The following is a 288,358-nucleotide window of genomic DNA, read 5'->3' as shown; positions in this document are numbered from 1 at the left end:
AGTTATGGTTAGAAACTTCTAGTTCCTCTCTGGTTAATCGAGGCACAAGGGGTACAGGTTGCCCAAACAGGATTTCATAAGGGGCCCATTTCTTAAGATAAGGGGTACATCTGGTTCTAAAGAGGGCAAAAGGGAGTAGTTCAACCCAGTTTTTGCTGGTCTCCTCTCTTAGTTTAATTATAGTCTCTTTTAGAGTCCTGTTCATCCTTTCTACCTGTCCTGAACTTTGGGGTCTATAAATGCAATGCAATTTTCAATTGATACCTAGCTTAGTAGCTAGTTCTTGAGATATCCTAGAGATAAATGCAGGTCCATTGTCTGATCCTAAGTCTAGGGGAATGCCATATCTAGGTATAATTTCCCTTAATAAGACTTTGCAAACTGTGGAAGCAGCCTCTCCTCGCGTGGGGAATGCTTCCACCCATCCTGAGAAGGTGTCTACTAATACTAATAGATACTTATAACCTGACTTCCCAGTGGTCATCTCTGTGAAATATACTTCCCATAACTCTCCAGGAGCTTTCCCCCGATACCTCACAAAGGGAGGCAACTTCTTATTCTGTGCATTTACCCTGGCACAGATGCTGCACCTAGAGACAACGGAGTGGACAATATCCCTGATGTTGGGCCCGGAATAATATTTCTTGACAAGTTGTTTTAGCTTATTCTGTCCTAGGTGAGTGCTAGTATGAATATCTCTCACTATTTCCCTTAATATTTATTCCCTGGGGTAAATAGAGCCAGGAATCAGGAAGCTCTATCCATCCCTGCTTTTTTTTCTTCCCCTTTAATTGTATCCCTTCCTGCTCTTCTTCTGGGGAATATCTAGGATCCGGAGGCAGCATTGGCTTAGGCAGCAATGGCAGAAGGCTTTTTTGTGGCCCAGTGGCTGCCTTCTTGCAGCTGAGTCTGCTAGGTTGTTACCTTTTATAATACGAGAATTCCCCTTCTGGTGTCCTTTGCAGTGGATGATGGCAACTTTGGTAGGTAGCCAAATGGCGTCTAGGAGGGCAAGAATTTCACTACGGTTCTTAATGTCTTCCCCCCCTGCTGTCAGGAGGCCTCTCTCCTTGTATATGGCTCCGTGGACATGGGCGGTGGCAAATGCATAATAGCTGTCAGTGTAGATGTTGGCAACTTTTCCTTCTGCTATCTGTAAGGCCCTGGTTAGTCCTATCAGCTCTGCCCTCTGTGCAGATGTCCCTGCGGGCAGCGCTTTCTGCCATAGGACCTTATCTCCCGTGGTCACTGCTGCCCCTGCATACTGCTGTCCATCCTTGATAAAACTGCTCCCGTTAGTAAAGAGGGTCAGGTCTGCCTTTTCATAGGCCTGATCCCTTAAGTCCAGGCGGGAGCCAGTCACTGTGTCAAGGATTTGCTTGCAACTGTGAACCAAAGTGGAGTCCAGCATTGGCAACAGGGTCTCTGGGTTCAGGGCCGCTGTTTTGAGGAACTGAACAGACGGAGCATTCAGCAGCTGAACCTGATACTGCGTCAGCCACGCATTAGATAGCCACGTGTCAGGAGGTGCTCGCAGCACTTGCTCTACGTAGTGTTCCCCAATTACTTGGATGTCCTGTCCCAAAGTCAAATTACTAGCCTCCTTGACTAGTATTGAGGTGGCAGCAAGTGCCCTCAGACATGCTGGCCATCCCGAGGCTACAGGGTCAAGTTTCTTGGACAGATAGGCAACGGGCCTCTTCCACGGCCCGAGCTCCTGGCTCAGTACCCCCAGAGCTACCCCTCCCCTTTCTGCTATAAATAGCTGAAAGGGTTTGGCCAGATCCGGCAGGGCCAAAGCTGGGGCAGTCAATAGGGCCTCCTTAAGCACTCGGAATGCTTGCTTTTTCTTATCTGTCCATGTGAATTGCTCTTCCTTTCCCCTGGATAGTTTGTGTAGGGGTCTAGCTAGTTCTGCAAAGCCCAATATCCACAGTCGGCAGTATCCTACTGCACCCAGGAATTCTCATAGCTGCCTCTTGCTGGTAGGCTCAGGGATCTGTAAGACCGTCTGGATTCGCTGGCTGGACGATGTCCTTTGCCCTCCCTGAAAGTTATACCCCAAATAACTTACAGTTTGCGTCACAATCTTGGCCTTCTTGGTGGAGACTCGATACCACATTCGCCTGAGATCTTGTAGCAGGTCCGAGCTAGCTTCCTCACACTCTCCTTCATCCTTGGCAGCTATGAGGATGTCATCACATACTGGAGCAGTATGATCGATGGATGGGAGGAGCGGAAAGCCTTCAGATCTTTGCTGAGGGCCTCATTAAAAATGGTGGGGGAATTCTTAAACCCTTGTGGTAGTCTGGTCCAAGTGAACTGCCCCACCAGTCCATTTTCTGGGTCATTCCTTTCAAAGGCAAAGATCTCTTGGCTCTGAGGCGCCAAGGGAATACAAAAGAAGGCATCCTTCAAATCCAGAACCGAATAATAGGTATGGGTTGGGGGCAATGAGTTCAGTAAGGTATACGGGTTGGGCACCATGGGATGAATAGTCTCTACCCATGCATTTACCTCCCGCAAGTCCTGCACCAGGCGATAGTCATGGGTCCCCAGCTTTTGGACAGGGAGTAACGGGGTGTTCCAGGCTGATTGGCATTCTCGGAGTATGCCTGCCTTCATCAGGTGCTGCAAGTGCCATTCAATGCCCTGTCTGGCTCGGGCTGAAACTGGGTATTGCCTGATCCTAACTGGGCTAGCAGTGCTCAGCATCTGCACTAGGACAGGCGGTTGGTGGGTTGCCAAACCTGGTGGGTTGGTCTCCGCCCAAATTTCAGGTACCCTGGCATGCAAGGCATCCGGAACTCCTGCTTCTTCCTCCTTGCCTCCTTGGATTCCTGGAGTGGCAAGTAAGTATTCTTCAGACAGTGGGACAATTATCTCCAAGCTGTCCTCCACCTCCTTGTCCCTCGTAGGGCTCTCCTCCCATCGGAAGGTAATGGTGGCCTGAAGTTTCTGCAATAAGTCCCTTCCAAGTAGTGGGTAAGGGCAGTCTGGAATGACTAGGAAGGAGTGGGTAATGGTGCCTCGGCCTAAGTTAGTAATTCTTGTGGTAGCCCATGGATAGGCTTCTGCTTTGCCTGTTGCCCCTATTATTTTGGTAGTTGCCTTCTGAATTTGCCTCTGTGGTTGCTTTAGGACTGAGTAGGTGGCTCCCGTGTTGACTAGGAAGTCTATTGGCTTTCCTTCAACTGTTAAGGTGACCATGGGCTCCTGGGAGCCAATGAGAATTGAACCCTGGCCCTGTCAGTCTAAGGTTTGGAGCAAGACCTCTGGGCCCTGTTTTGGCCTTTGGCTGTCGGCCTTCAACTTTGGACACTCTTTCTTCCAGTGCCCTTTCTCCTTACAATAGACACATTGATCTTTGGCTATTTGCCATCCCTGGCCCTTTTGCTGTACCCCTTTCCCTTTGGGAGGAGGTTTCTGGGCAACAATCAGGATTTTGGCAACTTCGTTCACCCTGCCAACCTCCGGATCATCCCTATTGACGTACACTTTCTGGGCTATCTCTAATAGCTTGCTTCTGTTTTCTCCTTCAAATCCCTCTATCTTCTGAAGCTTTTTCCTAATATCTGAAGTGGCCTGAGTCACAAAGGCTATATTTACTAGTCTCCTGTTCTCTTCTGCCTCAAGATCTAGAGGGGTATATACTCTATAAGCCTCCATGAGTCTTTCTAGGAAGGCTGCTGGGGATTCCTTTCTTCCCTGGATGACTTCACTAACCTTACTGAAGTTGTTAGGTTTTCTCGCAGCTGCCTTGAGCCCCCTCAGCAGAGCCCGGCAATACTGGAGGAGCACGTCCCTTCCCCCGGTAGTATTAGGGTACCAGGTTGGGGGCTGAGAAGGGAGTATGTCTTCTATTTCCCTTCTCCCGCCATAGTCTCTCCCTCCTCCCCCATGACTGCCTTTGCGGCCTCCCGCATTATCCTGTCTCTTTCTTCAGAAATAAAGAGAGCTTGCAGAGTCTGTTGACAGTCATCTCAGGTGGGCTGATGAGTTCTGAATATGGTTTCAAGGAGGGAGATTAGCCCTTGGGGTTTCTCAGAGAACAGGGGATTCTGATGTTTCCAATTATATAAGTCACTCGTGGAGAAGGGCACATAAACGAGGCTGGGAGGTGCCCATGGTGGAGCATCTGGTGCCCGCAGTGCCTCTCGGAGAGGCAAAATGGTGGCGCCTCCCACCAGTGGCAAAACTCCCTCCCCATAGAATGCCCCTCCACAGGTGTGGGGTGGGCTCAGGAGCCCGCCTGCATCCTAATGCGAGGAATCTGGTTCCTCTTGATGTGGGTAAGGTGGAGGCGCATTCACCAGGTCTAGGTGGTCCTCTGGTGGTTCGGGCAAGACTGGGTAAAGCCTAGGCTGGCTACAAGGCTGTTTTGGGGTGTGGGCTTCCCCCTTTTCCTTTTCCTTGATCTTCTTTTCTCCCACGGCGAGGCAAACTGCCTGTCTGCCTCGCTGGTTTCCCTTCAAACACTTCCTAATGTATCCGGGCCACTCGATAGCTATATCTACCCAAACGTCTATGTACAGATATTGGTAGAGTGGGGAACCCTATAGACGGTGGCTCGGACAGCAAATAAAGTCAGAAGGTCAAAGGTACCCTCTGTGGGCCATCCTACATTAAAGGTGGGCCACTCAAACTGACTTAAGGTTCAGAGAAATTCAGGGTCAGGTGGCAGGCCCCCGTATTCCCGGGCCCACCTCTGGAAATCAGAGAAGTTCTTCAGCAGGCAGTCAAGCGGACAGCCGGGCACAGATTCTTGCTTGCCCATCCTGAGCAAATCAGGGAGGAATAAAAGGGGAGGATAAAGAAAAATGGATAAAGAAAAACAGACAACACAGACCAACAGGGCAGCAGACAACACAGTCTTCCGCACACACGAAATTGGCATATAAACTAAAACCAAACGAGGCGCAGTGCAGACAAATAAGAACCCTAACGGGACCAGTCACTTCTAATGTTAGCGAAACCAAATTTCAGAGAGCAGCATCCCACCTCTGAAAGTCCTGGGTATGTTACCGGCAGCGTCCCACTTACTACCTCAGGGTTGTTTGCTCTGGAGCCCAAAAACCAAACCAAAAGAGGATCCTCAGTAAATACTTAGCTCGAGCTGCCCATCCGGTCTCCAAACTGAAACTCCACTGAGGGAGATCCCAGACGAGCCCCCCAAAATGTTGCATCCACCAAGCACAAGAACAAGCATAGGAGACTTTCAGGGGTTTAGATCTTACTTTATTGGCCAAGTTTAACCTGCGCAGGGACGAACTCTCAAGGTGTCCGGAGACACCGTACCCACAAGGGGCTGCAAACGAGAGTCATGCCTGGCACTTACAACTAGGTCCTTATATATCCTAAATGAGCAAGCATTATAAAGAAGCAGATGTGGCAGTTAGCTATTCGCTAGGGAGGTTGCATGCAGCATAGCAACAGGGGGAGGGTATAGCTCAGTGGAGAATTTCAAACATAAACTTCTGATAAGGGTCTCTGACTCATAGAATGCAGGATGTTCGCCGCCCAACTGTGTGCTGAACTCTTTGTTCTCAGCCTCACAGGGACCTTGTCAGCACTTCCCCGTTCCTGTTTTTCTAAGAGTTAGACTCTGGCAGCCACAGCACACTTCCTTGAACCTAACAGTGGGCATGGGTGTGGGCAGTTCCAGCCAAAGTTCCCAGGCCTGTCCTCACGTGACCTTCCTCCATTGCCAACTGACCTCACACTATATATTTTACCTATCTTGCTTCTTTTCTTTCTTTTCCACCAAAATGTTAAGTTCCATGGGGTGAAGATAGTTGTTTGATCTGTTCACTGCTGTGTTCTCAGCACACAGAATAGCACCTGACACATAGTAATCATCCAACAACTGTCTGTTGAATAAATTAATAACAATGTAGACTTTATACCAACCACTTTCTAACCCATGATGCATAAACATCCTAGATCCTCAGTTACAAATGTAACTTTGTGACCAGGTAGGATGATATAGTGGCCCTGGCTGAAGATAAGGTCAGGGTTCCTAACCAGAACAACTAAAATAATGTACCAGAGGCAAACAATGAAATGAACCCACCAATGCTTTTTCTGGTGCTCCATGGGGCAGGGGAGCTCTGAGGGAGAGTCCTTACTGAGACATTGATGCTACTGCTGGCTCAAACACAAGGCAGAAAATATCAGTCATATCATAAGTGTAATTAGCCCAAAGTTGTCGTTTGTTACCAGTAAATGATGAATGACTCCCTACTATACTTCTCCAGGTTCTCATGAAATAGGGACCCACCTGGTGGGCATACAAATGGAACAAGGCAGAGATGGAACAGTTACAAAGGTCAAATTGACTCATGAAGTATAGTGACTTTTGCCAAAACTATTAAGCCTGCTGCTAATGGTTCTTAGAAAGCACATAGGCATACTTACTTACCTATTCCAGTTTTGTCTTAGCCCAAAATTAATGGAAAGCTACCTGGACCAGTTTAAGTGTTAAGCCTAATCCGGAGGGACCCGAAACATTGAAGACACGAACAAAGTCTGTCGATTACACATCAAAGCTTTATTGTCTAGCTTGGCCAAGCAGCGGCAACTCCAACAGAAATCTGAGGGAGAGCGCGCTGGCCCTTTGTTTTAACTAGTTTTTATAGTTTTGTAAGTGGGAATTACAGAAGCAAAAATTGTAATTAGGAGCCCTTTACCACTATTGATTATAGTCATGTGTCCTTTAACATTGATAGGACCGTGTTCAATTTGCAAGCCATACATCATTTTGGAGAAAACAAAATTTACAAGTCAACATAATGGTAGAAAGATGTCTCTTTACATATTAAAAGGCATTCCTATATTTTCTAGTGTTTATCTGCCATCTCTTTGTCCAGAGTTACACACATTAATTATATGTATTCATATGGGAGAGGTAGTTTTCATGGGGAGAAATGCCTGAAAATGGCTCATTACTATAAGAAAAGGTTTATTTTGGCTTTTCTCTTCCTGCACCTGGCTAGCCATTCACCCTTTTCCCCACAGGCATGGTGGAATGTTTGGGGATCCATATTTTCCTCCCCTTTGCATTTACAATACAATGCCAAGGGCCATCCTGGTCATGCCAATCACACAGTACAGAGACTATTTCTCATAATTTCTCTGCACACCTTAACCCAAATTAATAAAATGTTCTTCAAGCCTCTTAAAATATTAATTCTGTAGTTTTTGGTACCTTACAACACCTGCAGGTGAAGTGGCACAGTGGCTCCTCAGGGCTCCTCATTAAGAAGAAAGGGGGAATGTGTTATATGGCTAAAGGACCACAGAGAAAGGAGGCAGTCAGGTTACACAATACACTACAAGTAGGGACTCAAGTTCCTCAGGAATTTCAATGTTTCTCATCCTTCTGCCCCCTAACTTTTTAATATTTATTTATTTGTTTATTTGTTTGTTTGTTTTTAGCAAAGGGGAGAAAGAGAGAAAAATGAGAAACATCAACTTTTAGTTGCAGTACTTTAGTTGTTCATTAATTGCTTCTCATACATGCCTTGACCAGGGGCTTCCAGCCAAGCCAGTGACCCCAAGCTCAAGCCAGTGACCTTGGTGTCATGTTTAGGATCCTGCGCTCAAGCCAGATGAGCCCACACTCAAGCCAACAACCTTGGGGTTTCAAACCTGTGCCATAGCATCCCAGGTCGACATTCTATCCACTGTGCCACCACCGGTCAGGCCAATTTTTTTTTTTAAGAGAAAGGAAGAGAGATTGTTTCTGCATGTGTCCTGACCAAGGATTGTGGGAGACTGCAAGCTGACAAAGTCCTTGCAGTTTAGGTTTGTGGGGACAGAGGTGTGGGGGACTGGAACTAAGCTGACAGAGTACTTGTTACCTATCCCCCACCTCACTTAGCTAAAGGCTAAGCTCTTCCCCACAACCTCTGATTGTTTAATTAAGTTAGTAAAGGCAATTTCTTTTTTTTTTATTCATTTTTTAGAAAGGAGAGAGAGAGGGGGAGAGAGAAAGAGAGAAGGGGAGGGGGAGCAGGAAGCATCAACTCCCATATGTGCCTTGACCAGGCAAGCCCAGGGTTTCGAACCGGCAACCTCAGCATTTCCAGGTCGACGCTTTATCCACTGCACCACAGGTCAGGCAGTAAAGGCAATTTGCATGCGCTTCCCCACACCTCCACATTAGCTGTGATGCTGATGGTTTCTACTGGTCCCATCTCCCATGTCCCTTGGAGACTGGAGGCAGTTTTCTTTTTACCCTTTGTTTTGTGAAGTTAAGATGTTATGTATGGTGGGGGTTTTCTGCTCTCAGGAGAATTCTTGGATTGCCTAGGAAATGTGATTTTGTATCTGAGCTCTCTTTGTTTTGTAAAATAACTTTGCTTTACACTATAAAAATAAAGCTTTTGGGAGTGCAGGCGCTTTTGGTAAGTCATCAGCCACCAGAAGACCTCCCAATACCATCTACCATCATTTTTCTTTCTGTGTTTATTTTCAAATCCTCCACCATCCCACTTGAGACCTGCAAAATTAGGAGCCACGCTGGTTTGTGACAAAGGATCAAATCAACAGCCTTTGTGCCTCAGGGCAACGCTCCACTCACTGAACTATCCAGCCAGGGCTCGCTGCCCTTTTCTGGTTGTTAGCTTTTGTTTTCCTGCACAGCAGCTTTCTCTGCTTATCAGTCCACACATGCCAAATATGGCTGCTCCTTTCTGTAAGATTGCCTTCTCTCCCTTTCTAAAATGGGATATAACCTCTTGGTTCTGATTCCAAATTCTCAGAATCTACTTAAGCCTGATACCCGCCCCAGAATCACCATATTTGTATAAACATTGATACTTCATTTGAACTGTGGAGTGGGAGTAGACAGTGGCCAGAATGTTTGGGCATGGGCTGCAGAGCAGATAGATCAAGACAACCCAAAGAATAGCTCTAAAATTTGGTGTAATAGAAATTAAGGAAGGCAGAATTTTATAGTAAAGTTGTGGCAACCATTTTTATGCAGAGTGCCCCTAGGGAGGTTGAATAAGAGAGTGGGATTGTCAAAAGGAAGAGACAACTTTAAGATCACTAAGGATAAAGAAGGATCAGGCCTACTATTGACTATTCATTCCTCATTCATAGTATCAAGCCTAAGGACTCTATTAATGTGAGCTAAAAGACTCAGCAAAACACATTGAATATTGTTGATATGGAGGGGGAATGGGTTATAAGAGAGAGGACAGCCTGACCTGTGGTGGTGCAGTGGGTAAAAGCGTTGACCTGGAAAGCTGAGGTCGCTGGTTCAAAACCCCAGGCTTGCCTGGTCAAGGCACATATGGGAGTTGATGCTTTCTGCTCCTCCCCCCTTCTCTCTCTCTCGCTCTCTGTTTCCTCTCTCTAAAAAATGAATAAATAAAAAAATCTTTAAAAAAATATTTTTTTAAAAAAGAGAGAGGACAGACAGCACAGTGCCCTCAACAAAAGCCTTTAATGGCACAAAAATTCAGTTTCTCCAATCTTGTTATAGAACCAAAACATGTTGTGGTGATTGCAATGACAATACCCAGAAGAAGTTAATATTATTAGGATCACTACAGCAGACTAAGAGAAATTAAAGCAAACAAGTAAATAAAGAGCCAGATTAAAAGGATGTATTACACATACCATGGTGTATTTCAGCAATCCTAAATAAACTTGTCAACACCTAGTCCCTTACCTCCATTAGATCATATCTCCAGAGACCACCGGCATGTCAATTTCTCTCAATTCTTTCAGCCCTTATGTGTAGCTGAGATATGGTAATCTTGTGCCCACCTTATCACAATAAACAGCTGGTCTGAAACAAAAGATCAAACATCACTAATGGTTTCCTTGACTCAATTTCCCTCTCAGGTGGCCACATGAACAGAAACAGTAACAAACAACCCACTGTTGTCTCACTTGAGGACAGTGCTGGGACTAGGAATTAACACTGAAATCTATAGCTGCTGCCTCACCACCCATGTTCTCTGAAAGCTGCTTCTTACTGCTCCTAAGGAGGCTTAGCAGAGACTAGGTTATAACCATGGAGGTACTTTTGCTTTGTTCCACTTTGAGATTTTCCTTTAACATACTCCCCCACACATACACCTACTTCCAGGGCCCAGTTTAGCTTTTCCTCAGCACCCCACCTTCCCCATAGGCCCCTCCTCAGCAGAGGAAAGAGGAAGTTGCCTCTCTAAATCTGAGGTTGGAGAACTCTAATGTACTTGAAACAAACAAGACAAGGTCTTACACTGTGAAGAAGAGGAAGTTGCCCTATACTTTGTATTATGAGGAAGTTATTCAAACCAAATAGACTGGGAAACCAAGGAAAATGAAGATTTTAAAAGGGCTAGTGAGACCCTGGCTAGCTGGCTCAGTGGTAGAGCATTGATCTGGCATGTGTATGTCCCAGGTTTGATTCCTGGTTGGGTCACACAAAAGAAGTGCCCAAGTGCCCATCTCTCTCTTTCTCCACCCCATTCCCTCTTGCTTCTCTCTCTCTCTCTCTCTCTCTCTCTCTCTCTCTCTACCCCTCCTGCAGCCATGGCTTGATTGGGGAGAGTTGGCCCTGGACACGGAGGATGGCTCCACGGTCTCTGCCTCAGGCACTAAGAAGAACTCAGATGCTGAGTGTTAGATTCAGGGAGTAATGATATTCTGGGGCTGCCAAGAGTGTAACTATTGAAGGAACAGGGAGTGCTGATATGGCCCTTGTGAGGCTGAGAACAAAGAAAGTCAGAGACCCTTATCAGAAGTTTATGTTTGAAATTCGCCACTAAGCTAAAACCGGCCCCTGTTGCTATGCCGGCCCCTGTTGCTATGCTGCGTTCGACCTCCCTAGCCAATAGTTAAACTGCCACATCTGCTTCTGTATTATGCTTGCTCACTTAGGATATATAAGGACCTGGCTGTAAGCACCAGGCGCGGCTTCCGTTTGCAGCTCCTTGTGAGCATGGTGTCTCCGGACATCTTGGGAGTTCGCCCCTGTGCAGGTTAAACTGGCCAATAAAGTAACATCTAAACTCCTGAAAGTCTCCGACATTTGTTCTTGTACCTGGTGGATGCAACACTAACAGAGCAATGCCCCAGATGGACAGAGCATCACCCCTTAGTGGGCTTGCCTGGTGAATTCCAGTCAGGGCACTTGCTGGAATCTGTCTCTCTGCCTCCCTACTTCTCACTGAAATAAATAAATAAATAAATAAATAAATAAATAAATAAATAAATAAATAAATAAAAGGGCTAGTGAGCCTGACCTGTGGTGGCTCATTGGATAAAGTATAGACCTGGAACACTGTCACTGGTTCAAAACCTGGGCTTGCCCGGTCAAGGCACATACAGAAAGAAACTATTATGAATTGATGCTTCCTGCTTCTCCTCTCTTCCTCTCTCCCCTCCCTTAAAAATCAATAAATTTTAAAAATGAGAAAAAAAATGGGGGAGGCTTGTGAGTTAAAAGCTGGTTGACAAATAAAAAAAAAACAGTTGTGCTTTCTCTAGGGCTATTACACATAATGTTGCTGTGGCTAGTAGGCTAAGCCCTGCCCACTGCACAATGCAGTTCAGTCATGTGCAGTTCTCAGTTCTGAGAAATGTATCCTTAGGTCATTTTGTCCTTGTGCAACCATCACAGAGTGCACTTACACAAACCTAGATGGTACAACCTACTTCACACCTAGGCTGTATGGTGTGGCCTACTGCTCTCAGGCTACAAACCTGTACAGCGAATACTGAAGGCAGCTGAAAAATGTGATAAGGTGCCAAGGAACTGTAAAACTTAGTATTAGCAATGCCATTTTAAAGAGGAAAAGTCAGGCTTCTTTCCCCCTATTTTCTATAGAGAAAGGAAAGAGAAAAATGCAGGAGCTTCCTGGCTTACAAGGACAACTAGGTCATCTAGTTATAATTTAGCTATTCCTAGAATTCTCTGAAAGGGAGCCTGGGGCCACTTGCCACACAAAGCAAAGAAGATAGAATTGATCTGAAAACCTTAGAAAACAATGTTTATGTACCTTAATCAATAAGTCTTATACTTGGACTCACCCTAAAGTCATGAGAGTAACATATACCTCTAGTCAAAGGGATCACGAGCCCCTCCTTACCTACCCAACCGGTATGTGATTTGGTCTATAAAATCAGCCACAGAATTGTAGGGACTTGCTACATGATTTGAGATTGTGTCCCGTGTAGCTAGCTGGCTAGTTAATAAATTCCTCAAAATTTCTTCTACATCCTGCCTTGGTGTCTCTATGTAACCTGCGGATTAAAGTACACTACTTTAGGCCTGACCTGTGGTGGCGCAGTGGATAAAGCATTGACCTGGAAATGCTGAGGTCGCTGGTTCGAAACCCTGGGCTTGCCTAGTCAAGGCACATATGGGAGTTGATGGTTCCAGCTCCTCCCCCCTTCTCTCTCTCTCTCCTCTCTAAAAATGAATAAATAAAATTAAAAAAAAAAAGTACACTACTTTATAACAAAAGTATTTGTGTATCTAAATGTACAAAAGGTACAGTTAACTTCCATTGTAGATGTAAAAATGAGATGGCACTCAAACATCAGATGTACAGGCTTTATTAGAGGAGAAAGACCTGCTGGGGCACTTTTTCAGGAAGAAGAGCCCCCAAAACAGACTGAGGCAAAACTTTATAGGGTTGGGAATAGCCTCGAGCAAGGGTGTGCTGGTATGTTCTGCTTTCTGGAATACTCCTCTTTTGGGGTGATTGACCAGCTTCCTGGAACTCCTTTGTCCCAGGGGCGATTCTCTGGTAATTAAAGATGGGGTCAGGCAGCCAAATGGAACAGCAAAAGGGCAGTTGTAATTCATGTATCTATCATTTCTCAACTCTGTGGTTACATATAAAAGAAAGCAGTTATTAATTTTATCATATACAGTGAGGGGTGACGAGGATAATGAGAAAAAAATTTGGAAAATTATTGTTTCTTCTGGAGAAAATTCAAGAAAAGAATTTTGCCAAGCCAAGTCCCCCATCCAGTTAAGGAGGTCATCAATTTCCATGCTGTGAGGTCTGAACCAGGCGATGTCTTTGAAAACCTGAGTGAGGAAGTAAAAAAATTTTGTGAAGTAATAATTGTGAATTGCTTGCTGTGAGTGCCAAGTGGACAGAGTGACATGGGGATACATGGTCCACTGGATGAGCCTCATGAGACGTGCTGGTCTGGTTCCTCTCGAATGGGAGGACAGGTGGAGATTTTTAGAGACAGAGAACCTGTTGGTATAAGTTTTTAGAAGGACTGAATATGTGTGGTTGAAAAGGAAGGGGGTTTGGAGAACATTCAGGAGGGAACTTCTCGGGCTGAGGGGCAGCTTCTTCCTGCTGTCATCCCTACCTATTTGATATTTCCCTCGTGAAGTTCTCCTTGGGATATTGGGGAATAGGAGTGTAGGAACATTTGATTGTAGGTAATCCTAAAGATTTCTCTCATCCAGGCCTGTAGGAACTTGATAAAGAAAGAGGAAAGTATTTGGAGATCAGGAATGCAGAGATAAGGAGGGTTGTATAGCGGGGGTGAAAGTTCTTCCATGGTAAAGTTAGAGATATTCTTTCCTGGCAGCCATGGAAAGAGCAGTTAGCTTGAGCTAAAAGAAATGTTTCAGCCTGACCAGGCGGTGGCGCAGTGGATAGAGCATTGGACTGGGATGCGGAAGACCCAGGTTCGAGACCCTGGGGTTGCCAGCTTGAGTGAGGGCTCATCTGGTTTGAACAAAAGCTCACCAGCTTGGGCCCAAGGCCTCAGCAAGGGATTACTCGGTCTGCTGAAGGCCCGCGGTCAAGGCACGTATGAGAAAGCAATCAATGAACAACTAAGGTGTTGCAATGCACAATGAAAAACTAATGATTGATGCTTCTCATCTCTCCATTCCTGTCTGTCCCTGTCTATCCCTCTCTCTCTGACTCTCTGTCTCTGTAAAAAAAAAAAAAAAGAAATGTTTCATGTCCATTTGTAGGCTCTTCTTCAGCCAAGAAGACCCAGTGATTTTGTCCCCTTACTATGTGAAGGGTAAAAAGACTGAGAAGCATTAAGAGGTGAATGCTATTCATTCTCCTAGTTCTTCAGGAATATGGGAGAGCTTTAGGGTTAGGGGACCTGTAGGGGTTGAAAGATAGGATTTAGGAGGTTTGCTAATATAGGGTTCCAGATTTTTCTGTTTTGCAAGGGCAGGTTTCAGGGTTGGTGTGTAGGGTTAGGTAGATTTTTTTTCAATTTTCTGATTGATGAAGGTCTGCATGCAGTTCTGTAAGAAATTAGTGAACAGACATAAGGGTCGGGTCCAAAAGTTATAAAAGTAAATAGGAGAGTGAGTGGACTAATGAAAGGCAATAGTCAAAACTCCCAGTTTGTGTGAAACCACTGATTCTGTGTTTATGAATTTGCTGGGCTTCAGAGAGAGAGAGAGAGAGAGAGAGAGAGAAAATAGGAATAAGACAGGGCAGTGGCCAGTCCCCCTGCCCCTAGACCTACTTTTGTAGAGATTTCTAAAGCAACAAGAAGAGGGATTACTTGTACACCTTGTTTGGTCCTTAGATTGATGGGTAGTATACTAGGAATTGAAAGAGGCCCATGGGGTGGGATTAGGTTGATATTTGGAATGAGGTAGACTAGAGTACAGGTTTCTGTCCAATTAGTAGGGAGATATTTATAGGTGTTGGTCCCACATGAGTAGAAAGTCCCTGATTGGGTGAGGCAGGCTGAGAGGTGAATAGAGAAAGGAAGGACAAGGGGTCGGTTTCGTTTCTCTGTTTCTGAGCTCCACATGGTCAGGGTGGAGGAAAGAGTCATCCCAATAAGTGGGGAGAATAGAGAATTGTTATCTAGGGTGACTGATTAAACATTCTTTGAAAACCAGTTTTCTGACTGTTCAAATTCTTTTATCTCGGTACAAACCTCCTACAACCTGCACAAACCTTCTACAATTTAAATAAACCCTCAGCTTTCATGCACTTTCTTATCCAGAAATAACTGGCCTTCATAACAACTTGCTTTTTGCTTTTTTCTTCAAAAGTATTTCCATACCTTATACCTTCTATTATCCAAACCATACAATTCCTTTCTAGTCAGAACTTTTGATTTAAAAATCTTTCATTTTTAGTGATAGTTCAGTTGACTTTCTTTTTACCCTAGTTTCCCTTTTCCCAAAGTCTGATTAAAAGAGTCCTTAGTTTTTCATAAATTCACCATACATAGACCAACCAGCTTCCAGTTTGTGGTTGGAGTTAGGCATGCCATTTTTCTATTTTAGCAGAAGTGGGAGTTGTCGGGATCTCAATGTGTAGACCTGTCCATGTGAAAGTCAGTCCTTCAGTGATATAATACTGGAAGCACCTCTTGGACAGTCTTTGAACAGTTTTCTGAGTAACCTGTAAATCCTGCAAGTGCTTAGGGAAAGGGTGGTTACATTTCTACACTTTGCAGTTAGAGCTTAAGTCCTAGTGACCACTGCTTCTAGCTGGAATTAGCAGCAGGTCCCAGCCTATAATAGGCATGGGGCATTGAGACAAGAGGAATAAAGGAGATACTATATGTAAAGCTAGGAGCCACCATTGTGGCCATTCACATGCAGGTTCGCATTGGATTCGGACAATCGGTAAAGAAACAACAAAGCCAAAAACTGGTGGGACATTATCTTTAATCCTAGCTTGCACCTGGCGGGCAAGTAAAAACACATACTGGGCTCCAAAACCCACTCATTCAGTGCTCACAAAACTTATCTGAGTTTCCTAGAATCAAAGGTTTCTAGCTCACCAGCCCCATTCACCTCTGTTCCCCATCTCCTCCCTTCTCCCTGCACAAACTCTGCACAAACTGGCTTCTCCTCAGCACTCCTCCATCTTGGCTGCTTCTCCTGGCATCCTCCACATGACCTTCTCTGCTCTCCTCTCTAATGCTAATCTCAGGAACCGAGAGAGCAAGCTCCCAGTCTGCTCCACTTTATAATGCAGAAATCAAAACCTTTAATCCAATATACAAAGTAGGGAATTCTCTGATACAAAGTCCACCCCACATCAAAAAGGGTGGGAAAGGCTTAGCCGTAAAACCAAGCCCCAGGTTACAAGGATCCTGCCTGCCCATAGCCCGCCCCAACACATTAATATCACCTGGGCAACGGATTCCACATGGGCAGCATCATTTCATTTATTTTTTCTATTTTTCTGAAGTTGGAAATGGAGAGGCAGTCAGACAGACTCCCGCATGCGCCTGACCGGGATCCACCCAGCATGCCCACTGGGTGGGGGGTGCTCTGCCCATCTGAGGCATTGCTCTGTTGCAACCAGAGCCATTCTAGCACCTGAGGCAGAGGTCACAGAGCCATCCTCAGCACCCGGGCCAACTTTGCTACAATGTAGCCTTGGCTGCGGAAAGGGAAGAGAGAGACAGAGAGGAAGGAGAGGGGGAGGGGTAGAGAAGCAGATGGGTGCCTCTCCTGTGTGCCCTGGCCGGGAATCAAACCCAGGACTCCTGCAAACCAGGCCGTCGCTCTACCACTGAGCCAACTGGCCAGGGCCTGGGCAGCGCCATCTTTAACAAAGTGAGAATATATTTTATCTGCCCAACAATCCACTCCTAAGCTCACTTTAGTACCCAAAATCTACATCACCGGCATCCCCGTGCAAGGAAATTAGGCACATTACACAAATTACAACAACATGACAAATCATACAATTTCAACATTACAAAGGTACACTTCACCAGTCTCTGAGCACTTTGCCAAAAGCGCAAAATGTCCTCGGCCTACTTTCTAGCCATGGGAAAGTTTCCTGGGGCAGGGGAGTGCTTCCAGCAAAGCCACCCCCACCCCCATCAGGGTATTTCACATTGTCCAAAATCCATGAGTCCATCCAACAAAGTAGCCAGTGCCCACTCTGGTCATAGTCCAGGAAATCAGTCCATGCACATGGGGCATCAGCCACCCCCCTCATTCCTGCCATCCTGGTAGGTCTTGCACTGCCCCAAAGAGGAGCACGTGGCAATGGCAGTCAGCATTTCCATCTCTGCTCCAGAAAGCATGATGGCATCCACTGCTATGTCCCCAAATCACAGACATACCAGGAGAGTAGTAGGTACTTAGGTACTCCTTGCTGCTGGGCTCTCACTTTCTGGAGACTGTGGATCACAACTCCATCCCAATTCTCCTCATTCTCCAAAGAGGAACTGGAAATGCCAGCTCTCACTGCCAAGTTCGAGCCCCGGGCCACCACTATGGGCCTTGCCGCTCTCACTCAGCCTCAGCCCTAGCCTGGCCTCCTGCGCAGCTGGCTCTTGGAAATCTCCACAATATCCAAGGCAATCTGCAACTCACGAATCTGTGATTCCTCCTCCAGTAGCTGCTCCATTTCCAGGCAAATCTCACAAACCTGGTTGGCCTTCTCCTCCAGCGCTTCCTCCACCTCCAGGGTCAGCATCTGTTTCTCCCATGTTTGCTCCAGCTCCGACCACTGTTCAATTTGCAGATCCCAGGCAGCCTTTTCCACAGAACTCTCAGTTTTCTCACACATGGCTGTAAAAGTCAGCCAGCCTATGGCCCCCAAAAGGACAGCCATGGGAAACCATAACAGAAGCCAGTCCTCTACTCCAGTAGTTTCCAACCTTTTGGGGGCTACGGACCAGTTTAATGTCAGAAAATATTTTCCCGGACCAGCCTTTAGGGTGGGACGGATAAATGCACAAAATAAAATTATGCGACCGGCATAAAAACTGGTATTTTTTTTAATTTTTATTAATTTTAATGGGGTGACATCAATAAAGCAGGGTATATATATTCAAAGAAAACATGTCCAGGTTATCTTGTCATTCAATTATGTTACATACCCATCACCCAAAGTCAGATTGTCCTCCGTCACCTTCTATCTAGTTTTCTTTGCGCCCCTCCCCCTTCCCCTCTCCCTCCCTCTTCTCCTCCCCCCACCCCCCCCGTAACCACAACACTCTTGTCCGTGTCTCTTAGTTTTGTTTTTATGTCCAACCTATGTATGGAATCATGCAGTTCTTGGTTTATTCTGATTTACTTATTTCACTCCGTATAATGTTATCAAGATTCCACCATTTTGTTGTAAATGATCTGATACCATCATTTCTTATGGCTGGGTAGTATTCCATAGTGTATATGTGCCACATCTTCTTTATCCAGTCATCTATTGAAAGGCTTTTTGGTTGTTTCCATGTCTTGGCCACTGTGAACAATGCTGCAATGAACATGGGGCTACATGTGTCTTTACGTATCAATATTTCTGAGTTTTTGGGGTATATAAAAAATGTGGAATTTTTAAATATAATTGTCAAACTTATGAGACAAGCCTCAAGAGTGAGTCTTAGATGGATGTAAGAGAGGGAATCTGGTCATTTTTTAAAAATAAAACATCATTCAGACTTAAGTATAAATAAAATGGAAATAAAGTAAGTTATTTATTCTTTCTCTGTGGACCGGTACCAAATGGCCCACGGACCAGTATCAGTCCATGGCCCGGGGGTTGGGGACCACTGCTCTACTCCACCACTCAAAGGTGGTGGTGGCAGCTTCTTGCCAATCTTTATCAAATCCTGCCAACTACGCCAAATGTAAAGCCAGGAGCTGCCATTGTGGCCATTCACATGTAGGTTCGCATTAAATTCAGACAGTCAGTAAGGACACAATGGAGCCAAAACCTGGCGGGCCATTATCTTTAATCCTAGCTTGCACCCAGCAGGAAAGTAAAAACACACACTGGGCTCCAAAACCTACTCATTCAATACTCACAAAACTACTGACTTATCCAAGTTTCCTAGAATCAAAGGTTTCTAGCTCACCAGACTTATTCACCTCTGTTCCCCATCTCCTTCCTTCTCCCTGCACAAACTTTGCACAAACTGGCTTCTCCTCAGCACTCCACCTCAGCACTGGCTGCTTCTCCTGGCCTCCTCCTCATGGCCTTTCTCTGCTCTGCTCTCTAATGCTAATCTCAGGAACCGAGAGAGCAAGCTCCCAGTCTGCCCCACTTCACAGTGCAGAAATCAAAACCTTTAATCCAGTATACAAAATAGGGAAGTCTGTAATAGAAAGTCACTTATCTGAGGCATGATGGGGATTTCACAACCCCACATCAAAAAGGGTGGGAAAGGCTTAGTCGTAAAACCAAGCCCCAAGCTAAAAGGACCCTGCCTGCCCACAGCCCACCCCCAACACATTAATATCACCTGGGCGACGGCTTCCACGTGGGCAGCACCATCTTTAACAAAGTGAGCATAATATACTTTATCTGCCCAACATTATATATTAAATAAAGCAATAAAATCAGACTGTCAATACCCACAGTAGAGATTTTTGAGGGATAAATAAAATTCAAATATTCAAGCAAGGCATAGTAGATGGCCCTTGTGTTTATAAGAAATGAGATCAGTTTATCTGCTACTTGGAAGAAATACCTTAGACTCATGAACAATGTCCTTGGACCTTCAGTGGCAAATCCCAGCATGCTGGACAAGGTCAGGTCACAGGTAGCTGGAGCAGGGCTAGAAGAGACTGAACCTCCTTCCATGGAGCAAGGGGGGCAGCTTATCTTCTCATGCCCCTCTTTCCACAGCACAGACTTGTGAACCAGTGGGGCTGGGAAGCCTCACAGGCTTCATTTCAATGACCCTTCTTTCCACTCTGGAGCAGGGCCCTGATGAAATTCTATGAAGCCCTTTATGGTACTGGAGCCTTTAAGAGCATATGCCAAAAGCTGGTATTTCCTGACTTCTTTTGGGCCTTATTTGCCTTTTCTGTTACTTCCTTGGTCATTATAGACCTTAAAAGCCATGCTCAGAAGATCTCACTGAGGGGCTTGATGAAGAGAGCAAAATTGGGAATTCAGTGTTTAAAGAAGCCTATTAGATCAAGGAAAGAAAAGATTTGATTTGCGGTGGTAAGTGGATGGAGACTGCGGAGGATCTGAGTTTGATTTAGGGTGAGACTTCAGATGGTGGGGGTTAAGGCGATGCCTAGATAGAGTACAGACTGAGAGTGAAGTTGAACCTTAGCAGAGAAGACACAATATCCCTTTACAGCGAGGAAGTTAAGAAAGGTGGTGGTAAGTCTCCTTGAGGCAGGCAGGAAGGGGCTGCAGAGGAGTAGGTTATTTACATATTGTAAGAGAGTACTAATTTTGAGATTGCATGCTGCTAAATCCTGAGCTAGTGCTTGCCGAAACTGGTGTGGGCTGTTTTTGATCCCCTGGGGTAAGACAGTCCATGTAAGTTGCTAGGCTGCATTAGTGTCCAGATCAGTTTAAATAAAGGTAAACAGAAAGTAAGAGTCAGGGTGTAGAGGAATGGTAAAGAAGGCATTCTTGAGGTCTACAACCCTGAAGTGAGTGATGTTTGAGGGAATGTGTGACAGTAACTTGTAGAGATTAGGGACTACTGGATGGAGGGGAACTATCGCCTCATTGATTAGGTTTAAGGCTTGTACAAAGTGATAAGCCCCTGGAGGTTTTCAAACAGGAAGGATGGGGTATTGCAGGGAGAGTCCATGGGGATGAGTAAGCCTGGTTTAAGAGGTGGGTAATTATTGGTTTAAGGCCTTAGAAACAGACACAGTTACACATTAAACAAAGATTTTATATATAAATTATGAAGTAAGAAATTTAAATGAGCACGCTTTACTTGTTTCAATTTAAATTATATTAGAGATATTTCTGACAAAGAAACAAGATGAATTACTTACTCACATAGCTTAATATAAATTTTGCTTTTTTAAGGTTTTCAAGATGGCAGGGAGTTGTCAGCATAGAGGTGAGGAAGAGAGAAAGCAGATGGATGGACAGTGTAAACAGCTGGATGGAAAGAAGAAGGGTCAGAATCTGCAGGAGGAGGTGGAGGAGGGCATAGCTGTACTTGAAGCCGGTGGGAGGGGTTGAAGAAGAGAGACAGGCACCACAGCCGGAGCCACAGCTTTTAAGGAGGGAGGAGATTTAAGAACACAGTGGAGAAGTTAGGGGCCCCTGGCCAGCAGGGGAGAAGAAAGAGAGAATGGTATTTGCAGGTAAATGAGAAACAGAATTATGCAAAGGGAGGGGGCTTTCTGGAGGGAAGAGACTCAAGTGAGAGATTTGCAGAAGGTCCAGAGAGGGATCCCGAGAAAGGGGTGCCCCTCAGGTTCAGGCAGGAGGGAGAGAGAGTTGGGAGTCCGCAGAGAAGGAAAGATTAGGAGCAGAGGTTTTAGGTGAGGTTTTTTGGTTAAAAACGGCCTGCGTGTAGAACAAGCAGTACAGAAATTAAGGACAGGAGTGAAGGTAGAAGGACGCCTGCACGTAAGGAATTTCAGAAACTTTCCCAGTCAGGTGGCAAAAGTTGTCGAGGTCTCTCAGAATATTGAAACCAAATGTCCCGTTTTCAGGCCAATGGGAGTCATTATCTAGTTTATATTGTGGCCAGGCAGTATGCAAAAGAAAATGAGTAGAAGACAGCCCAACAGGGTTTGGTCAGATGGCATTACTCAGAAGAGCCCAATGTGGAGATTAGTGATCTAGAGAGGGCGCCTCTGCCTCCAATCACAATCTTAAAGGAGAAAGCTCTCCTGGGAATGTGGAGTCGTCCTAAGGGTTCTCACAACCTAAGAAGGAGCTCAAAGAGAATGTGGAGGGATTTGGTTAAGCACTTAAACTTTTGGAATGTGCTGTCCCTGAGACAGAAAAATGGCAACCCCCTCAAAATGTGAGGCTGACCAGAGAAAACTGTCTGACAATGGATTAGGGACTTATGGGTCGAATTAAAGACAACCGGGAAAGGGAAGGGAGAAACTCCTTACCTTTCTGATCTGGCAGGGATTCAGGACAGGGTTAGACTGCCGGCCAATCAACCTACAGTTGCTTGTCCAGGCTTCATTTGGACAGCAAAGAGGGACCATCCAGGCAGGTAGTCCCCTTTCCCGGGTTTTGGCAACAGATATAAGAATGAGATAGCACTCAAACATCAGATGTGCAGGTTTTATTAGAAGAGAAAGACCTACCAGGGCACTTCTCCAGGAAGAAGGACCCCAAAAACAGACTGAGGCAAAATTTTATAGGGTTGGGAATAGCTTCAAGCAAGGGTGTGCTGGTATGTTCCGCTTTCTGTAATGCTCCTCTTTGGGGTGATTGACCAGCTTCCTGGAATTCCTTTGTCCCAGGGGAAATTTTCTGGTAATTAAGGGTAGGGTCAGGCAGCCAAGTGGAACAGCAAAAGGGCAGTTGTAATTCATGTATCTATCAGTAATCTTATGAGCCATCATACATGTGGTCAGCCATTGACCAAAATGTCATTACACAGTGCATGGCTGTAGTCCAATCTAAGGCTCTCCATTTAGCTGCAGATGAAAAAGGGGCCACATATTGAATCTGACAAGCTCACGGGAAATCTATATGGTACTCTTGTAAACTCAGAGAACTAAAGTAACCACACAGGAAGGTCTGAAACTAAAACTGTCTAAGTAAAAGCAGTTCATGGTGGGCAGTCATGCACTAAAGAAGTATTTGTCTCTAACAAAGTCTATGCTTACCTTAATCTGTCCTGTCATCTTTTTGCATTTACATTAATGTACCTGATATATGCCTTTGAGATATAAGAGTAATCTTCTTTCCTGCGCCCTCAGGGCACACCCACTCCACCAGAGCTGATATCACAAATCCCCTCATTGTTATTATCATGTCAATATTTAAAAATTTATTGTGTGGCCTGACCTGTGGTGGCGCAGTGGATAAAGCATCGACCTGGAATGCTGAGGTCGCCGGTTTGAAACCCTGGGCTTGCCTGGTCAAGGCACATATGGGAGTTGATGCTTCCAGCTCCTCCCCCTTCTCTCTCTCTGTCTCTCCTCTCTGTCTCTCCCTCTCCTCTCTAAAATGAATTTAAAAAAAAAAGAATTGTAAAAATTTATTGTGTGTTATTATGTTAATTGTTAACTGTTAACTATATAAGTATGTAACTCTTCCTCTTACTTTTTAATCCAATCCCAGAGATTTTCTTGCTTTGCTTTCTCCCACCTCCCTAATCTATCACCATTGGATTTCATGTAACACCCTTTATGTCTTCCCCTTTGATTCTGATATATATAAAAAATAAGTGATAAAACTGCCATTTTCCAGAGCATTTTTTCAATCCCTTGTGTAAAGCCAGTAGTCAGGGCCACCATCACAGCCACCTGGCCCATGCAGGTTTGCATTAGATTTGGACAGATGGTAATGAAACAACAAAGCCAAGAACTGGTGGACCATTACCTTTAATCCTAGCTTGCACCCGGCTTGCAAAAAATACACACAATGGGAAAACATTTCCCTTTCCATTCAGGGCTCCCAAAGCCACTGACTCATCGAGTTTCCTAGAATCAAAGGTTTCTACCTCACCAGCCTTATTCACCTCTGCTCCACATCTCCTTCTTCCTGCACAAACTCTGCACTAACTGGCTTCTCCTTCAGCACTCCACCATCTTGGATGCCTCTCTTCTCCTCCACATGGCCTTTCTCTGCTCTCTTTTCTTTGCTCTCTTTTCTAATGCTAAGCTCAGGAACCAAGAGAGAGCAAGCTCCCGGTCTGCCCCCATTTTATAGTGTAGAAATCAAATCCTTTAATCCAATATATATATAAGAAAGTCTCTGATACAGAGTCACTTATCTGAGGCATAATGGGATTCCTCATGAGAGTGCACCACCCCACATCATGCAATCAGTCAAGGCTGTGGGGAAAAGCTTAGTCTTAAAGCTAAGCCTTAGGCCAGGGGTCCCCAAACTACGGCCCGCGGGCCCCATGCGGCCCCATGAGGCCATTTATCCGGCCCCCGCCGCACTTCTGGAAGGGCACCTCTTTCATTGGTGGTCAGTGAGAGAAGCATAGTTCCCATTGAAATACTGGTCAGTTTGTTGATTTAAATTTACTTGTTCTTTTCTTCCCCTCCTGCAGCCAAGGCTCCATTGGAGCAAAGATGGCCCGGGCGCTGGGGATGGCTCCTTGGCCTCTGCCCCAGGTGCTAGAGTGGCTCTGGTCATGGCAGAGCGATGCCCCAGAGGGCAGAGCATCGCCCCCTGGTGGGCAGAGCATCGCCCCTGGTGGGCATGCCGAGTGGATCCCGGTCGGGCGCATGCGGGAGCCTGTCTGACTGTCTCTCCCCGTTTCCAGCTTCAGAGAAAAAAAAAAAAAAGAAATAAAATTTGAAAAAAAGAAAAAAAATTTCCTTGTTCTTTATTTTAAATATTGTATTTGTTCCGTTTTGTTTTTTTTACTTTAAAATAAGATATGTGCAGTGTGCATAGGAATTTGTTCATAGTTTTTTTTATAGTCCGGCCCTCCAATGGTCTGAGGGACAGTGAACTGGCTCCCTGTGTAAAAAGTTTGGGGAACCCTGCCTTAGGCTATAACAACCCAGCCTGCTTAAAGCCTGACCCCCACACCCAATGCAAACTATAAGTGAGCAAACATATATCGTATTTAAAAACTTATTTGACCGGCCTGACCAGGCAGTGGTGCAGTGGATAGAGCATCGGACTGGGATGCAGAAGACCCAGGTTCGAGACCCCGAGGTCACCAGCTTGAGCACAGGCTCATCTGGTTTGAGCAAAAGCTCACCAGCTTGGACCCAAGGTCGCTGGCTGGAGCAAGGGGTTACTCCATCTGCTGAAGGCCCACGGTCAAGGCACATATAAGAAAGCAGTCAATGAACAACTAAGGTCTCGCAACAAAAAACTGATGATTGATGCTTCTCATCTCTCTCCATTCCTGTCTATCCCTCTCTCTGACTCTCTCTCTGTCCCTGTAAAAAAGAAAAACTTATTTGACCAACACTTGAGATTTTCTTTTTCTTCCTGGGAATTGTCCACAGTTTGGCTCAAATAAACTCATAAAAATTCTTACAGGTTTGGACGTTTCTTATGATGACATAGCCAAGATCCTCAAATCAGACTGGAATGACCACATGTTAGTAGTATCTCCTGCTCCTGATAGAAACAAATTCAAAGGCTTTCCTGGAGGAAAGCAACTCAAATTATGCATTCTGAGTTCCCACAGGTTAACCTCCATCAAGCATGAACTCACAATTTTTAAAAAACCACCAGATGGTAATCTAATATTAGTTAAAGTTAGCAGAAACAACAAATAGCTGATTGAGGCCTCTAAGGATTCCAAGTATGAGAATTACCAATTCTGATGTAAAATAACTATGTAAGACATGGTTCATATATGATTATATTAAATGAAAACCAAATCTTTAAGATTAGCAAACAGGAAGGGATGACCAAAGTTAATGTAAAAAAAAAACACTATAGAAAGACCATTTAAAAATGAAAAATATAATCATGAATATTTCAAACTCAACAGATAGATTAAAAAGTAAACTAGATTCAAGTGAGAGAGTGTTACCTGGAAGATAATTCTGGAGAAATCACCCAGATTTCAGCATAGAAACTAGAATATGAAAAACAGGTTAAGAGACATGAAACAGACTAAAGAGGCCCAACGGACACTGAATCAAAACCTCAAAATAAGAGAAAAGAGAAAATTAGAGAAAAGCAATGTTCAAGTAGATAATGGGCAAGAATTTCCTAGAAATGATAAAAGATATCTATCTACAAATTTAAGAGCCACAGTGAATGTCACAGGAGGAATAAAGGGAAATTTACACAGACACTTTGAATGAAATTGCAGAATAGAGAGTTAAAGAAACAATCTTAAAAGCAACCATAGAGGAAAGACAGATCACTTCAGAAGGAACAATTAAACATAGGCAGACTTCTCAAAGCAACAATGTAAGTGAGATGATAGTGGAATAAACAACCTCAACATGTGAGAGAAATAAGCCACTGGTTGTCAATGTTTTTATAAACTTGGAGACCAGTGAAAATAAAAGGAGGAACTGCTAAGGCAGAAATAAAAACCATTAATATTTTATGCATTATCATTTCCTTATAACACTATACAATAAAAATTTTCTGCCTGACCAGAAGTGGCACAGTGGATGGAGCATCGGCCTGAGATGCCAAGGACCCAGGTTCGAGACCCCAAGGTCACCAGCTCAAGGGCAGGCTCACCAGCTTGGACCCAAGGTCGCTGGCTCGAGCAAGGGGTTACTCGGTCTGCTGAAGGCCCATGGTCAGAGCACATATGAGAAAGCAATCAATGAAACACTAAGGTGTCACAGTGAAAAACTAATGATTGATGCTTCTCATCTCTCTCTGTTCCTGTCTGTCTGTCCCTGTCTCTGACTCTCTCTATCTCTGTAAAAAAAAAAGAAAGAAAAAAATTTTTTAATTAAAATAAAAATTTTCTAAAATAACCAGATGAACAGTAAAAATTCTATTAAAACATAGAATACAAGTGAAATTTTCTAGAATTAAGGTGACCAATCATCCTACTTTAGGGAGGATTGTGCTTCTTTTGTAAGTTCCGTCTTCCCTCGAAAAGCGTTCTCCTACATGTCTTCCTTTTTGATATTGAAAGACTAATCTGTAAATGTTCGTATTCGATCAATGCAGAGTCGATTCATTGTGTGTGATGTGACGTATTTGTATTTGACATGACGATTAGTCAAGGATCAGTACAGTGCTTGCAGTGAGACATGATTATGAGATGCATGCATCTGCACGGGAGACTTTGAGAGAGCACACAATAGTGAGTATGCAAATGGCTTTGTGTGCTTCTTACTGAAATACGACACAGCACATACGACATTGTAGACTGATGATTATTTCTCAGTGAAAAGCACTGGGGAACAAAATTTTTGTTGCATCCACAAAAACACTTGTTCTTACCTAATTTAAGTGTGCTGATCTCAAATCTGACATTAGTTTTTCTCTGTAAGCTACAGTTTTTTTGCAATTCAAGATTTCAGGTTTTCATCTTATTGTAAAATTTTCAACATTTAGTTTAACATAATGAAGTAGGATGTCTTCTTGGGCATCATCTTTGTGGAAATATAATAATTTATATAATGCAGTAAATACACTAATACACTAAAAGATGATTGCATCAGAATTTGTTTACAATTTTGAAATAGAACCTATTAAAACACTTATTTTAATCATAAAAGTTGCACAAAATGTATTTAAATTCTATTCAGGCAAAAATTTGCGTTTGTAGCTCTTGTGTTTGTATACTTGTTGAGGACGATCTCGTTTGATGCTTCAGCAGTAGTCTGCTCATCACTAACAGCTCCAAGATTTTCAGAAAACTTATCAAGTTGACTGTTCAGAAAGTGAATCTTAACGCTCATGTTACATTTAATATTGCGGAAAGCCAACAGCATCCTTTGAACCAGAAGTTCATAGTTTTTTGCATTTTTGTTGCCAAGGAAGTTCTTTGTAACTGCCACAAAAGACTGCCATGCTGCTTTCTCCTCCTTATTCATCTTCCTGGCAAATTTTTGGTCATGTATGAGGGTTGGAATTTGAGGTCCATTGAATACACCTGCTTTTATCATCTCGAAAGACAAGGCAGTAAAAGCAGAAATAATATGTTCAAAGCATTCACTTTCTCTATTCAAAGCCTGATCAAACTGCTTCATTAAGCCAATTTGATGTGAAGTGGGGGAAAATTGATCCTGTCTCTTGATTAACTACAGGTTCATTCACAATATTTTGCATCCCTACTTCCAGAGCTTCACGTTTTAGCCACCCCTTCTGTGTCCAGTGTTTCTCCCAAGCTCGGCTGTCCCACGAACACAGGAAGTAAGGATACTTCTTGAAACCTCTCTGTTGTCCTAGCAGGAGATTTACCATTTTAAGATCCACACAAATGCTCGTTATGCTCCTCATACTTCAGAAAGTCGAGGACAGTTTTTATGTCATTATAATCTTTTCACAGATGAGTTAAATAACCAATTGGAACCACTGCATAAACATTACTGTTGTGAAGGAGAACACATTTCAGACTCTGTTTAGAGCTGTCAAGAAATAGCCACCATTCTGTTGGACTGTAAATGGTAACACCTAGCTGGCTGAGAAGACTACTGATATCATGACAGTAAACAAAGTGTTTGTCTTCAGAAAAAAGGTCCACAAAAATTTGTTCATGCTTCCTGAAATGAGATACATTAGCTGACCGGTGAAGTACATTCTTTTCTTGAAGCCTGGAGGCTCATAACTCAGCTGCTTTCTTTGATAGGCCCAAATCTCTTACTAAGGCATTCAATTCGGGTTGGCTAAACTGCTGAGGGGTTAATGACTGCTTGGCATCAGAAGAAGACCTGGGTGATGGGTATGCAACATAATCAAATGTCAAAATAACCTGGAGATGTTGTCACTGAACATATGTATCCTGATTTATCAATGTTGCCCCATTAAAATTAATAATCATAAAAGAAAGAGAAAAATAAAAGAAGACCCCTTAGATTCTACAACCATTTCCTCATGCATCTTATCAAAATACATTTGATCACCATGTTCACTTTCTTTGTACTTAGAATAAATAAAACCATTAAAATCTGGAACCGGGAGTGTCTCAGAGTGTGGGATAGGTCGTATTGCTGAAGGAATATTAGGATATGCAATCATATGCCATTTTTTCTTGCCAATGCCCTTTGTATAGATCAGACAGAAATCACAGTCACTGCTGTGGTTCTTAGGTTCACGTCAAACCACGGGAATACCAAAAGGCATTCCTTTGCATTTTCCTTTTGTCCAGTCACGAAGCATTTCCTCACAATTATGACACACAATATGTGGAGCCCAATTCTTGTCTTGATCACCAAGGGGAACTTGAAAATAGGCAATATATGCACGTGTCACAAATGATGAAACATTGCGTCTTTGATGCTGAAGTGTGTAACAGCCACATATATAACAGAAGGTGTCAGGCTATTCTTACATTTATGCCTACTCGAAGAAGCCATGATTCAATCTTAAAACAAAATAAGAGGGTGTTTTTATCAGATAATATAATAATTTTTTACATTTAAAAACAACTATAATTATGTAAAAGTGATATTTGTAAAACATTAATTGCCTTGTGGTTATGTTCAATCCAAGAGTTGTTGCCCTTTCACTCCAATTCAAAAACCAATGCATGCCATTAATGGTAACAAAAAGAAATTAAAATTGCATAAAAACTAGAGCATACACCAAAAAACAGATTTCAGATTCGAAATTAGTAATGCAGAAATATATAGAAACAGTTTTAAAACCTCATGCAACAGAAAATGAAAATAAATCTGTTCCACAGTGTATTCAATCATAGATAGGTAAGCACAATTCACATTTTATTAATTCATTATCTATTTAATAATTTCCAAATATGTATAATTTTATTTAAAAGTATTTTCCCAAAATTCGAGTTTTAAAGTGGAAATCTAACCTCAAACCATATCTATTAATAATGCATTTTGATTAAATAGTTGCATAAAACAGATGTTTTTTAATTAGAAAATGATAAATACACTCGAATATCACTCCAAATTAGTGGTTTTGTTTGATATTTAGTTTTACTAAATGAGTACTTTTCTTACAATTATTATTAAAAATTAATAGGCATGTAAGCATAATTACAATATAAAATATTACAAATGTTTTTATTATGCATTTATCATATTACAGTGTATTATTGTTGCAATGAATAAAATGTTTCTTTTATTTACAATATTGTTTTCTTCAATTTATTTTTGTCCTCCTTTTCACTGTAAAAATGTTGGTCACCTTACTAGAGAGCAATATTTAATTCAAGTAAAGCTAGTGCAAAATCTGCTGTTATTTCTTTGCAAGACTACTTGATAACTGAGGCTGCAGTTTTATTTCCAAGAGGTGAAGAGCTGCATCAACATCCATTCAGTTTCGCTGGTTTTCATTAGTGATAGGGCCAAAAAAGTCTTCCACACATGTAGGTAGTGAAAATACAGTAAAACATGTAATAGCTTTGCAACTAAGAGATGGATATTCTTCCAGAGATAGCCAACCTTGTGACAACAATTACATTTTATGTTTGGACACCAGAGTGACATCATAGATAAATATATCATTTTTTCTTTTTTACAATGTTAAGGAAGCAGGAGTTGATATTGTCCATGAATGGTTATTGATCTAGAGGTTATTTTTAGGGGGATCCTTATTTTCAGGGTAGTAATGGACAAAGTTTTGAACTAATGCTTTTAAATGTTGACATATTATATTAAATATGAATTTCTGGTTGATGTCAGAAGCAATAAAAATGCCTTGGAAAAGTGGAAAATTTATAAATCTTTTTGTATGTGACTTTCCCAAAGAACAAGTTTCTATTTGAATGCATCTGTCTTATTCTTAATGTAAAAATATTTGTGTAAACTCCTAAAGACAAATATTTAGTTCATTGAAGAGGCTAAATATGTTTGCTACACATGCAAGCTTAGCCATCCATTCTTCATCCAACAAAAACTCTACGAATGCGGAGTTTTGCTCTTGCAGAAGCTGTTTCACCTCCTCTATCAGCTCAGAAAGATGGGAAAGAACCCTTCCTCTTGAGAGCCACCTCACTTCCACGTAGAGAAGGAGATACTAGTATTGTGAATCCCTGTCTCCATATAGTTTTATGGATAGTCTGGCGTTCAAACCTCAACTACAAACATCATTAACAATCCTCACTGTGTTCAATTCAGGGAAAAGTCTCTGCAACTTATTGCTGCTGGTGAATCATACAGTGTGTGGACCACATTTCTGGATGTGCAACATCCTTTATTTTTGCAACTACCATTGGATGATGCCCAACCTTGCTCATAGCACCATCTGTACACACTCTAATACACTTTCCCCAATCTAAATCCTCTACTGGAAAGTGCTCATTAAGAGCACTAAACATCTCTCAACTTATGGTCTGACCAGGTAGATCAAGACAACAGAGTAGTTTTTCTCTAAACTCTTGTCAATATACCTCATGCAGCAAAGTAGAATAGCATGGTTACTCACGTTAGTTGATTCATCAAGTTGAATGACAAAACATTTAAATTTCTTTATTCCCTTTACAATTTACTCTTCAATATCATTGGCCATATCAACAATTTTTTCTGAACAGTATTGTCTGAAGGCAGTGTAGCTTCCTCAAGTTTTTGTGCAGCCTGAGGACCTGAAATGTGTCGGGAGCCGATCTACAACTGCTGGCTGACAAGGTCACAGCAGAGAAGACCAACGGCTGCTGGTTGACAAAGTCACCACAGTGAAGACCAATGGCTGCCAATGGCTGCAGGTTGACAAAGTCACTGCAAAGGAAAGGCACAACGATACTTCCCCCTTTGACCTTTTTGAATTAATCTGGCCTTATATCCCCTCTTTTCTGGGTGTGTGCTATTATTTATGGCACAGGGATAATAGTACCGTGCTTTCCCTGTAGATTCATAGTAATTTCTTTGGAAATGAGACAGAGGGTGTGAGTTCCACAGAAAAGCCTGTAAGCCCCTTGAACTGGGCTCATAGACATAAGAGGCTGGCTATGATATCCCTCGTAAAGGGTTAAGTTTGTAGGAGAATTTCTTCTTATTAATCATGTTAGAAAGAATAGATTGTGACTTATGAATAGGTAGGAAACAGTGACTTATGAATAGGTAGGAAACACAGAGCACCTTTCAGCCTTCACTTAATTCATCACTTTTCCTCCCTAGCCTTTTCATGTGGTAGAGTAAAGAAACTTTCCATTCTTCTTGCATACCTGACCTGCAGGTGGTGGAACACTCTGAGAAAAGTAAAGTTAGAACTTAATTAGTGTATGAATATAGTAAATAAATAAAATTTGACTAGACAATAGTATCCTAGACAAGGTAGAGTTATTAATCAGTACTGACCTTTTGGAAGTTTGTATCAATATTGTTATTGCTGTTCAAGTTATTGTATAATTGTACTTTGAATGACTTACCACCTGATTTATAGTTTATAGAAATGAATTAACTGTTACCTAGAAAATGTAACCATAGTGAAACAAAAACAATGACTAATCAATGTATTCTGAATATCATGTGATTGTAACTTAGTGTGTGTGCATAAAAGGAAAGCTAGACCAGCAATTGAGAGAGATGCCTGGCAGTAAATGCTAACTAGAGAATAAAGAGAAAGAAAAGAATTCGGCTCTCTCACTCAATTCGTGCTGACGCCGTCTCTTCCTGTGGGACCCCTGGATTCCCCCCGGGGCTGGACCCTGGCAGAAATGTCCTGAGTGACATCTAAGATGCAAATCTTTACTAATTCTTTATCAATATTGAATGGTTTTGCCTGACCAGGCAGTGGCACAGTGGATAGAGCGTCGGACTGGGATGTGGAGGACCCAGGTTCGAGACCCCGAGGTTGCCAGCTTGAGTGTGGGCTCCTCTGGTTTGAGCAAGGCTCACCAGCTTGAGCCCAAGTCGCTGGTTTGAGCAAGGGTCACTCTGTCTGCTGTAGCCCCTTGGTCAAGACACATATGAGAAATCAATCAATGAACAACTAAAGAACTGCAACGAAGAATTGATGTTTCTCATCTCTCTCCCTTTCTGTCTGTGTGTTCCTATCTGTCCCTCTCTCTGACTCTCTCTGTCTCTGCCTCAAAAAAAAATGTGAATGGTTTTGTCATTTTCAATATTCAAAGGGCAGCTAAATAAGACACTTGAAACAATGATCTGTCACTAGCCATCATTTTCTTCATTTGCATTTCCTGACTTTTCACTGGGTTCTATAATCTTTCCAAAAAAATCCAGTGGCTTCTCAATTAGATCTCTAGGCTTTGAATGCAAATGCGAGTAAGTTTGGAAGGTTTCATTGCATTGTTTGACAGAATTTCAGAACATTCTACACTGTATACACAAGGATTGTCTTGATAATTCACTACCAGGTGCTACAGTAAAACCAGTTTTATATACTTCTTATTGTACTACCTAACAGAGTTTTCTTTTAAGTTTTGGTTCTGTTGCACCTTTCAAGTTACCAACACATTTCTTTTTCACTGTTTCTTTTCTTCTTTTTTTTTAAGTGAAAGGAAGGGAGATAGACAGACTCCCACATGCATCCTGATTGGGATACACCTGGCAATCTCTATCTGGACCAATGCTCCAACCAGTCAAGCCACAGGCTGCGAAAGGGGAAGAGAGAAAGAAGGGGGAGAGGGAGGGGAAGAGAAGCAGATGGTTGCTTCTCATGTGTGCCCTGACCAGGGGTTGAACCTGGGACGTCCACATGCTGAGTCAGCACTTTATTCACTGAGAAAACAGGCCAGAGCCTCACTGTTTCTTTTAAATGTTTTGGTTTTTTTAAATTTTTTTATTTTTTTTAACAGAAACAAAGAGAGAGTCAGAGAGAGGAATAGATAGGGACAGACAGACAGGAACAGAGAGAGATAAGAAGCATCAATCATTAGTTTTTTGTGGCAACACCTTAGTTATTCATTGATTGCTTTCTCATATGTGCCTTGACCATGGGGCTACAGCAGACTGAGTAACCCCTTGCTCAAGCTGGCGACCTCAGGGTCTCGAACCTGGGTCCTTTACATCTCAGTTTGATGCTCTATCCACCATGCCACCACCTGGTCAGGCCTCACTGTTTCTTTTAAACTTGAAGCACAGTACTTGTTTTAATATTGGTATCATCACTAATTTTTTTTTACTATTGTTTTCACTTTTGAAGATGGTTAAAATGTTTTATTTTTTTCTTTCTATCCTGTAGGGTTTAATATTTACAGCACAATGACACTAAAATTAAATAATTTATTTGCAAACAATATGGACACATTCTGAATAGGTAGGTATATGCATGACTATTTGTATAAGTGTGAAAAAATATGCTACTGAGAGAGGGAGGGGACCAGAAACCTTTGAACTCTATGTTCAAGGAGCCATAAGGGTGCTCCAGTCAGAGCTTAACAGCGGATGGTCCATAGGAGCAGAGGAGAGCACCATGCTATAAGCTCTGCGTCCAGCTGAGAGGAGGCCAGTTCTGTCCTCAGATGCCTCCTCTTTGGGAAATGTTCTGTTACAGGGGTTCAAACTGTGGCCCGGGGCCTCATATAGCCCCAGAACTAACCTGTTTGGCTTACAAATTGTTGACCTACAGCTTTTTTTAAAATTGTAATTGATTGTCAACATTTAGCAATAAGAAGAGTTTGTGTTTGGCCCTGGCTGGGTGGCTCAGTGGATACAGTGTCATCCTGGCACACCAAGGTCACAGGTTCTATCTGGTTAGGACACATAGAAGCAGCAACCAATGAGTTTACAACTAAATAAAACAACTAAGTGGAGCCATGGTTTGATGCTTCTCTCTTTCTCAAATCAATGGTAAAATTTTAAATAATAATAATAAAAAAAAAAGAGTTCATGTTTATATCCAAGTTGCTAACTCAAACTTGAAGACCTGAGAACAGTCCCACATGTCAAGTGTCAGCTGGAGCACACTTGAAAGGGGCATATGCATGCCTTCCCTACAGCCCCCCATCGCCGCACCCCCTCAGCAGCCCCTTTCACTAATGTTGTACTTCCCCAGCTCCTGATAGGAACTGAAGCAGCTGCCCCTGTTCTCCCCTCTTCCCACTTTCCCCTGACATCAGCCCCTTTCACCAAGTGCCTAGCACATCTCTGGATGAAGGCTGCCCACTTCAGCTGATTAGAAACTGTTTCCAGGGTAAAAAATAACTTAGCCTTGCTAAAACGCAAACATCTCCTTAGAGGTTATTAAGGAAATGATATCAATAATGAGGATTTCAGGCATCCAAATCCTCCATTTTATCAAATGGATAAGACTTCGAAGATGGGGCACATATACACCATGGTATATTATTCAGCTAGGAGAAATGATGACATTGGATCACTTATAGCGGAATGGTGGAGTCTTGGTAGCATTGTGCGGAGTGAAATAAGCGAATCAGAAAAAAACAGGAACTGCAGGATTCCATACATTAGTGGGACATAAAAGCGAGACTGAGAGGCATGAACAGGAGTGTGGTGGCTATGGGGGGTGGGGGGAGGGAAGGAGGGAGAGGGGGAGGGGAGGGGGAGGGGTACAGAGAGAACTGGATGGAGGGTGGCAGAGGACGATCTCTCTTTGGGTGATGGGTATGCAACATAACTAAATGACAAGATAACCTGGAAATGTTTTCTTTGAATGTATGTACCCTGATTTATTGATGTCACCCCATTAAAATAAAAATTTATTTATATATTAAAAAAAAAAAAAAAAAAAAGACTTCATAGGGATAAACAAGCCTTTTGGCAGGGCTTGCTTGACAATCACCTTCAGGGCATAAAAGCATACATTTTAAGACTATGGGTTTTTTAAGTTTTAATTTCACAAATGAACCTTTTGAGAAATGAGTAAAGCAAAAATGCCACAATCACATAGTTAATATGCTCTAAATGTCATGTCTGCAGAAAATTATAATGATGATCAGCCTGTAGCTAACCTACTTAAGGACTGTTTCTTGAAAACTCTTCAAATCATATGTACATAAGTGAAGAAGAGAGGATTGTTCATAGAGTTTTCTTCAGGAAAATTTTTCATGAGAAAATTTTCAGACCTCTGAATCAGGATATGTGGTCTGAGATTGTTTTATGATTTAATACTTTCTAAGAGACTATCCTACCCTGGTTTACTTTTAGACATACTTTATAACTCATTATTCTGGACGACAGACCATGCCAAATTCAGATCACTGAAAAATCTAGTCCAAGGTACAACGAAAGTCCACTCAGAGATAAGTGGATATGAACCAACACAGCAGTATAGTTCCCATCAAGCCATAGTTGGGAACATTGCTTCTCCAATTAACCAGTAATTACAGCAGATTTATGCCATATTTAGCATCTCTTAGAGCATATAGTGCACAATATAAGAAGCATTACAAGTTATTCCTCCAGTAGAATACACTTCTGACAAGAAAGAAGTGTACACAGTAGTTTGAAGTCTTATCTTTTCTACCCTCATCCTTGTTGTACCACATTTGACACAATTAAAACTAAATATTTTCTGTCCTTTTAATATTTATAAAGCAACTCATGGTCCTCATGGTCTTTGTTTATCTTTAGTTTTTACAAAATACTTTAACAATAGTATATCAGAAAGAAAGGGCACTTGTCTACTTATATTTTATAGGACACTAAAAGCTCTCTGCCACTCAATATCTATGCTTTGATGTCCCTGAAGTCACAGCTGTTGGAGAGACACAATGCTACCTTGCTTAGCTTGGTGTCATTTCAATTCATAATATAGCATGCCTTCAAAATACAACATCTATTCATGGTAAAAAAAAAAAAAAAAAAGAACCAACTCTCAATAAAGTGGGAATAGAGAGACCGTATCTCAACATAATAAAGACTATAGATGAAAAAACCCAGCCCTGACTGGTTAGCTCAGTTGGCTAGAGTGTCTTCCTCATATGCCAAGATGGCAGGTTTGACCCCCGGTCAGGTCACATACAAGAATCTACCAATGAATGCATAAATAAGTGGAACAACAAATTGATGCCTCCCCAGCCCCTGTCTTCCTTCTTCTCTCTCTAAAAATCAATCACTCAATTAAAAATTAAATGAAAACCCACAGCTAATATCACACTCAATGGTGGAAAACTGAAAGCTTTTCCTCAAAGATCAGGAACAAGACAGGGATGTCCACTTTCACCACTTCTAATCAGCATAGTATTGAAAGTTCTTTTTGTGTGTGTGTGGAATAACAAAAAGCTTTATTGAGTACAGCGCATCCACCCGGGGAGGTTCCCTGGCCCCGAGGAAAGATGGAAGCCAGGGAAGTCGCCAGTATTGGAAGTTCTAACCATAGCAGTCAGACAAGAAGAAGAAATAAAAGGTATCCAAATTGGAAATAAAGTAGTTAAACTCTTTTTCAGATAACATGATACTATATAGAGAGAACCCTAAAGACCACTGAAAACTATTAGAACTAATATATAAATTCTTAGTCTTTTTTTTTTTTTTTTACAGAGACAGAGAGAGTCAGAGAGAGGGATAGACAGAGATGGACAGACAGGAACAGAGAGATGAAAAGCATCAATCATTAGTTTTTCGTTGTGCATTGCGACACCTTAGTTGTTCATTGATTGCTTTCTTATATGTGCCTTGACCGTGGGCCTTCAGCAGATGAAGTAACCCTTGCTCGAGGCAGCAACCTTGGGTCCAAGCTGGTGAGCTTTTGCTCAAACCAAATGAGCCCATGCTCAAACTGGCGACCTCAGGGTCTCGAACCTGAGTCCTCTGCATCCCAGTCTGACATTTTATCCACTAAACCACTGCCTGGTCAGACAATATATGAATTCTAATATATGAACTAATATGTGAATTAGAACTAGTATATGAAGTTGCAGGATACAAATTAATATACAGAAATCAGTGTTCTAAACACTAATAACAAACTGTCAGAAAGAGAAATTAATAAAACAATTCCATTTACAATTTATAAAAAAAAAAGAAGAAAAAAACCCTAGGGATAAATTTAAACAAGTAGATAAAAGACCTGTACTAAAAAAAACTATGACAATGATTGAAGAAATTTAAAAAGATTTCTTCAATAATAAATGGAAGGCTCTCTCATGCTCATTGATAGGAAGAATTAATATCATTAAAATGTCCATACTACCCAAAGCAATCTACAGATTCAATATAATGCTTATCATAATTACAATGACCTTTTTCACGGAACTAGAACAAATAACCCTAAAATGTACATAGAGGCTCGGTCAGTTGGCTTAGTGGTAGAGGGTTGGCCCGATGTGTGGATGTCCCTGGCTCAATCCCAGTCAGGTCACATAGGAGACAGACCATCTGCTTCTTCATCCCTCCCCCTTCTTTTTTTGGGGGGGGGGATTTTTGTATTTTTCTGAAGTTGGAAACAGGGAGGCAGTCAGACAGACCCCCACATGCGCCCAACCGGGATCCACCCGGCATGCCCACCAGGGGGCAATGCTCCGCCCATCTGGGGCGTTGCTCTGTTGCAACCAGAGCCATTCTAGCGCCCAAGGGAGAGGCCATGGAGCCATCCTCAGTGCCCAGGCTAACTTTGCTCCAATGGAGCCTTGGCTGCAGGAGGGGAAGAGAGAGACAGAGAGGAAGGAGAGGGGCAGGGGTGGAGAAGCAGATGGGCGCTTTTCCTGTGTGCCCTGGCTGGAAATCGAACCCGGGACTCCTGCATGCCAGGCTGACGCTCTACCAATGAGCCAACTGGCCAGGGCCCTCCCCCTTCTTTATCTCTCTCTTCCCCTCCCACAGCCATAGCTTGATTGATTTGAGCCCATAAGCCCCAAGCACTGAGGATGATTCCATGGAGCCTCTACCTTAGGTGCTAAAAATAGCTTGGTTGTGAGCATGGCCCCAGATGAGCAGAACATCAGCCCCAGATGGGAGTTGCCAAGTGGATTCCGGTCAGGGCACATATGGGAGTCTGTCTCTATTTCCTCTCCTCTCACTTGCAAAAGAAAAATAATTTTAAAAATGTACATGTAATCACAAAGACCCCAAATATTGAGAAGGAAAAGACCCAAAGCAACAAGAAAAAGAAGAACCAAGCAAGATGTATAACACTCCCTGATTACAAAATATACTACAAGTCTTTAGTAATGGTACTATTACTGGCATGGTACTGGCATAAAAACAGATACATACACCAGTGGAATAGAGTAGAGCCCAGAAATAAACCCACATCTATATAGTCAATGAATCTATGACAAGAGTCAGAAGCCCTGGCCGGATAGCTCAGTTGGCTAGAGCATCATCCTAGAATGCAAAGGTTGCTGGTTTGATCCCTGGCCAGGGTTATACAGAAATGGATGATGTTTCTGTCTCTCTCTCTCTCTCTCTCTCTCTCTCTTTCTCTCTCTCTCCCTCCCCCCTCCTCACCTTCCCTCATTTAAAAAAAAAGAGATAGGAATATATAATGAGGTAAAGACAATCTCTTCAATAAATAGTCTTAGGAAAACTGGACAGAATCAAACAAAAAATAAAGCTGGACCACTGTATTACACCATATAAAAAGATAAACTCAAAATAAATGTTAAAAATTAGCTGTAAGGTGACGTCACGGAAATGGCGCCGTGAGAAGCGCGTCCGACAGCTCTCCCCTAAATCACAACAAATTTATCAACTAGAAACAGAAAAATTTATCCTCGGAGCATTCCGGAGTTCCACACAAACTGAAAGCAAAAGGACTGTTATCACTTGAATCTGAGAGACGAGGGTGTGGAGGAAGCTACCGCAGCAGTGACGCTCATTCAAGCCGCGAGGGAGTGCGCCTGCGTGCTATCAATAAGACCACCCTCAGATGCCGATAAGAAAGAGGAAATCGAATATTATGGATACAAAAGAAAGAGAGGTAACACAAATAGATGGGGAAAAATCTATGGAGAAAAGACTTAACATATTGGAAGCCTTGGAGCAAAATGACAGAGAATTTAAAATAGAAATCTTAAAAATACTCAGAGATATACAAGAAAACACAGAAAGGCAATATAGGGAGATCAGAAAACAACTCAATGAACACAAAGAATATATTACCAAGGAAATTGAAACTATAAAAACAAATCAAACAGAAATGAAAAACTCAATTCACGAGCTGAAAAACGAGGTAACAAGCTTAGCTAACAGAACAACCCAGATTGAAGATAGGATTAGTGAAATAGAAGACAAACAACTTGAGGCACAACAGAGAGAAGAAGAAAGAGACTCAAAAATAATAAAAAATGAGAAAGCCATACAGGAATTGTCTGACTCCATCAGAAAGAATAACATAAGAATAATAGGTATATCAGAGGGAGAAGAGAAAGAAAATGGAATGGAAAATATACTCAAACAAATAATAGACGAGAACTTCCCAAGCCTGTGGAAGGAACTAAAGCCTCAAATTCAAGAAGCAAACAGAACACCAAGTTTTCTTAACCCCAACAAACCCACTCCAAGGCACATCATAATAAAGATGACACAAACCAATGACAAAGAAAAAATTCTCAAGGCAGCCAGGGAAAAGAAGAGTACAACATATAAAGGAAGGCCTATTAGATTATCATCAGATTTCTCAGCAGAAACTACACAAGCTAGAAGAGAGTGGACCCCAATATTTAAAGCCCTGAAAGAGAGGAACTTTCAGCCAAGAATACTATACCCATCAAAGCTATCCTTCAAGTATGAAGGAGATATAAAAACATTCACAAATACAGAAAAGATGAGAGAATTTATCAACAGAAAGCCCCCACTCCAGGAAATACTAAGGGGGGTTTTCCAACCAGATTCAAAGAACAAAAGAAAACAACACCACAAGTAACAGCTCCACCAAGAACACAATAAAACCAAACTTAAACTGTGACAACAAAGGAAAAAAAGGGGGGAGAGGATGGAGATTAACAGTAGCAAAGGATGATGAAGTGAAGAAATACTTATAAGATAGGGTACTACAATGAATATGGTAGGTACCCTTTTCATTACTTAATGGTAACCACCCTTAAAAAAACCACCACAAAAACACTTGACTTAAAAAAGGTAGCAACAGAGGAAAGAAGTATGGAACACAAACAAACAAAAACAAATGATAGAAAAACAAAAGAGAAGAATCAAACTAGATACAAAACTAACAGAAAGCAATTTATAAAATGGCAGTAGGGAACCCACAAGTGTCAATAATTACACTAAATGTAAATGGATTAAACTTACCAATAAAAAGACACAGAGTAGCAGAATGGATTAAAAAAGAAAATCCAACTATATGCTGCCTACAAGAAACACATTTAAGCAACAAGGATAAAAACAAATTCAAAGTGAAAGGCTGGAAAACAATACTCCAAGCAAACAACACCCAAAAAAAAGCAGGTGTAGCAATACTCATATCTAATAATGCTGACTACAAGACAGAAAAAGTACTCAGAGACAAAAATGGTCATTTCATAATGATTAAGGGGAAGTTGAATCAAGAAGACATAACAATCCTTAATATATATGCACCAAACCAAGGAGCACCAAAATATATAAGACAGCTACTTATTGACCTTAAAACAAAAACTAACAAAAATACAATCATACTTGGAGACCTCAATACACCGCTGACGGCTCTAGATCGGTCATCCAAACAGAGAATCAATAAAGATATAGTGGCCTTAAATGAAATACTAGAACACCTGGATATGATAGACATCTACAGGACACTTCATCCCAAAGCGACAGAGTATACATTTTTCTATAGTGTACATGGAACATTCTCAAGAATTGACCATATGTTGGGCCACAAAGACAATATCAGCAAATTTAGAAAAATTGAAATTGTACCAAGCATATTTTCTGATCATAAAGCCTTGAAACTAGAATTCAACTGCAAAAAAGAGGGGGAAAAACCCACAAAAATGTGGAAACTAAACAACATACTTCTAAAAAATGAATGGGTCAAAGAAGAAATAAGCGCAGAAATCAAAAGATATATACAGACAAATGAAAATGAAAATACGACATATCAGAATCTCTGGGATGCACAAAAGCAGTAATAAGAGGAAAGTTCATATCACTTCAGGCCTATATGAACAAACAAGAGAGAGCCGAAGTAAACCACTTAACTTCACACCTTAAGGAACTAGAAAAAGAAGAACAAAGACAACCCAAAAGCAGCCGAAGAAAGGAGATAATAAAAATCAGAGCAGAAATAAATGAAATAGAGAACAGAAAAACTATAGAAAAAGTCAATAAAACAAGGAGCTGGTTCTTTGAAAAGATCAACAAAATTGACAAACCCTTGGCAAGACTCACCAAGAAAAAAAGACACAGGACTCAAATAAATAAAATCCAAAATGAAAGAGGAGAGATCACCACAGACATCATAGAAATAAAAAGAATTATTGTAGAATACTATGAAAAATTATATGCCACCAAATACAACAATCTAGAAGAAATGGATAAATTCCTAGATCAATACAACCTTCCTAGACTGAGTCATGAAGAAGCAGAAAGCCTAAACAGACCAATCAGCAGGGAGGAAATAGAAAAAACTATTAAAAATCTCCCCAAAAATAAAAGTCCAGGCCCAGACGGTTATACTAGTGAATTCTATCAAACATTCAAAGAAGACTTGGTTCCTATTCTACTCAAAGTCTTCCAAAAAATTGAAGAAGAAGCAATACTTCTAAACACATTTTATGAGGCCAACATAACCCTAATACCAAAACCTGGCAAGGATGGCACAAAGAAGGAAAACTACAGACCAATATCTCTAATGAATACAGATGCTAAAATACTAAACAAAATACTGGCAAACCGAATACAACAACATATTAAAAAAAAATACATCATGATCAAGTGGGATTCACCCCAGAATCTCAAGGATGGTTCAACATACGCAAAACGGTTAACGTAATACACCATATCAACAAAACAAAGAACAAAAACCACATGATCTTATCAATAGATGCAGAAAAGGCTTTTGATAAAATACAACACAATTTTATGTTTAAGACTCTCAACAAAATGGGTATAGAAGGAAAATATCTCAACATGATAAAGGCCATATATGATAAACCATCAGCCAACATCCTATTAAACGGCATAAAACTGAGGACTTTCTACCTTAAATCAGGAACAAGACAGGGTTGTCCACTCTCTCCACTCTTATTCAACGTGGTACTAGAAGTTCTGGCCAGAGCAATCAGACAAGACAAAGAAATAAAAGGCATCCATATCGGAAAAGAAGAAGTAAAGCTATCACTTTTTGCTGATGATATGATCCTATACATCGAAAACCCGAAGGACTCCACAAAAAGATTATTAGAAACAATAAACCAATACAGTAAGGTCGCAGGATACAAAATTAACATACAAAAGTCCATAGCCTTTCTATATGCCAACAATGAAATATTAGAAAACGAACTCAAAAAAATAATCCCCTTCACGATTGCAACAAAAAAAATAGAATACCTAGGAATAAACACAACAAAGAATGTAAAGGACCTATATAATGAAAATTACAAAGCATTGTTAAGGGAAATCGAAAAAGATACAATGAGATGGAAAAATATTCCTTGTTCTTGGATAGGAAGAATAAATATAATCAAAATGGCCATATTACCCAAAGCAATATACAAAGTTAATGCAATTCCCATCAAAATCCCTATGACATTTTTTAAAGAAATGGAACAAAAAATCATCAGATTTATATGGAACTATAAAAAACCCCGAATAGCCAAAACAATCCTAAGGAAAAAGAATGAAGCTGGGGGCATTACAATACCTGACTTTAAACTATATTATAGGGCCACGATAATCAAAACAGCATGGTATTGGCAGAAAAATAGACACTCAGACCAATGGAACAGAATAGAAAGCCCAGAAATAAAACCACATATATATGGTCAAATAATCTTTGATAAAGGGGCCAACAACACACAATGGAGAAAAGAAAGCCTCTTCAACAAATGGTGTTGGGAAAACTGGAAAGCCACATGCAAAAGAATGAAACTCGACTACAGCCTGTCCCCGTGTACTAAAATTAATTCAAAATGGATCAAAGACCTAAATATAAGACCTGAAACAATAAAGTACATAGAAGAAGTCATAGGTACTAAAATCATGGACCTGGGTTTTAAAGAACATTTTCTGAACTTGACTCCAATGGCAAGAGAAGTGAAGGCAAAGATAAATGAATGAGACTACATCAGAATTAAAAGTTTTTGCTCAGCAAGAGAAACTGATATCAAAATAAACAGACAGCCAACTATATGGGAACTGATATTTTCAAACAACAGCTCAGATAAGGGCCTAATATCCAAAATTTACAAAGAACTCATAAAACTCAACAACAAACAAACAAACAATCCAATAAAAAAAATGGGAAGAGGACATGAACAGACACTTCTCCCAGGAAGAGATACAAATGGCCAACAGATATATGAAAAGATGCTCAGCTTCATTAGCTATTAGAGAAATGCAAATCAAAACTACAATGAGATACCACCTCACTCCTGTTAGATTAGCTATTATCAACAAGACGGGTAATAGCAAATGTTGGAGAGGCTGTGGAGAAAAAGGAACCCTCATTCACTGTTGGTGGGACTGTAAAGTAGTACAACCATTATGGAGGAAAGTATGGTGGTTCCTCAAAAAACTGCAAATAGAACTACCTTATGACCCAGCAATCCCTCCACTGGGTATATACCCCAAAACCTCAGAAACATTGATACGTGAAGACACATGTAGCCCCATGTTCATTGCAGCACTGTTCACAGTGGCCAAGACATGGAAACAACCAAAAAGCCCTTCAATAGAAGACTGGATAAAGAAGATGTGGCAATATACACTATGGAATACTACTCAGCCATAAGAAATGATGACATCAGATCATTTACAGCAAAATGGTGGGATCTTGATAACATTATAAGGAGTGAAATAAGTAAATCAGAAAAAAAAACAAGAACTACATGATTCCATACATTGGTGGAACATAAAAAATGAGACTAAGAGACATGGACAAGAGTGTCGTGGTTACCAAGGGTGGGGGGGGGGAGGGAGGACATGGGAGGGAGGGAGGGAGAGAGTTAGGGGGAGGGGGAGGGGCACAGAGAACTAGATAGAGGGTGACGGAGGACAATCTGACTTTGGGCAAGGGGTTTGCAACATAATTTGATGACAAAATAACCTAGACATGTTTTCTTTGAATATATGTACCCTGATTTATTAATGTCATCCCATTACCATTAATAAAAATTTATAAAAAAAAAATTAGCTGTAAGACTTCAAAGCATAAATCTTTTAGAATAAATCATAGGCAATAAAGTCTGATATCAGTCCTATCTATCTATCTATCTATCTATCTATCTATCTATCTATCTATATTTATAGGTCTTCTCAAGCAAGGGTAGCAAAAGCAAAAATAAGCAAATGGAACTATATCAAACTAAAAAGCTTTTGCACAAAACAACCAACTAAATGAGAGATGATATTCTCAAACAACAGCTCAGATAAGGGCCTAATATCCAAAATATACAAAGAACTCATAAAACTCAACAACAAACAAGCAAACAATCCAATAAAAAAAATGAGAAAAGGACAGACACTTCTCCCAGGAAGAAATACAAATTGCCAGTAGATATATGAAAAGATGCTAATCTTTATTAGCTATTAGAGAAATGCAAATCAAAACTACAATGAGATACCACCTCACACCTGTTAGATTAGCTATTATCAACAAGACAGGTAATAACAAGTGTTGGAGAGGCTGTGGAGAAAAAAGAACCCTCATTCACTGTTGGTGAGAATGTAAAGTTGTACAACCATTATGGCATAGTTAGGTACCAAAAAGTTGAAAAATTAATATTGATATTTTAGAAGGAAAGGTCTGGCTTTCCTATCCCATCCTTCCTTTAGGAAGGGGAGGAAGAAGAATGTAGAAGTTTCTGGCTTGCAAGGAAAATGGGCCATTTAGTTTTAAATCTAAAATAAAGGTTAACTGAGAAACTTCTTTTTCAATAATAGACTGAATTTACATATTACCCTACATTGATTGTGGTTCTTCCTCCCTTCCTGGCATCATGAGAGTAACATGCCTCTAGGCAAAGGAGGGCAAATAGACACTAAAAGATTTGTAAATGTCTTTAATTATATTACCTTAAAAGTTTTAATGTTGGCCTGACCTGTGGTGGCACAGTGGATAAAGCGTCGACCTGGAAATGCTGAGGTTGCCGGTTCGAAACCCTGGGCTTGCCTGGTCAAGGCACATATGGGAGTTGATGCTTCCAGCTCCTCCCCCCTTCTCTCTCTCTCTCTCCTCTCTAAAAATGAATAAATAAAATAAAAAATAAAAATTAAAAAAAAAAGTTTTAATGTTTTTGTGAATCCCCTAAAGGAATGTAAGCTTACTAATAATTGTGTCATAGTGTCATACTCCCCCCAACCTGTGTGTGATCAATATAACCAGCCTCTGAAATGTATTTGGCACATACAATTTGGGTCTGCAAATGCCTCATGTTAGTCATATGCCAGCATATTAAATAAATCTCCTCCTTTAATAAAATCCTTCACATTTCATCTTGACTTTGTGTCTCTACATGAATCCACAAAATTAAGGTACAAATACTTTACAACAATGGAAGAAAGTATGGTGGTGTAACCGTGAGTGGAAAAATTCTGCTTGACCTTTTGACTAAAATTAAAGAAAGCAGGAATTGACCGCTCCCTACCATAAACCACTGAGAAATTTGCTTAAAGCTAGTGTAACAGTAAAAATAGAAAATTCCATCTGTCCTTTGCTTGGCTAATCTTGGCTTGCAGAACAAGAACTGGCCCGCCTCGCCCCGATGTAATCATAGGTGCTTGCTCTTCCGCAAGCACCTGGGGCAATCACCCTGAGAGCCATTGCAACTTCCCTATCTCATGACTCCTGAATTCCTGGGTGTATAATGTATAAAACTTGCTTGCTGAAGTTGTTCGGGACTCTTGGCTACCTCCTTGCCTTGAGCCCGCTCGCGAGTGTAATAAACTTTTTCTTCTGTTTTACCCACACACTTGGGTCTAGAGTCTTCGTGGTGCGCCCTCGGTCAACATTTGGAGGTCCCACCGAGATCCCGCTTCCTCGCAGACCACGAGATGCACGCCTGACGCTTGGTGAGTGAAACTGGCGGTGGCTGTCAGGCAGGGACGTGAGTCCCTCCTGGCTGCGACCGACAGACGTGTCAGGGGGTCACAGGCCACGACTCCGGGGGACGCCCTGGAGTGTGAGGACAACCAAGGACGCTTGGAAGTCCATCTGCTGTCTTAGACAGAATCTAGATTTGTTGCCAGTTTCCAACCGAGCTCGTTGGTCCGGACCGCTAGATTTATTTTTTAGTTTCATTTTGCCGTTCACGGCACAGCCGGCTTAGTCTATTCGTCTTTGTGATTGTCCTGGTTATTGTCTTATTTGTGTGTTATTGTCTTTTTGGGTTTGAAATGGGACAGAAAACTTCCACCCCACTGTCCCTGACTTTGTCTCATTGGTCTGAGGTTGATGCCCGAGCCCATAATCTGTCTCTTCTTGTTAAGAAGCGCAAGTGGCAGACTTTCTGTGCCTCGGAGTGGCCCACCTTCGAAGTAGGTTGGCTGACCACTGGAACCTTTCACAAGGACACCATAAAGGCGGTTAAAGCAGTTGTCTTCAATCCAGGACCTCATGGCCATCCGGATCAACAGCCTTATATTTGGGTTTGGGAAGACCTGGCCGACGACCCTCCTCCTTGGGTCCGACCTTTCCTTCCTCCCCCTACACCCTCCCTTCCAATACCCTCTCCACCACTCCGGGCCCCCCCAGACCTGCTCTAACTCATCCAAAATCTGCTCTATGCTTCCACTCAAACCTCCGGAGCCAACGGCGCCTGCTTCATCCCTGTATCCCCCCCCTTCCCTCCTCTGTTCTCCCTGAATCTCAAACTGACCTTATTCTTTTTGATTCGGGACTCCCGCCTCCCTATCCCAGGGATGTCCCTGCCAGCGCTGCAGGTCCCCAGCTTGGGGCCCCACATCAGGATGAACGGGGACCATCAGTGGAGGGTCCAGCCCAAGGTACCCGGAGCCGGAGAGCACAAACCCCAGATGACATGGCCGTCACCCTGCCCCTTCGACCTTTTGGACCCCCTGTCCCTGACGGCCAAGGGGGGAACATACCAGTGCTTCAGTATTGGCCCTTCTCCTCCTCAGATCTATACAATTGGAAAAACAATAATCCGCCTTTTTCAGAGGACCCTGTCAAACTTACTGACCTTCTCAAGTCTCTTATGTTTTCCCATCAGCCCACTTGGGATGACTGCCAGCAGCTTTTAGGTATCCTCTTCACCTCAGAAGAAAGAGACCGAATTCTCCTCGAGGCCAGGAAATTGGTTCCTGGACCTGATGGTCGTCCTACTCAACTCCTCAACCTTATAGATGAGGCTTTTCCCCTGAGGCGGCCTAACTGGGACCCTAATACGCCTGAAGGTAGGCAGCGACTCTTACTCTATCGCCAGACTCTGATGATGGGTCTCCGAGCGGCGGCGAGACACCCCACTAATTTGGCTAAGGTAAGAGAAGTAATTCAAGGGCCAGAGGAATCCCCATCCAGATTCCTAGAGAGACTAATGGAAGCCTATAGGAGGTACACCCCTTTCGACCCTGAGTCTGAAGAACAGAGAGGGGCACTGGCCATGGCTTTTATAGGACAGTCAGCTACTGATATTCAGAGGAAACTCCAGAGGATGGATGGGTTACAGGACATGGCTCTGAGAGATTTAGTCAAGGAAGCTGATAAGGTATACTATAAAAGAGAGACAGCAGAGGAAAAGGAGCAAAGATTAGAAAAAGAACGTGAGGAGCAGGAAAATAAGCGAGATAAACGGAGAAATAAAGAGTTAACGAAGATTTTGGCTACCGTAGTAGGGAAACAAGATAGAAGAGGAAAGCATAGTACCTCGGGCCCAAACCAAAAACCAAAATTAGGACCTAACCAGTGTGCCTACTGTAAAGAAGAAGGACACTGGGTCAGGGATTGCCCTAAGAAGAAGAAAAAGAAGACTGAGGAAATCCTTGCCCTAGGAGATTAGGGGCATCAGGGTTCGGACCCCCTCCCTGAACTCAGGGTAACATTCAATGTAGAGGGGACACCAATTGATTTTGAGGTAGATACTGGAGCGGTTTACTCCACCCTGCAGAGTCCGCTGGGTCCCCTCTCAAACAAAAAATCCTTGGTCCAGGGGGCAAATGGATGCCAGCATAGGTCATGGACAATGAAAAGGACAATGGACCTGGGGAGGGGAAAAGTACAGCACTCCTTTCTGGTCATACCAGAATGCCCTGCCCCGCTTCCGGGGAGGGATTTGCTTACCAAGTTGGGGGCGAGTATTGATTTCAAACCTCAGGGACCAGAAGTAAGATTTAGTAACCCTCTTGTCAGTCAGCCTGTTGTGACCATGCTGACCTTGTCTGCTGAAGATGAGTATAAACTGTATGAGACCCCTGCCCCCGGACCCCATTCAACAGAAGACAGGTGGCTTCAGAGCTTCCCAGAGGCCTGGGCAGAAACGGCAGGGCCAGGATTGGCAGGGCCAGGATTGGCAGGCCTCCGGTGGTAGTATACTTAAAACCCTCCGCCACCCCCATAAGGGTCAAACAATACTACATGAGTAAAGAGGCCCGGGAAGGCATTAGACCTCACATCCAGAGGCTGCTAGGACAAGGGATCCTGAGGCCTTGTCAATCAGGGTGGAACACCCCCCTGCTACCAGTGAAGAAACCAGGGATGGGGGACTATAGACCAGTCCAGGATTTGAGAGAGGTTAACAGTCGGGTAATGGACATACATCCAACGGTCCCGAACCCTTACAACCTCCTCAGTACCCTCAGTCCTGACAGGAAGTGGTATACAGTACTGGACCTGAAAGATGCCTTCTTCTGCTTGCGCCTGCATGAGGACAGCCAACCCCTGTTTGCTTTTGAATGGACTGACCCTGAGAACGGACTCAGCAGACAGCTCACCTGGACGCGGCTACCCCAGGGCTTCAAGAACTCTCCCACCATCTTTGATGAAGCGCTGCACCAGGACTTGAGTGCCTACCGAGCCTCCACCCCTGAGGTAACTCTGTTGCAGTATGTTGATGATCTGTTACTTGCAGCCGCCACCATAGAGCAGTGCAAACAGGGAACTGAGAAACTGCTTGTCGAACTGGCCAAACTGGGATACCAGGCATCCGCCAAAAAGGCCCAGATCTGCCAACCCGAAGTCACCTTCCTGGGCTACTCTCTCCGAGACGGTAAGAGATGGCTAACTGAGGCCAGGAAAAAGACTGTTACTCAAATCCCGCCTCTGAAAAATCGGAAGGGCCTCAGGGAGTTCTTGGGCACAGCAGGTTTTTGCAGACTATGGATACCCGGCTTTGCCACACTAGCCTCCCCTCTGTACCCCTTGTTAAAGGATGGAACTGAGTATACCTGGGGAGATGAACAGCAAAAGGCCTTTGACCAAATCAAGAGGGCACTGTTGTCAGCCCCGGCCTTAGCACTCCCCAACATAGAGAAGCCATTCACTCTCTATGTAGACGAGAAGGAAGGGATAGCTAAAGGAGTATTGACTCAGTCTCTGAAACCCTGGAAACGGCTGGTGGCTTATCTCTCTAAGAGGCTGGACGCAGTTGCAAAAGGGTGGCCGGGATGCCTACGGGTGATTGCCGCTGTGGCCCTCCTGGTCAAAGATGCTGACAAACTGACTCTGGGCCAAAAATGAACTGTTGTCGCCCCCCATGCCCTGGAAAGCATAATCAGACAACCTCCAGACCGCTGGCTAACCAATGCCCGCATTACTCATTACCAAAGCCTCCTGTTAGATAAAGACAGAATCACCTTTGGCTCTCCAACTGTTTTGAACCCAGCCACCCTGCTACCCAGGAAAGAGGGGGAAACTGTCCACCATCAGTGCAGGGATATCCTAGCCAAGGAGGCTGGGATCCGGAAAGACTTACGGGACACACCATTGCCACAATCTGACTTAATTTGGTGCACTGATGAAAGCAGTTTTCTGTATGAAGGAGAACACAGAGCTGGGGCTGCGGTGGTAGACAAGGAAAAAGTAATCTGGTCAGAGAGACTTGCCCCAGGAACCTCAGCCCAAAAGGCAGAACTAATAGCTCTAACAAAGGCCTTAGAACTGGCTAGTGGTAAACGGGCCACCGTCTACACGGACAGCAGGTATGCATTTGCCACTGCACATGTGCATGGGGCAATTTACAAAGAAAGGGGCCTGCTCACATCAGCAGGTAAAGACATTAAGCACAAACAAGAAATATTAGCCCTCTTAGATGCTGTCATGCTCCCATGGGAGCTGGCCATTGTCCATTGCCCTGGGCACCAGAAAGGGCAAGACCCAGTAGCCAAAGGCAACAGGAAGGCGGATAAGGAGGCTCGAGCAGTAGCCATGAGGACTGCCTCCAACATCCTCACTATAGAAGCAGAGCCATCCCCCACTCTGACCCACTTAAAGGAACCTGCAGATGCTCGGATGTTCCTCCAGATGGCCCACCGTCTCACCCACCTTGGGACTGACAAACTGGTACAACTGCTTCAGGATGATAAAACATTGACCACCCCCGAGAAGAGGCAAATGGCAAAGGAAGTAGTCAAAGCTTGTAAGGCCTGCCAGATGGTAAATGCCTACCCAGCCAAAGGAACCAGAGGAACCCGTCTCCGAGGCACCAGACCAGGCCAATATTGGGAAGTAGACTTCACTGAGGTAAAACCTGCCAAGTATGGACTAAGGTATCTCTTAGTTTTTGTAGACACCTTTTCAGGATGGGTAGAAGCCTTCCCTACCAAACATGAGATGGTGGCGGTGGTAATTAAGAAGAATATGGAAGAAATCTTTCCTAGATTTGGCCTTCCAAAGGTAATAGGGTCTGATAACAGACCGGCGTTTGTGGCCCAGGTAAGCCAGGGGGTAGCCAAAATATTGGGAATTAATTGGAAACTACATTGTGCTTATAGACCCCAAAGTTCAGGACAGGTAGAGAGAATGAATAGAACAATTAAAGAGACCTTAACTAAATTAGTCATAGAGACTGGCCATAGAGATTGGGTAATGCTCCTACCATACGCTCTTTTCCGGGCTCGGAATACCCCTTCCGCTAAAACTAACCTAACTCCCTTTGAAATACTTTTTGGAACCCCTCCGCCTATTCGGGATTTATCCCCCTCTGACATAAATATCCCGAATACCCCCTTGTCTGTTAGGTTACAGGCCCTGGCCAGAGTGCAACATTGCCTATGGAAGCAGTTGTCTGACCTTTACCAGCCGGCAGGAGACGGGACCCCGCATCGCTACCAGGTTGGGGATTTTGTCTATGTCTGGAGACACCAACACCGAACACTCAAACCCCGCTAGAAGGGACCCTACCAGGTCCTCCTCATCACACCCACCGCTGTAAAAGTCGATGGCATCGCTGCTTGGATCCATACTTCACACCTCAAGCCTGCTCCTGCTCCTGATGACCAGTGGACAGTGGAGAAAACAGATAATCCCCTCAAGCTGCGTGTCCGCTGCCGCCGTAACAAATCCCCACCAACCGATCCAACAGACATGGCAGGTGATATCGGGGACCAGTGATATAGTATAAGAAATAACTTCCAATGACCACCCCCCCTGGACTTGGTGGCCGTTCCTGTACCCAGACCTTTGCCAACTTGTAGCCGGACTAGGCAATTGGGATATACCCACGGCTGACCCAAGGGTAGGCCCACCTCCTTGTGTATCTGGAGAATGTGCCTGCCCTGTCAGTTGGAACGGCTATAGTTATGGTTGCGGCCACCCTGCTTTGCGAGCAGAGTTGCTTAATTCTGATTTCTATGTGTGCCCAAGAGATGGTCGCAAAAGGGATACAGCCTGGAGATGTGGGGGAATAGAGGTCTTTTACTGCAAAGCCTGGGGGTGTGAAACTACCGGAACAACTTACTGGAGGCCCACCTCCTCCTGGGACTGGATTAGGGTAATGCGAGTAGCCCGGGAAGGGGCAGGAATTCGGGACTCCCGCTGCTCCAGGAATGAAGCCTCTGGCTTCTCTGCACAGAGGCCAGGGACCTGGACTGGTAGTGGGCCATGTACAAATTTCACCTGTAACCCACTGAATATTACCTTTACCCACCATGGAAGAAGGCAAGATAATACATGGCTAAAAGGCAGGCAGTGGGGCTTAAGAATGTATGTATCAGGACATTATACTGGATTGACATTTAAAATTAGGCTCCAGATAGATATCACCGGAGGCAGCTCATTAGGACCTAACAAAGTACTGGCTGACCAAAGGGCCCCGAGGCCTAGCAAGCCCCTCCCAGCCCCGATGCAAGCTACTCCATCCCCGAGGGATACAGCTAGCAGCCCAGCCAGTGGTACACCCCTGCCACGAACCCCGCCAGGTCCATCCACAGGGCAACGATTACTAGACTTAATAGAAGGAGGCTTTAAGACTCTAAATAGCACCTATCCTAACCTTACTGACTCTTGCTGGATATGTTTACAGGCGGGACCTCCCTATTATGAAGGGGTCGCAGTCAATGGGAGTTATTACGAGAACGAAAGCTCTTCCCAGTGTAACTGGAACAGGCGTCACATGCTCACCCTCCCAGAAGTGACTGGACAGGGAATATGTCTAGGAACCCCATCTGCCTCAGACAAGGCCCGATGCCTGCAGACTATTTCAATTTCCCCTAACAGTTCCTATTTAATCCCTGAAAAAGGAACTCGATGGGCATGCAGAACAGGCCTAACTCCCTGTGTGTCCACTCAGGCATTTAACAACTCTCAAGATTTTTGTGTAATGGTTAGGGTTTTCCCCCGCCTTATATATCATGGGGATGAGGACTTTGAAGAGATGGTTGAGGGGCGAACCAGATATAAAAGAGAGCCTGTCACACTCACCCTAGCAGTACTGCTGGGAGCCGGGGTATTGGCAGGAGTAGGAACAGGAACCGCTGCCCTAGTTGAAGGACCCAGACAAATGGCCTTGCTAGAGTCTGCTATTAACCAGGATTTAAAGGCCATAGAGCAGTCGATAGAAGCCTTAGAAAAGTCACTAACCTCCCTCTCCGAGGTCGTGTTGCAAAATAGATGAGGCTTAGACTTGTTATTTCTGAAAGAGGGTGGTTTGTGTGCTGCCTTGAAAGAAGAATGCTGTTTCTATGCCGACCACACTGGAGTAGTAAGAGACTCCATGAGCAAATTAAAAGAAAGGCTGAAGGCTAGAGAAAAGAGACTACAGGACCAGCAGGGATGGTTTGAAGCATGGTATACCAAATCACCCTGGTTGACTACCCTCATCTCCACCTTGGCAGGACCCCTTATAGTACTACTGCTAGTTGTCACTATTGGACCATGTGTCTTAAATAGACTAACCACCTTCCTGCAGGGGCAAATAGGGACCGTAAAACTCATGATTGTAAGACAGCATTATGAAAGATTAAACCAGGACTCTGATCTCTAGGATTAGAGATATGCAAGAGAAAGAGGAGGAAATGTAACCGTGAGTGGAAAAATTCTGCTTGACCTTTTGACTAAAATTAAAGAAAGCAGAAATTGACCGCTCCCTACCATAAACCACTGAGAAATTTGCTTAAAGCTAGTGTAACAGTAAAAATAGAAAATTCCATCTGTCCTTTGCTTGGCTAATCTTGGCTTGCAGAACAAGAACTGGCCCGCCTCGCCCCGACGTAATCATAGGTGCTTGCTCTTCCGCAAGCACCTGGGGCAATCACCCTGAGAGCCATTGCAACTTCCCTATCTCATGACTCCTGAATTCCTGGGTGTCTCCTCCCCTCCCTGAAATAATGTATAAAACTTGCTTGCTGAAGTTGTTCGGGGCTCTTGGCTACCTCCTTGCCTTGAGCCCGCTCGCGAGTGTAATAAACTTTTTCTTCTGTTTTACCCACACACTTGGGTCTAGAGTCTTCGTGGTGCGCCCTCGGTCAACAGTGGTTCCTCAAAAAAATTAAGAATAGAGCTACCATATGACACAGCAATCCTTCTACTGGGTATATACCCTGAAAATGCAAAAACATTGGTATGTAAAGACACATGCAGCCTGACCAGGCAGTGGCACAGTGGATAGAGCATTGGACTGGAATGTGGAGGACCCAGGTTCGAGACCCCAAGGTCACCAGCTTGAGTGCAGGCTCATCTGGTTTGAGCAAAGCTCACCAGCTTGGACCCAAGGTTGCTGGCTCAAGCAAGGGGTTACTCGGTCTGCTGAAGGCCCATGATCAAGGCACATAAGAGAAAGCAGTCAATGAACAACTAAGGTGTGGCAACGAAAAACTGATGATTGATGCTTCTCATTTCTCTCTATTCCTGTCTGTCTGTCCCTGTCTATCCCTCTCTCTGACTCTCTCTCTGTCCCTGTAAAAAAAAAAAAAAAAAAAAAAAAGACACATGCAGCCCCATGTTCATTGCAGCATTGTTCATGGTGGCCAAGAAATGGAAACAACCAAAAAGCCCTTCAATAGAAGGCTGGATAAAGAAGATGTGGCACATATACACTATGGAATACTACTCAGCCATAAGAAATGATGAAATTGAATCATAACAACATGGATGGACCTTGATAACATTATACAGAGTGAAATAAGTAAATCAGAAGAAACTAAGAATTGTATGATTTCATACATAGGTGGGACATAAAAATGAGACTCAGGGACATGGACAAGAATGTGGTGGTGGTTACGGAGGTGGAGGTAGGATAGGGAGTAGAGTGAGGAGGTGAGGAGAGGGGAGAAGCACAAAGAAAACCAGATAGAAGGTGACGGAAGACAATTTGACTTTGGGTGATGGGTATACAACATAATCAAATGTAAAAATAACCTAGAGATGTTTTCTCTGAATCTATGTACCCCAATTAATCAATGTCACCCCATTAAAATTAATAATAAAGGGAAAAACAACAAAAAAAATCCACAAGAAGGCTAGGAATTTTTTTAAGACTTGGTGAGATCATAAATCCTAATGCACCAGATATGGGGAAGGGTTGGCTTGGATGTCTGAGACTATAGATTGGGAATTGGGTGATTTTACTATGGCCAGTAAATCATGTGTAAAGCCAGTAGCCACAGCCACCAACACAGCCACCTGGCCCGTGCAGGATCTCATTTGATTCAGACAGATGGTAATGAAACAATGGAGCCAAGAATTGGTGGGCCATTAGCTTTAATCCTAGCTTGCACCCAGTAGGCAAGAAATACACACAGTGAGAAAACACTTCCCTTTCCATTCAGGGCTCCCAAAGCCACTGACTTATCTGAGTTTCCTAGAATTAAAGTTTCTACCTTACCAGCCTTATCCACCTCTGTTGCCCATCTCCTCTCTGCACAAACTGGCTTCTCCTTCAGCACTCCGCCATATTGGCTGCTTCTCCTCTCTACCACATGGCCTTTCTCTGCTCTCCTCTAGCATGGGCTCCTCTGCCTCATTTTACAGTGTAGAAATCAAAACCTTTAATCCAATATACAAACAAGGAAGTTTCTAATACAAAGTCACTTATTTGAGGCATAATGGGATTCCTCATGATAGTGCACCACCCCCTATCATGCAACAGTCAAGGGTGTGGGGAAAAGCTTAGTCTTAAAACTAAGCCTTAGGCTATAAGGACCCGGCCTGCTTACAGCCTGTCTCCCACACCCAATGCAAACTATCAATATAATTGAGCAAACATATATATCATATTTACAAACTTATTTGACTAACACCATGCCATTGTTCTGTGGCTCGGGATGGGGCCAAGAGATCAACCATATATGCTTTACCTTTTCAAAGTGATACTATAAAAATATACAGATCACTATATTTGAAATGCATTCCAATCTAATCTCCAGCCTACTAAAGCATACTCCAATTTATTACAGATCCTTTCTCTGTAAATATCTCCCTTTCTCCCCTTCAACATTTGCTGTTCCCTTCCCTCCATCTCACCCTGATCTCTGAACTCTAGTTCCTCAAAGCCTAGCTCAGATGCGTCTTTGCTCTGAGATGTCAGGTATTGCATGTTTTAAAATTCTTGCTGCACATCAGTGTGCCTTTGGCACTCTGGTTGAAAATTGCTGTTAACGCCATAGCAATAAACATTTGTTGACTGAATCATTGATATCGTTTGAATTTTCCATCTGTTCCCAAAGGATATCTCTAGTGTCCATCCTAGATTTGGTGCCCCTTCTGGGAAGAGAAACTTAGACCCTAAACACTTGATTTTGCTCTTTTTAAACTTAAAGCCATAGGCAAAAAATAAAATTAGTATAACATTTCTTTGAGAGGATAGGAGAAGCAATGACGCAAGCAATTCTAAGACAGCAGCACTGAACGTGTCATCCGCTTGGACAGAAAAAACAGAGAAGCTGAAAAATATGTACTCATCAGTCACCATCATGACACCAGGAGGAAAGAGTGTTCGTGATTGGGGTGAAGGGCTGAACATATTGGTTTTTAGCACCTGCGGAGTTGAGTTCTTGGCAAATTTTTTTCTATGAAGAGTGAAATATTCTCCTATAATAATCTATTTTAGAAAAAGATTTTGGGAGTGACGTCACGGAAATGGCGCCGTGAGCAGCGCGTCCTACAGCTCTCCCCTAAATCACAACAAATTTATCAACTAGAAACAGAAAAATTTATCCTCGGAGCATTCCGGAGTTCCACACAAACTGATAGCGAAAGGACTGTTATCACTTGAATCTGAAAGACGAGGGTGTGGAGGAATCTACCACAGGGACGTTCTTTCAAACCGCAAGGAAGTGCGCCTATGGTGAGTCAGCCCATATACTTGGGAACCGCGAGCCGCCACGAGCGGCCGCTGCCGCGAGCCGCCGCGAGCCGCCGCCGCCGGGAGCCGCCGCCGCCGCCGCCGTGAGCAGCCGCGTGCGCGCCCGGTCCGGTTGAGCACCGCTGACGTTCCCAGCGGCCCGCACACTGCGAGTGGGGGTCGCCGGCCACCGGTGCCCGGAGCGCCCCATTCGCGTGCGTGCCTTGGGCATTCCACGCGCCCAGGGCGCCCTGCTGGCCCGCACACCCAGGGGGCTCCATTATCCTGTGCCTGGTGCGGTCCAGCCGCCAGCGGCGGGGCGAGCGGGAGAGGCTTGGGAGATTCTCTCTGTGGGCGGGGCACCTCACCCAGCCATTCAAGCTAACAATCAAGCGTTGGGGGAGGGGCGCGCGCAGGCAGCCTAAAATACCTTCGGAAACACAGCTGCGACCCAATCACTGAAATTAGCTTAACCCATGAAATCTGCGCACCCTCGGTTCTAATTGATAAGATCTCTCTCAGTTCAGCGATCCAAGACAAGAGGCGTGATATTTTTTAGTGCCTCTCGCTAAAGGGGCAGGGGCAACTTCTGATTGATAGAGCCTCCATATTCAGGGATAAACGCTAACAAGAAGGACTTGGCAGATAATAAGGTCTATACTACACTAGTCGTAAGCAGAGACTAGTGCCTCTTCTACCCTGCAAAAACAGGCTACAAAGTGTGGAAAGCCTGGGTTGAGAGGTCCAACTAAATGATAGGTGCTGAACAGTCACCTTGACAACAATTGACTCCCACCCCCGCCTGATTACACTGGAGGCCCTGACTGTCAGAGCCTTTCCCAAAGCCTTGCACTGAGTGGGGATAGAGTGGGGATTTCCCAGCTCTTTGAGCCTCTTACTCCCCAGGCAGAAGCAGTTGCAGCCTTATAGCTGGATCACCAGGCTGCTAATTCAGAAAGGGGGGACTAGGAGAGGGAATCCAGGAAAGCAAACTCTCTCATCGTTGGACCCTGCAAACGCCAACAAGCCTTTACTTCCAGCAAGACTAAAGCCAAATATATGACATTGCCATAGAATCCCATCAACTGCAAATCCCTACCTAAGAGTGACACAGGGGCAGAGCCTGGGGTACAGAGTCACCGACCAGGAAGAGGGAGAGAAAAGAAAAAGGAAGAAGTTAACCTCTCAAAATCAAGAAAAACCCACAGACTTTACAACTTGATCCACTAATTTGTTGTTGTTGTTGTTGTTGTTTGTTTCTTCTATCTTTTTGCCTTTATTTCCTCCACCTCGGTCCTTCTATTCTCTGCCCATCTTATGCTTCCCCTTTCTTGAACTACACTACCCATGAGTGTTGCATTTTATTTTTCTTCTTCATCCTCACCCTCCTTTAAGGTTATACTCCAAAACACTTAACTCTCACTCTCTCCTCTTTTGTTTTTTTGTCTTGCTTTATTTTGTTTTTTTCTCTTCCTATTTTATTTCTTCCTTCGTTTTTCTCTTTTTCTTATTTTTTCCTTTCTATTCGTTTTTTCTTTTCTCATTTTACTTTCCTCCCATATAATCCTCAATCACGAACAAATTAGTTAATTTGGGACTCAAGGCTTTTTTTTGGCTTTATTTCTCTTTTTTGCTTTTGTTTTTATTTTTTTTCTTGTTTGTTTATTTTTGTGGCATTTTGGGTCCTTCCAACCCAAGGTCTCCATTGTATTTAGTCTTCGCTCCACTTAATACAACAGATTTTTACTTATTATTTTTATTTTTTCATCTTTATTATTCTTTTTTGGTCCTTTTTTCTGGTTCCCTCTTATCCCTCTCATTATATCTCTTAGTTGACCATCACTTACAAGCAAATCATCTTATGCTTGTCTAAGATTTTCTTCCTTTTTTTTTTTTTTTTTGCATTTAGTAGGTCCCTACTCCCTTTTTTTTTGCCCCTTGAACTCTTCACCCCAAATCAGGCCCTCCATTATAGGCACGATATTTCCCTGAGGAGGGGAGAGGAGGAAAAGAGAAGAGAGAAAAAAAGGGGGAAATAATAAATTATTACTGTTTTTTTTGTGGGGTATTTTACCCTTTTTTTTTGTTTGTTTGTTTTTTACTTTTTACTCTTTATTAATTCTAATTAGTGCTATCAATAACAACACCCTCAGATGCCGATAAGAAAGAGGAAATCGAATATTATGGATACAAAAGAAAGAGAGGTAACACAAATAGATGGGGAAAAATCTATGGAGAAAAGACTTAACATATTGGAAGCCTTGGAGCTAAATGACAGAGAATTTAAAATAGAAATCTTAAAAATACTCAGAGATATACAAGAAAACACAGAAAGGCAATATAGGGAGATCAGAAAACAACTCAATGAACACAAAGAATATATTACCAAGGAAATTGAAACTATAAAAACAAATCAAACAGAAATGAAAAACTCAATTCACGAGCTGAAAAACGAGGTAACAAGCTTAGCTAACAGAACAGCCCAGATTGAAGATAGGATTAGTGAAATAGAAGACAAACAACTTGAGGCACAACAGAGAGAAGAAGAAAGAGACTCAAAAATAATAAAAAACGAGAAAGCCCTACAGGAATTGTCTGACTCCATCAGAAAGAATAACATAAGAATAATAGGTATATCAGAGGGAGAAGAGAAAGAAAATGGAATGGAGAATATACTCAAACAAATAATAGATGAGAACTTCCCAAGCCTGTGGAAGGAACTAAAGCCTCAAATTCAAGAAGCAAACAGAACACCAAGTTTTCTTAACCCCAACAAACCCACTCCAAGGCACATCATAATAAAGATGACACAAACCAATGACAAAGAAAAAATTCTCAAGGCAGCCAGGGAAAAGAAGAGTACAACATATAAAGGAAGGCCTATTAGATTATCATCAGATTTCTCAGCAGAAACTATACAAGCTAGAAGAGAGTGGACCCCAATATTTAAAGCCCTGAAAGAGAGGAACTTTCAGCCAAGAATACTATACCCATCAAAGCTATCCTTCAAGTATGAAGGAGATATAAAAACATTCACAAATACAGAAAAGATGAGAGAATTTATCAACAGAAAGCCCCCACTCCAGGAAATACTAAGGGGGGTTTTCCAACCAGATTCAAAGAACAAAAGAAAACAACACCACAAGTAACAGCTCCACCAAGAACACAATAAAACCAAACTTAAACTGTGACAACAAAGGGAAAAAAAGGGGGGAGAGGATGGAGATTAACAGTAGCAAAGGATGATGAAGTGCAGAAATACTTATAAGATAGGGTACTACAATGAATATGGTAGGTACCCTTTTCATTACTTAATGGTAACCACCCTTAAAAAAACCACCACAAAAACACTTGACTTAAAAAAGATAGCAACAGAGGAAAGAAGTATGGAACACAAACAAACAAAAACAAATGATAGAAAAACAAACGAGAAGAATCAAACTAGATACAAAACTAACAGAAAGCAATTTATAAAATGGCAGTAGGGAACCCACAAGTGTCAGTAATTACACTAAATGTAAATGGATTAAACTTACCAATAAAAAGACACAGAGTAGCAGAATGGATTAAAAAAGAAAATCCAACTATATGCTGCCTACAAGAAACACATCTAAGCAACAAGGATAAAAACAAATTCAAAGTGAAAGGCTGGAAAACAATACTCCAAGCAAACAACACCCCAAAAAAAGCAGGCGTAGCAATACTCATATCTAATAATGCTGACTACAAGACAGAAAAAGTACTCAGAGACAAAAATGGTCATTTCATAATGATTAAGGGGAAGTTGAATCAAGAAGACATAACAATCCTTAATATATATGCACCAAACCAAGGAGCACCAAAATATATAAGACAGCTACTTATTGACCTTAAAACAAAAACTAACAAAAATACAATCATACTTGGAGACCTCAATACACCGCTGACGGCTCTAGATCGGTCATCCAAACAGAGAATCAATAAAGATATAGTGGCCTTAAACGAAATACTAGAACACCTGGATATGATAGACATCTACAGGACACTTCATCCCAAAGTGACAGAGTATACATTTTTCTCTAGTGTACATGGAACATTCTCAAGAATTGACCATATGTTGGGCCACAAAGACAATATCAGCAAATTTAGAAAAATTGAAATTGTACCAAGCATATTTTCTGATCATAAAGCCTTGAAACTAGAATTCAACTGCAAAAAAGAGGGGGAAAAACCCACAAAAATGTGGAAACTAAACAACATACTTCTAAAAAATGAATGGGTCAAAGAAGAAATAAGCGCAGAAATCAAAAGATATATACAGACAAATGAAAATGAAAATACGACATATCAGAATCTCTGGGATGCAGCAAAAGCAGTAATAAGAGGAAAGTTCATATCACTTCAGGCCTATATGAACAAACAAGAGAGAGCCGAAGTAAACCACTTAACTTCACACCTTAAGGAACTAGAAAAAGAAGAACAAAGACAACCCAAAACCAGCCGAAGAAAGGAGATAATAAAAATCAGAGCAGAAATAAATGAAATAGAGAACAGAAAAACTATAGAAAAAATCAATAAAACAAGGAGCTGGTTCTTTGAAAAGATCAACAAAATTGACAAACCCTTGGCAAGACTCACCAAAGAAAAAAGACACAGGACTCAAATAAATAAAATCCAAAATGAAAGAGGAGAGATCACCACAGACATCATAGATATACAAAGAATTATTGTAGAATACTATGAAAAATTATATGCCACCAAATACAACAATCTAGAAGAAATGGATAAATTCCTAGATCAATACAACCTTCCTAGACTGAGTCATGAAGAAGCAGAAAGCCTAAACAGACCAATCAGCAGGGAGGAAATAGAAAAAACTATTAAAAATCTCCCCAAAAATAAAAGTCCAGGCCCAGACGGTTATACTAGTGAATTCTATCAAACATTCAAAGAAGACTTGGTTCCTATTCTACTCAAAGTCTTCCAAAAAATTGAAGAAGAAGCAATACTTCCAAACACATTTTATGAGGCCAACATAACCCTCATACCAAAACCTGGCAAGGATGGCACAAAGAAGGAAAACTACAGACCAATATCTCTAATGAATACAGATGCTAAAATACTAAACAAAATACTGGCAAACCGAATACAACAACATATTAAAAAAATAATACATCATGATCAAGTGGGATTCATCCCAGAATCTCAAGGATGGTTCAACATACGCAAAACGGTTAACGTAATACACCATATCAACAAAACAAAGAACAAAAACCACATGATCTTATCAATAGATGCAGAAAAGGCTTTTGATAAAATACAACACAATTTTATGTTTAAGACTCTCAACAAAATGGGTATAGAAGGAAAATATCTCAACATGATAAAGGCCATATATGATAAACCATCAGCCAACATCCTATTAAACGGCATAAAACTGAGGACTTTCTACCTTAAATCAGGAACAAGACAGGGTTGTCCACTCTCTCCACTCTTATTCAACGTGGTGCTAGAAGTTCTGGCCAGAGCAATCAGACAAGACAAAGAAATAAAAGGCATCCATATCGGAAAAGAAGAAGTAAAGCTATCACTTTTTGCTGATGATATGATCCTATACATCGAAAACCCGAAGGACTCCACAAAAAGATTATTAGAAACAATAAACCAATACAGTAAGGTCGCAGGATACAAAATTAACATACAAAAGTCCATAGCCTTTCTATATGCCAACAATGAAATATTAGAAAACGAACTCAAAAAAATAATCCCCTTCACGATTGCAACAAAAAAAATAAAATACCTAGGAATAAACATAACAAAGAACGTAAAGGACCTATATAATGAAAATTACAAAGCATTGTTAAGGGAAATCGAAAAAGATACAATGAGATGGAAAAATATTCCTTGTTCTTGGATAGGAAGAATAAATATAATCAAAATGGCCATATTACCCAAAGCAATATACAAATTTAATGCAATTCCCATCAAAATCCCTATGAGATTTTTTAAAGAAATGGAACAAAAAATCATCAGATTTATATGGAACTATAAAAAACCCCGAATAGCCAAAACAATCCTAAGGAAAAAGAATGAAGCTGGGGGCATTACAATACCTGACTTTAAACTATATTATAGGGCCACGATAATCAAAACAGCATGGTATTGGCAGAAAAATAGACACTCAGACCAATGGAACAGAATAGAAAGCCCAGAAATAAAATCACATATATATGGTCAAATAATCTTTGATAAAGGGGCCAACAACACACAATGGAGAAAAAAAAGCCTCTTCAACAAATGGTGTTGGGAAAACTGGAAAGCCACATGCAAAAGAATGAAACTCGACTACAGCCTGTCCCCGTGTACTAAAATTAATTCAAAATGGATCAAAGACCTAAATATAAGACCTGAAACAATAAAGTACATAGAAGAAGTCATAGGTACTAAAATCATGGACCTGGGTTTTAAAGAACATTTTCTGAACTTGACTCCAATGGCAAGAGAAGTGAAGGCAAAGATAAATGAATGGGACTACATCAGAATTAAAAGTTTTTGCTCAGCAAGAGAAACTGATATCAAAATAAACAGACAGCCAACTATATGGGAACTGATATTTTCAAACGACAGCTCAGATAAGGGCCTAATATCCAAAATTTACAAAGAACTCATAAAACTCAACAACAAACAAACAAACAATCCAATAAAAAAATGGGAAGAGGACATGAACAGACACTTCTCCCAGGAAGAGATACAAATGGCCAACAGATATATGAAAAGATGCTCAGCTTCATTAGCTATTAGAGAAATGCAAATCAAAACTACAATGAGATACCACCTCACTCCTGTTAGATTAGCTATTATCAACAAGACGGGTAATAGCAAATGTTGGAGAGGCTGTGGAGAAAAAGGAACCCTCATTCACTGTTGGTGGGACTGTAAAGTAGTACAACCATTATGGAGGAAAGTATGGTGGTTCCTCAAAAAACTGCAAATAGAACTACCTTATGACCCAGCAATCCCTCTACTGGGTATATACCCCAAAACCTCAGAAACATTGATACGTGAAGACACATGTAGCCCCATGTTCATTGCAGCACTGTTCACAGTGGCCAAGACATGGAAACAACCAAAAAGCCCTTCAATAGAAGACTGGATAAAGAAGATGTGGCACATATACACTATGGAATACTACTCAGCCATAAGAAATGATGATATCAGATCATTTACAGCAAAATGGTGGGATCTTGATAACATTATAAGGAGTGAAATAAGTAAATCAGAAAAAAAGAAGAACTACATGATTCCATACATTGGTGGAACATAAAAATGAGACTAAGAGACATGGACAAGAGTGTGGTGGTTACCAAGGGTGGGGGGGGAGGGAGGACATGGGAGGGAGGGAGGGAGAGAGTTAGGGGGAGGGGGAGGGGCACAGAGAACTAGATAGAGGGTGACGGAGGACAATCTGACTTTGGGCGAGGGGTTTGCAACATAATTTGATGACAAAATAACCTAGACACGTTTTCTTTGAATATATGTACCCTGATTTATTAATGTCATCCCATTACCATTAATAAAAATTTATTAAAAAAAAAAAAGAAAAAGATTTTATTATTGATTTTACAAAGTGAGGAGTAGGGGGACAAGAAATATACTGCTCATTAGGGGATATTTTATCACTTCATATTTATTTTTAAATATCCCCTAATGTTTGTGAGCAGTATAGTTACTTCACTCTAGCTATTGCTTGGTGTATGTGCCTTGACCCGGCAAGCCCAGGGTTTCGAACTGGCAACCTCAGCGTTGCAGGTCAGCACTCTATCCACTGCGCCACCACAGGCCAGGCAGGTAATACTTTTTTTTAAGTGCATATTTTTTTTCCTTCTCTATGGAATTTAACCCTTAACCTTGAGCGTAGGGTTACAAATGTGTTGTAAAATATGTATTTATTATGTGTTTGTTATAAAAAATAAAATTTTGCCTGGTATTTGTGTCGCAGTGGATAAAGCATCAACCAGGAATGCTGAGGTTGCTGGCTTTGAGCCTGGACTCATCAGCACAGTGTCATTGGCTTGAGTGAAGGATTGTCCACACGATCCCAAAAGCTCACCAGCTTGAGCCAAAGGTCACTGGCTTGAAAAGCCCAAGGTCACTGGCTTAAGCAAGGGGACACTGGCTCACCTGGGTCAAGGCACATATGAGAAGCAATCAACTACTAATAAAGTAAAAATAACTACAAGTTGATGCTTCTCACCCTGTCTCTTCCTTCCTGTCTCTCACACATTCTCTCTCTCAAAAATAAATGAGTAAATAAAATAAAAATTTTAATTTATTTGTCATAGAAATTTAATTAACTAACCCAAGCTTTAATGCATGCACCATGACTAAATGGTTAGTTTGCTATGACCTCGTTCACATGCGTATTCTGTAACGTCACCAGTGTATATGTGACATAAATTCACCTTCTAGGCAGAAAACACCAAGACACTTTGTCTTGGTATTCTTTCTCAGGCCTGTTTCAGAAAAATAGACTACAATTTTAACAGATTATTGAAGTAAAGTGTGAATCTTGTTTCTCCAATACCCCGAATGTTTCTTGTAGAAAGCTTAAATATGGTATTTCCTGAAAAGATGGAAAGTGATCTCTCATTAACAAAAGATATTTCAGCTTCTTCCAAAAAGGTCATCAGAGTCAAAATGTCTGAATGATCATCCTCTTCATTGGTACAAATGCATGGAACTCAATCAGCTCTAGGTTTTCTCTCAAGCACTATTTAAGTGGCTAAGGGTGTTTTTCATAAGGAGGGCCTCAGAGCTCCTTGTGTGATTGCCCCAGTGATAAAGGATGATGCAAATTAGATGGAGTGTTTGCATTTCCATGACACTAGCAACTAGTGAATGCACAGCCATTCTACCATGACTGGTTTGGTTGACTTGTCATTTTAATGAATGAGGAAACAGTTGATGAACAATTCTGTGCCAAGCTACGGTGGTGCGGAATTCAATAATGGGCTTTGTATGTTTAAAGCAAGGGGAACTTGTATAAATGGGCCAGCTGGATACTGGCGTTCCCAGTACTGTGCTGTAGAGCAGACAGTGTGATTTTGTTACTTAGACTTACAGCTGTTACAGCTGTGACTTATGCAAGTGACTTTTTGCTTGACATTAGGTTTTCTGGTCTTTTCTGAAGAAACTTCTTTTTCTTTTTTTTAATGTTATTTTTATTTTTTAGATTTTATTTATTCATTTTTTAGATTTTATTTATTCATTTTTTAGAGAGAGGGGACAGAGAGAGACAGAGAGAGAGAAGAGGGGGAGGAGCAGAAAGCATCAACTCCCATATGTGCTTGACCAGGCAAGCCCGGGGTTTCAAACTGGTGACCTCAGTGTTCCAGGTTGACGCTTTACCCACTGCGCAACCGCAGGTCAGGCAACACTTCTTTTTCTTTTGAAAAGGAATAGGAATAGTGCTTACAGCTCTTTTTGAATTTGTCTAGTAGGTCTTCTGGTGTTTGCCGGAAGGCCCCTAAAAAAAAAAGAAAAGAAAAGGAATAGGAATAAAAAGTGAAAGAGTCCTTTACCCTCCTGAAATATTTCTTGAGTATCAAAGTTTTTCCCCTTGATCACACAACACAGACTAACATAAAATAATTTAGAATCATTACCAATTCTGAGGTTTTACATAATGAGATATGTCATGTAGAAAAAGATCTTTTGAAATAACCAACTTTTTGTGTTTGGTTAGCGTTCAATGTGCTAGACATGTTCAGGAGTTGCTAAGTTCAAATGCTTGGCAAAACTCTTATCATCATTCTACTGTTTCTTCACACATTAACCGCTGTGATTCAAATATTTTTTTTTCTTCCTGAAGTGAGAAGCAGGGAGGCAGAGAGACAGACTCCCGCATATGCCCAACCAGAATCCACCCGGCATGCCCACTAGGGGGTGATGCTCTGCCCATCTGGGGCGTTGTTCCTTTGCAACCTGAGCCATTCTAGTGCCTTAGGTGGAGGCCATGGAGCCATCCTCAGCACACGGGCCAACTTTACTCCAGTGTAGCCTTGGCTGCATGAGCAGAAGAAAGAGAGAGAGAAAGGAGAGGTGAAAGGGTGGAGAAGCAGATGGGCACGTCTCCTGTGTGCCCTGGCTGGGAATCGAACCTGGGACTTCTACATGCCAGGCCGACACTCTACCACTGAGCCAACTGGCCAGGGCCTATAATACAATTCTTAATAAAATTAACAAGCATTGACCTGTGGTGGCGCAGTGGATAAAGTGTCGACCTGGAAATGCTGAGGTCGCCGGTTCGAAACCCTGGGCTTGCCTGGTCAAGGCACATATGGGAGTTGATGCTTCCTGCTCCTCCCCCCCTTCTCTCTCTCTGTCTCTCCCTCTCCTCTCTAAATAAATAAATAAATAAATAAATAAATAAATAAATAAATAAAAATTAACAAAAAAATTAACAAGCATCAAAGATAATGTAACAGAACCAGCATATTAGGACCACTTTCTTAACTCCTACCAATGTCCCTACTCTAGTCCACTCCACCCAGGATTCCATGAAAGCCACAGCAAGGGGTATCACCACAGATGTTTAGACAGTGTGAACTGAGTGTCATGAGGAGTAGCTCGGGAAAACGTCATCGTGATGGTGACTGCAGACAGGGAAGGGCTGACTGCACAGCTGTGTCAGTCAGAGGAGATTCTGTGTTGGGACTGAATCTCTCTGTCCTGTCAATCTCTACCCCAAGGCACTGAGAACCCCATAATGCTGGGTTTCTGCACAAGCCCCGAATTCCTCCCGTTCAGGGCCTTCTCCCCTGGTTCATTCACAACCACATTTACTGACTCCATGTGGTTTGTGCTGCTTCTTCTCCAAGGGCCAGATCCATTGCCCCTGAATAGTCTGGTGCCTCCTGTGTGGGCTCGAGCTCAGTGGGGCAGGCTCCTGTACCTGGCCATCCGTGCATCCCATCTCACTCAGGGTTAGAGACCCTCTGCCTCTGCACAACCCTTGATCACTGGTTTCCATTCTCTGGTCCCCTTCAAGGGCTTTCATCTTCTCCTTAAGAAGATTGTAGTTTATATTTCCAAAGGTGTGCACAAATACTGTGCTCATGTTTGAAAGAAAGATAGTGGAGTGTGCATCTTTAAAACAGTCCTTTCTACTTGGACCTCAATAGGGTGCTCAACAGGATTTTCTTTTTTATTTATTTATTTTTTTTACAGAGTCAGAGAGAGGGACAGATAGGAACAAATAGACAGGAATGGAGAGACATGAGAAGCATCAATCATTAGTTTTTTGTTGCAACACCTTAGTTGTTCATTGATTGCTTTCTCACATGTCCTTGACCGTGGGCCTTCAGCAGACCGAGTAACCCCTTGCTCAAGCCAGTGACCTTGGGTCCAAGCTGGTGAGCTTTTTGCTCAAACCAGATGAGCCCGCGCTCAAGCTGGTGACCTCGGGGTCTTGAACCTGGGTCTTTTGCATCCCAGTCTGACACTCTATCCACTGCACCACTGCCTGATCAGGCTCAACAGGATTTTCATTCCTTATTATCACCAATGGGAGTGACTCTCAGGTTGACCCACATTGCTGGGATGTTCATGTCCCCATGTGAAAGTAGTTGTTTATGTTGCTTCTTTCTTTCCAGGCTCTTGCCAAACTTCAATCCAGCACAGTCAATGGATGATTTCTAATCTCATTATCTGGCTCTTTAGCATATTTAAAGTATGAATTCTTAAAAAACAATTTTAGCCCATTTAAAAAATCCACAGAAGCCTGACAGGTGTTGGTACAGTGGATAAAGCGTGGACCTGGGACACTGAGGTCCCAGGTCGCTGACTTGAGTGTGAACTATCTGGCTTGAGCGCAGGCTCAACTTGAGCATGGGGTTGCCAGCTTGAGCGTGGGATCATTGACATGATCCCAAGGTCACTGGCTTGAGTCAGGGGTCACTGGCTTGGCTTGAGCCCCCCCCCAATCAAGGTACATGAAAAGCAATCAACAAACAACTAAGGTACGACAACTATTAAGTTGATGCTTTTCATCTCTCCCTTCCTATCTGTCTGTCCCCACCCCTCTCTTTCTACCCCTTCCTCTCTTGCTAAAATCAATAAAAAAGAAAAAAAAAAGATGGGGAAATGGAAACTACAAATAATTAATTTTTGAAATAGATCAAGTCTGTTCTACACTGTACTGAGCTGAGTCTGGCAGTTTCCTAACTTAGGTACCTTCCCACTGTCATGAGAGCAAATACAGTTATCCAGAGTGAGGATGATGCATATTATGCATATGATTCAATCTGAGTGTTCCATAATTCAAAATGGGAATGCAGTATGCTGACCTAGGCATGTTAGAGCCTTTATATACCATAATCACTTTTTTTGCATAAAACTAGACATAATCCGTATTTTTGTGCCCAAAGAATGCTGAGAATCACAGCTGTCAATAGAGTGTTTAAATACTGAAAACAATAGACCATCGATTTTTTTCATTGATTAAAAAGTAAATATTCAAACTTAAAATTATTCCCATTAACAACAGGGGTTCAAGGCACAGATAGAAGTTAACCTAATATTTGTACTTGATCAGTGTTCTGGGTTTACCTCATTTTTCCCCCCTTTTTTTCCCAGTGAGAGGAGGAGAGATAGACAAACTCACACATGCACCCCAACCTAGGGCCAATCGATGCTCTGCCCATCTGGGACTATGCTTGCAACTGAGCTTTTTTAGCACCTGAGGCAGGGGCTTCACGGAACCATCCTCAGCACTGGGGTTGATGTGCTTGAATGAATCAAGCCATGGCTGAGGGAGGCAGAGAGAGAGAGAGAGAGAGAGAGAGAGAGAGGAGGCACGGTAGAAAAGCAGATGGTTACTTCTCCTGTGTACCTGACTGGAAATTGAACATGAGACATCCACACGGAGGACTGACGCTGTATCACTGAGCCAACTGCCCAGGGCCACCTAATTTTTTTAGTGGGTGGTGTTTCCTTAACAGAACTATGGCAGAGTTCTTATATAGAATATGGATGACCAGCATGACTCTATAGTGCCTTGCTCTACCAAGATATAAAGTATACAAACATCAATTTTGAAATGGTTGCCTGCAGCAAATTCTTATGTTTAACAAAATGTTACTTTTGAAAAGTTATATATTTGCAATACAAGGAATGGATATTTTGTCATTTCTGTGGCAGAGTTATTACTGGTATTGTTTTTCATTCATTTATGAGAGTCCTGGTGAAGGTGTTTGGTTCCCTTTTCAGTACTGAAAAAGAAAATTAGGAAGGTTCTCCTGGGTCACTTTTTCCTGCCATCCCAGTTTGTACATGAAGAAGTGGGGCTGAAAGCCTGAAGAGAGGGGACCAGGGAAAACTGGAAGGGTTACTGGCTGATGGACAAAGCTTTACAAAAGTTAACTTTCAGGAGACAGAAAATGGGATCTCGGTTTCAGTTGTGAGTGGAGAGTATGGGAACTTGGGCTAAGGAAAAAGCAAACTCACAATGATTAACAGGCTCAGGAGGGATGGTGGTGCCCATGGAGGCCAAAAGACTGCAAATCTTATTATCTCTTGCCACTTTCATTAAAAAATAGCCTGACCAGGCGGTGGCGCAGTGGATAGAGCGTCAGACTGGGATGCGGAGGACCCAGGTTCGAGACCCCGAGGTTACCAGCTTGAGTGCGGGCTCATCTGGTTTGAGCAAAAAGCTCCCCAGCTTGGACCCAAGGACGCTCGTTACTTGGTCTGCTTTAGCCCACGGTCAAGGCACATATGAGAAAGCAATCAATGAACAACTAAGGTGTCACAACGAAAAACTAATGATTGATGCTTCTCATCTCTCTCTGTTTCTGTCTGTCCCTATCTATCCCTCTCTCTGACTCTCTCTCTGTAAAAAAATAAAAATTTTTTAAAAAGACCCTGCAGCACCGTCCTCCTCATCCCCCTCCCCCTGCAAAGAGAGTTAAAACCAGGGACTCTCAGGTACAAAAGAATGAGTGAGACATAAATCAGCAATCACAAACATCTCGGGAAAACCAAATCATGCCCTGGCCGGCTGGCTCAGTGGTACAGCGTTGGCCCGGCGTGCAGGAGTCCCGGGTTCGATTCCCGGCCAGGGCACAGAGGAGAAGCGCCCATCTGCTTCTTCACCCCTCTCCCTCTTCTTTCTCTCTCTCTCTCTTCCCCTCCTGCAACCAAGGCTCCATTGGAGCAAAGTTGGCCCGGAGGCTGGGGGTGGCTCTATGGCCTCTGCCTCAGGTGCTAGGATGGCTCTGGTTGCGGCAGAGCGACCCCCAGAGGGGCAGAGCATCGCCCCCTGGTGGGCATGCCGGGTGGATCCCGGTCGGGCGCAGGCGGGAGTCTGACTGCCTCCCCATTTCCAGCTTATGAAAAATACCAAAAACAAAACAAAACAAAACAAAAAACCCAAATCATGACAAGAGGGAAAAAAACCTCTAATATATATTTTTCTCTTTAAGAGAGAATTTTCATATGAGGGAACTTTTAAAAAAAATCAGGGCATTAAAATCAGAGTAGTAAAAATAATACTAGGGATAAGCAAGAATATCATTACAAAACGAGGACAGTTATGAAAAAAATTAACCAGAGATCTTAGAAATGAAATAGAAACCGTGAAGAGGTGGGCTGGGACAGCAGAATGGACACTGCTGAAAACCAGACCAGAGACGATGACGTCAAGGAATTCTCCCGGAAGACAACATTAAGGAAAAAACGATAAAGCTATGAATGATAGGTAAAGAATTACGAAGGGCAGGGCTACAAGTGTCGGCCCAGGTCCACAGATGCCCCATCCATTTGGCCGTCGTCTGTTCCGCTCATCTTTTTAGCGGGCTCTTCTCAGCCTGACATCCGGCTTGCAGCGCAGGTCTAGGCCCGGGTTTCCCCGCCTGGGATTCTCTTACCAGCAGCTGGAACTACCAGCAGTGACAAAACGCGGGCGCTCCTGGACGCCCGACGCACAGGCCGAGATGCTAAGTGCCCGCACGTCACTCGTGTTACGGCCCACCCCGCCCCCCCCCGCCCCTCGCCCCGCCCCGCGCCAGGCCACGCCCCTAGCTGGGGGGGGGGAGGAATTGTGGGAATTGTGGTCCCGAGCAGACGGCGGGGCGCCGCTGCGGAGGCGGCTCCGCCTCTTGGCGTGGCTGCACAGAGGCCAATGAGGCGGACACCCGAGGTGCGGGAGGCGTTAGGGGCGCGGATATCCCGGCAAGGGCGTTTCGGGTTACTGGCTGTAAATGCAGCAGTCTCGTGGTTGACTTGCGCAGCCCGGAGGCCAGGATTTGGCCAGACATCCCCAAAGCAGAAGCTCTCCTCCTAGGGTTGTCTCAGCTGGTCCACCCTGAGCCCGTAGTTGGTCAGTGCAGTTCAGGGTTTCTTGCCCTGGTACTGGTTCCCACAGAGGTTTCTGCTTGTGAGTTTCTGTTCTAGGTAGTTATGATTATCTGTATCCACCTGTTGGTCTCTAATTTTGAGGGCAGCAGTTTGCCCTGTGACATAACTTCCCTGATGGATCTAAGAAGAGCTGTTGAGCCTGACCAGGCGGTGGCGCAGTGGATAGAGCATCGGACTGGGCTGCAGAGGTCCCAGGTTCGAGACCCCGAGGTCGCCAGCTTGAGCGCGGGCTCAACTGGGTTGAGCAAAAGCTCACCAGCTTGGACCCAAGGTCTCTGGCTAGAGCAAGGGGTTACTCGGTCTGCTGAAGGCCCGCAGTCAAGGCACATATGAGAAAGCAATCAATGAACAATTAAGGTGTCACAACGAAAAACTGATTGATGCTTCTCATCTCTCTCCGTTCCGTCTGTCCCTAGCTATCTATCCCTCTCTCTCTGTCTCTGTAAAAAAAAAAGAACTATTGAATTTTCAGTGTGTTGAGTGCTTTACTTGTTAGCAAGGAGTGATGACTTAGAAGGTCTTATTTCCTAGCCACTATAAAGTTTTTAGTATTTGAAAGCAAAGTAATTCTTTTATTGTATCAATATACTTTTGTGATCATTATCAGTGTAATGTAAAACAACGGTCCTACTGTCATTATTGCTTTTCATCATTATTATTTTACTGAGAACCACAGAAGCATAGACGGACTCCCGCATGCTTGCACTGGGCCCAGCAAGCCCCCTTTGGGGCGATGCTCTGCCCATCTGGGGTTGCTGCTCCGTAACTCAGCTATTTTTATGCCTGAGGTGAGGCTATGGAGCCATGCTCACCTGGGGGGAAGTGTTGTAAAATACTGTACCCCCAGATTCTGAAAAGTACCATACCTCACTTCAGCGGGTTTACATAGAGACATCAAGTCCAAAAATGAATTTTGAGGAGTTTTATTGATTAAGCCAGTGGCATACAGGGGGATTTTTCAGACCAAAATCATGCAGCCCCAAGTATATTTCAAAGGATGGTTATTGATTGATATGTAAATTCCAAACTGCCCTCTTGATGTTCCACCTATCTGTCAGACCTCACCCTTACTGGACTATTTGCCCCTGAGACAAAGGAATTCCAAAAAGCTGAGAAGCCGCTCCAAGGAGGGGCTCTGGACATACCATGACTTTTGCCTCAGTATCCCTTCAGGCTCTCCCAAACACTATATAACTTGCCCCTAGTCTGTAACCGGTGCTCTTCTCCCCAAGGGAAGTGCCCGGCAGGGTTCCTTTCTTCCTTTCAATAAAGCCTGTTACTCTGGTCTTTTCGGACTCCCATGGATTTCAACATTTGGTTCCGAAACCCGGGACAGGGTATAACTGCCTGAATGATCCCTCTTTGCTGTCCAAACTTACAACCAGGGAAGCAAGCGGCAGCTCGTCCCAGGCTTACTCCCTGATTGTTTGGACGTGTAATTGTAGGTCAATTGGCCGGCAGTCTAACCCTGTCCTGAACCCCTGCTGGACCAGAAAGGTGAGTTTCTCCCTTCTCCTTCCCCGGTTGGCCTCTAAATTTCTCTCTAAAAACACCCCTTTCTGGTTGGATGGTTTTCTCTGACATGCCTCACGTTTTGAGGGGTTTGACTTTCAGTCTCAGTGGACTGCACGGAAGACTAGGTGCCTAGCCAAACCTCTCCACTCTCTCGGACTTCTTGTCCTTGGAGCTCCCTGACAGGTGGTGATGACCTCTATCAGGGACGACTCCCCCACACGGAGATTCTCTCCTCTTGGGACAGTGACAAAAGGTGGGGACGCCCCCTCTTGCTCACCTGTCTCCACTATGGGCTCTTCAGAGTCTAAGCCTTCTGACCAGACCCCTCTAGGATGTCTCATAAAAAACCTCACCAAACTCAGTCTCTCAGACCTCAAACCGAAGAAATTAATCTTCTTCTATACCACAGCATGGCCTCAGTACAGACTAGACAATGACTCCCATTGGCCTGAAAACGGGACATTTGATTACAATATCCTAAGAGATCTTGACAATTTCTGCCACTGAACGGGGAGGGCATCAGAGATTCCTTATGTGCAGGCTTTCTTCTCCCTTCTCTCCTGTCCTTAGTTTCTGTACCTTCTGTTCTACACACAGGCCGTTTTTGGCCAAAGAAACCTCACCTAAAACCTCTGCTCCTAATCTTTCCTTCTCCGTGAACTCCCAACTCTCTCCTCCTGCCTGACCCCCAGGGCACCTCTCTCTCAGGACCCCTCTCTACTCCCTCAGCAAATCTTTTTTGCTGGAGTCTCTTCCTTCCAGAAAACCCCTCCCTTAACTAAATCCTATTTTCTCACTCACCAGTCTCTTTCTCCTCCCCTGCTGGCCAGGGGCCTCTCCCTTCTCCACTGTGTTCTTCATCCCCTCCCCCCTCCTTAGAAGCTGTGGCTCTGGCTGCAGTGCTTGTCTCATCTCTGACCTCTCTTCCCTCCTTACAAACTGCAGTTCTGTCTGTCTCCTCTCCGACCCCTCCTCCTTCCTTACAAACTGTGACTGTGCGTCTTTCCTTCTCGCCCTCTCCCCTCTCCTCAGAGCTCTAAATCCTTTTGACTCCTCTAACCATGTGGCGCCACACCAGTACTTTACCCTCCTCCTGCTGCAGATTCTGACCCTTTTCTTTTCCATCCAGCTGCTCACGCTGTCCATCTGTCTGCTTTCTCTCTTCCTTTCCTCTATGCTGGCAACTCCCTGCCATCTCGAAAAGCTTAAAAAGCAGAATTGTACATTGTAAAGCCAGTAGCCAGGGCTACCATCACAGCAGCCTAGCCCATGCAGGTTCACATTGGATTTGGACAGTTGGTAAAGAAACAACGGAGCCAAAAGCTGGTGGGCCATCATCTTTAAGCCTAGCTTGCACCTGGCGGACAAGTAAAAACACACACTGGGCTCAAAACCCACTCACATTCAGTGCTCACAAAGCTACTGACTTATCCGAGTTTCCTAGAATCAAAGGTTTCTAGCTCACCAGACTTGTTCACCTCTGTTCCCCATCTCCTTCCTTCTCCCTGCACAAACTCTGCACAAAATGGCTTCTCACTCAACACTCCACCAACTTGGCTGCTTCTCCTGGCCTCTTCCACATGGCCTTTCTCTGCTCTCTGCTCTGCTCTCTGCTCTGCTCTCTCTGCTCTGTAATGCTAATCTCAGGAACCAAGAGAGCAAGCTCCCATTCTGCCCCCATTTTATAGTGTAGAAATCAAAACTTTTAATCCAATATACAAAATAGGGAAGCCTCTAATACAGGGGTCCCCAAACTTTTTACACAGGGGGCCAGTTCACTGTCCCTCAGACCATTGGAGGGCCAGACTATAAAAAAAACAACTATGAACAAATTCTTATGCACACTGCACATATCTTATTTTAAAGTAAAAAAACAAAACGGGAACAAATACAATATTTAAAATAAAGAACAAGTAAATTTAAATCAACAAACTGACCAGTATTTCAATGGGAACTATGCTCCTCTCACTGACCACCAATGAAAGAGTTGCCCCTTCCGGAAGTGCGGTGGGGGGCCGGATAAATGGCCTCAGGGGGCTGCATGTGGCCCAAGGACCGTAGTTTGGGGACACCTGCAAAGTCACTTATCTGAGGCATGATGGAATTGTACCACCCCACATCAAAAAGGGTGGGAAAGGCTTAGTCCTAAAACTAAGCCCCAGGCTACAAGGATCCTGCCTGCCCACAGCCCACCCCCAACACACATTAATATCACCTGGGCTACGGCTTCCATGTGGGCAGCGCCATCTTTACCAAAGTGAGCATAATATATTTTATCTGCCCAACATATATTAGCTATGTGAGTAAGTAATCCATCTTGTCTCTTTGTTTGTTAGAAAATATCTCTAGTATAATTTGAATTGAAACAAGTAAAGCGCACTCATTTAAATTCCTTAATTCATAACTTTTATGTAAAGTCACTGTTTAATGTGTAACTGTGTCTGTTTCTAAGGCCTTAAACCAATAGTTACCCACCTCTTAAACCAGGCTTACCCATCCCCACGGACTCTCTCTGCAATACCCCCACCCTTCCTGTTTGAAAACCTTCAGGGGCTTATCGCCTCGTACAAGCCTTACGCCTAATCAATGAGGCAATAGTTCTCCTCCATCCAGTAGTCCCTAAACTCGACAAGTTACTGTCACACATTCCCTCAAACACCACTCACTTCATGGCCCTAGACCTCAAGAATGCCTTCTTTACCATTCCTCTACACCCTGACTATTACTTTTTGTTTGCCTTTACCCAGATACTAATGCAGCCCAGCAATTTACCTGGATTGTCTTACCCCAGAGGATCAAAAACAGCCCACACCTGTTTTGACAAGCACTAGCTCAGGATTTGGCAGCATGCAATCTCAAAACTAGTACTCTCTTAAAATATGTAGATGATCTACTCCTCTGCAGCTCCTTCCTGCCTGCCTGCCTCAAGGAGACACACCACCACCCTTCTTAACTTTCTTGCTATGAAGTGATATCCTGTCTTCTCTGCTAAGGCTCAACTTCACTCTCAGTCTGTACTCTATCTAGGCATCATTTTAACACCCACCACCTGAGGTCTCACCTTAGATCGAACTCAGACCCTCTGCAGTCTCCAACCACCTATCAATACAGATCAAATCTTTTCTTTCCTCGGTCTAATAGGCTTCTTTAAACACTGAATTCTCAATTTTGCTCTTAGTCAAGCCCCTCAGTGAGATCTTCTGAGCATGGCTTTTAAGGTCTATAATGGCCAAGGAAGTAACAGACAAGGCAAATAAGGCCCAAAAGAAGTCAGGAATACCAGCTTTTGGCATATGCTCTTAAAGGTTCCAGCGCCCTAAAGGGCTTCATAGAATTCCATCAGGGCCCTGCTTCAGAGTGGAAAGAAAGGTCATTGAACTGAAGCCTGCCAGGCTTCCTGGCCCCATCAAGGGACACACGTCTGCTGTGGAAAGAGGGACATGAGAAGGTAAGCTGCCCCCTTGCTCCATGGAGGGAGGGTTCAGTCTCTTCTAGCCCTGCTCCAGATACCTGTGACCTGACCTTGCCCAGCATACTGGGATTTGCCACTGAAGGCCCAAGGACATCGTTCATGAGCCTAAGGTATTTCTTGCAAGTAGCAGATAAACTGATCTCATTTCTTGTAAACACAAGGGCCATCTACTATGCCTTGCTTGAATATTTAAGTTTTATTTATCCTGCAAAGATCTCTACTGTGGGTATTGACAGTCTGATTTTGTTACTTTATTTAATGTATAGTATCTCCTTTATTCCTCTTATCTCAATGCCCCATGCCTATTGTAGGCTGGGACCTGCTGCTAATTTCAGCTAGAAGCCATTGTTACTGGGACTTAAACTCTAACTGCAAAGTGCAGAATGTAACCACCCTTTTCCTAAGTACTTGCAGGATTTACAGGTTACTCAACAAACTGTTCAAAGACTGTCTAAGAGGCACTTCCAGCATTACATCACCCAAGGACTGACTTTCACATGGACAGGTCCACACACCGTGATCCTGAAAACTCCCACTGCTGCTAAAGTAGAAAAATGGCATGCCTTACTTCAATCACAAACCTGAAGCTGGTTGGTCTATGTATGGCAAATATATAAAAAAAATAAGGACTCTTTTAATCAGGCTTTGGGAAAAGGGAAGCTAGGATAAAAAGACAGCCAACTTAATTGTCACTAAAGGTTAAAGAATTTTTTTGACCTGTGGTGGCGCAGTGGATAAAGTATCAACCAGGAAATGCTGAGGTCGCCGGTTCAAAACCCTGGGCTTGCCTGGTCAAGGCACATATGGGAGTTGATGCTTCCAGCTCCTCCCCCTTCTTTCTCTCTGTCTCTCCTCCCTCTCTCTCTCTCTCTTTCTTTCCTCTCTAAAATGAATAAATAATAATAAAAAAAAGAATTTTAAATCAAGGGTTCTGACTAGAAAGGAATTGTATGGTTTTGATAATAGAAGGTATAAGGTATGGAAATACTTTTGAAAGAAAAAGAAAAAGCAAGTTGTTATGAAGGCCCGTTATTTCTGGATAAGAAAGTTCACAAAAGTTGAAAGTTTATGTAAGTTGTAGAAGGTTTATGCAGGTTGTAGGAAATTTTTACTGAGAAAAAAGAATTTGTACAGTCAGAAAGTTGGTTTTCAAAGAATGTTTAATCAGTAACCCTAGCTAACAATCCTCTACTCTCCCCACTTATTGGGATGACTCTTTCCTCTACCCTGACCATCTGGAGCTCAGAAACAGAGAAACAAAACCGACCCTTTGTCCTATTCTCTATTCACCTCTCAGCCTACCTCACCCAATCAGGTGCTTTCTACGCGTGTGGGACCACAAGTATATGTATCTCCCTACTAATTGAACAGAAACCTGTACCCTAGTCTATCTCACCCCAAATATTAACCTAATCCCACCCCATGAACCTCTTTCAATTCCTAGTACACTACCCATCAATCTAAGAACCAAACAAGCTATACAGGTAATTTCTCTTCTTGTTGCTTTAGGAAACCTAGCGAATTTGTATACATGGAATCAGTGGTTTCACACAAACTGGGCGTCTTGACAACCTTTCGTTGGTCCACTCACTCTCCTATTTATTTTTCTAACTTTTAGACCAGGGGTCCCCAAACTTTTTACACAGGGGGCCAGTTCACTGTCCCTCAGACCGTTGGAGGGCTGGACTATAAAAAAAAATATGAACAAATTCCTATGCACACTACACATATCTTATTTTAAAGTAAAAAAACAAAACGGGAACAAATACAATATTTAAAATAAAGAACAAGTAAATTTAAATCAACAAACTGACCAATATTTCAATGGGAACTATGCTCCTCTCACTGACCACCAATGAAAGAGGTACCCTTCCAGAAGTGCGGCGGGGGTCCGACAAATGGCCTCAGGGGGCCGCATGTGGCCCGCGGGCCGTAGTTTGGGGAACCCTGTTTTAGACCCTGCCTCTTATGCTTGTTTACTAGTTTATTTTAGAACCACATTCAGACCTTCGCGAATCAGAAAATTGGAAAAATCTACCTAGCCCTACACACCAACCCTGAAATTTGCCCTTGCGAAACAGAAAAATCTGAAACCCTGTATTAGCAAACCTCCTAAATCCTATCTTTCAACCCCTGCAGGTCCCCTAACCTTAAAGCTCTCCCATATCCCTGAAGAACTAGGAGAATGAATAGCATTCACCTCTTAACGCTTCTCAGTCTTTTTACCCTTCACATAGTAAGGGGACAAGATCGCTGGGTCTTCTTGGCTGAAGAAGAGCCTACAAACAGACATGAAACATTTCTTTTAGCTCAAGCTAACTGCTCTCTCCAGGGCTGCCAGGAAAAAATATCTCTACCTTTACCATAGAAGAACTTTCACCCCCCCCCCCCCCCGCTATACAACCCTCCTTATCTCTGCATTCCTGATCTCCAAATACTTGCCTCTTTTTTTATCAAGTTCCTACAGACCGGGATGAGAGAAATCTCTAGGGTTACCTACAATCAAATGCTACTACACTCCTATTCCCCAATACCCCAAGGAGAACTTCACGAGGGAAATATCAAATAGGTAGGGATGACAGCAGGAAGAAGCCACCCCTTAGCCCGAGAAGTTCCCTCCTAAATGTTCTCCAAACCCCCTTCCTTTTCAACCACACATATTCAGTCCTTCTAAAAACTTACTAAAACAGGTTTTCTGTCTCTTAAAATTTCCATATGTCCTCTGTACAGCCAGTAGGCACGGCCACCATCACAGCCGCCTGGACCATGCAGGTTCGCATTGGATTTGGACAGTCGGCAAAGAAACAATGGAGCCAAAAACTGGTGGGCTATCATCTTTAATCCTAGCTTGCACCCGGCAGGCAAGTAAAAAACACACACTGGGCTCCAAAACCCACTCACATTCAGTGCTTACAAAGCTACTGACTTATCTGAGTTTCCTAGAATCAAAGGTTTCCAGCTCACTAGACTTATTCACCTCTGTTCCCCATCTCCTTCCTTCTCCCTGCAGAAACTGCACAAGCTGGTCTCTCACTCAACACTCCTCCATCTTGGCTGCTTCTCCTGGCCTACTCCTCGTGGCCTCCTTCTGCTCTCTGCTCTGCTCTCTCCTCTAATGCTAATCTCAGGAAACAAGAGAGCAAGCTCCTGTTCTGCCCCATTTTATGGTGTAGAAATCAAAACCTTTAATCCAATATACAAAATAGGGAAGTCTCTAATACAAAGTCACTTCTCAGAGACATGATGGGATTGCACCACCCCACATCAAAAGGGTGGGAAAGGCTTAATCCTAAAACCAAGTCCCAGGCTACAAGGATCCTGCCTGCCCACAGCCCGCCCCCAACACACATTAATATCACCTGGGTGAAGGCCTCCAAGTGGGCAGCGCCATCTTTAACAAAGTGAGCATAATATATTTTATCTGCCCATTCAAGAGGAACCAGACCAGCACGTCTCATGAGGCTCATCCAGGAGACCATGTATTACCATGTCACTCTGTTTACTTGGCACTTGCAGCAAGCAACTAACAACTATTACCTTTGCAAAATTATTTTACTTTTTCACTCAGGTTTTTGAGAACATCGCCTGGTTCAGACCTTACAGCATGGAAATTGATGACCTCCTTAACTGGATGAGAAACTTGGCTTGGCAAGGTTCCCTTCTTGAGTTCTCTCCAGAAGAAGCAATAATTTTCCAATTTTTTCTCCTCTTTCTCCTCATCACCCCTCACCATATATTATAAAATTAATAACTGCCTTTCTTTTATATGTAACCACAGAGTTGAGAAATGATAGGTACATAAATTCCAAACTGCCCTCTTGATGTTCTGCCTATCTGTCAGACCTCACCCTTACTGGACTATCGCCCCTGAGACAAAGGAGTTCCAAAAAGCTGAGAAGCCGCCCCAAGGAGGGCTCCAGACATACCAGGACTTTTGCCTCAGTATCCCCTCAGGCTCTCACAAACATTATATAACTTGCCCCTAGTCTGTAACCCGCACTCTTCTCCCCAAGAGAAGTGCACGGCAGGGTTCCTTTCTTCCTTTCAATAAAGCCTGTTTACTCTAGTCTTTCGGACTCCCGTGGAATCCAAAAGTTATATACCCTTTGACTACATACAGGTTGGGGGGAGCATGACAGCATGACACAATCATTAACAAATTTTTTTTTTATAATTTTATTTTTAATGGGGCGACATCAATAAATCAGGATACATATATTCAAAGATAACAACTCCAGGTTATCTTGTCGTTCACTTATGTTGCATACCCATCACCCAAAGTCAGATTGTCCTCAGTCACCTTCTATCTAGTTTTCTTTGTGCCCCTCCCCCTCCCCCTTTCCCTCTCCCTCTCCCCCCTCCCCCCGTAACCACCACACTCTTATCAATGTCTCTTAGTTTCACTTTTATGTCCCACCTACGTATGGAATAATGCAGTTCCTGGTTTTTTCTGATTTACTTATTTCACTTCGTATAATGTTATCAAGATCCCACAATTTTGCTGTAAATGATCCTATGTCATCATTTCTTATGGCTGAGTAGTATTCCATAGTGTATATGTGCCACATCTTCTTTATCCAGTCATCTATTGATGCGCTTTTTGGTTGTTTCCATGTCCTGGCCACTGTGAACAATGCTGCAATGAACATAGGGCTGCATGTGTCTTTACATATCAATGTTTCTGAGTTTTGGGGGTATATACCCAGTAGAGGAATTGCTGGGTCATAAGGTAATTCTATTTTCAGTTTTTTGAGGAACCACCATACTTTCTTCCATAATGGTTGTACTACTTTACATTCCCACCAACAGTGTGTGAGAGTTCCTTTTTCTCCACAGCCTCTCCAACATTTGCTATTACCTGTCTTGTTAATAATAGCTCATCTAACAGGTGTGAGGTGGTATCTCATTGTAGTTTTGATTTGCATTTCTCTAATAACTAACAAAGATGAGCATCTTTTCATATATCTGTTGGCCATTTGTATTTCTTCCTGGGAGAAGTGTCTGTTCATGTCCTCTTCTCATTTTTTTTATTGGATTGTTTGTTTGTTTGTTGTTGAGTTTTATGAGTTCTTTGTATATTTTGGATATTAGGCCCTTATCTAAGCTGTTGTTTGAAAATATCATTTCCCATTTAGTTGGCTGTCTGTTTATTTTGTTGTCAGTTTCTCTTGCTGAGCAAAAACTTCTTAGTCTGATGTAGTCCCATTCATTAATTTTTGCCTTCACTTCTCTTGCCATTGGAGTCAAATTCATAAAATGCTCTTTAAAACCCAGGTCCATGAGTTTAGCACCTATGTCTTCTTCTATGCACTTAATTGTTTCACGTCTTATGTTTAGATCTTTGATCCATTTTGAGTTAATTTTAGTACAGGGGGACAGACTGTAGTCCAGTTTCATTCTTTTGCATGTGGCTTTCCAGTTTTCCCAGCACCATTTATTGAAGAGGCTTTCTTTTCTCCATTGTGTGTTCTTGGCCCCTTTATCAAAAATTATTTGACTATATATATGTGGTTTTATTTCTGGGTTTTCTATTCTGTTCCATTGGTCTGAGTGTCTATTTTTCTGCCAATACCATGCTGTTTTGATTGTCGTGGCCCTATAATATAGTTTGAAGTCAGGTATTGTAATGCCCCCAGCTTCATTCTTTTTCTTTAGGATTGCTTTGGCTATTTGGGTTTTTTTATAGTTACATATAAATCTGATGATTTTTTGTTCCATTTCTTTAAAAAATGTCATAGGGATTTTGATGGGAATTGCATTAAATTTGTATATTGCTTTGGGTAATATGGCCATCTTGATTATATTTATTCTTCCTAACCAAGAACAAGGTATATTCTTCCATCTCATTATATCTTTTTCGATTTCCCTTAACAATGGTTTATAGTTTTCATTATATAAGTCCTTTACATTCTTTGTTATGTTTATTCCTAAGTATTTTATTTTTTTGTTGCAATCGTGAAGGGGATTATTCTTTTGAGTTTGTTCTCAATTGTTTCATTGTTGGCATATAGAAAGGCTATTGACTTCTGTATGTTAATTTTGTATCCTGCGACCTTACTGTATTGGCTTATTGTTTCTAGTAGTCTTTTTGTGGATTCTTTGGGGTTTTCGATGTATAGGATCATATCATCTGCAAAAAGTGATACCTTTACTTCTTCTTTTCCGATATGAATGCCTTTTATTTCTTTGTCTTGTCTGATTGCTGTGGCTAGAACCTCTAGTACCACATTAAATAAGAGTGGAGAGAGTGGACAACCCTGTCTTGTTCCTGATTTAAGGGGGAAAGCCTTCAGTTTAGTGCCATTTAATATGATGTTAGCTGATGGTTTATCATATATGGCCTTTATCATGTTGAGATATTTTCCTTCTATGCCCATTTTGTTGAGAGTCTTAAACATAAAATTGTGTTGTATTTTATCGAAAGCCTTTTCTGCGTCTATTGATAAGATCATGTGGTTTTTGTTCTTTGTTTTGTTGATATGGTGTATTATGTTAACCGTTTTACGTATGTTGAACCATCCTTGAGATTCTGGGATGAATCCCACTTGATCATGATGTATTATCTTTTTAATATGTTGTTGTATTCTATTTGCTAGTATTTTGTTTAGTATTTTAGCATCTGTATTCATTAGAGATATTGGTCTATAGTTTTCTTTTTTTGTGCCATCCTTGCCTGGTTTTGGTATGAGGGTTATGTTGGCCTCATAAAATGTGCTTGGAAGTATTGCTTCTTCTTCAATTTTTTGGAAGACGTTCAATAGAATAGGAACCAAGTCTTCTTTGAATGTTTGATAAAATTCACTGGTATAGCCATCAGGGCCTGGACTTTTATTTTTGGGGAGGTTTTTAATGGTTTTTTCTATTTCTTTTCTACTAATAGGCCTGCATTAACAAGATTTTAACATTTGTGTAGGGTTGCAACCCACAGGTTGAGAACCGCTGGTGTAGGGGATTTACAAAAACATTAAAACTTTCAAGGTAATACAATCAAAGATATTCATAAACTTTTTAGTGTCTCCTCCTTTGCCTAGAGGTACACCTTAATCTCAGGATTCCAGGAAGGAAGGGAGAGCCAAAATCAGTGTAGGGTGGTATGTAAATTTTGGCTCTTATTGAAAGGGAAAGGGAATTCTTCAGATAACCTTAATCCTTTTAGAGAACTTAATACCAAATGACCCTAGTAGTAGTCCTTGTAAGTTAGGAGACTTCTATATTCTTTTTTCTTACATTTTCCAAAGAAAGGACAGGACAGAAAGCCTGACTTTTCCTTTTAAAATGGCATTGCCAAGTTTTTACTAAGTTTTACAGTTCTCTGGCACCTTCCCACAGAAGGGGGCAACTAGCTCCAACTGAGCCATGGCTGTGGGAGAAGAAAGTGAGAGACCACTTGCATGTGAGGAGATGGTTGCTTCTCCTGTGTGACCGTCCTGACTGGAATGGAACTCCCAGCTTCCACACTCCAGGTGGACACTTTACTGCTGAGCGAACAGGCTAGGGCACTTTTTCTTATTTATTATTTATACTTTAATACTTAAAATTAGCCTGACTGGGCGGTGGCACAGTGGATAGAGCATCAGACTGAGATGAGGAAGACCCAGGTTTGAGACCCCAAGTGTTGGGCAGATAAAATGTATTATGCTCACTTTGTTAAAGAGGCCATTGCCCAGGTGATATTAATGTGTGTTGGGGTGGGCTAAAGGCAGGGAGAATCCTTGTAGCCTGGGGCTTGGTTTTGGGATTAAGCCTTTCCTACCCTTTTTGATGTAGGGCGGTACAATCCAATCATGCCTCAGAGAAGTGACTTTGTATTAGAGACTTCCCTGTTTTGTATATTGGATTAAGAGTTTGGATTGCTACACTATAAAATGGGGACGAAGTGGGAGCTTGGGCTCTTGGTTCCTGAGATAATCATTAGAAGAGAGAGCAGAGGAGAGCAGAGAAAGGCCACGTGGAGGAGGCCAGGAGAAGCAGCCAAGATGGTGGAGTGCTGAGTGAGAAGCCAATTTGGGCAGAGTTTGTATCTGGGACAAGGAAAGGAGATGGGGAACAGAGGTGAATAAGTCTAGTGAGCTAGACACCTTTGATTCTAGGAAACTCGGATAAGTCAGTAGCTTTGTGAGCACTGAATGTGACTGGGTTTTGGAGCCCAGTGTGTATTTTTACTTGCCCGCCGGGTGCAAAGCTAGAATTAAAGACTATGGCCCACCAGTTTTTGGCTCCGCTGTTTCTTTGCCGACTGTAAAGCCAGCAGTCAAGGCCAGGGCCACCATCAGAGCAGCCAGTCCTATGCAGGTTCGCATTGGATTCGGACAGTCGGCAAAGAAACAGCGGAGCCAAAAACTGGTGGGCCATAGTCTTTAATTCTAGCTTTGCACCCGGCGGGCAAGTAAAAATACACACTGGGCTCCAAAACCCAGTCACATTCAGTGCTCACAAAGCTACTGACTTATCCGAGTTTCCTAGAATCAAAGGTGTCTAGCTCACCAGACTTATTCACCTCTGTTCCCCATCTCCTTTCCTTGTCCCAGATACAAACTCTGCCCAAATTGGCTTCTCACTCAGCACTCCACCATCTTGGCTGCTTCTCCTGGCCTCCTCCACGTGGCCTTTCTCTGCTCTCCTCTGCTCTCTCTTCTAATCTCAGGAACCAAGCGCCCAAGCTCCCACTTCGTCCCCATTTATAGTGTAGAAATCCAAACCCTTAATCCAATATACATAATAGGGAAGTCTCTAATACAAAGTCACCCTCTGAGGCATGATAGGATTGTACCGCCCTACATCAAAAAGGGTAGGAAAGGCTTAATCCCAAAACCAAGCCCCAGGCTAAAGGATTCTGCCTGCCTTTAGCCCACCCCAACACACATTAATATCACCTGGGCGACGGCCTCCTCCTGTTATCTTTAACAAAGTGAGCATAATACATTTTATCTGCCCAACACCGACTGTCCGAATCCAATGCGAACCTGCAAGGGCTGGGCTGCTCCGATAGTGGCCCTGGCTGTGGCTCCTGGCTTTACACCAAGATTGCCAGCTTGATGGAGGGCTCATCTGGTTTGAGCAAAAGCTCACCAGCTTGAGCCCAAGGTCGCTGGCTCGAGCAAGGGGTTACTTGGTGTTGGGCAGATAAAATATATTATGCTCACTTTGTTAAAAATAGCGCTGCCCACGTGAGGCCGTGGCCCAGGTGATATTAATGTGTGTTGAGAATCCTTGTAGCCTGGGGCTTGGTTTTGGGATTAAGCCTTTCCCACCCTTTTTGATGTGGGGTGGTACAATCCAGTCATGCCTCAGAGAAGTGACTTTGTATTAGAGACTTCCCTGTTTTGTATATTGAATTAAAGGTTTGGATTTCTACACTATAAAATAGGGGCAGAATGGGAGCTTGCGCCCTTGGTTCCTGAGATTATCATTAGAGGAGAGGGCAGAGCAGAGGGCAGAAGGAGGCCATGTGGAGTAGGCCAGGAGAAGCAGCCAAGATGGTGGAGTGCTGAGTGAGATGCCAGTTTGTGCAGTTTGTATCTGGGATAAGGAAGGAGATGGGGAACTGAGGAGAATAAGGCTGGTGAGCTAGAAACCTTTGATTCTAGGAAACTCAGATAAGTCAGTGGCTTTGTGAGCACTGAATGTGAGTGGGTTTTGGAGCCCAGTGTGTGTTTTTACTTGCCTGCTGGGTGCAAGCTAGAATTAAAGACTATGGCCCACCAGTTTGTGGCTCCATTGTTTCTTTACCGACTGTCCAAATCCAATGTGAACCTGCATGGGCTGGGCTGCTCTGATGGTTGTCCTGGCCGTGGATACTAGCTTTACACTTGGTCTGCTGAAGGCCCGTGGTCAAGGCACGAATGAGAAAGCAATCAATGAACAATTAAGGTGTTGCAATGCACAATGAAAAACTAATGATTGATGCTTCTCATCTCTCTGTTCCTGTCTGTCCCTGTCTATCCCTCTCTCTGACGCTCTCTGTCTCTGTAAAAAAAAAAAAAAACAAAAAAAAACAAAAAAAATGTAAAATTATTCTTTGTGCACTTGAACTTATTCTTTCAGGTTATTTTCTTCTTTTTTTTTTTCAGAGACAGTGAGTCAGGGAGAGGGATAGACAGGGACAGACAGAGAGGTACAGAGAGAGATGAGAAGCATCAATCATTAGTTTTCATTGCTTGTTGCAACACCTTAATTGTTCATTGATTGCTTTCTCACATGTGCCTTGAACGTAGGCCTTCAGCAGACTGAGTAACCCCTTGCTGGAGACAGCGACCTTGGGTTCAAGCTGGTGGGATTTTGCTCAAACCAGATGAGCCCGCACTCAAGCTGGTGACCTCGGGGTCTCGAACCTGGGTCCTCTGCATCCCAGTCCGACACTCTATCCACTGCTCCCCTGCCTGGTCAGGCAGGTTATTTTCTTCTTATATCCAGAATTCACATCCATATCTTTGTTGGAATCCATGGGAGTCCAAAAAGACCAGAGCAACAGGCTTTATTGAAAGGAAGAAAGGAACCCTGCCAGGCACCTCTCCGGGGAGAAGAGCACTGGTTACAGACTATAAGGCGAGCCTGACCTGTGGTGGCGCAGTGGGTAAAGTGTAGACCTGGAAATGTTGAGGTTGCCGGTTCGAAACCCTGGGCTTGCCTGGTCAAGGCACATGTGGGAGTTGATGCTTCCATCTCCTCCCCCCTTCTCTCTCTCTATCTCTCCTCTTTCTCTCTCTCTCTCTCTCTCCCTCTCCTCTCTAAAATGAATTAAAAAATTTAAAAAAAAATACAGACTATAAGGCGAATTTTATAGGGCTTGGGAGAGCCTGAGGAGATACTAAGTCAAAAGTTCTGGTATGTTCCATTTACGGTTTTAGGATTTCAGCTTTCTGGAACGCTCCTTCTTGAGGCAGTTGATCAGCTTCCTGAAACTCTTCTGCCTCAGGGCTATTGTCCAGAAAGTAAGGGTGAGGTCAGGCAGCCAGGTGGGACAACAAAAGAGGAGTTGGAAGTTCTGGTAAATTCACATATCTATCATTTCTCAACTTTGTGTTATGATAAAAAGGAAAAGAGGTGGGGGGAAGGAGAGGGTATGGGGTTAAGGAAGGAGGTTTGTCTCAGACCAGCCATCTTGTGGAGCTACTTCCTGCTGTTATCCCTATTGGGGGCCTTCTTCGTGGACCTCTCCCTGGGGCAGTTGGAGTAGAGGTTGTAAAAGCTTTTTTTTTTTTTTTTGTATTTTTTCTGAAGCTGGAAACGGGGAGAGACTGTCAGACAGACTCCCGCATGCGCCCGACCGGGATCCACCTGGCACGCCCACCAGGGGGCGACGCTCTGCCCCTCCGGGGCGTCGCTCTGTTGCGACCAGAGCCACTCTAGCGCCTGGGGCAGAGGCCAAGGAGCCATCCCCAGCTCTCAGGCCATCTTTGCTCCAATGGAGTCTTGGCTGCGAGAGGGGAAGAGAGAGACAGAGAGGAAGGAGGGGGAGTGGAGAAGCAAATGGGCGCTTCTCTTACATGCCTTGGCCGGGAATCGAACCCAGTTCCCCCGCACGCCAGGCCAACGCTCTACCACTGAGCCAACTGGCCAGGGCCTGTAAAAGCTTTTTTTTTTTTTAATTTTTTTTTATTTATTCATTTTAGAGAAGGAGAGAGAAAGGGAGAGAGACACAGAGACAGAAAGAGAAGGTAGGGAGGAGCTGGAAGCATCAACTCCCAAATGTGCCTTGACCAGGCAAGCCCAGGGTTTCGAACCGGCGACCTCAGCATTTCCAGGTCAACGCTTCATCCACTGCGCCACCACAGGTCAGGCTGTAAAAGCTTTTGATTGTAGGTAATCTTGGAGATTTCTCTCATTCAAGCCTGCAGTAACTTAATAAAGAAAGGGGCGAGCATTAAAATTAGGCACAAAATTAGGATTGGTTCTATAATTGGTGCTAGCATCGAGAACAAGGGGTTTTTCCACCATTGTTTGTAGGTGTGTATTTATAGGGCTCCAGATTTTTCTGTTTTGCAAGGGCAGGTTTCAGGGTTCGTGTGTAGGTTTAGGTAGATTTTTACAATTTTCTGATTGGTGAAGGTCTGCATACAGTTCTGTAAGAAACTAGTGAACAAACGTAAAAGGCAGGGTCCAAAAATTAAAAAAATAAATAGGAGAGTGAGTGGACCAATGAAAGGCAATAGTCAAGATACCCAGTTCGTGAAAAATCACTGATTCCATGACTTGGTTTGCTTTTTACAAATTTGCTGGGCTTTAGAGAGAGAATAAGACAGGGCAGTGGCCAGTCCCCCTGCTCCTAGACCTTTTTTTTTTTTTTTTACAGAAACAGAGAGAGAGAGACAGAGAGAGGGATAGAGAGGGACAGACAGACAGGAACAAAGAGATGAGAAGCATTAATCATTAGTTTTTCATTGCGCGTTGCAACACCTTAGTTGTTCATTGATTGCTTTCTCATATGTGCCTTGACCGCAGGCCTTCAGCAGACCGAGTAACCCCTTGCTCAAACCAGCGACCTTGGGCTCAAGCTGGTGAGCTTTGCTCAAACCAGATGAGCTAGGCTAAAGCTGGCGACCTCAGGGTCTTGAACCTGGGTCTTCCACATCCCAGTTCGATGCTCTATCCACTGCGCCACCGCCTGGTCAGGCCTAGACCTATTTTTATAGAAATTCCTAAAGCAACAAGAAGAGGTATTACCTGTACAGCTCGTTTGGTCCTTAGATTGATGGGTAGTATACTAGGAATTGGAGGGGTTCATGGGGTGGAATTAGGTTGATATTTGGGGTAAGATAGATTAGGGTATAAGTTTCTGTCCAATTAGTAGGGAGACATATATAGGTATTATGCTGTTTTTCTACTTTAGCAGCAGTGGGAGTTGTCAGGATCACAGTGTCTGAACCTGTCCATGTGAAAGTCAGTCCTTGGGTGATGTACTGCTGGAAGCACCTCTTGGACAGTCTTTGAACAAGTAAGTCTTTTGCTGAGTAACCTGTAAATCCTGCAAGTACTTATGGAAAGGGTGGTTATATTTCTACACTTTGTAGCTAGAGTTTAAGTCCTAGTGACTACTGCTTCTAGCTGGAATTAACAGCAGGTCCCAGACTACAATAGGCATGGGGCATTGAGACAAGAGGAATAAAGGAGATACTATACATTAAATAAAGTAACAAAATCAGACTGTCAAAACCTACAGTAAAGATATTCAAGGGATAAATAAAACTCAAATATTCAGGCAAGGCATAGTAGATGGCCCTGTGTTTACAAGAAATGAGATCAGTTTATCTGCTACTTGCAAGAAATACCTTAGGCTCGTGAATGATGTCCTTGGGCCTTCAGTGGCAAATCCCAGTATGCTGGGCAAGGTCAGGACACAGGTAGCTGGAGCAGGGCTAGAAGAGACTGAACTCTCCTTCCATGGAGCAAGGGCAGCTTACCTTCTCGTGTCCCTTTTCTACAGCACAGACGTGTCAACCAGTGGGGCCAGGAAGCATGGCAGGCTTTAGTTCAATGACCTTTCTTTCCACTCCATTCCCTGATGGAATTCTATGAAGCCCTTTAGGGCACTGAAGCCTTTAAGAGCATATGCCAAAAGCTAGTATTTCCTGACTTCTTTTTTTTTTTTTTTTTTACAGCGACAGAGAGAGAGAGAGTCAGAGAGAGGGATAGATAGGGACAGACAGACAGGAACAGAGAGAGATGAGAAGCATCAATCATCAGTTTTTTGTTGCGACACCCCAGTTGTTCATTGATTGCTTTCTCATATGTGCCTTGACTATGGGCCCTCAGCAGACTGAGTAACCCCTTGCTCGAACCAGTGACCTTGAGTCCAAGCTGGTGAGTTTTTTGCTCAAGCCAGATGAGCCAGTGCTCAAGCTGGCGACCTTGGGGTCTCGAACCTGGGTCATTTGCATCCCAGTCTGATGCTCCATCCACTGCGCCACCACCTGGTCAGGCTTTCCTGACTTCTTTTGGGCCTTATTTGCCTTTTCTGTTACCTCCTTGGCCATTATCGACCTTAAAAGCTATGCTCAGAAGATCTCACTGAGGGGCTTGACTAAGAGAGCAATATTGGGAATCCAGTGTCTAAAGAAGCCTATTAGACTGAGGAAAGAAAAGATTTGATTTGTGGTGGTAGGTGGTTGGAGAATGCGGAGGGTCTGAGTTTGATTTAGGGCAGGGGTCTCAAACTCGCAGCCCACGGACCACATGTGGCCCGCTGAACAATTTTGTGCGGCCTGCAGACTAATCCACGAAGTTCAAAATATTTTGGATAAAATTAAGTAAGCCTAAGGGCCTACTTGTATTTTTCATTTCTCTAGCATCCTAGCTAGATATTAGCTTAGTTAACAGCAGTTGTGATGCGAACTACAGTTTCTGGTCGTTTTGTGACACTGAGTAAACTGCATGTACGATTGTGCTTGTTGTACTGATTTTTTCTTTTGTTTTCAACTGCAGTGAGAAAAGTGTTGTGTAACAGTTGCCTTTTGTAGACCTAGTGCGGCCCGCTGAATGGCTGTGATCTTGCTCTGCGGCCTACATGCTGAGTTGAGTTTGAGACCCCTGATTTAGGGTGAGACTTCAGGTGGTGGGGGTTAAGGCAATGCCTAGATAGACTATGGACTGAGAATGAAGTTGAGCCTTAGCAGAGAAGACACTATATCCCTTCATGATGAGGAAGTTAAGAAGGGTGGTGGTGTGTCTCCTTGAAGCAGGTGGGGGGGGCTGCAGAGGATTAGGTTATCTACACATTGTAAGAGAGTACTAGTTTTGAGTGCTAGATTAGAGTACTAGATTTGCATGCTGCTAAATCCTGAGCTAGTGCCTGCCCAAACAGGTGTGGACTGTTTTTGAACCCCTGGGGTAAGATAGTCCATGTAAATTGCTGGGCTACATTAGTGTCCAGGTAAAGGCAAACAGAAAGTAATAGTCAGGGTGTAGAGAAATGGTAAAGAAGGCATTCTTGAGGTCTAGAACCATGAAGTGAGTGGTGTTTGAGGGAATGTGTGACAGTAATTAGTAGGGATTAGGGACTACTGGATGGAGAAAAACTATTGCCTCACTGATTAGGCATAAGTTTTGTATGAGGCGATAAGCCCCTGAAGGTTTTTGAATAGGATGGATGGGGGTATTGCAGGGAGAGTCCATGGGGATGAGGAACCCTGGTTTATGAGGTGGGTAATTACTGGTTTAAGGCCTTATAAACAGACACAGGCCCTGGCCGGTTGGCTCAGCGGTAGAGCGTCGGCCTAGCGTGTGGAGGACCCAGGTTCGATTCCTGGCCAGGGCACACAGGAGAAGCACCCATTTGCTTCTCCACCCCTCTGCCGCGCTTTCCCTCTCTGTCTCTCTTCCCCTCCCGCAGCCAGGGCTCCATTGGAGCAAAGATGGCCCGGGCGCTGGGGATGGCTCTGTGGCCTCTGCCCCAGGCGCTGGAGTGGCTCTGGTCACAACATGGCGATGCCCAGGATGGGCAGAGCATCGCCCCCTGGTGGGCAGAGCATCGCCCCTGGTGGGCGTGCCAGGTGGATCCCGGTCGGGCGCATGCGGGAGTCTGTCTGACTGTTTCTCCCTGTTTCCAGCTTCAGAAAGAAAAAAAAAAAAAGATTTCACATATAAATTATGAATTAAGGAATTTAAATGAGCACACTTTACTTGTTTCAATTAAAATTATATTAAAGATATTTTTTGACAAACAAAGAAACAAAACAGACTACTCACTCACACAGCTCAATAGACAACACTGCCTTTTTTTTTTTTTTTTTTTTGTATTTTTCTGAAGCTGGAAACCAGGAGAGACAGTCAGACTCCCGCATGCGCCCAACCGGGATCCACCCGGCACGCCCAACAGGGGACGACGCTCTGCCCACCAGGGGGCGATGCTCTGCCCCTCCGGGGTGTCGCTCTGTCACACCCAGAGCCACTTCAGCGCCTGGGGCAGAGGCCAAGGAGCCATCCCCAGCGCCCGGGCCATCTTTGCTGCAATGGAGCCTCGCTGCGGGAGGGGAAGAGAGAGACAGAGAGGAAGGAGAGGGGGAGGGGTGGAGAAGCAGATGGGTGCTTCTCCTGTGTGCCCTGGCCGGGAATCAAACCTGGGACTTCTGCACGCCAGGCCAATGCTCTACCACTGAGCCAACCGGCCAGGGCTGAGAACTCTGCTTTTTAAGCTTTTCAAGATGGCAGGGAGTTGTCAGCATAGAGGGGAGGAAGAGAGAAAGCAGACGGATGGACAGTGTAAGCAGCTGGATGGAAAGAAGGGTCAGAATCTGCAGGAGAAGGAGGAGGTTGAAGTGCTGGTGGTGGTGCCATGTGGTCAGAGGAGTCAAAAAGATTTAGAGCTCTGAGGAGAGTGGAGAGGATGAGGGTTAGTGGAAGGCACAGTCTCTGAAGAGGGTCGAAGGATGAGTTGAAGAAAAAAAAGAGATAGAGCCGCCTGTCTGTAAGGGGGGTGGAAGGGTTTAAGAACACAGTGGAAAAGGGAGGGGCCCCTAGCCAGCAGGGGAGGAGAAAGAGAGACTGGTATTTGCAAGTGAAAGAAAAAGAGGATTCAGTGAAGAGAGGGGAGGGGGATTTCTGGAGGGAAGAGACTCAAGTGAAAGAGATTTGCAGAGGAACCAAAGAGGGGTCCGGAGAGTGGGATGCCCCCAGGGGTCAGGCAGGAAGGGAGAGAATTGGGAGTCCATGGAGAAGGAAAGATTATGAGCACAGGTTTTAGGTGAGGTTTCTTTGGCCAAAAAACAGCCTGCAAGTAGAACAGGTGGCACAGAAATTAAGGACAGAAGCGAAGGGAGAAGAAAGCATGCACGTAAGGAATTTCTGATGCCTTGCCCGTCTGGTGGTAGAAATTGTCAAGATCTCTTAGGATATTGTAATGGTAGTAGAAAGCAACCTGCATAGGTGCCTAGACTTTCAAGGAAGTCTGTAGAAGCAGGCCGCTCAAAGTAGAAACCTCCCAAACTGTGAACCCCAGAGAGGAGTGTGGAGGAGTCCCAAAGGAGTAGAGGAGTAGTCTCTGAGGCCTGAGATTGGGAAGAGCCCATGTTCCAAGGGGGGCCTGGCTGGAAGGTTTGGACTGAGAGGAGCCCACAGTAGAGGAGACTGGTGAGAGAAGGGGGCGTCCCTACCTTCAGTCACAGTTCTGAGAGGAGAAAATCTCCGTAGAAAAGAGAGTCTCAGACAGGAGGTTTTCACCCCAAGGTTGAGATCTTGGGATGTATGAGAGGGGCCTGGCTAGGCGTGCCTAGACTTTCGTAGAAGTCCATAAAGAAGTAGAGGCAGACCACTCATAGATATGGGGTCCGAAGTCAAAACCGTCTGACCAGGAAGGGGTGTTTTTAGAGAGAAATTTGGAGGCCAACCAGGGAAGGGGAGTGTGAAACTCCTTGCCTCCTGATCTGGCAGGTGTTCAGGACAGGGACAGGTCGCTGGCCAATCAACCTACAATTACACATCCAAACAGAATCAGGGAGTAAGCCTGGGATGAGCTGCCGCTGCCATTGCTTTCCTGGTTGTAAGTTTGGATGATAAAGAGGGATCGTCCAGGCAGTTAGTACCCTGTCCCGGCTTTCGGCACCAAATGTTGGAATCCATGAGAGTCCGAAAAGATCAGCGTTACAGGCTTTATTGAAAGGAAGAAAGGAACCCTGCCGGGCACTTCTCTGGGGAGAAGGGCACTGGTTACAGACAGACTATAAGGCGAATTTTATAGGGCTTGGGAGAGCCTGAGGAGATACTAAGTCAAAAGTTCTGGTATGTTCCCTTTTACGGTTTTAGGATTTCAGCTTTTTGGAATGCTCCTCCTTAGGGTAGGTTGACCAGGTTCCTGAAACTTTTCTGCCTCAGGGGCGATTGTCCAGTAAGTAAGGGTGAGGTCAGGCAGCCAGGTGGGACAAAAAAAGGGCAGTTGGAGTTCTGGTAAATTCATATATCTATTATTTCTCAATCTCAAATGCCATTGAAAAAAGTGACTATGACATAATTTTTTCTTTTTTTTCTTTTCTTTCTTTTTTTTGTGGCAGAGAGAGTCAGAGAGAGGGACAGACAGACAGGAAGGGAGAGAGATGAGAAATATCAATTCTTTGTTGCGGTTCCTTAATTGTTCATTGATTGATTTCTCATATGTGCCTTGACCCTGGGGGCTATAGCAGACCGAGTGACCCCTTGCTTGAGCTGGTGACCTTGGGCTCAAGCTGGTGAGCCTTGATCAAACTCGATGAGCCCGCACTCAAGCTGGCGACCTCGGGGTCTCGAACCTGGGTCCTCTGCATCCCAGTCCAATGCTTTATCCACTGCGCCACCGCCTGCTCAGGCCTGTGTTCATAACTGATGAATCCTTTGGTTGACAGAGGGTGGGGAGGGGGAGGAGGGAGATGAGGTTAATCCTCTCTCCACTGATTGAAATGGAAATTGCCTGTTCAGAAAACTAAAGTCATAATGCCCTTTCTCTACAAAGGATATAAGTAGCCCTGACACTGAGAGAGCTTTTATTGAAATATCAGTTGTGGGCATTTGATTGATTGATTGACTGATTGACTGATTGATTTGAGAGAGAGAGGAAAAGAGAGTGACAGAAACATTGATCTGTTTTTGTACATGCTCTGACCAGGGATTGACCTGCAACCTCTGCATATCAAGTCGATGCTCTAACCCAGCTAGAAATACAAGTTGCAGGCATTTCTAAAGTTCAAGTTCTTAATGACCACAAGAGAAAGGTCAATTATCTTCTGTTAGCCTATGAAAAATTATATTATACAGTGTGCAAGTTAAACTTCCCCTTGTTCCACCTGAATGAAAGAAATTTCTCTCCATGCTAATGATGCCAAGTATAACTTACTGACAAAAAAAGTGCAGTTTCTTGCCCTATCACTTCTGTCCAGATGTTGCTTGTAGGTTGTTCAGGCACAGACCCTTCACACTCTTTTGTGCCTTTGGCGCCCTCGACCTTCCCTCTCAGCGCACTTCCCTCTCTTAGCGCATTATTTTCTCCCTTCGTAATGTTCCCGGGCTCCAAAGAAAACCTGACGAAAAAAATTGGTAACAGAATAAGATTATTTGTATTTTAAAAAAGGGATCAAAATGGTGTGACACAAAGGAGTGAAGTGCTAATGCTACCACAGAAGGGACATGGCTCAGAGCAGGTATGACTAGGGCCGGCCTGTAGTGTGAGTTCTAGACTTCATGCAGAAAAGATTTCCCAGTGAGAGTTCAGGTTAATTTTGAGAGGACGTTTAAGTCTGAACGATGTTTTATTTTTTAATTTTTTATTTTTTTTTTAGTTTATTCATTTTAGAGAGAGGAGACAGAGAGAGAGAGAGAGAGAGAGAGAGAGAGAGAGAAGGGGGGAGGAGCAGGAAGCATCAACTCCCATATGTGCCTGGACCAGGCAAGCCTGGGGTTTTGAACCAGTGACCTCAGTGTTCCAGGTCGACAGTTTACCCACTGCGCCACCACAGGTCAGGCGATGTTTTATTTTTTAAAAATGACCAGATTCCCTTTGTTACATCTGTCTAAGACTCACTCTTGATGCTTGCCTCAGTCATGTGATACATTTATCTGTCCCACCCTAAAGGCCTGTCCATGAAAATATCTTCTGACATTAAACCGGTCTGTGGCCCCAAAAAGGTTGGGGACCACTGGTGTAGAGTCAAAACCTTTAATCCAATATACAAGTAAGGAAGTCTCTGATACAAAGTCACTTATCTGAGGCATGATGGGATTCCTCATAAGAGTGTACCACCTCCCATCATGCAATCAGTCAAGAGTGTGGGGAAAAGCTTAGTCTTAAAACTAAGCCTTAAGCTATAACCACCCTGTTGGCTTACAGCCTGTCCCCCACACTCAAATCAAACTATAAGTGAGCAAACATATAGCATATTTAAAAAAAATATTTGACCAACAGTGAGTTTTTTTTAATTAAGTGAGAGCAAGGGAGGCAGAGAGACAGATTTCTCCATTCACCCCAGCCAATATCCACCCAGCAAGTCCCCTAAGGGGCAATGCTCTCCTATCTGGGGTGTTGCTCCATTGCTCAGCAACTGAGCTATTTTTAGGGCCTGAGGCTGAGGCCATGGAGCCATCCTCAGGGCCTGGGCCAACTTGCTAAAGCCAATTGAGCCATGGTGCAGGAGATGGGGAGAGAGAGAAAAAGAAAGAGAGAAGGGGAAGGGGGATGAGTGGAGAAGCAGATGGTCATTTCTCCTGTGTACCTTGACTGGGAATTGAACCCAGGACATTTACATGCTGGACCAACACTCTACCATTGAGCCAACAGGCCAGGGCCCACTTAAAATATTTTTGAGCTTATTTTTTTATAACTTCTGAAAAAGTTTCCATGGCATGATTATATCATATTTAACTATGTTCCTCTTGGCACACATTTGTGATCTTTTCTATCACAGATAATACTGCATTGACATTCATACGTGTGTCTCCTTGTACCATAAGAGTTCCTTCAGGTCAGATTGCTCCCCAGTGGGACCCTATCAATTTATACTCCTACAGTGTTTGAAGACCCATGTCTCTATAATCTTTCCAATATTTGATATTGGCAAGCTTTTAAATTTTTGTCAATCCGCTAGCCCAGTGGTCCCCAACCTTTTTTGGACCACAGACTGGTTTAATGTCATGAACTGGCCTTTAGGGTGGGACAGATAAATGCACAAAATAAAATTATGCAACTGGCATAAAAACTGTGGTATTTTTAAATAGAATTGTCGAACTTATGATATTTATTGGCCTAAGTTAAAGGAGGAATGAGCATCTCCTCATTATTCAGGCTGTATTTAAATTTGTTATTCTGACAACGTTTCATGTCTGACATCAATATGTAATATGATAGGTTCAGGCTTGCTACCAATCATAAACCTACAACAATAAAAATAAACATGAATCCACTGTGTACTCATATGCAACTTTATTAGAAGTGTCCTTTTAACATCGCACCAACAACATAACATGAATAACATCCTCTATGCCTCCAAACACTTTCTAGTCGCTAAGGTAACATTTAAACATGTCTTAAAAATAAGATACAACACAAAAACAAATATAAAGTGCATGAAAAATACAACTCACCATTGTTATGAATATTGTAAATTAAGGGATATTTATTATTTATTTATTTTTGTATTTTTCTGAAGTTGGAAACGGGGAGGCAGTCAGACAGATTCCCACATGCGCCTGACTGGGATCCACCTGGCACACCCTCCAGGGGGCAATGCTCTGCCCATCTGGGACGTTGCTCTGTTGCAACCAGAGCCATTCTAGCACCCGAGGCAGAGGCCACAGAGCCATCCTCAGTGCCCAGGCCAACCTTGCTCCAATGGAGCCCCGGCTGCAGTAGGGGAAGAGAGAGACAGAGAGAAAGGAGAGGGGGATGGATGGAGAAGCAGATGGGTGCTTCTCCTGTGTGCCCTGGCCAGGAATCAAACCTGGGACTCCTGCACGCCAGGCCGATGCTCTACCACTGAGCCAACCAGCCAGGGCCAAGGGGTATTTATAATAATGTTTATATAGAATGAGAGATAGTAGCCTATCTCTCAACAACCATATGCTAAATCAGTGGGAGCCCTGAGCTTGTTTCTCTGAAATGAGACAGTCCCATCTAGGGGTAATGGGAGACAATAACACCCAAAGTGTTTGCTTATGTCCAGTCTATTCCGTAATATTGTTTTGGTTGCTGCCACTGCAGAAAATCCCGCTTCACACAAATAGGATGTTGGAAATGGCAACAGGGTTTTTAGTGCTTTTGTGGCGATCTCGGGGTATTCTGCCATAACTTTAATCCAGAACACCGGCAGAGTTGTAGTCTCAAACATATTCTTAAGGCCTCCGTCATTTGCGATCTCCAGTAGTTGATCCTCTTCTTGCATAGACATGCTGGATTCACCTGGTTTGTTGACAAATGGATCGCGGATCCATTCCTTGGCAATTTGTGTGTCTTTTGTGGTTGGGAAGTAGCATTCAAACTCTTTTCAAAGCAAATACAGGTGATCGTGCACCAGCTGGGACAATAAAGGCTTGGGCTCAGTCTCTTCCAAAATTCCCGCAAATGTTTGAAACATGTCAAATATACTCCTGTTCACGCGCCGTCCCCACAAATCCAATTTGGCTTTAAATGCAGCTACTTTATCTGCCAACTTAAATACAGTTGTCATTTTCCCCTAAAGTGACCGATTGAATTCATTGAGGAGGTTAAATATGTCACACAAGTAAGCAAGTTTTGCGACCCATTCCTCGTCACTGAAATGTGCTGCTAGCGGTGACTTTTTTTCTGAGAGAAGTGTCTGCAGCGGCTCTCGTAATTCAAACACTCTGGCCAGGGACCTCCCTTGGGATAACCATCTTATTTCTGTGTATAAGAGAAGGTGTCCGTGCTCCGCGTTCATTTCCTCACAAAGCTGCTCGAACAGGCGCGAGTGAAGGGCGTGTGCTTTGATGTGGTTAATAACTTTAATGACATCATTCAGTATGCTGTTAAGTTCTGGTGGTATATTTCAGCTATCCAGCATTTCCCTGTGAATAACACAATGCATGGACTCACATTCAAATGCAACCTCCTTAATCTGAGTAGTTAAACCAGACATCCTTCCGGTCATGGCAGCAGGTTCATCTGTGCATATGCCAACACAAAAAGACCATTTTAGTTTTCCTGATATATAGTCATCCAGCGATTTAAATAGTTCTGCAGCTGTGGTTTTGGTTGGCAATAACAGTGCACATAACATATCCTCATGCACATCCTCTTGATAAAGATAATACTCGTAAACAAGTAGCATTGCCTTGTTGTCAATATCTGTAGATTCGTTAACCTGGAGAGTGTACCATGGTGATTTATTAATCCTTTCCAACAATTGTGATTCAATGTCCTTTGCTATTTCCTCAATGCGCGATGTGTGATGGTGATAGCCAAAAGAGGCATCTGTGCTATCTTTTTAACCTCAGCCTCTCCTAGAAGTTCACGACAAATGTCTTTAGTGGCTGGAAGGATCAATTCTTCACCAATGGTGAATGGCTTCTTAGTCTTAGCAATACGATTAGCCACCAAGTATGATGCTCTCAGTGCACTCAGATTTATTGATGTAGTGGCCACCAGTAATTTTTCTGTCCTTTTTTTAAAATATTTATTTATTTATTTATTTATTTATGTGTTTTTTACAGAGACAGAGAGTGAGTCAGAGAGAGAGATAGACAGGGACAGACAGACAGGAACGGAGACAGATGAGAAGCATCAATCATTAGTTTTTCATTGCGCGTTGCAACACCTTAGTTGTTCATTGATTGCTTTCTCATATGTGCCTTGACCGCAGGCCTTCAGCAGACCAAGTAACCCCTTGTTGGACCTAGCGACCTTGGGTTCAAGCTGGTAGGCTTTTGCTCAAACCACATGAGCCCGCGCTCAAGCTGGCAACCTCGGGGTCTCGAACCAGGGTCCTCTGCATCCCAGTCCAATGCTCTATCCACTGCGCCACTGCCTGGTCAGGCTGTTTCTGTCCTTCTTGTTCATGCTTTTTTCTTTTGAAATAATCAGAAGGCTTGTCTTTTAAAGTAGGGTGCTTGGTCTCCAAGTGGTGAAGCAGTTTTTAAGGCTTCATTGTCTCATTACTTAGCTGGTCACCACATATTATGCAGAGCGGCCTTAGTGCACAAGAATCACCAGTTGCGATAAATCCATACTTCAAGTAGGACTCCTGGTATTGTCTGTTAAAAGAAGCCTTCTTTTTCTTCGATGTCATAGGTTCTTCTTCTGTCTCCTCACTGGCCCTATTCCACTTTGTAATAAAACCTTTTGATGGAATTTGTTTTTCACTCATTTGGCTAGTTTATGGGTTTAATTTTAGCAGCAACATATCACGTGACCAAGACAACATCAAGAGTGAGTTGTTGTTTTTTAAAGAATTTTTTTATTTTTTATTTTACAGAGACAGAAAGAGAGAGAGAGGGATAGATAGGGACAGACAGGAAGGGAGAGAGATGAGAAGCATCAATCATCAGTTTTTCGTTGTGGCACTTTAGTTGTTCACTGATTGCTTTCTCATATGTGCCTTGACTGGGGGGCTACAGCAAACCTAGTAACCCCTTGCTCAAGCCAGTGATTTTGGGTCCAAGCTGGTGAGCTTTTTGCTCAAACCAGATGAGCCCGCGCTTAAGCTGGCAACCTCAGGGTCTCGAACCTGGGTCCTCAGCTTCCAGTCCGACACTCTATCCACTGTGCCACTGCCTGGTCAGGCAAGAGTGAGTCTTAGACGGATGTAACAGAGGAAATCTGGTCATTTTTTAAAAATAAAACATCATTCAGCCTTAAATATAAATAAAACGGAAATAATGTAAGTTATTTATTCTTTCTCTGTGGACCAGTACTAAATGGCTCACGGACCGGTACTGGTCCATGCTCCAGGGGTTGGGGACCACTGCACTAGCCTGTTATGGTTTTAGTTTGTGTGGACAAGGCCCACCGGGGGTTACAGCGTGTCCTTCACAGCCAATGGTTGAAAAGGTCAGGGAGCTGCCTGGTTGGCACTGAGTCACTTCCTTATAGCGGGTGAGCTCCCTTCCTGGGTGTGCCCAGGAGAGTTCCGGGAGCTGGAATGTTCTCACAGCATTGCATCAGCCACAGCTGCTAGGAATGCGCTCTGTGCTCCACCCACATTTCCCCTTCTATATATATTTTTTTAATTTATTATAGAGACAGAGAGTCAGAGAGAGGGATAGACAGGGACAGACAGGCAGGAACAAAGAGATGAGAAGCATCAATCATTAGTTTTTCGTTGAGCACTGCAACCCCTTAACTGTTCATCGATTGCTTTCTCATATGTGCCTTGACCGTGGGCCTTCAGCAGACTGAGTAACCGTTTGCTTGAGCCAGCGACCTTGGGCTCAAGCTCGTGAGCTTTTTTCCTCAAACCAGATGAGCCCTTGCTCAAGCTGACAACCTCAGGGTCTCGAACCTGGGTCTTCCACATCCCAGTCCGATGCTCTATTCACTGTGCCACCGCCCGGTCAGGCTCCCCTTCTTTTTTAATTAGGGCCAACTGGACTTGATGAATGACAGCTTGCTGCTGTTGTCTCTACGGGCAGGACAATGCCAGGGTGGGGAAAAGTATACCAGACGTGTAGAGTCCGCCTGCATCTGGGTGTCAGTGGTTACTATAGCACACACAAGCAGGAACAGAGCACCAGGGCCTGGGGGCCCATCAGGGGCAATTTTCTGGGCCCGCCCCGCCAAAGCCTCCACATCCCCCCAGGTGATGGGGCATGCACACCAGCCATGAGGTCTTCTTCTGGAGCGCTGAGGACCTCCTCCCCTCAGGTGTAGTTGGTGTGGAGGAGGCCAGGGCTGTGGCTTTGGATGGGTGAAGACTGAACCACATAGTGGGTGCCCAAGAAACCCTGTCAAGCAGATTGGGAGGTTCCTGGGATCCAAATTGGCTGAAAAACACAAGCATAACCTCTCCCTTGCATTAGAAGAGGGTGTAGTCCCTAACACTGCTGTGGCTGGATCCTTCCAGCGTCATTTCAGAGAGAGAGGAGGGGGAGAGAGAGAGAGAGTGAGAAATACAGAAAAATAGACAAGACTGACAGACAGACCAATGAGGAGGGAAAAGAAAAAAGGCACATGGGGGCTGGCCCGTGGGTCTACAGAAGGAACACTGGTTAGGTTTATAGTCTGAGGAATTGGGGTGGGGCCTTGAGCCCCAACAGGGACTGTGGAAGCGTGGCTTCCGCTTTTTCGGGTGGTGGAGCTGGTGGCGCAGTTAGCAATTCACTTGGTTTCATTTCTGCACGCTCAGCCATGATTTTGTCAAACTTGGAGGCAAAATTGCTTTCCTCCTCAGCGGAGGGGGAGAATAGGAAGGTAGGGGCTTCCCAGAGATAGGGGTAGCCTGTAATATTTTTGGCACTGGCAGAGGGTCCTCTGCAGGAGCACCGGTCAAGCATGCATGTATTGCTAACAGGGCAGGAATAAGGCCGAGAGGAAAGGTTTGTCCTTCATGTACTTTGGCCGGATGCACCGGAAAGCTCAGGCCCAAGTATCAGGGCCTCAAAGAGGTGCATCACGGAGCCAAGGGTTGAAACCTGAGAGAATTTCCCAATAGGTACAAAGATCCTTTTCACTAACTTTAACTTGCCTACTCTGTAATAAGGCATAGACGACTCGAGCTTGAGGGGCTCGGGAGTTTGGGAGAAGGTTCCCCATTGCAGAGTGTCACTCATCCGTCCCTTGGATGCCAGTTAGGTCCCTGTTCTGGTGCCAGAATGTGGACAAGGCCTACCAGGAATGAGTACAATGGAGACGCAGAGACACGACTCTGGGGACCAGGTTCAGTGATACAGATTTGATTTATTCAGGAAGTAAGATAGCTTATATACACAGGTTTGGCCTATAGGGTGTTACAGCGTGTCCTTCACAGCCAATGGCTGAAAAGGTCAGGGAGCTTCCTGGTTGGCACAGAGTCACTTCCTTATAGCGGGTGAGCTCCCTCCTGGGTTGCCTAGGAGGGTTTCAGGTGCTGGAGTATTCTCACAGCATTGCATCAGCTACGGCTGCTAGGAATGCGCTCTGCGTTCCACCCACAAGTTTGCATTTTTCTTATGTTCAGTGAGGTTGAGTTCCTTTATATGTTTTTACTGGCCTTTTATGTTTCTTCTGGAATTTTATGTTATGTTTTTTGTCTAACCTTCTATTGAATTTTTATTTATTTATTTATTTATTTTTGAATGGGACAGAGAGAGTCAGAGAAAGGGACAGATAGGGACAGACAGACAGGAAGGGAGAGAGATGAGAAGCGTCAATTTTTCATTGCAGCTCCTTAGTTGTTCATTGATTGCATTCTCATCTATCGAATTTTTAAATTAATTTTAATTTCTTTGAATAAATATTTAAAATTTGGGTACTAACTTTTTGTTTTATATGTAACTTTTTGTTTTATATATAAGTTATAGTATTTAATATTCTATTTTATAATTATAGATATAAATATTTTATAATTACATTTTATTTTATATTTATAATTATAAATTAGAAATTAGACATAAAATTAATTTACCAAAGATGATTCTGTTTTATAATTTTTTATTGTTTTGTGGCTAAAAATAGCTCAGTTGTGAGCATGGCCCCAGATGGGCAGAGCATCGGCCCCAATTGGGGGTTCTCCTTGGAGGAGGAAGAGAAGGAAAATATATATATATATACACATGCTCCAGATTTTTGCCCCATCAAACAGAACAGGCCTCAAAGCAGCAAAAATGATAATATAGGTATTTCATTCACTTAAGTTTTTTAGTTGTTTTGTTAACATTTTGGAATACATCATTCATATATATATATATATATATATATATATATATATATGCAGATCTACAGGGCAAACATTCATAGGAAACAATGAATGCTTAAAAAGACAACAAAAGAACATTTTGCATCTTTAGGTATGTGGTTTCTTCACATTTGGACAAGGATGTGAGTTGAACTCTGTAATAAATTACAATGTGTTGTAAAGATTAAATGGTCTCTCGGCCTGCATTCTCTCCTCACTCTGTTCTATCCTACACACAGCTGCCAGGCTAATCCTCCAAAAACACCAATTTTCATATGCCACTTTTCAAAAACTAGCTTCCTGTTGCCTATAAATCATTTCCAGTGTTTTTGTCTGGTGGTCAAGGCTCTATAATGCTGAGGACCCTCCTAAATGTTTCATGCTTGCTCATTTCTTCCACCAGGCACCAGTTATGTGGTCTTGGGCTAGTTATTTAAAGACCCACCATCTAACTGTTCCAGCAAAGGTCCTGTGCACCTTCTAAGCGCACTGATCATTCAGCAATGCTCTGAAAGACCAATACTGGGTCACATGCCAATCCCTGGGGTCAGGAGCCAGAAGTGATGATGCCACCACCTTATCTCATGGACTAAGAGTGGGAATGGTGCTTTTCCAGAAGTAACCTGGGGCATGATTATGAGAAATTAAATGGTAATACAGAGATCCAATACACCATCTTCACAAACTATGGGCAAAATTTAACAAAATGTGTCTCCAATTCCAAAGATGAGGACACAAATGAACTAAACTCTCATTTGGGCCTCCTCCCCACCACACACAATTGCACTGGGTATGTAAGGCGAGTACATGGGGGCACTGTCCCATTCCAGCACCAAGAAGCTTCCTGTAGTCCACACACAACCACTGTAGCTCTAGCCACTTTTATGTAGATCAAACCCTGTTGGGGAGCCCAATTTGCTGGGTTCATTTGTATATAACTTATGTACCTCTTGAAATAATGAAGTATGTGGTTCAATATAACTTTTTATTTCAGGATGTATACCTTGAAATAACACCCAAAATGGTGTAAAAATGAACAAAAACAACATGATGAATCAAATAAAATATACTCTGAGTTGCCATTTTCCCCATCTGAAGATAACGACATTCCTTCATGATCTGTTTGTGAAAAAATACAAGACCAACAAGTTTTCCCCACTTAAGACTGTATCCAAAAGGTCATGAATGAAGGTCTCAGCATGGCAACCATTAGTCTGAGGGTAGTCACCACCATGCCACTCATCTTCCACACACACAGCCTTCCTGGTTTAAACTTTCACTACCCCAGTCTATATAGTGAAACAATATTTGCACATCTCTCTCAGCCATAAACTCCTAAGAGTCAGACTTTTCACTTTGGTTTCCCCAGGACTTGATATTTCGTTTGATGGGAGTGGGGGGTGTGGGGACCATTAAAAACTGCATTTGTGAATGCTACCAGTTGATCTGTTAGGCAGGATAGACAGTTATCAGGGTAGGAAAAGAGTAAGGGAAACAAGGAGAGTTTATCTCACCCACGAAAATGAGGGAGTCAGCAGTCCTGGGATTGGACAAAACAAGATAACTATGTGTCCCAACAGTTATAAGAAAAAGTAGAAAGGGGAACCTTGAAACCTTGTCTATTAGCCCTGACAACAGGGAAACAAAGCCTTGAAACTAAGATTATATAATTCCTAAGACCCCAACAGCTGAGGTGCTCAGGCTAGCTGAGTTGCCTCCTTGTGGCTTGTGCCAAGTGTATAGCTCTGCTTGATAAACTGCTTGCTTTGCTTGAATGCTGCACTCTGTCCCTCTCCTGAATTCCTTCTTGTGAGCATGACAAGAACCAGTAACAAGAAGCTCCCAGGACTCAAGTCTTCTCTGGTGACAGATGCATTGAGGCACAGTCTATGCACAAACACTACCATAAATACCAGTTTATTTTATGTAGCAGAGGTGATAGGAGCCTCTCTCAATAGACTAAATTTAAAAAATGAAAACAAGAAGGTAACTAGTTTATTTGTACCTACTATGTGACAGTCACTAGCACAGGTATATTGATATGTACAATAGTGTATTTCATTGAATTTTCACAATCCTGCAAATTCTTACATACATGGAGTTTTGGTTACTTGCTAAGTAACACCAAGTCACGGCGACAGGCCCCTGGGTGATATCAATGTGTCTGACTCCATGTTACTGAGTCGGCAATTCCCATTTATGGAAAAAGAAAAATTAGAGTCCACTCAGAGAACAGGGTGAAAATGGCAGCATGACATCTGACACGTGATTTCAAGTTTCATGAATTTTTAAGTGCTGTTAAGAAATGTTGAAAATGTCCATTCTAAAGAGTGTTTTAAAACATTCTTTGGGTGGCAATACGAGCAAAAAGCAGAAGGCACAATGTGACAGCAAATAGATTGTGTTGGAAACCTTGGGGAACTCCAGTGCATAAGAATTGTCAATTTTTTTTTCTGGTCCATTGCAACAATATTAGCTTCCGCTTGAATTGTACTTTATAGTTCACACAGCCCATGGAAAAAATAAAGGTAATTACAGGTATGGTTGCAATTGATATGAAAGGTGGTACCATAAAATGGAATGAGAGGGAATAATAATCTATATATACAGTCGATCTTTCTTTACAGAAATTAACCTTAAGATGCATTTCTGCCACTCATCATCTCTTTGATATTACAAAGAATGGGAGTGATAGGAAGATGACTCATACAGTTCCGGTCTTTGAAAAGCAAACCAGCTTTACAGAATGCTCAGGCTCCTGTGGTCTGTTGCTAACCAGATAGCCTGACCTGATGATGGGTGGTTCCTGGTAAACAACCTCAAAAGTAATTCCATCTGCGAGAAGGAACAGCAAAGCGAACCTCAAAATGGAATCTAAAAGAAAATACCCTTAAAAAATTTCCCTTCCTATCAGAGGGCAGGCTAAGAGAAAGTATATGCTCCCACCCATAAATTCTCCCCAGAAAGGTTTCATCTGCAAGATACTTCTCTCCTTAGACACACAGCGGGACTCTGCTCTGAGAGTCTGTGTCTTCATGGCACATTCCCCAGAGTAAAGCCAATCTGGAGAGTGCCATGGGTCTCAGTACCACCAAACAGGTGGGGAGAGCAAGGCCTTGATCGCCAAGAGGGTATGTAGACATTTGTTGCTTTCCTGCATTTTTTGAGAGCTGAGTTTTTAGCTAGTCTGCTCTATTTTGATAAATTGCTAATATTGTGCACTAAAAACTATCACTTTCAAAACAATTTCAATTCCTATCTTTCTGTTCTTATGGGTGAAGGCAGACAGATTACATTGGGGAACAATTTGTTTTTATTTTCTGTTGCGTGAGGTTTTAGAACTGTTTCTATATATTTCTGCATCGCTGATTCCAAATCTGAAATCTGTTTTTTGGTGCATGCTCTAGTTTTTATGCAATTTTAATTTCTTTTTGTTACCGTTAATGGCATGCATTGGTTTTTAAATTGGAGTGAAAGGGCAACAACTCTTGGATTGAACATAACCACAAGGCAATTAATGTTTTACAAACATCACTTTTACATAATTATAGTTGTTTTTAAATGTAAAAAATTATTATCTGATAAAAACACCTTCTTATTTTGTTTTAAGATTTGAATCATGGCTTCTTTGAGTAGGTGTAAATGTAAGAATAGTTCTGACACCTTCTGTTATATATGTGGCTGTTACACACTTCTGTCTCAAAGGCGCAATATTTCATCATTTGTGACATGTGCATATATTGCCTATTTTCAAGTTCCCCTTGGCGATCAAGACAAGAATTGGGCTCCTCATATTGTGTGTCATAATTGTGAGGAAATGCTTCGTGACTGGACAAAAGGAAAACGCAAAGGAATTCCTTTTGGTATTCCCATGGTTTGGCGTGAACCTAGGGACCACAGCAGTGACTGTGATTTCTGTCTGATCCATACAAAGGGAATCAGCAAGAAAAAACAGCATATGATCGCATATCCTAATATTCCTTCAGCAATATGACCTATCCCACACTCTGAGACACTCCCAGTTCCAGTTTTCAATGGTTTTATTTCTTCTAAGGACAAAGAAAGTGAACATGGTGATCAAGTGTATTTTGATAAGATGCATGAAGAAATGGTTGTAGAATCTGAAGGGTGTTCTTCTGATGCCAAGCAGTCATTAACCTCTCAGTTTAGCCAACCTGAATTGAATGACTTTGTAAGAATGACATAAAAATTGTCCTCGACTTTCTGAAGTATGAGGAGCATAACTGGATTATTTGTGTGGATCTTAACATGGTAAATTTCCTGCTAGGACAACAGAGAGGTTTCATGAAGTATCCTTGCTTTCTGTGTTTGTGGGACAGCCGAGCTCGGGAGAAACACTGGATACAGAAGGAGTGGCCAAAACGTGAAGCTCTGGAAGTAGGGATGCAAAATATTGTGAATGAACCTGTAGTTAATCAAGACAGGATCATTTCTCCTCACTTCACATCAAACTTGGCTTAATGAAGCAGTTTGTTCAGGCTTTGAATAGAGAAAGTGAATGCTTTGAACATATTATTTCTACTTTTCCTGCCTTGTCTTTTGAGAAGATAAAAGCAGGTGTATTCGATGGACTTCAGATTTGAACCCTCATACGTGACCAAGAATTTGCCAGGAAGATGAAGAAGGAGAAAATAGCATGGCAGTCTTTTGTGGCAGTTACAAAGAACTTCCTTGACAACAAAAAAGCAGAAACTATAAACTTCTGGTTGAAAGGATGCTGTTGGCTTTCTGTAACATCGGATGTAACATGAGCGTTAAGATTCACTTCCTGAACAGTCACCTTGATAAGTTTCCTGAAAATCTTGGAGCTGTTAGTGATGAGCAGACTACTGCTAGAGCATCAAACAAGATTGTCCTCAATAAGTACACAAACGCAAGAGCTACAAACGCAGATTTTTGCCTGAATAGAATTTAAATACATTTTGCACAACTTTTATGATTAAAATAAGTGTTTTAATATGTTCTATTTTGAAATTGTAGACAAATTCTGATACAATCATATCTTTTAGTGTATTAGTGTATTTACTGCATTAAATTATTATATTTCCACAAAGATGATGCCCAAGAAGACATTCTACTTCATTGTTAAACTAAATGTTGAAAATTTTACAAGATGAAAACCTAAAATCTTGAATTGCAAAAAACTGTAGCTTACAGAGAAAAACTGTAGCTTACAAAAAAATGTCAGATTTTAAGCGCACTTGAATTAGGTAAGAACAAGTGTTTTTGTGGATGCAACAAAAATTTTGTTCCCCATTGTCATTAGAAAACCCTTAAGAGAATCCTTTTAAATTTAAGTTTGTCCATCACCTTTGCAGAGTAGATTTGTGATTAATGATAGGTTTAGTTAAAGGAGAACGATTTTAAATACAAGGTGGAACAAAAGTCGGTCTACAGTTGTTCGTATGGAAAATAATACAATAATTAATAAATAATAGAAGAATAAACTTTCATGTATTCACAACTGTAAACCTACTTTTGCCACACCCAGTATATTCTTAGTAAATGTTCCCAGTCCGTGCTCACGTATAAAATCCCTTTAAATTAAAAATTAATTGTTGTTTTTAAGAATCAATTGAGCATTTCCAAGAGAACCTCAGCCCCCCCCCCCCCCCAGGCTCTGCGGATATGCCCGCGTGGCCTTCCACTTTGTCTGTGTAGCGCTGGCCCTGGAAGTCATGTAATAACTAATGCCAGAGAAATCAAGATAGAAATTACTAACGTGTGCTGTCATGCAGCGGCTTAGTTTGCCCGCGGAGCAGGACACTATTTGGCCGCGATCGCCCACAGGCAACTCTGCCCGGGCCTGCGCGCCCCCCGTATCCGGCTGAGAGCAGACAGGGGCGGCCCTGAGGCTTTTAAGGCTGGTGATTCTGCAGCCCGCCCAGGCAGCAACTGCACGAGCTCCGGGGACCTGCCCCGGGACCTGGCGAGGGCTGGAGGGACGGCCGGGCTGGGACGTACAGGCACCAGGACCTTCCCCGCGCAGGGGGGTGGAGGGACAGAGGACTTGCGGGGAAGGGGCTCCGCTAGTTGCCGGAGCAGGAAGTGAGCGCGAGAAAGAGCGGAGGAGAGTCGGGAGAAGAAGAGGAGGAGGAAGAGGAGGAGAAGTGTGAGGGAGGGGCCGGAGCCCGAACGGGAGCTGGAGGAGGGGCGCCGGGCCACAGCGAGTGCTCCGTGCGTCCGCACTGCAGGGCTCTCGGTCCCCACTGTGCGCGCGCTCTTGTCCAGAGGCCGCCAGCCGCTGTCGGGCGCTCGTCTGCCCACCTACCCCATGGCTTCTCCAGACGACCCTCTGCGCGCAGGTAAAGTGGCACCGCGCCGTGCTCTCAACCTGGAGGCTCACGCCCGCGGTGGGGGATCGGGACCGAGCCTCCCATGAACCCAAGAGGCGCCCGGACGGGATCCGTGCGTGCCGGTAGGGGACATTGGCATGAGGAGTCTCCCCACGGCCCTGTCCCCATCACCCACGCGTGCCCCTGACGCGCCTCCCGCTTCCCACCTCCCCAGTGCTTTTGTTCTGAACTAAGCCGCCAGGTTGGGACAAGTCCCTCCAACCTCTGGCAGGGAAGAGTGCAAGGGGTGGATTCCCCTTTTCCTCCCGGCTCCCCCATTCTCCCTCTCATAGGACTTCTTATTTCTCTCCTTCTCACTTCTCTTGTATTAAATGCGTTTGTTCTAAATATTGGCCCTCGAGCTGTTGCATAACAAGCACTCCAAAACCAAGTGCCAGATCCATCTGTGAGACCCCACCTGTGGGGCCTTTGATTAGATGGGCCTCTAATCCTGTCCTTACTTTAAAATACTGTGTTTGTACCTAGGGCCAGAATCTGGGTTATTCTCCAGTCTCACCTGAATTTAAAAATCCAACTCAGGCCTCAAGTTCCAGGAGTTTTCTGCCCTTGCTCTCCCATAACGTGGGCCCTATCTGCAGTGATTGTTTGTTGAACACATAAATGAATGAATGATGGACACTGGGAGCACCTGCAGACTTTTCTAGTCCTGTGGAGATTGGAAAGGCTGGGGGGAGATGAGATACCCAGATACAGAACCGCATATAACTGCTAGGTAAACACGTTTCCTATTCTATTTCTTGGGCTTGAGCAGGGACAGAGCTTGAATGTTCCATGGTTAATTTATGGCTTGAACAATTAGGAGAATTTCTGGAGGCAGATGAGGTGACAGCCACATTGGCATTGTGATGTGCTGAGTTTGGGCGAGTTTCCTAGACATTTTAAAGAAAGATCTAAACTCTTCTTCAAGTGGGGAATGGTAAAGATTTTATTGATGGGAGATGAAAAATAAATACACTGTCTGGATAGCCTTCCCCTCCCCCCATACCCATTGTTTAGAAATTCAGAAAGGGGGGTTCCTGGTGGTGTCAGTTGGTTAGAGCGTGGTTCTGACATGCAAAGGTTGCAGGTTTGATCCTGGTCAGGGCACATACAAGAATCATCCAATGAATGTATAAATAAGTGGAAGAACAAATCAATGTTTCTCTCTCTCTTTCTTTCCCCCTTCCCTTCTCTCTCTGAAGTCAATAAATTTTTTAAAAATTTAAAAAAGACTCCCTGTTTCCAGCTTCAGAGAAATGAAAAAAATAAAAAGAAAAAAGAAAAAAACAGAAGTGGACATAAAGGGAGAAACCTTCCCACTCCCCATCCCCACTATCCTCTCCACTTCTACTTCCCCTCCCCCTTCCCCTTCTGAGAACTTGATTGACAAGGTGCAAGAAGTGTTAGAGCAGACTTTACTAACAGGGGTCTTAGGTCTCATTAAATGACCATGCTGTGGGGAATTCAAAAGGATCTTGATAGAGATCCATTGAATGGGAATAAATATAAAATCTGCTTCTCCACCCCCACCCAGTCAACTGACATCAGAGAAGGTGGTACTAGGAAACACAGCTGCATCTTACACAATGTATGAAAAGCCTCAGTGAGTCAATACTGTAATGAGGGCACCCCATGCCTGATGTGATCTTAGATACCAGTAATAGCACCAGAATCTAGATTCTGTGATGGTCTCTGAGTCTGCTTGGCACAATCAACCCCTGGGGCTCTTAACTGGGAACAAAGGGACTTGGAAATCCCAGCACGTGTGGCATGATGGCACACTGCGGACATGACACAACAGGGTGTCTATGGATGGAATGTCTCCTTGACTTTGAGAAGCAGCACCTAGAGGTGAAATCTTTCCCTCCTCAGTTAGAGATGCCCTTGTCACTTGAAGAGCTGTTGAAGAACGTATTCAGGCATCTCAAAGATGTCCTTATGCCCATGCCCACTCTTATTGAAAAGATGCGGGTTCCATCATTTAAAAAGATTTTAAAATGACTTCCCCTCTAACATCTCATTTAATTTCTGTAACCTCCAGGGCACACCCACCTACCTACCTCGACTTCTACTTTTGTAATGAAGCCACAGATGATGCTGGCATGTGAAACTTGGCAAATGGCATTTTCACTTCACCCCACACTTGGTTTCCATCCTATCTTGCTTGATTTCCTACAGTCATCTCCCAACTAGTGTTTCACACCCACTTGTGCCTTCCATCAAAAGGTGGCCCGCCCTGGCCGGTTGGCTCAGCGGTAGAGCGTTGGCCTAGCGTGCGAAGGACCCGGGTTCGATTCCCGGCCAGGGCACATAGGAGAAGCGCCCATTTGCTTCTCCACCCCTCCGCTGCGCTTTCCTCTCTGTCTCTCTCTTCCCCTCCCGCAGCCAAGGCTCCATTGGAGCAAAGATGGCCTAGGCGCTGGGGATGGCTCTGTGGCCTTTGCCTCAGGTGCTAGAGTGGCTCTGGTCGCAACATGGTGACGCCCAGGATGGGCAGAGCATCGCCCCCTGGTGGGCAGAGCTTCGCCCCTGGTGGGCGTGCCGGGTGGATCCCGGTCGGGTGCATGCGGGAGTCTGTCTGACTGTCTCTCCCTGTTTCCAGCTTCAGAAAAATGAAGGAAAAAAAAAAAAAAAAAAAAAAAAAGGTGGCCCAAGTGGCTTTTTAAGTACGACTCAGCTCCTGTTATTTCTCTACTTAGAAACCTGTGCCGACTTTCCACCAGATCCTCAGTCCTTAAATTGCTTTCATACCCTGCACCCTGCTATCTCCCTAGCCCTTCCCTGACTGGTGCCTGCTCTTACTGTAAAGTACCCAATCCACAATTCCGCGGGGGTTCGTAGAGGCATGTAGTCCAAATAAGTTTTTGAAAAGTTTTATTAAAGGAGGAAATTTATTTAATATGTCGGCCGCATATGGCTGACACAGGGCAATAGACCCAAATTGTGCAGCCCCCCAAAACAGTTCAGGGGCTGTTTATATACTCTTAATTATACATGGGAGGGGAAAAAACCTGACATCACGGCATAAGTTTATACCTTTTGTTTAGAGATACATACATTAACTACATGCTTTCAGGAGGTGAGGGGTAGTTTCCATAGGTACAAATGCCTGCAAATGGTTCATCGGTATAAGAAAAGATTTTAATTTAATCTTTTCTTCCTGTACCTGGCTAGCTATTCACCCTTCCCCCATAGGTATGGGGGGAGGTCAGAGAATCCAAGTCTCCTTGCTCTTCTGCATTTATAACACAATGCCATTGGCCATCTTGGTTTTATGCTAATTACACGAGTGCAGAGATTATTTACAAAATCTCTCTGTACTTCTAGCCCAAATCAATAAAATATTCTTTAAACTTCCTAAAATATTAATATTAATTCTGTAGCTTTTGGCACCTTACAACACTCTGTCCCTGCCTCTCTGACCTGCAGCTGCCTGCTGCTTCCTCATGTTTCACTGTGCTTGTGCCTCCTGCCTCCGGGCCTCTGCCCAGGTCATTCCTCCTGGATGGCTCTCTCCACCTGCCCACATGCATTACCTCTTGCAGCTTTCAGCTCCAAAGTCACTGAGCTCAAGCCCCATGTCATATACTCTTAGGTGCCCTGGACCTTCCCTTTCGAGAACGCATAGCCTTGATTATTTCACCACCACCTTTCCCGCCTTAGACCATGTGCTCTTGGGTGAGCATGTGTCTGCTTTGCTTGGCAAGGACCTCAAATACCTGCACTGTACCCAGCACATAGTAAGTGCTGGCTAAGCACTCACCAAAGAGATACAATGTAAGTAACCACTGTGTGCTCCAAACTCTGGGCACTAAAAGCTCTTGCCTTGTGCCTGAGGAGCTCATGAGTCAGTTATGTGAGCTGAGCTTAAAGTTTAAAATGATGTATTTGTACCCATATGCAAATAACAAAGGTATGTATATATTGTATGATTATATTGTTATGAGCTTAATTAAATCAATACCTTTTTACTAAGAAGATTGACAAGCTTGCTAAGGTCACATGGGAGGATATGCTGGTCACAGAGTATCCATCTCAATCTCTAGACTAGTCAACAGCCCAGCACAGAGGGAGTCAGAATTGCTTGTCAAGTGTGAGTAAATCTGGTTTGTGTTCATAAAAAAGTTAAGACAAAGAAAGAGGCATTGCAAGGCTGGGCTAAAGAGGTGATGCTGTCCACTGCCTTCACCAGAGTGGGCAATGCCTGTGGCCATGAAGCACCGGCCTCCTTTGCACTGCCCCCCCCCAGCCTAGCCCTGGAGACAAACTCATGACAGCCCCTTGGTGGTAGCTCAGCTCTCCCCGTCCCTCCCTTCCCTCCTGTGTGCTTACCTGGGTCCAAGGTGCCAGCTGTCCCCCTCATGAGCCCTTGGAGCCCTGGAAACAAGACAGGATTCCAGGGGAAAGCCTACCAGTAGCACTCTTGTTTGAAAAGCTGGACCAGCCAGTTCTTCCTCCAGATCCACCAGAGAGGCGGTTGCCTGTGGTTTTCTTTCTCCCTCCTTCCTTCCCCTCCCCTCCCTGTGGGTTTTTCCAATGCCCACTTCATTTATTTTTCATTCTAATAATTACCTGTATTTTCTAGGTGTTCTCCTCTCCACCCTCCTCTGACTTCCTCCTGTAACCTTTTGTTCCATCTCTTCTCTTCCACCCTCCCTCCCTGGCCTGTCCCTCTGAGGCCCCACTGACATGACTGGTACACATAATATCAGGAGCCCCCTTGCTTGATCCCTGGTCCTTTCCAAGCTCTTTTAGCCCTTGCTCTGAGCTGTGAGTATGACAGGGACTGCTGGGGGAAAAACAAACAAACAAACAAAAAACAAAGAAGGATAAATAACTGGGTGTGGCACTCCCACAGAGGTTCTGCTGCTCTGAGCGTGTTTGTAATCCCGAGTCCGGTTAGCATGTCGAGGCCGTGTATTCAGTGCTGTACATACACCGCTGGAGGCCAGAGGACAAGCTGTTGTGCACAAACTAATAATCTGAGAAATAACCCTGAAATCACAAGGTCTAAGAATCACCTTTAATTCTTCATTAGAAAGCATGAAAGGCCCCCCAACCCTTTTGGCTCAAGATGTTGGGAATTTGAGAACTAACACATTTCCCTCTGTTTTCTCTGAGCGGACTTAGAGCAGATCTCTAAACTGCCTTGGAGAAACTGCCTGGGAACTATTGGCCTTTATCCAAGGTGCCTAATGGAGGCAGATGTCAGAACCTGACTGTGGCTGCCCCGCAGCTCCCCAGAGCCTGTGCTGGGCGCTCCGCGGTTGTGCCTCCTGGAGAGGTTGCTGTGTGCTATGTGTTCCCGGGGCTCCTGGGAGCTCTGGTTCTATAGACGAGGAGCTTTGGGTCTTCCAGTGAATGATGAGTAGATGAGATTGTGGATTTAGAGTTGATGCTGGGATGATTTGGGGGAAAGTCAGATGAATGTATTTTACACGTGGGAAGGACATGAATTTAGTGGGGCCAGAGAATGGACTGTTATGTGTTGAACTGTGTTCTCCTCCCAAAATTTCTTGGCATCCTAACTCCCAATATCTTAGCATGTGGCCTTATTTAGAAATAGAGTCTTTACAGAGTTAATAATATTAGAATGAGGTCATTAGGGTAGGCTCTAATCCAGTGTGACAAGCACCCTAATAAAAAGGGGATATTTGGACACAGATTCTCCTTGGGGGGGGGGTCTGTCAAGTTGTCTGTGCACGAATTCCCTTGGGAACCCTGAAGGTAGTGGTAAATAGGCAGAATTTGAAGGTAGAAAGTTCCAGATCTAAATTCTGGCTCTTCCGTTACCCTATGACCTTGGTTACTCAATATGTAAAAAGGGGGACACTTGTATATTTCTCAGGGTTGCACTAAGAATGAACTGAGACTGCAAACCATACAGCATGGGTGGACACCGGGTAAGTGGGAGCTCTACCTGTTACCAATGAGGTTTGGGTCTTTGAGTAGGTAACGAGTATGTGCTGTGAACAGGGTTTCTTTTGTCATAGTAAGCTTCAACCTGAAGGTGCCCTCTTACCTTCTGGGCCATACTTCTCACCACTCATGGACTTTTTTAATAAAAAGATTTTATTTAGTGATTTTAGAGAGAGGAGAGAGAGAAAAGACAGGGAGAAATGGGAAGCATCAACTCATAGTAGTTGCTTCTCATATCTGCATTGACCCAGCAAGCCCAGAGTTTTGAACCAGTGACCTCAGCATTCCAGATCATTGCTTTATCCACTGTGCCATCACAGGTCAGGCATCACCACTCATGGACTTTTTTTTTGTATTTTTTTCTGAAGTTGGAAACGGGGAGGCAGTCAGACAGACTCCCGCCCGCATGCACCCGACCAGGATCCACCAGGGGGCGATGCTCCGCCCATCTGGGGTGTTGCCCTGTTGCAACCTAGCGCCTGAGGCAGAGGCCACAGAGCCATCCTCAGCGCCCGGGCCAACTTTGCTCCAATGGAGCCTCGGCTGCGGGAGGGGAAGAGAGAGAGACAGAGAGGAAGGAGAGGGGGAGGGATGAAGAAGCAGATGCGCACTTCTCCTGTGTGCCCTGGCTGGGAATCAAACCTGGGACTCCTGCACGCCAGGCCGACGCTCTACCACTGAGCCAACCGGCCAGGGCCTCATGGACTTTTAAAGCTGGACAGGCATGTGGAGGCTCTCTGTTCATCTCCAAATATTACAGATGAGGGACCTGAGGCCCAGTAGAACAAACAACTGTGTAGCTCACCTCTTTGCTCTCATCGGAGGCCTCTGAGAGCCAGGCCTGGTGCCCTCTACTGGGCATCAGGCCCCCATGGGTTTCTCTCTGCCCTCTGAGGAACTCCCCAGAAGGTACTCATGTGAATGAAGCATCATTCTTGCTGCCGTCAATGAGATCCCCTTGGTCAGTTGCTAGCTGCCTTGGGGTGATCTATGCCTTGTTTATTTCTTTATTCCCATAGATATTTGGGCCTATTTCTAGATTCTCTATTCTGTTTATTCAGTGTATGCCAGGATCAAACTTTTCATTGATATCACTTATTTTTGAGAATTTTTTGGTTTATTTTTTCATCTGAACTAAGAACTTGTCACTCCCTACTCCCACCATAAAAAGTCCAGCTCTACCTACATGGCCCTTACATAGTTCTTAACAGGCACAGATATGAACAGGTTAAATTTACATGCTAGTATAAAAAGATACGTTTGTACTCTTTACACTTAACCAAACCCAGGTATGTCTTTCCTGTTTTCTTTTTTTGTAAGTTAGTGGCACTCTGAAAAAAACACCATTGCACCACACCGGTGCCTTCTGTGACTTCCAGTAGACCCCAGCCTGAGTTTTAGCTCCATAAATCAGTATTCCCAGGGTCGGATAGCCTCTGGATTAATCTTACTCCAAGTTTTGGGTTTTATATTTTTACCTTTGACCCCTTTATTTAGAGAGAGCCATCCAGGGAGTTGAGGCAGCTTAGGGAGAAAGTGAGGTCTGAGACTATGGAGAGCAGCCAAAAGCTGGAGGGAGGTCCCCTGGTCCTGGTGGGGTTGCTGGGGTCACCCCCTTGGATCTTCAGGTCTCTTCTCTGTTTGGGCTCCTCTGAGCCCCTGTTCCATCTGATACCAGAGCCTTGCCTTGAGGTTCAGCCTGTGATCTGGGGCCTGTAAAAGGAAACATTTTAAAACTTTTTAATAATATTGTGAACATGCAGCTCTAAGAGCTCTTGGAAAAGCTTTAGGACAACTTCATACTTCTAGACCAGTCTGAGATATCCAGGATCAGCCCTGCTACAATAACCACTTAGTCACACAGTGGCAGGCGATAAGAACACATGGTTGTGCGGGAACTGTGACGCCAGGAGAAGGCGCCACCTCAGATGAGTGCATGGTGCCACCTGTGAGCGTGTTTGGTGAAAACATGTAAGCAGGAGCCGCACCCACAGCCTGACCCGTGTCCGGGCTTGATACAGCCACAGGAATGAGAATAATAAAATAGTAGCCTCCGCTGCCTGGGCACGCTGCCGTTCCCGACAGTCCTGTCACCTTGCTGTTGTGCTTCAGAAAACAGAGAACCTAAATGCTATGTCCTTCCCAGCTGCCTCCATTTATTCTCAGAGATTTCAGACCAGAGCAAGAGCCTGGGCACCTCCCAGCTCTGTTGTCCTCTGCCTGTGTCTTCCCGTTCAGCTCGGAAGCCTCTGGGACTTGCTCAGCAGTCACAGACCTTGGTTAGCTCTTAGGAGCACTGGAAGTTCATCCCACCTGGTGGTTCCCAACGCTGACCAGTGATGGTGGTCAGCTGAGTGTGGGCACCAGAGTCCTGGGCCCCTCATGTTACAGAGGAAGAACCTGAGGCCACAAACGCTTCCGTGAGTCTCCGAGGTCACACTGTTGGACTTGTGCAGGGCCTGACCGCTAGCTTTCAGTGACACACAGTGAGGATGCAGGCACACCCTAAGCGCAGTGTGCCTTCCTGTTAACTATCCCATCTGCGTCCTCTCTGCTGCCTTTGGTACAGTTCTGCCTCCCCAGCCACCTCCTCCATTTTTCTCCTCTTTGTCTCCTTCCTTTCTCTCACACTAATTTGTGTGTAAGAAACAAGCCTTGCTTGTCATGGACACAGTGGGCATAGCCACCCAGGATGCTGTCAGAGTCATTTAGAACTCCTCTTCCTGCCCACCCAGCACCCCAGTCCTGCACAGCCATTTACAGGAGGGAAGAAGTGTCTGACACTACTTAGTGGTGGCCCCACACCCTCTGCCAAGCCAGGAAGCAGAAGGTAAGAAATAGGGAAAGGAACTGAATGCAGATGTGACTGGCTAGACCTGTTTGAAGCACACTTTCTCCTCGTTGTTAGGCCCTTTGGCTAAGATCAAGTGACACACGCTTTCTCATCTCTAGGCCTTAGCCCATGCTGTTCCCTCTGCCTTGAATGCTTTTCCTTCCCCAGTTCCTCCTCCTGGCTAACTTCAATGCATATAAATTCCTCAGTGGGCTCTCCTCCACTCCCTTCCCCCCCTCCAGCTGGGTATGTGCTCATCCTATGGGTTTCCATATTATTAATTCAAAGTGCTGTGTTGTAATTAATTGCCTGTTAAATGGGCTTTAGGAGTTCTGTGAACTCAGGGTGGGGTTAACAACACAGTTTGTTTTGATTTAAATCCAAATCTGAGCCTGTATTCCCTTGGGCTGGCACTTCAATCTGAATTAGGGCCTGTCCTAAGGGTCACATAGAAATCTGAGAAGGTGATGGTGTGCTTAAAGAATGAGGGAGGGACTAGAGTTTTAGTGCATCAGGGCGGGAATCAGTCTCCTCCTTGTCCAAGCCTGAGGAGTACCAGGCACAGATCACAGGTCTCTGCTGGGGCTGGGACTCTGGGGCCAGGAGTTAGCCCTAGCCCCCCTGTGTATTCGCTCGTGGTCTCACCACCTCTGGGTCCTGCTCAGGAAGCTGCAGGTGTCTGTCTCTGCTCCGTGGGAGGACACTGGCAATGTTCTCTCCATTTTTCCCTTTCGTTGGGTCACATCCTTTAATCCCTCCCGTGACCGTAGACTGTCACAAACAGACCAACAGATGTTCTCTTCACAACACTTCTCCTTTGGTATTGTCAGGAATGTGGACAGGCCACTCTCAGATGGGAAACCCTGCTGAGACATACCCTCTCAACCAATTGTCCTGCTGTGTTGGTTTGGGTCCCCAGAGGCATTCCCAGGACTCAGTGCCTGCTGCATGGTATGTACTTAATGAGCACTGGGGTCGCAGTGGCAGCTGACTCGTGGCTCACACGGCAGTGTGTGGGACACACACTGTGCACCTGGAGGGTTGCCTCAGACACGTCATTTATTAAGATTGCTTTCTGGCAGATATTTTGTAAAGTGTCTCAGAAAGGAAGAACTTTTTCTAATTTGTACAAATTCATAAGATCTAGTGGTGGACTGTTCTTTTTTCTACATTTCCTCATTAAATTCTTTAACAAGTGATGCCTAACTAGGTGGTGGCTCAGTGGATAGAGCGTTGGACTGGGATGCAGAGGACCCAGGTTCGAGACCCCAAGGTCGCCAGCTTGAGCGCGGGCTCATCTGGTTTGAGCAAAAAGCTCACCGGCTTGGACCCAAGGTTGCTGGCTTGAGCAAGGGGTTACTTGGTCTGCTGAAGGCCCACGGTCAAGGCACATATGAGAAAGCAATCAATGAACAAATAAGGTGACACAACAAAAAACTGATGATTGATGCTTCTTATCTCTCTCCTTTCCTGTCTGTCTATCCCTCTCTCTGACTCTGTCTCTGTAAAAAAATAAATAAATAAAATCTTTAACAAGTAATAAAACATAAGCAAAGTATTGCAAAATCAAAGTCACTTTTTGTTTAACAAAGATTCTGTGAGGTTTTTTTTTAAGAAATGTCTTAAAAATGTTTATTTATTGATTTTAGATAAAGGAAGGGGGAGAGAGAGAAAGAGAGAGAGAGAGAAACATCAGTTTCTTGTCCTACTTATTTATACATTAATTGGTTGACTATTTTATTTTACTTTATTATAAGTGAGAGTAGGGGAGTTTGACAGACTCCTACATGTGCCCTAACCGGGATTTACCCACAATCCCTATCTGGGGCTAATGCTCGAATCAGCTGAGCTATGCTCAGTGCCTAAGGTCAACACTTGAACCAGCTGAGTCACTGGCTACAAGAGGGGAAGAGGGAGAAGGCGGGGGAGAGAAGCAGATGGTTGCTTCTCCTGTGTACCCTGACCGGGAATCGAACCCAGGACATCCACATGCTGAGCTGACACTCCATCCCTGAGCCAACTGGCCAGGGCTTGGTTGATTTTTGTATGTTCCCTAACTGGGGATCAAACCCACAACCTCTGTATCGGGAAGATGCTCTAACCAACAGGACGCTGTGAAGTATTTTTGACGTTAATTCACATAAGCCACATTCAGACACTTAATATTTTCACATTGTTCGTGGCAGTGAGAATGAAAATGGCACCAGTGAGTCAGACCAGACCTAGGTTCAGCAGCTTCGGTACCTGAGTTCTGGCTAGGAAAGAATTCAGAGCTAAGACTCAAAATATAAGGGAAAGTTGATTTAGGAAGACACAGGCAGAAGCAATGGGCTTTAGGAAACAAGTTATAGAGCCGAAGGAAGGGGAGCTTAGCAGAGAGGGAGGAGGGAGCACTGGGTCCTCAGTCCTAAAGGCTTTGAAAACTGGAGGCAGTAAAGGAGATCCCAGGGGAGGATCTCAATAGAGTATTCATCAGCACCCCAGGTGTGTCTTTTCAGGGTCGTGGTCTCCACTAGTTGGTCCGCACCAACTTTGCTGCAGGGCAAAGGCTTATTAGTCAAGGCAGTTGGTCCTGAGGTCAGCCACGGGGTCTCTCGTCTGGTTGTACTGCTTTTCTGGGCCTTGAGCTGAAACCCGACTGGCCTATTGTCCTTGCTTTGGTGGCCTTCTGTACCTGGTGCATCATCCTTGCTCTGTTCATGCCTGTCTAGCAGCCTACCGCAATATGGTAAAAATGGATTGCAGAAGAGCAGGAAATGGCGGAAAAAGCAGAAGTTGAAATTAAGTTATTCTCCCTCGAAGTTATAGTCAAATCCAATATGCAAGAGAGTCAGTCATTCATGTCATGTCTTCATGTTTTGTGGTTATTTGTAACTCTTGAGTATTTGTAGATATTTGTAAGTGTTTCAAAATATGTTTTTTGTTTTGTTGTGTTTTTTTTTTTGTATTTTTCTGAAGCTGGAAACGGGGAGAGGCAGTCAGACAGACTTCCGCATGTGCCCGACCGGAATCCACCCGGCACGCCCACCAGGGGCGACGCTCTGCCCACCAGGGGGCGATGCTCTGACCCTCCGGGCATCGCTCTGCTGTGACCAGAGCCACTCTAGCGCCTGGGGCAGAGGCCAAGGAGCCATCCCCAGCGCCTGGGCCATCTTTGCTCCAATGGAGCCTTGGCTGCGGGAGGGGAAGAGAGAGACAGAGAGGAAGGAGAGGGGGAGGGGTGGAGAAGCAGATGGGCGCTTCTCCTGTGTGCCCTGGCCGGGAATCGAACCCGGGACTTATGCACGCCAGGCCGACACTCTACCACTGAGCCAACTGACCAGGGCCCAAAATATGGTTTTTAAGAAATAAAACTTATCTAATCTCTTTCTGCTGCACTCTGAGTCTACCCCTTATTTTGTCTCCACCGATGACTGAGAGTGAGTTCTCCCCCAGCTGGGCAAGGGCAGCTCACACCTACAAGAAGATAGTGATCAGAGGACACATCTGTGCTTTTGCTTTAAAGAAAATTCTCTCTGTTGTGTTTCCTTGCAGGTCACATGGCAGAGGAGCCAGTGGAGGACACGGAGCCCAGCACCTTACCCTTCCACGTGGTAGGTTCCCAATTTCCCACTAACAGGATGACTCTTGTCTTCTCTTTGTGATTTCTGTGCAAATTTTTTTTTTTTTTTTTTTTTTTTTTTTTTATGGAGACAGAGAATCAGAGAGAAGGATAGACAGGGACAGACAGAGAGGAACAGAGAGATGAGAGGCATCAATCAGTAGTTTTTCGTTGCGCATTGCAACACCTTAGTTGTTAATTAATTGCTTTCTCATATGTGCCTTGACCACAGGCCTTCAACAGACCAAGTAACCCCTTGCCCAAGCCAGCGACCTTCAGCTCAAGCTGGTGAGCTTTTGCTCAAACCAGATGAGCCCGCACTCAAGCTGGCAACCTCAGGGTCTCGAACCTGGGTCTTCTGCATCCCAGTCCGACGCTCTATCCACTGCGCCACCGCCTGGTCAGGCCTGTGCATTTTTTTATTACTTGGTATTTACATAAAGATCAGAAACCCCCAAATGAGATTTTTCTCAAGATAAGTTTCTCTATCATAGTGATCTCCGTGACCAGAATAGGCTTGGGGTTCTCCAGCCGAAGGGGCCTGAGCCTCCGCCCTTGTGTGGCACCTCACAGGTGTGACCAGCTTAGGTTCCCCGTGGTCTTTGTCTACCTGTCTCCCTTTAATACTGTCTGTGTTTAACTACCTTGTCTTCAGAATTCACAATAGCTAACTTGAGATTGAAGGAAAAATAGGACCACCTGACAGTGACTGCTGCCTGTGTGCCCAATGGGCGCCTACTGTTGATTTACCTCTGTTATCACGTTTAAGCCCCACAGACATCCTGGAAAGTGAGCACTGCCCATTTTAGAGATAAAACTGAGGCACAGGGGTAGGGTCAGCTGCCCAACTTGGAAGCAGCCCAGGAGGGTTTCAAACCTTGCCCCTGGCTTCAGATCCCTGCCCCCATCCTGTGACCACTCAGAATGTCTATTGCTTTCACATACGTGGTTCTTCATCCTCCAATCAACCCAGGATACTGTAGAGCAGGTACTTCTAAGCCCTTTCTATCGACAAAGAAAAGGAAGTCACCAGGTTTGTCTGAAATCACCCTGCTCTCCTGTGTGGTTACTACCTGTTGCTCACAACCTAGTCAGGGGATGTGACAATGTGACACATATTACTGTGCATAGAGTAATGCGTTGTCCCATTTCCAAAGTGTTTGCAAGCTCTGATCTGCTGGGTCATAAAAAATTCTAATTAATTTAGTTAAATGACATCTAATACACTTAATATACTAAAATTCAGTGTCTTTAAGTCTGCTAATTACAAGGCCTGTTGGTGTCTTGAAGACCTGTGGTGTTTGTGTTCGTGGCCGTGAGTTAAGCACCATACAGCTGATAACTATAGACAATGAAGGGAATCAGCTTTGACACCCAGTGGAAATTAGTAGGAACAAATTCCAGATCTTTCTTTTCTCTCTTTTTTTCTTTTTTTGTGTGACAGAGACAGAGAGAGGGACAGATAGGGACAGACAGACAGGTAGGGAGAGAGATGAGAAGCGTCAATTCTTTGTTTTGGTTCCTTAGTTGCTCATTGATTAATTTCTCATATGTCCCTGACCATGGGGCTACAGCAGACCGAGTGACCCCTTGCTCAAGCTGGTGAGCTTCACTCAAACCAGATGAGCCTGCACTCAAGCTGGTGACCTCGGGGTTTTGAACCTGGATCCTCCACATCCCAGTCCAATGCTCTGGCCATTGCGCCACTTCCTGGTCAGACAAATTCCAGATCTTCACTCCCATAAAAACCGAATGCGAATGATGCTGTGGTCCTGTCCTAGGACCCTGTATGGGGTATTCACCCTCCCACTGCCCCGCCAGTGATTATCTTGGTCTTCCCCTCACTGCATGACCCCGGTCTCCCTGCCACAGAGCCATTCTTACAGCTCACCTGGGTCACCCTGATCGCTTCTCAAAGTGCATTTTCTGAAGCAGCCCTATATGATTTGCTAGGGCTGCCATAACAAGGTCCCATACCCGAGTGATTTTAAACTGCAGAAATATGTTGATCCACTGTTCTGGAGTCTGAAGACCTCTCAAGAGGTCCACAGGGCTGTGCTCTCTCTGAAACAATTAGGGGAGAATCCTGCCTTGTTTCTTCCAGCTCCTGTGGCTTTGGCAGGTCTCAGTGTCCCTTGGTGGAGTCACTCTGTTCTCTCGCTTCATCAACATGAGGCTGCTTTTCCCTGTGTGTCTGTGTCTCTCTCCTCTTATAAGGACATTGGTCACATTGGATTAAGGGCTCACACTGCTCCAGTATGATCTCATTTTAACTAATTTTATTTATAACGACCCTATTTCCAATGAGGTCACATTCTGAGGTACTGGAGGTTAGGACTTCAGTATATCTTGGGAGGGGGGCGGAATTCAACCCATAATAATTCTGCTGCTTTAAATGACACTCCTGTGTATGAAGTCCACCGTGACCTTATATCAGCATCCCTCTGAGAGCCAGTTGTGTAGCCATTTGCTGTTCCTCCGATAACCCCCTCACCCTCTTACCTCCAAGGGTACCTGCAACACTGCTCTCCCTTGCGCCCTCATCTGATGAACTTCTGTGGCCCTCCTGTGTCGGGTCAAGCATTCCCTGACTTTGCGACGGCCTTCTTTGCCTTGCCCTGGGGCCTTCAGGCGCTCTCCCTCCTGGGTAACCCATCCCTACTTTCTAGCACATTGTGCTGGATTGCCTGCCTGTCTGACTTCGTGTGCGACTGTGCAGTGCTGGGCACAGGCAGGCCCTGGGCTTGGTGACCTCCACTTTGCCCACTCCCAGGTCTTCCTTGTCTGACTCCACCATGTCACATCCAACCCCCTTTTCCTCTTCTGTCTCCAGCTGCATCTCTGCCTCAGTCTGAACTGTGTTCCACACCTGCATGCCACTCTGCCAACCACCCAGCCTTGCTCCTCTGTGCCCACCATCTGCGGTCACCATGTCCTCTCGGTCGTCCTCATCCCAGGCAGCCTGTAGGCCTAGCTCAGATGTTAGTCTCTCCAGGAAACCTGTACTTGCCCCAGCCTGTTCGTTCATGCAGACTTTTGTAGATGTATAGTTAACACCGTCAAAATCTGAGACACAGAGACCATATTCCCTTCTCTTGTCTCTCTGAGGAAACAGGCAGATACTTTATAAAGAGCCTGGGAAGTGCTGTAACACAGGTGTGTTTTTCTGATGAGTAGAGTTTCTAGAAGGATCTAGTCTGGGGAAAAACTGTTTGACTTTTAAGTTTACTGTGATTGATGATTGATTTCCTTTATGCAAAGGGGTTGGAGTCTTTTAGAGGTGCTAAAATGTTACTTCCCAGCTCAAAAAAAGCACACAAAAAACTCCAAGGAAAGGCATTTAAAACAACATCTTTGGCTCCATGTTTGTTTCTTTTCCTCCTCTGTCCAAGGAAGACATGGATGAGGCCCACAGAAGAGTTGGAAGGTGCAGCTTCGTTGAAGCTGGAGGACAGTGGACCCAAAGGCCCAGATGCAGGGACAGTGGGTGCTGAGCTGGGTCAGGGCACCAGGTGGGGAAATTAGGTACATTCTCATTCTTCTCATGTAAATCTCCAGAGAGTGACTACATTGTATAATCTGAAGACAGTGTTTTCAGAGCATTAGATGCTACATGCTTGTAGGTGCTAACAAGGAAATATGTGATTGTTAGAGCACTGGCTGTTGTGAATTCCCGCAGCAGCACTGCCCTCAGCCGAGGTCCTGGGACTGTGTGCAAGTGTGCACAGTGACTGACTGTACGGCTTCATGGTGCCAATAGGACGGTGACCATTTGAACCTATTCTAGTGAACTCAGTGCAGGGCTGTATATCAGAGTACTGCCCAGAGCACATGCTTGTTGAGGCAAACGGATGCCACAGAAATGGTGGGACACAATGGGTCTGTCCCCATAATTCATGAAAACAAATGCTCCTCAGTTTTAAACTATAGGAAATAGAGAGGGAGAGGAGCAGTGTGGACAGGAGAGGAAGTATGGTGTAATGGTCAGAGCTGAGGAAATCAGGAAGGCTTCTTCTGTTATATGTTCTAGTGTTAATTTCTCGCCAACCTTGATTTCATTCCTGTATGTTGAGAATACAAACAAGCTATGGGTCAGCCCTAATGACAAGCCCAAAGATAAAAATGGGCAATGTTTTAAGTTTAAATCATGACTTTCACAAAGCTTTCTTTTCAGTTTGATCTTATAATTGACTGTGGTGTTTAAAAATAACTTTCCTCTTTTGTTGGTTTCTACAGTCAGACAAATGTCCTGTTCAAGATACCGGACTCCCTAAAGGTACGTATAGTTAATATAACTACTTCAACTTATGATTATTTTCATCTCTTGAATGAAGCACTAGTCAAAGTAACATTTTATCATTTAAAATTGTAACACAGAAACATACGGGTCATTTAGTTCATGACTTTTTTGATGATTATCTCAGGCATGAATTTTATTTTCTTTTTTTTGTGGCAGAGACAGAGAGAGAGAGACAGACAGACAGGAAGGGAGAGAGATGAGAAACATCAATTTTTCGTTGTGGTTTCTTAGTTGTTCATTGATTGATTTCTCGTATGTGCCTTGACCGGGGGCTACAGCAGACCGAGTGACCCATTGCTCGAGCCAGTGACCTTGGACTCAAGCTGGTGACCTCGGAATCTCGAACCTGGGTCCTCCACATCCCAGTCTGATGCTCTATCCACTGCACCACCGCCTTGTCAGGCTGAATTTTCTTACTAAAAGTCTATAAGTTACCCCGTCTGGTTGGCTTAGCGGTAGAGAGTCAGCCGGTGTATGGAAGTCCCAGGTTTGATTCCTGGTCAGGACACACAGAAGAAGCACCCATCTGCTTCTCCACCCTTCCCTCTCTCCTTCCTCTCTATCTCTCTCTTCCCCTCCCGCAGCCAAGGCTCGGGAGCAAAGTTGGCCTGGGTGCTGAGGATGGCTCCATGGCCTCTGCCTCAGGCACTAGAATGGCTCCAGTTGCAATGGAGCAATGCCCCAGATGGGCAGAGCAGCGCCCCCTGGTGGGCATGACAGGTGGACCCTGGTCGGGGTCATGTGGGAGTCTGACTGCCTCCCTGCTTCTAACTTCGGGAAAATAAACAAATAAATAAATAAAGTCTGTAAGTTACTTTATAACATTATACATGAGATTTCTATGGTATCTTTAACATGAATAAAATGAAGACACCCAGGACTCTGGGTTGCAAGTGACAGAAATGTAACTCAAGTTAGTTTAAAAAAATGAGGAGAGACTTACTGGCTTAAGGTCTGTGGTCACTGATAGGTCCAAGCATTAAGGATGGCTATGGCTTCCTCTCTTCCTCCTTCATGCTCTGTCTTCTGTTCTCAGGCAGGCTTTCCTCACGTGGTGGGAAAGTGGTCCCTGACACCTTTAGATTTACTTAGTGCTTTTTAAGATGGTAGAGACAGAGGGACCTTCCCCCAGCACCCACAGCACAATTTTAGGGACAATTGTGACATTAGCAGTTTGACCATCACTATATCAGTGTGGTCACCAGGATGCTGCAGGACTTTGGCCAAGGCTGAGCCTTGAGGTGGGTGGGGAGAGGTTTAGAGTCATTTCCACCCAAACTACAGGGAAGCCAGTTTGTTATCAAAGGAGGGATGCTTATCAGTCCTAAAAGCAAAAACAGCTCTTCCTGAGCCCATGGATGGATGCTTGGGACTGGTATCAACCACAAAGGGTGCAGGCTGTTGCCTGTCCTAGTCTCCCTCATGGAGGCCAGGCTGATGCTCTCACACTGGAGTATTCACACTGTGCTCTGCTGACAACCTTGAGATGGAGGGATGGCAAACAATCAAATCTGACCACCTTCAGGGTTGCCACCCCTTCCTCCACTTCCTGGACAGGGAGGACTTCCCAGCACAGGGGGCAGGTTCCTAGCAGTGCCTACACTATGGGGTATCAGGATCACTGATTCGTGGTGGGCGGGAGCCCCTCCTCCAGTGCCTGCTTGCCACATTCTTCTTCCATTCGAGTTTTATTCCTTGTGCCTCCTGTGAGCGCCCCAGGAGTGGCAGTGGTGTGGAAAAGAACAGGTGGTATAGGAAAGACCAGTCCTGGCTCTTAGGGGGAGGCTCTGGCAGGCTCACTCCCCTCCCTGTCCATGGATGACTTCTGAGCATCCAGAATCCCCCCGTCTGGGTTCCTGTAGTTCTGCAGGGGAGGGGACAGTGTGGCCAGGCAGCAAGCTCAGATGGGAGCCGGTCTTGGGTGGTTCGGAGGACAGGTGCAGTGAAGAAACATCTGTGCAGGGCCTGACGTGTGGTGGCACAGTGGATAAAGCGTCGACCTGGAAATGCTGAGGTCACGGGTTCGAAACCCTGGGCTTGCCTGGTCAAGGCACATATGGGAATTGATGCTTCCAGCTCCTCCCCTCCTTCTCTCTCTTTTTCTCTCCCTCTGTCTCTCCCTCTCCTCTCTAAAAAAAATAAAAAAAAGAACATCTGTGCAGTTTGTTTACAATGAAGATTCTGTGCCCCACTGCCCTGAAATTGTGACAGGTGGGTCTGGGGTCAGGCCTGGGAACCTGCATATGGATACTACATGGCTGGGACCCAGACTCACTTTGAAAGCCAGACTGAAAAGCTTCAAGAACTTGGTTGGCGTGCCCAGTGAGGCATGTAGATGAGTGAAGGGAAGTCAGCCACGCTGCCAGCCTGAATGGATTCTGCAGTGACTTGTGGCCCCAAGGGTCTCAGTTTCCAGTCTGTGGTGCAGGGAGGACACACTAGCATCCACCTCCCTGGGTGCTTGTGGCAAGTCAGTGGACCAAGAATCAGACTGTGGAGAGATCTCACCATGAGAACCATGGAAAATCAGGGCTCAGGACTGTTGGAAGCTTTCATGGCAGAACGGCAAAAAGTACAGTAACTCCGAGAATGCACTGTCATGGTTTGATCTGTCTAAAGATCTCTTTATATCACCCTTGAACAGATTTCCTGTTTTGAAAGAAAAAGATTGTTGCTTAGCAGCCTGATATTATAGGTTTCTCCTAGAATTTGAGTTTTACAAAATCTTAATTAAAATGGTGGTGAGTTGACAAGTATCATGGCTATAAAAACTATACACTAGATATTCTCCTGCCCTTATTCATGGGGAATAGTATTATTAAGCACGTCATTTCTTATTGCCAAAGTAATACATCATCATACATGTCATGAACTATGTCCAGAAGTTTAAACACTCCAAACATTTTCATTCAATAATATAGCAATTGTTGTTAGTTTTATGGTATATTAAAAATATACTATGGCCCTGGCCGGTTGGCTCAGTGGTAGAGCGTCGGCCTGGCGTGTGGGAGTCCTGGGTTCGATTTCCAGCTGGGGCACACAGGAGAAGCGCCTATCTGCTTCTCCACCCCTCCCCCTCTCCTTCCTCTCTGTCTCTCTCTTTCCCTCCCGCAGCCAAAGCTCCATTGGAGCAAAGTTGGCCTGGGCACTGAGGATGGCTCTGTGGCCTCTGCCTCAGGCGCTAGAATGGCTCTGGTTGCAACAGAGCAACGCCCCAGATGGGCGGAGCATCGCCCCCTGCTTGGCATGCCGGGTGGATCCTGCTTGGGCGCATGCAGGAATCTGTCTGACTGACTGCCTCCCCGTTTTCAACTTCAGAAAAATACAAACAACAACAACAAATATATATATATATATACTGCTAGTAGTTTTTTAACATACCATGATTGGGCTGATATCATCATTAATGTTTCTGGTAATTTTCTCATTGAAGTTTTTAGGGAAAGAAAACCCACATAAATTAGTGAGAAGACTTACAGATTTAAAAGTAAATGTGGTCTAATTAAGTACAAACCCAGACTCTAACATTTAAGTTAGTTTTAGGGGGTTACTTATTTAGTACACGAGTCATTTGTAATTACCTTGAGCAATTTCCATATGGTTAAAAAGTTCTCAAAATTTATGTTCTTAAGCAGATTAAGCAAGTTTCACAAAATCTTTGTTATACTTCTAGTATATTTCTACTGTATTCATCAACAGTAGAAAGATAATTTCTTAATGCAGTCCAAACTGGAATGGTTTTGAGTAATGTGCTTTTTATCATAAATCAACTGTGGAGATCTGGTATAATTTTAGTGATCAGCATGTTTTTGAGGTGAAACATGTTATTATGTTTTTCTTTTTTTAAAAAAAGTATTGATCTTTTAGAGAGAGAGAAACATCCATGTGTTGTTCCACCTATTTATGCCTTCATTGGCTAATTCTTGTTTGTTCTCCAATGGCGAATCAAACTTGCAGCCTTTGGTGAATCAGGATGATGCTCTTACCAACTGAGCTACCCAGCCAGGACCCATGCCTGTTTTCTCACTGGAAATAAGTGTATAGCTTCCACTTCTCCTAATTGAAGAGACTTCAGGGGTTCACGCTGTTATGCGTCTTTTCCAGAAGGTGTGCTGTGGGTGTCTGAGGTGCTGAACTCAGGACTAATATGAGGTTGGACAGAACTCCTGGTCTTGTAGAAAAGGCTGGCTCTAGTGTTCTGAGGGAAATGTGACTTCACATTTTGAGATAAAAATGTCTTTGGAAAAAGAATTCTATGCCCTGGCCAGTTGGTTCAGTGGATAGAGCATTGGCCTCGTGTGCAGACATCCCAGGTTCAATCCACAGTCAGGGCACACAGGAGAAGTGTCCAACTGCTGCTCTTCCCTCCTTCTCTCCCTTCTCTCTCTCTTCCTCTCTCACAGTCAGTGGCTTTATTGGTCTGAGTGTCAGCTCCAGGCTCTGAGGATCGCTCAGTTGGCCCGAGCATCAGCCACAGGCACTGAGGATTCCTCGGTTGATTAGAGCTTTGGCCCCAGAGAGTAGTTGCTTGGTGGATCCCAGTCCGGGCACATGCAGGAGTCTGTCTCTCTATCGCCCCTGCTCTCACTTAAAAAAAAAAAAAAGAGGCCCTGGCCGGTTGGCGGTAGAGCATCGGCCTGGCATGTGGAAGTCCTGGGTTCAATTCCCAGTCAGGGCATAAAGAAGAAGTGCCCATCTGCTTCTCCACCCTTCCCTCTCTCCTTCCTCTCTGTCTATCTCTTCCCCTCCTGCAGCCAAAGCTCCATTGGAGCAAAGTTGGCCCGGGCACTGAGGATGGCTCCATGGCCTCTGCCTCAGGCACTAGAATGGCTCTGGTGGCAACAGAGCAACGCCCCAGATGGGCAGAGCAGCGCCCCTGGTGGGCATGCCGGGTGGATCCTGGTGTCTGAGTGCCTACCTGCTTCTAACTTCAGAAAAATACAAAAAAAAAAAAAATTCTAAGTTTTGAGCCACTATTCCACTATTCATAGTGAGGAGAAATCACACATAAATATATCATAAATTAATCAGGATACTATCATCTTTATTCTGGTTTTAATGCTCTTTTATTGTTCAAAAAAATTTTTAGTGAATTTAAAGTTAAAAGAGAAGTAGATTGATTTTATTGTTAATTTTGAAGAATTTGAACTTAAGCATAGATGATGTTTGGGGGCCTTGTAGAACAATTTGTTAACTAAATATAGAAGTAGTAGTTCAATTTGAAAACGTTAGGAGAAAATAAACAAGTACTAAAGAACTCACTAAAATAATACAGAAGTAAAAATGTCTGCCCTGAAACTAGCCAGCTTACCTGTTCTGTTTCCTGTGCTTTCTCACCTCTCACAGTGACCGAATTCTGTTAATAGGCTTTCATGTTCAAACTTGAAATTGAACATCTCACTACCTGCATGATTTTCTGTGCATCCAGGTCCTGCTCATTCTCTACGTATACTCCCTCCCACCCACCTTGACTAAGACTCTCTTGGGAATTTCTTGTTAATAATAAACCAAAAACCAGCCCTACTCCTCCAAATTAGGACACGAATGCAAAGGTTCTGCAAATTTTTTTTTTTTTTTTTTGCAGAGGGCAAGGGAGAGGGAGATGACCTTAGGAGTATTTGGAGTACCACATAAGAAAAGTTGCTATTTAAATTCAAGTTATCACTGTAGTGGGAAGAAAATACCCCACTTTAATAAAAACACTGAGTTGACAGTTACGACACGAGCCATTGTGAGATGTCGTTTGACTGAAATCACAGGTCTATAACTTGTTGCTGTAAGAACTCACCCTTTAGTCTGCATCGAAATCTGTGGGGTGCTTGTTGGATATCAGATTTCTGGGGCCCTCGAGATTCCAGATAAGGTCTGGAGTAGAGCCCAGGAATCTGCATTGTTACTAAGCAGCCCAAGTGACTTAGGTGCAGGAGACTTGGGACGGAATCTTGAGAAACACAAGCCTACAGGACCTCTGCTGCTCTGAGTAGTGCACCAAATCTCAGTGAGAGACCGTGTTGTGCAGGAGGCAGCGAGGAGAGTCCCTTATTTGAACAAACCTGGCAGGCAGCCCAGCACACAATAGGTGAATGAATGTTAACAAACGTAAAAAATAAGCAGATGAATCAATCTTTCATTCAGTCTTTAATTCTGAGCCCTGAGTTAAATGATTCTCTAAGGCTTTCTAACTCTAAAAAATGTACATGACACAAAATATTTCTTTTTTTTTTTTTGTATTTTTTTTTCTGAAGCTGGAAATGGGGAGAGACAGTCAGACAGACTCCCACATGCGCCCGACCGGGATCCACCCGGCACGCCCACCAGGTGCGATGCTCTGCCCACCAGGGGGCGATGCTCTGCCCCTCCGGGGCGTCACTCTGTCGTGACCAGAGCCACTCTAGCGCCTGGGGCAGAGGCCAAGGAGCCATCCCCAGCCCCCGGGCCATCTTTGCTCCAATGGAGCCTCGGCTGCGGGAAGGGAAGAAAGAGACAGAGAGAAAGGAGAGGGGGAGGGGTGGAAAAGCAGATGGGCGCCTCTCCTGTGTGCCCTGGCTGGGAATCGAACCTGGGACTTCTGCACGCCAGGCCAACACTATACCACTGAGCCAACCGGCCAGGGCCGACACGAAATATTTCTTTTATAACATACTGTATTTCTGTTAGCTTTCAAGTTTAGAGATCTCTCTGACTTTAGAGATAAAAATCTGATGCAGCAAAAGTGCTTTTTCACACATTGGTACAACCATCACCACGTGTTGGGGACCTGTGAAGTTAACATGTGTAGGAGACAACCTGAGGGTGGAAGTTCCTTCCTCACTGTGAATGTTGAAAGGTGTTAGATATTTCCCATATGTGTCATGTTCCTCTGACCTCCCTGCAGTCCCCACTTTCACAACAGAACTGAAATGCTGGGCATGACTTGGAAGGTGCACTAGCAAGACAAGTAAATGCCAGACAGTTGAATGACACAGTGAACTTGATATAATGTCTGTCAGAGGGAAATGTGGTATTTTTCATTTAATTTTACTTTTTTGTATTGTTCTGACATGAGAAGCAGGGAGGCAGAGAGACAGACTCCCACATGCGCCCAACTGTGATCCACCTGGCATGCCCACTAGGGGGTGATGCTCTGCCCATCTGGAGCATTACTCTGTTGCAACTGGAGCCATTCTAGCGCCTGAGGCAGAGGCCATGGAGCCATCCTCAGTGCCCGGGCCAACTTTGCTCTAGTGGAGCCTTGACTGCAGAAGGGAAAGAGAGAGACAGAGGAAGGAAAGGGGGAGGGGTGGAGAAGCAGATGGGTGCTTCTCCTGTGTGCCCTGGCTGGGAATCGAACCTGAGACTTCCACACGCCAGGCTGACACTCTACCACTGAGCAAACTGGCCAGGGCCATGGTTTTTTTGTTGTTGTTGGTGGTGGTGTTTTAGTAAGGGGGGCAGACAGACAGGAACAGACTGACAGGAAGGGAGAGATGTGAGAAACATCAGCTCATAGTTGCAGCACCTACGTTGTTCATTGATTGCTTTCTCATATGTGCCTTGACGGGGGGGGGGGGGACTCCAGCTGAGCCAGTGACCCCTTGCTCAAGCCAGCAACCATGGGGTCATGTCTATGATCCCATTCTCAAGTTGGTGACCTGCGCTCAAGTTGGTGAGCCCATGCTAAAGCTGGATGAGCCCACACTCAAGCCAGTGACCTCAGGATTTCGAACCTGGGTCCTCAGCATCCCAGGTTGATGCTCTATCCACTGAGCCACCGCCTGGTCAGATGGGAATGTGTTTTGAGTGCCTGCCTCTTATTCACCCCGTCTGTGAAGGAGGGATCCTGCCCTGGGGTTGTGGAGAAGGTTAAGCACATGATACCTGACAATGGATAGGTGACATTGACAGCCATTTATGAGTCACGTATTCTCCAGTCTGGGGCAGAAGGGTGCTGCATGCCATTCAGGGCTGCACCGGAGCTCTACCGGGGGACATAGTGAACAGCCAGGCGCTGTGGGAGACAGGCCTTATGGTGTCAAGGTGGTGTGGTGTCTGAGGGAGGAGGAGATGGTGTGTCTAGTTCTGTGAATGGGCTGGGAACTGAAGTCCACTGTGCAGGGCATGCAGGGACTGTGCTGGTCCCCTCGGCGAGGGGGCCTCTCTATGGAGCAGAATGCCATCCATGCCCTCCTGATTTTAGCAGATGTCAAACTAGCATATCATGTAGTGTCTTAATTAGGCCTTTCAACACAGACTGCATTTTTTATCAAGCTTTGTGTCTGTTTTTCCTAGTTGAAGAGTATGATCCAATTCCTTTGAATTGCCCAACAAATTCTAATGTGCAACATCAGGTAAGAATAATTTCAATTGTATTTTTAACCTCAGGTATGTATAACCTAGGATTTTTCAGGAATTATCTTCTAGAGCTTTATAATAAATAACAGGATTTTTAGATAATAAAATAGGTTTGGAAATGATCTGTAAGTTCCCAGTGTTGTGGCATAGACATAAAACTATGTTACCTAGTCACTATGGTAGCTTCACTCTACTCTGTGAAGTGAATACTTGCCTGTGTGCCCAAACAGTCCACGTCAGAGTTAGAAATCAGTTGCTTTTCCTCACAGGTAGTGAATGGGAGCTTTAGATTAAGCGGCAACAAAACTGAATAGTCCAATAACATTTTTGTAATGTAATATAAAACTTTTACTTTTTTCAGAGAGCAGACGTCAGACTTTAATGTATTTTTATTGCCTTTTTTTTTCTAAAAAGCAAATACATTTATCGTCTTCTGGTTATAAGAGAATGGACAAAAATGTAGAAAAAAATCTGAAATTGCTTGTCATTCCACTGTTCACTTTTTGAGATACATTCTTCTAGAACCTTCTTTGGGTCACTGCGCTTCGGTTACTTACTGCACTGTCCAGTCCATCTCCTTCACTCACTCAAAGCTCATTAGGAAAGTCACACAATATGTCACATTCTCTAAATCAGTGATTTTCAACCTTTGTTTCTCACGCACTCATAAACTAATTACTAAAGAAAAAGGGGCCCTGACCTCTTCTTCTTTAGTAACTAATTTATTTGTGCCATGAGATGAAAATGGTTGTATTTAGTCAGGGGCACTGACCTTAGTAATTAGTGTGTGTTTGTGCCATGAAAAAAAAGGTTGAAAATTGTCTCAAAAAGCATGGGTTGCCTCAAGATCGGTCCTGCTGCATACAAATGCCAAGTTAATTTTAAACAAGACAAATTTGAATTTCTTTTAGTCTGGTTTGTAAGATATCAGTCTGGAGGAAATCATTAATCATGATATTCTTGGGCAGCCAAATCATTTTTGTAATAAAGCAAAGTTATTCAATACAGTTGAAAAAAACAGGCAATTCTAATTATAAGCACAGCTCTCTTGAAAGTTGTCAGTGATACTACTTTAACTTTGATTTCAGGGTCTTCAGCCACCCTTGTGAATATCTTATTCTTATTTGTTAATTTTGATATTCAGCATTTTCCTTGGAATTACAATCTTTATTTATTTATTTTAGAATTTATTGATATCAAGGGGAGAGATTTTTTTGGAGGGGGAAGAGAGAAAGAGAGTGAGAGGGAGAAGGAGGGGGGAGAAACAGGAAGCATCTACTCGTAGTAGTTGCTTCCTGTATGTGCCTTGACCAGGCAAGCCTAGGGATTTGAACCGGCAACCTCAGCATTCCAGGTCGATACTTTATCCACTGTGCCATTACAGGTCAGGCATTTTCTTTTTCTTTTTTTTTTTTAAGCCATTATTATTATTATTAGATTTTATTTATTTGTTTTTAGAGAGGGGGGAGAGAGAGAGAGAAAGATGGGGGGAGAGGAGCAGGAAGCATCAACTCCTATATGTGCCTTGACCAGGAAAGCCCAGGGTTTTGAACTGGCAACCTCAGTGTTCCAGGTTGACACTTTGTCCACTGCGTCACCACAGGTCAGGCAGAATTATTGTACAATCTAATGATTGACATTGACACTGACCAAGGGTAAATTATTTTAATAAACCGAATGTATGCATTTTTCCTTTCTTACAATTTTTCATTTATTCAACAAAGTTTTGTTCTTTACATTTTCTGTGACATCACACAGATACCCTTGGAGGACACAAGAAACTGCATTGTTTAGTTTGCTGTTAGGGATTTTCCGAAACCATTGATGATTTAGATACATGCAGAATGTTTGTTAGGACACTGTTGAGTGTTTTTTCTAATTTTTGTATTATAGTTCTTTCTATGTGAAGTAAAGACTATCCTAAAAGATGAAAGTATGTTTATTAACTATAAAAAAGAGGGAGGGACCTATTTGAGGTTTTTTTTCAGTTTTGTTGTAAAGTAGAATGTCTTACGTTCTTACAAAAAGTAGACCTGTGCCTGGCTACCTCAGTTGGCTAGTTCTTTGTATACTCTATAGGGTTTGTTCTAACTCCTAGATACCCAGAAAAAGTCTTTGAAACCAATTTGGCTGTCAGAACAAAGGAAACTCACTAGGGAGAAATGTGGGAAATAAAACAAAAAATATCCCACAGTCCATTTTCTATAGCTCAGATATTAAAAGCAAGCTGAGAACATGTCCTTTAGAATATTGAATATTTGTCGTTTTAGTGATTTTTATAACTTAAAAACTAAAACCTGCCCCTACAAAGACTGGATTTTAGCTGCCTGTTTAAATGATGCAGAGGAAAAACATTGTCGTGTTTTGGCGTCAAAATTGAAGTCTGATATCTCAGACAGTAATTCATAAAGAACCCTTTACTTTTTATAATTTAAAATCAATACCCCATCACCTGACTAGTGGTGGTGCAGTGGATAGGGTATCAACCTGGAATGCTGAGTTCCCAGATTCGAAACCTCAAGGTTGCAGGCTTGAATGCGGGGTCATCTGGCATGAGCACAGGCTCACCAGCTTGAACACGAGGCCCCATACTTGAGAGTGGAATCATTAACATTATCTCAAGGTCGCTGGCTTGAAGCCCAAGGTCCCTGGTTTGAGCCCAAGGTTGCTAGCTTGAGAAAAGGGTCACTGGCTCAGCTGGAGCCCCCATCAAGGCACTAATAAGAAAGCAATCAATGAATAACTAAAGTGACACACCTATACGTTGATGCTTCTCACCTCTCTTTCTTCCCATTTCTCTTTCTCTTTCTCACACTTGCAACAAAAAAAAAATTAAAAAAAAGTACCCCATCTACTAAGGCTATTCAACTCCTCTAATTTACTACAACTGGTATTTATTGAGTTCTAAGACCAGCTGGACTGGGTGTTTTTGGACATTAGAAGAGCCAGAGGGGTTGAGAGGAGACAAGACCCTAGCAGAGCTCACAGGCTTGTTGAGAAGCAATACACACAATATTCAATTCATGTACTTAAAAATTTTCATGATACTTTGTTAAAGAAAACATGACCCTGGCCAGTTGACTTAGTGGTAGAGTATTGGTGCAGTGTGTGGATGTACCAGGTTCGATTCCCAATCAGGGCACATAGCAGAAGTGACCATCTGCTTCTCCACCCCTCCACCTCCTCCTTTTCTCTCTCTATCTTTTCCTCCCATAGCCATGGTTTGATTGGTTTGAGTGAGTTGGCCCTGGGTGCTGAGGATGGCTCCATGGAGCCTACCTCAGGCACTAAAAATAGCTTGGTTTTTGAGCAACATTCTTGGATGGGCAGAGCATTGCCAGTAGGGTGATTTCCCAGTGGATCTGGGTCAGGGCACATGTGGGAGTCTGTCTCTCTGTCATCTCTCCTCTCACTTCCTCTCACCTAAAAAAAAGAAAAAAAAGAACAAACATTTCCTAGGCTGTGGTCAGTTAGCTTAGTCGGTTAGAGCATCGTCCTGAAATGACAAGATTGTGGGTTCGATCCCCAGTCAGGTCACACATGGGAAGCAACCAGTGAATGCACGATCAAGTGGAATAACAAGTTAATGCTTCCCTTCCCCTTCCCCCCTCTCTCTCTTCCTCTCTCTGTCTTTCTAAAGATCAATCAATAAAAATAAAAAAAATTAGCCCTGGCTGGTTGGCTCAGCAGTAGAGCGTTGGCCTGGCGTGTGGGGGACCCGGGTTTGATTCCCGACCAGGGCACATAGGAGAAGCGCCCATTTGCTTCTCCACCCCCCCCCCTTCCTCTCTGTCTCTCTCTTCCCCTCCCGCAGCCAAGGCTCCATTGGAGCAAAGATGGCCCAGGCGCTGGGGATGGCTCCTTGGCCTCTGCCCCAGGCGCTAGAGTGGCTCTAGTCGCTGCAGAGCGACGCCCCGGAGGGGCAGAGCATCGCCCCCTGGTGGGCAGAGCATCGCCCCTGCTGGGCGTGCCGGGTGGATCCTGGTCGGGTGCATGCGGGAGTCTGTCTGACTGTCTCTCCCCGTTTCCAGCTTCAGGAAAAAAAAAAAATAATAATAATGGCCAGATAGCCCAGTTGGTTGGAGCATTGTCCCAAAGCACAGAGGTTGTTGGTTCGATCTCTGGTCAGGGCACATACAGGAACAGATCAATGTTCCTCTATGAGAGGGGAGGGGAGGGGAGAGAAAGAAGAAAACATTTCCCAGAATCTTTATCAAACACTAAAGTTTTTGCTACTTTAATTATGTGCACAAATGCATATATGGCTAGTGATAGGAAAACAAACTTTTCTCCAGTTTGTAGCCAAGAATTCACACCAAGAAGAGACTGAATTTTTAAGAAAAATAGTAAATATTAGGATGCTTAGGTGGCATCAGAAGTTATGGAAAAAATGACTTAGCTCTGTTAATGTTGTTTTTATGGTTCTACCAAAGTAATGGTTTTGTTTTTTTAAATTTTCAAAACCATATTAAATCTCGGCTCATTTAGTTGTGACAAGAGTACAATACTCATGTATCATGTTAAGGGAAACTGGGGGAGGGTATACTGGAACTCTCTGTACTCTCTTCTCAATCTGTAAATCTAAAACTATTCTAAAATAAAAAGTTAATTTACAAAACCACACTAAGTAAAATTTAGAATCTAGGAAAATGAAAAAATTCGTCCACAATCCCACTACTCCAGTACAACTATTTTTTGTCATTTTGATATATTTCCTTATGCCATTTTATAAGGATAACAATGAAAAGTAGAAACAATTTTTATCATGCTTTTTTTATGTAAATTATCTCACAAACATTTTACTCAGTTTTCTACAAGGCCTCTCCTCAGTCAGAATGGCTGCACGGTGTCATCTCTGACACAGAAATAGAGTCTGCAGAGTGTGTCTAAGGGCAGGTGTGAGCCCCTGTGGGAGAAGAAACAGTCTCAGACAGGCCCTGAGGACAGTCAGGGACAGAGTGAGCTTTCCCTGGAGCTGCAGTATTGGGAGATTGTACTCAAGAAATAAGTTGGGCCGCAGAGCCTAGAATGCTGGAGACCGGTAGATGAGGTTTTAAGTGACAGTCCTATGACCATATCTGGGACCCTGGAGTGACTGGGGAGTAGCCTATTCTGACCTGAGACTAGGACATGGTTGCTTTGAACAGTGTAAGTGGAGAATTTGGGTGAAGATCTGATTTGTGTGTTACTGTTAAGATTGTGTTTGTTTGTTTACAGGTTGCGAAAGAGGAGATACAGGTTTGTGGCATTTGGGGTGTGGATTTGTGGGGATGTCCACGTAGTTGTAGACGACGCAGAGTAGGTGTTGGTTTAGGGCTCACATGTCAGGAGGTTGCAGGTGAAGCACCAGGTGAGGCTGAGGCCATCAGGGAGCAAGTCCTTGGAGGGGAGCAGGGAGGACCCAGGAGGAGAGCTGGAGGAGTACCTCACTTTGGAGGTCAGAGGAGGAGCAGGAGCTCAGACGCCAAGGAGGGGCCAGAGCAGAAAGCTGCTGTGGTCAAGCACTGTGCTTCAGCATCTGTCCCAGATTGTGGCTACCTCTTTGCTGATGATTTCATTTCTCTCCCGGAATAGACCGTGACCCACATGGGCAGGGACTGCTGTATCTTATTGCTCAAAATTACTTCCTCCCTACCTCATACATAGTTAATCTCAATAAATATATGTTGAGTAAAGAGAGAAAAAGGCCAGGAAAGGCCACTGCTTCCATGAGGAGGACTGTCAACATTCTTGGGGCACAGTGTGGCCAAGGGCAAGGCCTACATACACACCACTGGATTTGTCCACTCAGATGTCACTGGGACCTTTCAGGAAGGACATTGGGCAAGACACAATTGCTAGGCTGAGTGAATGAGTGGGTCATAAGAATCTTTGTGCTGTCAAAATTCATTAAGGCAGAAGGGAAAAGCATTAGCCTCTCATTTGAGGCTATAGGGAAACATGGAAACACTTCTTTTTTTAGGATGAGAAACATCGGGTTTTAATGGGTAGGCTATCACTAGGAGAGAAGAGGTTAAAACCAAGAGGAAGAAGAGAGAGAAACAGAATAATTTGTATATTTGTTTTCCCCGTCGACCATAGAGAGGATTCATTTTCTTAGCAAATGTTTATTGATAACACACTTAGCAATGTTTTGTGGGCACACCACAGATTGATTTCCGTAATGGACTTGTAATCAGGATGAGGAGATAAGACTATGCACATAGATGTTAGATAAAGTTATCAAAGGCACAGAGAGATGAGCTGGCATTTTAGAAATAAGAGGCTTCGCTCTTTTTTTCAGAGGCAAGACTAAAAGAAGGCTGAATTAATAAAGATATACACAGTAATTTTAGCTGTAAAGGCAGGAAGTTGAATTAAGCTGATGTCCAATTTGAGCTGTGCCTTGAAGGATGACATTTGGATGGGGCAGGAAAGGAGAAAGCCTAGGAAAGATATTAGGGATGAAGAGTTTGTTCTGTTTTTCCAGCAGGGAGGCTGCAGGCTGTCAGGAACAGGTTGGTGGAATGATGGCGTTCAATAAACTGGAAGTGATTACAAGAAGAGAGGGGAAGAACATCCACCCATCCACCCACCCACCCATCCACCCATCCACGCATCCACTCATTCACGCATCCACCCATCCACGCATCCACCCATCCACGCATCCACCCATCCACCCATCCACCCATCCACGCATTCACACATTCACGCATCCATGCATCCACGCATTCATACATCCATGCATTCATCCATCCCTCCATCCATTCATCCGTCCATCCATGCATCCATGCATCCATTCATCCATCCATCCATGCATCTATCCATCCCTGCATCCATCCATCCGTCCATCAATCCATCCGTCCATCCATCCATCCATCCATCCACCCATCTATCCATGCATGCATGCATCCATCCATCCATCCAAGCATCCATCCATCCATCATCCATCCATCCATGCATGCATGCATCCATCCATCCATGCACTCATCCATGCATCCATACATCCATCTGATAGCTGAGGGCCAGAATGTACTAGCACCCCTTGCTCAGGTGCATGGCTGTTGTGGCAAGTGCCCAGAGCCCACGGTCAGTGCAGCAGTTACAGTCTTCACCATGTGAGCTTGCAGGAGTGTGTGTCAGTGCTCTGCAAAGCAGCTCGATGCCCCTCCGATTGCAAGGACCTTTCAGCACATGCACAGGAAGGACTGAGCTCCTTTTTTGGGTAGGCCAACTTCTGTGAATGGAGACTTGTTTGTTTCACCCCTGGGTCCTGTCAACCCCTTCGTCCAATGCTTCTTCTGAACCTTTGAGGTGTGGGTTCTTGTGGGAGCCCCAGGCCCTGAGAGACGTGGGCTTGATCCCCGGGCCCTGGGAAGTTCCTGAAGAAGTCTTCCCATGGGAAAATGTGGTAAAAACAGAGTTCTAGAAACGTTGTAGTGGTGGCTTGTCCATGGAGTGGGTAGGAAGAAAGCCTAAGATGGAGAGATGTCCAGTGGCTGTTGGATCGCCCAGGAATATAACCCTGAGGTCTGGATACAGGTGCCAGTGGGAGAATGAACAGCAGCAAGTGCAGTTCAGACACTTGCATTGGGTCACCAGGGCCTAAGCTGTAGGCATGCACGTGTCCTGGTTCTGGGGCCTGGAAGCCTGAGACCTAGCTGTCAGCAGGTTGGCTCCTCCTGTCCCAGCCTCCCTGCTGGGCCATGGGCACATCTTCTTCGAGCCTCCTCATGTCCCCTTCCCTCTGTGCATGCCTGTCTCTGCATCTGGATGTCCCCTTTTCTTCAGGACACCAGTCATATTGATTCAGGGCTCTCTTTTGTGACCATATTTCACCTCCATCACAGTCACCCTCTAAGGTGATGGGATGCAGTTCAACCCCAACATTCTTTGAAATTAGAACAAAACAAGAACCAAACAGTGGTGATAACATTTTGAAGGAGAGATGAGAAGGGTTTGGTCTGACAGGACCTGGGACTGGAAAGGAGTAGAGGGTGGAGGTCCTGCTTCAGAACCAGAAACCAGGTGTCTGGTGGGGCCACTGTCACAAACAGGAAAACAGCCTATCAGGGCAGTGGGAGGGAGGGGGAAAGTGAGTTAATCTGTAAACTCTTAAAATGTCATGGATCACATCATGGATGCTTGATGGGTGTGTGAGGAGTAAGCAGATGAACCCTGAACACACCTGTGCGATACAGAGTCTCTAATGGTGACAGTGCAGGGGTAGGTGGGTGGGGTCTCCATCTGCCTCCTGGCACAAGGGCATACCCTGGGCTTTTTGGAAAGTGTGAAGGAAAGCAGTAAAGGTCATTGGTGTGGAGAGTCCGCAGGAGTCAGGAGCTGGTCTCGCTCAGGCCAGCAGCCTTGCCTCTTCCTCCCCACAGGCTGTGGTCAGCAGTGTGGTTTGCAGAGGACCCACAGGCTAAGTTCTTCCCTCCAGAAACCCACAAGGCCAGAAATGGGGACACACTCAACTGCGGGGCTCACCCAGGCACAGTATGGGACTCTCCTACAGTGGGTCAGTCCTGTTACTGGGGGGGCACTGTGACAGGCCTTAAAGAGACTGCTGTGCTCCCATCCTGTAGAGGGGCGAGTGGACACAGGGAGGTGAGCAGGACTGGGCTGTAGGGGATGAGCTTCCAGAGCAGCAAGAGAAAGGCAGTACCTTCGCAAATGGGGTGTGGTGCCCCCCCCACACACACACACAAATAAAATCAGTGAATGGGAGGGATAAAGTGTGTGGTCATAGGTTAAATTCATCCATCCGCAGCAAAGTTGGCATAGGAATAACTGTCATTAATGTTATCACAAATCTGCAAGTGAAGCTATTGAGATCAGTCTTGTCCACCTGTCCCATCGCCATCCTGCTCCCTTGGTCATTTAGGAATAATCCAGGAACCTGGCACATAGAAGGTGCTAGAAGGTGGCTGCTCTGTGATCCAGCACTATAGGCAGTAATGAGAGTCTCAAGGACAGATTTGAAAAACATAGAGAGCGCCTATTTGTGGCCCACAGATAACCTATTTAAATGTTCTTACTAAAAGTTATTACCGCCCACCTGTGGTTTGCTTAGACCAATGGTTCTGGATGCTAGCTCCCGCCCCCCAGAGATTTGAGCAGAAGAGGTTGGGGTGGGCTTTACGCACATGGTTCTTCCATGTCCCAGGACAGCTCTATGCAGCCAGAGTGAGGACGGTGGGGCTGGACCGTTCATTCTCAGGGTGGGAGCATCCAGCTATGCCCACAACACCTACGCTTCATTGCCCCCGTGCCTGCAGCTGCTGCCTGCCACCAGGTGTGGCCCGGTTGGCTGCAGTAGAATTGGGTGGGCCTGACCCTGCAGCCAGATCACCATGGTCAGAGCAGGCACGGGGCCAGCCTGCTGCTGGGGAAGAGTGTGGGAGGGAGGAGCTTTTGACACCCAAACCCATTCTATGTCTCTTAGGCCTAGTGATCCAAGGTGTGCACACTGGGAAACCCGAAGTCATGTATTTCTGAACTAGAGTGTGGGCTGCTTTACGTTTTATCATCACCTGATGTGCACTGTGGATACAGAAACTGTGCAGACTTTCATGGCTGTATTGTTTAGTTCATTTCTCTTGTAACAGATATAGAAAGAGGCCCAGAGAGGCTCCTTTCCTTTCCAGGAGCATTGAACATGCGAGATGCACGTTAATTTCCCAGGATGGCAGCACCCCGGCTGGCTGGCAGTCTGGGGTCCCTTGGCTGATAGAAGCACCACCCTGATTCCTATCTGTCCTCACAGGGCATCTCCCTGTGTGTGTATCTGTCTCCCCTTACTGTAAGGACACCAGTCATGTCAGATTAGGACCCATGTGGTGACCTCAGTTTAATTTGATAATCCCTGTAAAGACCTTATTTCCAAATAACGTCACATTCTAAACTTCTGAGATTAGGACTCTGACATCTGAGGTCATGAGGGGAACACAGTTTGCCTCATAAGAGCTTGCTGGGATTTGGTGTTGACTCTGTTGCAGCATTTAGCTTGGACTCGAATGCTGGGTGGGCATTTGATGAGTGGCATGGATGGGTGGACATGTCCCCCGAGCCAGACACGCCCCGACTGCTCACATTATGTGCCTTCTCATAGCGCCTCATCCCTGGGTTAGACCCCACCCCAGACTCTCAAATCCCCCTTATGACCTAGCCTTATCCTTTCCCTCACCCCTGGCAGGCATTGTGAGGGAGCTCTGCTGATTTTGGGTGAAGCCTGCCTTGCGAAGCCCTAACCAGGACCACTTGCAGTCTTTGTTTTTTTGTTTATTTGTTTGTTTGTTTTTCTTCTTTTTCCAAGTGAGAGGAGGGGAGATAAAGAGACAGACTCCTGCATGTGCCTCAACTGGATCTACCTGGCAACCCCTGTCTAGAGCCAATGCGCTGCCCACCTGGGGCCACAGTCGCAACCAAACTATTTTTAGAGCCTGAGGTAAAGGCTCCACAGAGCCATCCTCAGCGCCCAGGGTGATACACTTGAACCAGTCAAGCCATGGCTGTGGGAGGGGAAGAGAGAGAGAGAGAAAGAGAAAGAAAAAGAGAAATTGAAAGAGAATAGAGGAAGGGTGAGTGATGGAGAAGCAGATGGTCACTTCTCCTGTGAACCCCAACCAGGAATCGAACCTGGGATATCTACACGCTGGGCTGAAGCTCTATAACTGAGCCAAACAGCCAGGGTCCAGTCTCTGTTTTTGATTGTTAGAAAAAGTAACAAAATAAATGGCTGTCCCCTCCACAAATTCATGCTACCCAGCCACAGTCATCATTTCAAGCCTTTAGTGCTTTTTTATAATGAACGTCCCAGAAATGAAATTTTAAAAGAAGAATCAAGTACTCTGATTTGATGTAGTCTATTAATGTAGTCTATTAATGTCTTTGACTTCTTCCTACTTTCAGATGAAGTCAAAATGAAGTATTTGTGGTAAAACATGTACAGGCCAAAGGGCAAAACACCTGCTTTCCATCACTTAGTGGCTGTTTCCCTGAGAACAGCATAAAGGGGGTTTGTTTATTACTTATTAAATTGTATAGTCCCTTGTTTTGTCAGCACTAAGGGTGTGATGTTATGGCTTCTGTTCTCATTATGCATTGCAATTACACGTAGATTCTTTTCCAGCCTCATTGATTGCTCCATTGACTGTAATGCCTTCGCATTTCATTAAAAGTTCTGGTTAAAGTGGGGTCAGGATGCAGCCACCTCACATACAATTCAGAGTGTAAATGGATACAACTTTCCAAAAATTACTGGACAGCCTCTGTTACTCATGGATCCAGCAGTCCCACTTAAGGACTGGACCCTATAGAAGCCATAGCAAAATGTATTTGACCCATAGAAGGTCACTCACAAGCCTAGCAGGAAGTGGGTGAATATATGTGACAGGCTGTATGTAATACTATATGAAACCATTAAAGGGAGGAGTAACCACTGACCTTACATTAAGAAAGCAGTGTATTACCACTATGTTATTAAACAAATAAAGCAAGTTGTATACTAATGCCATTTTGGATTAAATAATCTCTCCATGTGGGTTCCCATAACTGAGGAAGCAGGAAGGATGTGTCCCGGATTGTAGCCAGGAACCTCTGGGAGGGAGATGGGGCCAGAGACAGAGGGAAAAAGATTTTCACATTTCTTGTTGCTTTTTAAGAAACAATATGAGGCCTGACCTGTGGTGGCACAGTGGATAGAGCAGGGTTCCCCGAACTATGGCCTGCGGGCCGCATGCGACCCCCTGAGGCCATTTATCCAGCCCCCACTGCACTTCGGGAAGGGGCACCTCTTTCATTGGTGGTCAGTGAATACCAAAGCGTGGGGTCACTCACGTAGAATACTACTTCGGGTGATGCGGAACACACGCGTCACGGCTCTGGAAGCGCGTCATAATCACTTGTTACAGCTAGCAGTGACAAATATGGAACCGGACATTGACCTTCTCATTAGCCAAAAGCAGGCCCATAGTTCCCATTGAAATGCTGGTCAGTTTGTTGATTTAAATTTACTTGTTCTTTTATTTTAAATATTGTATTTGTTCCCATTTTGTTTTTTTACTTTAAAATAAGGTATGTGCAGTGTGCATAGGGATTTGTTCATAGTTTTTCTTATAGTCCGACCCTCCAACAGTCTGAGGGACAGTGAACTGACCCCCTGTGTAAAAAGTTTGGGGACCCCTGGGATAGAGTGTCAACCTGGAACGCTGAGGTTGCTGTTTTGAAACCCTGGGCTTGCCTGGTCAAGGCACATGTAGAAGTTGACACTTCCTGTTCCTCCCCCTTCTCTCTCTCTCTCTCACTCTCTCTCTCTCTCTCTTCTCTCTAAAATAAATAAAGTCTAAAAAAATATGATTTTAAACAGCATGTTTTTGGGAATTTTTCAAATTAGAAAAAAAAATAGAGGAGTAAATGAAGCAAACACTTAGATGACATTTAAAGTCAACACGCTTTCCTTGTCCTGGCCCCTGAAACCAAGTGTCTTCATGTGGCTCACATATGTTACGCACCACAGGCAGACTCTGCACTGAGACCATGAGTTCCCGACCACACTTCCCCATTGCTCCTTCAGCGGGTCTGGGTGCCCGCAGCGCTGTCTGCTACGTCTGTCCTTGAGTCACAAAAGAAGGAAAAGCAGGCAGGCTCCTGCCTCTCTGTCACACCCACGTCCCCATGGGCCGCCTGCTGTTGCACATGCACACCATAATCTCCTGTAAAAATAAGCAATGGTCCTTCATACACAAAGGGAAACCACCCGCTTTCATGTCTGGAAGCAGAGCAGAGGTGTGAAATTACACCTGAGCGTGGCCCTTGAGCTGGAACTGCATGGCTGGCGCCTCCAGCCCCTGCTTCACCCCAGGAGTGGCAGGGCTTCCTTGTAATTGGATAGAAAACTCATTGAAGAGAAGAAAGAACTAAAAGTACACAAATCTGCAGGTTTGCTCTCATCCTAGCAAAGCACCATAGCAATTCATTCAGATTTGTTTTTTCACGCCATCCTTTTATCCCAATCCTGGCCCACTTTTGTGCTCCCTTGTCATCTGTTTGTGCCTTTTTAACATGTTATTCCTTGTGGTATCAGTATCTATGCACGCCTTTGTTCCATTGGTGGATTGTAACCAGGGGGCAGCCCAGATCTGTCTCCTTTGTCCCCAGAGTCCAGGCGTAAAATGGTCCCTGACACTGAGTAGGTGCTTGATAAATGTATCCTAAATTAAATTCATTTCTAAAAACCAGTTTCTGGAATATACTTTTAAATAAATAGACATAACTAGTTTTCTCTGTGTATATTAAATTTCAATTAAAAGTAAAAGTGTGGCCCTGGCCGGATAGTTCCGTTGGTTGGAGTGTTGTCCCAACATGCCAAGGTTGCTGGTTTGATCCCTGGTCAGGGCACATACAGAAGCAGATCAATGTTTCTGTCCCTCTCTCTATCTATTCCTCTCTCTCTCTGAAATCAATCAATAAAAAATTTTTTAATAAAATAAAAGTAAGTGCAAGCAGTTATTACAATAATAGTAATTAATTTGCAGAGAAAGAACTAAGTACAAATTGCTTTAGACAGACCCAACAGTATACGCATTGTCCAGGATAGCAGCCAGTAAATGGTCCAGGAGAGTTAGGCAGCTACCCTGGTATTCCAGGGCTGCCTGGGGGTTCCTACCCCCGAGAGCTGCAGAGTATCACTGCCGTGTGCTAGCAGAGAGCTTGGGACATCGATGCCAGAACAGATCAGTTTGTGCTCTCTGGGCCTTGTTACTGTTGCACAGCTAAGCCCTTTACTGAAATATTTTCTTAGCAGAGAGGTCAAGCTTTAGCTCTGGCTGTTCTCCTAGAAATGCTAGTTCTGGTTTGACTGACCTGGTCCTCCTGGTCCCTCAAGTATGAGGTCATTCACAGGACACCTTTCTCAGGTTCTTTGCCTACAGTTTCAGTTGCTGCTGCCAGATGAGCTGGGGTAATTCATTTTGGTCTTCCTGGTGGTTTCCAAGCAGAGTTGGGCCATAATCAGGATAACCAGCTTGTTGCGTGCTCTCCCACTCAACTACCCTCTTTTTTTTTCATCTTTTTAAAAATTATTTCACTGATTGGAGAGAGAAGTGTCCACTTGTTCCACTGAGTTGTGCACTCATTGGTTGCTTCTCATATGGATTGAAACTGTGACCTTGGCACGCAGGGGCATTGCCTATCCACTGAGCCACACAGCCAGGGCCTGCCTCCTTTTAATTTATGAGATGATGAAGTTGGAACCCTGTGTTGGTTAGCTAAGCAGAGATTTAATGATCGCACTTGGCAGAAGAGTGTGTTTCACAGCACGCTGGCCCTCGGTGTTGGTTCCTGCCCCCACCGACCTGTCAGCCCTCAGTTTATTCCCACATGTATCCTGGTTCACTCTGAGTGGAGAGTGTCCCCCCACCTGGAAGTCACCAGGTGTCATATCCAGAGTGGTCTCCAGCACTCAGTTCCCTGACAGACTACAGTTGATGACCTAACCAAAGTGCAGAATTAGTGTAACCTAGCCAACTTTCTGCTCAAAGAATTTCGGGCAACAGTTAACACTTTTCCCACCCATCAGGTAATTCCCTCATGTTTGCAATGGGGGCATTTTACCAAATGGGATTGTCTTTAGCCTACTTGAGTATATAAAACATTAGTATTTGCTTGACCTGTGGTGGCACAGTGGATAAAGTGTTGATTTGAAACATTGAGGCCCCAGGTTCAAGCCTGAGGTTGCTGGCTTGAGCACAGGCTTATCAGCTTGAGCGCAGGGTCACTGGCTTGAATGTGGGATTATAGACATAATCCCATGATTACTGGCTTGAGCCCCAAGGTTGCTGGCTGGAGCCCAAGGTCAATGGCTTGAACAAGTGGTCACTGCCTCAGCTGGAGCCTCCCTTCCCCCCGGTCAAGGCACATATGAGAAAGCAGTCAAGGAACAACTAAAGTGCCACATCTATGAGTTGTTGCTTCTCATTTCTCTCCCTTTCTGTCTCTCTCTGTCTCTCTCTGTCTCTCTGTGTGTGTCTCTTTCGCTAAAAAAAAAAATATATATATATATATAGACTAATATATATATATTAGTATTTCACTTTGAGATACCCTCACATTTACTGAGGAGATTAAAATATTTTTTATTGTGATGAAATACATATAACATATATTTACCATCCTGATCATTTCTAAGTGCACAGCTCGGTGGCATTAGGTACATTCATTTACCTTTTTGTGCAGCTGTCACCACCGTTCTTCTCCAGAACTTTCTAATCATCGCAAACTGGAACTCTGTACCCATTAAATTTTAACTCGCCTTCCCAAGCTCCTGGTAATCACTGTTTTGCTTTCTGTCTGTTCAAATTTGACTCTTCTAGGTGCCTCACATAAATGGGACCATGTAATAGTTGTCCTTTTGTTCTAGCTTATTTCACTCAGCACAATGTCCTCAAGGTTCGTCCATCATACCTTTGTCACAATTTTTTTTTCAAGAGCGAGAGAGAAACGGGGAAGCAATCAGACAGACTCCCGCATGCTCCCGACCGGGATCCACCCGGCATGCCCACCAGGGGGCGATGCTCTGCCCCTCTGGGGCGTCGCTCTGTTGCATCCAGAGCCATCCTAGCGCCTGAGGCAGAGGCCACAGAGCCATCCTCAGTGCCCAGGCCGTCTTTGCTCCAATGGAGCCTTGGCTGCGGGAGGGGAAGAGAGAGACAGAGAGGAAGGAGAGGGGGTGGGGTGGAGAAGCAGATGGGCGCTTCTCCTGTGTGCCCTGGCCGGGAATCAAACCCGGGACTCCCACATGCCAGGCCAACACTCTACCACTGAGCCAACCAACCAGGGCTGATTGCTTCTTATATGTGCCTTCATGGGGGGGGGGGGGTACTCCAGTCAAGCCAATAACCCCTTGCTCCAGCCAGTGACCTTGGGATAATGTCAATGATCCTGCGCTCAATCCAGATGAGCCCACGCTCAAGCCAGCAACCTCAAGGTTTTGAACCTGGGACCTCAGCATCCCAGATCAATGTTCTATCCACTGTACCACCACCAATCAGGCACAATTTCTTTCCTTTTTCAGACTGAATAGTATTCCACATTTTGTTAACCCATTCATCTGTCAATGACATTTGAGCCGTTTCCATTTTTTTTTTCTTAGACCTTTCTCTTTTGCCACACAGACCCCACTTTGCCCAGAAACTGTCATCTCCCGGAAAACTAAGGCATAGCTGGGCCCCAGCTGAGATCAGATACGTAAGCTCATAGATGCTTAGAAGCAAGGCTGATGAAGTGGAGGTCACCCAGACCTAAGGACTGGCCAGGGGCCCATAGCCAGCAGACAAATCTAGGGTATTTTTAAACATATCACTAATGAGCTTGACCGTGACTAAATGGATAGGATATAGGTGAGACCAGAGGATAGAGTGAGGATGGAGATCACACAGCTGGTGACTGAGGGGCTGAGGCCAGAGAGCAGGGTGCAGAGAAGGAGGAAGGGAGGAAGGGAGAACTGTGGTACCTCTCCAGTGCTTGATTTGTCTTTTCCCTCCCCACCTCCCACCTACTCTCCCTTTGTGGGTATGAGGTGTTACCTGTCTCAGCGGTGTGAATCACCACAGTACAGCAAGGACAAGATCCTTTGCCTTGTAATCTAAAGTCCAGAGCAGAAGAGACACTTTAAACTTCAGGCTCAGCAGAACCAGCACCTATGGGTGGCATGTGAAGGATGCCATGGGAACACCTAGGGCACACGACCCAGACTGGGACTTGGAGGTGGTTCCCAGAGGCTTCAAAGATACGAGTAAGTTCAGCAGAGAGAAGGGCCTGGAGCTCGCAGGGAGGCAGACAGGCGCATGTGTGCTTGGCCACCTCCTGCCCCCATTGCCCACCTGGGGAAGCAGCCAGAACTACTTTCGGAAATCACCCCTCATCTCACTGAGCCTTGTCCACGTGGCCCTCAGAGCCTCTGATCTTCCTGCAGCTTTTAACACTGTCACCTCTTGCTGTGACCTCCTCTGTCTGCTCTCCAGTCTCCTCCCTTCTCTGCCACCTAATGTCGGTATCTGGTCCTTAAGGCAATGACCTCACATCTGGCTCTCCACCACCTGTCTCTGCTTCCCCAGTCGTTTCCACAGGCTCCTGCCATGCCCTCCCCCACCAGCCACCATGAATTCAACTCTGATAGGTGTGATATATTATCTCTCACCTCTTCAGAACCTGCCCTTCACCTCACCTCTTTCCCGGCCCCCCACTGGCTGTACCTCTGGGGTGGCCCAAGCTTCGACCCTTCTCCCAGGACAGTGGTTTAGGGTTTCATCTGCCCTTGCCTGTGAGTCAGTCCTGATTTCCTTTGCACCTCCATCACCAGGCCTCCATGCTATCCCTGACCACCCATAAATCACCCCTCCCACTCCCCCACAGCCAGGCAGAGTCTCCCCTCTGGTCCAGCGCTCTGAGGATGCGCAGCTTCTGGCCAGTGCTTTAGCGATGGGCACCTGGCTGGCTGTGACTTGGAGCCCAGCTCCTCTGTCCAGCCTCAGTCCACTTCTGCTGTCTCATCCCCCTCTGTGACTGCTCTCACTGACTGTGCTTGCCACGAAATGCCCTGCAGGGCCCCAGGCTTCTGCCGGTTCAGGTGGGCCTCTGGCTAAATGTTCCTTACCCCCATGTCCCATTCAGATCCTCAGCAGGGCTCATCTCAAATGTCTGTGATTCGAAGAAGCCGCCTTTGGGGTGTGTGTGTTTGGAAGCAACCTCTCTCCTCTCTGACTAGCTATCCCTTCCTACCGTAGCTCACCATCTTCTGCCTGTAATTTAGTTAATTGTGTGCTTCTCTGTGTCTCCAGCAGGGCGGAGGGCACCCTGAGGTTAGGCTCAGGGCGTTTTTTGCTTTGTGTGTAGGTCCCAGCAGGGAGTAAGTTGCTCAGTACACAGTGTTGACTAAAAGCAGCAAGACCTGAAAACATAAAAATAAGTCTTTTCTGATTTCACTCTTAGAAAACTAACCTCAACAGTGGCATAATAATCAGAGCAGGAATGAAGATTGTAGACATGACCCTGAGTCCTGTCTTCATCAGCCTTCACAAGTAATTCTGAGGCATGTCCCTTGTCTACATCACGGGGTTGATTTCGGCCAGACTGTGACTCTGTTAAAAATTTTCTCCAGGTTGTGCAAAGTGAAGTCAAGTGTACCGTGTTGCGTAGTCTTAAAGGGGAGTTCATGTGTTAGCAGGGACCTCTGTCGTACCACAGACTCTGTTGAGTTGGATATTGGTGTCTTCAGGCCACTGTAAGATGCTGTTTCAGTTCCTCCATGTCCAGTTCAGGGAGCAGAGCGTGACTGTGGTCACAGTGCTTACCTGCCGCCCCTGCTGGGCTGCACCACGGGCACAAGGCCCCACACACCTGTTCAGTGGGACAAGTAGAGCCCAGCATCCTGGGCTTCTGGGTTTCACCTCATACAAGTAGAAAGTTTTTGTTCTTTCAGAGGCTTCTGTCACTCTTGCAAACTATAATAGGTATGGGGGAGCAGCTAGCTTTTTGTTCTGGGAAAGAATGGCAAAAACTCAAACAGAAGCAATATTTAGCTTACTGAGGGGAAAAATGCAGCTGGTGAGATGTAGGAATGTGGAAAAAAAATTAGACTCCTAATGAGACAAGTGTGTGCACACTGCTGAGACACAGGGACTTAGGAGCTTGGAGCGAAGAAAAAGGCTTTTTAGGAGATTAATAGCAAAAGACAGCTTAAAATGTTTGACACCAAGGAGTCATCACGTCTTTAAGGGTAAAAGTCACTGAGATCGGAGAGCACAGAGCACTAGAGACAGTCTCTCATCTGTCACTCCCCCTTGATACACAAGGAGGAATGGAGACCAGCATTAGGATGGAAGGTGCCTGAGGTTATGTGGCAGTGGAAGGGAAACCCAGGCTTTGACCTACGTCTCAGATCTTGCAGCACTGTGGGTGGAGGAGGTACTGTTAGCTACGGAGAGGAGTTGAAGTTGTACAGAGATGGAGTTTACATAAATGAGCATAGACTTTCCGCTGACTTCCTTACACACACACACACTTGAGATCAGAGTATCTCTCTCCTGGGGCATGTCCTGTCGCGTGGCCTTGATGTGAAAATAGAACCTTGTCATAAGGGCAGAGACATAATTACCTCTTGAGATTCAGACAACTTTTTTTTTTTAACAGCTTATCTTTGCTGCTTTGTAAGGCATATTTAAAAAGCATGAGACATAAAGGAAAGAATTATAACCTGGACTGACACACAAGCTCACCAAGAAGCAGATAAGAAACAAAATCAGGAAAGTAATCCATAAGGTGAAAGAAAAATAAAACAATAGTGCATTGTTGCATGCATTGATAGATTTTTTAAGAAAAAAAAATAGGGACAGGCCCTGGCCGGTTGGCTCAGCGGTAGAGCATTGGCCTGGTGTGCGGAGGACCCGGGTTTGATTCCCGGCCAGGGCACATAGGAGAAGCGCCCATTTGCTTCTCCACCCCCCCCCCCCCGCCCCCGCCCCTCCTTCCTCTCTGTCTCTCTCTTCCCCTCCCGCAGCCGAGGCTCCATTGGATCCTTGGCCTCTGCCCCAGGTGCTAGAGTGGCTCTGGTTGCAGCAGAGCGACGCCCCGGAGGGGCAGAGCATCGCCCCCTGGTGGGCAGAGCATCGCCCCTGGTGGGCGTGCCGGGTGGATCCGGGTCGGGCGCATGCGGGAGTCTGTCTGACTGTCTCTCCCCATTTCCAGCTTCAGAAAAATACAAAAAAAAAAAAAAAATAGGGACAGTAATTAATTTAACATATTGAGTGGCCTGTGGGGGCTGGGCCATTCTGGCCCTGAGGACCCAGCCCAGGGGGCAGGTAAAGGAAAGCCCCGCCCTCCAGGAGCTTGCCTTCTGGAGTATGACACAGTTCACAGCCCATCAAAAACCATTCTTAAGATCTATCACCCCTGCCCCCAGGTTTTGGTGGAAATTTAACTAAATGGTTTTACTGACAGCTGCTTTTTGGTTTCTAGGGAGAAGAAAATGGCTTTGCAGACAGTACTGGAGATCCCCTCGCAGGTAAATGATTGACACTAATGAAGGCTTGCAGTGATGGCTAGAGTGGCTACATTAAAGATAATTTGAGACTACGTTTATCGTTAACTTTAAAAACCTCTATTACAGACTAGAGGTGATTTCCAGCCATAGGCCTTTGAAGAATATCTTCTCTGACTTATCCCTGTATTGCTTGCGAGGGGCTCAGCAGGATTCTCAATTGGACACGTTTAAGGTTGGGCAACGGTCAGAACTGGGCAGACTGACCCCCCCCCCCCTGGGTTCTGGGAGCCACAGTGTTGACAGAGAACTAGGCAGGTGACTTGGGCGTTGGGAGACAGCAATGGGATGCAGGCAGGGCCAGCCCAGCCCAGCCATCCTCTACTTCCTCTCTAAGTGCTCTGGGCACTTAGGGAGCCCAAGCGGCCCCTCCTGACATCAGCCTATGTGCCATTTCCACCCCTTCTGCTTTTAGTGTGTTTAACCAAAGGAACATTAAAGTTTGTCTCCTGCCCCTGTTTTATTGTAAGACAGAAACTTTGGCAATGTTTGTTTGTTTGTTTTAAGTGAGAGGAGGGGTGATAGATTCCAGCATGTGCCCCTACCGGGATCCACCCTGCAATCCCTGTCTTGGGCCCATGCTCTAATCAGCTAAGCTCTCCTCAGTGCCTGAGGCTAGCACTAGAACCAGTTGAGCCCTGGCTGTGAGAGGGGAAGAAAGAGAGAAGGAGGAGAAGAGAAGCAGATGGTCTCTTCTCTTGTGTGCCCTGACTGGGGATCGAACTCTGGTGTCCGCACACCAGGCTGATGCCCTATCCACTGAGCCAACTGGCCAGGGCCTGTTTTTTTCCTTAGGAACATGGTGTTAGGTCTGGGTGGTGAGATTCTATGTGATTGTTTTTTTCACTGAACAGATCTTTATTTACTTGTGGCACAAATGCAGCTTTGGGAGACAGAGGCTGCGATTCTAGTTCTAGTTTAACCACTGCCATGCTGTGATTCAAGACACCAAGAGGGGAATGGGACCAGGTGGACCTTCAGTGGAGCCCTCCCAGCAGGTCTCCTGGGACAGGCCCAGTGACCAGGGTCCCAGCCAGACACCCCATTGTAACTTGCCTGCCTGGGACCCTGGTTTACATAGTATCTTGAGCGGAACAGGCGGGAATTAGAAGCCCCTGGCTTGGGTGCCCTAGAGGAGGGGAAGCATCTTTGCATACGAGCAGAGGCAACCTTTATTTTCTTTCCACTGTTCTGTACTGGTGGGCAAAACCAGGTTTACAGTTGTGAGTAGATAAAACACTGATTATTGCCTGACCAGGCAGTGGCGCAGTGGATAGAGCGTCGGACTGGGATGCCGAGGACCCAAGTTCAAGACCCTGAGGTCGCCAGCTTGAGCGCGGGATTATCTGGTTTGAGCAAAGCTCACCAGCTTGTACCCAAGGTCACTGACTCGAGCAAGGGGTTATCTGGTCTGCTGAAGGCCCGCGGTCAAGGCACATATGAGAAAGCAATCAATGAACAACTAAGGTGTTGCAATGTGCAATGAAAAACTAATGATTATGCTTCTCATCTCTCTGTTCCTGTCTGTCTGTCCCTATCTACCCCTCTCTCTGACTCTCTCTCTGTCTCTGTAAAAAAAAAATAAAATAAAAACACTGTTTATTCTTGTTTTAAGAATATATTCTTGTTTTAAGTACTATTTATAAATTACTATATTATTTTCCACATAAACAACTCTACATGTACTTTTGCCCCACCCTGTAAGTTTTTATTGGTTTGAGAGAAAGAGTGAGAGAGAGACAGAAGCATTGATCTATTCCTTTATGAGCCCTGACTAGGGATCAAACTAGCAATCTCTTTGTATGGGGACAATGCTCTAACCAATCGAGCTATCCATCCAGGGCACCTACCCTTTATTTTAAAAAATTCTAACATGAATGAGTATCATAAAAATATGCCAATCAAAATTTTAACCTGGTGCTCAATATCACTTATCAGGAATGTAAATGAAAAGCACAATAAACGATCACCTCATACTTGTTAGAATGACAATTATCAAAAAGACCAAAAGTAATTGCTGATGAGAATGTGAAGAAAAAGAACCCTTCTGCACTGTTGGTGGGAATGTAAATTGGTTCAGACTTTATGGCAACAGTATAGAGACTCTTTAAAAAATTTTAAATTGAACTACACATGATTCAGTAATTCGACTTTTTGGGAATATATCCAAAGAAAACAAAAACTGTATATGGAAGAAATATCTGCATCGTTGTGTTCGTTGCAACATTATTGATAACCAAGGCATGCAAACAAGCTAAATTCCTCCCATGGATGAGTGCACAAATAACAGACACACACACACATAGTTTAGTATGAAAAGATAGAAATCTTGCCATTTGTGACAACATGGAAAGACCTTGAGGGCATCATGTAAGTGAAATAAGACAGAAAAGTAAATACCTTATGATCCTGATTATATGTGGAATCCTAAAGACAGACAAACTTACAGATATTGAGAACAAATTGGTGGTTGCTGGGGTGGAAAGAGCAAATTAGATAAAGGTAGTCAAAAGGTACAAATACCCAGTTATAAAGCAAGTCATGGGGATGTAATGTACAGCATGGTGACCACAGTAATAATATTGTATAGTTGAAGATTTTTGGAAGAGTAAAATTTTAAGTTCTCATTACCAGAAAAAGAATGTTGTAACCATGTATGGTGACATGTTAACTAGACTTACTGTGTTGATCATTTTGCAATATACACAAATATTGAGTCATTATGTTGGACATCTGAAACTAAGATAATGTATGTTAATTATATCAGAAAAATAAATAAAAACTTAAATACAAAAAAAAAAATTTTTAACCTGTACTATAAGTGTGTATATACCACATGATCAGATGTAGGCAGACACACATGTTCCTGAAATGCTGTGATTGGCATTGAGTAGTGGCCTGGGTAGTGAGAACAATAATTTTTTATTTCCATATGCTCATCTGGATTTTCAGTTTTTCTGTGGCAAGCACATATTTCTATTCTAATTTAATATATATATACTTAGACCCTGGCCAGTTGGCTCAGTGATATAGCATCAGTCTGGCGTGTGGATGTCCCAGGTTCGATTCCCAGTCAGGGCACACAGGAGAAGTACCCATCTGCTTCTCTACCCTTTTTCCTTTCACTTCTCTCACTCTTTCTCTCTCTCTTCTTCTTCTCCTGCAGCCCTGGCTCAATTAGAGAGAGTTGGCTCTGGGCACTGAGGATGGCTCCATGGTCTCTGCCTCAGGCACTAAAAAATGGCTCCAGTGCAACAGAGCAAGGGCCCCAAATGGGCAGAGCATTACCCCCTAGTGGGCTTGCCGGGTGGATCCCAGTGGGCACATGCAGGAGTCTATCTCTGCCTCCCCTCCTCTTACTAAAAAAAAAAAAAAAAAGGAAAAGAAAAAGAAAAAATCTATACTTAAATTTTTTGAGGACTAACACCCCATACACTAATGTGAAATGTCAGCTAGAACGAAAATGAATAAAGTAGGTTCTTTAGAAATATCTATAAACCCTTTACGGACTCTTATGAATTAAGGTCATTATTAATAGATTAGCCACATTTCAGGTTGTCTCTAAAAAGTGTTACTTGTATCAAAGTGAAATGAAGACTTTCAGAGAGAAGGAGCTTTTCCCAGGACAGCAGGTCATGTTGTTGAGAGCAGGCACTGTGCCGTTGATGTACATGCGGGAACAGCAGGCACTATGCCGTTGATGTACACACAGGAGTGGATGATGTTCATTTTGTCGGGTTTGTTGGATAAACTGGCCAAAGCAGACTGAGGTGTGTTTTGTCTTTGAATAAGAGTAGCAACTTAAGTTAGACTTATTTTATTTTTTTATGTACAAACACTAATTTAGCATTTTTTGACGCTTTACAAACATGCTTCCACAGAGTGCTCACAATGCTGTGTGGTGTCCAGTCATTGCACAAGGTGCGTGGGAAGGCAGCAGCACTGGGCCACCTGGCTGGAGCTGGTCGCCAGGCCCTGAGTGGGGTTCCAGCCCCAGCCAGGCAGCAGCCGCTCGCAGCTGCCACACTGGGCTGCCTGTCCTGCCAGTGAGCCACCCGTGTGGTGCACACTGAATGCTTGAGCATCCTCAAGGGTGAGGGTCGGATCCCAGCCACACCAGGCTGAGTCCAGCTGGAACAAGCCGCAGCCCTGCCAGCCCCCAAAAGCCGCTTCTGATCCGCGAGGTAGCCTGTCCTGGAAGCTTGCTGCCATCCCTGCAGCAGGCCCTCCGCCTTACCTCAGCCTGGCTCTTATTAATTCTTGTAATTTGAAAACCTTAGTTATCTGTGACCCAGTTTTAGCTGGTTAGATAAGCAGGACATGAGACAGAGGAGGGACTAGGCTGGAGAGATGACAGCTGACAGTTGTAATCAAAGAAAGAAAAATATAGCAACTGAGAGTCGCTGCCACTAGGAAAGCCAAGCCCCTCTGAGGAGCCACTGGGTGGAGAAGCAGAAGCTAGGGCAAAGGACCAGAGAGGAGGTCTTCTCCAGGGGTTCCCTGGACTCAGCACCACCACGTGGTGTTCCCCTGGTAATGGAGACATTAAAGTTTTATAGTGTTTTCATGCAGAGTTTCAGAATGGAAATGAAACATTTGGACATTAGAGGAGTAAGGCTACGTTACAAAAAAAATTCCCCAAATTGGAAAACATGAAATCTCCTCTCACACCACTTCTGCTGTTGTCTCTGACATACCCATGACACCTCCTGCACCTGCTGTCCACAGCTGCCGGCTCTTCAGGGACGGCTTCCGGACAACCTCGGATAATTCAGCACTTGCCTAATTCAAACCTAATTTCCCCACAGAAATTAATGTAAAACAGGATTTTCATTTGTTTTAAATTAGGTCCATAAAGTGACACTTTGTTCATGAATTTGTATCCTATAATTGCACAATTTAAATTCACATAAAATTCATTTATTTATTTTAGTGAGGAGCCGTAAGCATCAACTCCCATATGTGCCTTGACCAGGCAAGCCCAGGGTTTCAAACTGGCAACCTGAGCATTCCAGGTCGACACTTTATCCACTGTACCACCATAGGTCAGAAATTCACATAAAATTTTATGCTGAATTTTAACCTGGGTTCTTTCTTACAAAAGAGTTTGTTTTAATTTTTTATGTATCTTCCACATTCCAATATTGTTTGATGATAAAATTGAGACTTAGCTCAATTTAGCAGCCTAGAGCCATCCAATTTGTCAGACTTCCCAGTGCTGCCACCAACGTGGTGTTTCCTTAAAAGGGTATTTTATAGAGAGAAACTGAATTTGAATTGTTTTTCCTGTTGGTTGAGATCAAACGCTCACCAAAAGCCCTTGGGTCAGGTTCTTTTTTTTTGTATTTTTCTGAAGCTGGAAACGGGGAGAGACAGTCAGACAGACTCCTGCATGTGCCCGACTGGGATCCACCCGGCACGCTCACCAGGGGGCGACGCTCTGCCCACCAGGGGGCAATGCTCTGCCCCTCCGGGGCAGCGCTCGTTCGTTGCTACCAGAGCCACTCTAGCGCCTGGGGCAGAGGCCAAGGAGCCATCCCCAGCACCCAGGCCATCTTTGCTCCAATGGAGCCTCGTCTGCGGGAGGGGAAGAGAGAAACAGAGAGGAAGGAGAGAGGGAGGGGTGGAGAAGCAGATGGGCACTTCTCCTGTGTGCTCTGGCTGGGAATCGAACCCGGGACTTCTGCACGCCAGGCCGACGCTCTACCACTGAGCCAACCGGCCAGGGCCACCTTGGGTCAGGTTCTTAGTAGATGAAAATAATTCTTCATCGTCCTCCAGCTCCTAGCATTTAACTACCTCCCACTGATGAATAATGTAGTAGTATGTGCACACCGATGATTTATCAAAGCCGTAACCTGGCATTTGAAATTTATTTCCAACCACATTGGGACCACACAAAAAGAAACGTAAATTTACACCCTTAATAAGCACAACTGCAGAAGTATTTGACTCAACTGTGACACTCTGAGATCTCGCAAGATTCAGATTGATCATTTATAGACATCCGGGGACCACAAGATTTTGCTGTTTGCAAAGTTGCCAGTATCAAATGTTTACTATTTAATTGTTTGAACAAACTTGAGACCTAGTCATCCTGAGGAACATTCTTGTAAGCGATCTTAGTGGTACTAAAACCCATTGGAGGAAAACATCATGTGGTCATAGCTCTTGAAAAACCCCGTGTACAAGATAGAAGGGGGCTGCCGCTGCTGCTGCCAGGAGACCCATGGAGCCGATCTCTGATCCACTGCCAGCATCCTCCCTCGGCTTGACTAATCACAACCTTTGTGAATTCTGAATCTCGTTCCAGTTCACTATTAACTGTTAATTGACTGACAGTTTATAACCTGCCAGCCCCAAACATAATAGATGCCACATCATTAGACATGGACTGTTTCTTACAGTTGTTTTAATGACTTAGACCTACAAGAGCCTACTTGATTCCTGAACTTTTCTCTAAAGTGTAATATAAAAGGTATGTGAGAGAGAAGATGGGAGGGAGGAGCAGAAACAGCCCAGAGGAAAATCCATTCATCTGTCCCAACAGACATGGCATCTCTCAAAGAGAAGTCGTTGGAATTCCAGAATCCTATTTTGGCAGACCCTCTAAGAACTTACCCTGTAGATGTCTTTAAGGTGATGGATTTCAACTCTGGCTGCACATTAGAGTTCACAGGGGGGCTTTTAAAACTTTCCATGACCTGCCTTCTCCCCAGACAAGTGAAATAAGGGTCTCACTAGGTGGGAACAGACATCAGAATTTTGTCATCTCTGGGTGGGGTTGGGGTGGGGGTGGCGTCTGTGCAGCCACAGTTGAGAACCACCACTTTTCAAAGTTTTTCAAAAGGCAGTTGGTTGCAATTTGTCACCTGCAGCTGCAAACTCTTGGTTGCTTCCTCACTGTGCACTAGGATGAGGCTTTCATGGATGATTTCATTTAATCCTCCCAACCACCAAATGAAATGGATGTCTCTGTCTCTGCTCAGAGTGAGGATGTGGCCTCAGCAAGCTGGGTAACTTGTCCACGCTGCACACCTACATGGAGCTAATAGGTGTTGACAGTTGGCGAACCTCCAGTACTCCTGTTGTTGACCATGGTGGTACACAGCGCACGCCTTCTCCATAGCAACCAGCAGTCTTTCTTCTGTATTGTGTATGCTCAGCACTAAGAAAAGATCCAGTGGGCTTGAAAATTTCTAGATGGTTCTTCATAGGCTGTCCAGAGGTTTCTAATGTGACTTTTTCTCTGTGTCACACTCTTCATTCACTTCATTTACTCAGCAAATATTATTGAGTGCCTACTGTGTGCCTGTAGGGATGAAGCAGTGATATCAGACATGAAAGTCCCTTTGCTCTTGGAGCTTATACTAGTTGGGAAGAAAGACAATAAACACAAACAAGTGGTTACACATAGTGGTGGGTGCCTTGAGGAAGATCAGTGAGGGGAATGGGATTTTTCCTGGCAGAGGCAGGCTGCTACTTTAGCTAAGAAGGTCCACAAGGACCTAAATAATGCAAAGGAGCCAGCCAGTTGGACAACAGTGGAAGGAGGACTCCAGGGAGAACTAGCTGGTTCAAAGGTCTTGGGGCAGAACCAGCTTTGTGTCGTAGGGACAAGTGTGGGCAATGGGGATCAGCAGAGAAGGAGGTGAGCTGGGAGATGAGAGCAGAGACCAGACGACACAGGGACTCTCTTCTTCCTATCTCCTTAAAAAAGTCAGTGTAAAACCCAACATCTTCAAATAACATTTACCTGAGACTTGACAGAAACGCTTTCACATCATTTATCTGACTTAATTCATGAGATACAGGAATTGTTGTCATTGATTTTATAGACGAGGAATCTGAATTCTGTTGATGTTAATGCCATGAGAAGTCAAGCTTTAGGAGTTGAGGCACCCAGACTTGATGAGCCCTGTGTAACACGAATCCAGAACAGGGGTGACTTGGGGACACACATTTGAAGGACACAAGTGCAGAACTGGTTATCCATTAGACACTTAAGAAGTGACATTTACTGTGATGATGAAAAACCTCTGAGAAATCTGGCCCTTCCTCTTCTGATCAGTTCTTCCTGTTTAAGCCCGTACTCAGGCTGGACCGACAGAGACCAAGTCCCTCCAGGGTTTTTGCCTCTAAAATAAGAAATCATCATAAAGTAATGGTGTGTGCATTCTTGCTTTGTGTCAGTGGAGAATACACAAGGCAAGTGTCCAAATATGGCAAGCGAGGGCCCTAATTTTTAGAGAATCTAAGTATCTTTTTGTGTATAAATAATAATGGCCCTCTCCTTTCCTTCCCAGATCTAAAATTAATCCATCATTTTGTATCTTAAGACCAAGTGTGTATATTTCCCACCAATGTCAGTTTATGGCCAGCAGACACCAGCAACATTCTCTTTCTTTTCCTAATAATTCTCTCTTCAGGTTCTGACACTCAGCAGACAATAATAACAAAGCTCACCCTGAGGAGACAGCCCAGTTCTCGTTCATACATAGAGCAAACAGTGTTTGAGTTTCTCCTGTACCACAACCGTTTGCTTCATGTAAGAGACATCAAATAATAATCCCATCTCTCCCCATTTCTGTTGAAAATCTCTTTGGTTATCAGTCTCTCCCCAGGATTATTTCTCTCTTAAGGCCACTGCTGTCCTCCCATGTGTCCTGGGACAGGACAAATGTATTTGACAGGAAGAATCATGTTTTCCTGCTCAAGTCCACCAGAGAGCTAATTCCAGTTTATGATTCAAAAAGCAGCTTTCAGTTCACTAACACTGGCAGTTTGTGTGGATCCAGTTCAGAAAAGGGTGTCTTCTGTGTGGTTGAAGATACAAAAGGAAAGAAAGCATCAATATACTTTTGGCACATATTCATTGATAATTTTGTCAATGTCATTGTTCAAAGAATGCAACTATCTCATATGCTAGAACATTTGTTTTTTTTGTTTGTTTGTTTGTTTTTTCTGTATTTTTCTGAAGCCAGAAACGGGGAGAGACAGTCAGACAGACTCCTGCATGCGCCCGACCGGGATCCACCTGGCATGCCCACCAGGGGGCAACGCTCTGCCCACCAGGGGGCGATGCTCTGCCCCTTCGGGGCGTTGCTCTGTTGCGAACAGAGCCACTCTAGCGCCTGGGGCAGAGGCTGAGGAGCCATCCCCAGCACCCGGGCCATCTTTGCTCCAGTGGAGCCTCGGCTGTGGGAGGGGAAGAGAGAGACAGAGAGGAAGGAGAGGGGGAGGGGTGAAGAAGCAGATGGGTGCTTCTCCTGTGTGCCCTGGCCAGGAATCGAACCCGGGACTTCTGCACTCCAGGCCGATGCTCTACCACTGAGCCAACCGGCCAGGGCCATATGCTAGAACATTTGAATGGGCTTCAGAGAAACCTTCTTGTTTTTATTTTTCTTGAGACTAAAGAGAAAACATTGCCAACACCAAATCTTATAAAAGTCACACCAGGAAGACCTTCAGACACCAGTACATTTAACTCTGGACTTTGAGGTTATATCCTACTTTGTTTTATTTTATTTTTTTAAGTGAGAAGAGGAGAGATAGAAAGACAAACTCTGGCGTGTGCCCTGACTGGGATCCACCAGGGAACCCCCATCTGGGGCCAATGCTCGAATCAACCGAGCCACTGGCTGTGAGAGGTGAAGAGGGAGAGAAGGGGGAGAGGGAGGGGAAAGAAGCAGACGGTCGCTTCTCTTATGCTCCCTGACCCAGGATCGAACCCAGTACATCTGCATGCCAGGCCAATGCTCTATTCTGAGCCAACCTGCCCGGGCCTATATCCTACTTTATTTTTGTGTGACATTTTTCACTTAACATTACAACATAAGCATTTCCCAGGTTGCTGCCTAGTCTTCATAATTATATAAGTAATATTCCATCAAGTAGTATAATAATTGATATATAAGTTGTTTAAAAAATGAATTAGATCATAACAAAAAATATCCATATATATACATATTTTAGATTATCTCCTTAGGCTGGATTTCCAGAAGTTATATTAGTATGTCAAAGAGTAGGAGCATTGGCCCAGGCCAGTGGCACAGTGGATAGAGTGTTGGCCTGGCATGTGGAAATCCCAGGTTCTATTTCCAGTCAGGGCACACAGGTGAAGCAACCATCTGTTTCTCTCCCCCTTGTCTTTCTCTTCCCCCTTGCAGTCAGTGGCTTGATTGGTTCAAGCATCAGGCCTGGGCGCTGAGGATGGCTCGGCTGGTCCAAGCATCAGCCTCAGATGCTGAGGATAGCTCAGTTGGATCGAGCATCAGCCCCAGACAGCAGTTGCTGGGTGGATCCCAGTCAGGGCACATGCCAGAGTCTGTCTATCTATCCCACATACACGCTTAAAAGAAAAAAGATTAGGAGCCTAGTTTTCATGGTTTCTGTTACCTTTCAATAAGTACTTGCCCCAAATTACTGGTTCTCAACGTAAATGATCAGCAAAGTGATTTCCTTTTCCCAAATACTTGACTTTCCTAAATTGGGAAGTCTATGGCTTAGTGTGGTAAAGGTCAATGTCACATTCCAGAATTTTCTAGGCCAGTGTTTTTTCATGTGGTCTTTGGTTGTTAAACTCCCTATCAGACACCACTCACAACACTGTTCACAACCTTCTTATAACTTTCCAAGTCCATCCTCCTGACATCCTCTGAGTACTGAAACGAGGCTGAAGAGGCCATAGGGGTGTGTGTCGGGGTGCTGCCGCACTCTGGGCTGGGGTGGGGCTCTTCTGGGCAGGGCTGGAGGCTCAGCTCCTAAACTCCCTGCTTGTCTACCGCCTATGCACACCAGGGGGTATTGGCTCCACTTCAAAGGCAGCCTCATGGATAAAGAAAACACAGATAAAGGCAAAGGGATGATGAGGTGGCCATAAATTTAAAGTGTAAACTTTCTGGCTTTATCCATTATCACTCATTTTCAAATATTTGTGTGGATTGGATATTCCAGTTTTCTTTGTGTGTGTAAAGACTTTATAAAGAATTGTGCAGTCCTTTACACCCTGATATGCTGTGCTTGGCATTAAGAAGCTGTCGGGGCTGACTTGTAATTCGGAAGGGACAAGGGCTGAGGTGCAGGCAAGTAGGGGCTGGGCTGCCAGTGGGTCAGAATCTGACCCTGCTGGACTGGTGATCTGCCTGCCCGCCTAAAGCCCCCATTCTGGCCATTAGTCACACATTGTAAGACACAGTCTCAGGAAGAAAGGGAGGTGGGCTTTATTCATCAAATCTTACCATTGCTTCCAACCTAGCAGCCTGTCCTTGGTTGTGGAGAGACCGTGATTGTGTGTGTAGACACTGATGCTGTTGACAATTCAGATGGCAAGTAAGGGACTTAAGAGGTGAGGCACCACGTGGCCTCTGGCTGATGTGTGACATCTGTTCTGCAGATGTGAGCAAGGCCAAGTCTTGCCAGGACAACTGTACCTGCTCCTCCTGCTCGCTCCAGGCCCCCACCATCAGCGACTTGCTCAATGATCAGGACTTATTGGATGTGATCAGGATAAAGCTGGACCCATGTCACCCAACAGTCAAAAACTGGAGGAATTTTGCAAGCAAATGGGGCATGCCCTACGACGAACTGTGTTTCCTGGAGCAGAGGCCCCAGAGCCCCACCTTGGAATTCTTGCTCCGGAACAGCCAGAGAACAGTGGGCCAGCTGATGGAGCTGTGCCGACTCTACCACCGGGCTGACGTGGAAACTGTCCTGCGCAGGTGGGTGGACGAGGAGTGGCCCAAGAGGGGATGTGGAGACCACCCCAGGAACTTCTAGACCTCTACTCCTCCTTGTTGGCCTCTGGATGTTGAAACTACCCAGGTCAGGGAGCAGCGTGATTGTTCTTTTTTAAGAGTTTAGGATGAGGATGTGGAACAATGGATGTTGGTTTTCCCCCAATCTGGTAGTTTTGGGAAGGGGTAGGTCATGTTTTGGTGGCGGATTTTTGTTTGTTTAGTTTTGCACATGTTTTAATTTAATAATTTGAATCTTGAATTGGGAGAAATATTTTGTAGGCTTGCCTAGGGACCACGGCCAATGCCTTCAATCAGAATGGACTCATGCCACAATGAAAATAAGGTTGACCTCTCCCGAAATACTGCCAAAGATTGAAGGAGGGACCCAGACGGCGATGGCCTAGTCATCATCGTACACAGGCTCCTTCATGATCGGTGACCCACACTCAAAAAAAATACAGCACAGAGAAGTTAGCCTGTTAAGCCTTGTTATATTTTCGTTATCAAGGAGTTAGGTGAAGTAACAGAGGGTTGGTATTATGTGGTGATACCTTTCAGAACATGTATGCCCTGTTTTTATTCAAATGCTTTCAAAATCTCATTTGCCCAAGTATTTTGGAAAGAAACACAAAAATTGATGGTTATTGGGAAGACAGAGTTGGGAATTTTTGGTAAAAGGGCCGTGGGTCTGGTGTTTACAAAGAGAGGACACAGAATGCCCTGTGGTCATCATGACATTTTAAAAATTAACTTATGATTTACTTTTACATCTTTTACATAAGGCTGGCTGGCTTACCTCTAAAATGAAGATTTCTGTTAAGAAAGAAATTCAGATCACCAAGCCCATAGGTGAGACACCCCCTCCAGCACTTACTAGCTCAGCTTAAAACAGCCAATGACACACTACATGGCAGCTTAGCCAGGAAGGGGGTGGGGTTCTTTTATGGTGATGCCAGGAGGGGAAACAGGCGTTAAAATCCAAATTCTAAACCAAATGAAAAACTTGGTCCAAAGAATATCTGATGTTCTTATTTGAGGATTATTGGAGGGAATTGTGGGGGATAGAACTGTTTGTTTATTGGAGAGACCAAATTTTCTAGGGTTTGGGTGGGGGGAAGCTTGCTTTGCTGACAATTTCATAAAAGTGCTATTTAGGTTTGGCTGTGGGTTTAGGAAATTAAGGCATTTTGTTCAATTGAGGGGGTATTCTGTATTAGTCCCTGATTAAAAAGCAACAATGATGAATTAAAATTGATTAGAATACAAGAAAGATGAGCATTAGCTCAAAAGAAAGTTACTTTCTAAACCACTACCATTTTTTTCCCACTAATGACTACAGTGGTTTTTGTTAGGTTGCTGTAATATAAAGTTGGGCTCACCATCAAATGTAAACTTTGAACTACCAAATCTACTACCATCGCCTCTGATTCAGGGTTAATCACACCCAGCTCAACTTACCTTGTCAGATTTATCAGGTAAATGTTAGGTTTATTGCGAGATATATTTAAAGTGTCTACTGTAAAATGTAGAGATTAAAAAAAATAGATATTTTTGCAAATTGATATCCAGTGGTGTAGTGGTTAAATAGTTATTGTCAGTCATTTTCTGGGCACTGTATAGACTCCTAAGGAGCTGTAATTATCTAGGAGTTAGATTTCACATGCCATGTTCTCATATGTTGGCCCAGAATTTACTGAGGGGAAGTATGGAGGAGCTTTTGGCCTTCATTATTGACATTGTAGGGAACTGGGACTAAAAGGGGCATGATTGTTTTCTGTCCAGTAGTATCAGACCCCAGCAGTCAGATGGTTATCCCTCCTTGTGTCCTGATACCTCATTGGGTATAAGGAGTTGGTCCCAGCCTGACAAATGTCCTGTTAAGTGCTGCCTGGCCAAGTGCCATGAGAAAGTCCTTTCCATGGCCAGGCTGCTGGGGAACTCCCTGCACTCCCCCCCCCAATCACCACCTAGGCAGACTTGTCACCTCAACTCCACAGCAGCCTGCAGGGCCTGTGACCAGCAGAGGCAGTGGGGGAGGGGAAGAGGTTAGAAGGAAAAACCCCTCTCTGCTCCCTTTCCCACCGTGCTCCTTCCTCCTGCCATCTGGGCAAGTGGTGGTACCTTCACTCCTCCCGGCCATCACTCCCATGGGGGGCGGGCAGGAAGGGTCCAGATTCCCAGAGACTCTCTTCACGTCCACCAACAAAGGGCAACCTGAGGGAGGACGGGATGGAAGTAACAGCCACGCCACCCTTCTCCCCTTTATGGGGCTCTGCCAGCATCCCTGGGCTCCTCCCAAGTTCCCAGCTCAGTGGGGTCCCCACTCTCCAGAAAGCCACTCTCGGTATTGGGGCAGCAGGTGAGGGAGGCGGACTTCTAGCCCCTCCAATAGGGCCACAGCTGCAAATATATATTTTTTAAAGTTCCTACTATCCCAATTTTAAATCTGGAAAGTGTGGTGGGAATCTTCCCCTGGAAACGCTGTGGTATGTGGTGATGAGGTTAAAACTGCCTGCTCTCTGCTTCACAGATTTGTGAATGGAGAGCTCTTTGAGGGCTGTAAGCTGGCTTGGAAACCTTGGTCCCTGCAGACCCTGCTTCTGTGGGTTGTTTCCAAATTCCAAACTCAAATTTTCAATCTCAAAACTGACTTTTAAGTGAACCTATCATTATATATATAATCTTGCATGTGGCCATTCCTCACAGGTATCAGCAGAACTTACCATTGAGTTGGGTGAAAAATGTTCACAGAATTCAGGTGGGTTGGATATGGGCAGAGCAGAGTACTCCTTTATTTTTTAAAGATTTTATTTATTGATTTTAGAGAGAGGAGAGAGACAAAAAGAGAGATGGGTGAGGGGAGGAGCTGAAAGCATCAAATGGTATGTGCCTTGACGGGGCAAACCTGTAGTTTTGAATTGGTGACCTCAGCATTCTAGGTCAAGGCTTTATCCATTGTGCCACCACAGGTCGGGCAAGTGTGCTCCTTTATCTTTAAATTCAGGAAATACAGGAAAATCGTGTGACTGCAGAGCACCACCCACTCGCCTCTGCATTTGGCATCGTTATTTCCAAAGACCTGAAGGCTAATAATTTCTATCCCTGGCTATGAAAGCTTATAACTCCTCTTATAATCTATGGGGGAAATGCCAACATGGAAGGGATTGTTAAAAATCAGGGAGCTGACATGAATGTGCTGTTTCAATTTGCCTCTGCCATTCTTTGCACTTACCGATATCTGTATGGATTGGGATTTACTTTATGGAAAGTTTGAATTACTAGGAGTATGATGTTAGTAAGATAAATTTAACTAAGAGATTTTTTAAAATATAGTTCACTCAGACTCTAGACTTTGAATAAATGTAGGATGGTTTTTACCTGTGATACATAAAGAAATAGCAGAGGAATTCTTAACTGAAGTAGAACTATAACTCAACTGTGTGATTACCCAAATAATTTTTTAAGTTAATTTATAACAAATACTGTAATGGGGTAAGTATGTTGATACTTTACAAGAGAAAGAGTGAGAAGGAAGAAAATTACAACTAATTGATCAAACTGTTAAAATTTAAACTCATTAATACAAAAGAGCTTTGCTCATATGCTGTCTGTAGGCCACACTATGAACTAATCTGCTTATACTGAGGTCCTTTTGTTATTAGGAGGATGACATCTCTTCAGCTAAATTCTGAGGTATATTCTTTTTTTTTTTTTGTATTTTTCTGAAGCTGGAAATGGGGAGAGACAGTCAGACAGACTCCCGCATGTGCCCGACCGGGATCCACCCGGCACGCCCACCAGGGGCGGACGCTCTGCCCACCAGGGGGCGATGCTCTGCCCCTCTGGGGCATCGCTCTGCCGCGACTAGAGCCACTCTAGCACCTGGGGCAGAGGCCAAGGAGCCATCCCCAGCGCCCGGGCCATCTTTGCTCCAATGGAGCCTTGGCTGCGGGAGGGGAAGAGAGAGACAGAGAGGAAGGAAGGGAGGGGGTGAAGAAGCAAATGGGCGCTTCTTCTATGTGCCCTGGCCGGGAATCAAACCTGGGTCCCCCGCATGCCAGGCCGACGCTCTACCGCTGAGCCAACCGGCCAGGGCCTGAGGTATATTCTTTTTTTTTTTTTTTTTTTTTTGCATTTTTCTGAAGCTGGAAACAGGGAGAGACAGTCAGACAGACTCCCGCATGCGCCCGACCGGGAACCACCCTGCACGCCCACCATGGGGCGACGCTCTGCCCACCAAGGGGCGATGCTCTGCCCATCCTGGGCGTCACCATGTTGCGACCAGAGCCACTCTAGCGCCTGAGGCAGAGGCCACAGAGCCATCCCCAGCGCCCAGGCCATCCTTGCTCCAATGGAGCCTCGGCTGCGGGAGGGGAAGAGAGAGACAGAGAGGAAGGCGCGGTGGAGGGGTGGAGAAGCAAATGGGCGCTTTTCCTGTGTGCCCTGGCCAGGAATCGAACCCCGGTCCTCCGCACGCTAGGCCGACGCTCTACCGCCTGAGGTATATTCTTAAACAGAACTCCCACCCACAGTAGTATGTGACGAGGCTCTATCTATGCATTTTATCAGGTTGCAGTAGAAAGTCACTACACACAAGGGAATGAAGGTTAAGCCACATTAGACTTCACACACCCAGGACACAGACACACAGGAAAACTCATAAGAGGAAGAATCTCAAATAAGACAAGTGGTAAAATTTAAAATTGCTAGGGCTTTAATTTTTTTGCCAGGATTGGCCATCAATATGCAAGATAATCCTGTGAAGGAGTCCCCCGTTTTCTGTGACATTAAATAATAATTATTCTGTACTATAGAAAATTTGTGGTGAGAGACAGAAGATGCTGTGCCTGTTTCCTTTACAGCAATTGTGTTGTGCTGCCCTCTACTGGAGCAAAATATCCACACTTTCTGGTTTGGCTGCCATCCAAGGCAAGCCTAGTACCAACCTCTACTAATTACACTGGGGAACAATTTTTTTTTTCATTTTCTGTTGCATGAGCTTTTAGAACTGTATATTTCTGCATCGCTAATTCCAAATCTAAAATCTGCTTTTTGGTGCATGCTCTAGTTTCTATGCAATTTTAATTTCTTTTTTGTTACCGTTAATGGCATGCATTGGTTTTTAAATTGGGAGTTAAAAGGCAACAACTCTTGGATTAATGTTTTAAAACATCACTTTTACATAATTGTAGTTGTTTTTAAATGTAAAAAAATTATCTGATAAAAACACCCTCTTATTTTGTTTTAAGATTGAATCATGGCTTCTTTGAGTAGGTGTAAATGTAAGAATAGCCTGACACCTTCTGTTACATCTGTCGCTGTTACACACTTCAACCTCAAAGGTGCAATATTTCATCATTTGTGACACATGCATATACTGCCTATTTTCAAGTTCCCCTTGGCGATCAAGACAAGATTTGGGCTCCTCATATTGTGTGTCATAATTGTGAGGAAAGCCTTCATGACTGGACAAAAGGAAAACTCAAAGGAATGCCTTTTGGTATTCCCATGGTTTGGCGTGAACCTAAGGACCACAGCAGTGACTGTGATGCCTATGTCAATCCATACAAAGGGCATTGACAAGAAAAAATGGCATATGATCGCATATCTTAATATTCCTTCAGCAATACGACCTCTCCCACACTCTGAGACTCCCAGTTCCAGTTTTCAATGGTTTTATTTCTTCTAAGGATGAAGAAAGTGAACATGGTGATCAAGTGTATTTTGATAAGATGCATGAAGAAATGGTTGTAGAATCTGAAGGGTCTTCTTCTGATGCCAAGCAGTCATTAACCCTTCAGCAGTTTAGCCAACCTGAATTGAATGACTTAGTAAGAGATTTGAGCCTATCAAATCAGCTGAGTTATTAGCCTCCAGGCTTTAAGAAAAGAATATACTTCACCGGTCAGCTAAAGTATCCCATTTCAGGAAGTGTGAACAAATTTTTGTGGACTTTTTTTCCAAAGACAAACACTTTGTTTACTGTCATGATATCAGTAGTCTTCTCAACCAGCTAGGTGTTACCACTTACAGTCCAACAGAATGGCGGCTATTTCTTGACAGCTCTAAATGGAGTCTGAAATATGTTCTACACAACGGTAAAATTTATGCAGCGTTTCCAATTGGTTATTCAACTTATCTGCGAGAAGATTATAATGACATAAAAATTGACTTCAACTTTCTGAAGTATGAGGAGCATAACTGGATCATTTGTGTGGATAAATTTCCTGCTAGGACAACAGACAAGTTTCATAAAGTATCCTTACTTTCTATGTTTATGGGACTGCCGAGCTCGGGAGAAACACGGGATACAGAAGGAGTGGCTGAAACATGTAGCTCTGGAAGTAGGGATGCAAAATATTGTGAATGAACCTGTAGTTAATCGAGACAGGATCACCCCCCCCCCCCCCCCACTTCACATCAAACTTGGCTTAATGAAGCAGTTTGTTCAGGCTTTGAATAGAGAAAGTGAATGCTTGTAGCATATTATTTCTGCTTTTCCTGCTTTGTCTTTCGGGAAGATAAAAGCAGGTGTATTCAATGGACCTCAAATTCAAACCCTCATACGTGATGAAGAATTTGCCAGGAAGATGAATAAAGAGGAGAAAGCAGCATTGGCAGTCTTTTGTGGCAATTACAAAGAACTTCCTTGGCAACAAAAAAGCAGAAAACTATGAACTTCTGGTTCAAAGGATGCTGTTGGCTTTCCGCGACATTGGATGTAACATGAGCGTTAAGATTCACTTCCTGGGCCCTGGCCAGTTGGCTCAGTGGTAAAGCATCGGCCTGGCGTGCGGGAGTCCCAGGTTCGATTCCCAGCCAGGGCACACAGGAGAAGCGCCCATCTGCTTCTCCACCCCTCCCCCTCTCCATCCTCTCTGTCTCTCTCTTCCCCTCCCGCAGCCGAGGCTCCATTGGAGCAGGGTTTGCCTGGGCGCTGGGAATGGCTCTGTGGCCTCTGCCTCGGGTGCTAGAATGGCTCTGATTGTGGCAGAGTGATGCCCCAGATGGGCAGAGCATCGCCCCCTGGTGGGCATGCCGGGTGGATCCTGGTCGGGCGCATGCGGGAGTCTGACTGCCTCCCCGTTTCCAACTTAAGCAAAATACAAAAAATTTTAAAAATTAAAAAAAAAAAGATTCACTTCCTGAACAGTCACCTTGATAAGTTTCCCGAAAATCTTGGAGCTGTTAATGATGAGAAGACTACTGCTGGAGCATCAAACGAGATTGTCTTCAACAAGTACACAAACGCAAGAGCTACAAACGCAAATTTTTGCCTGAATACAATTTAAATAAGTTTTGCACAACTTTTATGATTAAAATAAGTGTTTTAATATGTTCTATTTTGAAATTGTAGACAAATTCTGATGCAATCATATCTTTTATTATATTAGTGTATTTACTGCATTATATAAATTATTATATTTTCACAAAGATAATACCCAAGACATTCTACTTCATTGTTAAACTAAATGTTGAAAATTTTACAATAAGATGAAAACCTAAAATCTTGAATTGCAAAAAAACCTGTAGCTTACAGAGAAAAACTAATGTCAGATTTGAGATCAGCCCACTCAAATTAGGTAAGAACAAGTGTCTTTGTGGATGCAACAAAAATTTTGTTCCCCAATGTTATTGGTTGTATGTTTAAAAACTGAAAAAGTACAGCGCTAAGATAGCCCTTACAAGAAGCCCCACTAAAAAATATGAATTTCATAGCTATTTTACAAATGATTTACAAAAGAGCTTTGCTCATATGCTGTCCATAGTGATCTGTGTTTATTTGGCCACACTGTAAATTATCCTGCTTATGCTGAGGTTCTTTTGTTATTCGGAGGATGAAATCTCTTCAGCTAATTTCTGAGGTTTACTTTTAAACAGAACTCCCACCCACAGTGTTACATACAAAGGTATGCAGAATGAAGCCAGCATGGATGAGATGAGGATCCAGTCCCTTGAAGGTGCTCATATTACATCACCCATCATTCAGATCAGTGTGTGACAGGTGACTGCACTAACAGTTATGTACTTTGGCAGTTGTTTGTAAACACTCAGTAGGACTTTTTCTCTGTTTGAATGTAGGGGTTGGCAGTTTGTGGGTATCTGGTCTTCCCTTCACGGCAGCTCCAACAGCTTGTGGTCCAGGGACACCAGCCTTCCCCTTCCATAACACACATATAAACACATGTTCTTCTGAAAGCAATGTTAGTACAGTAGATCCAGCAACTTTTGTTTCCTTTCCTTTTAGATGAAATGTATCATTTAGTTTTGAGCCAGGACTGTTCTCCTTGTAACATTGTTCACTTCTTCCCTCCCTGTTGTATCATGTCCCTCCCCTTTGTCTTGGTTTCTGCCCTTTGTGTTGCTTATTTTAGAGCCATTTACTCATTTCTCCAGTCACATTCCTTCTCTAGGCCTATGGTCTTCTCTCTCCCAGCTACAGGCCAACAGCTACTTCCTTTTTTCACTTTCACATGCAGTCTGTGGGATCGTCTTTTCATGTTTAATGACAACTTTGGGCCTAATGCTGTTAAAACTGTTTTCTACCCTTGTAACTGAAACTATCAATAGTTACATATAGTGACAAGTACCGAAAGAATTGATAAGACTGTTCTGTTTGCTCTGTGGGAGTTCAAGCTCACCCTCTGAAACGTGCATGTGGCTGTCAGTGCAGGAGGGCCGGTCTCCTCCCTTGTGCTCACAGAGCATTGCAGCTGCGATACTAAGCCATGCTTTGGACCCTCGGGAGTTCCAGGCCAGTGGGTACCACACCTGGGGGTACTCACCACCCAGAGAAAGACCAATAATAGCACAGGTCATGTTCAGCCCTGATGCCTCTTAAAAAATCAACCCTACAGTTGAACTGAATAAGGTACAGCTTGAAATGACTGAGTTTAGTACTCCCTTTGGAAATGTGAAAAAGGGTAGCTTCCCATGACTTCAGCAGAGCCATGCTCTTCTGTTGTACCGACAGCCAGTGACTGTTTTCCTTGAAGGCACGCCCGCAGAAGCCTTATGGACATTTCTCCAGCCATTGAAGGCAGTGCTTTTAAACTACTGAGTTTTTGTGTTACTCTATGTTTATGTGTCTTTGTGTTGTACTTTTAAGCTGCCTTCATTTTGATCTCCTGTATGATTTTATATTTTCCTTAGAAATAAAGATTATTTTGATCTGTTATCATGGGTGCTACAAAATTAAAGATTGATGTCAACCACTATCTCTGTTACTTTTAAGTAGATTCCAGTATAGTCATTGACTCACGTGTTCTGTTGGTCAACCAGAATTCCAGTGAGTTTCTAAAGATGTGTCCTGGACACTGAGGATGCAAAGATAAGCAGCACCTTCCACCATCAGGGAGCCTGTGGCCTGGGCAGAACCGGTGCACACGAGACATGTTCTTGGTGTCTAGTTCAGTAACAAATACTGGTTCACACCATTGGGCAACAAATCTCCAGAAATTCTTTATCTTTCAAAACTAAAACTCTGTACCTACTAAACAGCTCCCCACTTCTTCCTCCTCCCCAGCCCATGGCAAATACTATTCTTTTTGTTTCTATGAATTTGTCGACTTTAGACACCTCATATATGTGGAATCATATAATAGTTGTTCTTTTGTGACTGGTGTATTTTGCTTATAATAATGTCTTCAAGATCCATCTGTGTAGCAGCTTGCATAGCAGGTTTTCTTTCCTTTTTCATGCTGAGTAATATTTCATTGTGTGTGTATATCACATTTCGTCTCTCCATTCAACTGTCAGTGGACATGTGGGTTGTTCAGCTCTTGGCTGCTGTGACTAACACTGCTGTGAACACAGGTATAAAAATATCTCTTTGAGATTCTGCTTTCAGTTCCTCTAGGTAAATACTCAGAAGTGGGATTGCTGGATCCTATGGCAGTTTTATTTTTCGTTTTTTGAAGAACCTCTGTACTGTTTTCCGTAGTACTGTTTTCCATAGTGGCTGCACCACTTGACAATCCCATAAATAATGTTTCAGTATATAGCCTTGTGCACAAGGACCTAAATTTCCTCCTAGCCACCTTAATGAATGAGGTGGTATGTCATTATGGTATTGATTTGCATTTATCTAATGATTAGTGATGTTGAGCATCTTTCATATGCATGTTGATCATTTGTACACTGCTCACAAAAATTAGGGGATCAGGGAACGTGCAGATACTCCAGTACTTTCAGCCTTTTGTATAGTACATCTTTACCAATGAAATAAAAGCTGGTTTTGCATCTTATTTGCATCATAGAACAACTTTCTTTGACTTGTCCTTTGCTTTTCTGATGTTCTTGTTCAATAAAAAAAGTCAAATGCTTCTTTTTTTTATTGCTTCATACTCATTTTGAAATATCCCCTAATTTTTGTGGGCAGTATATATCATCTTTGGGAAAATGTCTGTTTAAGTCCTTTGCACATTTTTATTTTATATTTTGCTGTTGAGTCATAAGACGTCTTTATATATTCTGGATGTTTACCCTTTATCAGATAAAGATTTGCAAAATATTTTCTCCCAGTCTATAGGTTACCTTTTCACTCTGTTGATCATGTCCTTTATACACAGAATTTTTAGGTTAGATGTAGTCCTGTTTGTCTGTTTTTGTATTTGTTATCTGTGCTTTTGGAGTCATTTCCAAAAATATTATTGTCAAAATCCAACATCATGAAGTTTTCCTTCTATGGTTTTTTTCTAGAAATTTTATAGTCTTAGATTTTTATGTTTAGATATTTAGTCTATTTTTTGTTTTTTGGGTTTTTTTTTTTTTTTTTTTTTTTTTTTCTGAAGCTGGAAATAGGGAGGCAGTCAGACAGACTCCTGCATGTGCCCAACCGGGATCCACCCGGCATGCCCACCAGGGGGCGATGCTCTGCCCCTCTGAGGCGTCGCTCTGTTGTATCCAGAGCCATTCTAGCGCCTGAGGCAGAGGCCACAGAGCCATCCTCAGCACCCGGGCCATCTTTGCTCCAATGGAGCCTTGGTTGCCAGAGGGGAAGAGAGAGACAGAGAGGAAGGAGAGGGGGAGGGGTGGAGAAGCAGATGGGCGCTTCTCCTGTGTGCCCTGGCTGGGAATCGAACCTGGACTCCTGCATGCCAGGCCGACGCTCTACCACTGAGCCAACCGGCCAGGGCTATTTTTTGTTAATTTTTGTATGTGGTGTAAGGTAAGGGTACAACTTCATTCTTTTGCATGTGGGCATCCATTTTTCCCAATATCACTTGTTGAAGAGACTGTCTTTTCCTCGTTGAGTGGTGGTATTGCCTTTGTTGAAGATCATTTGACCACATACAAGGTCGTTCATTTCAAGGCTCTTTATTCCGTTTCATTGGTGGGTCTGTCTGTCTTCATGCCAGCACAACATTATTTTGCTTACTAGTTTTGTAATATGTTTGGAAATCAGGAAGTGTGAGACCTCCAACTCTTTGGTTCTTTTTCAAGATTGTCTTGGTTATTCAGGGTCCCTTGAAATTCCCTGTGAATTTAAGAAACTTTTCTATTTTTGTTGGGATTTTGATAGCAATTGCAATAAATTGATAGTTTTGGATAGTATTGTCAAATTACTTTAAAGCATGAACATTTGATTATCTCTTGTAAGATATAGCGTATGGACAGAAAACTGCAAATGAACCTTGATTTTGTTTTGTAATCATATTGTTATAATACTACATCTTTATCTTGAAACATATATAATAGGATAAAGCAAATTAGTAATTATGTTAATGTTGTTAGAAACCAAGATTTTCACAAGAAAAAAGGTATAAAAATGAGGTATAAAAGTAAACTTAAAAAGCTTAATAAAAATATTGTAACCCTGAACTGAATGAAAAGATGTAGAAACTCAGATATTAAAATTTTTTCCTAGCTCCACCCACTGAGGAAATTTAGAAACCAACCCAGTTGCCATGGGCATCCCTAGTCTAAATTGTGGTCTCTATATACCGTTTCCCACTCAAAGTTTTCTCGGAGAAATTGCAAAGTTCAGGTTTGGCAGGAAATGAAAGTGATAGCTTGGGACATCTTGTCACACTGGAAAGCATGAAAATTAATATTGTGTCCAGAGAACACAGTGGCCAGTCAAAGGGGTTCCCTCTGGTTTTTAAGTATCAAAAAAGAAAAGAAACACATTAAATATATTAATATTCATGAATGCCTAATTTTTTTTGAGAGATAGTCAGGAAGAAAGATAAGAAGCTTCAACTCCTAGTTGAGTCACTTCAGTTGTTCACCAATTACTTCTCATACAGTGAGCAGGGGGCTCCAGCCAAGCCTGTGACCCCTTGGTCAAGCCAATGACCTTGTGATCATGTCAGTGATCCCATGCTCAATTTGGCAACCCTGTGTTCAAATTGGTGAGCCTGTGCTAATGCTGGACACCTTGGGGTTTTGAACCTAGAACTTCAGCATCCCTGGTCAATGTTCTATCCACTGTGCCACCACTGATCAGGCACATAATATATTTTTTAAAACCAACTCATTGAAACTTTTTGTGGGGAACCAGAAGGTGGGGAACCAAGTTAGTAAGAAAACCCCTGAGTAAGGGGAAAGGATCAAGCACCCACCCTGACTTTCTGGCATAAATTTCCCCTTGGAGTCATCAAATAGTTGATGAAGAAAACAGTATTTTCTGATAGAATTCCAATTCATAAACGCTAGAGGAATGATGGAATTTATATAGCACCATTTTCCAATTTCTAATGAAATAATGGATTCAGGCAATGACTATCAATAGCTAACTGCTAAAACCTTGATCAAAATATGAAGGAAACTTTTAATAGTTGGGTCAGGCTAACAGCTGACCACCACGCATCAGTCTTGATATCATGCAAAGAAAAAACAGCCTTCAAGTGCCTCCTGTTGACTTAAAATTGGAAATACATAGCACCTTTCAAGTAAGTCTAACCACCAGTTTTGAGGCTTTTACAGATTAAATGAAGTCTGAGAGCTGCTTCAAAATCAGCCAGTGGTGGGAGGACGTGGGTAGAGGTGAAGCAGAAGGGCCACGTTGATCATAGCTGGTCCTGAACAACGGTGGATGGGACTCCATCACGCTCATTATGTGTATGTTTCAAAACCTCCAAGTAAAAAGTTTAAAAAAACGTATTTGGACTAAAGAACATTTTCTTTTTAATTTGGAAAAAGCACCTGGATTTCTTGCGTGCTCCAGCCTGTCACACATTCTTCCCTTGAGGTTTCACTTGTCACTTTATTTTACAATGAGCTGTGTCAACACAAGCTGGCAGAGGAGTGGTATGTGTGTGTGGGGAGGGGCTGGCTAAATACTGAGAGGTTGCTGAGGGAGGCCTTTAGTGGTATTATGAATCTTAGCAACTTTTCAGGAACCAAGATTATAATAAGCATTAAGTTTCTAACATCATTCTTTTAAAAATACAAATATGTATTATCTAATATGTAGATCTATCTCCCACTAGATTATGCTCCAGGAAAGATCTCTATTTTTTACTTAATGCATCTATAGTGCCTAATATGCTGCCTGGTCTACTGGAATACACAAGGTGGGCAAACATAGGTTACCCTGTAAATACATGAAACAGACTTTGTTCTTATATTATTACTGTATTAGAACTACAAACCTACTCTTTTCCACTTCTATATTTAAAGTTTCTTTTCTATTCTGAAGGATTCAATCTTGTTTTGACTTTTAAAATTTACCTAATTTCAGATATATTTTTCTCATATAACAAATAACAATACACATTCTTTGGTTAACATACCATAGCCTGCTAAGCCATTCAGAAAAATATTTAAAAACAGGGACATCATCTTATTCTTCGAGCCATTGGAATGAATTGGTTTGATTTGCACTCTGAAGATCTCTCCTATCTCCAAGATTCTTTTATTTTATGACAAAGCCATAGTTCTAGAAGCTTGATTCTCACACCTGAAAAGACTAAATTTGGGACATGATCCTGTAGCACATGAGAGGTAAGCCTGAGGAATCCAAACACAGGGTCTGCAGGATGAAAAAAGAGGCTGAGTGCTCATGGGTGATGCTGGTTTGGATGTGGGAGAGGGTCATTCATATGAGCACAGTCAGTACTGTGTTGGTAAATGTTGAACATCTGGCTGAATTGGGAGAGCCCTAAGTTGTAGCAGTTGTCCATTTCCATGGTGTAAATACTCCCATCCTGGCCAATTTCAAGGTGCATAACTGGCTCTTGCAGATGATACGAGCCAGTTCCAATACTCTGCTGAATGTGTTTTTCAAGATAGCTCATAAACATTTAGTGGGTTAGAAGCAGCACTTTTTAAGAGAAAAATTAGAATGCTCCATGCTTAGCAAAAGTACCATTTTGTGAAATTTGATTTCCTTAATTTTAAGTAAGTATGTAACAAGTCACAGTGTAAATCTAGTCTTTTTTGTGGCTTTAGAAAAATCTAAAAGGCACCACTGTGGTATCTTCCATCTAAAATAAACATAAAAACCGAATAAGAAAATCAAAATTTTCCCTTCACCCCACATCTTCCCTGGCTTCCACACTGTTCCTCTTCACAGGAAAAAGTTGAAATATTGTCATTATTTCCACTGCTTCTTCACCTCTCATTTCTCAGCTCACTGCAGAGTCAGTCACAAATAACCTCTGTGTTTCCAAATCCATTGGTTCCTTCTAAGTTCCTTGACCTCTCAGCAGCATTTGGAACAATTTGCTGTTTTTTCAAGACTCTTTCTTTGGCCTCTATGACACTACTCTCTTCCGTCTCTGTTATTAGTTTTCTCTCGTAGGTCCCAGGTTAGTTCTTCATCTAGCCACTCTCCTAGGTGACCTCATCAAATTTTGTGACTTTATCTCATACTATCTCTGTCCACTATGCTTCAGCCTTGCTGCTGGCCTCTCTGTTCCCAAGGGCTAAATGCATTCTCAGGAACCTCAGGTTCCTGGTACTAATTGTCCTGTTAGCCTGGAATGCTCTTCCCTAAGATCTTCATTTGCTTCCTCATTTCTTTCACTCACCAGCAACTTAAACTTCACCTCTTCTGAGGGGTTTCCCTAGCATTGTACTAAAGTAGCCACCCAAGTGTTCCCGATTCCATCACCCTGTTTCAGTCTCCTCCAAATACACTGCTAGCCATGTCTCCTGCAGGTGTGCAAGCTCCCCGAGGCAAAAACAGTCAAAGCTCCCTGGCCTCCTGGAGTTTCTACGCTGGTGGGTGAAGTAAAAAAATAAATAAAAAGGTAAAATTATATAGCATATTCGAGTATGAAAAGTGCTCGAGAAAAATAAGACTAACAGGGATTGTGTTTCTGGAGGGTTTTGCAATTTTAAACATGATGGTCAGGAAGAGCCTCAGAGATTGGCATTTGAGTAGCCTTGAAGGAAGTAATTGTTCTGAGGTGGAAGTGTGACAAGTCTGCCCAAATGTACCAAGGTCAGCGTGGTTGCCTCAGAAAAAGGGAAGAGGGCTGTAGCATAAAATGGAGTCTGAGTGTGTGGGGCGGGAGCACACTGTGAAATGCTCTTGTAAAAACTTGGATCTCGGAGTGACGTCAAAGAAATGGCGCCATGAGGAGCGCGACTGACAAATCTCCCCAAAATTTCAACAAATTCATCAACCAGAGACAGAAAAATCTATCCTTGGAGCATCTAGGAGTCCCACACACTGAAAACAAAGTACTATCAATAAGACCACCCTCAGATGCCATTAAGAAAAAAGAAATTGAATATCATGGATACAAAAGATACAGAAGTAGCACAGATAGATGTGGAAAAATGTATGGAGAAAAAAAATTTTTTTTTTTGAGAAAAAATTTAATATATTGAAAACCTTGGAGCTAAATGACAATTTAAAATAGAAATCCTAAAAATACTCAGAGATATACAAGAAAACACAGAAAGGCAATTTAGGGAACTCAGAAAACAACTCAATAAACACAAAAAATATATTACCAAGGAAATTGAAATTATAAAAACAAATCAAACAGAGATGAAAAACTCAATTCATGAACTGAAAAACAAGGTAACAAGCTTAGCAAATAGAACAGGCCAGATAGAAGGAAAGATTAGTGACATAGAAGACAAGCAACTTGAGGCACAACAGAGAGAAGAAGAGAGAGACTCAAAAATTTAAAAAAATGAGCCTGACCAGGTGGTGGCGCGGTGGATGGAGCGTCCAACTGGGATGCGGAATGACCCAGGTTCGAGACCCCGAGGTCACCAGCTTGAGTGCGGGCTCATCTGGCTTGAGCAAAAAGCTCACCAGCTTGGACCCAAGGTCGCTGGCTCCAGCAAGGGGTTACTTGGGCTGCTGAAGGCCGGCAGTCAAGGCACATATGAGAAAGCAATCAATGAACAGCTAAGAAGTCGCAACGCATGGTGAAAAACTAATGATTGATGCTTCTCATCTCTCTCTCCGTTCCTGTCTGTCTGTCCTTGTCTATCTCTGCCTATGTAAAAAAAAAAAAAAAAAATTAAAAAAAATGAGAAAGCCCTACAGGAATTGTTTGACTCCATTAAAAAAAAGAATAACATAAGAATAATAGGTATATCAGAGGGAGAAGAGAGAGAAAATGGAGGGAGAATATATTCAAACAAATAATAGACGAGAATGTCCCAAGCCTGTGGAAAGAACTAAAGTCTCAAATTCAAGAAGCAAACAGAACACCAAGTTTTCTTAACCCCAACAAACCTACTCCAAGGCACATCATAATGAAAATGGAACAAACCAACGACAAAGAAAAAATTCTCAAGGCAGCCAGGGAAAAGAAGAATACAACATATAAAGGAAGGCCTATTAGATTATCATCAGATTTCTCAGCAGAAACTCTACAAGCTAGAAGAGAGTGGACCCCAATATTTAAAGTCCTGAAAGAGAGGAACTTTCAGCCAAGAATACTATACCCATCAAAGCTATCCTTCAAATATGAAGGAGAAATAAAAACATTCACAAATACAGAAGAGATGAGGGAATTTATCATCAGAAAAAACCCACTCCAGGAATAAGTGAAGGGGGTTTTCCAACCAGATACAAAGAACAAAACAAAACAAAACCACAAGTAAAAGCTCAATCAAGAACACAATAAAACCAAATTTAAACTGTGACAACAAAAACAAAAAAAAAGGGGGGGAGAGGACGGAGATTAACAGCAAAGGACGATAGAGTGCAGAAACACCCATAAGATAGGGTATTACAATTAATATGGTAGGTACCCTTTTCATTACTTAATGATAACTACCCTTGAAAAAACCACCACAGAAGCACATGACTTAAAAAAGGTAGCAACAGAGGAAAGAAGTATGGAATACAAACAAACAAAAACAAATGATAGAAAAACAAAAGAGAAGAATCAAACAAGATACAAAACTAACAGAAAGCAATTTATAAAATGGCAATAGGGAACCCACAAGTGTCAATAATTACACTAAATGTAAATGGATGCAATTCACCAATAAAAAGACACAGAGTAGCAGAATAGATTAAAAAAGTAAATCCAACTGTATGCTGCCTACAAGAAACACATCTAAGCAACAAGAATAAAAACAAATTCAGCCTGACCAGGCAGTGGCGCAGTGGATAGAGTGTCAGACTGGGATGCGGAGGACCCAGGTTCGAGACCTCAAGGTCGCCAGCTTGAGTGCAGGCTCATCTGGCTTGAGCAAAAAGCTCACCAGTTTGGACCCAAGGTATCTGGCTCAAGCAAGGAGTTACTTGGTCTTCTGAAGGCCCGCGGTCAAGGCACATATGAGAAAGTAATCAATGAACAACTAAGGTGTCGGAACGAAAAACTGATGATTGATGCTTCTCATCTCTGTCTGTTCCTGTCTGTCCCTATCTATCCCCTCTCTGACTCTTTCTCCCTGTAAAACAACAACAACAACAAAAAACCAAAAAACAAATTCAAAGTGAAAGGCTGGAAAACAATATTCCAAGCAAAAAACATCCCAAAAAAAGCAGGTTTAGCAATACTCATATCTAATAATGCTGACTACAAGACAGAAAAAGTACTCAGAGACAAAAATGGTCATTTCATAATGATAAAGGGGACATTGAATCAAGAAGACATAACAATTCTTAATATATATGCACCAAACCAAGGAGCACCAAAATATATAAGACAGCTACTTATTGACCTAAAAACAAAAACTGACAAAAATACAATCATATTTGGAGACCTCAATACACAACTGATGGCTCTAGATAGTTCATCCAAACAAAAAATCAATAAAGATATATTGGCCTTAAATGAAACACTAGAGCACCTGGATATGATAGACAGCTATAAGACACTTCATCCCACAGCGACAGAGTATACATTTTTTTTCTAGTGTACATGGAACATTCTCAAGAATTGACCATATGTTGGGCCACAAAAATAACATCAGCAAATTCAGAAAAATCGAAATTGTACCAAGCATGTTTTCTGATCATAAAGCCTTGAAACTAGAATTCAACTGCAAAAAAAGAGGAAAAAAATCCCACAAAAATGTGGAAACTAAACAACATACTTTTAAAAAATGAATGGGTCAAAAAAGAAATAAGCACAGAGATCAAGATATATACAGACAAATGAAAATGACAATACGACATACCAGAATCTCTGGGATGTAGCAAAAGCAGTAATAAGAGGGAAGTTCATATCACTTCAGGCCTATATGAACAAACAAGAGAGAGCCCAAGTAAACCACTTAAACTTCACACCTTAAGGAACTAGAAAAAGAAAAACAAAGATGACCCAAAACCAGCCGAAGAAAGGAAATAATAAAAATCAGAGCAGAAATAAATGAAATAGAGAACAGAAAAACTATAGAAAAAATTAATAAAACGAGCTGGTTCTTTGAAAAGATCAACAAAATTGAGAAACCCTTGGCAAGACTCACCAAGGAAAAAGAGAAGGGACTCATACAAACAAAATCCAAAATGAAAGAGGAGAAATCACCATAGACATCATAGATATACAAAGAATTATTGTAGAATACTACGAAAAACTATATGCCACCAAATTCAACAATCTAGAAGAAATGGATAAATTCCTAGAACAATACAACCTTCCTAGACTGAGTCATGAAGAAGCAGAAAGCCTAAACAGACCAATTAGCAGGGAGGAAATAAAAAAAAACGATTAAAAACCTCCCCAAAAATAAAAGTGCAGGCCCAGACGGTTATACTAGTGAATTCTATCAAACATTCAAAGAAGACTTGGTTCCTATTCTACTCAAAGTCTTCCAAAAAATTGAAGAAGAAGCAATACTTCCAAACACATTTTATGAGGCCAACATAAGCCTCATACGGAAACCTGGCAAGGACAGCACAAAAAAAGAAAACTAGAGACCAATATCTCTAATGAATACAGGTGCTAAAATACTAAACAAAATACTAGCAAATCGAATACAACAACATATTAAAAAAATAATACATCATGATCAAGTGGGATTCATCCCAGAATCTCAAGGATGGTTCAACATATGTAAAACGGTTAATGTAATACACCATATCAACAAAACAAAGAACAAAAACCACATGATCTTATCAATAGATGCAGAAAAGGCATTCAATAAAATACAACACAAGTTTATGTTTAAGACACTCAACAAAATGGGTATAGAAGGAAAGTATCTCAACATGATAAAGGTCATATATGATAAACCATCAGCCAACATCATATTAAATGGCACTAAACTGAAGGCTTTCCCCCTTAAATCAGGAACAAGACAGGGTTATCCACTCTCTCCACTCTTATTTAACGTGGTGCTAGAAGTTCTAGCCAGAGCAATCAGACAAGAGAAAGAAATAAAAGGCATCCATATCAGAAAAGAAGTAAAGATATAATAACTTTTTGCAGATGATATGATCCTATACATCAAAAACCCCAAAGACTCCACAAAAAGATTACTAGAAACAATAAACCAATACAGTAAGGTCGCAGGATACAAAATTAATATACAAAAGTCCATAGCCTTTCTATATGCCAACAATGTAATATTAGAAAACGAACTCAAAAAAATAATCCCCTTCACAATTGCAACACCAACAACAAAAAAATACCTAGGAATAAACATAACAAAGAATGTAAAGGACCTATATAACAAAAACTACAAAGCATTGTTAAGGGAAATCAAAAAAGATACAATGAGATGGAAAAATATTCCTTATTCTTGGATAGGAAGAATAAATATAATCAAAATGGCTGTATTACCCAAAGCAATATACAAATTTAATGCAATTCCCATCAAAATTCCAATGACATTTTTTAAAGAAATGGAACAAAAAATCATCAGATTTATATGGAACTATAAAAAACCCTGAATAACCAAAGCAATCCTAAGGAAAAAGAATGAAGCTGGGGGCATTACAATACCTGACTTCAAACTATATTATAGGGCCACGACAATCAAAACAGCATGGTATTGGCAGAAAAATAAACACTCAGACCAATGGAACAGAATAGAAAGTCCAGAAATAAAGCCACATATATATGGTCAAATAATTTTTGATAAAGGGGCCAAGAACACACAATGGAGAAAAGAAAGCCTCTTCAACAAATGGTGTTGGGAAAACTGGAAAGCCACATGCAAAAGAATGAAACTCTACTACAGCTTGTCCCCTTGTACTAAAATTAATTCAAAATGGAACAAAGACCTAAATATAAGACCTGGAACAATAAAGTACATAGAAGAAGACATAGGTACTAAACTCATGGACCTGGGTTTTAAAGAGCATTTTATGAATTTGACTCCAAAGGCAAGAGAAGTGAAGGCAAAGATAAATGAATGGGACTACATCAGACTAAGAAGGTTTTGCTCAGCAAGAGAAACTGACAACAAAATAAACAGACAACCAACTAAATGGGAAATGATATTTTCAAATAACAGCTCAGATAAGGGCCTAATATCCAAAATTTACAAAGAACTCATAAAACTCAACAACAAACAAACAAACAATCCAATAAAAAAATAGGAAGAGGACATGAACAGACACTTCTCCCAGGAAAAAATACAAATGGCCAACAGATATATGAAAAGATGCTCATTTTCGTTAGTTATTAGAGAAACGCAAATCAAAACTACAATGAGATACCACCACACACATGTTAGATTAGCTATTATCAACAAGACAGGTAATAGCAAATGTTGGAGAGGCTGTGGAGAAAAAGGAACCCTCATTCACTGTTGGTGGGAATGTAAAGTAGTACAACCATTATGGAAGAAAGCATGGTGGTTCCTCAAAAAACTGAAAATAGAACTAATTACCTTATGACCCAGCAATCCCTCTGCTGGGTATATACCCCCAAAACTCAGAAACATGGATACGTAAAGACACATGTAGCCCCATGTTCATTGCAGCATTGTTCACAGTGGCCAAGACATGGAAACAACCAAAAAGCCCTTCAATAGAAGTCTGGATAAAGAAGATGTGGCACATATATACTATGGAATACTACTCAGCCATAAGAAATGATGACATCGGATCATTTACAACAAAATGGTGGGATCTTGATAATATTATACGGAGTGAAATAAGTAAATCAGAAAAAAACAAGAACTGCATGATTCCATACATTGGTGGGCATAAAAACGAGACTAAGAGACATGGACAAGAGTGTGGTGGTTACGGGGGGTGGGGGGGAAGGGGGCACAGGAGGGAAGGAGGGAAAGGGGAAGGGGGAGGGGTGGGGCACAAAGAAAACTAGATAGGTGACAGAGGACAATCTGACTTTGGGTGATGGGTATGCAACATAATTGAATGACAAGATAACCTGGACATGTTTTCTTTGAACATATGTACCCTGATTTATTGATGTCACCCCATTAAAATTAATAAAAATTTATTTATAAAAAAAACAAACTTGGATCTCTACTCAAAGGATAAGCAAAGGCTACTGGGAGATTTTAGTAGAGGAGTAACATTATGTGGATTATGCTTTGTCATCACGTCTCTGGCTGCTGGTTGAGAGTAGATTACAGGGAGACAAGGGCAGGGAGACCAATTAGGAGGTTTTTGCAATAATCCAAGGAAGCGATGTGCGACCTCCAAATATTTATGTCCCTTCTCTTCATCTAGAAATGTCCTGTAAGGAAGGTACAGTCATCCCCTCTTATCTGCAGTTTCAGTTACCAACTGTGAACTGTGGTCTGAAAATATTAAGTGGAAAATTCCATAAACAAACAATTCATTAGTTTGAAATTGCTGCATGATAGCCGTGCTTGTGTTCAAGTCACCCTTATTTTACATTATTTTTATTACAGCCTTTTTATAGTTGTTCTGTTTTATTAGTTTTTAATCTGTTACTGTGCCTCATTTATAAACTTTATCACAGGTAGGTATGTATTGGAAAAATATAGTATTCATAGGGTTTGGTACTGTCTGTGGTCCCAGATCTCCTCTTGGGGTGCTGGATGGTATCTTTGCAGATAAGCCCTTTGTATACCTGTAATACTTAGTGCTAAACTCATTAAACAAAACAGGGATTAATGAGGGGGTTATTTCTAAGCATAAATTCTTAGGATTTGTGCATCTTTTAATCAGAAATCACTTCACCAACACTGGATTTCTGTCACTTGTATTAGTTCCATTGCACCTAAATCTCACCTACCAATGAAACAGAACACAGATGTATTTAGTATTTCAACTTAGTTTGTAAAGGAGAGGTACTAAACCCAGGCAAACTTGTGAAGAGATTCAATCGCTTCTTACTTTATCAATAATCTAACACGTCTGGTGTCTAGTGCAAAGCAGCCCACTAGGAACTGTTCCTCACACATAGACAAATTCCTCTTCTCAATTTGCAATGGAGCTGGACAAATAAAACATGCAAAGAAAGACAAGTCCAGGTCTAAGGTAGTGCGTGTCAAGGGTTAATGTAGCAATTTACGTTGGATCCTTAAGGGTGAATCAAACTTGGAGCATCAAAGGGAGGAGGAGAGAAAAGTAATAGCAAATCAGACCTGAGGTCACTGGTATGGGATGTGTAATGAATCCTTCAATTTAAATAAATTAAAAAATGAAAACAAAAGCCACAGAGAGGAAGGGACCATAGCAGTGACACGAGAACGCGTCTGCTTAAAGCAAACGGGTAAAAATCAAGCAGAGACAGGTAGGAATGGAAGAGGGGCTGAGGAACGCGGGCCATCGCCCCACCCCCGCGGCCCACGTGACCCCGCCCCGCCCACTCGCGCTCCGCACGTGGCCCGCAGACGCGCAAAACTTAGAAAACAATGCAGAAGGCTAGAGATCTGCGTAGGCAGGGGCTGCCAGGGTAGTCAAGACAGTGGGGGCAGGGCTCAGGGCTTGGCGCCCCCTGCCCTGACACCCAAAGGAGCGGGCGAGGACGCCTCCAGTCGGGTTGCCCTGGGGCACATGGCGTGGACTGTGGTCCGGCGCAGACAAGGAAACGACACTGCGCCCACGGAAGACCAGAGACGCGCCTGTGGTCCCCGCGGGGCCTGGGCGGTGCACCCCGGCGCGGAGCGCCCTCCCTCCGAAACCGGAGGCAGGCGACACGGAGCGGACGGGGACACTTTCCCTCCGCCGCACCCGGACGACTGGGAAGAAGCAGCCAGTCCCGCCCAGGGATCTTTTTTTTTTTTTTTTTTTTTTTTATGTGCAATGTGCACAGGGATTTGTTCTTTTTTTTTTTTTCTTTTTTCTGAAGCTGGAAACGGGGAGAGACAGACAGACTCCCGCATGCGCCCGACCGGGATCCACCCGGCACGCCCACCAGGGGCGACGCTCTGCCCACCAGGGGCGATGCTCTGCCCACCAGGGGGCGATGCTCTGCCCATCCTGGGTGTCGCCATGTTGCCACCAGAGCCACTCTAGCGCCTGAGGTAGAGGCCACAGAGCCATCCCCAGCGCCCGGGCCATCTTTGCTCCAATGGAGCCTTGGCTGCGGGAGGGGAAGAGAGAGACAGAGAGGAAAGCGCGGCGGAGGGGTGGAGAAGCAAATGGGCGCTTCTCCTGTGTGCCCTGGCCGGGAATCGAACCCGGGTCCTCCGCACGCTAGCCGCCCAGGGATCTTTAAAAACAGAGTCTACTCTGGTCCTTGCCATCCCGCTGCCAGTGGGTCTCAGCCCCCCAAGCGGTGTGGGAAGTCGGCTGCGTGGCCGCGGACCGGAAATGGCGTCGGGCTGACCGCCCTCGCGCACGGTGGCCGGCGGAAGCTGGCGGAAGAGGACAGCGCGTGGTGCCGGAAGTCCACTGCCCGAATGCCTGCGACACCTTCCCGGTGAGTTGGCTGTTGGGGGAGTGTCGGCCGCGGAGGGGATGCGGCCGTCGCTGTCCCGAGTCACAGTTGACGGGTGAACACGTCTCCGGTCAGCCTGGCGGCGCGGAGGTCCCGCCGCAGGCCGGGTTGCCTGGCCGCCGCGTCACCTGCTTCCTGCGGTCGAGGCCGACAACCTGGGGAGCTTTCCTACCCCGACGTTTAGGTGACAGAGTGTTAAGTTTGGTGACAGACCCCGGGGGGTCCCCGCGCTCGCTGTGAACGCGCCCGGTGAGCGGCCGAGTCACTGGCCGGCCTGTAAAACGCGAAGAAACACTGGTTGCCCCAGCTGCGTTGACGCTCCGGGAACGGAACGACGGCTTCCTGCTAGGCGGGCCTGTCCCCGCGTCTCTCCGGGAGCCGGGCTCCGCAAGCCTGGCTTGGCCCCGCGTGACCCGTGAGGTGGCCCCGGCTCGTCTGCGGCCTGGCCTCTGCCTCTCGCCCTGACTTCTAACCCGGACCCAGTGCCAGCCGCGTCTGCGCATGCTCTCTGCGGGCGGGAGGGGGGCGGAAGGCATCCAGGACGCCTGAGGTTCGTTTCTCTTTCGGTTCCAGAGTCAAGTCTTCCCCGGAGCTTTTAAGTGTACCGACGGGTCCTTGACCGTATAGCTGAAGTCCCGCATGAGTTAGTTTGGGGCGTGCGGAACAGAGACTACTCACCCCTGTCACCACAAAGCTTGTGCGGTGTCAGTGACTGTCCCCATAGCTGTGTGCTGCAGCCGCGTGACTGTTCTGTAACTGGAAGTTTGTTTTTAAAAAACTGGCTGATACTCCCCGCACCACACACTTTTTTTTTTTAGTCAACATGAAAACTTTTATTAATATTCAAGAGATTGGATTTTATCTTTTGACTTATTTAAATTAGGAGCAACCTTTTTTATTAATTATTAATAATTGCTCAAATATAAAGCACTTGCATAATTAATATTTAACGTAATTCTCAACACACCTGTGAGTAAGAGCTATGCTCATTTTACAGATGAGAAAAGTTAAATGACTATCTCAAGATAGTTGTATGCTATTATTTTAGGAATTTGTTTTCTTTTAATTTTTCCATTGATGGAGGGGTATGGGGAAGAGAGAGAGAGAAACATCAGCTTGTTCCTCTTAGTTGTGCACTCATTGGTTGCTTGCTTGCTTGCTTGATTGATTGAGAGAGGGTGGCAGGGAGAGAGACAGGAAGATCAAGCTGCTCCTGTATATGCCCTGATGGGGTAATCGAATTGGCAACCTCCGCACTCCGGGTGGATGCCCCAACCAACTGAACAATACGTGCAGGGCTTAATTTTTATTGATTTTTAGAGAGACAGAGAGAGGGGAGGGGGAAAGGAAGCATTTGTTGTTCCACTCGGTTGTGTGTTTTTTGGTTGCTTCCTGTGTGTGCCCTGACTGGCGATCAAACCCACATCCCTGTTAGGACACTTCGTTCACTGAACTACCTGGCCAGGGCCTATTTTAGTATTTTTAATACAAAGTTCCATGCTAGAAGTTTTCTACTGATGTAATTTTTAAACCAGTATTATCTGCATTTATAATCCAAAATTATTTAGTATGTAAGTATACTAGGGGAGAATTGGGGTTAGATCTTTGATTGTAATAGCATTTTGTTATTTGGTAAATATCAGTAAAATAACTTATAATTTAAATTTAAGAATAGTTATATGAATAAAAATGATGCATTTTCTTTCACTTTGTTTTGATTTTACACAGGGCACCTGCCTCAGTTTCAATCTGGGAAGCCATTAAATGAATGCTTAAAACCTTAGGTCATACAGAGAAGAGAGACTTCAGTCAACAGTAAAGTGGAAAAGAAGGATGTTGTCCTTAAACAACCTACAGAATGTCATCTATAACCCGGTAACTGATTTCTCTGAAATCACTTTTCACCAGTGAAAGGGGCTCCAGCAGAGTGAGTGACCCCTTGCTCAAGCCAGCAACCTTGGGGTCTGTGACCCCACACTCCAGCTGGTGAACCCATGCTCAAGGTGGTGACCCTCGGGTTTTGAACCCAGGTCCTCAGCTTCCCAAGCTGACACTCTGTTCACTGCACCCCTGCCTGGTCAGGCCATAAGACATCATTTTAAAAGGAAAACATACTTCTTATACTACAAGTTTTAAATTTTCTTTTTAAATTAGACATGTTCATGAGAAGTTAATGTCTCACTTTTTCCCTCTTCATTTAAAATACTGCTTCTCACTTGAGAAGTGGTGAGATGGAGAATGAAAAATTATAGGTCTTGCCCTAGCCTGAGGCTGACCCAGGAACCCTTGAATGGCAGTAGTTGTTCGAAATTTCAGTGCACATTCTGGGAAATATCAAGCTTGTTTTAGTTTTATGTGGTTGAGGCAGTTTCTTTGTATCTGGAGCTGAATCCTGAATTTAGGTCTGAAGTGGAGTTGCTGCCTTTTTTTTTGTAAATCCCCCAAGAAACTCTTAGGGAAATAGGGAGTATGAGGCCCTAAACCAGTCTAATAATGTAAATGAGTTCAACTTTTTGTTATTTACTTTGTGGATACAACTGTTTTTCCTCTTGAGTTGAATGACTGCCATGTAAAGCAAACTTGGCTTTAGACAGAGTCTTCAGTAGTTCTTGATTTAATGAGGAAAGAAGATTTACCGAACTTGAACTCAGAGACATTTAAAATGATTTTGTGCATCTTAGAGTTCAAACCGTCTTAAAATGGTGGACTTTCTGCAGTGATTTATAAAAGCAGGCCACCTGCCAAGGGTAACTGAAGTGTAACCCTGAATGGAGCCAGGAGGAGGAGTGGGCTTGTGGGCTACACTGCTCAGTGCTGGCCTGATACACAAAGATGTCGTATTGGTCTGGTCTTTAGAAAATCATTTCATAGGCTAAAAACCCTGCATACCTTGACATTTCCTGATGAAGGGGGCAGGGGGCCTGAAGTGCTGCTATACAGCAGCACATGCATGCATTCAGGGCTCCCAGATGGCCTCAGTGCTGTTCCCAGGATGGTCCATAATAACAAGTTTCCAAAGTAAGTGTTTTTTGGCACATAGCTTTTTTATTTTTTTATTTTTTTTTAAGTTTCTCTGTTTTATAGTCAGTTCTCACAAGCAGGAAATGATAAAGGTGGACTGACCTGAATGGCAAAAATAACATTTTAACGTGTCTTTAAATTTCACTTATTATTAAATACTCCTTTTTTTTTTTTTAAAGATTTTATTTATTGATTTTACAGATAGAGGAGGCGGGGGTGGGGGGTGGTGAGAAGTGTAAACTCATAGTTGCTTCACTTTAGTTGTTCATTGCTTGTTATATGTGCCTTGACCGGGCAAGCCCAGAGTTTTGAACTGGCGACCTCAATGTCAGTGTTCCAGATTGACACCTAATCCACTGCTCCACAACACGCCAGGCTGTTGTTGCATACTCTCTAACATTGAGTCCTAGCGTGTTACATGTCAGCTCATCTGTTTGCAGCTAATTGCTCTTCAGTATTCAAAAGACCATAGGAAAAAAGAGGTCACATATAACTTAGATATTTTAGGTTAATCAATTAGGACATTGTACAAGATAGACTTAAAAAAACAATTTTCTTATGGTTATTTTGTTAGTGATCAGTTCAAGCAGTAGGAAAGTGTTTATTGTGTTTCTACTATATTTTTTATTAAGTATTATGAAGACAAAGCACTGCCAGCTTTTTATGTTTATTTCTTAATGTTTTAAAAGTTTTGGTCCCATTGGTAATAAATTTTGTAATTCTGTCCATATTAACTCTTCTTGGAAAAGATAAATTGTATAGTTGGCATATGTACTTTTTTTTTGTATTTAATACATTTCATTGACTAGTTCAATTAATAGATTCCCAAGGCTTAAGAAAGCCAGGCTCATTAATCTTTCAATTTAAAATCAGTGAATAGGCCCTGGCTGGTTGGCTCAGCGGTAGAGCGTCGGCCTGGCATGCAGGGGACCCGGGTTCGATTCCCGGCCAGGGCACATAGGAGAAGCGCCCATTTGCTTCTCCACCCCCCCCCCCCCTCCTTCCTCTCTGTCTCTATCTTCCCCTCCCGTAGCCAAGGCTCCATTGGAGCAAAGATGGTCCGGGCGCTGGGGATGGCTCCTTGGCCTCTGCCCCAGGCGCTAGAGTGGCTCTGGTCGCGGCAGAGCGATGCCCTGGAGGGGCAGAGCATCGCCCCCTGGTGGGCAGAGCTTCGCCCCTGGTGGGCGTGCCAGGTGGATCCCGGTTGGGCGCATGCAGGAGTCTGTCTGACTGTCTCTCCCCGTTTCCAGCTTCAGAAAAATACAAAAAAATAATAAAATAAATAAATAAATAAATAAATTCAGTGAATAATTTGGAAGACATTATCTTTATATCAGAAATGCTCTCCCTGAAATGTGTATATTGTCTGACAACTCAGTATCTGCATAGGCAGTTTATTTATTTTATTAGGTCTTAAAATGGGATTAAGAAGTTATTGTTCCAAGTTAATAAACCATTTTTAACATTAATTCCACCTGATGCTGAAAAGCTCACTGGGCCAGTTTCCTTAGCAACTGTGCTTCCTTTCTCCTTAGTAATCTAAATCCTCCCTGTCTCCCTTCAATTTTTTTTTTCTTTTTTTTACAGGGACAGAGAGAGAGTCAGAGAGGGATAGATAGGGACAGACAGACAGGAATGCAGAGAGATGACAAGCATCAATCATCAGTTTTTCGTTGCGACACCTTAGTTCTTTGATTGCTTTCTCATATGTGCATTGACCACGGGTCTTCAGCAGACCGAGTAACCCCTTGCTTGAGCCAGTGACCTTGGGTCCAAGCTGGTGAGCTTTTTGCTCAAGCCAGATGAGCTGGCGCTCAAGCTGGCGACCTCAGGGTCTCGAGCCTGAGTCCTTCCGCATCCCAGTCCGACGCTGTATCCACTGCGCCACCTCCTGGTCCGGCTCTCCCTTCAATTTAATCTTAAACCATGAAACAAAAATCTTAACTCTTTAACCTCTGAGGTCCCTTCCAGCCTTTGCTTCACGTTGCTCTGTGGCTTACCTCCTTCTTGAGAGAGAATCTGTTTCTGCTGCTGTGTCCCCACCATAGCCCTGCCCTTTGACTTTTTACTTTTTCTTAGTTGCTGTCTTGTCTTGACCAGTCTTCTTTACCTTCTCTCTTTCATGTCTTCACTGATCATCTTGAGTCCTTTTTGAGCATACGTACAATCTGCTTACAGTTTTGGCCTTTCACCTAAGGTTAATTGCCAGCTCTCAGATGCCCTGCCAACCCTTCAAGGCTGAATTTAAAACTAAACTTGCGGCTTCCTCCCTGAGCCAGCTTCCCTTTTGTGGTTTTCCATTTCCATCAGTGTCCTTCTGCCATTAACTCCTGCCTCCTCTCAGGCTACCAGGCTCTCAACAATTTGAAGATAATCTCTTGGCTCTGGCCAGTTTGCTCAGTGGATAGAGCATCAGCCTGGCATATGGACGTCCCAGGTTTGATTCCTAGTCAAGGAACACAAGAGGAGCGACCATATGCTTCTCCCCCATCCCTCCTTCTCTCCCAGTGGCTCTATTGTTTATAGCATTGGCCTCGGGTGCTGAGGATAGCTTGGTTGGTACCAGTGCGTTAACCTCAGGTGCCAAAAATAACTTGGTTGATATGAGCATTGGGCCCAGATGGGGGTTGCCAGTAGGTCCTGGTTGGGTTGTATGTGGGAGTCTGTTTCACTATCTTCCCTCCTCTCACGTAAAAAAAAGTCTTTTAAAATTTTTAAGTTCATTTATCTCAAATGCAGTGGCTTTTCCTTTTTATTTTTATTTTAGTGCATGGAGAGGAGGCTTTTTTTTTTTCCATGCCTGAGGCAGAGGCCAGGGAGCCATCCTCAGCGCCTGAGGCTACCTTTGCTCAAACCATTCGAACCATGGCTGCAGGAGGGGAAGAGAAGGGAGCAGGGTGGAGAAGCAGAGGGTCACTTCTCCTGTGAGCCCTACCAGGAATCAAACCCAGGACATCCACACACTGCGCCAACACTCTACTGCTGAGCCAACTGGCCAGGGCCTATTTATTCTTATTTTGACTATCAGAGCTATCTTGGATAGACTGTAGCATGTATGTCATGACTTGGGTTAGCTTGGCATAAGGCGTGCTAATGTCTGGCCAGGTGCCCCCATGTGGAAGAGGGGATGGGTGTGAGGCAGGAGGTGCACCCACAGAACACAGGTTCCAGCCAATGGAGTCAGCTTAGGGGCTGGAGAATGACAAAGTCTGTGTCAAGCCCCAGACACAGAAAGGCTGTGTTCTGAGTGGTGAAGGGCAGGTTAAGACCCAAATACTGTGTGAGAACACCTCTTACAGCTCGAGTCCACAGATGAACCAGGCCAGGATGCCAGGGTAAGTGGACACCAGGCCTTGAGATATCCCCAGGCACCCTGAGCTCTCTGTGAGCTCAGACCCTTATGTCTCTGAGTTCTTGCATGTCTAGCAGCGTGGTGTGGGTTGCAGTCTGGAAGCCCACATCCCAGGTGTGGATGAGTCCCCTCTACAGGCAGTAAGGGTCTTCATCTCCATCAGCATTGGCTTAAGGCCTGGAGAGGTCATGATCCAGCTGTTGGTTGGAATGTTGGGGCGAGGGGTGACATTGCAACAAGCTGTTTTCCTATTAATCAGAATGACTCTGTTCAGACATTTTATTTCACAAAACCCGTGGGAATGTTTATATTGTGTCTTTTCCCTAGGAACTGAGTTTGCAGATATTATGTAGCTGTTTGAATAGTGAGGATGACTTAGAAGATGCTAAGTTGAGCAAATTTATATGTGATAAAAATGTAGTGCTTAAAAATGTTGTCTTTAAATTTTATGTAAAAGTAAGTACCTTTGTTAAAATTATAATATTTCCCTAGATAATCCCCTACGTTGGGACCATTCCTGAGCAGTTGGAGCCTGGAACTTTGATTGTTATTCGTGGGCATGTTCCTGGTGATTCGGACAGGTAAACTTGTTGTATTAGTTGAAAAAGAATATGAATAAATGGTCCCTTTGTGACTGCGGGGCAGTAACAAAAGATAACATGGGAGACATATTTTGGTATTTGAGGACTGATTTTGCTTTTCGGTATCCTGGCCCAGATGCTGAGATGAAAATGAGTGACTGGAATAAAGATTACTTGGGTTTTTTATTTTATTGCTGTAAGTCTGATCTCATTATAAAGAATCAGATATATAGTGAATGAGGGGAACTGTTGTCATACAATAGGGACAAAGTCCAGTTATGGGGTCACTCCCACAGCATCTCTTAAGGTTTGCTTTGGATGGTTTTATCTAATGCTTACTGTGGATACAAATGGTGGATGAAGCCATATGTTAGAGCTGGGGTCAGGCCAGTGTGGTCACTGCCCACGTAACTGGTTTAAGTGAGATGTGGAAGTCAAGCCTAACGGAAACAGTTCACATTTTAAGGCAACTCTCTTGAGTCTTAGAGAAGCAGGCGTCTTCTGGCTGCCGGTTGTGCTGTCACAGGGTGAGCTCCTCTTTCCAGTGACTCTTGGCATGAGAACTGCAGCCCTCACATCGAGTTTTGGGTTGCTGGGTGGGCGAAAGAGAAGAGGGTGGGCGAAAGGCAGATGTCACCCAACTTTCAGGGCAGTTTCTGATAGTTTCCCTGAACATGGGCTCCCTCCTCAGCGGAGCTTTACCACATGAGCATGCGCTCTGCAAGAGAGGCGGAGCTGGAGGCTCCTGGACAGAGGAGTGTAGGCCCAGCTACAGCGTAGGGCAGGGGTCCCCAAACTTTTTTCACAGGGGGCCAGTTCTCTGTCCCTCAGACCGTTGGAGGGCCAGACTATAAAAAAAACTATGAACAAATCCCTACGCACACTGCACATATCTTATTTTAAAGTAAAAAGCAAAATGGGAACAAATACAATATTTAAAATAAAGAACAAGTAAATTTAAATCAAACTGACCAGTATTTCAATGGGAACCATGCTCCTCTCGCTGACCACCAATGAAAGAGGTGCCCCTTCCGAGGTGCGGCGGGGGCTGGATAAATGGCCTCAGGGGGCCGCATGCGGCCCGCGGGGCCGTAGTTTGGGGACCCCTGGCATAGGGTCTGCTACTAAGGATGAAGCACAGGAAGGGTATTTAGGGTGTGTGGGTGAAGGAGCAGAAGATCAGTCCTATGTTCAGCTGGATTTACACGCTGTTGGGCCCCCCCCTGCAGCCTTCCTCCTGAGGACTCAGAGCCCCGTTGTTTCTTTGCTCGCACAGATTCCAGGTGGACTTACAGAGTGGCAGCAGTGTGAAACCTCGAGCTGATGTGGTCTTTCACTTCAACCCACGTTTCAAAAGGTCCAACTGCATTGTTTGCAATACGCTGAAAAATGAAAAATGGGGATGGGAAGAGATCACCTACGACATGCCGTTCCAAAAAGAAAAGTCTTTTGAAATTGTGATTATGGTGCTGAAAGACAAATTTCAGGTAGGTTTTGGAGAATGAAAGCTGAATCCTCATTCATGAGAGTAAGTGCACGGGAAGCTTTTCCATGGTAGTGAGCTCACCCTTACATTTCTTAAATCCAGAGTTTGGCTTTATAATTTTTCTCCATGTAGGGGCCACCTACAGGTGAGGCGGGCATAGTTCCTGTCTCCTGCCAGTGGTGTCTTGTGGAGTTGAGGTGCAGGGCAGCTATAGTTATTTATTAGATCATATTTCTCCTATCAGGGCTGAGCTTAGCTCTGAATTGGCATGGCACTATATTTATTATAGGTTGTAAATTATAGCCACCATGACCCAAAGTGTAGGGGAACTTGGAGCTAATGGACGGGGTGGGAGAGGGCTGAGTGTTGAAGTGAGAATCCCAGTGTGAAGTTATGTCCTGCCACAAAGTGTTTCTTTAGGATCATGAGATTTTAAACCCAGAGATTTCAGAAATCTTGTCTGTAGTAAATACTATCACTGTTTCCACAAGCATTTCATATATCATACTTGTGTGTGACATAGAATTGGTCCCAGAGGTTGTTCCCCTGTTGGCCCCTCCACCTGTGGAGCCTCCGACTGCAGACCCGTCCCATTTTGAGAGGACTCTCCCATCCCTGGTGTGGGTCCTGGCCTTCAGGATCCCGCGCCCACCAGAACATAGCCCCTAACACTCCTGAACTCCCATTTGCCCCTCCCTTTTCTGGCCTTTGAGTACTTGTTGTTCCTGTTCTGCTGTGCTTTAGCTTTTACATGGATGTATTTTGCCTGTCACTGGGATTTTACACTCTTTTAGCTTAGACACCATACTGTATTCTGCCTGTTTTCCCGGCATTCCCCAACACAGCACCTGGCACTTGGAAAGAAGGGAGGGAAAAGGAACTGTGTGCTGGAACCTGCTGTGTGTCAGGACATGCTGGGTCTCACTGCAGTGGCCTCGTCCCCACTGCAGCCTTTCAAGCGAGGGTGTTCTGCTTACATACAGCAATCTCAGGAGGTTGGGGAACTTGCCCATGTTCGTTCATTCAGCAAGTGCAGCAGGTACTCAGTGAGCACCTGCTGTGTGCACAGTGATCTCTCTCAGAGGGTGGCAGGTTGCAGAGCAGATCTCTCCTGGGCTCACAGGCCTCTGGGGCATCCGGAGCCTCTGAACCCTGGGATGTCTCACGTTTATGCACAGATGCGCACATGCCTATGCACATATGTGCCTGCATGCGTGCTTGGTCTGGAGAGAGAATCCATGGTGGTCAATCAAGTCAGGAAGTCAGAATAAGGTAAACAGTGCTGGTGCAGTGAGGCTGTCAGTCACATTCTGGTCAGACAGAGTGGAGCCCTGTCGGAAAAGGGAGAAAAATAAACCCAAGTCAACAGGTTTCAGTTTGGTTAACTTAATAAAATTAATTTGTGTGGGGCTTTCTTCTGTGTCCATCTAGGTGGCTGTAAATGGAAAGCATACACTGCTCTATGCCCACAGGGTTAGCCCAGATAAAATAGACACGATGGGCATTTACGGCAAAGTCAACATTCACTCGGTTGGTTTCAGCTTCAGCTCGGTGAGTGCCCTTCTACATATGGGGCCTTCCTTGATGTTTTCTGATGAAGTGGGAGGAAACATCTGGAATTAATACCTCCTTCTTAGTGTGTTAACTCTTGGAAGGAAATCTTTTAAACTGTCAGGATTCTATTTTTTTTCTGTGAACTGACTTTGTGTAAATTGGTCATTTAGCAGATTGACCTGTTTCTCTGAGGCTTATCTAAAAAATATTTTTTTAGTTGTAAAATCCAACCTTGCCTTCCTTACCATTTAAAAAAATTATTTCATTTTTTTTTCCTAATTTTTTTTTTTTTTGTATTTTTCTGAAGTTGGAAACGGGGAGGCAGTCAGACAGACTCCGGCATGCGCCTGACCAGGATCCACCAGCATGCCCACCAGGGGGGATATTCTGCTCATCTGGGGCATTGCTCTGTTGTGACCAGAGCCATTCTAGCACCTGAGGCAGAGGCCACAGAGCCGTCCTCAACGCCCGGGCCACCTTTGCTCCAGTGGAGCCTTGGCTGTGGGAGGAGAAGTGAGAGACAGAGAGGAAGGAGAGGGGGTGGGGTGGAGAAGCAGATGGGCGCTTGGCCGGGAATCAAACCCGGGACTCCTGCATGCCATCCCGACGCTCTACCACTGAGCCAACTGGCCAGGGCCAAAAATTATTTCATTTTTTATTCCCATCCCCCTTGCCAGCCTACCCTTTGGCAACCATCAGCTTGCTTTCTGTATCTATGGGTTGATGTATGTTTTGTTTTCTTAATTCTTTTGTTTTTATAGATTTCACATGTAAGTGAATGAAGTCATATATTTTTTCTTTCTTTCTGATGTTACGCTTAAGCCCAATACCCTCTAGGTCCACTCATGCTGTTGCAAATGACAAGATTTCATTCTTTACTGCTGAGTAACATTCCATTGTATATATACATCGTATCTTTATCTGGTTGTCTATTGAAGGACACGAGGTTGTTTCCTTTCTTGGCTATTACTAGTCATGCTGCAATAAACATAGGATGAAGATAACTTTGAATTAGTGTTTTGGGTTTCTTAGGATAAATATCTAGAACAGGAATTGCTAGGACATATGGTGTTTCTATTTTTAATTTTTGAGGACTCTACACACTAGTTTTTCCATAGTGTCTGACAAATTTACAATGTCCCCAACAGTGTATGAAGGTTCCCTTTTCTCCACATTCTCAACAATACTTGTCATTTGTGGATTTATTGAGGACAGCCATTCTGACAGGTGTGAGGTAATATGATATTGTGGTTTTCATTTGCATTTCCCTGAGAATTAATGATGAACATCTTTTTACATGTCTGCTGGCTATCTGTATGTCCTCTTTGGAGAAGTGTCTCTTCAGGCCCTCTATTTATCTTTAATTGGACTGTTCTTTTTGATCTTGAGCTTCATGAGTTCCTTATATACATATTAAACCCTTATCAGGTGTATCATTTGCAAGTATTTTCTCCCAATAGGTAAGTTGCCTTTTCATTTTGTTGATGGTTTCCTTTGCTGAGCAAAAGCTTTAGCTTGGGCCCTGGCTGGGTGGTTCAGTGGAAGGAACATTGTTCTAGGATACTGAGGTCACAGGTTCCATTCCCGGTGAGGGTACATATGAGGAGCAACCAGTGAGTGCACAACTGAATGGAACTAAGAAGAACATGAGTTGATACTTTTCTCTTTCTCTCTCTCCCTCCCTCTCTCAAATCAATGGAAAATTAGTTTGATATAGTCCCATTAGTGTATTCTTTCTTTTGTTTCCCTTGCCCGAGGAGACATATCCAAAAAGATATTACAAAGTGAAATGTCAAAGTTTTTACTGCCTATTTTTCCTTCTAGGAGGTTTATGGTTTCAGATCTTACCTTTAAGTCTTGAATCCATTTGAATTTATTTTTGTGTATGGTGTAAGAAAGTCGACTTTGCATGTATCTGTCCAGTTTGTTCAACATTTATTGAATAGAATGTACCCCATTGTATACCTTTGCCTTCTTTGTCATAGATTAATTGACCATATAAGGGAGGATTGATTTCTGGGCTCTCTATTCCATTGCTTCATGTATCTGTTTTATGGCAATACCATGCTGTGTTGAGTACTATAGCCTTGTAGTACAATCTGATATCAGGGAGGCGTGCTACCTTCCTCTTTGTTCTTTCTCAAGATTGCTGTGGCTATTCAGTGTCTTTTGTGATTCCACATAAATTTAGGATTAGTTGTTCTGAGAATGCCACAGAGATTGCACTGAATCTGTATACTGTTTCAGGTAATAAGGACATTTAAACAATATTAATACTTCCAGTCCATGAATGAGGTATATATCCTTCCATTTATTGGTATCTCCTCCAGTTTCTTTCTTCAATGTCTTCTAGTTTTCAGAGTACCGGCCTTCACATCTTTGATTAAATTCATTCCTAGGTATTTTATGCTTTTTGATGCAATTGCAAATGACCTCATTTTCTTAATTTCTCCTTCTGGTTGATGTGTAGAAATGCAACTGGTGTCTGTAAATTGAGTTTGCGTTCTGCAATTTTGTTCTAATAAATTTTTGGTGGAGTCATTAGGTTCTTCTATATATAGTATCAAGTTATCTTCAGATATTTAGACTTTTACCTCTTCCTTTCCAATTTGGATGTCTTTTATTTCTTTGTGTTGTCTGACTGCTGTGGCTGGGACTTCCAGTTCTGTTTTGAATAAAAGTGATACTAGTGGGCATCCCTGTGTTCTTCCTGATTTTACAGGAAAAGCTTTCAGCTTTTCACTATTGGGTATATTAGCTTGCCATTGCCATGCGGAGATAGGTTCCTTCTCTACATGCTTTGTTGACAGTTTTTTACCACAAAAGGATGTTGAATTATGTCAAATGCTTTTTCTGCATCTAAGTTGATCATATGGTTTCTGTGCTTTATTTTGTTAATATGATGCATCACTTCATTTATTTATAGATGTTGAATGAGCCTTACATCCTTGGGATGAATTCTACTTGGTCATTGTGTATAATCCTTTCAATATATGGTTGAATTCAGTTTAATATTTTGTTGAAAATCTTTGCAACTGTGTTCATCAAAAATACTGGCATGTAATTTCCTTTTTCTTTTTTAATGTGTTTGTGGTATCATGGTAATGCTGGATTTGTAGAATGAGTTTAGAAGCTCTCCTTCCTCTGTTTTTCTGAAATAGCTTAACACAGATAAAGATATTAACTTTTATTTCACTGTTTGGTAGAATTTACCAGTGAAGCCATCAACTCATAGTTACTTCACTTTAGTTCTGCATTGATTGCTTCTTGTACGTGCCTTGACCAGAGCAAGCCAGGGACCTTTGGGCTCCAGCTGCCAAGCTCTGGGATCATGATAGACTGTCCCCTGTGTAAGCCAGTGACCTGGCAGTGATGAGCCTGTGCTCAGAACCAGGAAGGAACCTTGGGGCTTCGACCCCACCATTCTGGGTCAACACTTTAGCCATTGTGCCACCACTGGTCAGGCAGTTCTTAGTTTCTATAATAAAATATGTTAAGTGCATTTGTGTAATATAATTTTCAAGCATATTTTTATGTTTAATATCATTTATTATTATTTATTTATTTGTATTTTTCTGAAGTTGGAAATGGGGAGGCAGTCAGACTCCTGCATGCGCCCGACCGGGATCCACCTGGCATGCCCAGCAGGGGGCGATGCTCCGCCCATCTGGGGCGTTGCTCTGTTGCAACCAGAGCCATTCTAGCGCCTGAGGCAGAGGCCACGGAGCCATCCTCAGCACCCGGACCAACTTTGCTCCAATGGAGCCCTGGCTGCGGGAGGGGAAGAGAGAGACAGAGAGGAAGGAGAGGGGGAGGGGTGGAGAAGCAGATGGGTGCTTCTCCTGTGTGCCCTGGCCAGGAATTGAACCTGGGACTCCCACACGCCAGGCCGATGCTCTACCACTGAGCCAACCGGCCAGGGCCTATTGTTATTTTTGATATGTCAAGCAGGTTATATTTTGAATTCTGATGGATGTTAAAAATTGTTATCTTTTCTTCAGGATATAAAAAGTACCCAAGCATCTACTCTGGAACTGACAGGGATAAGTAGAAAAAATGTAAGTATTAAATATTTTGATGAGCCATCAGTTTAAAAATGTTCATTTAGGTACCATATCAATCAGGTGGAAGGCAGGCTATTTTATATTTTCAATATGAAAACTGGATATTATTAAAACTGGATAATATTAATAGGCTGGAAGTAATCATATGAAAATTGAGGCAACTCCTGTGGTGCCAGGCACCCAGGAGTGACCAGGGTCCAGCAACCTGTGTAAAAAGAACTCCTAATGTTGATGAGTACTGGCCAGAGGTACTGGACATGAACACTGCATTGGGAAATGAACTTCCACATGTACTTTCTCTCTTTTAGGAAAATGTACAACTTAAACATTAAGTTTTTGCTCTTATTAATGGGATAAGTGAGGTCTTACTGATTTCACATTAGTACCTCATAAAAAGAAATAATCTCAGCATTTGGGGATCACCCTGGTTAACAATTAAAATGTTTGAAGCATTTATGAAAAACTATTAATTTACAGTGGAGGATGTAAAACTCAGACTCTCCTCCTACCTGAGTCACCCTCTGTGACTCCATGCCATGCCATCATGAAGCTCTGGTGCCCAAGTGTCACCCCCAGGACCAAGCAGATACTATAGTCTCCCAGGCTCTGGCCTGGCTCGGTGCAGCGTCTTACTCATAAAATACAAGTCTTCCCTTTCTCATTTTGTCTTTCTAATAGGTACAGGATGCTGGCATGTCACAATTTGTAAGTATTTTTGCTTATGTAATATGTGGGACATTTTATAAAATTGCCCAGGAAGCAAACAGCCTAAGTGTTGGAAGACAACTTCATTCATTCCTTACCTTATTGCAGAACTGTTTCCCTACAGCCTAGTAATAGAGGAGACACTGATACAATCGTACCCAGAACTGTCTACACCAAGAGCAAAGTTTCGACTGTCAGTCACACTTTGACTTGCAACAAAATACTACCTATCAACTGTTTGTCAAAGGTTTGAAGAGCCCCAGATTTTCTTAATTCTTTGTGACAAATTAAGTTTTAATCTTCTGGTAAATGTTACCTCTACCCTCAGTAGAAGCCCAAAGCAGCCACTTGACATTTTTATTCTGTCCTTGGACAATGATCAGTCACCCAGGCTTTATCTAGGAGCCATCAATCTGTATTTCCCCAACTTCTCCCTTCAGGCAGAACAGGAGCAGGACTTCAGACCCCAAGCACAGGTCTTTCAGAGTAAGTTTCACTCATGAAGCATATCAGGTCTTATTCCATGTCCTTTCATTTCATTGAGTGTTTGCTGTAAGCCAGGCTCACTGATCATTGCTGGGGACCCAATTGAGACCACGGCACACACAGGCCATCCCTTCATGGGGTTTATAGTCACGGCCTTTATATGTTCCCCAGTGTCTGGACAGCTTTCCCAGATCCCATTTTGCAGGCTCCTACTGCTGACTGTTGTTTCTTTTCAGACTCTGCCATTTGTTGCGAGGTTGAACGCCTCATTGGGCCCTGGACGCACTGTTGTCATTAAAGGAGAAGTGAATAAAAATGCCAAAGGGTTGGTATCATTGAGTTAACAGTAATGGTGTCACATTACCCATGTGTGTGTCTCTTCTGCCTTACACGTGAAACAGTCTTGTGAGATAGAAGCAGGGCTAGTGTCAGTCCTCATTTGAAAGGTAAGAATATTAAAACAAAAGGGCATTAGATTGCTAACAACTAGTTGGTGGCAGAACCAAGATTAAATTCTAATGTTCTGACTTGGGCTTTTTGTGCCCCGCAAGATGGTGGCAACTTTGTCCCCCTTCCTACCTTGTAGAAATCCAGGAGAGGCCTAGCAGATCTTGTCACTTTTGTTGGGGCTCTTCTTGTCATGTGACTTATAAAATTTCTGCTTCAAGAACCTCTGGAGATGTTCAGACATCTGAAAGCTAGAAATTAGACATATTTTCTAGAAAGAACTGCACTTCCAAGAACAGACATGTATTAGAAGAATCCCTGCCTGCCTGCCTGACCAGGCAGTGGCGCAATGGATAAGAGCGTCGGACTGGGATGCAGAGGATCCAGGTTTGAGACCCTGAGGTTGCCAGCTTGAGCGCAGGCTCATCTGGTTTGAGCAAAAAGCCCACCAGCTTGAACCCAAGGTCGCTGGCTCCAGCAAGGGGTTACTCAGTCTGCTGAAGGCCTGCGGTCAAGGCACATATGAGAAAGCAATCAATGAACAACTAAGGTGTTGCAACGCGCAATGGAAAACTAATGATTGATGTTTCTCATCTCTCTCCATTCCTGTCATTTCTGTCTGTCTGCCCCTGTCTATCCCTCTCTGACTCACTCTGTCTCTGTTAAAAAAAAAAAAAAAAAAATTAAAATTTAGAAGAATCCCTGCCTGAGAGGACTTCACTCCTGCAGCCTGGAGTCACTGAGTTTCTTCTGACTCTTCAGTTTCCTCTCTGCCAGATAGATCTGTACCTTCCTTCAACATTGACTTTAGGTTTTTTAAAATCTTTATTTTGCAGATAATTGCTGTGGAATGCTAACTTGGAATTTAAAGTTTCACCTTTCTGTGTTCCTGTGTCTATGTGAATACTTAAGTTTTGTGTAGTTACAATCAACTCAGTTCTGGTTAACATTTCAGAAAGTGCACTACTCTTTTCTACTTAGTTGTTTTTCTTTTTCTTTTAAAAGCTTTAACGTTGATCTACTATCAGGAAAATCCAAGGATATTGCTCTCCACTTGAACCCACGTCTGAATAGTAAAGCATTTGTAAGAAATTCTTTTCTTCAGGAGTCCTGGGGAGAAGAAGAGAGAAATATTACTTGCTTCCCATTTAGTCCTGGGATGTACTTTGAGGTAAGATGATATTTTTTGAAATTGGGATAGGAAAAGAATATTGGGAGCAGGGGTAAGATAAGATGGTTCATGCAAATCAAGTTCTACTGTGGAGATTTGTGGTGGTGGAGGTTTTGATTCTTTTTTTGTATTTTTCTGAAGTTGGAAACGGGAGGCAGTCAGACAGACCCCCCGCATGCGCCTGACCAGGATCCACCCGGCATGCCCACCAGGGGGCGTTGCTGTTGCAACCAGAGCCATTCTAGCACCTGAGGCAGAGGCCATGGAGCCATCCTCAGCGCCCGGGCCAACTTTGCTCCAATGGAGCCTTGGCTGCGGGAGGGGAAGAGAGAGACTGAGAGAAAGGAGAGGGGGAGGGGTAGAGAAGCAGATGGGCGCCTCTCCTGTGTGCCCTGGCTGGGAATCGTACCCGGGACTCCTGCACGCCAGGCCGACGCTCTACTACTGAGCCAACTGGCCAGGGCCTTGTGTGTGTTTTTTATTTCAAGATTGTGCCTTGACCAGGCAAGCCAAGGGTTTTGAATTGGCCTTCCCAGTCAATGCTTTATCCACTGTGCCACCACATGTAAGGCTGGAGTGCTTCTTTTGTAATGGAGACTGTCAGTGCAAATGGCAAAGCCAGTAGAGTATCAGAGTATTTGCACTGGAATTGTTGGACAGTGGTTGTCATGTTGAATTCTACTATGTACTCTATAGTAGTTAATAGGAATTTTAACAGGAACCTTGTCTCAGTTCTGGAGTAATTATGTTTAATACCCAGTGAATGTGAAGACACAGGAACCATAAAACTACATGCACTATCATCTTCCATATTGGATCAGCTTTAGAGGGCAGTCCTTTCTTCCAAGAGTTAGTCCTGTTTGTTTATATTCAAGTGATATGTTTAGACCATTGGAACTGGAAGGCATGTAATCTTAAGTTCTCTATTATGAAAACAAACCTTTCCCCAAATGCTTCTGGAATGTCAAGCAGAGAATGAAATCTCCTTGGCATCTGGATGCTGGCTTGTTGGCTAAATTCATTCATTAACTTAGGCGACTCACTGCCTCACGTGGCATTTTGGAGTCATTGATTTGGGTCATGCTTCTGCAACATTTTAAAGTCTTATGCTTTGGAACATCTGAGTTCTAGAGGAATCGTCAAAACTAACTTTTAAAAGCATAAACATCAAGGCTGAATAGAAGGCAATTTGACATAAATATTACTACTAAGTTTCAATCTAATGCAGTGCTCTGCTATGTGGAGAAACAGATGTGAGCTAATCACAGAAGTCGTGGATATTGGTTTGGAACCGAGAAGGATATGGAAAGTTTAAGGTCAAGTTGGGTTTTCCAGATTTAAGGGATTATTTAAACAAGTCACTGGAGGAGGGAAGGGTAGCATAAAATTTGTCGACTTGGCAGGAGGGAAACAGAGAATACTCCAGAAATAAGTAGATTCTGTGTTGGGGACAAGAAGCTAAGGGACATAAATGGTTGTTTTTTTTTAACCTGAGCCCCAAGTTTTGAACTGTAATAAAATATAAAAGGACAATGATAATAAATTCTTTTTAAATAACATCTTGTCCTTTTGTTAGTTTTCTACTTCAGAAAGTTATCCTTGTGGTGGATCATTTTTGTCAATTTTCTGCAGTGATGGATTTTTTCTCAGTTGCTTCAAAGTTTTGCCTTTTTAATGTGCTTTCACTGAGATTTTCAGATCTTTCCACCATGACATTACTTTGTTTTCAGTGTCTTCTGTTCCTTGCCATTTCAGATTTACTTATTAATATCTTTGTTTTGTAATTTCACCTGTGAGCTCTTTTTATCAGTTCTCAGGATCTGTCCTGTAAGAAACTTTAGATGGTTGTGAGGCATTTTGTTGTTCCATGTTTCTTCCAGGTTACATACTTTTATTCTGTTTTGTGATAGTATGTCCACCTGGGCACGTGCCATTTTTCTTCCATTTGTTTGCCATGCAGTGGCTTTGCACCTGCTCTAATACAACTGGTTCCTTCCCTTTGTGTCTAATGCCAACTTGTTTTCCCTTATGAGGGCATCAGGCTGTACTTAGTGGTCTGAAATTTTCAGTGCACCTTACCAAAGGTCCCATCTGCCTGATTGAAACTGGCATGCACAGCTTCGTTACGGATCTTTTCCCCAATTGTCTTTGTAGCTCCAGAGCCTTCATTTCTGTCAGTTCTAGTACCTGTGGAATTTCCCAGAAGCCATTTGTACCAGTCCCACCAAGAACAGACAATCAGTTTGCTTTGCAGATAAAAGATTTTGTGTGTCAGCCTGGCCTTTGGGGATATCAGGTTAGTGGGAAGGCTGTGCTCCTCCTCTCTGGTCTTTGAAAGCCATGATGGAGGCCAGGAACACAGGGGACAATGTGCAGGCTCATCAGATGGGCCAGAATGGCATTGGGATGTCGTATCAAAACAGGAGATATAAGTGTAAAAGTGATTTACAAGAATAGTAGTTTCTTTTGTTTTTTCACTGTTTTGAGTTTTGGGCAGAGGACTCTGAAGGGCAAACACCAGTGATGACTCTGAACTGAATCTCTGCCAGAATGTGAATTGCTCCACAAAGCCAGAGACCGCTGAGCTTTGAAGAGCTTTCAGAAACAGATGGAGGCCCAGGTGTGCTGACCTGGGATAGGAATCAGGGCGACCAAGCAACGGTACAGTCCCCAGCAGTTTCCCTGAACTTCTGACATTCTCACTGACTGGCTTATGATTCTAAAGCTTAAGGCAGAAAAATAAGGATCCAAGTCCCTTGGTTCCCAGCCTCGGGGTTGGAATCAACTCCTCTGTGAATGAAAGTCAGCTATCAGTTTTCAGAGGCCCAAGATGGCAGCAGCAAAGGACAATGCTGAAATTACCCCCTCCCATGAGCAAACACAAAAGTTACTCCTGTGAGACAACTGAGGGCTGACTGACAGCTTCTGACCAACAAACAAAAGAAAGATACCAATTAGAGAAGGCTAGGAAAATGTGGGACCATCCAGGAGCTGCAGAACTCTCTGCACTAGAGGAACTGTGAACGTCATTATGTCCCCTTCCATTCCGTAAGGCAGTGCATTGGCCTACCTGCAGGAGCACCATACCACATTCTCAGCTAAATTGCCTAGAGCAGTAAGATGGAACAGCCAGTAAATATCAACTTACCCAATATTGAAGCACCTAAATGTACAAAGCAATTGTTAGTGGACATAAAAGGAGAAATTCATAGTAATACAATAATAGTAGGAAGTTGTAATATCCCACTCACATGGATAGAATCATCTAGGCCGAAAATAAAGGAGGGAATAATAGCCTTAAATGTCACATTAGAGCAAATAAAAATAGACATTAATAGCACATTCCAACCCAAAACTACAGCATTCAAATGTACATGGAACATTCTTCAGGTTGGGTCACATATCATGCTTCAAAATAAGCCTTAGTCAATTCAAGAAAATTGAAATCACCTCAAGCATCTTTTAAAACCACAACTACATTCAACTACAGGTAGATAAGACACAAATATGTGGAGACTAAACCACACACAACTAAACAACCAGGGGATCAAAGAGGAAATCAAATCAAAAACGATCTTAAAACAAATGAATATGAAAACACAAACTTTGAAAACACTATATATGGGATGCAATAAAAGCCACTCTTAAGAGGGATGTTCATAGCTATAGAATCATATCTTAACAAGAAAAATCCCAATCTAACTCTAAAAAAATCCCAATCTGAAAAAATTGGAAAAAAAACAAACAAAACCCAAAATAAACAGAAGGAAGCAAATAGTTAAGAGCAGAGTGGAAATAAACAAAATAGAAATTTAAAAACACAATAGAAAATATCAATAAAATAAAGAACTGGTTCTTTGAAAAGAAACAAAAGTGAGAAACCTTTAGCCAAACTCATCAAGAAAAAAAAGGAGAACAAATAAGATCATAAATGAAAGAGAAATTACAACCTACACAACAGAAATAAAGAATTGTTAAAGACTACTATGAACAATTATGTGCCAATAAATTCGACAATCCAGGAGAAATGGATAAACTTCTAGAAGTATGTACTTTCCAAGACTGAACCAGGAAGAAATCCAAAATCTAAATGGACCAATTACTAGCAGTAAAATTGAACCAGGAATCAAAAATCCTCCCAACAAATAAAATTTCAGGACCAGATGGCTTCACAGGTGAATTCTACCAAACAATCAAGTAAAAGTTAATACCTATCTTATGTTAAACTACTAAAAAAAAGAAAAAAAAAAAAAGAGGAAGGAAAGCTTCCAAACTCATTCTACAAATTCAGCATTACCATGATACCACAAACACATTAAAAAAGAAAAAGGAAATTACATGCCAGTATTTTTTTTGTGTGTGTATTTTTCCGAAGCTGGAAACAGGGAGAGACAGTCAGACAGACTCCCGCATGCGCCCGACTGGGATCCACCCGGCACGCCCACCAGGGAGCGACGCTCTGCCCCTCCGGGGCGCCGCTCGATTGCGACCAGAGCCACTCTAGCGCCTGGGGCAGAGGCCAAGGAGCCATCCCCAGTGCCTGGGCCATCTTTGCTCCAATGGAGCCTCGCTGCGGGAGGGGAAGAGAGAGACAGAGAGGAAGGAGAGGGGGAGGGGTGGAGAAGCAGATGGGTGCTTCGCCTGTGTGCCCTAGCCGGAAATCGAACCCGGGACCCCTTGCACGCCAGGCCGACACTCTACCACTGAGCTAACCAGCCAGGGCCACATGCCAGTATTTTTGATGAACACAGATGCAAAGATTTTCAACAAAATATTAACAAACTGGATTCAACCATATATTGAAAGGATTATACACAATGACCAAGTAGAATTCATCCCAAGGATGTAAGGCTCATTCAACATCTATAAATAAATGAAGTGATGCATCATATTAACAAAATAAAGCACAGAAACCATATGATCATCTTAGTAGATGCAGAAGAAGCATTTGACATAATTTAACATCTTTTTGTGGTAAAAGCTGTCAACAAAGCGTGTAGAGAAGGAACCTATCTCCTCATGGCAATGGCAAGCTAATACAGTGGTACCTTGAGATACAAATTTAATTCGTTCTGTAATGGAGCTTGGAAGTCGGTCAACTTGTATATCAAACTGCCGATACTGGACCCATGTGCCAATGCACCAACCAGCGGCAGCTTCCTGAATTATGACTCGTATCTCAGAATTTCGCTCAGATCTCAAACAAAAATACGGACCGAGTCACAGCTCATGTCTTAAAAAAAAAATCGTAGGTTGGTCTGTTCGTATCTCAAGGTACCACAGTATACCCAATGGTGAAAAGCTTTTCAAGCTTTTCCTATAAGATCAGGAACCACTGGCTGGTTGGCTCAGTGGTAGAGCGTCGGCCTGGCGTGCAAGGGGTCCTGGGTTCGATTCCCGGCCAGGGCACACAGGAGAAGCACCCATCTGCTTCTCCACCCCTCCCCCTCTCCTTCCTCTCTGTCTCTCTCTTCCCCTCCTGCAGCGAGGCTCCATTGGAGCAAAGATGGCCTGGGCGCTGGGGATGGCTCCTTGGCCTCTGCCCCGGGCGCATGTGGGAGTCTGTCTGACTGTCTCTCCCCGTTTCCAGCTTCGGAAAAATACAAAAAAAAAAAAAAAAAAAAAAAAAGATCAGGAACAACACAGGGATGTCCAATATTATCACTTTTATTCAACACAGAACTGGGAGTCCCAGCCACAGCAGTCAGACAACACAAAGAAATAAAGGGCATCCAGATTGGAAAGGGATAAAAGTCTAAATATATGAAGATAACTTGATTGTATATATAGAAAAACCTAATGATGCCACCAAAAATTTATTAGAACTAATTAAGTTCCAGGACACAAACTCAATATACAGAAACCAGTTGCATTTCTACACATCAGTAACAACTAGGAGGAGAAATTAAGAAAACAAGACCATGTACAATGCATCAAAAACCGTAAAATAACTAGGAATGAATTAACCGAAGCTGTGAAGACCAGTACTCTGAAAACTCGTAAGACATTGAGAAAAGAAATTGGAGGTCTAAGTAGGCAATGGGATAGCAGATAGAACGTTGGCCTGAGATGCTGTGGACACAGGTTTGAAACACCGAAGTCTCTGGCTTGAGTGCAGGGTCACCAGCTTGAGCACAGGATCATAGATGTGACCCCCCCTCCAAGGCACACATGAGAAAGCAATCAATGAAGCAACAAAGGTGTCGCAACTATGAGTTAATGGTCTCCTCTCTCTAAGACAAACAAAAAACTGGAGAAGATACCAATACATGGAAGGCTATACTTCCCTCATGGACTGGAAGGACTAATGTTAAAATGTCCTTGTTACCTAAAGTGGTATACAGACTCAGTGCAATCCCTATGGCATTCTTCTCAGAACTTAAATTCATGGAATCACAAAAGACCCTGAATAGCCACAGCAATCTTGAGAAAGAACAAAGTGGAAGGTACCACACCTCCCTGGTATCTGACTGTACTACAAGGCTATAGTACTCAACACAGCATGGTATTGGCATAAAACAGATACATGAAGCAATGGAATAGAGAGCCCAGAAGATATCAGCCATTTTCCTACTCCATTTGAGTTCCCAAACATGGGTGAGGAGGGGCTGCTTTCAACTTGCTGTGGAGCCTGGGCAAGAGAGGGATACAGGTAAGGGAGTGTGCTAGAAAAGGAAGGCCAGCCAGGCCCTGGGGACAGTGTGTGGTTCCAACTATATTGAGAATCACTTTCCTCAGTGGGACAAGACAAGGTGCCATTACCAGATATGCTTTAGTTGGATTAGCATTTAGAAATCACAGAAGGGAAGTTAGCAACAGCAGGCTAGGAGAATTCTCTATGTAAAAAACAAGGCAAATGGTTTCCTTTTTTTGATATTCTTAGTGTACAAGAAAAACAATTTTAAACCAAGAGAAAGTGCTAATGTTATGTGTACTTTCCTTTCAGATGATAATTTATTGTGATGTTAAAGAATTCAAGGTTGCGATAAATGGTGCACACAGCCTGGAGTACAGACACAGATTTAAAGAGCTGAGCAGTATTGATACATTGGAAATTGATGGAGATATTCACCTACTGGAAGTAAGGAGCTGGTAGCTGACATGACTGCTACAAAACCTGAAATACAAAATAGCTTATATGACACTGGCCTTTTAAGGTGCATCTGATGATCCAGTTGTTTATATATACTGCTAAAATGAGCTTATGCAACATTAGTCCTACTGCTTGTTCTCAGTCATGTCATGTGGCGTTGTCTAGCACAGAAGAAGGAAATTCAAGGTAATAGCCACTTACCATTATTAAGGCCTTTCTGCTCTCTTCTTCCTCCCCCCACCCCAACCTTGTTAATAATCCACTTTACATTCAACAAGTACTGCTGAAGTGCCTGCTCTCATAGAGTGTAGCTAACACGCATTGAGCACTTACCTTTTGCCAGCACTGTGCTGGGAGCTGGGGATGTATATACAACATGCCCTATGTTCATGAACCCAGAATCTTATGTGCTCTGCCCTGTGCCACTGCCTCTTCTGCAGGTTAGTATAAACCCACCGGGACTTGGAATAATGCAGCTACTTGGTCACCTAAAGACGCTAACTTACAGAAGACACTGCCGCTGCCCCTGTAACCACATTCTTAAGGAGCCTTCTAACATCCTCATAGCTGAGCTGCTACTGACATATCTGGCAGTTTCCTTTAGCATAATAAACATCTACACTATTAACTATAAGCATTACCAAATAACACCATGAAACCTAACACAGTGCGAAGATTAAGGCAAAAAAAACAAACCCCAACAAAAACAATTGGTGTTGAAATTAACTTGATGTCAATCAAAGGCCATTAATTTTTTTAACAGTAAGTGGTTATTTCAGATACACGAATTTAGGGTGAATCAAAGTTCTGCACGTACCTCTACAGAGTTTAAGCAAGAGGAATTCAATTTGCAAATTTATGGGTAACAAAGCAAAGTCAAGAGTTGATTTAATGATTGCTTATAAAATGGGCACTACCTGAAAATAAAATATCCCAACTGAGACCAAAGTAGAGAAAGGCAACATCAACACCTGTTGGTTGTACACACGCAAATCAACACTGCCTCTTTACTCTTCTAAAGATGAGTCCATCATTAGACTGAGATCAAAACATTTTGCAGGGGTCCCCAAACTTTTTACACAGGGGGCCAGTTCACTGTCCCTCAGACCACTGGAGGGCCGCCACATACAGTGCTCCTCTCACTGACCACCAATGAAAGAGGTGCCTCTTCCGGAAGTGCAGCGGGGGCCCGGATAAATGGCCTTAGGGGGCTGCATGCGGCCCGCGGGCCCTAGTCTAGGGACGCCTGTTCTACAGTAAATGATTAAAATCATACCTGTGTCAGCAAGTTACATTGTTGCATATCTCTAATTTTTTCTATTCTTTGAAGTAAGTTGGCAAAAGTTCTTTGCAGAATTCTTACAGGTCAGATCTTGTTACAGGAAATTTCAAAGGTTTGGCAGCTCGGAGGTAAAAAGCTCAATCAGCCAGATCATTTTATTAAATTGCTGGGCTGGATTCTGGCGGGATTTAGGAGTATTTGCAGAACAGATGCTGATTACTTTTCTGTGTAGGAACTTCTGGCATTTCTTCCCCACATTTTCATGTTAATTTATTACGCTGAGGCTTGCCAAACTCAGAAAAAACTTTGATGGGATGGGAGTGTGTGTGTGTGGGGGGGGGGGGGGGGGGAGCAGTGAATGGGAAAGTTATAGAAAGCAAGAAGAGTGTAGAACCCCCAGGATTGTTTTTTTGTTCTTAAAGAAAAAAACTTAGTCATGACTGCATGACTAAGATTGTTCTCTAAGTCTTAAACATAGTTCATTTTCACTTTTGTTTTACATGGAGATTATAAAACATGACTGATTTGACAGAATAAATATAAAATCTTAAGGTGTTTTGTTTTTTTTTTGTTTTTTTGTATTTTTTTCTGAAGCTGGAAACGGGGAGAGACAGACTCCCGCATGCACCCAACCGGGATCCACCCAGCACGCCCACCAGGGTGCAATGCTCTGCCCCTCCGGGGCCTCGCTCTGCCGCTACCAGAGCCACTCTAGCGCCTGGGGCAGAGGCCAAGGAGCCATCCCCAGTGCTCGGGCCATCTTTGCTCCAATGGAGCCTCAGCTGTGGGAGGGGGAGAGACAGAGAGGAAGGGGGGAGGGTGGAGAAGCAAATGGGTGCTTCTCCTATGTGCCCTGGCCGGGAATCGAACCCGGGTCCCCCGCACGCCAGGCCAACACTCTACCGCTGAGCCAACCGGCCAGGGCTTAAGGTGTTTTTGAAGTGAAACTATTAGCATTTATGACTGATCTGATCAAAACAGTTCCTTAAGAGAAATATGCATGTCTCTAAACTGCACGCCAGCCTCGTGCATCTTTGTCACAACTCTGCACTAAACTTATTACAGTCGATTGAAGGCTTTCAGGCTCAACTTGAACACTGCTATGGGTCGGCTCTTAGATGCCTTAAATTTTAAAAAGGCAAAACAGTAAAAATACATGCTATGAAATAAAGGTAGAATTAATTTAAATTGAACCCTCAGTTCCTGGCTTCACCATGATAGTGTAGAGATTAGAGAACCTGAAGGCTTTGAAAAAAAAAAAAAAAACTGGATTCTTTTTCGTATAAGTAATTCTTTTTTAGCCACGGAAAAGTCATCATTCCACTCCTGAAGGGCTCCTTGATGCCCCCTAGCATTCCTGGGCCCTTTCACAGTCCTGAGTGAAAAATACACCCCAGAACTGCTTCCCTCTGTGGGCACACAAGGAAAGCGCTATCCACCCAAAATGAAAAGTAAAAATCCAAATGGCTTTACAGTCCTAAGCATTCTTGTTGAATGCCAAGTAACTAATTTTGTTGAAATAAAAAAATTTAATACTTTGAAATCTCTGACATGGATACCACGTGCATAAGACATTACTTTGCAGAAGAGTTAAGGCTTCCAGCATAAGTTAGGCATTGTTAGCTGAGTGCTAAGATTAAACATGTCCGTAGTCACACCACCACCAGTCAGGGATGACAGTAATAATGTTGAAACAACACAGCTGTCTCTACCAAACCACCACATGCCGTTTACTCTTGCACTTCTACATAGATGGCAGGAGGGGTTTGATGGAAGCACAAACCAGGTCGGAATTTTGTAAAGTAGGTGTTAAGGCACCAAAAGTAACATGGTACCAAACATCCAAAATAAAAATACACAAATCTGAACTCTGAACAGAGCCTGAAATAGCAAAACCCCATCTAGAAGTAGCTCTGGAGCGGCTCTCCCAGGACGACTTCCAGCTGCTGGACGGTCCTCTGGCACTGCCGCTCCACTTCTTCACATTCATCTGAAATACAAGGTTCCAGTGAGTCAGTCCTCCCACCTCGGTCACCCCGAGCCCACTCTACACGACGCCATCTCTAGCCATCAGTCAGCAGGCAAAGGGAAGCACGTGAAGGAAGCAGAGGTCCCCTGGACATCGCTCTCCTCCTGTCTGCCTTCACTCCCATCCACTAGGCTCTGAATAAGGCAGAACCCCAAAGTACCCAAGTGAAAACTCCAAATTCTCCAGAGGGCATAGGACATAAGAAACAAAGGTGGACATACTATGTTCAGAGAGGCAGTGAATCACGAATATGAAGTGCTGGCCTACTAGCCTTCCTCCCCTTGCTTCCTCAGACTGCTGTCATTGCTCAGGCTGCCTGGTGACAGTGCTTTACTGTGCCCTGTGTCCACACTGCACACACCTGGATGTCCACCCAGTTCCAACTGTCAACACTCACTTTGTTACTGAATCCCCTTAATGCCTCTAGTTTTGTCCTTTATAAAGTAGGCAGTGGCATACAGCCATCCTGAAGATAATGAGACCCATCCACATGGAGTCCCGGGTACATGGTGGTCACTATTAATAGGAAGCTATCCCGTGCAGCCTTTATGCTCGTGAACATTTTGACACAAGAACCCTATATCCACAGACCAACATATTCATACATGTGAGGGAAAGGGAAAGTAAAGAAGGTCATTTCCTAATACATTCCCTCCACCCTACTCAAAATAGGAACTCAGCCTCCCATGTTCAGTCTGAGCTAGGCAGCCGGCAGAGGACCTTACCCCAGGGCTAATCACATTGTACCCGAATTTGCATTATCATTGGGCACACTGTCACAGAATTCTACTATAATTATGAAATTTCTTAATAGTTTAGGAATTACCTTCCATCAGTTCAGCTAAGAAAGGAATGGATTCTGGTAGCAAGACAATATAATTCTCCTTTAGTGTTTCAGCCAGTGCTAGCACAGTAATTAGGGCAGCAAATCGAACCTGAAGGGGACAAAAAGGTAAAGGTTGATAAAACCTAGTACTGCTTTACTTACCTTAAAATCTAATTTTTTTTGAGAGAGATGAGAGGCATCAACTCATAGTTGAGTCACTTTAGTTGTTCATTGACTGCTTCTCATATGTGCTTTGGGGTCGGGCAGCAGAGCCATCGACCTTGGGCTTCAAGCCAGTGAACTTGGGATCATGTTGATAACCCCACACTCAAGCTGGCAACCTTGGCCAGGCTTAAAATCGATTTTGGAACAAGCTCTTAACTTTTTAACTAAATGTTATTTCACGTGAGTTAATTATATTCTACGTCCATTCAACTTTCATCTTGGGGTTTCCCACAGGCAGCCTGACTGTTCCAATACTGTAGGCCTTCACCATGAATGTCTTTTTATAACATCATCTTAAAAAAAAAATGAATAAAATGCCACATGCAGACTCAAATGTGTCATACTGGAGCAACCAGCTTGTCCAACTGACATGGATGATGCCCACCCAGCAGCACGGTGTGCCCTGCCGGCTCAGGGAGGCCCCATCCTGACCGTGGTCACCACAGCCACTGTGTAAGGGCCCTGTCCCGAACTCAGGTAGCACTCTCATCTCAGCACTGAGTGAAAAAACACTCACTGCACCATATGTCCTGATTGTGGAACTTAAGGTTTGGGTGTTTCTCACATACCTGTGACAAGGAACACAAACAGCTGTTTGGTTGTATTAGTGACACAGAAAAGTGAAAGTCCTCTCTCTGGTTTGGGATAAAGAATATCGATACAGCAAAGTGAGTTATTTAAAAAACAGCTGTGACTACCTATGTTCAGCCAGGATTTTGTTGATGATGCTGTACAGTCAAAACATAACAAATTCAATGCAACTTTGTAAGAACCTACAACTTAAAATTTGAGGGCTTATCAAAATAGCCTCATTGTTCTCCCTTCCTTATATATAAATATTGTGAATTTCAACTAATCTATTACTAAATTCTGCTCTGGTCTGACTTCTGCACTGAGGTTCTAATAAGATAATTATTTTGAGAAGTGATGACCCACAGTAGGAGCTTTAACCCCCTCATATCAACGGTGTCCACAGCAACCACCTAACTCATTATCCCTAACCTCAGATGCGTCGACAGTGCACTGCTCTCACTCTAAGGAACGTCTATGGGCAAGCTCAAAGCATTTGTCTCTGGGAGCACAATGACACTGGAAAGGTGCTTTAAAAAGGACAAAGAATTGCCTGACCTGTAGTGGCACAGTGGATAAAGCGTCGACCTGGAAATGCTGAGGTCGCCAGTTCGAAACCCTGGGCTTGCCTGGTCAAGGCACATATGGGAGTTGATGCTTCCAGCTCCTTCCCACCTTCTCTCTGTCTCTCTCTCCTCTCTCTCTCTCCCTCTCTGTCTCTCTGTCTCTCTCCCTTTCTCTCTCCTCTCTAAAATGAATAAAATTTAAAAAAAAAATTAAAAAAAAAAAGACAATCACTTCAAGTCTTTTCAACATTTAAAAGTACATATTTAGAAAGTAACTGTGTGTGTGTGTGGGGGGGGGGGACTGCTGTTAACCAATAAGTGAAACCCAAAAACTCAGGTACAAATGTCTACAGCCCTGGTACTAGAAAATAAATAGCCATGTTTGCCCTGCTAGCCACCGTGGACGCACGTCTGTGACCACATTCCAGTTCTTAGGGCTGTGCAGCCCCATGCTCATCACCCGCAGCTCCTGACCTTGGGTGAGGATTCTCTTGTCTTCAGCAGAATCTGGTAGTTGAGTGGTTTCCAGAGAGAGTCGTCAGCCATGGCCACTGAGAACTGGGCAATGCACGGGACCAGGTGCCGTACCACCCGCTCCTGGAATTTCTCGTCTCCTCCAAGTCTGTTCTCCAGCTACGAAGAGGGCAAAATGGACTTTAAGCAACAGGTCTCGTTTCTGTTTGAAAAAATACCCCATGTATAAATAATATTCCACTATCCAGCTCAAAAACCAGGTATTGTTCTAACATTCTCTCTAGGAAATTCACCCCGTTCTATACTGACAAGGGTCCTCACAGCCCTCAGCACCCCTTCTCTCCAGCAGGACACTCCAGAGCTGTTCTCCCAGGAGGCAACAAGCCCTCACACATTCTCAGTGACCCAGATTCTAATAATTAAAGCCATTAGGATATTATGCCTTTCATTTCAAAAATACAAAAGTAAAACCCAGTAAACACTGAAGTTAAATCCACAAAAAATGAGGAATTAATTCTGAAATAAAAATTTTGTAGGAGGAAAAAGAAATTCCAGTAAACTCATTCAGAGCAGATACAAAACCTGCAAGGATGTACTGGCAATGGCTTCCTCACCCAACAAAAGGTGGCTGTATCTGGTTACCTGATCCACCAGAGGCATCATCAAGGCTTCTGCTCTCTCTTTACTTAAAAAATGCTGGGTGTCAAAAAGGAAGATTTTATATAAACACTTCAAAATAAACTGTAATAGCAAGCAGCACTTTTCAGGGTCATTTTCAGAGTCAAAAAATGCTTCATCTGTAGGATGGGGGAGAGTAAAAACAAAAAACATTTCACAATTTAATCTCCAATGTTTAAATTTAAATCACTATTAAAAGAACTACAATCATAAGGATATTTCCAAAATGGTCTAGAAGCCAAGCTCAGGAGGAAGGCAGGATACAGTGATGGGCTCTCAGTGAGTCCTCCCTTCAAAGTGAAGAGCCTCCGTTAAGACTGTAGCTGACGTCAGATGACCAGTGTCAAGTGAGTTGTTTGTTAACATCAATAGAGCAATCTTAGTTTTAATGTTTTAAAGGTGCTTGCAGTAACTCAGAGTAATGTCCACTTTTTCTCCCAGTGACTCCATTCATGACCTGTTTTCATCATGGTAAAACAGACCTCTAGGGCCTGACAACTGACTACAGGATGGAACACTACCCTCCTCAGACTTGCTGTAAGGCACACAGAGCAAGGTGTTAACTGAAATGGAGTCAGCTACCAACCTGTTTTGGAGATGTTCACCTGGTTCAAGGTGTCAGCAAAAGGTTTCACTAAGTGGCCAGCAAACAGAGTAAAAAGCCCTTTCAGTTTCTCAGCAATGCAATCTGCCAAGTTGTAAAATGTCAGCAGTCTGTCCTTTGGGGCATCTTCTGTCTTAGCCCAATCAAACAGCTAAGAAGATAAAATAATCGGAGTTTATTCTACACATCTTGTTACTTATATGAGTACAAAGATGATGTGGAGGAAGATAGCTTACCTTAAAAAACAGAGGTCTGAATGTGACCTCAGAAAGTTTCACAATCATAGCTACCAGACAGTCAATGATATAATTTTCTGTCTTTCCAACTGATTCCAGATCATTCTGAAAACAAAAGAGCTGATTTATTAGGCAGAATTCTGACATTAGGCAGTAATTCTGGCAAGTAGAACAGGTCACATGGCTAGTTTTTCTGACTCTCAGATCAGTTTAGGATTTGGAGGAGTGGAAATAAGCTCACCTCAGGGTGCTGTGCTCGGAAGTCCAGGGCCTCCAAGAAAAATGTGGTGAGCTGAGATTGATGGGAGGTGAGCTCTTCTTTCTTCATGACTCCAATGTGCTCTTGCAAGATGCTCATAAATGAACCCATGTGATTCTACCAACAACACAGGAGAGAGAGGCGCCAGCTATTAATATTCCTAGAGTTCCTTCAGGAAAAGTGAAAATTCCAAAACGTACTTTCCTTCCCCAAAGTCTGATGCCCAATGTCATCTAACCTTCCAGTGCTTCTGGATTTGCTTGTATGTTTTGCTGATGGCTGGTAGCAGCACACGGGGTGACAGAGTGGTGGCCAGTGTCTTCTTAAGAGACGTGAGATGGACATGAGCCTGTGAGGCTAGACCCATTTCACTTGTGATTTTCTCCAAACGAATCACCTATGGAAATGTAAAAGCAGTGATGATGTTAGAAGCCAGCCCACATGCTGGTGACGGGACAGCATGGGGCACATTAGCCCAGAGACTGTCCTGTAAAGTGACCCCGAGTGTCTGCAGATGAAAATGGACAGACAACTCTTTCCCAACTGGGAATCAGGGATGTGGGTCCATGGTGCGAGGACACAGAGCACTTAGACTTACGATCTCCTCAAAGGACAGGAACCCAGAGAGCACGAGAGAGTCAAGTTCTCCCTTGCTAACACTCTAGAAAACCCCTCAGGTGTCGAGGTCCCTTTCTGTCAATTTTAATTGCTGGCTACAGCATGCATGGGTCGGGTAGGACATCTGCATCGAGGCAGCTCAGGCTCCTAACCTCATAAATGGCAATCAATCAACAGAACAGAACTAGGGGCCATTCTTGGGCATTTTCAGTTGGAAATGCCACTTGTCCATCATGTTTGCAAGTAATCACTATACTGAATACAGGAAACCTTCCGATGTTAGAAACACACAAGGGACTCCAGTTTCTACAAGAAGGAATAATGGCAGCTCTTCCAGCTTAACCCCAAGGACCTCGCATGGGGAAAAACAACAATGAAATATATTCTGCAAAATCAAAAAACAGACAAGCCTCATGACAGAGTGGTACCATACCAATGTCAGGACTAAGCAGAGGAATGATGAAGTGGAAGAGGAAAAGGCACACATTTAGAAATAACAAGTACTTCTTTTCATAAATAAGAATCTTTCTGCCAAACAGAAACTAGAAAAGAACAAATGAAATTATTAAGTCTGTGACTCTTCCCTTTCCCATTACCCCAAGCAGCATGCTGTGGTCACGGTGGCTCACCTGAGACAGCATACCCTGTAGGTAGGGGCTGAGGAAGTGGGGGAGAGTCTCCACCACATTCTGCAGGGCCGCCAACGTGCTGAGCAGGTAGATGTTGCTGGAGGCCGGTTCACTCATGTTTTTCATTGTTGTCAGCAATGAAGGCATCAGGCTGAAAACGAAAAATGGTAGTTTGAGAGTAACTTAAGTAGAAAAGAGTGGGGAGTGGGGTACAAGTTACTATGAGAAAAGCCAACACTGATGCCCACATGACATCATGCTGCATGTCAGAGTCTGAAAAACATGGTCTGTGCACTTTATGTGACAAAGAGCAGGAAATCTAGTGCCAACAGTACTGATGCAGCACACATTTAAAAAATAATGTCTTTCAGCTCAGTGCTTGCTATGCTTTAGGAACTTTGCAAAAAAGCCTTCCATGCTCTGCCCCACAGGATCCCACGACCTGGGAACTCTCTCCGTTTCCTGGACAGCAAAGCTAAGTGACCTGTGAGGCAGCCCTGCCAGTCAAGGCCAAAGCCACAGAGTCAGGGGCACCTTCCCCCACTGCTCCCTATTTAGGGAAATGAAACTGGGGGATGAAAACATCATAAAGGTAAATAAGAATGTGTGCTTTTCAGTTTTAAGAAAAATTCTTCAGCAAGTCTAATTTTATGTAACTTCTACTTAAAGGCAAAAAAGTCACTGAAATGTTATCTTCCAGTTTGTCCCCAGGCCCTACCAGCACACCTGGGAAGCTGGGGGATGGCCCGCGCTTCCAGCATGGAGGCCACCTCCGCCACGCACAGCAGGGCACTGCCCACAACGTTCTTCTCGTCCTCCTTTTCCGGAGCGATCAGTTGCACTGCAGTGTCCAGCACGGGGACAAACGGCTCTGGATATTCTGCACCAAAATTCTTGCACAAGAGCTTTAGGGTGTACAAGGCTGTCTGTCTGTTCACTGCTTGTTCTTCTACCCCCCCTTTTCTTTGCTGCACGATGACCAAAAGAACTGGAACCAGTTTCAGGAAATGGCGAACCTGAAGAGGACAACCAAAATTCCCAAATAAATAAAGCTGGAGACACTGCTAGTCCACTTCCACTGTCACTGCTTGGCACTGCTGAAACGGAGAACAGAGCAACAGGTCCTGAGCCACAAGATTGCACACAAGCAACCTTATCCAACTGACTGATTGCTAAGCCAATGATGGGCTCGTGACCAGTTTCTGATTCATATAAAACAGCTACTGGTTAGAGTAAGAGTGAATAAAAATTATCCTAAACCCAATGTGTTGTCCACATTAAGCAAGAATTCCATTAGGGCTGAAATTCCATTTAAGAGCATACACACACACACACACACACACACACTCTATTAGAATCAATATCCCATTAGAAAATGCTGATATCACAGCATTACATTAAGAGGACAACCTACTTATAATATTTAAATTGGCCCATGAAGAAACGTCAGGGAGGGGTAGAGAATGCAGCTCTTTGGTAGAGCACAGAAAAGTGACTGGGTCACTCACGGTTTTTTTCTTCCAGGATGCTTTCTGCTGCAGCTTGTTGTTCAAAAGATCCATTGCTTTCCGGCGAACCAAGGGCAGAGGGTTTCCCAGCAGCCCTCTGATCACAGGGATAAAGGTGTCTGTGGGCAGCAAGGCATTGACCTAGAGAGAAGAGTTTTACATTTAACCAAAAAAGAAATAGATTAAGAGAGACTTCTATTCACTGCATACCTCCTAGATGTCAGGCATTTTCAAACATATTTTCTTATTTAATTCTTACACTAACCTTTCAGGTAGGCACTGCTAATCACATTTATTAAAAAACAACAATAACTGCTCAATGCCATGAAGCCAGATTCTGAGCAGTGATCCTGTCAGGGCCAGCAATGCTTCTAAGAGGCCACAGCTTCTACTTGACAGGCATTTTACAAGCATTTTTCCTTATTCTCCTTGAGTAGAGGAGAACATTATAATGTGTTACATGTCTGAACATTGAAAGCATGGTGCTCACCAAGACACACGTTCACATAACACTAGGGAACAAAATTCTTGTTGCATCCACAAAAACACTTGTTCTTACCCAATTCGAGTGTGCTGATCTCAAATCTGACATTAGTTTTTCTCTGTAAGCTACAGTTTTTTGCAATTCAAGATTTTAGGTTTTCATCTTAATGTAAAATTTTCAACATTTAGTTTAACATAATGAAGTAGAATGTCTTCTTGGGCATCATCTTTGTGGAAATATAATAATTTATATAATGCAGTAAATACACTAATACACTAAAAGATATGATTGCATCAGAATTTATCTACAATTTCAAAATAGAACATATTAAAACACTTATTTTAATCATAAAAGTTGTGCAAAACTTATTTAAATTGTATTCAGGCAAAAATGTGCATTTGTAGCTCTTGCGTTTGTATATTTGTTAAGGACAATCTTGTTTGATGCTTCAGCAATAGTCTGCTCATCACTAACAGCTCCAAGATTTTTGGGAAACTTATCAAGGTGACTGTTCAGGAAGTGAATCTTAACACTCATGTTACATCCAATGTCACGGAAAGCCAACTGCATCCTTTGAACCAGAAGTTCATAGTTTTCTGCTTTTTTGTTGCCAAGGAGGTTCTTTGTAACTGCCACAAAAGACCGCCATGCTGCTTTCTCCTTCTTATTCACCTTCCTGGCAAATTCTTCGTCACATATGAGGGTTTGAATTTGAGGTCCATTGAATACACCTGCTTTTATCATCTCGAAAGACAAGGCAGGAAAAGCAGAAATAATATGTTGAAAGCATTCACTTTCTCTATTCAAAGCCTGAACAAACTGCTTCATTAAGCCAAGTTTGATGTGAAGTGGGGGAAAATGATCCTGTCTCGATTAACTACAGGTTCATTCACAATATTTTGTATCCCTACTTCCAGAGCTTCACGTTTTGGCCACTCCTTCTGTGTCCAGTGTTTCTCCCGAGTTCGGCTGCCCCACAAACACAGAAAGCAAGGATACTTTGTGAAACCTCTCTGTTGTCCTAGCAGGAAATTTACCATTTTAAGATCCACACAAATGATCCAGTTATGCTCTTCATACTTCAGAAAGTCGAGGACAATTTTTATGTCATTCTTACTAAGTCATTCAATTCAGGTTGGCTAAACCGCTGAGGGGTTAATGACTGCTTGGCATCAGAAGAAGACCCTTCAGATTCTACAACCATTTCTTCATGCATCTTATCAAAATACACTTGATCACCATATTCACTTTCTTTGTCCTTAGAAGAAATAAAACCATTGAAAACTGGAACCGGGAGTGTCTCAGAGTGTAGGAGAGGTCGTATTGCTGAAGGAATATTAGGATATGCGATCATATGCCGTTTTTTCTTGTCAATGCCCTTTGTATGGATCAGACAGAAATCACAGTCACTTCTGTGGTCCTTAGGTTCACGCCAAACCATGGGAATATCAAACGGCATTCCTTTGCGTTTTCCTTTTGTCTAGTCACGAAGCATTTCCTCACAATTATGACACACAATATGAGGAGCCCAAATCTTGTCTTGATCGCCAAGGGGAACTTGAAAATAGGCAGTATATGCATGTGTCACAAATGATGAAATATTGCACCTTTGAGGTTGAAGTGTGTAACAGCAACAGATGTAACAGAAGGTGTCAGGCTATTCTTACATTTACACCTACTCAAAGAAGCCATGATTCAATCTTAAAACAAGAGGGTGTTTTTATCAGATAATTTTTTTACATTTAAAAACAACTACAATTATGTAAAAGTGATGTTTTAAAACATTAATCCAAGAGTTGTTGCCTTTTAACTCCCAATTTAAAAACCAATGCATGCCATTAACGGTAACAAAAAGAAATTAAAATTGCATAGAAACTAGAGCATGCACCAAAAAGCAGATTTTAGATTTGGAATTAGCGATGCAGAAATATACAGAAACAGTTCTAAAAGCTCATGCAACAGAAAATGAAAAAAAAAAAATTGTTCCACAGTGTAATAAATGATTATCCTTCCAACCGATTTATTTCTAGTGATCAAGAGATTCTTTTTCTTTTTTTTTTAAATTTATTTTAGATTTTATCTACTCATTTTTAGAGAGAGAGAGAGAAGTATAACTCCCATATGTGCCTTGACTGGACAAATCCAGGGTTTCGAACCAGCGACTTTAGTGTTCCAGGTTGAGGCTTTATCCACTGTGCCACCACAGGTCAGGCTCAAGAGATTCTTTTCCAAGAAAAATTTAAGCTGCATTATGTTAACAGAAGCTATTGCTAAGTTTATTTTATTTTATTTTATTTTTTACAGAGACAGAGAGTCAGAGAGAGGGATAGATAGGGACAGACAGACAGGAACGAAGAGAGATGAGAAGCATTAATCATTAGTTTTTCGTTGCGACACCTTAGTTGTTCATTGATTGCTTTCTCATATGTGCCTTGACCGTGGGCCTTCAGCAGACCCAGTAACCCCTTGCCCAAGCCAGCGACCTTGGGTCCAAGCTGGTGAGCTTTGCTCAAACCAGATGAGCCTGTGCTCAAGCTGGCGATCTCGGGGTCTCAAACCTGGGTCCTCTGCATCCCAGTCCGACGCTCTATCCACTGCACCACTGCCTGGTCAGGCGCTAAGTTTATTCTTAAAGTAAAACTGTTAAAACATTTACCAATGACAAAAATGGCAACAAAGCACAGAAGATGGAGAGAAACAGACCTACCTTGTCTAACATATCATATGCTTTACTGAGGAGAGCTCGCCAAAACTTCACGGTTAGTTTGTCTGCATTTTTCTCTACGGACTGTGCAACAACATTGATGTAGCCAATGACTGCTTCTAGCAATCTACAACACAGGAGACTTCTATGAGAGTTTTGTGTACTACTCTTCCAGCTCTTTGATAAAAGCTTGAAATTATTTCCAACTGAAGTTGAAAAAAGAAAAGTAACATACCTCTGTTCAAGGCCTTTTAACACCTCAGGACCACCACTTTCAACTACCTGTTTTTAAAAGAAGACATTATTAGAGCAGTACAGAAGCAGGTAATAAGAAAATCATTTGAAGTAGATGCAATGAAACATAAGACTATTCAGTTCAAACCCCACAGCAACTGTTTTGTGACATTAGAATTTAATCAGGGTCTGATTATCTCCATCATACTGTAATAAATAAATATTTTCCTTTAATTACATTCTATAGATATTTGTAATGCCTATAAAGCGCTACAAAGATTCAGAAAAATATGGTAAATAATGCTCATTTACCTAATTGTGAAATGCTGATCTTTCTTTAGCTCTAATCTAATTTTAAGAAGACCTATGGATACAGCAGTTGTCCCCTATGAACTGCTCCCTAATGCCATTCTGCTACTACTCCAGGCCCCTAAACTTGAGTCTGCTGTCAGCAACACGCTTGCCTGATAATACTGGAATTCTGACTATGTGACTTACGTGCTCTTGTTCACTCATCTGAACTGCAGGCAGTATCCTTTCTATATACAACTTATTTTTCACTCAGCTCTGCTAGCAGACATATAGTTTTGTGTCCATTTTTTTTTCTTTTAGTACCAATGCTGAACAAGAGCATTTTCGTGTCTCCTTGAGCATCCATACAAGTTTCTGCAGAGCACACACCTGAGAGAGGGACCTGAGCATCTTCCAAGTGGTTGGGCTGGCCAAGGGCTTTCACAACAGTCCCCATCTCTGTGCACAGAAATGCCTGTCCCCACAGCCTTGCCACTTGTTGCTACAACAGATTTTTTAATTTATGCTAATCTGATGGACATCATAGTGCCATCTCATGTAACCTGCAGTTTCCTTCTTACTAGGGAGGTGGTTTTTCATGCATTTACTGGCCATGTGTGACTCCTCAGTGAATTCATATTCTTTGCCAGTTGTTCTAATGGAAACTCGTGCTTTTGGATTTATACACAGCCATCTTCTTAGTCTGTGGCCTTCTTTACATTGTGTCTATGGTGGCTTTTGTTACACTGAAGTTTTTAAGAAATTCTCCTCCACTCTCTGGCCACATATTTCTCCTGATTTTCTAAATATTCCTTTTCACACTGAAGTTTTTACTCTACCTAAAACTGTCCTCTGTTTACTGTGTGAGATAACCTTTCTTTCCCACATGGACGATAAATTGTGCCAGCTATGGTTGTTGGCAGGACTCTCCCCAAGGCTTTGTGATGTCAGCTGCCACATAACTCCTTACATGCACACAGGTGTGCTCGGGCTCATGTGCTCTCACACTGACCCACCAGACCGCTGTTGCTGGCAGCCTGCCTGCCAGAGCAGTTTCTCCACAGACCCACCTGTGGACAGTGTCTATAGTGATCCCTGTCAAGCAGGCTTGCTGAACTAATTAGTTCTAAGAGGTTTTTATTTTCTTTTACAGGGACAAAGAGTCAGAGAGAGGGATAGACAGGGACAGACAGACAGGAACAGAGAGAGATGGGAAGCATTAATTATTAGTTTTTCGTTGCGAGACCTTAGTTGTTCATTGATTGCTCTCTCATATGTGCCTTGACCGTGGGGCTACAGCAGACCAAGTAACCCCTTGCTCGAGCCAGCAACCTTGGGTCCAAGCTGGTTGTTCAAATCAGATGAGCCTGCACTCAAGCTAGTGACCTCAGGGTCTCTAACCTGGGTCCTCTGCATCCCAGTCTGATGCTCTATCCACTGTGCCACCGCCTGGTCAGGTGAGGTTGCTTTATATCCTTTCTGATTCTTACACTTCATTTCTTTCATCAACTAGAACAACAGAAGGCATCTTTGTTCTGGACTTTACCCAGCCCACTACTGGTGTCCATTGTGAAGTGATGAGACTAAAGGTTCAGACAGCTTTCTCAGGTCAAGGAGCCCTCATCTTGCAATACTAAGAGGACTGTTTCTCTTAAATCATTAATTACCGTGTTTACTGCACGCTTCTCTGTAAACATTTCGATGACCATGCCTCCCCTCCCGATCTGCTCATGCGATAATAGCAGATGATGTACAAATACTCTGTGTGAGACTCTGCTGTATCCTGGTCATAATCCTTCTTCCTCTTGCACCATTTATTTCCTCATTTTGTTTCTGTGTCTCCTTCCTTTGTCGTTTGAAGTTTAACACACAAACAGAAAGGTGCACAATTCCTACATATCAAGTTCACTATGACAGGTAAAGAACAGCATGTCACAAAGCCTCAGAATCCTGCCTCTACTTGACTCCATTACAACCCTCCCCTCTCCTTCCAGACACAAACACTATCTTTATTTCTAAAACCAGATCTGCTTTGTTATTATTTCTGAACTTCATACAACTTGCCTTCTTTCCTTTAATATTATGTTTATAAGGGTCGTCAGGTGGTGCGTCACTGAGGTTCACCCACGTCCCTTTATGACAACACTATAGCACTCCATTGCTGATGGACACTAGATTTTCCAGTTCTGGGCTCTCATGAACATTCATTCATTTCTAAACGTCTTCGGGTGCATGGTTATACACTTCTATTGGGTATTGCCCACTAGAGGGTAGAATTACTGAGTCAAGCTTTATATAAGTACAACCGTAGCAGATCACGATGAACAGTTTTTCATGGTGAATTGCATTATTTTTTCCTATTATCTTGAAAGGCATGCCTCACATTTTCATGATATTTGCCGAAGCCCTTTTTACTAGTTTAAAATACAGTTCCTTTAGAAAAGACAAAATCATTATATCTTATATCATAAACATAAATGAAGAAAACATCACCTTTCTGATAAAATGACTGGAAGCCAGGAGCTGAGACATAAAGGACACTGACAGGAATTTGAAATGCCGCAGCTGCTTGCTAGTGTGAGTGTCTATGTTAAAAACCTGTAGCATTTCCTCTTGTGAGTTGCTCTTAATCGACACAGCTTTGGGAATAGTTTCTGAAAAAGAGCAACAAAACAAGTGACCACACTCATCTCTGAGCTACATCTTTAGTACAGACACAGGTATAATGTGTAGTAAATCGGATACAATCTTATAATCTTTTTTTTTTATTAAGTGAGATGTGGGGAGGCAGAGAGACAAGACTCTTGCATGTACCCCGAGTGGGATCCACCTGGCAAGCCCTTCACTGGCGCAATGCTCTGCCCATGTGGGCTGCTACTCTGTTGCTCAGCAACCAAGCTATATTTGCACCTGAGTTGAGGCCATGGAGCCATCCTTAGCACTTTGGGCCAACTTTACTCGAACCATCAAGCCATGGCTACAGGATGTGGTAAAGGAGAGGGAGAGGGAGGGGGAGGGAGGAAAAAAGGAAGGGGAAAGGAGGGAGAAGGAGGGAAAAAGAGGGATGGGGGAGGGGGAAAGAGAGAGAGTGAGAGTGAGAGAAGGGAGAGGGGTGGAGAAGCAGATGTTTGCTTCTCCTGTGTGCCCTGACTGGGAATTGAACCTGGGACTTCCACATACCAGGCCAACACTTTACCAATGAGCCAACTAATCAGGGCCCAGATACAATCTTCAGAGAGTATCTGTTAATCCAGAGGTTCTCAACCTGTGGGTCGCGACCCCGGCGGGGGCCGAACGACCAAAACAGAGGGGTTGCCTCAAGCGATGTATTTCTGATGGCTTTAGGCGACCCCTGTTTTGGTCGTTTGACCCCGCCGGGGTTGCGACCCACAGGTTGAGAACCACTGTCTTAATCTATTATACCCAGTCTTCCCTCTTCTAAATTAGTGAGAGACAAATATATTCATCAAGAAAGTACCCAACAGCCCTGAGAAGAGTACATAGGACCAAAAACAAAAGAATCAAAACATGCAAATAAAAAACAAAAAACCAAGCCAGGGCAACTGAGACAAGCAAATGGAAGACAAAAATATTTAAAAGTTATCTTTGCGGGCTCTGTGGCGCAATGGATAGCGCATTGGACTTCTAGTGACAAAAGTTATCTTTTAACTGCTGGCTCCATACTCAATTTCTAAAGCTTCAGACGCATTCCCTTGGTGGCCCACACAGACTGAAGTCTTCAGTGATTGACTCCAAAAGTTTGAAGATGTCCTAAAACTTTGTAGAATGCCATGTACATATGGATCTAATATAAAAGGGTTGGGGTGCAGTGGTTGGGGTCCAAGGTGGGCCACTTAAAAACCACTGTCCTGGACTGACTCAAAATGAAGACTTCTTCCATAGCACGTCAGCACATATAGTTCTCGAAGCACCTTCCGATCTGTTTCTGAGCCAACTACAAGCAAGGAAGACACGGCCAAGGGCAGGCCACACAGAAATCAGTCCCCATAGAGGCCTTAATCCCTTGTTTTGAATGCACCTTGCTCTTCTGCTTGGAAGACACAGAACTAAGAACAGGCAGCACATGAAGCCATTGTCACTGGCCCTGCAAACAGTGGAACTTTCCTCAAGACACGCAAGCACAGTAAAACTGTTGTATCTAGTTACCACTGCTGAGCTAGCTGTTTGTTTTTCTTCTTGGTGACCTGCTGTCATTTTACCGTAATTCACCCTAGACACAGGGGCACACAGGAACAGAGGTTCAGATGCCAGTGTGTAAGGGCCAGCAAGCAGAGATCCTACTTCTCGTTTCTTTCCATATAAATTTGAGAAGGTACAAAATCATATACCCTAATGAAAAGTTATTAACTTACTTAAAAAGTTCCTTCTAAAGGTGTTCTCTGGGTTTTATGGACAACCTGCACGGGCTCTGCCTCCCGAGTTTGTGGCATCAGATTCATTAACCCCTGATGGATGCTCACCTTCTTTCTCCTCCGGCAGCTTCACTAAGTACTGGAGGATGTTCATCAAGTTTTGTATCTGGTGCTGGACACTAAACTCACAGCAGACTGAGATCCAGAATTCAGTGTCTGCTTCTAACACAGCATCCTGCATAGAGAAGAAACACCGGTAATAAAACTGTACCAAATTTATGTTAATAAGTGCAAATAAAACAAATGTCTTAAAACTATTTCCTAGCATATAAAGTCACTCCATACTGTTCCTTGTTCCTCATGGTCACATTTACCACTAGAAGAATACACTACTGAGCTCCTTACACAGAAAACCAGTTTATGAGACCTGCACGGCACAGATCGAGAGAAACCTGCATTATGATTTCTGGCAAGAACAGAATACCCTTCTTTACTCAGAGCAGGACTAGACTTCTTCCCAGACCCAAGCTCTACAAAGACATCTAAAAACAGCCCTGTTCTCTCCTCGTCCACCCCAACAGGGTTCCTCAAAACAATCACCTGCATCTTACTGACTTCAGTGACATTGACACTGACACTCCTCCCTTCCCCTGTGAAATGCCTTCAACACTATGTACTTTCAAGAGACAGAGTTGAATCACTTTATAGCTGTACTCTGTTAGATTTGACATAGAACCACCCAGAACACCAGACCTTCTTATTAGAAAAGTCAAATCATCCTCAGATGTCTGTTGCTACTGAGGAATTCAGAGCCAGGGGCTCTGAAAACTATTTTAGAGAATGGTAAAAATATTTTTAAGAGCTGTTCCGAGCAAGGCCTGTTAAGTGATGCACATTAAGCATTGTGAGCCCCACATTTAAGCTGGAAAATATCACAAAATCTGGTGAAACATCGCCGTTTCCTTACTGCGCACCCTGCGCTCTGACCTTTTCTCCACTGGCGGCCGCCGGCACGGTTTTGGTGACATGCTGTTCGAAGAGCAGGGAGAGGAGAGCCCAGAGGAACCGCTCTGCGCCCAGGGTGTCCACAAGCTGCACCAGGATGGGCAGGCGCCTGTGCTCGGGGACATGCGGCAGAGCGTCCACAAACACACACATGATTTTCACAACCATGTCTTCCACATTCTTAGTGACTTCTGCAGAGTCCCCACTGTCAGACTGAGGAGCAGCAAACAAGGTCAGCACATGGGAAAAAATAACCCCACAAACAGGCTTTAAGTAGGTAGGACAAGGCTTTCCATGTGCCCAGTTATAAAAAATTGTTTAATAACTGAAGACTGATGGGTAAGTATTCACTGAATATAAAGTATGTCCCAGGTACTGCTCAGGCCTGAGGGGAAGTACAGGACATGAGCCTCGCCCCAGAGGACACACATCAGAAACAGACACGGATATGAAAAGTAACAACAGGAGGCACTAAGGCAGATGCCAAATGCCAGGCACTGAGTGCAAGTCTGCTCTCAAGACATCTGAGAAGCACAAAACTTCAGCAGCATCTGTGCTGTGCTCAAGAAGGGGCCACACCAAGGACAGAGCACAGGACAACCAACAGCTGCCTGCTGCTTTCAGAAGGAAGTCTATGCCAGTCAACCCTGGGACTAGTGCCCAAAACAGAGAGCTCTTCAAGGACAAAAAGAATGAACAAATAAGCCAATGCCCTCTCCTCCTGTCTGAATTCTCTGTTCTCCACCAAATCATCTACATCAGTGTTTTTCTTTTTTATATTAAGTGAGAGTCAGGGAGGCAGATAGACTATTGCATGAGTTCCGACCGGGATCCATCCAGCAAATCTACCAGGGGGTGATACTCTGCCTATCTGGGTCCACTGCTCCATAGGCAACCAAGCCATTTTAGCACCTGAGGTGAGGCCATGGAGCCATCCTCAGGGCCCAGGGCCAACTCGCTCAAACCCATTCCAGACATGGCTGTAGGAGGGGAAGAGAGAGAAAGAAAGGGGGCAGGGGAAGGGTGGAGAAGCAGATGGCTGCTTTTCCTGTGTGCCCTGACCAGGAATCAAACCTGAGACTTACATATACAGGGCTGATGCTCTACTGCTGAGCCAACCAGCCAGGGCCAACATCAGTGTTTTTCAACTGCTGGTCTGCACACCAGTCTGTGAGAGTTAACCACCCTGCTGTTGCATGAAGATTACAGAACAAACAATCTTAGTTGAATTCACTTATGCTCAGGGTGATTTCTGTCTTAGTGATCCCTGAAATAATTCTCTTGTTTTCACCAGTCCCCACATGTAAGGTTGAAGACCACTGGTCGACATTACTTTCTCCACACAGTGTGCACATGCCCAACTCTGCCATTTCATAAGGCAGATCCTCCCCTTCCTTCATTCCGTGTCACATGCTGCTGCTTATGGAACTCTGTGGTCAGCCTAGCCTGTGTGGACTTTCCTCTATTCTGGACTTTTCAGCACTTATCTATTCTATCGGCATAAATGTTATCAAGGCAGTTATTTTTCTTTTTTATTTACATGTGACCTGACTCGCCAACCTGTTAGACACAGAAAATCTAATACCAAGATTACAAGGAGACAGTGCTGAACACAGTCATACCTGCAATGATCAGGCAATAACGTAAGACTAGCAATAATGCAGGCAAACAACTCAAGTAGATGACTAACCTCTTTCACCTTCGAGAAGCCACTTTTTAGTTTCAAATTGTCCATTCCTTACTGGCTGAGACTATGTCTCGCTCATCTCTTTAAGTACTTAGCTCTTACAGAGTGCTTGGTAAATGTCTGCTGAATTGCCCATTAACAACTTTGCCATTGTAGCGCTAAAACTTCTATTTTCATTGACCTACACAAGGGTATAATCACAGTGACGCAATGTCCTGAAACACACAGTCAATGCAAATTCATTTTGTCAGAATAATGTCGAGGTACTTTTGTAGTTACACCCTTGCAGAATGCATGTTTATTCATATTTTTGGAAAAGACATTATTTCCATGATGGCTGCTTAACATCATCATCTAAAATTTTAAGACACACAAATACCAGAGGCATTTCAGAAAGGCCTTTAAGTTTCACTCTTACTACAGCTCAAGGTTTATACTATGTAAAATAAAAAAAAAAATACTAATGATGGTATAAAGGCAGCTTACCTGAATAAGTGCAGGAATAACCATTTTCACAGTCTTGTTAATAACTTGAAAACTGTAAGTATCATCTAGACGCATGATGCTGGCTCCCATAAATGTAAAAATAGACATAATATTGTGCAGAACTTTATCCTGAAAGAAAATACATCTTTCAGTATTTCCCACTGTAAATACATCAAATATCAATGATTCACTATAAGTAATAAGAGAAATAACTCAAAACAGCAAAATCCACAAGATACCACTTCATGCGCATTGGGATGACTGTAATAAGACAGACACTAACAAGTAGCAGGAAGGGTGTAGAAGATTAGAACCCTCGCATACTGCTGGTGGGCACAAATCAGAACAGCTCTTTTTGAAAACAGTCTGGCAGTTTCTCAGAGAGTTCGTGTTAGCAGATGACCCAGCAGTTCCACTCCAAAGAGACCTAAAACCAAGGTTCATGCAAAACCTTGTTTACAAATGTCTCAGCTGCATAATTTTACTGTAATAACCAAAAAGTGGAAACAACTTAGACGCCCTTCAACTGACAAAATGTAAAATACACAGAAATAAAATACTATTCGGCTGTAAAAAGAATACTGACTCAAGCTTCAACACAGATGAACCTTGAAAACACCAAATTAAGTGAAAGAAGTCATACACAAAGATGGCCACAGACTGTATGATCCCAACAACCGTACCTTTAAATGGTTGAATTTTATGGCACATAAACTATATTCAATGAAAACAAAAGAAAATATCAATGATTCTTAACCATTTCTGGATTATCAACCCCTTTGAGAGCTACTGACTTTCCTCCAAGAAAAAAAATCCCATATACAAAAATCTTGCACTTAATTTTGGTACATCAAACAACCCCCCACCCCACCCCACCCTGACAGGTGGCTCAGAGGATAGAGCATTGTCTTGGTGTACTAAGGTCACAGGTTCTGTCCCAAGTCAGGACATAGATGAGAAGCAATCAATGACTGTACAACTAAATGGAACACCTAAGTGGAACAAAGAATTGATGCTTTTCTCTCTCCCTTCCTCTCTCTTTTTTTCTCTCCCTTCCCCCAAACTCAAGAAGAACTCCAGGTTAAGAACATCTGATAAGGCCCTGGCCGGCTGGCTCAGTGGTAGAGCGTTGGCCTGGCGTGCGGGAGTTTCGGGTTCAATTCCCGGCCAGGGCACACAGGAGAAGCGCCCATCTGCTTCTCCACCCCCCCCTCCTTCCTCTCTCTCTCTTCCCCTCCTGCAGCCAAGGCTTCATTGGAGCAAAGTTGGCCTGGGCGCTGAGGATGGCTCTGTGGCCTCTGCCTCAGGCGCTAGGATGGCTCTGGTTGCAACAGAGCGACACCCCAGATGGGCAGAGCATCGCCCCCTGGTGGGCATGCCAGGTGGATCCTTGGTGAGCATGCCGGGTGGATCCCGGTCGGGCACATGCAGGATTCTGTCTGACTGTCTCCCCGTTTCCAACCTCAGAAAAATACAAAAAAACAAACCATAAAATGATTCTCCTATTGGAAAAAAAAAAAAAGAACATCTGATGTATCTCCAATATGAAAGTAGTTTCAATCTCCTCAAAAATCTTAAACTGACATATTTCTATAAGAAAACTGACGTATTTCTTCAACTGAGGTACTTAATAATCTGATTTTCTTAAGTCACTGGTTGAAAGCTGTTTGAAGATTATGGGCATAATAATTTTGTCAAAGTAACACTAATACTATAGATAGATGCACGGGCCAGGCACTGCACTGAGTGCTAACTGCAAATCATCCCATTGTGTCTTCACAATCATCCTATGAAGAAGGTTATTATCAGTCCCTCTTTACCAAGAGGAACCAAAGTTTAGCAAAATCTGTCTCAGCTAATAAGAGGCAACATTCTAAGATCCCCAAGTTCACTGAATTCAAACCAGTGAACACCTATGCATGTCCACAGAAGATAGAAATATCTGAAATAGCTGCTGAAGTCCTAAGTCATTAATACTTACAGGAAATATTCCAGCCACAGTCCCCAGAAGTAAAAGGGCATGGTGATGGGTCTGAGGCATCTCAGAAATGCGGATGCACTGAACGACCAGCTCCACATTGAACTTTTCCTCGTCTAGAACATCTATAGGGGCGAGAAGTAACCAGCTCTAAGTGGTAGGCACGGTCCCAACCAAAGCGGACAACTCTCTCACCCCTTCCCTCCAACAAAAAGCACTATATACCTTTTGGTATTTTGCTGCCATCTGGAGAGAGTTTTTGGCAGATATTGAGCAAACAACTGAGAATTAACTGTTTGGTATACTCCATGTTTCCCTGATCTGGTGGCAAAGGTTCTAAACACCTGCAGAACCCCGGAAGAGAAAAGATGGGATAAGAAAGCTGTACAGGGTCAGTGATGCACCAATGACCACTCTCCAAAACACATATTAAATAAGGAATGACTAAAATATGAACATTAAACATCAAGTCTATACAGAAGATGGGAGACATCTAACTTCTTCATACAGTATGAAGCTTACGTCACATCACCTCTCCTCTCTCCTGCACTTTCCGTCTACCTGTTCAGAGTCTTAGAATTTGCTTTTTAGGTGAAAGGACACCCCCCACAATTCAATGGCATTTTTTTATGACTACCTAATTATTCACACCAAAAATACAGTAGGTGTTGTCCTATATCTTCAAACACAAGTAATGCTGCCCAGGGACATGGTATTGAAAGTTAATATGGAGACTGGAAGGTGACTGGTCATTTCCTAATTCAGTACAGTACAGGATGAAGGTCAATGTACGGCCTTGCCAATGGGCACCTAAAACCATTCTTTTCATCTTTCAATGACAGTTCTTACCTTGCTTTATTTTACAGACCACTGAAGTGAGAAAAGAGAATGTTAAGGTGGGGTCATTACCTGGATAGTAGGTTGAAAAGGGTTGATATCAAGATCTGAGGGTTTTTAAGCTTCTTTTTGTGCTGCAGTAATTCTAGGATGAGGGTTACTCTTTGCCAGTAAGAACCTCCAACTTCCAGAACATATTCTAGATCTTGTGATTTTCTGGGAAACAGATACAAGAGAAAGTTGGAAAAGCAAATCCTACCAGTGCTAAGAAGAAATACACCCAATTATGCCCAATGGATGGGAATGAGAAATCCCCAGGAATTGTTAACATTCCGGGCCGTGAGCACAGGCTCTCCCTGCAGTCACAGCTTACTTTTGCTGCATTTTCTGCCTTCTGGTTTGCTGAATTGTGCCCAGAGACTTAGTTTTATCTGGTGGCTCCAGTTCTATTCTGATTTGTTCAGCATTAACAGAAATCTGAAATACGAAGAAAAAATGTTGATGATACACAGGACAAAATTAGAGCATTAATTTTGACTGTTAATTAAAAAAGATGCAATGCAAATGTTTATGTACACTCTTATGTCTCCCTATGACTCCAGAGCCCCGGCCAATCCCCAAAGGCAACCACCACTACCAACTTGTATATTCTTTTGAAAACTTCCTGTACAATGACAGTTTTATAAAGATGAAAACAAACAAATAGAGGAGTATATGATACACATTGTTCTGTACCTTAATTTCCTTCACTTAATTTATCTTAGAAATCTAAGTATATGTAACATATTGGTTATATTTCTGAGAACTCCTGAACCCCGGTACTATACTCTTTGTTGTGAATGTGATTTCCTACAAACACAGCTGGGCGGTTATTTGGAAGTGCAGCTAGATTTCAGTGTACACATGAACCAATGAGCAGCTTCTCATTGTCCTTACACAGGTGCCATCATACAACTACTGAAGTTAGGCAGAGTAAGCCAGGGGTCCCCAAACTTTTTACACAGGGGGCCAGTTCACTGTCCCTCAGACCGTTGAAGGGCCGGACTATAAAAAAAACTATGAACAACTTCCTGTGCACACTGCACATACCTTATTTTAAAGTAAAAAAACAAAACAGGAATAAATACAATATTTAAAATAAAGAACAAGTAAATTTAAATCAACAAACTGACCAGTATTTCAATGGGAATTATGCTCCTCTCACTGACCACCAATGAAAGAGGTGCCCCTTCCAGAAGTGCGGTGGGGGCCGGATAAATGGCCTCAGGGGGCCACATGCAGCCCGCGGGGGGGGGGGGGGCATAGTTTGGGGACCCCTGGAATAAGCTATTGCCAAGTGAATACCAGGCCACTTATTCATTCCTATCCCTTGCACAAAATGGACAGATTCCCCCTAACACATGTAAAAACTAAACTAACACACACCCTGCCTGGTTAAAACCATAAATATTTCACACACTAAAAATATTGGTGAAGGCTTCTAATTTTGATTTACCACTTTTCTATGACCGCTTTTTCTGTGATTTTGTTAATGGTAACATCTGACTTTCTGAAAGTATTATACAGTGGAGGATTCTTTGATATGGTTTTATTTGGGAGAGAACAAAAACAGTAACAAATAAATCACAAATCATTTGCAACTTACCCCTTTAAAAACACTGCTAACAGTCTGAGCACAATGTGAATTTCTACAGTTCACCAATAAATCAAATAAGACACGCAAAAGCTTCTGCTCAACTTTTTCATCTGATATAGCTGCAAAATATCGTTTGGTAATCTAGAAAACAGAAAAAAAGGCCACTGAACTCAATGAACAAATTTGAATTCCCAAAATGATCTTTTTATCATTCTCTTACAACATAAAATTGTTCCCAATTTTGTCAGTTATAATGCAATAATTTTTATTGACCTATGTACATCATTTAATTTTGCAAAATGGGTCAAATAAATCATATTCCTTTAAAATATGTTCAATTCACTTATCTCCAAGTAAAACATTACCAATTTTTTAAAGCTTGAATGTCCTTTATTTCCTAAAAGAAGTCACTGACCTTTTCAAGGGCTGTAATCTGAACAGTCGGCATGCCTGTAAAAAGCTCCTTTGTTGTGTGCATGGCTTTTATAAACACATCTAGGCTCTTTGGGTCCTTGTGTAAAAGAGAAGCTGAATATTCATTATATTTTCCCAGAATGAGATTCAAAACAGTGGCCTCATCTTTCAGGACAGCTGTGGGCTCCTTCTGGATCTTTTCTAACAGTTGTTCAACCATAGGCAACAGCTGAGACAGCACCATCTGAAGTTTGGAAAATTCAATAGTAAACAGTTACTGACATATGTTTTACTTGCTTTAACAAAGATCTATAGCCTGACCAGTGGTGGTGCAATGGATAGAGCATTGACCTGGGATGCTGAGGACCCAGGTTTGAAACCCTGAGGATGCCAGCTTGAGCACAGGATCATTAATATGATCCCAAGGTCTCTGGCTTGAGCAAGGGGTCAGTGACAGCCTGAGCCCCCTATCCCCCAAATCAAGGCATGTATGAGAAGCAATCAATTAAAGTGACACACCTACAAGCTGATAGTTTTCATCTGTCTCTCTTCCTGTCACTATAAAAAAAAGCCCCAAAAAACAAAAAAAAAATCCCACAAAGACCTCAAAAGATATCATGGGAAGACTATGAGCTTAGCCTGGAGAAAACCCCAATAATGACAATCTCTTGGACATGAAATACCAGTGGAGCATTCAGGCCCCTTCTCACAGTTTAGTCCAGGGGTCTCAAACTCGCGGCCCGCCGAACAATTTTGTGCGGCCCACAGACTAATCCACGGGCTTACTTAATTTTATCCAAAATATTTTGAACTTCGTGGATTAGTCTGTGGGCTGCACAAAATTGTTCGGCGGGTCGCAAGTTTGAGACCCCTGGTTTAGTCTATAATGGTCTAAAGCTCTAAACCAACGGTTCTCAACCTGTGGGTCACGACCCCGGCGGGGGTCGAACGACCAAAACACAGGGGTCGCCTAAAGCCATCGGAAAATACATATGTACAGGTTGAGAACCGCTGCTCTAAACCCTTCAGAGATAAGTGGAGAAATCTGTGAGTGTCCTAAGACTTTTTGAAAACAGGAAATACAAACTAAGTTGAAGTTCTGGACTATAAAAATAAATTTAAGTTTCTCTAAGACACTGCATACTTCCACAATGTTTCCAACTTGGTATAATTAATATTAATTCATATTATGTATGTGAAGTCTTTCATAACCAAACCAGGTGCCAGCAAAATACAGCTGTGGACCAGATGCAGAGGACTGTCTACTCTGCAAACCTTGCCACCGACACTCAGGCCCATGTGCTCACACGCCATCTCCGCTACTACCACGTGGCAGGCAGAGCTGAGCAGCTGCAGACTATATGGCCTGCAGAGTCTGAAACAATACTCTTTGGTCCTTTACAGAACAAGACTTTCAATTCCTGGTTTAAACTAGACTGGGATGACACAGAGCTGATAAATGCCATCTGTTTGCTCCCACCAAGAATATACAAATAAATTGTTTTTATCCCATTCTACTCATTCTACTAATCTCCTTGTTGCAGCCAGTCTAAGACTGATGGAGCATACAGGCATTTAGATGCCGGGACGAGGAAGTCTTCCTCTGCGACCAAACCCTCTACCACATCAACAAGGCTCTCAGAACCTCTTTCTTTGTACCATAGGTTTCCTTGACAACATAATGAAAGAAAGTTTTGAATTACCCCCAAAAAGTGTACAACGATGTACATTCAAAAAGTGAGCATATGGCTTTGAATGTTCAGTCTTATGCTGGAATATATTACCTTTTGGAGGATTTTCACCAGAAGACACACATAACCCAACAGTTTTTCTGCAGCCCACTTAGTGTTTTTCCCATGTAATATTAAAATTTATTTTAAATCAAGTCAACGATTAGACAGGGATAACACACAATTTTAAAATGGAAAGAAACTTACCAATATTTGCTTTTTGTTTCCTATCTCTTTGCCCACCGCAATGCTCCCCGCCCTCCAAAATGAGTTAGAAAATTTTCACTCTTTGTGCACAACTGTGACTTTGCATGTGCCTCTCTGGGGCAGAAGCAGTGACGACGACCTCAGTGACACCCCATGGAATGCAGTCCACTGACAATGCACTCACCTCACCGTGAACTCCCTGAAGCACTCTCATCAGCTCTTTTGCAACATAAGATGGGCAACTAGATACACAATAAAGCAGGTTTTTCAAAGTTTCAGACAACTTCTGATGAGATTTCAGTTTTTTTTCTCTCTGTAGTTCCTCAAATAAAGTAGCCAAATCCTAGAGCACCAAAAAAGTAATTGGATAAAAGAGTTAAGGAACTATAAAGGTTAAATATACTAATTATGGAGGTTGTCACTTCATTTCTCCTTGAAACCTTAATAGGAAAGGACTCTGGTACCCCTCAACTTATCTCGAAACCAAGACACGGGTCTTCTAGCAGCTAGTTCTTAAAAATGGGTGACAAATATGTGTAGATATTGACCTATTAGTTTCTAGATTCAGAGACAGAACTCAATCAAAATTCCCGAAAAGCAAAAGTCAAGAAGGAGGAAACAGGTGTGCACACAATGCGACCTTCTGTGCTGATGAATTACCTGAACAATATACGTGGCACCTGAGGTGATCTCCTCTGCTTTGGGAACCACGTGCTCTATCACCAGTTGAAACTGGGATGCCAGTCCACTGAGGGCCTGCAGACAGTGAAGGGCCGCCCTTCGCGCTTCCTTTACAGGGCTGCGCAGGTTAAGGAGTAGAGATGCCACCACTAAAACCAAAGGGAAAATAATGTAAGTAACAATTTAAAAACTGGGAGCAGCACCCCACAATGAAAATTTTGCTCCTAACTCAAACCCCCTCTCACTGCTTACTATTCTAAAAAAATGGGAGATATGTGTCGGTAAATTCTTCCAAAAATTCACAAACGAGAACATAGTGTAGACACACTATTCTGCAGAAATTGCTGTCGCATCTCAAAACATGTGAAAGTGTTTTACAAACAAAGCTAAATTAAACCTTCCATTTAAGCTGTACAGGTCTCCACTGATTTTCTGTATTTTTTAAACTAGTACCTTACTGGAAAAAGTTTGGGTTGTTTCTAGACTTTTGGCATTACAACTGCTACAAACATCCCTGATTACACACCCTTGCACAAGTGTGTAGAGGCAAGTATCCATTTATGAATTGTGCTTTGCAAAGATTTTGTCCTAAATTGATGTTTATTGTGACTTTACATTTCAATGCAGAAATTTTAGTCATTTTTTTCTAGTTTTGTATGTTGCTTAGATCCAGAAATTCCGTGCTGATCCATGAAAGAGTTAACCAGCCTGGTGCTGTATGAGGATTAGAGTCTATAAGAACTGGGTCTGTAATCTTCATACAACATCAGGCTGGTTAACTCTTTCGCTAGCAGACTGGCATCAGTCCATGGACCAGCAGTTGAATAACACTGGCTTAGAAAGGCCCTCCCTACTAAAATGAGTTTAAAAGTATTGATCTGTTAGAGATCATGTATACTACATTTTTTTTTTTTTTTTTTTTTTTTTGCTATATTAGAGCTAAGTTTTTTATATGAAATCTTTAGTTCACATGAAATTTTCATCTGGGGGATGAGTCTGGAGTCAAACTTTTCAAATGTTTCCAAATGGCTGGCCAGACAGATGTCCTACTGAATAACCCACCCTCAAAACCCCACACATCTGAGGTGTCAGTTTTATCTGAAACATATACTTCTACCAACTAGTACTTCCAAAACCACGTTCAATGACTGAACAATTTAACAGCAATGCTTTGCTTCCCCAGCTATGCAGTGAAAATGTCAGCTTTTGATTTGAGAGGTACTTTCATTATGTTACTTGAATTTGCTGTCAATTAAGAGTAATTTCCGATTTTGATCTAATACCGTTTCAGATTTTTGGAACATGACAGTATGAGTTTATTCTTGAACATGGATGGCCAATTATGTTATTTTGAATGAATTTTGTGTTGTTGAAGTGAACTCTATTTGGACAAATGATTAAACCATAGACTGCTGAAATCAATTTAGAAATATTTAGTATTTTGCATGATGATTAAAAGCTTGACCTATTGTTTTGTTTTGCTTGTGTCAATTTTGAATGTTATGCTAGTTGTAGAATGAATCTGGAAGCATCCATTTGTCCTGTGCCCTGCACAGCTCAGCAGCACTAATAAAGCTTGCTGCAAAGATCTAACAGAATATATCTGTGAGACCAACTGGATTAGGGGTTTTTGAAAAGATGTCTCTGGGATAAAGAGATATCTAATTTCCTTATAAGATAATTAGTTATTTAAGCTTTATTTCATGCTATGTACTGGAGCACAGTTGGTTGGTTTTTATTTTGCTAGAAATGATCTGATCTACACTTTCCACTTCTAGAATGCTATAAAAGAGCTGGACATGCTTTCAAACTTTTCTGAGAAGGTCATATCAAAGTTGGAAATCCTTCCTGACCTCCATAACAGTAAATTATAAAACAAAGTCAGACACAAACAGCTGGAAAGTTGAATTTGCACAAAGGGCAGCTTCAGGCCAAGATAATTATGTGCTATAAATTTTCGGTACAGTAAAGCAGAGCTTCCAGAAAAATTCAAAAACATATCTGGGGCGTTGCTCCGTTGCTCAGCAAACAAGATTTTCCGCACCTGAGGTGGAAGCCATGGAGGCATTCTCACCGCTAAGGGCCAATTTGCTCCAAGCGAGCCATGACTGTGGGAAGGGGGGCAGGGGTGGAGAAGCAAATGGGCGTTTCTCCTGTGTGTCCTGACCGGAAATTGAACCCGGGGCATCCACATGCTGGGCCGATGCTCTACCCCTGAGCCAACTGGCCAGGGCCTTTAAAACTTTCTTAAAAGTAAATCTACCTAAACAGAGGCTGTAATTTTATAGTAAGTAGTGGAAAAATATGTACATTTAAACGATTTTATTTTGTAAGTAAAACTTGAATGTATATTTCTACTTTACCTTGTATTTGATAAAAATTTCGTTACAAGTGTAATTACATGATCTTCCAAAGTGCTAAGAAGACAAACACTGAGAAATTGTTCTGGGAAAAGGTTATGATCATTCACTTTGCTTTCATAAGACATTTATAGAGAACAATTTTGGAACTAAAAAATAATCAAGAACATCTCCAAATTTCCCAAGGATCACTCTTAGTTCTCTGATATTAAAATCATCCCAGTCTGAATTATTGATCACATCCATCACTCTCATCAACTTTTTCAACTTCATTCACTAATGGTCTGTTTCTGTCGGGTTCTCTCATGTATCAATGGCTTTGGTCGTAAGTCAACTTACTCTCAATATCATATTCATCAACATCATGAAATCTGTATCTTTTGCAAATTTTTACTTTATCAAAAAATATCAATTTTATTTTGGAGGGTTTCACTGTGAGCGTCCAACCTGAAAATGACTTACACATGATGAAAGAAATATATCCGGGGGGCTGAGTGGAGATCCATTTTATAACTAGTCAGCTGAATACTGAATCGTATTATGATGGTTTGGATTAGTCACCATCACTTCTCTCTCTTATTTTAGTCAGATTTTGCAATTGACATTTATAACTTTTTTAAAGATTTTATTTATTCATTTTTAGAGAGGGGAGAGAAAGAGAAAGAGCGAGAGAAAGAGAGAAATAAGGGGGGAGGAGCAGGAAGCATCAACTTCCATATGTGCCTTGACCAGGCCAGCCCCGGGTTTCAAACCGGCGACCTGTGTTCTAGGTTGACACTTTATCCCACTGTGCCACCATGGGTCAGGCAACATTTATCACTTAAAGCAATACTTAGAAGTAAACAGACAACAGTTTATGAATTACGGGACAAAAGGGTATGCACATGCTCTGTTTAAAAAACTACAAAAAAAAAATTCTCCCAACTACAACCCACATGCAGCACATACAGAGAAAGATGTCACAGCCGGTCAGGACAGAACATAACAATGGACAGTACCTGGAGAAGACACAGAAGCCAGGCGGGCTCTGCACTGTGGGTCCTGAACAGACAGCATCACACAGCCTACATATAGGGCTTGGGTCTGCAGCACAGTCTTCACGCTATAGCTCAGTGGGCATGAAAGGCTAGAACCGTAGGTCCACAAAACAGAAAAGAACTTAAACAACTGAAAAATATCTTCTAGATGTACCTAAATTAAAAAACAAAAACAAAAATAGTGAAGTTTAATTTTTATAACATTTTGCTTTGTCTAATCATCACTAAAACATTCTATACGTGGTATTTTAGCAAGTTGGGAAGGATGTAAATGAATTCAGAGGACTTGCTAACTTTGCACTTGAACACATTTAATAAAAATAAAAAAAGAACAAGGACACTTAGCTGAAGACTGAGACAAGATGATGTTGCAGAAGCCTCATTAATAAGAAAGTACTTCAGAGATGGAGTGAACAGTGTCAACTGTGTCCAGTGCTGCTGAGAAGGTACATCAGACAAGAACAAAGACCTGACCACTGAACTTGGCAGCATGGAGGTCACTGGTGCGGTGACAGTTTCATAACCAAGTAACTCTGCATATGCTAAATAACCTATCTGTTCATTACCACTTATGTTGGTAATGGCATTAACCCACCAAGCAGACTGAGCTGTTGTGATAAAATATGTGAACAGGCCTACCACATCAGGAGGCATTACAATCTATGTCAAACCTACTGACTGGTGTCATAATTACAGCACTACTTTATAGGGCCCATGTTTATAATCATATGTTCTCCACTGTTAAAAAGTCTACTTTTGGCCCTGGCCAGTCAGCTCAGTGGTAGAGCATCGACCTGGCGTGTAGAAATCCTGGGTTTGATTCTTGGTCAGGGCACACAGGAGAAATGACCATCTACTCCCCCGGGCCCCCCAAATCTTCCCCTCCTGAAGCCATGGCTTGATTGTTTTGAGCGCATTGGCCCCGGGCGCTGAGCACAGTTCAATGGAGCCTCTGCCGCAGGTGCTAAAAATAGCTTGGTTGCGAGCATGGCCCCAGATGGGAAGAGCATTGACCCCAGATGGGGGTAGCGGGGTGGATCTCAGTCAGGGTGCATGTGGAGTCTGTCTGTCTCCCTTAAATTAAAAAAATAAAAGTCTACTTTCATTTTTACTCAAAATTATCATAATTAAAATAATCTGCAATACCTTAAAGCAGTAGTAGTCAACCTGGTCCCTACCGCCCACTAGTGGGCATTCCAACTTTCATGGTGGGCTGTAGCGGAGCATCCAAAGTATAAATAAAAAGATAGATTTAGGCCCTGGCCGGTTGGCTCAGCGGTAGAGCATCAGCCTAGTGTGCTGAGGACCCAGGTTCGATTCCCGGCCAGGGCACACAGGAGAAACGCCCATTTGCTTCTCCACCCCTCCGCCACGCCCTCCTCTCTGTCTCTCTCTTCCCCTCCCGCAGCCAAGGCTCCATTGGAGCAAAGATGGCCCGGGCGCTGGGGATGTCTCTGTGGCCTCTGCCTCAGGCGCCAGAGTGGCTCTGGTCACAACATGGCAACACCCAGGATGGGCAGAGCATCGCTCCCTGGTGGGCAGAGCGTCGCCCCATGGTGGGCGTGCCAGGTGGATCCCGGTTGGGCGCATGCGGGAGTCTGTCTGACTGTCTCTCCCCGTTTCCAGCTTCAGAAAAATGTGGAAAAAAAAAAAAAGATAGATTTAACTATAGTAAGTTGTTTTATAAAGATTTATTCTGCCAAACTTAGCGAAAATCCGACATAAAGTACTTGGTAAGCAATAATTATTATATGCTTTAACTTGCTGTAACTCTGCTTTATAAATTTTATAAAGTAAAGTTACTTCCCTACTTTATAAATCACTATTACTGTAGAACCAGTGGGCGGTTAGAAAATTTTACTACTAACAGAGCTAGAAAGTGGGTGGTAGGTATAAAAAGGTTGACTACCCCTGCCTTAAAGTATCCTAAACCTCGTACCTTTATGAAAAGCTTCATTAGCACCCTGAAGTGAGTGGAGTCAGCACCACTGAGTATGATCTCAAAGAGCCCAATGAGCAAGCGCAGGTAGTCTCTGCTGTCCTCTTCCATTCGGTCAGGATCCCACCATACACTATCTATACAGACGTGACAAGAGAGACAATGTGTGACTTACATGAACACTCTGCTAGGACTTTTCGCTCTACACAAATAACAGTTACGGAGCCAAGAATTCAGTTGTCCTGGGTATCACATTCACACCTTGTCCTACCTTTAGGAAAAGATTTAGGAGCCTTTACTGCATGAACAAAATTTTTCAGTGAAAACAAAAGTAACACTGAGTCCTCCATAGCAACCCTCTCGGCGGTGTTGACCTGTTGTATATAATGTGCCCACAGCTGCACTGGTATCCCTCTGTCCATCATGAGCTCAGCATGCCATCCCGAGGGGATTTCCTGAAATGGAAGAAAACAAAAACAGCCAGATTTAAAGGGGTTCTGAGTATGGGTTACATAAGTGGACTGCAATGATGTATATGATTGAGTAATATGTAAAACTCTATGTGAATTTAGACAAATTAGTAACTTTAATCAGACTTTTAAAGCAGTCTAACACTAAGCTAACCATGCTTTATTTTACCTCTATATTCTTAAAATACCATTCCTAAAACAAACACTCATATAAATTGTGTTTACCAAATGGTACATTTCTAAACAGAAAGGAGTTGGAGTTCCAAGAGACCCTTCAAGGGCCTTTATTCATTTCACATTTTTACTGCTAATCTAGAGTAGGTAAAATCTCCAAACTTGCAGGTGATTCTAAATAACAGGTAAAATCTTAACATGTGAAATTACACTGTAAATGTTAAAAATAAATATGAAATAAGGTGTAGCAAAATGATAAATGAGACTGTGTACAGGCATATGCACAATAATAACTTGGAAGAAAAACAGCCCAAAGACAGGCTTTGAAGAAACTGGCTTTAGTGAGGAGTTTTTGGCTTAAAGTGCCGCCACAGTGGCATAAAACCCTTATGACTCTCAGGGAGGGTTTTAGATATAAAACAATATAAACCCCCTATACCTACAGATATATAAAACACTCAATTTGTCCACACTTTTTTTTTTTCAGAGACAGAGAGAGAGGGATAGACAGGGACAGACAGACAGGAACGAGAGAGATGAGAAGCATCAATTATTAGTTTTTTGTTGCGTGTTGCGACACCTTAGTTGTTCATTGATTGCTTTCTCATATGTGCCTTGACCGTGGGGCTACAGCAGACTGAGTAACCCCTTGCTCGAGCTAGTGACCTTGGGTCCAAGCTGGTGAGCTTTGCTCAAACCAGATGAGCCCGTGCTCAAGCTGGCGAACTCGGGGTCTCTAACCCAGGTCCTCTGCATCCCAGTCCAACGCTCTATTCACTGCGTCACCGCCTGGTCAGGCTGTCCACTTTTAACACTGAGAACAAACACAGTTCAGGTTATTGCACTTTTATAAAAGATAACAAAATTTAAAAGGCTCTCTAGGCTACTTTTTAAAATATGAAGATTTATTCCTTTAAAGTTTACATAACTTTATCAATGGCCATGGCCATGACTGGTACTTATAAAATCCTGAAGGTACATACATATGTGAGAAGGATGTGATTTGTTTAGCAAACCCTATGAGGAGCCCTCTGAAGTTTGCAGGACAAATAAAATACTATTATATATTGCAGATATTAAAAGAAATAATCTTATTACTACAAGATATAGTACTAGATAAAGATACAAACTAGTAACTTAGTAATACTGTCAGAAACAACAGTAGGCTGGTGAGAGCCAAATCTAATGCATTATTAAAATAACAGAAAAGAGCTCTGGAAGGTCAGTTCAGTTGGTAGAGCACTGTCCTGATCCCCAGTCAGGGCACATACAGGAATCAGCAACAGTGAATGCAGAACTATATGGAACAACAAATTGATATTTCTCCCTTCTTCTCTCTCTAAAATCAATAAATTAAAAAAAATTATTTTCATATGAAAGATCTATTTTTAGTAAACAAGCGTGAAGGAATATTTTTTTCAAGCACTGATATATCTAGCAACTTCAATTACCCAATAAAGATGGTACAGACACAAAACCCTGCAACCCTGAAATTCTATAATTCGATTAATTTTCTACAAAAGGAAGAGAGTGGCCCTGGCCGGTTGGCTCAGTGGTAGAGCATCAGCCTGGCGTGCAGGAGTCCTGGGTTCAGTTCCCAGCCAGGGCACACAGGAGAAGCGCCCACCTGCTTCTCTACCCCTCCCCCTCTCCTTCCTCTCTGTCTCTCTCTTCCCCTCCCGCAGCCAAGGCTACATTGGAGCAAAGTTGGCCCGGGCACTGGGGATGGCTCTATGGCCTCTGCCTCAGGCGCTAGAATGGCTCTGGTTGCAACACCCCCTGGTGGGCGTGCCAGGTGGATCCCGGTCGGGTGCATGCGGGAGTCTGTCTGACTGCCTCTCCATTTCCAACTTCAGAAAAATACAAAACAAAAACAAAAACAAAAGGAAGAGAGCACTTGATTCACTCTCTACTGCTCCCACAGCTGCTTAGCATTCACTCAGACCTGACACCCAGCACCTCAGACTCCAACTGTCAGCTCTGCCTTCACCCACAGGCCAGGCTGTCTCTCTACTCATCATTCAACTTCCAGGGTCTGCACACTCCTTACCACTGCAGCCATCACACTTTCCAGCTTCTTTATCTTTTTCTGCAACAAGCTGAAAACTCTTACTGCAAATGGAAAGTGAGTTTCTTTTAAAGATGAACAGCAAGAGACAAGCACAGCCATGATCACATGAAAGGTCACTTTCTGCTTCAGGCTGAAGGACTCCTTTTCTCCAACACTGATTAAATCCTCCACCTAGAAAAATAAACATCATCCATTACCGGTAGCTCTTGGTTTGCATCAAACAATTTTCTCTACCTCAGGCCTATCTAGGTATTATGTATCTAACTAACATTTCAAGTGAGATGACAGGCCCTGGCCAGGTGGCTCCGTGGGTAAAGCATCGTCCTGCAGCACCAAGGTCATGGGTTCAATCCTTATGCAGGGCATGTACAAGAAGCAACCAATGAGTGCGCAACCAAATAGAGGAAGTTATATGGAACGCAATGATGCTTCTCTCTCTCTCTCTCTCTCTCTCTCTCTTTCTTTCCCCCTCACCCCCCTCAAATCAGTGGACAATTTTAATAAAGTGAGATAATAAATATAATGCCTTAAAAAAGCCATAGCACTGATTTCTAAGTATTATAAAAATAAGTAATTTCAGAAATTATAATAAACATAACGGTACTTGCCAATTGTATGTTTTTAAATCATAAACCTTTACAAAGGTGTATCTACTACAGCAAAATAAATTTTCCTTTATTTTGCTATTTTAACAAAAATATAACTTTTTTTTTTGTATTTTTCTGAAGCTGGAAACGGGGAGGCAGTCAGACAGACTCCCGCATGCGCCCGACCGGGATCCACCCAGCACACCCACCAGGGGGTGATGCTCTGCCCATCCAGGGCGTCGCTCTGTTGTGACCAGAGCCACTCTAGTGCCTGGGGCAGAGGCCAAGGAGCCAACAACAGCGCCTGGGCCATCTTTTGCTCCAATGGAGCCTTGGCTGCGGGAGGGGAAGAGAGAGACAGAGAGGAAGGAGAGGGGGAGGGGTGGAGAAGCAGATGGGCGCCTCTCCTGTGTGCCCTGGCCGGGAATCGAACCCGGGACTTCCGCACGCCAGGCCGACGCTCTACCACTGAGCCAACCGGCCAGGAAACTTTAATATTTTAAATGAGAGGGGAAATAGGAGGTGAAAAAGTACACTTTATTCTCATTGGTCTAATATAAAACCACAATAAAATAAATTACATAAATGTTAAGGATTTCAACAATCTGCAGAATATACAACACGGTGTATGTTTAAAGCAAAACAAAAATTCTCAAAAATGCCAATGTTACTAACAAAAACAAAAAACAAAACAAGAATCTAGTCAAGCAAACACCAAGAATCTAAAATGATTACAAGAAGGAAACCTGGAGTTTGGACTTCCAGAGCACACCTACCATCTTTAACATTGAAGAAGGATCCCCTGAATTTATATTGTCAGCCAATAACTCAATCATCTTCTGATCTGCTACACCAATTAGTTTTCCTGACTTTGTGCTTTTAATCACATTTTCAAGAGCTGTAAAAATAACAAAAACAAAATTAAACACAGGCCCCTTATGTCACCAACACTCATCTTCAAGAATCAGGTAGAGTAAGGAATTTACGCAAATTTTACAATTTCTACAGGTTTGCATTTTATTTTTCCTTTTATCCAAGTCTGAATTTGCCTATGGGTCCATTTCTTTTTCATTGCATACTTTTTATCTTAACAAAAGAATTTTAAAGTGTTACCTGTTCAGTTTTCCTAAAAGACAACTGAATTTCTCACCTTCTTTCCAGCCTGTTAGCACAGGGTGCAGAGAGCAGATTCCTGATTTGGATAAATAAATAGCGAGCTTCGTCTCGGCAGACTCCAGGTCCTCACTGGTGATGACCATGAACGGGAGCAGAAGTACTACCACCTGAGCTGCCAACTCATCATTTCCACTCAGCAGCTCCTCTCTAAGTAATACGTCTGCTGCCACCTCTAGTATCTCGTACCTAAAAGACAGAAGAGCACATTTGGTTCAGAGACACATTAAGACTTTAATATAGCAAAAAATTATCATTCCAGCTCATCTGACATTACACTGGTCTCCTCACCAAACACAATATTCAGAGACATCAAGATAATCACTTAAAATCCGTGCTAATAAAGGAATTATTTGGGATAATAAATTTAAACTGCTAACTTGGGCAAACCCTTTTTCTTTTTTGAGAAATCACATTAGCTTAGCTGTAACATAAAATATCACACACTCTTTTTTTCCTTTTCTTTTCTAAGTGAGAGGAGGGGAGATAGGGAGACAGACTTCCTCATGTGCTCTGACCAGAATCCACCTGGCAACCCCATCTGGGGCCATGCTCACAACTGAGCTATTTTTAGTACCTGAGGCTGATATGCTCAAATCAATCGAGCCATGGCTGTGGGAGAGGAAGAGAAGGCGAGAAAAGGAGGGGAAGAGAAGAAAAGAGGGACCGAAGGAGAAAGAAATAGAAAAGGGCAGGGGAGGGGTGGAGGAGAAGGTTGCTTCTCCTGTGTGCTCTGACTGGGTATCAAACCTGGTACAACCACACACCAGGCCGACAATCTACCACTGAGCCTACTGACCAAGGCCAAACATCACACTATCTTCAACTCCACTAGAAATCAGAAATTCACTCATAAGTTCAAAAAATATCTAAACACATACTATGTGCTAAGAATTAAATATGAGAGATACAAAAACTTGTTAAGATACCCTCTCTTACTCTAAGGTTTAGGTACCAAAAATAAAATAACCAGAGCTCATCAAATACTTCCTACACAGGTATCACGTGCTTCTGAGCTTATTATTTGTTTAATAAGCATATAGTTATATAAAACAGATAAAAGCTCTTTCCTTTCCTACTTTCCAGATTTTAGAATATCATACATTATATACTTTTTTCAATTTAAGAAAAATTTCAAAGAGAAAATAGTATAACGAACCCACCTTATATACTTTTTTCAATTTAAGAAAAATTTCAAAGAGAAAATAGTATAATGAACCCACCAATGCCAAACGGATTTTATAATGCAAGAGTGTTACATTAGTTCCATTTCATTACCATGACCAAGTGTTATGTAACTAAGTTGCAAATATGAAAAGAAAAAAATTAAAATAAATTTGATATGAAAATTTCACCAATTCAAAACAGTACGAGGAGAAATGAGTACATACCATGCTCTATTTTTTGAAAGTTCTGCTCTTCGAAAGAGATTCAAAAGATTTGAAACAGTCACTTCTGAACTAAAGTGTCTCTTGTAAATCTAGAGGGGAAGAAATATCCCAAGTAAATTTCTACTTGATTCAAATATATATAGTACTTGTTAAATTAACTTTAAAAAATAATGAATTATAAAAAATTTATCTCTCAGAAATCCTAGTATAATTTAAGTTTTATGAGAGCAATTTCTCTAAAGTGGCATTCATTAAGCCAACTTTCCATGACCTCAAGGTAAAATTCACAAAGTACTTTTCTTCTGAAGAATTTCTGCATGTATAAAATTATGCAATCTAATTACTCCCATGAGCTTTCCCAAACCAGGCTTAAGTTTGTGCTCTCGAGAGATTAAATATCCAGTGGAAGAATAATTTTCAAATACATTCTTGCCTAGAGCAAAGAATTTTATGAAAAGGAGAATAAAATATTTACCAAAAAGTATGCATTTCAACAAAAAACAAATTCACTCACCTCAAAAGCACCGATAGCCGACAAAACAACATCTAAACTATCATCACCTAATCGGGTTAAAATAGCTTCTTTTATAAAAGATTCATCAATACTCTCCTGTGCAAGAGAAAAAAAAAAGTTAATTTAGTTGTTGCTAAAACCCTGTAAGACTGAACATTAGAAAGGAAGGTTGCTTTTGTGAAACACACTGCAGAGCACCAGTCAGGAAACACAGGCTCTGCCCTGAATACAAATTCAAGCACTCTACGCCCACTTGAACTGAACTACAATACATAACCTCTAAAGGGCCTTTTTAGACGAAGAATTGTTCGGTACAAACCTTTTCAAGTTTTCATTGAAAATACAATATGTATAATCTAAACATAGTGTTTGTATTAAGGAGTTGATCGTATTAATAAAATGAGAGTGCCCAGATATTGAGACTAAAGAATCAGGATGCCTAGATTTCAATCCTAGCTCTACTACTTAACCTTTCCAGGCCTCCTATTCTCACCTATAAAACAGAGCTAATGATAACACCTACCTCAAAGGCCGTTACAGGGTTAAATAATACAAGTCAGTACATAGAAGAGTGCCTCACAAGAGTTAAGTACAGTTAAACATAGCTATTATTGTCATCAAAATTTTTACAAGGATAAGGACATGCACTGAAAAGCCAGTATGCCAAAAAAAACCCCACAGAACTATTTTTTTCAGTAACAAAAGAAAATAAAGCATATAATCACTCACAATAACTGAAAAATAAGACTACTAATCAGTCTGATGTATATTCCTTCCTATAGGAGGGTAAAGAAATACCACTAAATAATCCTAAATTTTTTTATAGGTCACTCTGCTGTTAGATAAAATTAAAAATCTTTAGAATTCATAAAACTGAAGTCAAGGTTTCATGTACCAACTATCAACATTTCTCAAGAGCTAACAAGTAGCCAAATATCCCAATCTGGAATTCTAGAAGAGAATGTACACCACTGAGCCTGGGAGCTGAGTGCACGGCACCCTTCACTGAACCACCAACCACAAACCCAGAGGTAAATGCGAGAAGAGGTGTAGGGGAAGAAAAGATGAGAAGAGCTGCAGAAATATTAGGAGATTCTAGGAATTCTCCTATTACAACAAAGGCAAGTATTAAACAAATGTAATATCCAACAAATCAATAAGATAAACCAATCAGCAGTAGGTAAAAGAAACATAATTTATGCCAGATCAGAAATCAAATAATTTCAAAATGACTATACATAGAGCAACTGTTTTTAAAGAAACAGTCTCACAGCCCTGGCCGGTTGGCTCAGCGGTAGAGCGTCAGCCTAGCGTGCGGAGGACCCGGGTTCGATTCCCGGCCAGGGCACACAGGAGAAGCGCCCATTTGCTTCTCCACCCCTCCGCCGCGCTTTCCTCTCTGTCTCTCTCTTCCCCTCCCGCAGCTAAGGCTCCATTGGAGCAAATATGGCCTGGGCACTGGGGATGGCTCTGTGGCCTCTGCCTCAGGCACTAGAGTGGTTCTGGTCGCAACATGGCGATGCCCCGGAGGGGCAGAGCATCACCCCCTGGTGGGCAGAGCGTCGCCCCATGGTGGGCATGCCGGGTGGATCCCGGTCAGGCGTATGTGGGAGTCTGTCTGACTGTCTCTCCCTGTTTCCAGCTTCAGAAAAATGAAAAAAAAAAAAAAAAAAGAAACAGTCTCACAGGTCCTGATGTTGCCTTTATTTATATATCAATTTTAAAATTAAACATAACTCCTGAAAAATATGAGACAAAAATATTAAACAAAAACATTTACAAGTCAAATTTTACTACAAAACTAGTAAAATTCAAATTGAGACGAATTTAATGTGGTAATTAAGATTAGCTGAAATTAAATTCTACTTTTAAAATGAACTGGTTCTAAGTGCACAACCCCAGTTCCAGAACTCGGCATCTTCCGACCACCATGCAGTAGGGAAACCATATAAACTGCCACCACTTTCCTCTGTTTCAGAAAATTTTCAAATATGCAAAATGTAGTACATAAGACAATTCTAAATATTATACATATGAACATTCCATTTTAATCATAGTAACTATGGCAAAATGTATATACTATTAGCACTTCAAACCCATGATTTGAAAACTATATAAAAATTAGCCCATTTAAAAGAAGCTAAAGGAAAAATTTAAGTAAATAACATCGGGGTAAGCTAACATAGCAAATATTGTGAAGATGCCGCTTGAATAACTGAAGTTAGGAAAATAATGCTCAATTTGAATCACTGCAAAGTCTTCATAAAATATCATTTTGGTATAAAGGCATAATTTACAAATAAGGTCAACCTCTGTGCTTACTACTTAGAACCAGCAGAATTTAAAACACAATTACAACTGCAGATACTGACATAGAACAGTGCTCCAAAAGCTACCATTCTGATGTCTCCAAATATACTCATGTAAAATTTAAGACAACCAAACAAATTTCAAGGCCCTGACTGTGTGGCTCAGGATGTAGAGTGTCTTCCCAAGCAAGCCAAAGTTCAGGTTCAACCCCCGATCCGGGCACACACAAGAAGCAATCAATGAGTGCACAACTAAATGGAACAACCGAGTAGAACAACGCTGATGCTTCCCTTTCTCTCCCTCTCCCCCCTCACTCTCAAATCAATGGAAAAAAAATTTTTTTTTAAATAAAATTTCAAAACTAAAAAATTCTCAGATAATTTGAGAACCTCTGTAAATTGATCTATAAATTCCAGTTTGAAAAACACTGAACTAGAGTAGAGCTAACCTAATAATATACCATATGGAGACATAAAAACAGTTGTTAACAGAGCACACACAGGTTACAATGGGGATACTGAGCATCCGGTCCTAAATTTTTGTCCCATGAACCCTCATCTGCTTTATTCGGCTTATCTCTGTAATTACACAATATTGATGCTAGGTAGTAACTTCAAGTTCTTATTCTAGAATTATACTGTTCAGCATAAGGATAAAACATAACAAATGAAAGCTATTAGACACAAACCTTTGACGTTTTCATGATCTTTTTCAGATGATTAACAGCCAGAAGTCTCACAGGGGCAAGGGGATGATTCAGACTGAGCATCAAGGAGGTATCAGAATCTGCTAAAAACTGCAGGATTCATCACAATTACCAAATGATTTTACCCCTAAGTCTAAGCAGTATATGATCAAGAATAAAAACCAGAGAAAACCACCCAAACTGCCCAACCCACTCGATAACAGCTGTCTTAATTTCAAAAACCAAAAAGTAAAGCAAAATCTGTCTCCAGAACATGGTATTAGTATTAACATGAAAAAATTGGTATTGCTAATGCTGTGATATGGATTGCCCATATATTTGTGTCTATACGTAGGTTTAATTTAGTAATTCTATGCAGTAATTTTGTATACTTTATACATATGATTCCAAAGTGAAAAGCACCTGAGGTAAAATACTGTATTAAAAAAAAAAAAAAAAATACTGTATTAACACTTTAATGAAAATTAAAGATAACTGATTACTGAAGACACAATGCAATTCCTCTAAATATAATAGTGACACTCAAATTAGTAACAACCTCCTTCACTGAAATCAGACTAAGGAAATCCATACACTGAACTAAGATTTGGAAATAAAACACTATTTTTTTTTTTTTTTTTGTATTTTTCTGAAGCTGGAAACGGGGAGAGACAGTCAGACAGACTCCCGCATGCGCCCGACCGGGATCCACCCGGCACGCCCACCAGGGGCAACGCTCTGCCCACCAGGGGGCGATGCTCTGCCCCTCTGGGGTGTCGCTCTACCGCGACCAGAGCCACTCTAGTGCCTGGGGCAGAGGCTAAGGAGCCATCCCCAGCGCCCGGGCCAGCTTTGCTCCAATGGAGCCTTGGCTGCGGGAGGGGAAGAGAGAGACAGAGAGGAAGGAGGGGGGGGGGTGGAGAAGCAAATGGGCGCTTCTCCTATGTGCCCTGGCCGGGAATCGAACCCGGGTCCCCCACACGCCAGGCCGACGCTCTACCGCTGAGCCAACCGGCCAGGGCCATAAAACACTATTAAAGATGAAAGTCTAATTATGAAAGAGAACAGTCAACAATGATTATTTCTCTTCATATTTATTTTCAAGTCTAATTATAAGAACTGCTTAAATGACTAACTTCTAGTAAAAAGACTTAGGGTAAATTACCAGAAAATTTCTGAAGTTCTAACACGCTCATGAAAGACAAATACACCTCCTTTTACTCTGATCAATGACTTCACCAGCCTCCTGAGGATGCTGCACCACGTGGGAAAGTATAGGCAGAGGGGAGAGGTAAGGACATCGCAAACCCTGGTGAGGTCACCTTTCAGTGATTGCTAATAAACATCACATATACAATTTCAAATACCTTTCCTGAAATAAGTACCATACCCACACTTATTTGAATTCCTTTACCTTTCTCTAGGTATTCAATACCTGCCAGGTAACTAGGCAAAATTGTATAAAATCTCACCTCTCCATAAAACACTACATAAGGAGGAGCGAAGTAGCAAATTTCCTTCTGGAGTTCTTCAAATAACCACACAAATATACCCTGAATTGTTACAAACTTTTTGAAGGAAAACCCACCTGATACTTTCTTCCACTTGTAGAAAGTGAGATAAACTGGTGAAAGAGCTCTTGCTTTTTTAGGTCTGTTATTTGCTTTAGGTGTTCCTCTAAGACAACATCTAACGTTCTGGGATATCTGGGAAGAAATTAAGAGTTAACTCAGATAAAAAATTATACAAAGTTATTAAATCACACACACCCTACAGGTATAAAAGATAAATAAATCTTAAAAATTACTGAGACTAAAATTTTAACAAATGGAATATGTAAAACCAAGTGCCAAGTTTATTATTATGACTATTTCAACAAAAAACAGTCTCTCCATAAAGAAATTATACTCTCCACAGTCCCCACAAAATCCTTAATTCCACTTACATTTCAAATATATTTAAATCCTGTACCTGTCTCTTCACAATTTACTATATTAATCAAAACAAGAGGAACATAACAAAACAAGAGGCACAAACACACACACACAACTTACTTGCTTTCTAAAAGTCTGATAAGTGGAAGAAACTGTTCATTAAGCAAAGATACTTTATTAGAATCGTTTTCTTTCTGTGAACTGTATGAAATATACTCTTCAAAAAGAAGGCTGCAAAACAAAACCAGTATCAGTAGATATGAGAGTTAGAGTTCATTGAGTACCTCTCATGTTGTAGGTGGCTTAGGAATATTATCTCTAACTCTCACATGGATATAAAACTAGGACTAGCCCTGGCCGGTTGGCTCAGCGGTAGAGCGTCGGCCTGGCGTGCGGGGTACCCGGGTTCGATTCCCGGCCAGGGTACACAGGAGAAGCGCCCATTTGCTTCTCCACCCCCGCCCGAGCTTCCTCTCTGTCTCTCTCTTCCCCTCCCACAGCCAAGGCTCCATTGGAGCAAAGATGGCCGGGCGCTGGGGATGGCTCCTTGGCCTCTGCCCCAGGCGCTGGAGTGGCTCTGGTCAGGGCAGAGCGACGCCCCGGAGGGGCAGAGCATCGCCCCCTGGTGGGCAGAGCATCGCCCCCTGGTGGGCAGAGCGCCGCCCCCTGGTGGGCAGAGCGTCGCCCCCTGGTGGGCGTGCCGGGTGGATCCCGGTCGGGCGCATGCGGGAGTCTGACTGTCTCTCCCTGTTTCCAGCTTCAGAAAAATACAAAAAAAAAAAACCAAAAAAAAAAAACTAGGACTAACGAGTCTTATAATCTGTGTGAGACCAAATGAGACCAGAAACAGCAGCCACGCTAGTGAGCCCAATTATGCCACACACCGACCAGCAGGTTTTCAGCCCCAGCTCTCAACTACTTGTCACTTACATTCACAAACCAACCCTGAGAGCAAGATGCACCAATGGTGACACATCAGCCTAGGGGCACTGCCCAATGTCACACAATGGTAGGGGGGCCTTCAGAACTTCCTACTCTACTCTCCTAGAAACAACAGAGGCAGGATCCAAATCCACATCTGTCTGCAACGCCTACACGCAGTGCACTGGATCAAGCTGCCCTTTAACCAAGAAAAGAAAATGGGAAACTGAACTATTTTTACAGAAAAGAAAGAATCTTCACCTCATGCCAACCCTCAGTATAAAGCTTCTAGTTGACATTTATTGAACACCAACTGTGATATATTGTTTCAGGCAATTTGGTCCATGTATTACTAGGAAACTAAACAGTCACAAAGTACATGTAGCTATACCTCAAATTCAGCTTAACGATTAACTTTGCATAATCATGTATAAACACTAAAGACAAGCAAGAGAAATTATTTCTTCTGATGTCCCAATTACTGGACTAAGTACTTATAATTGATGAATTGATATGGATGAAGCAAGAAATACTTTATAAAGGGATACTAGAAAACTGCATACTAAGCCATAAAAATACAAATGATAAGCATGTTAAAAATAACCGCTTACCTAGCCAACAAATGGTCTAAGTTGTTCTCCAGTGAGATATTTGTAAGTATGGCTTCCAAGTGTTTCCTGTAGATTTGACCATCCAGCCCTTCAGTTTCTTCTCCTTAGATTATACAACAAATTAAAATTGACTGGGTAAACAAGTTTGCATGCTTACACTATTAAATTTATTTATAGCAGAAACTTTCCTATAGGAATAACTTTAAAACTTATACACTAAAACCGCTTTTTTAAAAACCTATTTTCAAAAGTGTATTTCACCTATTTAGTCATTTATATTTTTCACAGCATTTTTACATGTATTACCCTCATTTATCCTTTACCTGAAATTCTCTGTATTTTGAAAAACAAGTATGATCATGCCTACACCTCATTAATGAAACAGAAGTCCAAAAAATACAGTTTCTCCCAGGTCATATTACAAGTAGTTGAAGTTGGGACCTGAACGTTAATCTCATTAAACTACAGTTGTCCCCCTTACCCAGGAAGATTATGCTTGAAGACCTCCCAGGGGATGCCTGAAACCTTAGGGGTACTGAACACTTTGTTTTTTCCTATATGTACACACCTATGATAAAGTTTAACTTATAAGTTAGTCACAGAAAGAGGTTAAAAACAGTAACTAATAATAAAACAATTGTAACAATATACAGTAATGAGTTATGTAAATGTTGTGTCTTTCTTTCAAATCATCTCATTGTCTTGTACTCAGCCTTCTTTTTGTGATGATGTAAGATAATAAAATGCCTTATTAAATCAAGAACTTTCACATTTTCTTTAAAGAAAGCACTCTTTGCCTTCTCTCTGGCATATGTGAATTCCTGGCATCACTATTCTTATACTTCCAACCATTGTTAAATGAAATAAGGGTGATCTGAACAGTAAGTAGCACTGTGATGCCGAGACAGCTGATCTGATACCCAAGAAGTGACTAACAGGGGTCAGTGTTTAAAGCATGGAGACCCTGGACAAAGGGATGATTTGTGTCCCAAGAAGGAGAGCAAGATTTCATCACACTTCTCAGAACCACATGTAATTTAAAACTCATGAATCACATTTTCTTGGAGTTTTTCATTTAGTATTTTCAGACTATAGTTGACTGCAAGTTAACTAAAACTTGTTACTTGGAAAACCAAAGGGAATACAACTGTTATCTCTGAAAACAGGCAAGACATTCGTCCCCAAACCTCCTTACTGAACCAAGGGCTGTCACCTTCTATTTCAGACTCACTGTAAATGTATGAACAGGCATTTGGCCCTGCTTTCAAAGACTCAACACCATCATAATAAGAAAAATACACTTTCATTTATGCTGGCCATGTTTCTAAAACATTTAAACCAAGACTTGGTTAAACAAACCTTATTTCCTAATAGACTGACATACATTTGGCAATGTTTTTCTTAGTCCAAGTGGCAACAGGACACTAAGTATTTCTCCCTTATCTCTCTGTAGTTATTGAAGCATAAAAAACATGTAATGCAAGCCTGACCAGGCAGTGGCGCAGTGGATAGAGCGTCGGACTGGGAGGCAGAGGACCCAGGTTCAAGACCCTGAGGTCGCCACATTGAGCGCAGGCTCATCTGGTTTGAGCAAAGCTCACCAGCTTGAGCCCAAGGTCGCTGGCTCAGGCAAGGGGTCACTCACTCTGCTGTAGATCCCAGTCAAGGTACATATGAGAAAGCAATCAATGAACATCTAAGGAACCGCAACAAAAAATTGATGTTTCTCATCTCCCTCCCTTCCTGTCTGTCTGTCCCTATCTGTCCCTCTCTCTGACTCTCTCTCTGTCTCTGCCACAAAAAAACAAACAAAAAAAACATGTAATGCAAATCATCACTTTCTAATTAATTTTGAGTTTAAAAAATTGGGCGGAGGGGGATTTTATGCACAATAAACTCTTTTTGCCAAAAAACTCTTTTGTTGGCAACTGGGTATTTATTGCGAATGAAATCACTAAAATTCATTAAACATCTAAATAAGAATGGAAAGTTTTACTTGGTAACACATTTTGATTGTTTTAAAATAATTTCATAGTCTTTCCTGTAGGGACTGTTTTTTTAAAAAAAATAGAATCCTGAGCATATCAAGGATTCTCTCCAACCCCAATGTTTCTCACACAAGAAGAGAAAATTACACAAAAACAATTAGCAAAAACTATCTTAAATATGAACATAGGTGCGGTTCCTATTTAAAGAGAATCAAATATTAGCAAGTTTTTGGACACAAATGCAGAACCACATACCTGTAACATGATTAATGATGGAGACAACCAGATGGGGAAGCATGTAACGCAGAAGAGGATTGATGTCATAAGTTTCAGAAATCCCATGAAGAATTGTAATAAGATCGGGAATATTACACAAGTAAGGAAATGGCCTTTGAAGAAACAAGTACACAAGCTGTTGACTTCACAACTTACACACAAATGTCAATTTGTCTTTTTTTTTAAATGAGAGGAGGGAAGATAGCTGACGTTCGAATCAACTGAGCCACCCTCAGTGCACGGGGCCAATGCTCCAACCAATAGAGCCACTGTCTGCAGGAGAAGGGGGAGAGAAGGGGGAGGAGGGGAGAGAGAGGGAGAGAAGCAGATGGTCTCGTCACGTGTGCCCTGACTATAGGGTCAATACCAGGACATCTGCATACTGGGTCGATACTCTAGCCACTGAGAAAATCGACCAGGGCCTGGTAATTTGTCTTCAAAAAAAAAAAATTATCCAAAATAATTTCAGCCACCTCTGATCACCATTTCCCAATTCAATTATACGTACTTTTTCCAAAGGCTCTCTGGCTTCTGTCTCTGTAGGAGCACTATTAAACAGCCTAATCCTTCCTTGATCAGAGAGGGAGTTTTAGTCAATGTTTTGATGATCTGGAAAGCCAATGAATTGACGAAGGTATCTTCCATTGTCACTTTCATAGAAATCTGACATATTATCATATATGTTGCAGCTCTGTAATCTGGTAAAGATGATTTCAATCCCTAAATATATTTAAAATATAAGGAAAAAGAATGACCTATATTATCTAATTCTATTTAAAATGTTACTTTATCTTGCTAAGTTAGAAATTCTGTAAGTTAGAGATTAATATCATCTAAAGCACAGTCCTCAGAAGTGAAAAATCTAGACGCTGAGCCTCTTTCCTGAGTGGACACAGAGAAGTGACAAGTCTCTTAGACAAGAGAAGGGATCTCAGAGGGTGTCCCCACACCAACATCTGCCACACACCCTAACAGCCAAGGAGCCAAGGAGCTCATCTTTTATATGCAAACTCCCACCCCTGGAAGGGAGACTTCACTCAGAAGCAGTGTCTGAGTGAAGACAACATTGGTGAGACCCTGCTGAGAAGTGAAAGCTGTAGCTCACTGGGGACCTGGAAAGTGGCAGGCACCAAGGTAACTCTGAGAAGCAGAAGTCAGTGCAAAAGAATGACAAGAGCTTGTGGCTTAAAAATTTCCTAATCCACTCTCTTTCCAGTGAGGTAACATGACTACTAAGAAAAGGGACCTGGGAGGGAAGACCACCACATGGAGATGGGCAGAAACTAGAGTCATGCTATCATGAGGCGGGGAGCGCCAAGGGTTGCAAGAACCACCGGAAGCTAGGAAAGAGGCCGGAATTCTACTTCCAAGGCCCCAGCAGGAACCAACTCTGCCAACAACCTGTCATCAGACTTCTAATCCCTAGAACTGAGTCAATTTCTGTTGTTTTACACACACACACACACCAAAAGATATTTATCTGGGAATCAGTGGCAGGGCCATATAGCCAACATTTATTCTTTAAGAAGCCCTAATTAAAAGTCCTATTTTAGCCGTGGCCGGTTGGCTCAGTGGTAGAGCGTCAGCCAGGCGTGCGGGAGTCCCGGGTTCGATTCCCAGCCAGCGCACACAGGAGAAGCGCCCATCTGCTTCTCCACCCCTCCCCCCCCTCTCCTTCCTCTCTGTCTCTCTCTTCCCCTCCCGCAGCCAAGGCTCCATTGGAGCAAAGTTGGCCCGGGTGCTGAGGATGGCTCTATGGCCTCTGCCTCAGGTGCTAGAATGGCTCTGGTTGCAACAGAGCAACGCCCCAGATAGGCGGAGCATCGCCCCTTGGTGGGCATGCCGGGTGGATTCCGGTCAGGCGCATGCAGAAGTCTTTCTGACTGCCTCCCCGTTTCCAACTTCAGAAAAATACAAAATAAAAAATTAAAAAATCCTATTTCTTTTTACCTAATAATTAAATCTCATCAACTATCTGAAATAAATTGTCTATTTTAGAACATTTATGCCTAAGTTCAAATTTTAAAAGTAAGAACATTCCTTCAACTACAAAATAATCTACTGTACACTTGAGGAAGGCCAACCTTTTGAACATATGGGAATAGCTTAGCAACGATATTGTCTGATATGTCTTCAGCAGTCACCAAAGCAGACACGATCGTAGACGCGTAAAAGGTTAAGAGAACCCTCAACTGAGCTGAATTCCCAGGACACTCAGCAAAAACCTGGAACAAAAACACAAACAAAATACCTTTCAGAGTGAAAGACTAATAAAAGTATAAACGTATTTATAGCTCTCCTCAATTACCTCAGGCTGACATTTTAATTTTTACCATCTACAACATTAAATACACAAATTCAATGGTTCAATTAAATATGAGAAGACTGACTTAATCTTCCTGATATTTTTAAACTGTCCCTTTAAACTGTTTAAACAAACAGAATTTGGCAAAAGAATAATTCATTTTTATAGGAAAACAACTTTAGTGATCATATACTAATCCCACTGCCCATGCTCCTGAACAGGTCATTTAACAAAAGGAACTTCTGGCCCTGGCCAGTTGGCTCAGCAGTAAAGCATCAGCTCATTGTGTGGAAGTCCCAGGTTCAATTTTTCTGTCAGGGCACACAGAAGAGACCATCTGCTTCTCCAATCCCTCCCTCTCCCCTTCTCTCTCTCTCTCTCATCCCCTCCCACAGCCATGACTCAAATAAGCAAGTAGGCCCCGGGTGCTGAGGATGGCTCCATGGCCTCTACCTCAGGCACTAAAATAGCTAGGCTGCCAAGCAATGGAGCAGTGGCTCCAGATGGGGGTTGCTGGGTGATCCCAGTTGAGGTGCATGCAGGAATCTGTCTCCCTGCCTCTCATTTGAAAAAAAAAAAAAAAAAAGGAACTTCCTCCAAGTACCACTGTTATCAGGGAAGACCTCAGTACATTTTCCTCAAGTAGAGCAAGCCATTATTTAAAATTATACATTCATGAAACACACTACTCACCTTCACAGACTTTGTTACCAGGCTACAAATGAAATCCATGAATCCAAGATCTTTGTAGCAGTGGGTAATCAATGTTCCTTTAGCTAAGGGCACTCCAGACTGCTGTCAGAGACAGAAAGGACAGCCATTACACAGGGAAAAGTGAAGTGGTTACCAGGGGGATAGGGGTGGGGAGGGGAGTAAAGAGGGACAAATATTATGACGGAAAATGATCTGACTTTGGGTGATGGGCACACAACACAATCAACAGTTCAAATGCAATAAAGATGTCTACCTGAAACCTATGTACTCTTAATTTCTAAGAAAAAAAGATGGCTATTGAATGATCATTATTTTTAAAATAGCTACCACAGCAGCAGCTCTATATTGCTGCAGTTTATAAACACAAAACACAGCCTCTCTTCACAAATGGTGGCAGAGATAAGATTAACACCTAAATTTGTGCAAACCTTAGGCATCCAAGAGAATGTCAGCATTGAGGACAGAGGTAGTCAGCAAAAAAATGCCTATTTGTCCTGTGTAGTATATTTTGATACATTATTTATCTAAATCTGAATTCTCTAGATTCTCAGTTACTCTACAAGCTAGATCTGGTTTTTGAGCCAACGCAATACATGGTTTTGTCACTGCTTTACAATAACTCTAGTAATAAACAACTCTGGGAACCTGGCCAACCTACACTGTTATTCTCACGACCTAGCAATGTGCATGGTGTGTGTTTGTGTGTGTGTGTATTAGGTGTTTAACAAATATTGAAATATCAGAAAAGGGGAATCTGAAGTAAAATAGGTGAGTGGAGTCTGGATACCTGAAACAAATATGTCTAGAGAGCAGCAGGGTCTGTGTGCTGACTAAGGAGAAATCTTGATACCGGCAGCATGAATGCTGAGTAGTTTGGTAAGAAATTTATCATAGGTTGGCCTTCTCTGATTGAACATTCTTCAGTTTAAGTGCTTTACATCCAAACTCTTAAACTCTCCTACTTAAAAATTACCATTCCTTTCTTATTAAAAATTCTGATCGACCTCACTGTCATAACCCATGGTGATCTCTTCCCAGCCATATTCTGTTAACCTACTTTTGTACCCACTTGTCTCATACCTAGCCTGAACTGCTACGCCAAAATTCAGTATAATTTCTAACATACACCTACTTTCCTCTATTGAATGTTGCAAACAATGATAATGGCAAGTCAGTTATTTTTCTACAAAATCATGCTACCTGATCTTAGCTAGATCCACCTTAAAGCAACTATCTTTTTTATTCATCTGTAAATTAATTCCTAGCACTTTCCTTACAACTTGAAAACTTTCTTAAAGTCCTTCAAGTCTTCCTTATCCTTTTAATTTTTGTTATTTCCTGCTTTTCTTCACCTTCAACTTTGTTTAAGCTCTCTAGTTCCAAAATTTAGAATACCACGCAGAATGAAATAGTGGAAAGATATAAACTTTAAAAACAAATTTGTATTCAAATACGACCTCTGCCACTTTAGTTATGTAAACTCTGGCAAGTAACTTGACTCTCTGAGCTTGTCCTCATCTGTAAAAATGGGGGAGTTTTGTGATAACCCAAAATAATATGTGCAAATCTCCTAGCCTGTTACCAGGTGTAAATAAAAGCCAGCTATTATCCCTAACAGTTAAACTAGAAGTTAGGAAATATGATGGAGGTAATACTTGGACTGCCATCAGTAGCACTAATGACTTTATTTTTTCCAAACTACATCTCCTAATCAAGATTATAATATGTCATTTAACAAGCATACCTTAACTGGCAACAACCAGAACCATTTGTACTTTAAATTATTAATTTTAAGTAGTTGTATAACCCGCACAAATATTCTTGTCTCGTGGTATGGTAGAACACAAGCAATGAGGCTATCTTGATTATAAAGATGAATGTGGAACCTGGGAGAAAAAAGCAAACAACTTATTTTTTTTTGTACTTCTTAATCATATTATCACTGAGCTAAAACTAATTAGAATGAGTATCAGTAAAAACAATCACATAACTATATGACACAGGGCAGTTAAACATAAGCCCACTATTTTTTTTTAAGTGAGAGGAGGGGAGATAGACTTCTTTATGCACCTGGACAGGGATCTACCCGGCAGCTCCCATCTGGGGGCCGATGCTCGAATCAACTGAGCTATCCTAGGCACCCAGGGTCAACACTTGAACCAGTCGAGCCACTGGCTGTGGGAAAAGAGGGAGAAAAGGGGGAGAGGGAAAGGAAGAGAAGCAAATGGTCACCTGTCCTGTGCACCCTGACTGGGAATCAAATCCAGAACGTCCATATGCTGGGCCAACATTCTATCCACTGAGCCACCAGCCAGGGCCAAGCCCACTATTTTGCATTAAATTACTCAATAGGATTCTACCAATTCTTACGCAGTAATGTTTTTAATATTCATTACCAAATTTATACTCCATTCACTTTCAACTTTTGTTTTAACCTATTATTACATAAAAACTGTGGGATCACTGCAGTCAAATCAACAGAGAAGCACCTGGTCCACCAGGCAGCAATGCTCAGCCTTCCCTCACACTCCAAAGTTCACCTTCCACAGTTTCCTCAACTTCCCTAATTATCAGAATGCTAAAACCAAAAGACTAATTAAAAAGAAAATCACACTACTTTCTTTGAATTAAAAAAAAATTAACAAATTACAACCCTATAAAATTTGTCTGCGAACATCATAAAACTTTGTATTGGTCCCTCCACCCTAACAAAAGACAGATTATTAATTGTCATATATAGTAAACCCTTTCTAGCTTTCAAGATCTAGCTCAAATGCCTCCTTTTCCAAGCTTTTTCTAATTCCCCCAGCCAAGTGATCCCTCTTGTCTAAACTCCCCCATCCTTTTACCTATATCTTTCTTGGAATAACACCCCACTCTACCTTTTCTTAATTTTATATGTGGCTTTGTATTAGCAAAGATGTTGCTTTCTCCGCTACCATTTCCTCAACTATATCAAGCAACCCCACCTCAAACTTTGCATACACATTTACTGTAGCACTTTTTTCAAAAGAGTACCAAGGGTAGCCTACTCTTCTTTGTATCAAACTTAATATTACTTGAATAAATAAATGAAGAACAAATGCAAAAACGTGCTCCTTACATTAATTGATCTATCTGGGGAAAATTAAATGCCAGAAAACAGAGGAAAATATTACAGACTTGATTACTTTTTGTCTGGTGAGTCTAATGTTCTAATCAGAAGACCCCAAATAAAATTGTTTTCTCAATGACACACTTGCTTCCTAAAGGGAAGTCACTTTACTACCACGTCCCTAATTAATGAAATAGGAATCTTTCTTCTCTTAAAACATACATATGGGAGAATGAACAAAAAATGTATAAGCTGGCCCTGGCCGGTTGGCTCAGCGGTAGAGCATCGGCATGCAGGAGTCCCAGGTTTGATTCCCGGCCAGGGCACACAGGAGAGGTGCCCATTTGCTTCTCCACTCCTCCCCCTCTCCTTCCTCTCTGTCTCTCTCTTCCCCTCCCACAGCGAGGCTCCATTGGAGCAAAGATGGCCCGGGCGCTGGGGATGGCTCCTTGGCCTCTGCCTCAGGTGCTAGAATGGCTCTGGATGCAACAGAGCGACGCCCCAGAGGGGCAAAGCATCGCCCCCTGGTGGGCATGCCGGGTGGATCCCGGTCGGGTGCTGTTTCCAGCTTCGGAAAAAAGAAGAAAAAAAAAAAAAAAGAAAAAAAAATGTATAAGCTGTGACATGATGCTAGTGAGAAAATAAAACTGAGTCAGCTAAGACAATTCCTGAAGTGGATGAAGTATCAGACTTTGGAAACAAACTTGTATCTCAGCTTAATAATGTGCAACTTAGACAGCATAACCCCAAGTATCTACCCATAGGAATGTTGTGAATATTGATATGATGAATGTAAAGTGCTCATCATGGGGCCTCATGTGTAAATGTTCAACCCACGTTAGCTATTATGGCTTTTCTAAAGCTATGGCATTTTAAAGGATACTATCTCCCTCTTCCCAAACCATTCATTTTTGGTTTTTGGCAAAAAAAAAGTTTAGTAATCCCCCTTACCCAAAATACATAGTAACAACTGGTAACAGCAAAGGGACAGGAGCACCTTAGAATTGACACAGTTCGACCTCAAGATCATCAGTAGTCCTGTTTCACTATCAACAAAACCAAGTTTAATGGCAGAAGGGCATGCTCATGTCACCCTTGCCATGTTTATCATACCTCATCTCCAGACAAAATGTTAATCTGTTACTTATCTAACTTTTCAGCTTTAAATTGATAAATGCTGTCATTACTGAATTTTTTAAAAGATCAATGTAGTTAGCCCATAATTCTTTCCATAATTCCATTTGCTACCTGTGAATTAACCACTCCAGACACTTCTGTGCTGGCTTCAGCAGGAAGTAAGGGGATAAGTGAATGAGGAACAATGAAATGTTTTCATCCAGCTGCTTGTTCACTGCTTTGGATTGAACACTGCGCTCCAAGGTCTTTGCTAGCTGGCTGAACAATGGCGCTTCAAACTGCTCAAAGGAGGGATCAATGCCAAGCAGCTCCTCCAGGCCTGTGCACCCTAGAAAAAGGTCAGTTTATTTAACAGTTCTTTGCAGAAAAGTCATCTCACCCAATTTACCAGTTTTGTTCACCTCTAAAATAAAATTTCTTAATTCTTTTAATATGTATAATATGTAATACAGTCCCAAGAAGGAATAGCATTGAATAGTATTACACCAACCAGGAGAACAAAAGGTGCTTCCTGGCAGGGGCTGTACTTTACTACTTTTTTAACATCCCCTATAAGTAGGCCAGTCCCCTGGAAAGGCTGCGCCCACCCAGCCACTGCCTGCAGCCCCCGTGGCTATTCTCTACGCAGTAGGTGACCTCCCAAACGCGGCGTTTCACCCGGGAAACACACTTCAAGCGTCTAGCACACGACTGTCCTTCTCTTCCCCCAGCAACATAAGTCAGCAAGTTAGAAACCGCTTTGGGAAAGGGTAGATCAGAAGAGAAAATACAACACCCAGAAAACAAGATGCTTCAAAGGGCTTCCTAAAGGGCAGCTCACCAATGGCAAAGGCGGTGTCCCTGTCAATGGTGGTCGCTTCCTTGGGGTCAAACAACAAAGAGGCAACTTCATCTCTGGACAAGAGGCTGGGGTCACTCTGAGGGAGGGCGAGCCGCTGGAGCTGCTGGGCTAAGGACGTCATCTCTCGCGCTGGCGGACTTCTGAAACACCGAGACAAGTTCCTTCCGACCGTCAAGTTCTGGCCCGCTTCACCGCAAGCAACTTACCGCCGCAGCAGCCGCGTGGCGGACAGGAACCCGCCGCCCGGGACGCGCGGTCTCCGCGGGCGCCCACACTAAACAGTGTCATCCCGTCACTGCAGCCCCGGGCCACGCACCCTCCAAAGCTCCCTCAGCCCGGGTACCGAAGACCCGAAAACCCGCGGACGCCGTACACCACCGACCGACCCTCAGCTCCTACTCACCACCAGCTCGACTTCTTAAGGACTTAGAACCCAAACTCCTCACAGCAGGTCCACATGGGACCGACACCTACTCTAGCCCGGAAACCTAGAACACGTCTTCGGGTCCCAGGGACTACGGCGAGAGAAAAAGTACAAGCTTGCAGGAAATAAGAAACGATGGCTCCGCCTCCCTGCAATGAAATCTCGCTTTCGTGGACAGGGCTTCCGACTTCCGGGCCCCCTCCCCGCAGGCAGCCGCCGTCTGCGCTCTGCCCGAGTGGGAAGGTTCCGGTCTTTGCCAGAGTGTGTATGGGCGGAGCCGTCTGTAGCGGGCGGGGGTCACTCAGCCTCGGTTCCGCAGCTGAGCGGGTTTGGAGGTACTGGGGCTGCTGCCGGGGCACGGCCGGCCGGCTCCGCTGTGCACTCCTGGTCGCCACCACTGAGATTCTTTTAAATGTACCCCGGTGAGATATAGTATACGAATTAAAGTACGCCTGTCGCTTTAACAGTTCTACGAGTTTTAACGAAGACTCTGTCGGTGTAGCTATTGCCCCCCCCCCCAACATATAGGGAGCTTCCGTGATCCCAGTTCCTCCTGCCCTAGTCCCCGCAGGGTCACCAGTTTAAAGCTGCTGAACCCTGGTGGGGTAGCTCAGCTGGTTAGAGCAGTGGTCCCCAACTACTGGGCCGCGGACCGGTACCGGTTCGCAGAGAAAGAATAAATAACTTACATTATTTCTGTTTTATTTATATTTAAGTCTGAACGATGTTTTATTTTATTTTTTTTTTCATTTTTCTGAAGCTGGAAACAGGGAGAGACAGTCAGACAGACTCCCACATGCACCCAACCGGGATCCACCCGGCATGCCCACCATGGGGCAACACTCTGCCCACCAGGGGGCGATGCTCTGCCCATCCTGGGCGTCGCCATGTTGCGACCAGAGCCACTCTAGCGCCTGAGGCAGAGGCCACAGAGCCATCCCCAGCGCCCGGGCCATCTTTGCTCCAATGGAGCCTCGGCTGCGGGAGGGGAAGAGAGAGACAGAGAGGAAAGCGCGGCGGAGGGGGTGAGAAGCAAATGGGCGCTTCTCCTGTGTGCCCTGGCCGGGAATCGAACCCGGGTCCTCCGCACGCTAGGCCGACGCTCTACCACTGAGCCAATCGGCCAGGGCCGATGTTTTATTTTTTAAAATGACCAGATTCCCTCTGTTACATCCGTCTAAGACTCACTTTTGACCCTTGTCTTGATCACGTGATACATTTATCCGTCCCACCCTAAAGGCCGGTCCATGAAAATATTTATATTCTCTGACATTAAAGCGGTCCATGGCCCAAAAAGGGTTGGAGACCACTGGGTTACAGTGTGGCGGGGATAGCCAAGGTTGTGGGTTTGATTCCCAGTCAGGGTATATACAAAAATCAACCAATGAATTCATAAATAAGTGGAACAACAAATGGATGTTATCTCTCCTCTCTCTCTCTCTCTCTCTCTCTCTATCTCTAGAATCAATAAGTTAATATATATATTTTATTGAATTTGTTGGAATATAGGTTCAGGTATGCAACTCAATAAAGTATCACCTGCACATTGCATCGTGTACCCACCACTTCAAGCAGTCTCTTCCACCTCATTTTACCCCACTTTGTCCACCTCTACCTACCCTTCACCCCCTTTTCCATCTGGCTATCACCACACTGTTGTGTGTGTGTGTGTGTGTGTGTGTGTGTGTTTACTTAAAACCTTCACCTTCCATCATCCATCCTCCAACACCTTTCCCCTCTGAGGGCTCTCGGTCTGTTCCATGTATCCATGTCTTTGTATTTTGTTCATCAGTTTAATTTGTTCATTAGATTCCAGTATCAGTGAAAGCATATGGTATTTGTCTTTCTCCAACTGGCTTATTTCACTTAGTACAGTAATCTCCAGGTCCATCCATGCTGTCACAAAATGTAAGATTTCTTTCCTTCTTCTTCTTCTTCTTCTTTTTTTTTTTTTTTACAGTGTAAATGTACCACAGCTTTTTTAATCCAGTCATCTATTGACGGGCACCTGGGCTATTTCCAGATCTCGGCTATTATAAATAACACTGAAATGAACATAGAGGTGCATATATCCTTTCAAATTAGTGTTTCATGACTCTTAGGCTATATTCCCAGAAGGGGGATCACTGGGACAAAAGGCAATTACAGTTTTAATTTTTTGAGAAAACTCCATACTGATTTCCACAGTGGCTGCACGAGGCTGCATATCCACCAACAGCACATCCTTCCAGCACTTGTTGTTTATTGATTTATTAATGATAGCCATTCTGGTTCGTATGAGGTGATATCTCATTGTAGTTTTAATTTGCGTCTTTCCGATAGTGACCTTGAGTGTTTTTTCATTTTTTTGGCCATCTGTATGTCCTCTTTGGAGAAGTGTCTTATTCAGGTCCTTTGCCTATTTCTTTCTTTTTTTTTTTTTTTTTTTTTTTTCTGAAGCTGGAAACAGGGAGAGACAGTCAGACAGACTCCCGCATGCGCCTGACCGGGATCCACCCAGCACACCCACCAGGGGCGACGCTCTGCCCACCTGGGGGCAATGCTCTGCCCCTCCGGGGCGTCGCTCTGCCATGACCAGAGCCACTCTAGCGCCTGGGGCAAAGGCCAAGGAGCCATCCCCAGCGCCGGGCCATCTTTGCTCCAATGGAGCCTTGGCTGCAGGAGGGGAAGAGAGAAACAGAGAGGAAGGAGGGGGTGGGGTGGGGGTGGAGAAGCAGATGGGTGCTTCTCCTATGTGCCCTGGCCAGGAATCGAACCCGGGTCCCCCGAACCCCAGGCCGACGCTCTACCGCTGAGCCAACCGGCCAGGGCCCTTTGCTTATTTCTTAATTAGATTGTCTTCCTGGGCCCTGGCTGGTTGGCTGAGTGGTAGAGCGTCGGCCTGGCGTGCAGGAGTCCCGGGTTCGATTCCCGGCCGGGGTACACAGAGGGGGCGCCCATCTGCTTCTCCACCCCTCCCCCTCTCCTTCCTCTCTGTCTCTCTCTTCCCCTCCCGCAGCCAAGGCTCCATTGGAGCAAAAGATGGCCCGGGCGCTGGGGATGGCTCCTTGGCCTCTGTCCCAGGCACTAGAATGGCTCTGGTTGCGACGGAGCAACGCCCAGATGGGCAGAGCATTGCCCCCTGGTGGGCGTGCCGGGTGGATCCCGGTCGGGCACATGCAGGAGTCTGTCTGACTGCCTCCCGGTTTCCAGCTTCAGAAAAAATACCAAAAAAAAAAAAAAAAGATTGTCTTCCTGGTGTTCAGTTGTATAAGTTCTTTATATATTTTGGAAATTAACCCCTTATCAGAGGTATCTTTGAAAATATGTTCTCCACTTCAGTGGGTTTTCTTTTCATTTTATTGATGGTTTCCTTTGCTATGCAAAAGCTTTTTAGTTTGATGTAGTACTGTTTGTTAATTTTTTTCTTTGTTTCCCTTGCCCAAGGAGATATAGTGGCAAAAAGTATTACTACAAGAGATGTATGAGATTTTACTGCCTGTGTTTTCTTCCAGGATTTTTTAAATGGTTTCATGACTTACATTTAAGCCTTTTATCCATTTTGAGTTTATTCTTATGACTGGTATAAGTTGGTGGTCTAGTTTTATTTTTTTGCACCTATCTGTCCAATTTTCCCAACACCATTTATTGAAGAGACTGTCTCTACTTCATGTATGCTCTTGCTTTTTTGTCAAATATTCATTGACCATAAAGACATGGGTTTATTTCTGGGCTCTCTGTTCTGTTCCATTGATCTATATACCTTAATCTTATGCCAGTACCAAGCTGTTTTGATTACAATGTCCTTGTGGTATAGTTTGATATCAGGTTGTGATATCTCCAACTTTGTTCTTTTTTCTCAAGATTGCTGAGGCTTTAAGAGTTGTTTTTTTTTGTTTGTCTGTTTTTTTTGGCTTTATATTGGTAGATTTTTGGAATATTTGTCAATAAATAAAAAGTAAAAAAAAAATTACTGAGAGGGTTCCATGTGTCTGTGCCACTGTCTCACCAGGTAGGTTGCTCTGTGCTCAAAGCAAAAAAAACCTCCAGTTATTTCTACAGATAGTTGATAATTGCCTTTCTGTGTCTTGCAGAGCAGAACATGATTTTTTAAGTTCTTGTATCTTTTTTTTATCCACAAGACATATTTGCTTTTTTGCTTTAAAAAGATCTTCAATATATTTTTTAAAGCTTTATCAGAGTGATAATAAAAGAAACATCCTCAAGTATTTGGTTGAACCCTTTCTATGTCAGTGCTGATGAATTTGGAGCCATATTACTTTGGAATTAAACTAGGTAACTAGTTTCTAAGCCAGAAGAAAGCAAGCCAGAGTCATAAGTATAATTTTTTTAAAGTTTGGTTTAAAAAATATATACCATGATCTTAAATTATATCTTATAATTTACATTTTAAAAGAATTTTTTGGATATATTCCTGATTGTTTTCTGGTTATTGTCTCTTCAGTTTTGTGACCGTGTACATATCTTCCTATATAACTATTCATTCCAGGACCACAGCAAACATACTTATCAGTTGTTATTTGAATTTAATACATCAGTTATAGATCAGATGTGGCTCAGTAAGTCTCTCTAATACTTCTTTTTATGGCTTTTGCTATTTTACATTCATTAAGCCCATAATTTTATCTATAACTAATACATATTCTTGATGCAAGGATCGACATTGTTTCCAAGGAGGTGTTTTAACCACATGTGCTTTCGCTGGTCAGGAACTTCAGACCACAGAAGGATGAATTCCACTCCTTTCAATCACTGTTCATGGCAAGGACTTTACCTACCCCCTGCTCCACCCCAGCCGCCAAAATCAATGTGTGAGACGGATATGAATGAATGAGTTGTTCTTTAAAGGATATTCTCCTCACCCCACTCCTTTTAATCCAGAGCACAGATGCTCTGATTTATTCCATGTGTGCTTTATGCCAGGCTAGGTATGTGCTGGTGAACATGACAGCTGAGGTCTCTGCTCTTGTGGACCATTTATCCCACCAGGTAATGTGATTGAAGCAGGATAGTAAAAATCAAAGGAATTCCTTGCCAAGTGGAATAAGGGAAGCCAAGACAAAATAATTAAACAAGGCCAAACAATTTGAGCAATTTACAGCCAGCTAATAAATCACAGGATTTTATCTGCTTTAATCAAGGACACTTAAGAGCCAATGATTTTCACATTCCAGACCTTCCCAGGGCAGAATGGCATTAGTCCCAGTCTATCTTTTTAATTAAAAATTTTTTTCCATTGATTTGAGAGGGAGCATGGTGAAGAGGAAGGAGAGAGAGATAAAGAGAAAGAGAAGCATCAATTTGTTGTTCCACTTAGTTGTGCACTCAGTTGTTGCTTCTTGAATTTGCCATGACCTCAGCACACGGGGGTGATCTACTTCACCACCTGGCCAAGACCCTGGTCCCTTTTAAATAACATTCTTTGAAAATGAAACTAATCAGTGCGATGGAGTAGGCAGATGTACCAACATCCACCTCCCAGAACCAAAGTGGATTACAACTTAATTTTAAGAACCATCATCTGGGCCCTGGCTGGTTGGCTCAGTGGTAGAGCGTCGGCCTGGCGTGCAGGAGTCCCGGGTTCGATTCCCAGCCAGGGCACACAGGAGAAGCACCCATCTGCTTCTCCACCCCTTCCCCTCTCCTTCCTCTCTGTCTCTCTCTTCCCCTCCCACAGCCAAGGCTCCATTGGAGAAAAGTTGGCCCGGGTGCTGAGGATGGCTCTATGGCCTCTGCCTCAGGCGCTAGAATGGCTCTGGTTGCAAAAGAGCAACGCCCCAGATGGGCAGAGCATCGCCCCCTGGTGGGCATGCCAGGTGAATCCCGGTCAGGCACATGTGGGAGTCTGACTGCCTCCCCGTTTCCAACTTCAGAAAAATACAAAACTAAAAACTAAAAACCATCATCTGGAAAAACCAACTTTGGACTAAACTAAGAGGACTCTTTAACCAAAGAACACTGAAGAAGCCACACTGAGACTGGTAGGAAAAGCTGAAACACAGAGTGGGCTGCCCAGCTCCCAGGAGCGAATGGCAGCCCAGAGAGATTCGTGTGGCAGGAAGTGAGTTTAGCGGAGAGGAGAGGGTCCTGGGCCCCAGGAACAAAGCCACAGCCTGCAGTCTCAGAGCCTAGAAGAAGTGTATGGACAATATTTAGCTGCAAAACAAGTCAGGATGCTGTTTTTTGAGAAAGAAACAGATTTCTCAGACCCAGGATTCTTCTTAAAGGGACCGTGCAGAAAACCTCTTTCACAACCACTCACCTGGGGCTCCGAGGGATGGGGAGAGATTAGAGGACTGGAGTAGCAGGTAGAGAGTGTAATCTAGGAGGCACAGGCAGAAACACTTTGAGGGACAATCACCCTGGGTTGATTCACTCCCCAAATCTAAAGTGAATATTTCCCCAGGAACCAGCAATACCAGCAAAGGGAAGCAGGACACCAGCCAAACAAGCTCTTCCATGGCACTCAGAGCAGAGTTGCTTAGAAGGAGGGTGCCTTAAGGAATGCAGTTTTGAGTGCTAAGGTCTGAGCTGCAGCACCCCACCCACACTGCTGAGGGCTCGCTGGAGGGCAGGCGGCAGTGGGACGTGGAAGCATGGTCTCATTGGGGGGCAAAAGCTAGGCTGGCCATGACAGAGGCCTGGCGTGAGCTCAGTATCGCCTGGTAGGGGCGGAAGGGGTGCACAAAAGCAGTCAGGCCAGCTACAGCTGCCTGCAATCTGCCTGCAGGGGAAAGGTGAAAGTCTGGGAACTACAGAGACCCAAGGCTGAGTGTGGGCATGCAGCTCTTCCCAGACACAGGGCCAAGGCTTGCAGTCAGACCCAGGAGCACAGTTCTGCCCACAAGGGTGGGGCAAAAGCCAGGGAATAGGTGGAGACCCGCAACTGAGCAAAGGTGCTCATCCCTGTCCGTGGTGCTGAGGCTTGCAGGCCCTGGGCGCAGCATGCAGCCCCACCTGCAGATGAGGGGTGAAGGTGGAGGCCAGCTGAGGCTTGTAGACCCAGGCATGTGAACACAGCCCCTCCTGTGGAGGAGGGGCAGAAATGGCAGTGAAAGCTGCAGCTGCCCAGTGCCAGCAAAGCCCATATCTGAACACCCAAGGAAGCATCAGAGGGGGTGGTGGGCCGGCAGACAGACCACACCTATGCAACACAGAGGCCACACCCATTGGACTTCAGTGGACACATCCTTCTTATACACAGACAAAATAGAGAGGCAGAGAAATGCAACTCAATTGAATCAAGAGAAATCCCCGGAAAATGACTTGAATGAGTCAGATATAACCAAATTACTGGATGCAGAGTTTAAAATAATAATTGTTAGGATGCTCAAAGATCTTAGAACAACAATAGATGGTCATAATGAACAACTAAATAAAGAGATAGCAAGTATAAAAAAGAACATTGAAATAATAAAAAAAAATCAGTCAGAAATGAAAAATACAATATCAGAAATGAAGACCACAATGGAAGGGATTAAAAGCAGGATGGACAAAGCTGAAGATTGAATCAGTGAGTTAGAGCAGTGGTCCTCAACCTTTTTTGGGCCACAGACCAGTTTAATGTCAGGAAATATTTTCATGGAACGGCCTTTAGGGTGGGATGGATAAATGTATCATGAGACCGAGACAAGTGTCAAGAGTGAGTCTTAGATGGATGTAACAGGGAACCTGGTCATTTTTAAAAAACAAAATATCATTCAGACTTAAATATAAATAAAACAGAAATAATGTAAGTTATTTATTCTTTCTCTGCAGACCAGTACCAAATGGCCCACGGATCAGTACTGATCCATGGTCCATAGGTTGGGGACCACTGAGTTAGAGGACAAGATAAACGAAGGCATGGAAGCAGAACAGCAAAGAGAAAAGAGACGGAAAAAGTCTAAAGAAACTCTAAAAGAGCTCTGTGACAACATGAAGAGAAATAACATCTGCATCATAGGGGTTCCCGAAGAAGAGAAAGAACAAGGGATAGAGATTTTCTTTAATCAAATCATAGCTGAAAACTTCCCTAAATTGATTCAGGAAAAAGTCACACAAGTTCAAGAAGCACAGAGAACTCCATTAAAGAGAAACTCAAAGAAATCTACAGCAAGACACATCATAATTAAAATACCAAAGCTAAGTGATAAAGAGAAAATATTAAAAGCTGCTAGAGAAAAAAAGGCTATCACCTACAAAGGAGCCCCCATAAGGATGACATCCGACTTCTCAACAGAAACACTTGAGGCCAGAAGGGAATGGCAAGAAATATTAAAAGTATTGCAGAACAAGAGCCTACAAAAAAGACTACTTTATGCAGCAAGGCTATAGTTTAAAATGAAGGAGAAATAAAAAAAATGGGAAGAGGACATGAACAGACACTTCTCCCAGGAAGAAATACAAATAGCCAACAGATATATGAAAAGATGCTCATCTTCTTTAGTTATTAGAGAAATGCAAATCAAAACTGCAATGAGATACCACCTCACACCTGTTAGATTAGCTATTATCAACAAGACAGGTAATTGCAAATGTTGGAGAGGCTGTGGAGAAAAAGTGACCCTCATACATTGTTGGTGGGAATGTAAAGTAGTACAACCATTATGGAAGAAGTTATGGTGGTTCCTCAAAAAACTGAAAATAGAACTTCCTTATGACCCAGCAATCCCTCTACTGGGTATATACTCCAAAAACTCAGAAACATTGATACGTAAAGACACATGTAGCCCCATGTTCATTGCAGCATTGTTCACAGTGGCCAGGACATGGAAACAACCAAAAAGCCCATCAGTAGATGACTGGATAAAGAAGAGGTGGCATATATACACTATGGAATACTACTCAGCCATAAGAAATGATGACATCGGATCATTTACAGCAAAATGGTGGGATCTTGATAACATGATACGAAGTGAAATAAGTAAATCAGAAAAAAACAGGAACTGCATTATTCCATATGTAGGTGGGACATAAAAGTGAAACTAAGAGACATTAATAAGAGTGTGGTGGTTATGGGGGGAGGGGGGAGAGGGAAAGGGGGAGGGGGAGGGGCACAAAGAAAACTAGACAGAAGGTGACAGAGGACAATCTGACTTTGGGTGATGGGTATGCAATATAATTGAACGACAAGATAACCTGAACATGTTATCATTGAATATATGTATCCTGATTTATTGATGTCGCCCATTAAAAATAATAAAATTAAAAAAAATTGAAGGAGAAATAAAAAGCTTTCCAGAGGGAAAAAAAAAAACTCAAGGAATTCATTATAACCAAACCAATACTGCAAGAACTGTTAAGGAGCCTGTTGTAAACAGATCAAAGGGGGAAAAGAATATAGCAAAGAGGAATACAGCTTTAAAGAATAAAATGGCAATAAACAACTACATATCAATAATAACCTTAAATGTAAATGAATTAAATGATCCAATCAAAAGACATAGGGTAGCTGTGTGGATATGAAAACAGGACCATACTTATGCTGTCTACAACAGACACAACATAAACAAAAGATGCACATAGACTGAAGGTAAAAGGATGGAAAAAAATTTTTCATGCAAATGAAAATGAAAAAAAGCTGGGGTAGCGATACTTATATCAGACAAAATGGACTTTAAAACAAGGCTATAGTAAGAGATAAAGAAGGTCATTACTTAATGATAAAGGGAGCAATCCAACAGGAAGATATAACCATTATAAATATCTACACACCCAATATAGGAGCACCTAAATATATAAAACAGACTTTGATGGATATAAAGGGTGAGATCAACAGCAATACTATAATATAGTAGGGGATTTCAATACCCCACTAACATCACTAGATAGATCCTCAAGTAAGAAAGTTAACAAAGAAACAGCAGACTTAAAGGACACACTAGATTAACTCGATTTAATAGCTATCTTTAGAAATTTTCACCCAAAAGCAGCAGAATATACATTCTTTTCAAGTGCCCATGGTACATTCTCTGGGATAGACCACATGTTAGGGCACAAAGCGGTCTCAACATATTTAAGAAGATTGAAATCATATCAAGCATTCTCTCTGATCACAATGGCATGAAACTAGAAATTAACCACAACAGAAAAACTGAAAAATACTCAAACACTTAGAAACTAAATAATGTGTTATTAAATAATAAATAGCTTAACAATGAGATCAAAGAAGAAATTTAAAAATTCCTAGAAATGAGTGATAATGAGCATACAACATCTCAAAATTTATGGGACACAGCAAAAGCACTAATGGGAGGGAAGTTCATAGCATTACAGGCATACCTTAAGAAGCTAGAAAAAGCTCAAATAAACAACTTAACCCTGATCTAAAAGAACTAGAAAAATACAGCAAGTAAAGCCCAGAAGTAGTAGAAGGAAGGAAATAATAATGATCAGAGTGGAAATAAATGACATAAAGGCTAAAGAAATAATACAGAGGATCAATGAAACAAGGAGCTGGTTCTTTGAAAAGGTAAACAAGATTGATGAACCTTTAATGAGACTCACCAAGAAAAAAAGAGAGAAGACTCAAATAAATAAAATTAGAAACAAGAGTGGACAAATAACAATGTACACAACAGAAATACAAAGGATTGTAAGAAAATACTTTGAAGAACTGTATGCCAAAAAACTAGACAACCTAGATGAAATGGACAAATTCCTTGAAACATATAATCTTCCAAAAATTAATCTGGAAGAATCAGAAAACCTAAACAGATCAATTACAACAAATGAGATTGAAACAGTTATCAAAAAACTCCCAAAAAAGAAAAGTCCTGGGCCTGATGGCTTCACAAGTGAATTCTACCAAATATTCAAAGAAGAACTAACTCCTATCCTTCTCAAGCTATTTCAAAAAATTCAAGAGGAAGGAAACTTCCAAGATCCTTTTATGAGGTGAGCATAATTCTGATTCCAAAACCAGGCAAAGACAACACAAAGAAAGAAAATTATAGGCCAATATCCCTGATGAATTTAGATGCTAAAATTCTCAACAAAATATTAGCAAACCGGAAGCAGCAATATATGAAAAAAATCATACACCATGATCAAGTGGGATTTATTCTTGGGAGGCAAGGCTGGTACAATATTTGCAAATCAATCAATGTGATTCATCACATAAACAAAAGAAAGGAGAAAAACCACATGATAATTTCAATAGTTGCAGACAAAGCATTTGATAAAATCCAGCAGCCATTCATGATCAAAACTCTCAGCAAAGTCGGAATACAGGGAACATACCTCAACATGATAAAGACCATCTATGACAAACCCACAGCCAACATACTCAAAGGGCAAAAATTAAAAGCAATACCCTAAAGATCAGGAACAAAGGAGGGGTACCTCCTTTTACCACTCTTATTCAACATAGTTCTGGAAGTCCTAGCCACAGCAATCAGACAAGAAGAAGAAATAAAAGGCATCGAAATTGGAAAGAAGAAGTGAAACTATATTTGCAAATGATATGATATTGTATATAGAAAACCCTAAAGTCTCAGTCAAAAAACTATTGGACCTGATAAATGAATTCAACAAGATGGCAGAATATAAAATTAATATTCAGAAATCAGAGGCATTTTTTTAAAGCTGTTACCCTTTATTATTTATTTATTTATTTATTTTGCAGAGACAGAGAGAGAGAGTCAGAGAGAGGGTTAAGACAGGGGCAGACAGACAGGAATGGAGAATGAGAAGCATCAATCATTAGTTTTTCGTTGCGCATTGCAACACCTTAATTGTTCATTGATTGCCTTCTCATACGTGCCTTGACCACGGGCCTTCAGCAGACCGAGTAACCCCTTGCTCAAGCCAGCGACCTTGGGCTCAAGCTGGTGAGCTTTTGCTCAAACCAGATGAACTCTCGCTAAAGCTGGCGACCTCGGGGTCTCGAACCTGGGTCTTCCGCATCCCAGTCCGACGCTCTATCCACTGCACCACCGCCCGGTCAGGCCAGAGGCATTTTTATACACCAACAATGAACTGTCAGAAAGAGAAATTAAGGAAACAATCCCCTTCACTATTGCAACCAAAAAAAATGAAGTACCTAGGAGTAAAAATTTAACCAAGGAGGTTAAAGACTTGTACTCGGAAAATTATAAAACATTTATAAAGAAATCAAAGAAGATAGAAACAAGTTGAAGTATATACTGTGCTCATGGTTAGGAAGAATAAACATCATTAAAATGTCTATAGTACCCAAAGCAATTTATAAATTCAATGCAATACCAATTAAAATACCAATGACATACTTCAAAGATATAGAACACATATCCCAAAAATTTATATGGAACCTAAAGAGAACGCGAATAGCCTCAGCCATCTTGAAAAGGAAGAATAAAGTGAGAGGTATCACACTTCTTGATATCAAGTTATACTACAAGGCCATTCATTGTACTCAAAACAGCTTGGTACTGGCATAAGAACAGGCATATAGATCAATGGAACAGAACAGAGAACCCAGAAATAAATCTACACCTTTGTGTACAACTGATATTTGACAAAGGAGGTAAGAGCATACAATGGAGTAAAGACAATCTCTTCAACAAATGGTGTTGGGAAAATTGGACAGCTACCTGCAAAAAAATGAAATTAGACTGCCAGGGTCCAGCCCCGGGGGGGAATCCAGGGGTCCCACAGGGAGAAACGGCGTCAGCGAATCGAATGAGAGAGCTGAATTCTTTTCTTTCTCTTTATTCTCTCATTAGCATTTACTACCAGGCATCTCTGTCAAATGCTGGTCTAGCTTTCTTTTTATGCACACACATTAAGTTACAATCACATGGTATTTTGAATACATCATTGTTTTTGTTTTATTATGGTTACATATTTCCAGATAACAGTTAATTCATATCTATAAGCTACAAATCAGGTGGTAAGTCATTCAAAGTACAGATATACAATAACTTGAATAGCTACAACAATATCAGTACAAACTTCTAAAAGATTAGTACTAATTAATAACTCTACTGTTGTTGTGAGTCAAGGGCGCAGAGAGAGATTAGCAGACGAAATCATCAAGGACTAGCAAAGGACCACTGCTTGCTCAGGCAAATGGCCTTAAGTTCATGCAGTGTCCTAATTCTTCTCACAAAACTTCAAAAGGCTTGCTTATTAAGAAATTGGCATAACATCAAGAGTAACTTTTGCTTAAAGATATATAGAGTGCACCTGCAAGATAGCTTAGTAGCAGCATAATATCAGAAGGCATTAATTGCTATTGCTTCTATGGATCCCCCCATATTCCTCTTTATTATCTGAATGAAAAACCTTGGAAAGTATATAAATCTTATGAGAATGTCTCACTGAGAAAGCACAGCAACTGCCTTTAGTCATAAAACAAGTCTCTTAGCAAAACATTCTTTCCTTGCCGACTGCGCTCCCATCCAAGGCCACGCAACAGGCCACTTCACTACACTTTACCTAAGATTCTAATGTCTAGTTAAACTTTATTCATTTACTATATTCATATACTAGTTAAGTTCTAACTTTATTCTTTCTAACATGATTAATAAGAAGAAATTTTTCTACAAACTTAACCCTTTATGAGGGATATCATGGCCAGTCTCTTATATTTATGAGCCCAGTTCAAGGGGCTTACAGGCTTTTCTGTGGAACTTACACCTTCTGTCTTATTTCCAAAGAAATTACTACAAATCTACAGGGAAAGCACGGTACTATTATCCCTGTGCCACAAATAATAGCACACACCCAGAAAAAAAGGGGATATAAGGCCAGATTAATTCAAAAAGGTCAAAGGGGGAAGTATCGTTGTGCCTTTTCTTTTCGGTGACTTTGTCAACCCACAGCCATTGGTCTTCACTGTGGTGACTTTGTCAACCAGCAGCCGTTGGTCTTCTCTGCTGTGATTTTGTCAATCAGCAGTTTTTTATCTTCTTCTGCTGTGACCTTGTCAGCCAGCAGTTGTGGGTCTTCTCCTGCTGTGACCTTGTCAGCCAGCAGTTGTGAATCTTCTCTGCTGTGACCTTGTCAGCCAGCAGTCGTTGATCGGCTCCCGACACTAGACCACCAACTTACACCACTCACAAAAATAAACTCAAAATGGATAAA

The 288,358-nt window shown here is 43.3% G+C and overlaps 4 protein-coding genes and 1 non-coding gene across 9 annotated transcripts; 4 read left to right on the top strand and 1 right to left on the bottom strand.

Moving 5' to 3' along the window:
• The first annotated feature begins 46,682 nt into the window (after nt 1–46,682).
• LOC136319454 (uncharacterized) lies at nt 46,683–51,956 on the top strand. The gene is given in 3 exon segments (XM_066252711.1): nt 46,683–47,113; nt 47,185–48,918; nt 48,921–51,956. Coding segments are annotated over 3 exon segments (5,097 nt in total). The 5' UTR covers nt 46,683–46,786.
• A 14,611-nt stretch (nt 51,957–66,567) lies between these two features.
• On the top strand, nt 66,568–66,630 carry LOC136321123 (U7 small nuclear RNA). The gene has a single exon (XR_010728417.1). It is a non-coding gene; the product is annotated as a U7 small nuclear RNA (small nuclear RNA).
• A 44,077-nt stretch (nt 66,631–110,707) lies between these two features.
• Nucleotides 110,708–174,759, top strand: EDARADD (EDAR associated via death domain). The gene is made up of 7 exons (XM_066234782.1): nt 110,708–111,110; nt 123,427–123,485; nt 127,730–127,769; nt 136,062–136,120; nt 156,120–156,165; nt 167,597–167,921; nt 173,630–174,759. The coding sequence occupies exons 1-7, from the start codon at nt 111,080–111,082 to the stop codon at nt 173,691–173,693; spliced, it is 624 nt and encodes a 207-aa protein (XP_066090879.1). The 5' UTR covers nt 110,708–111,079; the 3' UTR covers nt 173,694–174,759.
• A 16,985-nt stretch (nt 174,760–191,744) lies between these two features.
• LGALS8 (galectin 8) lies at nt 191,745–255,229 on the top strand. Of its 3 annotated transcripts, none has more exons than XM_066234761.1 (11): nt 191,745–192,124; nt 193,871–194,017; nt 199,008–199,096; nt 200,373–200,583; nt 202,014–202,133; nt 206,138–206,194; nt 206,879–206,905; nt 207,030–207,152; nt 207,628–207,716; nt 208,844–209,009; nt 255,153–255,229. In XM_066234761.1, the coding sequence occupies exons 2-11, from the start codon at nt 193,976–193,978 to the stop codon at nt 255,198–255,200; spliced, it is 972 nt and encodes a 323-aa protein (XP_066090858.1). In that variant the 5' UTR covers nt 191,745–192,124; nt 193,871–193,975; the 3' UTR covers nt 255,201–255,229. The 3 variants fall into 3 exon arrangements, with proteins under 3 accessions (XP_066090858.1, XP_066090849.1, XP_066090867.1); XM_066234752.1 differs by lacking the exon at nt 255,153–255,229 and adding an exon at nt 215,956–216,812 and having other exon boundaries at nt 191,753–192,124; XM_066234770.1 differs by lacking the exons at nt 207,030–207,152; nt 255,153–255,229 and adding an exon at nt 215,956–216,812 and having other exon boundaries at nt 191,760–192,124.
• Nucleotides 219,103–274,466, bottom strand: HEATR1 (HEAT repeat containing 1). Of its 3 annotated transcripts, none has more exons than XM_066234730.1 (45): nt 274,289–274,466; nt 273,865–274,159; nt 273,156–273,372; nt 270,558–270,699; nt 268,793–268,894; nt 267,879–268,019; nt 266,303–266,514; nt 265,774–265,907; nt 263,531–263,633; nt 262,119–262,229; nt 261,653–261,770; nt 260,068–260,175; nt 257,070–257,165; nt 256,556–256,644; nt 255,142–255,353; nt 254,768–254,889; nt 253,384–253,575; nt 250,961–251,144; nt 250,690–250,826; nt 248,712–248,904; nt 245,333–245,502; nt 244,857–245,015; nt 242,737–242,979; nt 242,331–242,462; nt 241,059–241,162; nt 240,758–240,901; nt 240,074–240,192; nt 239,852–239,973; nt 237,871–237,999; nt 235,680–235,910; nt 234,801–234,927; nt 232,813–232,973; nt 230,030–230,076; nt 229,798–229,921; nt 226,607–226,747; nt 225,825–226,114; nt 225,099–225,249; nt 224,090–224,248; nt 223,834–223,968; nt 223,593–223,697; nt 223,339–223,507; nt 222,717–222,871; nt 222,075–222,233; nt 220,240–220,348; nt 219,103–219,374 (listed from the first exon to the last, which is right to left on the bottom strand). In XM_066234730.1, exons 2-45 carry the CDS (start codon nt 274,004–274,006, stop codon nt 219,286–219,288), a joined length of 6,429 nt encoding a protein of 2,142 aa, XP_066090827.1. In that variant the 5' UTR covers nt 274,007–274,159; nt 274,289–274,466; the 3' UTR covers nt 219,103–219,285. The 3 variants fall into 3 exon arrangements, with proteins under 3 accessions (XP_066090827.1, XP_066090820.1, XP_066090836.1); XM_066234723.1 differs by having other exon boundaries at nt 273,865–274,025; XM_066234739.1 differs by having other exon boundaries at nt 268,793–268,891; nt 273,865–274,025.
• Between the last annotated feature and the right edge of the window lie 13,892 nt (nt 274,467–288,358).

The sequence above is a fragment of the Saccopteryx bilineata genome, chromosome 1 (genome assembly GCF_036850765.1).
Source record: "Saccopteryx bilineata isolate mSacBil1 chromosome 1, mSacBil1_pri_phased_curated, whole genome shotgun sequence".
Classification (NCBI taxonomy): domain Eukaryota; kingdom Metazoa; phylum Chordata; class Mammalia; order Chiroptera; family Emballonuridae; genus Saccopteryx; species Saccopteryx bilineata.
This window is presented reverse-complemented; position numbering and strand designations above follow the sequence as displayed.

Coding starts and splice junctions, on each gene's coding strand:
- EDARADD (XM_066234782.1), top strand. CDS start 111,080: ATGGCTTCTCCAGACGACCCTCTGCGCGCAG. Junction 111,111..123,426: donor AGACGACCCTCTGCGCGCAG/GTAAAGTGGCAC, acceptor GTTTCCTTGCAG/GTCACATGGCAGAGGAGCCA. Junction 136,121..156,119: donor ATTCTAATGTGCAACATCAG/GTAAGAATAATT, acceptor TTTGGTTTCTAG/GGAGAAGAAAATGGCTTTGC.
- LGALS8 (XM_066234752.1), top strand. CDS start 193,976: ATGTTGTCCTTAAACAACCTACAGAATGTCATCTATAACCCG. Junction 206,195..206,878: donor CAGGGATAAGTAGAAAAAAT/GTAAGTATTAAA, acceptor TCTTTCTAATAG/GTACAGGATGCTGGCATGTC. Junction 207,153..207,627: donor CTATCAACTGTTTGTCAAAG/GTTTGAAGAGCC, acceptor GTTTCTTTTCAG/ACTCTGCCATTTGTTGCGAG.
- HEATR1 (XM_066234730.1), bottom strand. CDS start 274,006: ATGACGTCCTTAGCCCAGCAGCTCCAGCGGCTCGCCCTCCCTCAGAGT. Junction 266,515..267,878: donor TATTCCCATATGTTCAAAAG/GTTGGCCTTCCT, acceptor AAATATATTTAG/GGATTGAAATCATCTTTACC. Junction 240,193..240,757: donor CTTTTCAACCTACTATCCAG/GTAATGACCCCA, acceptor GGGGTTCTGCAG/GTGTTTAGAACCTTTGCCAC.